The sequence below is a fragment of the Styela clava genome, chromosome 11, assembly GCF_964204865.1.
Source record: "Styela clava chromosome 11, kaStyClav1.hap1.2, whole genome shotgun sequence".
NCBI classification, from domain to species: Eukaryota; Metazoa; Chordata; class Ascidiacea; order Stolidobranchia; family Styelidae; genus Styela; species Styela clava.
Genome location: NC_135260.1, coordinates 1 through 286318, shown reverse-complemented (window position 1 = coordinate 286318; position 286318 = coordinate 1). Strand labels below are relative to the sequence as shown.

Here is a 286318-nt window from a genome sequence, read left to right as displayed (position 1 = left end):
TACTAGAGTATTGTTTTCATTTTGACGTAAGAAGTCGCAACCGCGAGTTATGTTGGACACAATTAAATTAATATATAGAGACATTCAAAAATCTCGTAGCTGTCATGGATTGAATATTTTACACGACAGAAAAATCAATATGCTACTGTTTTAGGGAGCGCATAATCGCGGTGACTGTTACAGACGATAATGGGAATTTTCAATTTTGAAACCCCCTCTTTTGAAAATCCTGGCTGCGTGCCTGAGTCGGGGTGTAAATTAAGCTGTATGTGTGGCTAACGAATATGCGGGAATACAAGAGCATATGTTTGTTCAACTGTGGAAATAGTAATTTAAAGTTTTATTTGGGCTACTAGGGTGAATACCAATTACTCTTAAACTAAGTAGTTCTACAGTTTTTTTTATCAATCAATCAATAAAGTTATAATTCACTTTCACAGATGGCTCCGTTATATTCAGAGGAAGGAGAATCATTAAAAATCCCTTGATATATTTCTTCCGGGTTAAGAGCGACAACAAAAATAACAGTTGTGAACGATGGATCGAGATTCGGATAATCAGGATACCAAACCTCAGTTGGCAGAGGCATAGCTTGACCTGTCGTTGAATACAGTTGACCGTTCTGTTGAAATAAAAAATATGTTTTGAGAAATATAACAAATGGCAGTTTGAGAAAATAGTTGAAACAGCAATACTTGCAATATGATCTGACATAGCAAAACAAACTTATTTGATTTTCAGTAAGAAACTAAAAGAAGCGTGACGTGATTATTCTGCTCAGTCACACTTCATTGATTACCGTTGTTTGATATGAATTGAATGAAATAGACGCATAAATCAAATTAGTTTGGATTAGTCTTCTCTGATTTAGTATCAGAGCTGTAAAGTTGAAGCGTTCCACTGGTGTTGGAGCCAAATTGTTAAATTTTCCCCCGGAAAAAGAGGAAAATTTGTGGTTGAATTTAAAATAAAAACTGGAAAACGCTGGCAAACAATCTTTTTAAATTTGTATGAAAGTCAAATTTGATATCAGCTTGGATTAGTCAGTGTTATAAATGGCCCGATTTGAACTTCTCTCCTATGCTAAAGCTATATGAATTTAACCTCAAGATAAAATGTAATAGTAGTACATGTTAATGCAGAAGCAATATTGGTAACATTTTATAACGAGTTCATGTATGGCCGCACAAGCAACATGATTCAGACTCGACCTACCTTGTAAGTCATTCCCGTACGAACATAAATGAATTCATCAGGAATCATTGGTCGTAAATAATCTCGAAGCAGTTTGTAGTGTGTGACGTCATAAACGTTAGCCAGTTTGTTTCCGCAAAGAGATTCAGCGACGCTCAATGATGCGTTTCCCACTTCTTGAGCGATAACTCGAATACATTTCAAATTATAGCCACACTCTGAAAAAAAAAGTCAGATTTTTAAATAACAATTACTACGAAGAATATTTATTTCTACGTTTTAATTTTTGACTTTTATTTATTTTATTCAGAATAATTGTCTTTTGTAGTTTTTCACAATAATATGATTGTGAGCCTTCTGTAGTTTTGATCATACGTCATCTTATTTGTTTCAAGAAAAATCACGCGAACCCACTCAGAAATAAAGTAAACATTTCTCTGAGCAAAGTACGGGCAACCACTGAGGTATTATTAAGGCTAAAGAAATATAATATCCAGATTTGCGCTGGATAATACAGACTTGAGGTTAATTATTACCAGGAAAAATAATCCGGTTTCAACTCCGGTTTTGAAAAAACTTTTTGTCTTTCTTGCACATTGCCTTATTCGCATTTAAAGTGTAAAATCCCTCAGGCATTTTAGAAATAATAGCTCGTTGCCTATCTGTGGCCGCTTGTGCGGAGTCTTGTTCTGAGTGATGGTTGAAACCAATAAGCCTTCAATTATCTTTGGTTGCTTTTGTAGAGCCTTGTTCAGAGAGAATGTGTGCAAACTACCGGTAATAACAGCATCTGCTTACATATCAGTAATTGCTTATACAGGTCACATTCTGAATGAAAGTGTTTTAACGCCTAGCCTAGCCTGAGTAATCACGAATGAACTGAAAAGAATCTGGCATTGAATCTGCGAGCTGGCAGAAAGAATACGGTTGCGATAGGGATGGATATATATCATAAAGACAGCAGGTTAGGAATAGGGATGGATATATGGTCTCAATCACCATTCAAATGGCCTCCTCCATATAGGGTGATTGGACTGCTATATAGACAACATGTTAGAAATGGAGGTTGAATGGTACTGATCGCTAAAGAAAAAAACTTACTTGGAGTGCACACTGGTGTTGTGGACCATGAACTTTCCGCGTTGCAAGTTCCCGTCTGTTCTCCTCCCAAAGTGAAACCATTTCTGCATGAGTAACTGACCTCCTGATCCTCACTGTACAAGTCCTGCTCAGGAAAAATTGTTCCGTTCGCAAGATTTCGCTTCTCACATGGTGTAGCTGCAAGAAAATCAAATGATAAAAAAAGTTTAACTTGACTTTCAGAGTATTTGTTTGTGATTGTTTTAAATTTATGAAAGTTTTCTTCACTTCAAACAAGACTTTGTTCAAGCAGCCCTGATACACTTCCACTCCAAGCAGGCTTTGTGGAAGGGGTCACCGATACAGCAGCATTTATCAACATGATTAAAATGAGGTTTGAACCCGAGAAAATCTGAGACAACATTCAAAGCTCCAAAAACTTTGCCATTGACAAAATAAATTTTGATGTACCCACCTATACCATAACATTCGGAAGAATTCAAAGTTGTTATGTTGTCTAACTTAACACTCCCGGATGCCTCAAGCTCAAGTTGGACCTGGATAAAATAAGAAAAAATTGTGAGTTTGAGCACCGCTGAGTCTAGTGTGAAAGTCGAGAGTGCTTTCTGTGAAAAATCGGCATCGAACTTTCTAACTATGAAGTCAGCAACTGTGATTCCAGATTTCTAAATGTGATGATTGAAGACAATTTTCAGACAGATCGCAAAAAGCTTTACGTTCACTAAGCATTTTCAACATGCTTGCATGAAATTAAGTTTTTGTCACAAAATTTTGGTTTTCTTGGTTTGACTTAGACTGCAATGTTTCCCAAACTTTTTGAGCCGCCGATCCCTGTTTGTGAATCTTAATATTGACGGACCCCCATCCTATGCCTTATCGATTCCTGTGCCTAGTCAACTGCTGCCTCACACATGTATGTGGGTCGTTGCAAAAGGCAATAAAATAAAAATGGCAATTTCTGGAAGCTATGAATATTCGTCGGCAACACTCAACCAAAAAATACAATGGTTTTTTGATTGAAGTCAATCATTAAAATCGATTAGACTCATTTCATATTGTTGCGGACCACCTGCGCAATCATCATGGAACAACAGGGATCCGCGGACCCTAGGTCATGAATCCCTGACTTAAAGTAGGGTAATTAGAATCAGATTTTTTTTGTCAATCTGGTGTCAGTCCTTGAATGGATCAGAAATTCAAGTGGATTCTCATAGAGTCAATATTTGAGGTTTATACACGCGAAGAGGAATGTTGAAAACACAACCAATATGTTTTCCTGGTTTGTAAAGGGATTCTAGAAAAACTCCAATTATGCAAAGAAATGATTATAACCCTCTGCAAGCTGATCAAACAAGACTACGCCCTACTAATCTCAACCAAACGCCCATGTGAGATGGGATTCCTGTAGTATGTGTACCAGGTTGGGTTAGGCCATAATTTTATTCCGGTATTTCTTTTTTTAGTCCAATTACGAGTTCAGGGACTCCCTGTGTTAGCTAAGTGAATATATCCCTTGCCCATAAATTTCATTCCCTTTATACAACTTGATGCAAAGTAGGCGAACAAAATTAGTTACCTCCATATTGGTACATTTACGTCTGGAACGCCGAAACTTTTGCATAATGTGGATTGGGATTCATTTTTAAAGCAATTCTGATTTAAAAAGATTTTTGCTAACAAATGTGTTGCAAACCTCGGTATCTGTAGAGTTCACTTTCTTTAAAATGAATTTCTCGGTTTTCCAGGTAGCCGAGGCAGAAAATGGCCAGATTGCTTTCCTAAAAAAAATTACAAAACATATCATTGCTGCCTTCACATAGACTTACAAAATAAATCAAAATTAGTTATATTCTGCTTTTTTCAGGAATCTCATTTATATGGAATCTATTAGTCAGGTCTTCTCCCGAGCGCATCAACTTTAAACTATCTCTGAAGTATCGCACAAATCAGTATTTACTAATGTGGAATGCACCGATAGTTTCAGCAGCTCTTCACATTACAGTGGTTGTCAGTAATTCTGTTCACAGATGATCCTCGGATGGAAAATGTTTAAAAAGGGGATGTGCAACCTTTAATCCAAGAGGGCCAGATACAAATAACTGGGTGAAGCCACGGGACGCACCTTTATTTAACATTGGCTTTGCGTGACAACATGACATGCATTGTTTATGAGCATAGATAATATATTGGACCGAGGTATAGGTTTAGCAATGCAAAGGGATTGGAATCACTCTCACGTATCAGATTAAACTAAATTAAAAATTTTGCTTTGCGTGTCGCACATTAGTAAAATCTGGCACTATTTTGCAGGTCGCACAATTATTTTTGTGGGCCGCATTTTGCATGCTGGCGACAGGTTGCACATCCCTAAAACACTGAATTTCAAATTCCGTTATTGGTTTTGAAAAATAATAATTCTTTACTGCACAGTGACTGCCAATACAAACATGCTCTAGAGCAGGGGTTCCCAAGCTTTTTTCAGGATGACCCCAAGGACAACTTTCAAGTGTCCAGTGCGACCCCAGGTCAATATATATATTTTTCATAAAACTTTGGAGCTTTTCTCTCTGGACTTTTGAGTTTGGTCATGTGATATTATTAAGTAAAATAAGCTAAAACCAAACAGTGATGTCACAATAAGCACCTACATTTTCTATAGCATAAGCATAGGGCGATGCCTATAGGCCTGTTTTACAATAAGCCCGCCGACCCCATGCGACTCTACCTACTTATCACTCCGACTCAATTTGGGGTCTCGACGGTCCTGGGCCTCGGGAACTCCTGCTCAAAAGTGAAAGCGGCAATTAGTCACGTAAAAAAATGTACGCAGCGTTAGCAACTCACGTTACAGTTCCATTGCGAGCCTTAGCCACCAGTTCTCCATCAGATGTATTTTTTATGTCGACACTCATGCATAGTTCCTCATTGCCAGCCAAAGCCTTGGGTAAGGATCTGATTGTACCGTTACCAGCAAGAACATAACCTAGAATGAATTGGAATAAAAAAATGAGAGTGTATCTGGTGTGAGAAACGGAGACACAGCATCTTTCAATTCTAGTGAGAGATTCTGAAATCTGACCGCGTAATAACATGGCGTAGTTTGGCGCATCATGCTAAGCGGTATAAATGTGCGTGCTATCGAGAGGCCGTGGTTCACCATATTAAGTAAGTAATATTAATTAAGTCATCTTATTCTAGAATATTGATTTATTCTGAATATCATATCTCTAGTCAGGAGTTACAAGCACTCACTCAGAAGTAAGAGAGACTCCTGTTGAAAAGTTACCAGCTCTCACTTAAAAGTAAATAAAGCTCATCTCTGAACATAGTTATAAAATCTAACTCAGAAGTAAAGCAGACTCAACTACGAGCAAAGTCACAGGCACTCACTCAGAAGAAGAATATACTCATTTGTAAGAAAAGTTATGATAACTCACTCACAAGTAAAAGAGACTCCTTTGTAAGCAAAGTTATGGGAACTCACTCAGAAGTAAAGGATATTTATCTCTGAGCAAAGTCACGAGCACTCACTCGAAAGTGAAGGATGTTTTTCTCTGAGCAAAGTTACGAGCACTCACTCGAAAGTAAAGGATATTTATCTTTCACGAGCACTCACTCGAAAGTAAAGGATATTTTTCTCTGAGCAAAGTTACGAGCACTCACTCGAAAGTAAAGGATATTTATCTCTCATGAGCACTCACTCGAAAGTAAAGGATATTTATCTCTCACGAGCACTCACTCGAAGGTAAAGGATATTTTTCCCTGAGCAGAGTTACGAGAACTCACTCGAAAGTAAAGGATATTTATCTTTCACGAGCACTCACTCGAAAGTAAAGGATATTTATTTTTCACGAGCAATCACTCGAAAGTAAAGGATATTTATCTTTCACGAGCACACACTCGAAAATAAAGGATATTCATCTTTCACGAGCAATCACTCGAAGGTAAAAAATATTTATCTCTGAGCAAAGTTACGAGCACTCACCCGAAAGTAAAGGATATTTATCTCTCACGAGCACTCACTCGAAAGTAAAGAATATTTATCTCTGAGCAAAGTCACGAGCACTCACTCGAAAGTAAAGAATATTTATCTCTCATGAGCACTCACTCGAAAGTAAAGGATATTTATCTTTCACGAGCACTCACTCGAAAGTAAAGGATATTTACCTTTCACGAGCACTCACTCGAAAGTAAAGGATATTTATCTTTCACGAGCACTCACTCGAAAGTAAAGGATATTTATCTCTCACGAGCACTCACTCAAAAGTAAAGGATATTTATCTCTGAGCAAAGTCACAAGCACGCACTCGAAAGCAAAGGATATTTATCTCTCATGAGCACTCACTCGAAAGTAAAGGATATTTATCTTTCAAGAGCACTCACTCGAAAGTAAAGGATATTTATCTTTCACGAGCACTCACTCGAAAGTAAAGGATATTTATCTTTCACGAGCACTCACTCGAAAGTAAAGGATATTCATCTCTGAGCAAAGTCACGAGCACTCACTCGAAAGTAAAGGATATTTATCTTTCACGAGCACTCACTCGAAAGTAAAGGATATTTATCTTTCACGAGCACTCACTCGAAAGTAAAGGATATTTATCTTTCACGAGCACTCACTCGAAAGTAAAGGATATTTATTTCTCACGAGCAATCACTCGAAAGTAAAGGATATTTATCTTTCACGAGCACACACTCGAAAATAAAGGATATTTATCTTTCACGAGCAATCACTCGAAGGTAAAAAATATTTATCTCTGAGCAAAGTTACGAGCACTCACTCGAAAGTAAAGGATATTTATCTCTCACGAGCACTCACTCGAAGGTAAAGAATATTTATCTCTGAGCAAAGTCACGAGCACTCACTCGAAAGTAAAGAATATTTATCTCACATGAGCACTCACTCGAAAGTAAAGGATATTTATCTTTCACGAGCACTCACTCGAAAGTAAAGGATATTTATCTCTCACGAGCACTCACTCAAAAGTAAAGGATATTTATCTCTGAACAAAGTCACAAGCACGCACTCGAAAGCAAAGGATATTTATCTCTCATGAGCACTCACTCGAAAGCAAAGGATATTTATCTCTCACGAGCACTCACTCAAAAGTAAAGGATATTTATCTCTGAACAAAGTCACAAGCACGCACTCGAAAGCAAAGGATATTTATCTCTCATGAGCACTCACTCGAAACTAAAAGATATTTTTCTCTGAGCAAAGTTACGAGCACTCACTCGAAAGTAAAGGATATTTATCTCTCACGAGCACTCACTCGAAAGTAACGAATATTTATCTCTGAGCAAAGTCACGAGCACTCACTCGAAAGTAAAAAATATATTTATCTCTCATGAGCACTCACTCGAAAGTAAAGTATATTTATCTTTCACGAGCACTCACTCGAAAGTAATGAATATTTATCTTTCACGAGCACTCACTCGAAAGTAAAGGATATTTATCTTTCACGAGCACTCACTCGAAAGTAAAGGATATTTATCTCTCACGAGCACTCACTCAAAAGTAAAGGATATTTTTCTCTGAGCAAAGTTACGAGCACTCACTCGAAAGTAAAGGATATTTATCTTTCACGAGCACTCACTCGAAAGTAAAGGATATTTATCTCTCACGAGCAATCACTCGAAAGTAAAGGATATTTTTCTCTCATGAGCACTCACTCGAAAGTAAAGGATATTTATCTCTGAGCAAAGTCACAAGCACGCACTCGAAAGAAAAAGATATTTATCTCTCATGAGCACTCACTCGAAAGTGAAGGATATTTATCTTTCACGAGCACTCACTCGAAAGTAAAGGATATTTATCTCTCATGAGCACTCACTCAAAAGTAAAGGATATTCATCTCTGAGCAAAGTCACCAGCACTCACTCGAAAGTAAAGGATATTTATCTTTCACGAGCACTCACTCGAAAGTAAAGGATATTTATCTTTCATGAGCACTCACTCGAAAGTAAAGGATATTCATCTCTGAGCAAAGTCATGAGCACTCACTCGAAAGTAAAGGATATTTATCTCTGAGCAAAGTCACAAGCACGCACTCGAAAGAAAAAGATATTTATCTCTCATGAGCACTCACTCGAAAGTGAAGGATATTTATCTTTCACGAGCACTCACTCGAAAGTAAAGGATATTTATCTCTCATGAGCACTCACTCAAAAGTAAAGAATATTCATCTCTGAGCAAAGTCACCAGCACTCACTCGAAAGTAAAGGATATTTATCTTTCACGAGCACTCACTCGAAAGTAAAGGATATTTATCTTTCATGAGCACTCACTCGAAAGTAAAGGATATTCATCTCTGAGCAAAGTCATGAGCACTCACTCGAAAGTAAAGGATATTCATCTCTGAGCAAAGTCACGAGCACTCACTCGAAAGTAAAGGATATTTATCTTTCACGAGCACTCACTCGAAAGTAAAGGAAATTTATCTCTCATGAGCACTCACTCGATAGTAAAGGATATTCATCTCTGAGCAAAGTCACGAGCACTCATTCGAGAGTAAAGGATATTCATCTCTGAGCAAAGTCACGAGCACTCACTCGAAAGTAAAGTATATTTATCTTTCACGAGCACTCACTCGAAAGTAAAAGATATTTATCTCTCACGAGCACTCACTCGAAAGTAAAGGATATTCTTCTCTCATGAGCACTCACTCGAAAGTAAAGGATAATCATCTCTGAGCAAAGTCACGAGCACTCACTCGAAAGTAAAGGATATTTATCTTTCACGAGCACTCACTCGAAAGTAAAGGATATTTATCTTTCACGAGCACTCACTCGAAAGTAAAGGATATTTATCTCTCAAGAGCACTCACTCGAAGGTAAAGGATATTTTTCTCTGAGCAAAGTTACGAGCACTCACTCGAAAGTAAAGGATATTTATTTTTCACGAGCAATCACTCGAAAGTAAAGGATATTTATCTTCCACGAGCACACACCCGAAAGTAAAAGATATTTATCTTTCACGAGCAATCACTCGAAGGTAAAAAATATTTATCTCTGGGCAAAGTTACGAGCACTCACTCGAAAGTAAAAAATATATTTATCTCTCATGAGCACTCACTCGAAAGTAAAGTATATTTATCTTTCACGAGCACTCACTCAAAAGTAAAGGATATTCATCTCTGAGCAAAGTCACGAGCACTCACTCGAAAGTAAAGGATATTTATCTCTCACGAGCACTCACTCGAAAGTAAAGAATATTTATCTCTGAGCAAAGTCACGAGCACTCACTCGAAAGTAAAAAATATATTTATCTCTCATGAGCACTCACTCGAAAGTGAAGTATATTTATCTTTCACGAGCACTCACTCGAAAGTAATGGATATTTATCTTTCACGAGCACTCACTCAAAAGTAAAGGATATTCTTCTCTGAGCAAAGTCACGAGCACTCACTCGAAAGTAAAGGATATTTATCTCTCACGAGCACTCACTCGAAAGTAAAGAATATTTATCTCTGAGCAAAGTCACGAGCACTCACTCGAAAGTAAAAAATATATTTATCTCTCATGAGCACTCACTCGAAAGTAAAGTATATTTATCTTTCACGAGCACTCACTCGAAAGTAGAGGATATTTATCTTTCACGAGCACTCACTCGAAAGTAAAGGATATTTATCTCTCACGAGCACTCACTCAAAAGTAAAGAATATTTTTCTCTGAGCAAAGTTACGAGCACTCACTCGAAAGTAATGGATATTTATATTTCACGAGCACTCACTCGAATGTAAAGGATATTTATCTTTCACGAGCAATCACTCGAAAGTAAAGGATATTTATCTTTCACGAGCACTCACTCGAAGGTAAAAAATATTTATCTCTAACTAGCACTCACTTAAAATTAAAGGATATTTATCTCTGAGCAAAGTCACGAGCACTCACTCGAAAGTAAAGGATATTTTTCTCTGAGCAAAGTTACGAGCACTCACTCGAAAGTAAAGGATATTTATCTCTGAGCAAAGTCACAAGCACGCACTCGAAAGCAAAGGATATTTATCTCTCATGAGCACTCACTCGAAAGTAAAGGATATTTATCTTTCGAGCACTCACTCGAAAGTAAAGCATATTTATCTTTCAGGAGCACTCACTCGAAAGTAAAGGATATTTATCTTTCACGAGCACTCACTCGAAAGTAAAGGATATTCATCTCTGAGCAAAGTCACGAGCACTCACTCGAAAGTAAAGGATATTTATCTTTCACGAGCACTCACTCGAAAGTAAAGGATATTTATCTCTCATGAGCACTCACTCGATAGTAAAGGATATTCATCTCTGAGCAAAGTCACGAGCACTCATTCGAAAGTAAAGGATATTCATCTCTGAGCAAAGTCACGAGCACTCACTCGAAAGTAAAGGATATTTATCTTTCACGAGCAATCACTCGAAAGTAAAAGATATTTATCTCTCACGAGCACTCACTCGAAAGTAAAGGATATTTACCTCTCACGAGCACTCACTCGAAAGTAAAGGATATTTATCTTTCACGAGCACTCACTCGAAAGTAAAGGATATTCATCTCTGAGCAAAGTCACGAGCACTCACTCGAAAGTAAAAGATATTTATCTCTCACGAGCACTCACTCGAAAGTAAAGGATATTTATCTTTCACGAGCACTCACTCGAAAGTAAAGGATATTCATCTCTGAGCAAAGTCACGAGCACTCACTCGAAAGTAAAGGATATTTATCTTCCACGAGCACTCACTCGAAAGTAAAGGATATTTATCTCTCATGAGAACTCACTCGAAAGTAAAGGATAATCATCTCTGAGCAAAGTCACGAGCACTCACTCGAAAGTAAAGGATATTTATCTTTCACGAGCACTCACTCGAAAGTAAAAGATATTTATCTCTCACGAGCACTCACTCGAAAGTAAAGGATATTCCTCTCTCATGAGCACTCACTCGAAAGTAAAGGATAATCATCTCTGAGCAAAGTCACGAGCACTCACTCGAAAGTAAAAGATATTTATCTCTGAGCAAAGTCACAAGCACGCACTCGAAAGCAAAGGATATTTATCTCTCATGAGCACTCACTCGAAAGTAAAGGATATTTATCTTTCGAGAACTCACTCGAAAGTAAAGCATATTTATCTTTCAGGAGCACTCACTCGAAAGTAAAGGATATTTATCTTTCACGAGCACTCACTCGAAAGTAAAGGATATTCATCTCTGAGCAAAGTCACGAGCACTCACTTGAAAGTAAAGGATATTTATCTTTCACGAGCACTCACTCGAAAGTAAAGGATATTTATCTCTCATGAGCACTCACTCGATAGTAAAGGATATTCATCTCTGAACAAAGTCACGAGCACTCATTTGAAAGTAAAGGATATTCATCTCTGAGCAAAGTCACGAGCACTCACTCGAAAGTAAAGGATATTTATCTTTCACGAGCAATCACTCGAAAGTAAAAGATATTTATCTCTCACGAGCACTCACTCGAAAATTAAAGAATATTTATCTCTCACGAGCACTCACTTGAAAGTAAAGGATATTCATCTCAGAGCAAAGTCACAAGCACGCACTCGAATGTAAAGGATATTCATTTCAGAGCAAAGTCACGAGCACTCACTCGAAAGTAAAGGATATTTATCTTTCACGAGCACTCACTCGAAAGTAAAAGATATTTATCTTTCACGAGCACTCACTCGAAAATTAAAGAATATTTATCTTTCACGAGCACTCACTCGAAAGTAAAGGATATTCATCTCTGAGCAAAGTCACGAGCACTCACTCGAAAGTAAAGGATATTTATCTTTCACGAGCACTCACTCGAAAGTAAAAGATATTTATCTTTCACGAGCACTCACTCGAAAATTAAAGAATATTTATCTCTCACGAGCACTCACTTGAAAGTAAAGGATATTCATCTCAGAGCAAAGTCACAAGCACGCACTCGAATGTAAAGGATATTCATTTCAGAGCAAAGTTACGAGAACTCACTCAGAGTTAAAATAGACGCATCTGTAAGCGTTTCATATAGAAACAATACCTGTAACGTCATCATCTCTGTATTCTCTCTGAAATGTTCCATTAACTCTCATGTAGCCGCATGTAGGGTTGGTTGAAGATTCAAAATCACAAGTAAGATCGTCTGAAAAACACAAAACAGCTTTTTTAGAGTCAGAGCCTCGTAGACTGGCCTAAACTGAATATTGTTTTATGTAAATCTAAAGTTGTATGAAATTCACAATCGACATCGGGTTGAAACAATTTTAATACCGACTCAGATTTGAAGTCCAAACATAATCAAATGTCGGAATGTCCGACTTTTAATGGTGACAAGTCAAAATTATCTATAAAAATTCCAAAAGCAAGTTTGCTAAACAGTCTATTTAGGGAGGCTTGCATAAATTGGTTTTAAAAGCAAACTTCTTTTAAATAAGAGTCAGATTAGAAGTTAGCTTCCTTTTTAAGATCGGATTTTTATTAGACGCTCCCGAAGTATTCGAACCAAGATGGTGGACACCGGAGCGTAGTATGTGTATCAGGTTAGGGTTAGGCCATAATTTTATGTACAAACACTACGGGATGTTGGATTTAGTAATAAATATTAGTTATTTGTTTCAGATACACAAACTAGATGGTGAGGAAGCCGTAAACGACCAGCGGTTACATGATAGCTTGCGAGGGAAAACACCTTGGAGTAATTGGAAGTGCGATTACAAAGAAACTCAAACTCAGCACGAAGCACCAACCACCGAACACCTTGAATCTGAAAAATTATCCACGCATAAACAGTGCGATTATGTGATAGCGAGGGGTCCAGCAATACTCTCGCACATAATTATCCCTTAATGGAACCACCGAACACCTCGGAGTTTGGAAAATTATCCACGATTAAACAGCGCTATGTGAACACTTACCTACGCAAGTGGGCACCTCACCCCAGGTTCCATTTTCTCTGCATTTTCCAATGTTTGATCCTTGAAGAACGTATCCAGCATTGCATGAATATTCAATAGTCTGATTGACCTGTAAGGCAGTTGCGATGTCTACAGTCCCATTGTCTGGAGCTTTAGGGGCTGGGCAGGTACGTACTGTAATAGAAAATTGAAACAAGTATTAGAGAAAGTTGTGAAAAATTTTACATACAGACTACATACAGAAATTAAAATTGTTTTTAAACTTAAATAAAAGATCTAAACAATGTCAGCAACCATTCATTTTGCAAAAAAAAACGTCACCCACCCCCTCTTGGGTAAAATTTTTTTTTCCTTGGGGCAATCGGATTACTTTTTCCCCAGAGGAATTCAATGATGACGTTTTGGGTCTCGTGTAGTTTCGTACCTAACGAACTTCTAGTAGGCGTAGCATAATAATTTTATGACATGCCAATCTTAACCCTCACCTGACTACGCCATCCAAAGAGCTTGCCAAATACTTGCACGATCGAACGAAATGGCATCGACGCAACGGCGCCAAATAAGCAATTTCCGTTTAAGGTAAAGACGCATTCCAGTGTAATATTTCTGTATTTTGTTCGGTCCATGTGTGAACATTACGTAACCAATGCCGTCAAAATTCGAAAATATAAAACTAGAGAAATGCAACGTCCGTGAGGCACTGTATACTGACGAAAACAACTATTTTAAGCTTTGAAGTCAAATCGATAGTTATTATATACACCCGTGTGGAGAGTTAATTTTATTCCGAACCAAAATCACGGTACCTATCTCAATGTTAATTAGCGAAATTAAATTGAAGAATAAACGTTACAATTGGGTTCGCGTTAAGTTTGATGAAAAATTAATTACTTATAAAGATAACAGCGTAACATCAACAAAGCTATCTGTCGAGAATACAATATTCCAGAGACTTACAAGCCGGTTAAAATGTTTCATTGTAGATCGAAACGGTTTGCATTAGAGTAATTTACGTATGTTGATTTCTAATTAGAATGGCCAATGTGATATTATACTGATCTGACGTAACTAAAATACCAAATAAATTGAACAAGGTAGACATAGGATGATGGAAATTTCAAATAATGCATTTTCACACCGCCATTTCGATGTTACGCTACGACGCCGATCGAGCATCTTATCTTCACGCAACGACGTGATTACGTCACCCGCATCGGAAGCCTCTTTTCTCTGTGCGTCGCAAGTTATGTCGTGAAGAAAATGACTGTCCGAAGTTAGGGCAGTGACGGATAATGGTGAGATGGCAGGAAAAAACGATTATTTCAATAGTAAAAATATTCCAATGAGCACCAAATTTGCAGGGAATTTAACGTACCACATCAATGTTTTACCAAGCAATTTTGGCGCAATTTGGACAATAAATGGTTGAGTTATTGACGAAAACATGATAATTTTGTCCGAAGTTAGGCGCTTTTACGGTAAGTACAGAAGATATTGTGATGTCACATGCGGGTTTTTCGAATGCAGGAATAAGCCCTTGCAAAAAAAAATTGCCTCGCCCCCTCCCCCCTTCTAGACAAGGTGTTATCAATATATGTGGAGCTACCATTCAAGCATTTTGAAGACTATTCCTGAATCTCAAGTTATCTTTCCTCTTTCTGCTGTTCAGTCTTTAGGGCCTTAGGTGCTTATCAATACTGTACCTTGGAAAGATCTGGTATAGGGTCTGGTATAGTTTAGTACCACATGCACTTCTAGTTAGCCTGGCTCAAATATTTTTGCATATGTCAATCTTAACCCCTACTTGACTACGTCACCAAAAAATAACGTCATTTCGACGTCACAGTGGCGTAATAAGGCCCACCAAAGTATGCGGAAGGTCGTCAAAAACGCGCAGACGATCATCCGAAATAAAGCAGTCTATTTCTTTCGTTTTTTCGTCACAACGACCCCGATAGGAGAGAGATCGCCGGCGTTAGCGAGTTCGTTATCAGCAGCGCATATGCATTTCGGGCAATCGTAATTATACTTCGACAAGCCCTATAACGTGATGATGACGTCGTAGTAACGTAATTTTTGGATGTCATAGTCAGGTGGGGGTTAGGAATAACATATGCAAAATTCGTTATGCTAACCCACTGGAAGTATTTGTGGTGCCAAACTATACTAGACCCCCAAAACGCACAGAAAATTAGCCGAAATCGAGCAAGCTGCATTGCATAATGCAAACATAGTCATGACGTAGTCAGATGATGGTCAGGAATGACGAATGCCAAAATTTTATGCTACGCCCGAAGTACTTGTTGTACTAAATTACACTACCCCGGTTTCTTTAATCGCAGAGCGAACGACAGCACCAAAGGTCAGAAGGGCATAAAGCGAGGCAACGCACAGACCATGTACGCCATCTTGTGGGGATAAATAAAATCATTTTTCAAGAATAAACTTTTAGGCGAATGTTAATAACTTATAATCAAGTAAATACATTTAGTGTTTTTGTGATTCGTTTTCACATCTCACTCCAGGCAAAGCGCTAGACAATACAATTACTAGTACATAAGGATCTACTTTTCTTGGAATTGTCACAATTTACCTTTACTGGACCTCAGGTGCTGAGGAATTCCTACTTCAAATATTTGACGCGTACTAAAAAGCGCTTAGAGGAGAAATATTTTCCGAGTGAAAAACGAGAAAGAGGAGGCCACACCTACCTGTACTCTCTTCGACTTTTGTAGTTTGTGGGCGAAAAGTAGAGAAAAAGGCTTCTTTAGTTGACCACGGGGATGTAGCAGGGGCTGTAGTTTTCTTGTCTTTGTATCCTGTGTGAAAAGTGAGTTGATATTACAATTTGATAACAAGATTTGTAGATTTAGGTACTTTTAGGAAAGAATGATATACTGAATGGCAGTGAAAAATTTTTTATTTTCAGCGTTTTCGCATATTCGCGTATTACTAATTACTATGACTGAAGAGAATATTTGTTCCAGTGCATGCGATGGCAAACGACTCCGATTTCTTACCCTGCGTAGTTGTCGTTTCTTTGACATCTACAACAAAGGACTGCACTGAGTTTGTATTTAGATTTTCCAACGTCTTTTGTAATTGATAGAGCATACTTTCCGTCTCGTCTACTTGTTCCGATAAAGCTGCGAAACATAAATATAAACAAATATTAGATTGAGCCATCAGTTTCACAATCCGTTGTTAGTGAATTTTTTGTTGGAAGATATGTACCCCGCTCACCCTGATTAAAAATAGGAATGTGAGATGGGTATTGCAGAACTAATCGTCATGACTTGGCTGTTAAAAATTGCGCAATGAAAATATTGTTTGGGCGTGGGGTGGTTGCAGACTGCTTGACCAAATATGAAAACATAGCAAACTTATTTCGGAGGAAATTATATTGTGGACACGAACCTTCCAAAGCCTTCTCGTCTTCTTTTGTGCACTGTCCCTTCTGAAATAGAACAAGAGAGAAATGTTACGAACATGAAGGTTGCACATCAATACAGTAGGGACTCAGTTGAGCAGGTGTTCCCCATAAAAAAGTGTTCCCATGGATTGAAACGAAAATTCTGGGATAAATTCGGGCCCCATCGAACTCCGAGTGTGTTTCACACCTCGCACCTGTTTCACACAAGACTTATAGTTGAAAAAAATGGTAGAACGTTCTATTTTCTTATTTGTCACATATATTGCCATCAATATGAAATTACTACTAAAGCTCTCACCGTAAGTTCTCTCCAAGTAGGTTGATCGTCGCAAACCATAGGAATCCAGCATTGCTCTCCTGTCAAGAGAAAATTGAAATTAAAAATCGAGCAAAATGACCGTCTTAAAATAGGTTTATACATATAAACGAAAGTTGTGTTAAACTTTTTTTTAGTATTAAAACTAGTTCAGTACCTATTTCCTTACGTCGCGCTTTCGCTCATTCCATATTTAATTTTATACTGCTACTCACGTCATGCGAACGTATTATTTTTCTCATTGATGAATGGTGGAATTAAATTTGAATTATTTAAGTTTAAAAACAAAATAATCCTCTCATAGGAGATTTTAAAGCCACAAATAGATTTACAATAATGGAAGGGCCATTTAGTAAGATTTTCGGTCAGGGCGGGATTTCGACGATAAGAGGCACTGGGCTGCGCTGTTTGTGGGCCTCCCCTTAAATAATGACGTCATAAAAACCATTATAGCGTCATTAATAAATTGCGTGGCATTTTAGCTGCTAGCAAAATACGTAGCAAATCGTCCAAGTAGATTGGGTAGTTGATTCAGAAACTCTGGCCGTAACAGAATACCACGGAACCGGAGCACCGTTTTTCAAATTTATACAAATTCATTTTTTCAGTGCTTTTAATTTTCAAAACGGTAAATATTTGGGACGAGAATTTATTTGAATAATATCTGTTTATAAAATTCTAAACTGGTTTCGCTCTAGAACAATCTTTTACAATGTGAAAACGACTTGAAACTAATAACAGTTTTGAAATGGAATTCCGAGGCCCTTAAGATTTGAGGCCCATAATCTTTAGCTTACGTTGCCTGGTAAATCCGGCCTTTTTACGGTACAGTAACGCATTCAATACGTGGCAAAATAAACGAGGTGTTCGAGGGAAAAAGCTATCAGATAAAATATCATTATTTTAAATATGAATGTCGGTTTAACCTTCATCGAAAGACCGAGGTTTGCTATATTATTACACCGCCATACCGGCTTCCTGTACGCCGCAATAAATTAATATTCCCCCTGATACTAATATGACAGCCGTGACGCGAGAAAACAGACATGAAATTTGTCAATAGAACTGTTTCAATTCACAGTTACGCCATGCCGCATATATTAGCTAAAGCGCTGATTAACGGGTGCTCCCCGAGAGAATCGTACCAAGATGGCGCACAACCTGAACATAGTATGTGTACCAGGTTGAGGTTGTTCAGGTTGTGCGTCATCTTGGTACGAATACTCCCGGAGCGCTAAAAATTGTGCAAAAAAGCGATGAAAAAACACTTCAACAAATTTTAACATCTTATAAATGTACTCGTTAATCTGGATTCAATAGTTAGAAGAGATTAAGGCGTTCATGCTGTTTAAATATTAATGGCTTTTTTGGAGTCTTCATATAATTTTTAGATAACTAACCCTCTATACAAAGCAATAATTTTCATGTTTGAAAATCGCTGAGGAGGTTTTCAAATGTTTATTTTACTTTTTGCTTTAGTAGAATCAGCAATTAATACTAGCCGATTAAACAAACGGCGCTCCAGAAGTATGTGCACCAAGATGGCGGACACCGGAACGTCGTATGTGTGCCAGGTTAGGCCATAATTTCAAACCTAACCTGAAACACATACGGCGTTTCGGTGCCCACCATCTTGCTGCACATACTTCTGGAGTGCCAAAAAACTGCGCCAACACTATGGTATTGAAGTATGGAATAAAGTAAGGATTACCTCACCAGCTGGTATTAAATATTCGAAAAAAATACTACAGTGCGGCCCAAAAAACAAAACACAGGCAAGCAAGCAAACCAACAAAGCATGCACGGTTATACTGACCTTTAATCAATAAATACGCCTCCATCAACAGTATTAGTCCGATGAAACTGGGTCGAACCGGAATCTTCATTTCGAATGCAAAAATTTCGTCTTTTTTTTTCTTCAATGAGAGTCGATTTTCGAACAACGTAGGTTAAAATGAAGCTTCAGTCTATTCGCATCGAAATATATCCCATGCAAGCTCACTCACTACTCTAAAGCGGAAATATAAATTGTTTTCTCTCTTTTAAATTTTAAGATACGTGTTGCGTCACAAAAAAGAGAGTTTGGTAAATGCTGCTCTTTCTATCTTTATGAAACGATGACGACGACGTCACAACCACGCCCGTGAGAGCAATGTTTGGTCGAATTTTGCGCGATATGGCATATTAACCGCCACCATGTTTACAATTTATGAGAATACAGGCCAAACATGTTTTGCCCGCTCCCAATATTGCGGGGCCCTTGGCGAAACGGATTTTGCTGGCGCATTCTGGGTAGATATAAGTATATTAACTAAAAATTAAAAGTTTAGGCTTAGTAATGATTCTCAATCTGAATTCCTAGCCTTCACCCTAACTGGAAATTTACTGATTATTTTATTTAGAGCGATGACGGATAAGTTTTTTTTTTTTTTTTTCTACCAAAATTTCCATCTCTAATGTTTTTAATGCACGGCCCTAATTTCTTAGCGTGATGCACGAATCGAACATTACAGCACGCAAAGCGCTACACGCAAAGTTTGTAAAGTAACTTTAATCATGCTTTTGTACCAAGTTAAAAAGCTAGTAAAAGGATAAAACGACATCTTGTCATCACTCGGCTTGTCCCACGCTCGTGATAGAACTAAAATACAGAAATTGAAATTAAATTATGGCCTAACCCTAACCTGATACACATACCACGTTCCGAAGTCCGCCATCTTGGTTCACATATTCCGGGAGCACTCATTTTTATTTGTGTTGTCTAAGTTTTAAGAGATATATACAGTGAGAATTTCGATTGAAATTTCAAGCAGAGATAAATTCCGCGTGCTATTCGTCACAGAAGCACGATATTTTCCTGAGTATGTATGTGTATTATCTCAGAAAGTGAAAAATCTGAAAAGTGCTTTGAATAATAACATAACCAGGTCTTTTAATGATTAATAAGTGTTTAACTTGCTTCATATAATGTTACACAAACGTAACACAAAATTTCTATGCAGAAAACAGTCTCAACGATTGGAAATGAGCAGGGGTCACGTTGCATAACACAACAAAAGTTACTGATTCAACTGTGAGTAATTGATATAAATAATAGTTTGACCTGATCAACATGTTTTCAACTTTTTTAACCTGCCTGATTTCAGGAAATGAACGTTCGAAACATTTGTCGTTTCAAACTTGCATAACCCATCAGATTTTGCACAACATAATAATTTCCAACAAATTAAGCCAAATATAATAGTGAGTATTGAATAAAAAAATGTATTTAACCTGTACGACATGTTTTCAACTTTTTTAACCTGCTTGATTTCAGGAAATGAACGTTTGAAACATTTGTCGTTTCAAACTTGCATAACCCATCAGATTTTGCACAATATAATAATTTCCAACAAATTAAGCCAAATATTATTGTTCCACCGAAAGGCTTGACAACTACTGGCATTGACATCCAAAACATTGATTGAATTCTATTGTTAACTTTATACCAGTTTAACATATTTTATTATATACAATTATAAAATTCGTTTGAAACGTGGTCAAAAACTAACAGCATTTGTGCATGTATCACTAAAGACAGTGTGCCCCCCTTTAAAAGCGGTGAATAACCCTTCCACTGAAAAGTATTTTACCGGTGGTGCTTTTGTCAAATATTGAAACGTAAAATTAGCAGCGCTGTGAAAGCTAGAATGAAGATTTATCAATGACCTGTATTGACTCGAGTTATCTGAATAAAATAACTCGGACGCAATTAATCACATGTGACACTCAAGACAGTGATTGACACGACTTGGACTCGATATTCGGGGATTTCAGCCAAGTCTGGAAAGTGCTTTCTCTAAGTATCATTTCTGGGGACACGTCTCACAAAACAACAATAATCCCTGGTATTTCTGATTTAACTGTGAGTATTGAATAAAAAATGTATTTAACCTGTCCGAAATGTTTTCAACTTTTTTAACCTGCTTGATTTCAGGAAATGAACGTTTGAAACATTTGTCGTTTCAAACTTGCATAACCCATCAGATTTTGCACAATATAATAATTTCCAACGATTAAGCCAAATATTATTGTTTCACCGAAAGGCTTGACAACTACTGGCATTGACATCCCAAAGATTAATTGAATTGTATTGTTAACTTTATACCAGTTTAACATATTTTATTATATAAAATTATAAAATTCGTTTGAAACGTGGTCAAAAACTAACAGCATTTGTGCATGTATCACTAAAGGCAATGTGCTCCCTTTAAAAGCGGTAAATAACCCTTCCACTGAAAAGTATTTTACCGGTGCTGCTTTTGTCAAATATTGAAACGTAAAATTAGCAGCGCTGTGAAAGCTAGAATGAAGATTTATCAATGACCTGTATTGACTCGAGTTATCTGAATAAAATAACTCGGACGCAATTAATCACATGTGACACTCAAGACAATGATTGACTCGACTTGGACTCGAGATTCGGGGATTTCAGCCAAGCCTGGAAAGTTCTTTCTCTAAGTATCATTTCTGGGGGCACGTCTCATAAAACAGCAATAATCACTGGTATTTCTGATTCAAATGTGAGTATTCAATAACAAAATGTATTAACCCGTCCGACATGTTTTCAATTTTTTTGACCTGCTTGATTTTAGAAAATGAACGTCTAAAACATCCGTTGTTTTGAACTACCATAACCCTGGCAGCAAATTTTGCACATACTTACCATTGCCAAAAAATTCAACCAAGTATCACTTTTATGGGCGTAGTAGTGACGTCGTCGTCATCATTAACCAAACTCATTTTTTTGTGACGTAACACGTATTCTAAAATTCAAAAGAGAGAAAACAACTTCCCTTTCCGCTCAAGAGTAGTTAGTAAGTGAGCTTGCATAGAATTTATTCCGATGCGAATAGATTGAAGCTTCATTCTAACCTACCCTGTTCGGGAATCGACTTTCATTGGATCAAATTGGAAGAAATTTTGGATTCAAAATGAGGATTCCGATTCAATACATTCTTCTTATGTTTATCGAGGAATTTTTCGTCCCTCGGATTACATATTTGTATCAGGTGTAATATTTATTTATTCCGGCATAGAGAAATCCTGTATGGTGGTGTAAAAATATGGCAAACATCGATCTACCGTTAAAGTTTGGATTACATACTGAGAAATACTAACTTAAACTTTGTTGACCTCCCAAAGCGGAGGCCGCCATAGATATAAAAATAGATGATGATCGTTCGTATTCATGCGCATACGAACCGTAGCCGCTTCCGTACCGTAGATTGTGCTAAATGGCCGCTCCATCATCATAATATTTATATGCAACACAACGCTTTGGTTTTGATTCTCCTATGAGAGGATCACCTCATACGGAATGTTTCAGTTTTTGAACCTAAATTTTTGATATCAAATAAAAAAAAACATTGAAAGATGTTAAATAAAGTACTTAGAACTGTGTGAACCCGGACGAATAGCCTAAAGCAGCAAACCATCGGAGACTTTGAGTTTATTGTTTATTACTGGGTTTATTGCTTGCCAGAAAAAAATGATACGATTATCAGATTTTCGAAACAGAATCGCGGATATTGATCGGATCTTATTAGCCCATGCTTGCAGTAACGCTAAACATCATCAGGTTCCCCAATGGCGGAGGTAATAATACAAATTCGACAAATCATCATCGAGGGAAATAGTGCGTTCGAATGACGTGCGCAGCATTATGAAATTAAATATGGAATGAGCGAATGCGCGCCATAAGTAAATAGATACTGAATTAGTCTCGATATGAAAAATGTTCGGTAACTTAACTTAACTTTTTTTAAAATGATCAATTCGCTCGATTTCTAAGTTTAATTTTCTCTTAACAGGTGAGAAATGCTGGATGCCTATGGTTTGCGACGGAAAACCTACTTGGAAAAACATTACGGTGAGAGCTTTAGTAGTAGTTTCATATTGTTGGTATTATTTATAAAAATAAAACTGTTTTGTTTGAAATCTGAAAATAATATGAGAAAATTAAACTTTCTAGCAATTTAATCGATCATTCTATAAGTACTGAAGGTTCAAAACAAACTATAATCCCAGATTTTGTGTTTTCACTTTAATCCGTGGGAACACTTTTCCACGGGGAATACCTGCTCAGCTGAGGCATTACTTTAGCAATGTGCAGCCTTCATATTCTATAATTAAACATTTCTCTCTTGTTGTATTTCAGGAAAGACCGTGCGAAAAAGAAAAAGAGAAGGCTTTGGAAGGTTCGTGTCTACAATATAATTGCCTTCGAAATACGTTTGCATTTTTTTTATATTTGTCAAACGGTCCCAAAACAATCGTTTTATTAGAAGAATATAAATCTTTTCATATTTTTATGGCGCTACTTTCAACAATCACATCATAACGTGTAGTTTAGCAATACCCATCTCATATTCCTATTTTTAACCAGAGGGAGAGAGATACATATCTTCTTACAAAATATTCACTGATTATGGACTGTAAAACTAAACTGAGGATTCAATTTAAATTCTGTTTTCGTTTATGTTTCGCAGATTTAACGAAGAAGTTAAACGGAATGGAAGGTAAGTTTTATCAATTGAAAAAGACCATGGAAGAATCTGAAACAAACTCAGTGCCGCCTTCTGTTGCAGGTGTGAAGGAAACGACCACGCCCTCTGTTGTGGGTGTCAAGGAAACGATCACTCCCCAGGGTATGAAAATCTATGTCTTTTGGTATCGCAAGTACTAGAATAGATATTACAATAGTATTTTTCAGTCATAGTAACTGATAATACAGCGGTTATGCAAATACGCTAAATTAGGAAAAAGTTGAGGTATATTCACATTGTCATTCACTCTTCCTTTTTTTTTGAATCTTGCTATAAACTTTTCTCACACAGGATTCAAATACAAGAAAACTTCTTTGGCCCGTACCTCAACCGTACCTGCTACATCTCCGTGGTCAAATAAGAAAGCCTTTCACTCTACTGTGCACCCACAAACTACAAAAGTCCAACAGAGTACAGGTTGGTTGGTGTGGCCGCTCTTTAGTACGCGTCAAATATCATAATTAGGAATTCCTCAGCACCTGAGGTCCAGAACAGGAAAAATTGCGATACTATTTGCGATATTGCAAAACTGTTTAAACCACGCACATTAGAAGTACACATGATAATAAAATATACAAGACCCAGAAATCACCATTTTTTATACGTCATTCCTAGCCCATATATGACTATCGATAATCTCACTACGCCATCTAAAAATCATAGTGATGTAATAATACAATTTAGAATATACGGACGTTTGTCCAAAACGTGCATTCAATTGCCCGGCTTGCGGGCCAAATCCGACCTGTTGGGAAACCTGGCCCATATGATGCTGCCACAACCAAAATGAAACCAAATTATGATGTTTTAATTAAAAATAGCTCAAGGAATTTGTTGAGATTCCTATTTAGTTTAGTTTTGACAAGAGGCTTTTGTGCTCCACTTTTGCTTTTGTAACGCTAAAAAAATGAGTCATAAAATATAACTTTTTACGTCACACTTTTATGGCCCGCCAGACTAGGTGGGCAGGATTTTGGCCCCTGCATATAACCATCCCTAACTTGCTGTCTATATGTCAGCTCAATATCCCTGTTCATTTAAATGGGGATCGGTCTAGGCTTGCACTTAATCGGACAAAATCAGCTCCGTAATGACGGCCTAATCACTTGGATAATAACCCCATAATTGTGATAGTTTTACTCGGATTGAATTTCACCGATTTCTCCTATTATAAAAAGTATGGAATTAAGACGATATGTGTTGCAAGCATCGCAGTACATTGCAATAAGCTAATACTCAACGAACAAACAAGCTAACAAACAACTCTAACCCCCCCCCCCCCCCTCTTTTAAATTTTTTAAAAAAGTCGCAAATAACGCATGTGGATATTTTGTGCTAAATTCGCCGATTGTTTTCATCGGCGTGGCGTGTTATTTAGGCCGAAAAACACCTTTGTGAGTGAGTTTGCGTGGCCTTTCTTGAAACAAATTAAGTGTTATATGATCCAAACCACTAAAGGGCTCACAATCATATTATGGCTTCAAATTCTTTTGAATGTCATTTTTCTTTCAGAGTGTGGAGTTGCCTATAATGCAAAATGTTTTCGAGCGATATTTTGTAAAACGAGGAACGTCACATCAAGCGTCGCTGAAACTCTATGTGGAAACAAACTGGCTAACATTTATGACCTCACACACTACAACATTCTTCGAGATTATTTACGATCAATGATTTCTGGTGAAGGGTCATGGAAGACTATTCGTACGGGAATGACTTAGAAGGTAGATCGAGTCTGAATCATGTTGCTTATACGGCCATACATGAAATCAATATTAATTGTTTCCGAATTACCACATAAATTCTATGTTGAGGTTAAACCCATATAGCTTTATCATGGGAGAAAAGTTAAAATCGAGCCATTTATATCACTGACTACTTTAGGCTGCTATTACATTTGATTTCCTAACCGAATTCAAAAAATTCGTTTGCCAGCCGTTTTTCAGTTTTTATAAAAAAATTCAATTACAAACTTTATGTAATATTTCCGGGTAATTCAACAATTTGACTCCAACACCAGTGGAACGCTTCAACTTTACAGCTCTGATACTAAATCAGAGAAGACCAATGCAAATAATTTGATTTATTTGTCTATTCCATTCAATTCTCATTCATCAACGGCAATGAATGAAGTGTGACTGAGCAGTATAATCATGTGATGATGTCATGCTCCATTCAGTATCTTACTGGAGACCAAAAAAGTTTGATTTGCTTTGTCAGAACATGTGGCAATGATTCCTGATTCAATCATACTCAAATATATTCTCAAACTGTCATTTGTTATATTTTTCAAAACATATTTTTTATTTCAACAGAACGGTCAGCTGTATTCAACGACAGGTCAAGCTATATCTCTGCCAACTGAAGTTTGGTATCGTAAGGGTCCATCTTCAAGTGAATCGTCCACAAATGTTGGTGTTGATGTCGATCGAAACCCAAAAGACATATATCATGGGATTTATAATCATCCTCCTTACTATGAATATCACGGATCCATCTGTGAAAATGAATTATAACTCTGTCCATTGAATGATCGATAAACAAAAACTGTAGAATTACTCGAATTTAAGAGTAATTGTTATTCACCCTGGCAGCTAAATTAAAACTTCAAATTGTCATTTGCACAGTTGAACAAGTATATGCTCTTATATTCCCGAATATTCGTTAGCCACACACACAGCTTAATTTACATTGTGTTCAACGTAACTCGCGGTTGCGACTTCTAACGTCAAAATAAAAAAATTACTGTAGTAAAATACCACAAAGATCTGTAGACATAAATATATGAGATGAGCTGCCTGATGAATTTAGTTTTGATACATGTTTTTGAAATCTTGCGAAATCGTAATCACCGTTAGCAAATCTCGAGATCTGATATAAAATCCCGTATAGTACAATTTTATTTCAAACAATGAAAATATATATAAAGTATACCAGTAAATCAAAAATACATATTCATCGTCTCGAAATCCACGTCGAACAGCCGCCGCGATTACCCCAATTGTTAAAAGAGACGACTTTATCAACAAAAAACGATTTTTCTGTTGTGCAAAGTAATTAATGTATGACCGATTCGGGTATATTTGAAATGTCTCGCTTTATTGTTTTATTTGTCTTCAATTTAACCTGCGGTTGCGTCGACAAAACAAGAGCCCCCCTAAAACACCACGGCAATCCGCGGACATGAAAATAAAAACGTGTGGTAAACTGCCCGATTAAATATTTTTTTGATTTGTATTTTTTTTCTATTTTGCGAATTTGACAAATTAGAGATGTGCTTGTAACACTGACTCCGCTCAATCGCAATGCTACGATTATTTTTAAAGATAAATCTTTGCAAAAAATCCGTACATCTGGTGTAAAATGTCACGAAGTGAAATTTATTTCCGTACAATAAAAATAGATCAAATATACTCCAGATTAATTATGATGTTGCGTTCTCAACCTTATTTAACACAAAATTTTTTGAATCGCCCACAATTAACCATGTTTCGATTTTAGTGACGATATGTTTGTGAACGCCGAACAAACAAGAGTCTGTGCCGTATAGGCACACAAAATTTTTCGGTTTTCAATGACTGGAAATGCATTTTGAGACTGACGCGGGCCTTAACAAAACTTATATTGTTTACGGTTTTATTTTGATGAATTTTTCAGTTTTTAAAAAAATTTAAAAGAGGGGGTTTTGATCCCGGAAGTATGTATGTTGAAACGATGCGATTTATTGCTCACTTATTCAAATTGTTTGCCGGGCTTTTCTTGAGTAGGAATTCCAATAAAACTGCATTCATTGTAAGATTTCTACCGGACAAACTATTTTTTATTTCCTAGATGTGTTCAAGAAATGTTTGAATTTATCGTTTTAACCCAATTTTTATCTGAGTGAATGTAAATGTTCTTGAAATGTTGGCGATTTGGTTTATTTTAATATATATTCCATGTTCAAGAAATTTCAGTAAATTACAAAAACGTTTGATACTTTCTAAAAAACGGCTTCGTATCTGTAACTTCTAAATCTTTAAAAATAAAGTTTCAAAAATAATGAAAAGACATTGTCTTCAGATATTTTTATTGAACCTCTTTATGATAGAGCTGTGGAATCAGAGAAAATCACAATCGACTCTGAAAAAATTTACTTTTGATAATGAAACCTTTGGTAAATGCAAACTTTCTTTAATAGACAGTCACGAACGCTCAGTAAAATAATGCTTTTAGAATTTATAGTGACCTATCTTGAAAACATTGAAAATCTACAATTTCTACAAATTCAGACTCCAACTCACATGGGAACTTTCTCAACTTCGATTCCACAGTTTTGTATTTTGTAAAGTTTGTCATTTTGCGATGAATAGTTTTATTTAAATTAGATTCATTTAAAAATACTGAAATCAAAAGTGCAGGATGGTTTTGATTTTAAAATAATTGGCTAGAATGGATTTTTATTACTTTTTCTTTATTGTTTCGAAGAATATCTTTTGTTTTTGCTATTTTAACACTTTTACTGACGAATACCTTTCCAGAAGGTCGTGTTTCTAAAAAAAGCACTTTAAGTAAAATCTGTGTAATTGTTGTTAATTGTCCTTGACTGAAATATTTTCCACATTTATTTTGGATAAGTCCAACAGTCCATATTGTCGATGGTTTAAGCCTCATAACTTCTTAATTTCAATTGCTAAGTCCATATATTTCAACGGATATATTTCTCCCAGATTTCATATACACATCAATTAAAAGATCTTGCTGAGAAATCTTCTACAAATATCAGGGTCTGAGTTTTCAATTGTCTTCTTTATTTAAATATGACATATTTTTCAATAAATTAAAGTTCCGTTGTGCCCTGAAGAAATTATAAGAAATTCAAGAAGGTATCAAAATCAATTACAGCATTGTCTCCTATTTACAATGAATTTTGTATTTTATTTTTCTTGTGTGTGAATTATAAGGATTGATGATATTTTTTATTATATTTGCTCTGGTATATGATATCTTTGAATTGTTCTGAATCACGCTGTTAACTTATTTTTTCCAAACATATTTATTCCTGGTTATCTAATAGTTGAAAAACTCAGAATAACTTGAAATTTCGGTGCTTTCCAAGTATGTGCAAGTTAAATGTAAGTTAAATAAGTTAAATGTATTTCTCAGAAAACTAAGAAATTAGCTGAACAGTCCTATCCAAATTGTCCAAATACGACAAAATTTTCTCCCGAGTTGGCGGATACCGGAACGTAGTATGTGTACCAGATTAGGCCATAATTCTAGTCCGATTTCTTTATTTTAGTTCTATTACGAGTTCGGGGACTAGCCAAGTGACTTCCGTAGTAACTATGGTCTAACTCGGGTGTCCGCCATCTTGGTTCGCACACTACAGGAGTAGGCCTACCCAATGTAGAATATAAACATAGGATAAAATTCATATATTTTTAATCCGAGGAGAAGAAAGCCGATAAGGCGGCATAAATATATGGCGGACCACGGACTCTCATTAATTGCCAGTCCATGTCAGGTATGGAATTAGTAACAGTTATTTGTTTCAGATGCACTGACTTGATATATTAGAATAGAAAAATGAAATACTTGAGATTGAGAGGAAACAGAGTGTAATGAATCGGGCCAGGCGGAAAATATTCTGGTCAATATCACCAGTGTCGATGCTTGTCCAATTCCTTTTTTAGAGAGATTAAAAGGTGGTAACAGTACCGTGAACCGCTTGTTGGGTACGACTTCGTCAAAATATATCATCGGGAAATTCATGTAGAAGAGCAATTTACATTCAAACACAACAAAAGTTATGAGTTAGCGACCCAGAAGAGAATAAAATAATATACACTGACCATTCCCATCACACACCACTGTCAATAGGGAATGGATTGGTCTAATAAGTGTTGAAGAGAAAGGCGATTTATTTTTATCCGAGCATAGCAGCAAGTACTAAGTATATTGATCTATAGCTCCATCTCGCGGCCACAATATTTCAAAAAGCTCGACCAATGCTAATTGCACGAGATCGGATAAGATTGAGGAAATATTGCAGATCCACGAGCAGAATAGGATAGGATTCACAGAAATATTCCAGGAAGAAAGCCGATAAGACGGTTTGATCATGGTATAGCACGGCCTCTCGTCCAGTTACCAGTCGATGTTGGCTATGAGATTACTGGATTATTTTGCCAGTAATTTGAATGATCATTGCGTGATTTAGCGCAGTCGATGACGCTTCCATTGTTATTTATTTATAATTTCTTTATCCCCCGAATTATTTTTCATGTTTAGTTTAAGGAGTTTTTGATATAGGCATTATTGAGAACTCCTCTGATAGTTAGATAGTTTATTTTTTGGAAACCCCACAATCTGACAATACGAACAAATAAAAATGGAGAATTCTGGAGAGCGAGCAAAACATTTAAAAAAGGTTAAAACAAGATGGGTATCATGTTCCCGCTTCTTTTTAAGCAAGGCTTGGACCAGAAATAAACACACAAAAAATACAAGAATGTAATAAACTTTCGGGCTGTTATATACTTTTAAAATACTCAGGCTAATAAGGACCAATTCAATCTAATACAAAGATAACGTGTGTGGAAGTAAAGTAATGTGATAAGGTGACGAGAAGAATCAAAAACCATGAAAATTACATTGATATGGCATTGTTGAAAATGTGATACAGTGAATCAAGACACATTCTGCGCTCAGTCAATTATAAGAATGATTATCAGGAAAACACTAACTGACTAATCACGAGTATACATGTAGGCCCATATAATAAATGAAGCCAATGCTCTCAAAAACAGTCAACACACAAAACAAAAACACAAAGAGCGAATTATTGTTGAGTGTTCAAAAAAAATACTTTGAATCACATATTTGGATTTTCCTATTAGTGGTAAAAAGATTCAAAATTAGCGAACCCACAACAGTCAGTGAACTCCTGCTTATTGATCCCCTCGGTAGCTCTGTATTGGTATAAGTAAAACGATGATGAGTGATGCGAGCAAGAATACGACTCCATGTCAATGTGTGATGGTGTAAACTAGACCCTGGGGAGTTATGTAAGTGCACAAATAAAAATGGCTCAGTTTTTTCAGAATGTTTTTGGTAATTGATGGTATAGTACATGGTTCTTCTGCTCAGGATCGTTGGTTGGTGCATCATACTAAGGGTTAGCAACGCGCTTGCCATCGCAACATCGCAGGTTTGAATTCCGAATGCTCAGCGGTGTGGCGTATCGTGCTAAGCGTTAGGAAAACGCTCGCCACCGAACCTTTAGCTGAGAGGCCGTGCTATGCCATGATCAAACCGTCTTATCGGCTTTCTTCCCGGAATATTTATGTAAATCCTATTGCAGGTTTGAATACCATGCAAAATGGTTATGTGCGAGAGCATTGCTGGACCCTTCCTAGCCGTAGGGTGGTTCCCCGCCGATATGTTACGGCTTCCACTACCATCATGCCATGTTTCCGAAAACAAATATCCTAATAACTAATTCCATACCCGATATGGACTGGTAACCGGACGAGAGGCCGTGGCTCGCCATACAATTAAGTCGTTTTATTGGGTTTTCTCTCCACGTGATAAATATATAAATATTATTCTACCCAGGTTCAAATTCCATGGGGCGCGTAATTATGTGGGAAGCTATCGCTGGAATCCGCGGCCCGCGATAAATATGAAATTCCTGAAACGCCACCTAGTGAATGTGCACTCTCAGGCTGGTTGCAAAAACTTTTATTTCGTTTCGTTGCCGAAGCTTCATCAAGTTTTGTGATGTTTTCTGTTAAGATTGACGCGGTTGACATCACGCCAGCTCAAGTTGAAGGAAATTCACAAAATGTTTTCAAATCAACAAAGTTTGTTCTTCTGAAACCAAAGTAACTTATGTTGTTTTCGCTTGTAGAATTTGTCGTGGTGACACCGGTGAAGGATAGATTGCCTTATAACTAATTGCCTACCGGTACCTAGTCGGGACAGGAAAGTCGATAAATCAGCCTAATCATAAGGGCTATTCCAAGTGACACTACAGGACAATTCCAGAAATTTTGCATGTTGTTAAATTCAGTATATTTTCAGCTACATGTTTTGTTTCATTGTCCAATCAGTTGCTTTATTGAATATGTAAAAAATGGCACAAAAGTTGGTACACCTGGACGTGTCCAACCTTACTTAGTAGATAAAAGAATATAGTAATATATAGCGTGGCACTACAGGACGGCAAATCCACCATGCACTAACAGTACGTTGTGTTGTGCTCTAAATTTTTGCGATGGTACATTAAGAGTCCATAATATTTTCGGGTGCAGTAGTTGAACTACCGCTCTATGTGTTCCTCAAGTTACTTAATGTAACACTGTAAATCCATGCCAATAATGTGCATATTGTATGTGACACTACAGGACGTGACACTACAGGACATTTTTCCACTTTGGAATAGCGGCATCTATCATCTCTTAAAATTCTGGTAATAAATCGTTAAATGGGTGAAGAAATGTCCTACAGCACTGCAAACATTTAAATCTACTAACTTAAATCCAGTGCGTCAATTTTATATGAAATAACTGTACCACACAATCAAACACTTTGTGTCAAGAATCATCACAAAATATGGCAATTATACCAAAATTTCTACACTTCAGGCCATTTTTTTTTAAACCATCAAAAACCTGGGTGAAATTTTAAATTGTTCAATTGTTAAATTCCAATTACTTTCACTACACTTTTTAAAAAATTGATGGAATTCCACTTTTGCTTGGAATGGCCCATAATGTCACATGCAAACCATAACCTCAGAGTTAAGCTATCTGTTTCAGATGGATGGAATCATTCGTGGGGGTGGTGTGGCGCATAACGGGAGTGCTGCAGTTCTAAGCCCCATACTGCTGCACTGCCATCACAGGGCTGCGGGGCATAGAATAGTAATCGGATAAGAGGCCGTGGTTCGTCATCTGATTACTCGTCTTATCGACTTCCCCCACCTTCAGGATACATTGAAACCTTACGATTGTAAAACTATCTTTTTCAGATGGGTCTCAGATGACTCTGCATCTCTCTGTGTTTTATGTCGCAATAAATTCAACCAAATAAGGAGGAGACATCACTGCAGGTTGGTTTCATTCAAATTGGTTTTTAGTCCATGATCCTCGGTCCCCCTAGTGGGCCGCTAGCAAGCGCCTTCACTAGTTGCCAAGTCCCACCCCCTGGCAATGAATTGGGCTTCCTTGAATTGATAGTCAATGCCTTCATATTCTCTCTGTATTTCAGGTGCTGTGGCCTGGTTCTTTGCTCAAAGTGCTGTTCAAACCGAGTTCCAGTTCCGCAGTACATGATTGATACACCTGAACGAGTTTGCAATGCTTGCCTTCCTGTTGTGTCAAGCGTGACAATGTCACACTCCAATGATCATGTGAGATAGATTGATAATATTGCTATACTTTTACATGATTGCAATTATTATCGATGCCATAACTTTGCTTAAGATTAAGTCTCCTTTACTTCTGAGTGAGTGCCCTTATTAACTTAGCTCAGAGATGAGTCTTATTTATTTCTGAGTGAGTGTCCATAACTCTGCCCAGAGATGGGTGTCCTTTACTTCTTAGTGATAGCACATAACTTTGCTCAGAGATGAGTCTCATTTATTTTTGAGTGAGTGCCTGTAACTCTGCTTACAAATAAGCCTCCTTTACTTCCGAGTGAGTGCTTGTAACTTTGCTCAGAGATGAGTCTCCTTTACTTATGTGTTGGTGTCTGTAACTTTGCTCAGAGATGAATCTTCTTTACTCCTGAATGTCTTCTATACCTACTGTGTGTGAGTGAGTTTGCTTAGAAAAAGCTTTTTCATACTTCTCTGAGAGAGTGATTCCAGCAAATAGAAATCTTTTTGCCTCATTTGCATTTCTCTTTCTACAGGAATTCCATGAGCGAGCTGTCTCTTCTCTTGAACTGATCTGTCGCGATAACCCTGCGTCTGTCATGTCACTAGGAGGCGCCCAAACACTTGTATATTTGGCGAAATTATTGAATGCCTCCAACATGAAGATACTGGTCTGATTTCAGTTTTATTTTGTTCACCCAGTAGTGATTCATGGGTACTCCCGTAGTATGTGTACCAGGTTAGGGTTATGCCATAATTTTATTCCTTATATCATTTTTTCAATATTTACATAATTTTAGTTCTATTGAGAGTTCGGGGACTGTCTGTGTTAGCCAAGGGAATATACCCCCTGCCCATAGGTTTCAGTCTCTTTATACAACTTGATGTAAAATAGGCGAAAAAAATTAGTTCCTGTATATTGGTACACACACTTCTGGAGCGCCCATTTTCCATCTGTAAGACTGGCTCATGATTAGGCTTACCATGAAACAAAAACAATGCGGATTGGACAAACCTTGGTTCGTTTCTGAGGCTTAGTAATATTCTCCTATTAATAATATTTGAATCACTCGGAAATGTACACTTTCTCTAACGTTCAGAGACTAAATTGACGTAATAAACATATAATACTTTTGACCTAACATTATAGTAGTCCTCTCCCTCTCTAACTGAACTAGTGGAGTGAGTCGCAAATAAGTGATAAATGGCCTCACAAAAAAAAACTATTTTGTATTGATATTAACTAAAACGTTTTTATAACTGCCATACCGCATGACCGGGATATTTAATTAAGTCTATCGGTCTGGATGCCGGGACAGCTTGTCAAAATCGGGACTGTCTCGGCTAACTGAGACGTATGGTAAGCCTACTAAGGATTCAACAGTGTCTGTTGCATGACCGCTATCAAATAAATTTTAATTTTCTCATCGTCTAAATGTATGGATTGGTGCTCATAAATGGCTTGCATATTTAAAATTACTATTTATATTCAATACTTTCAACCAATTTCTATTAAAAAGTGCCTACAGCTAGCTTTAGTGCACCCAGCATGTAGTCGTCGTGTCTTGAATGAACTTTTCTCGGAGACAAATTGACTGCTCATTATAACCTTTTCCTCATTCTTGCACAGAACAGCATCACGGCTTGCCTCCATACTCTTTCCCTGCACTCTGGCGCCATATCATGGTTATCTGAGATTGGGGTGATAGATGCGGTCAACCATATCCTGCAAATTTCAAGCTCTGCGTCTGATCAACCAACCATGGCAACTGAAGCTTTAAATACTCTGAGAATTTTTGTTAAAACCAGCGATGATTTGAAGAGAAAAGGTGATTATAGATATTATGATGAAATCCTGTGAGACGGTTCTATAAAACCGGTGCAAACCGGCTGAATCCCACCACTGGTGATAATTATGTTCAAAAATGCTGGTCGTTTACGGCTTTCTCCACCGTCACAGCCAATGTATACAAAGCAATTAAGTGGTTAACTCAAGGTGGTCCCAACCTAGTGGTAAGCGCCCGTGGCACATTCTGTGCGGCCGGCTAGACGATTTTTTTAAGCATCCCAAATTTGAAATTTTTATTTTTTATTTTAAATCTTTTGGCTTTTGGCATTCCTCTTACTCAGGATGAAAATGAAATCATATCTTATGACGGGTCTCGCATAGTTTCGTACAACAATTACTTCTAGTGGGCGTGACATAACAATTTTTGCATATGTCATTCCTAACCCCCACCTGACCACCTGACTACGCCATCGAAAAATTATGTCATAACAGTCATGTAATAAGGCCCGCCATAATATTCGGATGATCATCCAAAACATGCAGACGATGACTCCAAGTCGAGCGAGCTATTTCTCTCAATTTATGAAAGAGATCGCTGGCATTAGGGAGTTTGTTATCGTTGGCGCAGATGCCAGGGCGATCGTAGCTATGCTTTGGCAAGCTATATGACGTAATTTTATCGACTTTTCTCTTTGTGGGAGTAAAGCCACTCAAACAAAGTTTTTACTTCAGCTGTCATCAGTGGATGCGTTCCTCCCCTACTCGACCTGAGTGAGAGTGACAACCCGTTTGTTTCTCTTATCGCCATGACAACGCTTTGTCTCATCGCGGAGTGTCGAGACAACCACTCAGCGATCCTCTCACAGAAGAACTCACTCAGAAAGTTGCTGACGAAAATCTCAAATTCAAAAGATGAGAAGGTTTATATTTATAGGACTACTGATGTGTTTTGTACACGTTCGCTCTGAACAAAGCTCTGTACATGCAGCCACTGAGATATGAAGAGGTTTTTAGAAGAATCATGATCTGTCTGATTCGGCATTGATTCAATTTATTGCACCTTCAGCGGTGGGTATAAAATCTAAAACTGCATTCTACCTAGAAAACATTTTTGGAGGTTTAATTTTGTACAAGTGGGACTTCCCCGTGGAGGAATTATATGCATGGAATTTGGCAACTAAAACATGCAATGAATGCTTGACTTGCTTCAAGCATAATTGCTTAATCTACAATTCAGTGGCTCCAGCTTCAAGTGACCGCTAATCCGCTACCATAAAATATCAGCCCGTGTCCATGGAATCTCGAACCGATTTTTGACGTCCTCTCCACTCAGATGCCTATGATACTTAGATTAAATAAATATCCCAAAATCCCCCCTACTCCCCAGAAAAAAAAAATCTTAGTGACTAAAATATTATTGCAGGAAGTGGAAATAATCCTTCGTATCATGATGTTGATGTCGGCAGGGAATGCAGAGACAAAACACATGTAAGTTGTGAATTCTTATTTCTAATGTTTCAGGTACTCGCACGTTTCGCTTCGAACAAGGCATTTTGTTGGCAGCCACTGACATCTCACGATATGTACGAAGCTACTGTTATTTGAAAAAAAAACAATCTTTCTGTTTCTGCATTGCCTAGTCAATTTATAAGGGCAAGGAAAGTCTGCAAATCAGATCTGTAAATTTTGGAAAGCGATTGGCTCTAAGGGCTGGGTCAGTCGGGCTGATGTACAAAGCGGATGCCGTGGCTTGGTCGAACTGGGTGAAGCTTGCCGGCGCGAGCTCGAGCCTGCGTCCGTTCCCTATCCATAGGCTGCCGCTATCCGGCGAAACCACAGTCAGTTTTTACTCTGTGTGAGATGGAGAATTGATGTCGATATGAGGCTTTACGAAGCCTTGTTTAAAGCAGAAGACGTAACTAAGCATATTTTTACAGGATAGTTTGCGAAGATTCATCAGTTGGTTCTGTGATGTCACAAGTAATCAAGTCACGGTCTAGTAACCCTCAGATTCTATCAAACGCAGCATGTGCAATCGCCAACCTCGCTACAAGCATTGATGATCAGGTGAGTAAATGGAAGGGGGATTTCCCTGTTTTTATATCCATTATCTGTAAATGTTAAATATAATTCACAACAGCACATATCTAGGCCTTAAAACACATTTTAAGGTTTTGAGAAAAACACATTTTTGTTAATCCTGGATCTGTGCAAGGAAACCTAATAATGAATGCTCTACCTAAACTAAAACAAGTACAGCTTTGAACCCTGGTTCATAATTACAAAAAATCAAAAAAGTCTTTGTGAAATATATGGCAAAAGCTGATTTGGTATTACTATGGCAACATGTGCTAGTGAGTTTTAATTCTGCAAGTGAACATTTCAGGGAATCAGTTCAAACGCTACCATGGTGCTATAAATTACAAAACACATTAGGATTTCCTTCAGAAATAAATGAATTGCCTTAATTTAAATGTGTTTTCAGGTTGGTCTACAAAGCAGCCTCCAAGCAATCGTATCGGTGTTGGATCGTCCGCAACCTGGCTACGTTATTGTGCACTTCGTTCGAGCTTTTGGGAATTTCGCAAAACATGAAATCCATACGAATACTTTGGTAAGACCAGTAGTCTTCAAACTTTTATGATTCGTGATTTTTCAGAGGCCCAACACCAACACAACTACCCCCCCCCCCCTCCCCCTACTCTTCTACAGAAAAAAAATAATTTAATTGTAGGGGAACGTAAAAGAAAAAATGGATTACACTCATTTGAGATTATTACTGCAGGGTTGTACAAAACGAATCGAATATTCGAAATCATTCGAATATCAAAGTATTCGAATACCTTTTCGGCTCATTTCCGAATAATTACGAATAGTAGTCACTTTTCGCCGTAAACACGGTGTTTCGTTTTACCGGAATCTTCAAACGACTTTTTACGCTTTCTCACGTATTGTAATGACGATGAAATAGAGTCGGCATTTTGATTGTTTATATTCAGCGCGAATGTACGTCGCATAGTGTTGCGACACATTTGCACGTTTGCGTTGGTGGACATTGCCGACATTCGTCTTTTAATTCACAAAATCATTTCCATTAGTCGAAAAATCGACAATCCCCGTATTTCCCGGTCGCTTTTCTAGACCCAATTTTGGCTTGATTTTTTTTGGGGGGGGGGGGGGCGCCTTATAGAGAAACCATGTTTATTTTATTTCTATGTGGCCTGCTTATTTTTCGCATTAGTCTTCTCAAGCATAATTTGTGCTAACCTTATATTTGGTTCTTATGAGTCTGCCAATCATGATATTTAATCGTAGGCCGGTTATCGTTACTTAAAAGAGAAAACACGGCCACCGCCACCGAGATAAAGTACCGGTAAGTGATTTATGACCCTTTGGTTTTGCCGATTCAGCAGAAAACGACAGGGACATGAAACACAGCTGTGAAATAACCCGTGGACGTACCGTGTGGTACTTATCACATTTCAAAATTATTTCAACATTCGGGTTGATAGGTTGTCCAAAATGATTGCCGCTTTATAATTTAAATTTACCGCTTCGTTGTTGAGAATAGTTAATTCCGTGAGTATGGTTCTACCAAACAAACATGATCTGGTTCTGTTCGGACCCTATAAAATTATAGATTGTTCAAAATGATTGTGATTTTTAACTTAAAATTACCGCTTTATTGTTAAAAATAGTTAATTCTGTGAGTATGATTCTACTAAACAAACGTGATCTGGTTCTAAACATTATTATTAGCGCATATAAGCATAACTGAACAACAGGGAAAAATTTTTCTACCCGTCTTCTTGGAGGCCTATATGGAAAACCCCCTTTTTTTGAGTGCTAAAAATATACATCGTCCTATTTGCCATGTAGACTTATTAGCCGGGAAATACGGTATCTATAGCCGTAATTGTTACGATATCCAATAAATTGTCACAAGTTGGAAAATTTATTGGAAAAATACTCTCACCCGCTTTCTGGCAAATAATTTTGATAATGATGGTCAAAAGTATCGATGATGAAAGTATTAATACCAAATACCACGGGTATTTGTGGGCATGAAATGTGTGGTAAACTGCCCAATTATAATTAATTTCGGATTCGTATTTACAAAATATTAAAACTATTATAACTCAAAAATACAACGGCGATTTGTGGACTTGAATGTGTAATAAAGTATAAATTATTTTTCCGACTTGTGACAATTTTTTCGTGAGTACGAAAAGAAATAAGAATCAAAAATTAATTATATTCGGGCACAATATCACGGCATTCTGTGGACATAAATTTTGAGGCAAACTCGCGATTGATATTCATTTTTGATTCCTATTTTCGTATTTACAAAATACAACGGTGATCTGTGGACATTGAATGTGTGGTAAACTACCCGATTATAAATAGTTTTTGAACCCTATTTTCGTATTTATAAAATAATAAAAGTATTATTACACAAACATACAACGGCGATCTCCGGACTTAAAATGTGTGGTAAAGTTCCCGAATATAATTACTTTTTGATTCGTATTTTTGTACTCACGAAAAAATTGTCACAAGTCTGAAAAAGAACTCATACTTTATCCCGCTTTTTGACAAATAATTTGGATAATGGTTGGTATTTAAAAGTATGGGCGTTTTACTAGGATGATTTTGTGTTGCGCACGCATTCAAATCCATCACCGATACCACTATTTAAAATGCCTTGTCGTATTATTTTAATTCTGTTAATTAACACAACTCATGTTATATAAAATATATATCGCAATAATCTGCAAACATGAAATGCCTGGTAATATAGCCAGGTTGTAGATAGAAGTTATTCCATTGTTTATTGTGTGAAAATTCCTTCATACACTTAGATTCTATTACTGGATTTTATTTTTGAAGTATTCGAAATTTCATATTCGAAAATAATAAGTACGAATGTATTCGAAATAGTGAACTATTCGGTATTGGCCATCCCTGAATTTATTAGTCTTCGATAAATGACGAATCGAGTAGCGTTATATCCAACACCAACACTGAGCATTGTTTGTTTTTTCAGCTCGCCAACATGGGAAACATTATGAAGTTTCTAGATGGCACACATGGCCCGAAGATAAACGGGCATGCAGTGAAATGTATTTTCAATTTGTTAAAGCACAGGAGAGCCGAGACAGTCAAGCAGATTTCTAGGTTTGTTGATTCGTGTTCGCATTTACATTGTGCCCAGGCCATTATCATCCTCAGATAATGGCATTCTGCCTTATGAGCAAAATTTATTACTCCTGAAATATGCGTACCAAGATGGTGACACCGGAACGTAGTATGCATACCAAAATGGTGACACCGGAACATAGTATGCGTACCAGCTTAGGGTTAGGCCATAATTTTATTCCAATTTTCCCTATTTTAGTTCTATTACGAGTTTAGGGACTAGCCAAGTGACTCCTGTAGTCTTTGTACCTCAATTGATGGCTTAACCTTAACCTGGGAAACATACTACGTTCCGGTATCCGCCATCTTGGTATGCATTCTTCAGGAGTGCCCAAAATCCACTATTAAAAATCTTTTTCAGGTTTGGAACAGACAATCTTATCTTAAGAATAACGGAGATGGAATCTGTCATGCTTGAATTGTTACGATCACTGGACCGTGAAGCGTTGTCGTTGGAGACAAGTTAACTCAAAATGAATATAAGCCTAATTAGTTCCGAAGTATAAATTCAGTATATTGGTCTTTTCATCTGTGTATTTTTTAATTCAACTGTACTTAAATTGAAACAATGATCAACAAATATCATTCAGAGAGTCCCCCTCCCCCAAAAAAGAAGGGTCTGGTTGTATTTTACGCTGATCTACAAGCGTAGTGCCCAGATGATCACCATGACGCACCTTTTTGATGAAGCAATGAAACATTTCAGTGACTCGTTGAATCCCAGTGCAATACTTCAAATATCTTTTATTGCTCGAATTGTATATATATAAAAGCAAACCTGATTCTCAATGTGTAGCTGGTTTAATAATAGTGACAAACTTCATAAGTATTTGATAAGGTGCTCTCGAAGTATGTGAACCAAGATGGCGGACTGGAACCTAGTATGTTTACCAGGATAGGGTTAGGCCATAATTTCAGGTACAAATACTACGGGAATCAGTTGGCTAGTATCTGAACTCTAATAGAACTAAAATAAAGAAAATAGGAATAAAATTATGGTCTAACCGTAATCTGGTACACATACTGCGTTCCGGTGTCCGCCATCTTGGTGCACATACTTCTGGAACGCCTTTGATAATATTCAAACAATAAACATATATCATTGTAAACTCTTGGATTTGAATGGGACACGTAGTCACTGAAAAGCTACTTTTTTTTTTCAATTCTGTCCCGAGTCGTATGAGATCTGATATTTCACTCATAGTTTATTCTGGTATTATTAATGGGAACACCTTTTTATTGCGTGTGGGAACACGTTGCTCCGTTACACTTTTTCGCCAATCTTTTCAGCAAACTTGGTGCTCTGCTCTTACTGTACTGACATTATTATTTGAGTCCGGATTTTTTGCCAAAATTTCTGTGCAATATTTTCTTATCACTTTGTATTTATCTAATTTTACCTCTTTGATTTGAAAGCGTTGATTATAAGAAATCAGTTTGGCGTCAAAAGTTGTATTCGTTTCATATATTCATTTGAATGGTCCCCTCCATAGAGGGCTGTTGGACTGTCATATAGACGGTAGGTTAGGGATGGATATATGTTCGCAATCAACATTTAAATGACCTCTTTCATACAGGGCTATTTGGCTGCCATAAAGACATGACAAACTACGACCCCCGGGCCAAATCCAGCCTGTTAAGTAATTCAATCTGGCCCGCCTTATGCAGCCACAACCAAACTAAATCCAAATTTTGATGTTTTGGTTAAAAATAACTCAGGAATTTGTTGAGATTTATTTTTGGCATCTCGAGATTTATTGTTTTCCACTTATGCTTTTGTAACAATGTAAATATTGTTCATAAAACTTTATACGTCGCACATACATGGCCCGCCAGTCTAGATTGACAGAATTTTTGGCCCCTGGTCCTCTGCTTTAGACAATAGGGTTATGGTCCCAATCGCAAATCAAAATAAACTTACTTTCATCAGGTCTGTTGACTGACTCGCCATCGGGTTTACGGTGCGTTTCCCACTGGGATTTGAAATAACATCAGCTGCTTCGGGAATTAAAAGACTGGCTGCTGAGATATCCAATTAGTATTAGACTCTTCCAAGATTAGTTTGCCTAGGATAAACATATCAAATTAGTGGTGAGCGATAACGGAATAGCAACCTAATCTAAGGTTAGATTGATACAGAACCAAGTGAAACTGGATAGGAATACGTGGTGGGGCGATAACAGGGTGGTATAGTCCGGTGAGGCTATTGATCCACCTTCTGATAGATAAGAAATCGGAGAATTAGTGGTGGGGCGATATCAGGATATCGAAAAAGATTGGAGGACACAGCTTTACACAGGGCCGGTTTACGGGTTTAGAGGCCCGGAACCATTGGTGCTCCATATGTGTAAAACAGTAAAAAAGAAACTGGCGTTGTAAGATAAGTTTATTTCGATTCCATGATAAGCTTAAAGAGGTGGTTAATGGAAACAAAAATTGATTATGAAATCAGGAGTGCAAACAAAACCTTGGGTTCAAAACGTACAGAATATAAAATGGAAGGTTTTGCCAAGAAGAAGTGGTGCGTGTTCACTCGCCTAAAATTATTGAATCAATTCACACGCACACACACAACCACGGGGTTTTAATAAAGTTAGAAGAAAGAGAGAAGCTCTAGATTAGATAAATTATGTAGTAAACAAACAAAAATATTTGGGAATAATTCTCATACTTATAGAGATTTATAGATAGGTTTAAAATGATATTTGGGAACGAAAATAAGCAAAAATTCCTTCCAACATGTCGTGTGACCAACTCGAATTATTTTATTAAAAATACTGAGGCACCATTTGAAAATTTCGACGCTCCAGGAGTGTGTGTACCAATATGGAGGTAACTAATTTGGTTCGCCTATTTTACATCAAGTTGGGTAAAGGAACTGAAACCTATTGTAATGGACAGGGGGTATCTTCACTTGGCTAAAACTGACAGTCCCCGAACTCGTAACAAAACTAAAATAGGAGATTCTGTAGTATGTGCACCAAGATGGCGAACAACCTCAACATAGTATGTGTACCAGGTCAGTGTTCAGATTGTGCGACATCTTAGTGCACATACTACGGTAGCGCCGTAAAATAAGGAAAATCATAATTAAGTTATGACCTAACCCTAAACTGGTACACGTACTACGGGAGTATCAAAATCGACTATGAAAATTTTTGTGTTGCCCCCATTTTTCCTGTGTGCCCGGAGAACGTGCTTATTCAGCTCAATGGTTGAAAAATTTAATGGTGGGCAATATCTGAACGGTACCTTTTTAGAATATTTCGATCGATATATCACGCTGCAAAGTGCAAACTATGACAAAACGCGCATCACAGTACGTGTTGCACACGACCAATCTATTTGTGAAACAGAAATATCGAAAAGTGTTGTATTAGGTAATGTTGGCTTCAACAACGCAGCAGGAACTTCTCGAAAACCTGGACAGTGATGTAGGCATTTCAAAATGAGGTTGTAGGGTTTATATGGGAGAAGTGAGCTGACGCAATCAACAATTCCTAAAAGGATGTGTTCAGGTTGAACGTTTGATTTAGTGGTGTCCAACCTTTTTGGTGCAGTGGTTCCCAAATTAGAGTCATGACCCCTGAGTGTTTCAGCTAATATTAGCTCAAGGAATTTGTTGAAATTGCGATAAAATTTAGTTTCGGCACAAGGCTTATTGTTTTCCACTTTTGCTTTTGTAACACTGTGAATATTGTTCATAAAATAAAACTTCGACGTCACACTTACATGGCCCGCCAGTCTAGATGGGCAAAAGTTCTTGCCCTAAGTCCATAAATCTTGCTCACCTCTGGCTAACGCTTCAACAGTCATCGATTTGTTCGTTTAAAAATTGTCCAAACCTCATGTGATTTGAATGCTTTTATTTGTGATGCAATAATCACTTATTCGGTCACGATGGTTAATATTTCGAAAACATGCGATCGATATGTTACGCAATATTAGTTTCTGCAAATATTTGGAAATAAAGGTGTCACGTATTCGAGTGTAAATGTACTTCTAAAAATAATAGACAAATCAACGGGAATTACATAGTAATTAAGGAGTTGATGATTTGGGTGTATGAAGTGACCAAATAAAATAATCCAGATCATTCGGAACATATTCTAAAGAAAACATAACTTTTGTGCAAAATGTCCTGAATTACTAAAATTTTTGGGTACAATTATACGGAAACAGGAGTACGAATTTTAAATTTTCGTGGTTGAAATACTTCCCACCAGGATCATAATTTTTTTTAATTATTTCTCTGAAATGTACATTATTCAATTTGCAAGTCTGTATGCAAGGCCAAGAGGTTATTTGAAAAGTATCATATCTTTTGTATAAACCCCTGGTAATCTGAAACTTTAAGGTACAATCATACACAACAGAAGTTCGAGTGCTAAATAAATTTTCTTTCTTCCGTAAAATTAATTATGAAGTTTATTGGTTCTTCGTTCAATTTATTTTGTATAGTCAATTATGGACGCCCTATTCCGCATGGCATGATGTCTTGACATGTAAATAAATAAATTTTCTGCTTTTTTTAAAAGCTTTGTTGATTACTGGAATATTTTCATATCGTGAAATGTCAGATGTGGAAAGATAGCGATTAGAACCTGCCTAAGTGTAGTGCATGAGCGTATGTTTCGCAATCTAGACCAAGTAACTTGAATACTTTTTGAAGGCTTAAAGCTAATTAAAAGTATGAATATTTGTCAGATTCAGTTTTGGCCGTCTTATTTTGGATATTTACATTTCTTTATTGTTTACATTTCTTTGCGCCGAAGTCGCTTCAATCTCTTTAGGTCTTAAAACTTGGAGAAAGGCTTGGACAGTGACTTCACCAGAGCTCGGGCTTCGACTTGCATTTAAATTAGCCCATCACGGGTCAACCTTTGACATTGAAAAAGCTATTGTGCTTCTTCCCTTCAGACTAAAACCGACTCGGTAGTTGCAACATCTACTCTAATGCCAGTGGCAATTAAAACTGTCGAAAAATCACTTATGATGCAATAAGTAATGTGTAATTAGTAAGTAGTAATCAACTTTATGCCCTCAGACTTTTATTTAATCCCCACTGCTTCTAACAAAAAACTGCTGCAACGTCGTTGACCAGGGTGGTCCAAGATTAGCAGTTCCGCGGGCCACAAAATTACTTTTGCATTATTCGCGGGCTACAATAGTGCCAAGAACTTCGCTCGTTTACCTTCGCTAGTTGCCTCAGCAAGCCATAACACTAGTCATTTCAGTGACATTAGTGATGCAACAATATGTCAAATAATTTTTGGGTTAATATATGATGAAACAACACAAAATGCGATTTTTTGATTCCACGCCGAATGCGACGCGGGCCACAGATAATGAAGCAGTGGGACACATGTGGCCCGCGGGCCTGGGTTTGGACGATCCTGTCGTAGACACTTTAATTCGCGTGAGCCAGAACTCAGAGAATAAAAAGCCGCATGTGGGTCGATCGCTGGCCTGTACGATTGAAGAGTCTTGCTGTATATTAACACAAATGTATGCAAGTTTAACTCAAAAGTTGGTCATTTGTAATTATCGTCGCTTAGTTTGCAGGGTGAACGCAGTGGGTTCATAACCTGATGCGTCAAGACGTAAAAGCTGGGCCAGGTACCAATCATGGCGAGTCCTCGTAAATGAAGCGTCCACTTAACTGTTTTATAGTAAAATGCTTTTGTGGCGATTTTTTATTCAGCGAATTTGTCGCTTTCAGAAATATTTGAAACAAGATGTCGGACACCGGTACGTAGTATGTGTACAAGGTTAGGGTTCGGACATAATTTTATTCCAATTTTCCTTATTTTAGTTCTATTACGAGTTTGTGGACTAGCCAAGTGACTCCCGTAGTATTTGTATCTAAAATCATGGCCTAACCTTAACCTGGTACACATACTGCGTTCAGGTGTCCGCCATCTTGGTTCACATACTACAGGAGTACCGCGAGTTTTCCTATGCGGAGAATTTTCCGGGCACGGGCATTCTTAGGTGCTGTTATTGCTCTATATTTGAGTGTTCATCTCGATAACAACCATTATATTTCTTTCGCAAAATTGACTTATAAAGATAAAAAGTGATATAATAGATAAAAAAGAGATAGAATTTTCGTATTTTGTTTACAGCATTTAAATATTGATCAATCATTATAATTTAATGTATTTTCGATGTCCAGGGATTTCCAAACTTATGTGTATGTGTTAGTTATCACGTAATGGTTCTTGTGTTGTATTTTAACAACTGTATCTGTTTCTATAAATAATATAAGTAATCAGTAAATGAATTACACAAACAGACAGACAGACGTGCTAATAAAGGCTTAAGCTATATCTGATGTCAGAATCGAATCGAATACTTTTTTCGAAATTATTGAATGGCTTTGGGCGATTTTTTACGACTTTTTCCTGTTTTGCACGTTTTTATAAGGTTTTTGATGACTTTTTACTGTTTTTGCACATTTTTGAAAGGGTTTTGGCTATTTATCACGTTATTTTTTTGGGTGTTTTCGCAAGATTTTTCACTGTTTTTGCACATCTTTGTAAGGTTTTGGTATCTTTTTATTGATTTTGCACATTTTTGAAAGAGTTTTGGCTATTTTTCACGGTTTTTGCACATGTTGAATGTATAAATTAGACATACATTTATTTATCAAAAAATGACATTTCGCATTCTTACTAATCAAAGCCGATTTACTTTTAATTAATATAGCCATCGTCAACGGTGTCTTGTGAAGGTCTTTGCTTGCAACTTTGCTTGAACTGTGTTATTCGTTTCGTTTTATTTTACCCTATATTAGTCAACATATGTCACAGCTATTTGCATATATGTCTTTGTTGTTGTCGCCCACAAATAGTATTTGTGTCGACATAATACACGCGTTAGCAATATTACTAGGATCATACCGGATGTGACGTGATTATCGATTGTTTAACGTCAGGTAATATGTGGGAATCATGAAAACGTCAATTCGCTTACGTTTACATGTAGCATAGCATTTGCAGATTTCGTAGTTTTTATTTTATTTTTTTTATTTGTATATATTATAAGCACTTAGCAATAAATGCATTTCGTGCAGAGTAAATAATGTTCACACTTTACATAAATATAAGATATAAGTTACATTCATCATCAATTATACAGCCCAAAAATCGTTTTTTAAACCGGAGTTTGTATTTGGGTGTAGGATTACAGTTTAGGTAGTTTATCATTTGTGAATAAATAAGTATTAGAGCAATAATAAGGAACTGTAGAATATTAGTAATACTTTAGTAAATACAAAGCATTAGCAGAATTCCTTTCTACATACTAAATCAATTAGCAGGTATGCCTCATGCCAAATGGGGTATAGCGCAGAAGCGGAAAGGGTTTTTGAACCAGGGACCAAAAATTTTGCCCACCTAGACTGGCGGGCCATGTAAGTTTGAAGTAAAAGTTACATTTTATGAACAATATTTACAGTGTTACAAAGCAAAGATGGAAAACAATGAGCCTCTTATAAAAAAAAAACTAAATTTAACCGCAATCTCAAAATATTTCTTGAGCTATTTTTAGCTAAAACATTAAAATTCGATTTCGGTTTGTCTGTGGCAGCATCGGGCGGGCCGGATTGGATTACAAAACGGGCCGGGTTTGGCCCGCAGGCCGTACTTTGCCTATGTCTGGTATAGCGTTTCCCGCGAAACTGCCTTTCATTCAAAAAATAAATAAAAAATTCAGTAATTATTTTTACATCACATTTCTGTTTGGCGTTAAGCACTTACAGTGTGATCAAAAAAAGTTGGGGGAATCGATCCATTAAGGGACGGGGACTATTATTTTCGAACCGAATCTTGAATACTCAGTGGATATTCAATTGTGTGTGATTTTAATTGTGATGTGACACACAATAAGAAACATCTTACAGCAATTATTCACCAGAAAGACGAAAGTCATATTCCAAAATTGCATTTTATAAATATGGCTTTAATGAAGTCAGCCAGCCCTAGTTGGGGACGACTCGCTGAATAAATATTTGCAACCGCATCCGTTAATCACCCTTTGTGTCAGCGGATGACACGTTGTGTTGCGTCATAATCTGTTATTGAAACCATATGGCGACTCTTGGCACCGATATATGTTCGATCAAGTTTGATTCGTAAATAAAATCACATCTTATCTCCGGCCCAAATATGATTTGAAGATACTCACTTTTTAATTAGTCGCTATTGTCCGGTCATACAGCGGGCGATTCAAGTGGAATTGTTATCGAATAATTAATAGGAAGAGGGTTGGCGAGACGGTTGTATTACGAAGTTTTCTATGTAGCAAAGGTAAATAGCTATTATGAGTTATTTAAGAATCTTGCCGCTCACAAACACCCCAACTTCGCATCCTTCTCCATTCTTTTGCGATGGTAGATCAGTAAGCGAATGTTGTTGTAGTGAATGTGAGTTTTGAGACAACGTTATGACTTTACCATCAGACTGCAAAAGACTAACTACGTGTGGTAGCTTGTCTCAATCAGACTGTTCACTTATTTAGGATTGTTCCAATATGTATTTTTTACATATTAAATTATTCAAATTGCGCAAAATGCAAATGCGTGTGTTGTGCTTATCACTATAGCTAAAGATCTATTTTACTCAGGGGTTAATCTCCTTCACTTCTGAGTGAGTATGCATGATTTAGCTCTGAGTAAATTTCCCTAAAAAAATTTATTTAATCTTTTGGTTTAGAATAGATCTATTATATTTATTCCAATCTAATTTTCATCAGAAATTATAAAATATAAATGAATGCAACAATTTCACCGTCTTTTATTGTCAAAACCGAAAGGGATGTATCAACTACACAAGCCATGACCGGATTTATTGGAGTCAATCCGGAAACAACCACATATCTGGAAATATCAACGACTCCTTTCACAACCCAAGGGTTTACTTCTTCTATGCTTGACCACAATGTCTCAGCATACGATGAGTTTCCATGCCAACCTGTGCGGAATCTGTGGACTTTGGCTTTTCAGGTAGTTCTTACACGGCAATTATTTATTTGTAGGCCTCGAATCAAAACTAGTGCTTCCTAAATTGTCCAATATCTTTACCCCTAAATCGAATCACCAAAAGCTAAATTATCCCTTTTGTCAAAATACAGTAGTAATATCGATATCGATTTATTGTTGATCGAAAATATCGTTGTCAATTTATCCTTGATAAAAATACCGCCTTCTGCATCCTCCGATCCGACTTTGACATGATAATGCGCTAGCTCAGCAATTAGTCCACAATGTGTAAGGCGAAGTATGATTATTACCATCAGTTTGGGAACCATTGCTCTAAGCGCTAGGCCGTTGTACCGCTAATAAAATGAAACAACAATAATTTAGGGAAAAGTACTCTCAATGTACTGCAAATATGAAACCCATTGGTCCATGTGTTGTGGAGAAAAGCGTTTTGTCCCATCATATTTGATTGGTGTCTTTCGGGGTCGCGCTAATACCATGCATTCTTACCGACCTTTTCACGCCTCCTCTCTCTCCATCCCCTTCAACAAACTCCAACGACCCTCTTTGTCAAAGATATAAAGACAAGAGGGAACGATACGATAATCCTTTTATTTTTCATTTTCAGATTCTGATTCTACCCAGCTTCATTTTCAACGTTTTGCTTTTCATCGCGGCTTTCCTTGACAGAGTGAAGCTGCAGAGACAAAACTATTTGTTCGCCAGCGTTAGCAGCACATTACTGAGCAATATATTGTACATGATCTTTCTCGAATGGACTTTACTGGATAATTACGTGGAAACAAAGTCAAGAAGTGTTCTAGGCGTGATGAACGTTGAGAAGGTAAGAACCGGTTTTCTAGGAACGGGTTCGCAGATGACCAGATAAGAACTTTATCGCTGATGTTGCGATTTTGTAACAACGGGTTGTTATTGCGTTGTTGGGAACAGGTTCGCTGTTACTGCGTTTTCAAGAACGGGTTCGCTGTTATTGCGTTTGTTAAGAACGGGTTCGCTGTTGTTGCGTTTGTTAATAACGGGTTCGATGAAGTTGCGCTTTTCTATGAAGGGGATCGATGATGTTACGCGTTTCCAAGAACAGGTTCGCGGAGGTTATGATATAAAACAACAGGCACCCCGGTGTTGCAATTTCCTAAGAACTGATTCACTGATGGTGCAATTTTTAGAAACAGGCTCGCTAATGTATCGATGCTGAAAGAACGGGTTTGCTGTTGTCGCGGCTCTACAAGTTGTTGCATTCTCCAAGAACAGGTCCGCGGAGGATCACTGATGTTGTGACTTTTCAAGAACGAATTTGCGCGAAACCATACGATCCTCCTGAAACTAACCACTGGTTTAGAGGCTTGAACCCATTGCTGTAATTGTCGGTTTGGACATAGTGAAGCTATGACCCGCATTCTTCTTTATGATTGACGTGCAACACGAGATATATTCAGTAATGAAGCCTCACTATTTTCGTTAATAGTACGTTTACCAATCTTCTTACAATCTTGGCAACCCATCCCCTCATTTTCATGTGTGACGCCATACTTTATTTTTTAACGTAAATAAAATTGTATTTGAATATTCTTCGTACCTCTTCCTTCTGTGATTCTACCTTTGACTTGGGACTTGGCAATGTGTGATACGCTGAGTAAGGCTCGCTTTTTTCGATCTAAGTACTTTTACCAATCTTTTTACAGTATGTTTGGGCGTTTCACGAATCAGCGACCGTGTCGAAGCCTTTTCTTATTTGCGGGAACATCGTCTGCTTAACCTACGTCACAGTGAACAGCGCCACCTATGTCGGAAGAGTAGCGAACACGGATAACACTCAGAAAGCAGAGCGGTGAGGGGATTTTCAGTTAATTTCTGAACTCTTGGGTGCAATCGTGCACAAACAGCAGTTCAAATGTTGAAATAATTTCTTCATTTTCTTAGAAGCACTTAAGTAGTTTTGGGGCTCGTTTTTTTCGTGTTACCTTGTATGTGCATGTATCATCGTAACACACATATAACACAACCTCTATATAAAGCAATGGTTCCGGGAAATCGCTTTCATTTCTTGCACATGTATACTGTTCTTGTGTTGCCAGACGCTGTGCAAAGCATAGACGTGCAACATATGTCGCCTGGAACCTATTTAGATGGCCCGTATCAGTCTTAGCACCCTATTATTAGACACGAAGCGGACATATGAATCGTGTTGATATTATGTTGTTGTTGTGTTCTATTTCTTGCTGTTGATATTCTTCTTCTTTTTGAAAAAAATCGTTTTCATCTTTAACTACTGGACCAATGCTACCAATACTGTTTAAAAATTTATAGTGGTTCAAGGTTGTTTTTTTCGTTAGAAGGGTATTACTTTAAATTTATTCCGAAATTTTATGTTTATTTTGCCATTTTTCATCTAAAATGCGCTGTTTCATATTAAATTATGATTATACGTTTTCATGACATCATGGCGATTGGTACCTGTAGTCTAATAAGTCAGATAGGTACCCGTCAGATAGGTACCCGCGTTTTTGACGTTGCGTTACGTCACGCTGGGATGAAATTTCGCCTGAACACTTGTGGTTTAAAAATGGATTTGTTCAATTGTTTTGCCATGAGGGCCAGCATGATTCTATGTTTTCTCTCATTGCGATGAGCAGTGGTACGCCGCTGATATTATAGGGCGTAAATGTCCTCATCTGCGCGTATACACTCCTGTGTTATTTAACGTGTACAGTGTGAAATTCCGATTTGCACTCCTTCAGACACCAATAAGCATACAATGTATTGTGATTCCAATATTCGTATATTGTAAAGTTGCACAATCGAATGCAAACTGATTTATTGAAAAATACACCTAAACCTTAATACCAGTTATACGTTTACAATATGAAATCATATTCCACACAAAACATGAAATATCCTATATTCTCCCAAACGGAAGCCGGAAACACGTGAAAAATTGCTCGATAAAACGAGGCTGCTAAGACTTATCGCGATAAATCATAATCAGAAATGAGCACCGACTTATTCACATACTGTTAATACAACGGGGTCAAATAACATTGGATTCCATAGTTACATTCCGCATTCGCTACAACATAAAGCATTGATTGCTGGCTTAGATCCCGAATAGGAAGGGGTTGAGTTACATTTCCTCATTGCGAAGTCTGTTTGTCGCTAGGAGGGTATTACTTTCTATTTGTTCCGAAATTTTCTGTTCGATTTGATATTTTATATAAAATGCGCTATTTTATTTTCTAATTATGAGAACATGGTTTCATGACTTCGTGAGATCATTTTGGATTTCGTATCCATATATTTTAGCATCGATATCTTGTTTTAAATGCCCCTCTTATTTGTTACGTCACTATCGGAATTTTTGACGTCGTGTTACGTCAGGCTAGGATCTAATTTCGTTTGGACGTGATTTTATCTTATTGATACCAGACTGTGATTTAACAAATGGTTTGTTCGATTGTTTTGCCCTAAGGGCCACCATGATTCTATGTTTTGGCCCATTGCGATGCGCAGCAGCACGTCGCTGATTTAAATAAATGGTTGCTGGTTCAGTTCCCAAATAAAAAATTGCAATGGTTTCGAAATGCATTTCCTCGTTGCGAAGTCGGTTGCATACTTGCGTAATATCTTAAGATTACGTTTCCCAACCGGAAGGAATTATATACGTATCACCATAATACGTATTCATGAACACATAAGAAACGGCGCTCCAGAAGTATGTGTACCATGAAGTTGTGTAAAGGGACTGAAACCTATGGGCAGTAGGTATGTTATTATTGGCTAGCACAGACAGTCTCCGAACTAGAAATAGTAATAAAAAAGGGAAATCGGGATAAAATTATGGTTTACCCCCAACCTGGTACACATACTACGGGAGTACCAATAATAAACTACTTGAACTGTACAAAAGCGGGAATGAGACTTGCGCATAACACTAGCTGAAGATTCGTTAACAATTAAATAAATAAGAAATAAAGAATTCCAGAAACAGTCGAAGGGAAAAAATTATCAGAAAAAGGGTTGGGAACCACTGTCGTATGCACTTATTGAAATTTTTGGCTACTGAATATATTTACACTATAATGCCGGTATGACGTAACAAACATCATTAATATTGTCACGTGATAACTACATGGTCTGTACCGCAGCCATGGGAATAACTACCCTTCTGTTTATTGCTCAGTGACCTGCGGTTGCCATGGTGACCTGATGTTTTCCTCCATTGGCAAGAGTGACACCGCGATATCGGGTCGATTAACGTATCTTAAAGTCCGGCCTATGTTAGTATTCTATGTTCGACCCTCTTTCCTGGTAGGCTTCAATGTTAGAATAATTCTCTCATGAGCGACGCTGCTCGATAACCATCACTAGTTTATCGCGTCTTCTTTTACACTAAAATGCTTTTTTTTATCTTTCCTAATCCTGTTTGTACAATGTGTACTTTCGGCATGCGTTTCCGCATTATAGCCCAGTGCGTTTTATTGCCCATAAAATACGGGTTACCCCCGTAGTGTGTGTACCAGGTTAGGGTTAGGCCATAATTTTATTCCGATTTTTCTTATTTTAGTTCCATTACGATCTCGGGGACCGTCTTTCCTAGCCAAGTGAATATACCCCCTGCCATTGGTTTGCAGTCCCTTTCAATTTGATGTAAAGTAGGCGAACAAAATTAGCTACCTTCATATTGGCACACATATATATATTTTTCATATTTTGTATATTTGAAAATCTCGTAATTCTCTACTTTGTGATTTTGTTTAATTATTTTATTTTATCCCAGACGATTTGAAAAAATAAAAAAAGTGACGTGGGTTCTCATCGTTACTTCCTGGTTTGTACCATTAATACTGACCGTTGTTGGAATGCTGAAGATGAATTGCGTTGAGCAATGCATTTGCCCATCAACTAACTTCGAGGGAGATCTGTGCCCCAACCAGCCACACTGCTCTGTGTTCTGGGCTCCGGTTACGAAGACATTTCTGTGGACAAATGTCGGACTTTGGTTCATCTCGGTAAATATGTTTTGATGATTAGAGAGTTATTTAAGCAGAGTTTCTAAAACTGGAGCCCGCGGACCCGTGGGAGTTCGTGATGACTGCACAGGGGGTCCAAGGCGATAAGAAAAGAGTCTGATCGATCTTAAATGATTGATTTAATTTAAAGCCATTTCAATTTTTTGTTGGGACGTTGTGAACAAATCTCTATTGCTGCTAGAAAAGGAAATTAGAAAAATCGACATTTGTGAGGCAGTATGTTCATCTCTCATCAATTTGATGACAAAATACAGGTCGAGACTTGCCGTAGAGTCGGACTTGCATGTTACGAGTTTGCTTGTCACAAATTGCTCCAAGAATCGATGAATTGTGCAGTGAAAAGTAACCTCATCCTTCACATTAATTTCGTTTGTGTTGTTGTGATATAAAGTAAACATTATCCTTCCTCGTTGGTTAGGTATAGGAATGGACAAGGCATAGAATGGGGGTTCGTTAAATATAAGATTCTAAAACAGATGTTCGCGGCCCAAAAAGTTTGGGAAACACTGACTTATTGGATTCGGAATTGAAATGTTTTATAATTTTTATTTTCAGATTGTCTGCCTTTGTGTCCTGGTTGTGCATGGCGTTGTAAAATATCAGCGAACAATGAATATGACGACAACGCGACGAATCAGCGATGTGACATCACAAACAGATAACGAAATGATGTCACAACGAAACAATAACGGCGAAAATGTGAATTCACAATCTGACAATCGGAAAGATATTATGACAACACAAATCCATGAACCAACCCGTAAAAGTAATTTAAGACGCAGACGAACGCGTCGTTCGCTGAAGCACAGACTGAATTCACGGCTTCGATTTGCTTTGTATTTGACAACGATCTACATCGCGTGTTCATTGTGCTTCATAGTTGCGATCTCATTGGACACAACTTTAGATAATTTTAACCCGACAGCTGCGTTCGCTTTATCCAGGCTGTCAATGTATGTGTACACGACTGTCTGTCCGATAATCATGGTTCAGCACCTTCCCGTGTTAAAAACATCTCTCAGTAAACTGTTCCATAAAATAAGAACCTGCTGTAGATATTCAAGCCCAGAGAGGGGGCATCTATGAGCCTTCGCAAATAGGTCAATATTCAAAATGCTCTTCTCAGCGGCTTTATGTGCCTTGCCAAGAGACGTTTCTACTCGTTATTTTTGACAGGATCTCTTTGTGTCAAAAGCGTCGACATTAACACATTCGTGCAACAACGTGTTGATGGGAATTCCCCTTCAGTTACCACGGCTTCGCAATGTCATGCCAGTCAACAATTTTATTACTGTATTGTGATTGCGCTCACCCGAGCATGACGCTACAAGGCAAAACTGACATATTTAATCATCGTAAACGGGTCTTCTCTGACTTACTCGACACGATGGATATTTCTTCCCCATTTAAACATTTCACGTATTCCCCGTTTCCAGACCAGAGTTGTGAAAAAGGGTTTTTATGTGTTATTCGTAATTGGATTTAAGTATTTAATCGTAAACTTGCGTTGGGGTTTTACGTATATTTCATTATCAACTATTGGTATGAATCAATTCATTTGGAAAGTGTAGTAAATTTTATTATTTTCACAAATTTTCATTATAAATGTTTCAGGGAGATTTAAACATCATTTTCTTTATTCCTTTTTATGATATTGTTTCCATGATATTATATGAAATATATAATTTATTTTCCAAATTGTTATTGTGTGACGTTATTTTTTTTATCATTGCCATAGTTACAGAATCAAAATGAGTCACTATTTCACATATTTGTACATATATAAATGAATAAAGTTTCTTCATTTTTGAAAATACAAAGAAATTTCAAATTTTTTTTTTCCGGTACAGGTCAACAGAAAATATGAAAAGTATATCGTATGAATGAAATATGATGCAACAGCGCCAACTAGCGGTGATGGAGTTGAGAGTGGCACTCGAATTGTTTTTTTTTGGGTACGAAATGCCTATCGTACCCAATCGCGGATCGTTTTGTTAGATTATTTTTGTTGCTTAAAACACTTTCTTTTTTGAAACTGAACAAAATCTGAAATTCTCAGTATGGGAAAACACGAAATAGCTTTTACTTCAATTTTTCCCCATTTTTACTGGGTTTCGCTGAACCAGTATCGACTCATTCATCATTTAAACTTTAAAGCTAGTAGTTTGTGGCAACATTTATTTTAAGTCAATGCAATGCAATACAATAAAGAATACTACATATAACCAAAATTAAAATGGCTATATAAAATATGCAAAACCGCCAGAAAAGTCCGGTTTGCCAAAGAAACCTTTTTAGAAATTATATTCCGATTTATCCGCGTATTCGAAACGAATTACTGGTCATGTCATGGCTACCCGGGTGATTTAGCCGCCTAATTAGGAAATCAATACGAAAATTTCCTTCCATTCGGACTGCGAAAAGTTTATTTGATCGAAAAGCTGTTTTCGCGAAATGTGTTTCTTGTAATTCATTCGCGCAAATAGTTTTCGCCTTCATCGAGACTGAGCATTTCCAGGCAGGAAAACTGGATCGTCTCTGATAGTAGATAGGATTCACATATTTATCCCGTGGGAGAGGAAAACCGTTAAGACGGCTCAATTAAGTTAGGATAGATAAGACTGTAAGATAGGATTATCACGGTCAAGGTACGGTACCGGTACAGTGGGGCTGTGGGGTGTAGGAGAAATTTTGGTGACCCAGCTCTTGAGCTCTGAGATACAAAGAATATGATCCCGATCTTTCAGTTGACCTTGTCTGTGTTCTTTTTATCTGTGTTGTAGACGAAAGATCGAAATAAAATTATTGTATAACCGGTATTGTATTGTATATACGGTACCGGTATCCCGGGGGAGAGCAAAGGGGTAAAAGAGGTCTTATGGCAGTATGGCGAACCACGACCTCTTGTCTGGTTACCAGTCCATGTTGAATATGGGATTAGTTAGCCAGTTCAGCAGTTATTTGTTTTCAAATGCATGAACTAGACTACCGGTATGTACCGTAGTCTATATGATATGTACGGTAGATGCTTTTTTAATATTATCAAAATCTGCAGTTGCAGAGTTGCTAAGTTAATTATACGGTAACTGTCTCCAATTGGACATTCCCTCGCAAAGTAGTTTCCATCCTTATATTACATTTAACAGCTTTAATGTAAGTCTGTCAAGTGTAATGATCGAGAATGAAATATACTAAATTAGAAATATTGGCATGGCTAGACATCATGGATAAACAAACAGCAACATGACATTGCAATTATGGCATTAAATTTGGAAGAAAACTTTCACAAAGTTCTGAGTCATCTTTTACTCTCAGGATCGAATAATGTTGAAAATATCGCGCATTCATTGCTCACATCTCGGACTTTAACAACCGAAGAGTTTCATCAGATCAAGGCTGAGAATTCTACTAAAGGAAAAGTGAGTTAGTAAGCATAGGGATCTGGTATAGTTTAGTACCACACATACTTCTAGTGGCCGTAGCATAACAATTTTTTCATGTGTCTATCCTAACCCTCACCTGACTACTCCATCCAAAAATTACGTCACTGCGACGTCACAGTGACGTTATATAGCCCATCAAACTATGCGAACTGGCATCCAAGACGTGTTCGTCTGCACCCGAAATCGAACAGCTATTTCTCTCGTTTTCTCGTCATGACGATTCAAGTATTAGAGAGATCGCTGACGATTGTCAGTTTTTCATCGTCCCATTTCAGGCGATCGTACATATATTTGACAAGGTCTATGACTTAATTTTTGGGTGACTTAGTCAGATGGGGGTTAGGTTTGGTATGTCAAAAAATTGGTGATGTACTAAACTATACCAGACCCAAGCATAGATCCTCATGTACTTGTATATTCAGTAGGGCACACTTCTCCGATTTCAAGTGGCTCCAATATTTTGGTTAAATAAAGCAAATCCTCCCTTTGTCTTTGAAACGAGGGCATTGCACAATCTGGCGATTAATTATTGGACCTTCATATACATATATTTGGGCGCTAGTTCACGAAATGCTGTTACCTTTTAAAATAATATGGCGGGTACAAGGTATTGCGAGCGTAACATGCGGTATGTGAAGGGCTAGTGGAAAGGGAGCTGAATGGAATTGGGAAACGCTGAGATCACAACCACAATTCGTCTTACCCGTTAATAATTAATGAACTAACAATGATTGACACGGAATGCAGTGGCAGGTTGTGGACATTGCTCTATATTTGAGCACTGCTTTTCATAATTATTTTCCTGTATTTGAGACAAAAATGTTGTTTTATTGCGGGTATTTATTTAATCTTCATGCCCAGATATTTGAGAAGTGCTCTCTTGTTTTTTACACAGGCTGAAATCATCTTGAAAACTGTCATCACAGAGCAGAGAAGCTCAGCTTTCCTACAATGCTTTGAGAAGTGTTCGCCTGATGCAGCGAGGGTCCTCATGTCTCAGTTAACAAGTAAGTGAATCGTAGCATAGCGGTTGGCCCAAGGGTGGCTGAGGATTTTTTTACACATTCGGCATCACAGTTATTATTTCCATTTACTATGATAGTGTCAAATTTATTAGTGGCTTACATTGCCGGTGTTAGTGAAACGATGTAATTTGGCGAATTTCTAAAGATAAAGTTTATCAGGGCATAATATGGGAAGAACACTATCATATAATATAGTAAGGGTAAATTATCAAGGTGTGACATGTAATCCTAAAACAAGATTGCATGGTATTATATCTGAGTAATTGAAGAACTACTTTGTGACCATGTAGGGCCCAATTTCAGAAACCCTGGGGTATAAAAGTAGTTGGATCAGGGAGCTTTACTTTTGTAGGACCGCTATTGAGTTGGCCTCATACATCACAGAATAAGCTTAATATCAGGCTTGGTTATGACTAGGATGGGATTGGTTGCCAGTTCAGTTGTATTTCCTGTAGAAGTAGTCCAATTACACATTGTTTTGTGTTGGCCAGTATGCAGGACTGTTGAAGGTCATCGAGGCTCCTGACCAATTTAAAACTGTTACTAAAACGTCCGAATTGATTGCTACATTATAAATACGAAAAAGACGGAAAATGAGTCAGCAGATATTTTAGTTTCATGATTCGACACTAAATGCATATTTTGATAGAGTTTTGAGAACATGTGTAAAATATATATAATATCAGTGCTACATTGTGATCTAGTACATTACAGATCACCATAACAGAGTCTGGCTCAGTATAAAATATAAATAAACAGAATCGCAGTTCAATAATCTAGTTCAATAATATTTATGATGTTTTAGTATGCAAACAAATTTGGAATTCATAATAATTTATTATAAATATAATAAAGTCTTTTTCATTTGTATAAATAGGAAGAGTAGTAGAGCACAGGTGGTCAAATTACAGACCGAGGGCCGAATTCGGCCCACTTGTGTCTGTTGAAATTACGCCTATAGTTCTTATGGATATAATCTGTAGAAAAAAAATTGATGAAAAAATTGTCATAATGACCCCTATTGTTGCACTGTGCTTATTATATAAACATTAGCCTATCTGTTGTAAATAAACTTTTTTTTATTCATAGCTTTTCATATCAATGTTTTGAGCCTTCGACCCAGTAACCAAGTCGTATAGTAACTGGACCATTTAGAAAAGTGATTGCTTACTCCTGTACTAGAGTATTGTACATTGCAGTTCATTTCTTCTACTCCACATCTGTACGTGGCTGTTGCCACAATGGGGATTAGATATTCAAAACATTATTCTCTGTGTATTTAAGTCATGTTTTGTTTTTTTCTGAAGAAGTTAAGACTATTATATTAGGGCAGTATTTTTCAACTTATGGGTTGCTTGCAATTTTTTTTTAGTTGCTTGTTTTTTTCACCAAAACACCTGAGAGTTACCGTACTAATTTTATTTTCTAGTGAATTTTATTGTTTATTGTTTATTTTGCTAAGTAAAGCCACACCACAATTGCAAAAACTCGCTGATGGCAAGCATTATATATGTTAGCAAGAGCTGTTGGTAAATTCACCTGGAATTCAAAGGGTCAAAAACATTGCCGTATTTCTTGATTGATGATCCAAGTTCGCACCCCACCAAATTATGGAAAGTGTCCCTTCCTGCGTTGAGGTAATTTCTTGGGGAATAATTGTTATGTAAAATGGTTTTTTGTATTAGTCGTTAAGTTTGCAACCATAAAAGTACTACACGTTTAATATTCGAGCATTTCCTTGGGTTGCGAGAGTGACGAAATTTATTTTTAGAAAATTTTGGGTTGTTGGAAAAAAGGGTTGAAACCACTGATCTAAGTGCACTAATATACTTATTTTGTGAAAAGAGATTATTTTTATAAATTTTATTTCATGACAAGATTTAATCAAATTCAATGAAAAGGATTCAGGTTATGAAATATTAATGTAGGCTAATGGAATATTCGATATGTTCCAAAAATGAGGTTTGAAATTAATTATTAGATTTGGTAAATATATTACTTCATGAAGATTTTATCTGTTCAAGATGACGTTTTATAATATACTCAATAACGATATTTCATATTCAAAGGAACAATTTTGAATCTAAATAGTTTTTAAATATATATCACATCTCTACAAACCGCTCAAGCCATTGAAGAACCTCAATAGATTAAAATTTGTAATGTAATACGTTCATTACATTTGTAATGTAAACTTTATCTATCATAAATAATTTGGTGTTTATGATTGGGATCCAATTAAAGATTATTGAGCCTTTTTATTTATCTTTTATTGTTTTTAAAAGATTTTGTCGGGGCAAGATCATGTGCTCACTTGAAAATGGAAGTGGCTAAAGGATATTCAACTTAGAGTAAAGTTACGGGCACTCACTCAGAAGTAAAGGATATAGCATCTCTGCAAAGTCACAGGAGACCAATATATTGCCAAGAGATACCGATAAGATAAGAAAGTGTGTTGGTGTGCATAACGTACAGTTAAATAGAAAGCTAAGTTATTGACACTCCCACAGAAGTAAAGATAACTTACTCAGTTCAGGAACTCACCCAGTAGTAAATGAGACTCGTCTCAGAGCAAAGTTATGGGCACTCACTCAGAAGTAGAGGAGACTCATTATTGAGCAAAGTTACAAGCACCCTTTAAAATGCCAGAAGATACTGAAACCATATATTTTCCTACAAAATGAAACTTGTTATTGTTCCGAGAGAGTTCACACAGGTTCATATCTTATTATACTTTTAGTTTAGTCACGCACGATGTATTTTGTAGAGTGCGGCGAGTTCATGTTGCTTTTGGTGAACTTTAGACTAGATTAGATAAAGTTAGATTTAGTTGTCTGTGAGTGTTATTTTCATTCTATTGAATTGAGCACTATTAATAAAAATAGCAGTTTTGTGAGTTCAGGTTTAGATTTTGTGTTTTTTTCAAATGAATTTTGAGAAAACTCCCTTTGGTATTATGCTTTTGTTTGATATCATAATATTTTTAAGATAACATTGATTCATCATATCCTGCACTCAATATGTGCAAAATTTGGCAACTTATCTTGTGTACTTGTAACCAAATGATTGAGCTGTTTTAACGGAATTCATAATAAATATTTTTCAATTTTAGTTATTTTAAATTTTTCCAAAAATTGAGAATTAAGAATATAAATTCTATCTATTTAGATATGCAATTCATATTTGGCGTCACTTAGTCCCAGCAGTCCCTTTGACTTACCTTTCAAGGGCTCTTCATTGTTCAAGTGGTATCAATATTGCCTGTAGCAAGGATTTATTATCATTAAAAATCAATGATGCATGACTGCCCAGATTAATTCAATCGTAACTTAGGGCTGCCAATGCTGTAATTTCTTTTTAGTGTTGAGTCTGATTGGAGATCATTGATGCATGACTCGTCAGAATATCATTATTCTAACACAGAGTCTCCAATTCTGCTTTTTTTTTAGTTGGAATATGTGTGGTAATCAGTGAGGCACGACTGGTCAGAATGTTTCTGACCATTAAAAATCAATGATGCGCGACCGGTCAGAATATAATATTATTCTAACATAGATGTGCCAATGCTGCATTTTCATTTTGAGTTGGAATATGACTAGAGAAGTCAGTGACATGCAGATGCAATACGAAATATTTGTCAGTGTGTAACAAGGCTCTTGAATCACATGGGCTAATTATATTTACTTTTGCTAAAGTATCCTTGCATCGTAGTCGTACCAATATGAATCACACAAAATGTTATGGAAAAGAGTTTTAAAGAAACTCAAAAAGCATAAAATTTACTTTAACCTGTTCTGAGCGACAGGGTGCATTAGCGCAATTTCAGACGCTGTGTGTAAACCATGAGGTCTGGAATGTTTGTTATGGTCTTGTTTGGAAGAATAGCTCATTTCCTACCCAGCAATATAAGAATGAACGTTATATGACATTTGGAAGTAATAAAATATCGCTTACATTTCACGAGTGTACTTCCCGCTGCGATAGAAAAACGTCGCACAGCAAGAAAATAATTCAATAAACCTTGGCGTTGCGCGCTAACCAATAACAAAAGCTAGTATGATAAGGTCTTATTTTGAAGGTCCTTTTATATGCTACATAACATAGGAGAGTGGACATCTCACAACGTCAGGAAGGTATAAAAATATCGAGTCGTTTGATCGCAGCTGCCTCACCGAAAAAAAGTTAGTTCACATAGGCGTTTTATCTCGCAAATTCTCCTTGTCTCACGATTATAAGCTTTTATGATTCATAATAAATGTTTTATTATGACTCACAAAAGCTTTCAACGCGATAAAGCACAAACAAACAACCGATCGATCTATCAAGCCTAGCCTGGCCTGATTCGATGTGGTGACTTCTCAAACGGAAAATTTTCAAAACGCTTCAACGACACGAGCTAACGAAAAGCGTTTAGTATCATATGAAAGAGAAAACCAATGTGCAGTCAACTGTATAGTCACATTTGCGCTTTTCAATAGCTATACACGTCCAACAGATGATAGAATGAGAGAGTGTAAATATTTTTGTTATTTTTTGACGTTACGAGAGACCTCTTGAAAGAGGTGTTTTAGTTTACGGTCCTCCAGTGACATCTAGCGTATAGTACTCTAAAAGACCTTTCCAATGGTATATAATTATTGTATATTGGGTAAATTTTGGGGGTCGTATGACATTAATAAAAATGTATTCAAAATTGGGCTCGATTGGGCGTCTGAATCAGGTTAATAGGCATTCTAAAAAGTCTTTCAAAGGAGGCTTTTTTAATTTTTTTTCATTAACATTTGATTTTTTCAGAGACCAGATTCGAATGTTTTTCAGGTAGGGAGTCTTGTTCGACTTGTAAATATTCCCGTACTCCTCAGGCCTAAAAAAAACAGGTCGATAAGTTTGCCTCCACAAAACTCAGTAACAGAGATAACTTTATCATTGTGTCGAACTGTCATCAGACAAAATTAAATACCATTGTTTGATCACAGATAACACAGCAAACAACTTTATGACAGAATAAACAATATGTTCTACCTCCTCTGATACAGTAGTTTCGCTGTGTTATATGTTTCGTATAAGTTAATTCTGGCTCATATTTGAACACTTGAGTAGCATATCATCGCAATTTGAATATTTTAAACGAGGTACCAGTTCCTTTTATACAACATTTTTAATGCCTTTCTTTTAGAACAGTGGTTCCCACTGAACAGTGGGGGTAATTACTCCCAAAGAAGTAATTTGGCAATTTTTAAGCGATAATGGAGACGTTTTTTAACAAATTATTTTGTAATTCTCGTACTTAAGCAGCAACCTGCGTCTGCGAGTCGGTTTTATTTTGACATAAAGTAGGCCAGATGCCTCTTTCAATCCTAAAGGTTGCCGACCCATGGTACATGGCCTTGTTCAGAGTGGAGGACATGAACAGTATCACCTTATTACTTATCGTTCTCGATCGATAAGTATGTTGATAGGTATTTGTCTGTTTGTTTGTCTGTTAGACACTTTCGTATGTTAAGCGATATTTCACGAAAGCTGGGTTGAATCTGCTCCAAATTTTGCATGTGCATTCATCATATCTCGGACCAGGATCTTATTGATATTGGATGAATTATGTCGTATAATTAGCGAGTTATTAATTAATTAGTGATGGGATACGCGGTGTCGCTATTGAGTCAGAGCGAAAGAATCAAAACCACAGTTTCTCTTTTGGGGAACCCCCTAACTTTCGTCGCTGCGAACGATCGATAAGTCAGCGGTCTCCGATCGCTATCTAGGGTTTGATAATATCGACGGCTTCTTGTACTGAGCCTTGTTTAGAGCGCAAGGCTTGAATAATTGTTGTAAAAAAGCATTGAATAAGACTTTTTCTATGATTAGATTCATGCAGTATCATCTTACATCGATAACAAAACATTGTGAGGTAACCAGACACGGGGCCGAGGTGTGGAATGAAACATCTGATACCGGGCTAATTATAGACTAAAAGGCATCGGAATTGTGAATGGGGGACTTGAGATATCAGCTTGTGTAAATTTGAGAGAAACCTTGGTTTGCTAAACTGTTCATGGCAAAAATTGCTTTTTTCCTTGACGAAATAGTGAAATTGTGAATGCTGGCTTGGGGCATATCCTGCTTGTGTAAATTTGGGGTGATCCTATGATCAAGCTGTCTCATCGCCTTTCCTCTGCCAGGATAAATATAAAATCCTAATCCTATTATAAACAATGAAAACTTAAGTACTCACACCTGTCCATGATTATTGATTTTCTCTTTTAAGCCCTCAATTCTGTCGTTCCGCTCCATTAACCTTTATCCAATATTGATTATCTGACAGAATATAGAGAAGTTTGATTTTAAAATTTGGGAAGTGGATTAGTGTTGAAGTACAGGGGGATCAAAAACACAGAATTTTTTAATCATCACGATTAAAATGATGAAAGTTTATTTAACACTTGAACTTATTAATGCGTATGATTAAATAATACCGGTGGTTTACTTTCCCAAAATATGTTATTTATTATAAAGAATGAATTAGTTACCAATACGCCAATAATAAGACCACTGTTTTGGGGGATCCCCTAACCTTCGATCGATAAGTCTTCGGTTTCTAAACGATATTGTAGTTATGAAGGTTGATGGTACCGTCAATATACACACATAATACTTGATGGTTAGTTAATAATAGTACCCAAAAGTGTCAATAATCTGAGACGCTCTGTACAAAAGTTTTTTTCTCTTTAGAATATGTTACAAATGACCTTGGTTGTGTTTTTTGAGCTGCCCTGTGTCTATTGGGCAGACCATACTGCACGAGTTGTTATACATTATACTGTTATCATAAAAAAGAAGAATATGGGTCGTAGATATTAAACACATCATATCCTCACAAATGAGAAAGTATTGATCCACGAAGGACAGACTTTACTTAACAGACTAAATTTACTTTTTGTCTGAAAAATTGATTTTTCGATTATGTTCTAACAATATGTTTTTGAACTCGTTCAAGTGTTTAATAAAAGCAAGTGACGCTTTATTCTATGACATCACAAAGTGTAGTGTGTACTCAAGTTGAAAGGGCGTCTGAGTGTGATGTTTGTTTCGTGAGCGTCTATTGTGTAGTCTGTGTAGTCTGTATGATTGCTAGTGTGGTGTGTTATGTTGTAGAGCAGTGAATTTCAACCAGGGTCTTTAGGAAAGTGTTCTTCAACCTTTTTTATCGTGATATACTTTTCACAATTTTTCAATGACTTTGTATACCTTACAAAGCGCAATGTTAAATAAACATTAAAGTTTAAGCATAGATTGTAAAAAAAAAACTGATGGTACTGCAATATCACCATGCAATCTAATGGGCTACTCTTCGCAAGTTGTAAACGGTGTAAATTTGACTTACAGCTCTAGTGTCAATGAGAATAATGTTCAACGTAAATGAAGCGTCGTGTATGTCGAAATCATCCACCCAGGCACGCGCCTGCATTATCTATGTAATTTGTGATGTAACAATGTGTCAGTTCTTTGTGTAAATGGCATTTTATATTTTATGTGCGCCGCGTTTGCATTGTTGTCTCCGATTGATTACTATATAATTTATTTTATTATAGTTTGAAATCCCTGACTTAGGCTGTACACCCTTCGTATACCATTTATCAGTCGTATACCCTACTTTTGGTCTGGTATACACTTGGGTATACCCGGTTGAAGAATACTGTTTTAGGATTCTGCCAGTATAGTCCTGCGGTTCTGCTTGTTAACATTCAAATCCAACTTATTATCAGTGAGACTTCTGCTGCTGCATTATCGCTGACAGAGCAGAAATAAAATAAAGTAGCACAGATGAACTATACTATGAAAGCCAAATGTATACTGCGCTTCTCTTGGCAAAAATTTTTGAAGTGTCAGAGCAGCGGTCCTCAAACTTTTATGGCTTGTGGCTCCTTTCCGGAGGCTTTTAGCACTCATGGCCCCCTGTTTATCATTCCAGTGGTATTTATAGTGAGATTTTGATTGTAGATTCCAAATTCATTATTATGTTCAAATTATTCATGCACAAAATAGCGAAAAACTCTGGGAAATAACCTTATCAAGCAATGAGTTAGGAAGAACGGGGAGTTTTTTTAAAAAGTGAGAAGTAAAATCAGTTTTGCGCTAGACATTGTGGCCCCCCTTCAATTGCTTTGTGGCCCCCTTGGGGGTTCGAGGGTTCCTGGCTAGAAACCGCTGGTTAAAAGTTTAGCTAGTTGCTACATGATAACATATTTCTTTGTTGCCATATGTCATAAAAGGAAAAAGGTGTTTAATTGAACTAAATAACGAATTGTTAACAAACGGGAATGAAGAAACCAACACTGAGATAATACCGAGTATGGAAACTTTTATTTTAAAATGAAGGACCTTGTTTCCGAGGCCTCCCTCTCATGCCGGATAGCTGTGCTTGCGTGCTAAGTTTGACTCAGTGGTCATGGGTTGCCCACACGTTGTTCTAGAATTAAACTCGATAGAGTCATTAGAATTGGGAATAAATTATTTTTCGTTTCAATACTAATCTAAGTTTCAATAAATACGGTCGATACATATCAGTGCGGAGCACTTCTGCCCGAGAAAATTTTTTCTAAAAATACAGTATTTAGTATTTGCTATAGTTTTACTCAAATTGTTTAGTTGTAGTACTAATACATATTTATACACAAATATAAACCTTTTAAACTATGCCAAAAGCCAGAGTACGACTTGCATGTTCAGCTTGGTCTGTTAAAGATTGAACAATTACAGTAGTTTTTATGCATTATGATAATGAAGGAATGAAAAGTTTAAAAATAGGCAATAGGAGGAATTTAACAAAAAAGGTTAGAATAAGATTTACATAATTATCCCAGGGAGAGGAAAGTCGATAAGACGGCTTAACCACATGGTTAACCACGGCCTCTCGTCCGGTTACCAGTCCATGTCGGGTATGGGATCAGTTATTTGTTTTTGGGAAGCATGGTCTTGATGGTGGAGGAAGCCGTAAGGGAGTGGGTCTCGCCTTTCAGTTCGACTAAACTATGGTGGAATCGAAGGTTACAGGTTTTAATCCATTGGTTTTCGAAGGGGACGGGGGGGGAGGGAAGCCCCACTAGGAGGGCATAGACATTTTTTAAGGGGGCGTGGAGCTAGTTAAAAATGAAAATAATTGTTAGATTTGATCTTTCCTGCGTTATTTTGGATATTTTCATCTTTTTTTTGTTTATAGGGATTGTGACTCCATCCCAGTATTTCAATGTGTTCTTTGGATAAACACCATTTCGCCTTACTATCTGGTATTTGTAGCTTATTGTTAACTAGTTATTTTTGAGGCGCGAGACTTGTACAGAGCCTTGTTCGGATCGAAAGGCCCATAAATACAGGGTGTTCCAATAGTAAGTATAAACTTTTAATCTGGATTACCATTTCAAGTACTCGTCATAAATCGTTCATTTCTTCTGAAAACATGGTATGTATAAGTAGTAAAATTTTTAGGTATTGTTTGCATTTTTCATCAACCCACAGAATGCGAGAAAAGATTAATCCAAGAAATGAGGTGCATATTAAACACTAAATTTGGAATTAATTCGACTCCTGCACGGCGACCAATTCATGCAATTCATCGTAAATTTATGAAAACTGGATGTGTAGTTGATGCACAAATATCAGGAAGACCACGTGGGTTGATAGAAAATGCAAACAATACTTAAATTTCACTACTTATCCATACTATGTTTTCAGAAGTTATGAACGATCTATGATGAGTAACTTGAAATGCAAATCAAAATTAAAAGTGTATACTTACTTCTGAGACACCCTGCATATCAATAATGTTTATGATGATAATTTTGGTTTCAATTTTTTTTTGCTTTTTATTCCAGATGAATCACGGAGGTCAGAGGTCATTGGAGAGGTCGATACGGGTCGGTTGTTACAGAACTTAGAAACGCTATCATGTGAACGAGATTTATTGAACGAAGAATTCAAAACAATGTCAAATAAACTCGACCAAGTTTCTGAACAACTGGCTCAGTCTAAGGTGAGTGTCATTGGTTGTATTAACATGCATCTCTGTTCTTGTTGCATTCATTGAGTCTTTGGTTGTATTCAGATGCAATCTTACAATTCTTTTTATACAGGCCGAATCAGACCACCTGATGCGTCAAAATGCGAGCGATCAGCAAGAACTTGCGATGCTGCGTCGCAACCTCCTAGTGGGAGGGGGAGGTGGCCCGATACTGCACAAGATGTACGAGACTATGCTAGGAAGGTATGTTGGTTTCGTGTGTGGTCAATTGCTCGTGGGCCGGTTCGACACATGTGTTAGCACATGGCTTCCTAAACTGGGGGGCACAACCTCACGCAGGTGAGGGCCACAAGTTTTAGGGTTCGCAAGGAAAAAAACCAATTTCACAAAAATAAAAAATTTATTGTAGTTTTACAGACTTTCGTCTTGAAACTCAATTATTAAAACTAGTGCAAAATATAAATCTCACGATTTTGAGAGAATACATAGGATCAGAGAAGTGGCGCTCTCTCATAACAAGGCAGGCTTAAGAAGGGTTGCGGACAATTTTAGTTTATTTAAAGGGGTGCCAGCTTAAAAGGTTATTAAGAAGCTTTGTGTTAGCATCACATTGTTCATTGTCTATGCTGATGATAACTTCAAATACCACACCACCATGTATGTAAAAAGTGTAGTGCCATTCAAATAATTCCAGTCTCTGGGTGTCCCTTTATTATATTTCATTTTATTGGTGGTACTTTTATATTCCAGCATTGTTTAAGCTGGGAACCTATATTCTGCTGTCATCGTATTTGAATAATCTCATTTTGGCCTCGCTATTCAGAAACAAATTTTTCTCAAAATGGCGTTATTTTATTAATAAACTCACTCAAAGTGAGGACACCAAACTCACAAGTAAAGAAGACTCATCCATGAGCAAAGTTAGTGAATCGTTAATGGGTAACGAAACTAATGAATTATAGGACGAAAATATTTGTTTGAAAAACTAATTGATGCTGGATTTTAAGCAGTTCGGTTTATTTCCACTAGGATAGCAAACAAACTATTTAAAATTATCTCTAATAAACAATAAACGATTCTGGATTCCCAGGTACGAAGACTTGAAGACTCACCATGATGGACTTCAGCAAACTTTGACCCAGGAAGCCAAATCAAGGAAGGAAACTCAGAATCAACTTGATGCCTACGTTGCTGAATTAAGTGATGCAAGAATGAGATGTAATAATATAGGTAAAAGATGGCTTAGTTGTTGCCATCTTGAGGTTCCGTGGTTGGTATTGGCCATGTTGACATTCATATCTGGTTCAAATCCTGTGCCCATCACCCCACCTAGTGTGTATTGAATTAAATGGTCAATGCGGATTAGTCTACGCTCGTCACCTCACCTTGATCACCCTTTGTGAGTTCGCAGGTTTGAATCTTGTGGGAGATAGTTATGTGCGAGAGAATTGTCGAAGTAGGGTAGTTCATGTAACCGCCGGTTAGTTAAGCTTCCTTCACCATCAAGTCCGTGCAACTGAAACAAATAACTAACTAATCCCATACCCGACACGGACTTGTAACCAGACGAAAGGCTGTGGATCCCCATATGGTTAAGCTGTCTTATCGACTTTGTCCTACTTCGGGATAAATATTTAAATCCTATCTAAATCCTATCCATATAAGAAAATTATAAGAAGGCAACTTTTTGTGCTTTCGCTTTCAGAGACTCTCAACGCTGCTCTTCTATGGAAATACCTATTTTAATTTTAGCATATAACTATCAGTTAGTTTATGTGCCATGTTTAAATAATATAAAGCCAACAATTGAAATAAACGAATAAACTCAATACAGTCAAAGAATTGAACAAATCACATTTAATTAGTTTGGTCATCTCGAATGACACCAGGTCCTTAAAGTTATCACTTGTGCCCTCAGAGAACCATTCCATGTGCCGTTTGAGAGCCAAGGTACTTTGGGAAACTCTTGTGTAACCCAAACTGCTGGTTACAATAAAATGCCTTTGTTGTATACTTTTCGAATTATCTTTTCAGTGAGTGATCATGAACTTCTCTCCCGGAAATTTCAAAGTCTGAATGAGAAGAATGACATGTTGCAGGTTAGTTTTTGTTATGGTCAGGACCGGTGAAAAATAAGGGACTAATTAAATTCCTGCCCGGGATAAACACGTCCATCTTATCCTAAATTTTTATTTATCAAGGCATATTCGCCCATTTCATTGTTATGGACTTGACTTCACTTGTGACCTGAACTTTAAAATTTTCTGGGACTTGTTATTGAGGCATGGAATTTAGTAGATTAGATTCGAAAATGCAACAAAAAGTTGCTCACTTTCCTTAAAATTAAATTTGTTTTATTAATTATTCAATTTTAGTTATTTGGGGTCATATATTTGAATACCTGATACTCCTAAATTTCTTTTCAATTTTATTTCTTTCATACAAAAAAATGTTTAAAATTCCTTCACCCAAATTAAATTTATCATATTTTTAAATTTCGAATCAGGATTCCAGTTCTATTCAGTTTTCTGAATAAAGAATTATCAAATCAAAATATTAAAAATTGTTTGACTTCTCAGTAGATTTTCACGTAGTGAGAGAGGAACGTATGAATATTGTTCTCGATCAATTTCAGTGCTCTTCAACCTTTTTGTTATTGTGGAACCGCTAATATAATTTTTCGTTTTTTATGGAACCCCAATTAACGAAATTGGACATTGTAACAGAAGAGTGACATTCTCACCATCCATTTTTTCAAACAGTTTTTCAAAGACTCTGGCGGATTTCCCTTCACTACCACCTTTTATGCAATTTACAGTTTTTACAACTACATCTAAAACGCTCTGTAGTTCCATTTTTACTTGCTTATCAGAACCTAACGGTTTTACATATAAACTCACGGAACCCCACTGCATGTATTGCGGAACCCCTGTTGAAGAGCACTGATCTACTTAGTTCTCGTTTTTTGAATAATGAGTTTCAACCAAAAATTTTTGAATGCTATTTCAAAATGTTAAAATTGTTTTTAATATCTCTTCTAGCGAGATCTTCATAGAGTGAGAGAGGAGCGTACGTTAGTCAAGCGAGAGTATGCATTGGTGATGAGCGAACGTGATGCCGTACATAAGGAGATTCAGAAACTAACTGACGATATAAGTGATGTCAACAGACAATTGTGAGTAATTATGATTTTCTTCATTCTAACTCCATGGGTGGGCTGCATTCAGCTAGTGCTGAAGAGGTTATCATATCCTCAAGGTAAAATTTGATATGAAAAATATCCAGAATTTGAAGTTTTTTGAAATACATTAGATCAGCGGTTTCCACATTAACGATCACAAAATTTTATTTGGAAGCAGCATTTTTTTTGTGTAAGTGCGCTGAGTATTTTTCCTGATAATTTGGCGCCAAGGAAAAAAATTTGTCAAATGCTATATTAGATGATAAAGTAAAAGCGTCACCTGACACAAATTAATTTGATGAAGCAAAGTATGTAGAGATGAAAAAAACACCATTAATTCCATGCATTGGAAACCAATAACTCAGGGTTCGGCAACCTACGGCCCGCGGGCCGGATCCGAAGCACTATAATCCGGCCCGTGACGCTTCACTAAATTATAGTAACAAAACATCCGTTTTTACCCAACTACAAACACTGCAAATAGTAAAATCCGGTAGGCTAATAAGTAAGTGCCTGAGTTATAGCGCTGTTGTTTCCACAGTGTTATATCTCTAATGACCGTGTCAACCCCACAATTCGGCATTTTTGCTTTGCCTAGGAACTAAATGGAGTGCATACGTCCTTGGTTAAAAAATCCCGTGCACCAGAAGTGTATTTACCAATATGGATGTAACCAAATTTGTTTGTCTACTTTATATCAAGTTGTGTGAAGGGACTCAAACCTATGGGCAGGGGTACCTTTTCTGCTCGTTTTCTGCTCTGCTCACTAACCGGGCCCTTATTCAAGCACGAGCGCTTGTTATAATTAAAGTAAAATTATACATAAAAAATACGGTATCTTTGAAGACGAATATTTGACGACATTAATCCGTTGTGACAAAAGCGCTACTTATTCCCTATTGTTCTCTAACACTGAAAAATTAGCTTTTACATCGGGCGGGTATTCAAGCACCGGCCCTTAATCAAGATTGGGTGGTAAAACGAGCATATATAGTATATACACTTGGCTAACACAGACAATTCCGCGAAATCGGAATAAAATTATAGCCTAACCCTAACCTGGTACATACACTACGGGAGCACCTAAAATTCTGATATATTTATCTTTCAGAGCTGAAAGTGTAAACGAGAAAAAATTAATTCTGGATGACAAGGAACGCTTACTTGCCCAGCTCAACACTTTGAAACAAAACCAGGGAACTCAACAGGTTGTGTGACATTTTGATTGTGTGTTTTATAAAGTGTCTGAGTGTGGAATTGCACAAAGTTCTGCTTTACATGAGTTCTATTGACTGTGGTCTGTGTGGGCTTGAAATGAACTACTGGTTACCACTTTTGTTGCCGAAACCAACAAAAATAAATTGAATGGTAACCTAGTTAGGCCATGATAATACCTAACCCTAACCTAGTACACATACTTCAGGAGTACCAAAACTTTAATGAAAAAATCTAATTATTTCAATCTCATCTACTTTTCAGACGACATCGGCAACCAGCCAACTTGCCCTTCGGGAAGAATTATTCGTTGCTCAGCGAGAACGGAAGCAAGCGCTTGGACAATACGAAGCGCAGTTACATGAAGCGTACACCGCTCGGAAAGCCCAGGAACTTGCGAATGATACAATAGTGAAACTGAGGGCCGAAAACGAGGCCCTTAGCGCTAAGATTGAAGCTTTGAACGGGGAATTAAGAGACGCAAATAACGAAGCCAGAGATGCCACAAGGTGGGTGATGAGTTTATAGGATTTTTGCACTGATCCAGGGAAGACGAAATTTGATGCGACAGTCTGACTTTATGGTGAAACGAAGCATTCCTCCCCCTTATTACACCCTGTCAGGTATAGCATTAGTCGGCTAATCATTTATTTTCAAATGGACTTGATGGTGGAGGAATCTGTAACTGACCAGCGATTACATGAACCGCCTTACATCAGGACAACAATCTTTTCGCACCTAGAGGTACTAGGATACATTTACATTTTTATCCCAGGGGGAGAGGAAAGTTGATAAGACGACTTAACCATACGGCGAACCCTGGCACCTCGAACATTCGAACCCACGCAGAGTAATCAGAGGTGCGATGGTGAGCGTATTCCTAACGTTCAGCACGATGTGCCACACCACCGAGTCGTACTACTTAATATTGAACTGTGTAATGAGTAATGACTGTGTAATGAAAAGTTGGGCCTTGTTCCCATATAGACGTCACTTTGTCGGGTAACAGATTTGTTCGAATTTTCAGGAATCGAGACATGGCGTTCGGTGAGCGGGAAAAAATGAGATGTGAGAGGGACGAGATTAAGAAGACATATGATCAACTTGCGGAGGAAAGAGAAAGAATAATGAAACAATTAGAAGCCGAGATAAAGGTGGGTATCAACTCCCTCTAGTGTTTATGTGTGCGAGTATAGACTCCCTCTAGTGCAAGCTTGGTGATTATTTTTGCTATGAATCCACATTACAAATTCAAAATGCAGTGGCGGGCCGGATTAGGTGCAATCTATTTACATTGCGCGTTTTAATGTATTTTAAGACATACTTAAATAAAATAAGCTTAACACAAATGCTGCTTTTAATGAGATAAGTGTATTTTTTGATGTGTTTCAACAAGTTCTTGAAGCCTATGTCAGGATCACTCACAGACATATTTACAATATTTAAAATTCTGGGTAGCGCAGAGCTAACTAGCCTAAAGATATCCTGCTGTGTTAGCACACGACTCAGAGCAGGTTTCAAAATCATACGAGCGTGTTCTTGCTGATCATTTCCACAAAGTTGACTACAAATAGCAGCATGAACTATAAAACACTGTTTTTATACCAATAATAAATTTTACAATTAGAAGTATATTTTAGTTATAAATAAAAACAAAAGTGTGAATCTAGAAATCTGCTTGCGGGCCGGATGAAACGTTGCCACGGGCCTCAACTTGTCCAGCCCTGCACTGGTGGTTGTCAAATTGTGTGACCGGAGTCCCGAGAGACCTTAAAAGGTTTTTAGACACTTACAAGTGTGAAGTACTGTGGGTGTCGAAAGAGTACATTTTTTTATTCCAACATCTTTTTAATTTTACTATTTTCCAAATATTCTTAGGAACACGACATCACCAAAGAATTGAAGAAAAATGTTTCAAAAGAATTGAGAGAACTGAAGCCTCGGAGAGTTGGGATACGCGGATCAACTACTGGAAGCAAACGAGATAATACAGACAGTCACGATTCCGCTATCGATGCCGGGGAATGGGGCAGCGAAGAAATCTCAACACTCGAGGGCGGTGGCATGTCAAGAAGGCTACGAACATTTCAGTATCAGTTGCCACGACAACCTGACATAAACTTAGATACAGGATTATTTGTGACGCGAAGTGCGTGTCGTGGAATTACGATCGGTGATAGAGTCGTTTCGATAAATGAAACATCGGTGGACGCTGGAAATGCATCGCAGTTACAACGACTCATCCCGAATTCTGCAAATCCCTGCAAGATCAAGGTCATGAGGTCAAGTTCACCCCTTCCACTGACGAGCGATTCTCAAGGCAGTCGTAACAATAACTTAAGTCTGAATGGAGACTATAGCCGACCAAACGAGTCTCAAAGCAGCCGTGACCATACCCATGAAAACAGTCTGAATGGAGACTATGGTCCATCCTCTGTTGACTCGGCAGTTTTCGCTTCAAGACCAAATGCCGAGTCGGGTGTTTTTGCCCAGCAACAAAACAATGATTCAGCATTATTTGCAGAGCAACCTAACGCTGACTCAACAGTTTATACATCCAGGCAAAACATATTAAACAAACAAATCTCAACTGCCGATGCCGAGTGCCAAACTTCTCAAACGCTGAGAATGAAAAGTAGAAAGAGCCTGGTGAGTAGTTTTGTATTGAGGCATTTCTGCTCTGAACAAAAATTGCTTTCCCGAAGTATGTGAACTAAGATGACGGACGCCGTAACGTAGTATGTGTACCAGGTTAGGGTCAGGCCCTAATTTTATTCCGATTTTCCTTATTTTAGTTTTATTACAAGTTCGGGGACTAGCCAAGTGACTCTCGTAGTATTTGCACCTTAAATTATGGCCTAACCCTAACCTGGTGCACATACTACGTTCCGGTGTCTGCCATCTTAGTTCACATACTTTAGGAGCGCCAAAAAATCTGTGATCGGTGAAAAGCTTAGGCGATGGTGGGTCTCGGTATTGGTTCCAAATCTTTCAAATTTGATCGATATTTTGTTTAAACATAAGTCAGTGTCGAAATAGATTTCACTGCGACCCCCACTGAGACCTTCCGCGAACCCACCAGGTGGTTGTGACCCCCATTTTAGTTGATCTAGATAATTTTGGCCTGAAAAGCAATTAACAATCTCTCTGCGCTGAGTAAGATTTTTAAAATTTTGTCTATTTCTATAATTTTCTATTCTAGTCGAATCCTGTTGAGGATTTCTGGTCCACCGAAGACACAATCACACCGATGAGGAACGCACAGCACGCTAACACACCGAGTGTAAGTTCCTTGATAATGCATTCTGTCCTTTTTTTATTCGGAATAGTCTAAACCAGTGTTTCCCAACCTGAGTCCGCGGTCTCAAATGAGTCCGTTTGAATGAGTCCGCAAGAGCCAGAAATTCACTGAGGGCCGCAAACGTTTTTGTGAAATTTAACCATCAGCCAAGTTACGATTTTCGTTAGAATTTAAATAAAACATAAAAATCAAGTTTATTCACATAACATTAATCGAGTCAATAATTACTGGTTACTGAGTAGGACTGGGCATATATTCGAATATTCAACTATTAGAATAGCAATTTACTATTCAAAAATTTAGTAACAGGTGACGCAACAGGTCACTTGCGCGTCGCTTAATCAACGATTAGATTTCACAACTCACTTGGAATATCTGACGAAAACACGAGTCGGCACACTCGTGGATAGATACCTAAGTGGTGTTTCTCGCGAGCTCGAACAACGAGAAATAATTTTTTTCTTCGTAGTTGTCAATAGTGCCGACCTAAATTTTCTAAATTTAAAACCGCAATACAAAACACTAAAAATAGAAGAACGGAGAACATCATAGGTTTTGTTTCATGATGGCCCGCGGCCGATTAAAAACGCGTTTTGAGATATTGCAAATTCGGGTGCTACCTTGCCGTGGCATTTTAAAGAAGAAATGCTTTCATCTTGTCATAAGGCGCTGCAACCGTGAGTGACTACGAACACAATTAAATTAAAATAGAAAGACATTTTAATTTAAGGTCGTTGTCATGGATTGAATATTGTGCGACAGAAAAGGCTATTTATACGCTAAAAAGTCGACTCTTTTAACAAACGCGTAATTGCGGCGAATTTCCGGTTTGAAATTCGTTAAAATTCTGTTGTGTTTGGCTTTATTACTTCTTCACACGGAGTACGGCTGCAATAAACGCACGTTGAGTCCGCAAAGGTTTTCGCCGGTGAGAAAATAGTCCGCGACCAAAAAAGGTTGGGAAACGCTGGTCTAAACTGAGGTAGGTAATCAAAATTCATGTTATATTATTTTTTTTTTAAATTATGACGTCTGTTAAATGTTTTATGTTAATAATTAAAGTTTTTTTTGTTTACAGTTTCAGCAAATACAAAATTTAGATTTTAAAAAATTTGCTATTTTGGTGGGGTAATTCAGACAGTAACTCTCTTAACAACTTCTTATGTTGTCCACGTCCTTTTTGCTGATGAACCAGACGTAAAAACAGTACCACCTTTCCAATTAAGATCAAATCTTGCACTGAAAATTTTCATTTTGATGAAAGGGCTCTGAGCTTTTGGAAATTACGTTTAAGGGTAACGATATCAAAAAGTTTGGAAACGTAGTATGTGACCTAGTCTGAGACCTTTTTTTTTTTATCTCACAGAACTGCATGTCATCTGGAGGCGAATCACATCAAAGTGCTTCAACCTACTCGGAGTCAAACCACTCGGCTCAAGGTGAGTAACTTAGTATTCAACTCTCGCAAGGATTACACTCTCAAGCTAGCCACTTTGAAAAGGCAACTCTTGCAATATTTGTGGTCCTGTAGTATGTGAATCAAGATGGCAAACACCGGAACGTAGTATGTGTACCAGGTTAGGGTTAGGCCATCATTTCGATACAAATACTACAAGAGTCACTTGTCTAGTCCCTTACCTCGTAATAGAACTAAAATAGGGAAAATTGGAATAAAATTATGGCCTAACTCTAACCTGGTACACATTCTATGCTATTCTACGAAGGTGAGAAGCAGTTATTCTCTTGCACATAATTAAATACCACAGGATTCAAACTCGCGAACCCACGCAGGTTAATCAGATGCTCAGTGTCGAGCGTATTTCTAATGCCCAGCACGATGTGCCACACCACCGAGCCTCTAGCCCTGACATGGGCAAACTACAGCCTGCAGACCAAATTCGGCCTGTTGGGTAATTCAATTTTGTCCACTCGATGATGCCACAACCAAGGTAAAACCAAATTTGAATGTTTCAGCTCAAAAATAGCCTAAGGAATTTGTTGAGATTGCCATTGAATTTAGTTTTGGCTCGAGGCTCATCGTTTTCACTTCTGTCTTTGTAACACTGAAAATATTGTTCATAGAATGTAACTTTTTACGTCACACTTACATGACCCGCCAGTCCTAGTGGCAAAATTTTTGGCATGTGGTTTAAAAACCTCGCATAACCCCTGCTCTAGCCATTGTGTCCATGAATCTGCTCTTTTAAAAAACCGCCTGCTTTTATTTTGTTTTTTCCATTTTCAGCCTCAATTCTTCCTCGTCAATTATCTCAGAAATCTAGCGATTCTAATGTCAGTGTGCAACGAAGTTCATCTGCAAAGAGAGAGAAAAAGAAACCTAAGGTGAGATCCGGGGTATAATAAATTGCATGGGCAATGTCAAACTACTAAAAATATTTTAGCGTTCATAAAGATACTATCTCTTCATCTGTCGTTACTAGAATACTGTTTTAGGGAAATTCGCCGCAGGAGCATTTTGCTGTAAAACGAGTATTTGTGATAAAAACAGTCATAACCTTGCTTGGTATAGTAATGTCTTATTTGAAAGCCCCCTTTTATTGAATTTTCGCTCTTATAAAGAGCCTATTTGGGACTGTTTCAGAAGCTGTTGCTTGTGAATATTTGATATTGTGACCATTTGGAAATTGAGGCTTTGTCGACACCCTAACTCATGGTTTTCCTCTCCCCCCAAATTAAAATAAAAAATCATATTTTTACTTCATAGGCGTCAAGAATTTGGTCAAAGATCAAGAAACCGAAGAATCAGAATTCGACTTCAAACAAAAGTTCATCAGGAGGGACCTGGCCCAGACTGGAATCCCCCCCTATAACACCGTTTGGGGGTAAGTCGAGCGTTCGAGTTTCTTCAGATAAGGTTGTGTCAATCGACAAATTGTCTGATGTAAAAACTAGACGACCATGGTATTGATGTACCCTTGTTGTATTACTTCATAGCAGTATATCACAAAGATTCGCTGTGTACCAATATGGAGGTAACTAATTTTGTTCGCATATTTCACATCAAATTGTATAAAGGGACTGAAACCTATTGGCAGGAGGTATATTCACTTGGCTAAAACAGACAGTCTTTGAACTCGTAATAGAACTAAAATAATGAAAATCGGATTAAAACAATGGCCTAACCCTAACCTGGTACACATACTACGGGAGTACCGATGTTTCTCACGAGCTTTAAAGTTTTGGTGATGTGCACCAAAACAAATGGTTGAGACCTAATGCCCACCTTGGATGTAATATATTGCTTACTCTCGTAGTGTGTGTACCATGTTAGGGTTAGTTCATAATTTTACTTCTATTTCAACTTGATGTAAAGTAGGCGAAGAAAATTAGTTACCTCCATACATACTTCTGGAGCGCCATATATTGTACATTACATAACCATCTGTATAAGTCAGGGTGGTCAAAGATTGATTGTCAGCCTCTGGGGCCACAATATTATTTTTTCATTGTTCGCGAGCCACATTGGAGCCAACAAAAGGTTCCTGAACACTTTTATTGCCCAAACACATTTAATCATTATTTATCATTGATCAATCTTTCTATGAGCTCCCAAAGTATGTGCGTTATCTTGGTGCACATACTTCGTGAGCGCATAACATTTATGTCAGCAGTTGAAAGTTTCTTCAATTACATTTCATTCTATTAATAACAGAGAAATCGCTTTTACAAATCCCTTATTAACTGGGTCCAGACCACCCTACAAATTAACCCACCAATACCCGTCATGGAGTCGTAGTTCACCATATGAATAATCCGTCTTGTCGGCTTTCCTCTCCTCGGCATAAATATGAGAACCCTATTCTAATTTTATTCATTTATTATTTATTTTCATGCAGGACGTTTGTCAGTTTTTACAAAGAAGAAACCCAGGCCTACGTTATCGCCCACTACCTTCACCCCCCCTCCCTCAGGAATGGATAACGCAGGTCGGACACCTCCCACTGTAGCTCGTGGTAGCGCTGTACAACCCAATCCAACAGACAACACGCCTAGATTGTTTGAAGGTGACATCATTTCCACTGATTTTAGAATTAGGCTCAAATTTATTTCTGTTACGAATGAGATAAGAGAATAAATTTATTGATAATATTATCTTCATATTATTTTTTGTCGCATTTTTTTTTGATAATATTTACTCTTAACAATTGAAAATCCACAAATAGTAATATTTTTCAATACACATTCAAAATATTGAATCATTCTGTTATGGCACCATTTCTCAAACCTTGACTGCAACTCAAATTTGGGTCACCAAGGCTTTATGAATGGGTGGGTCGCTAACTCAGGTAGATCGCTCAGTTTACCTCTCATTCATAGACGAATCTTGAACTTTATTGTTCTTGATGGTTCAAGGAATAATAGAGTTTAGGAAAAAAATGTATCTTTTTGTTTACTTAGGTCCTGTGAAAGGTTTATTACCTCATAATATTTCTAATGCTTGATTGTGTTGTTCAATGACAATTTTTTTAGCTTTTTTTGCGTTTTAATTTTGGCTCGCAGAAGAAAATGTTTGTGAAACACTGAGTTACAACAACCCAATTAGATAGTTTGATTGTTTGGATCGAACAACTACAAAATTCCTCAAACTTCAGAATGTGACATGAGCTATCAGCTTTCTCCACCATCAAGTCCATGCTTCCGAGATTACTGGTGAACTAATCTCATACCCGACATGAAATGGTAACCGGACAAAAGGCTGTGGCCGTATGACTGGCTTTCCTCTTCTCGGGGATAAATATTCAAATCCTATCCTAATCCTAATTGGGTATGTTGTGCAGCCAATTCAGCCTTTAATTCTTCATTTCTCCAGATATCCAGCCAGGGACTCTGTTCAACATCGCATCAAGAAACCTAAACAAAAGACCTCGACCAGTATCTGTTCCAATTGATAGCGGCCAACCTTTGACACTGGTATGTGGTTTTATCTAACTAGCTGTCTCTTATCTAGCTGGCAATATGTTGTTATCTACTCTGCTATTGCACTATCGCATGCAGGCCTGGGGCTCGATAATCCCCTGTTTTATCATTGCATCCACACTCCAGGGCGGTCAGGTATTGCACAATATGTTGCACTATATGTAATATGGGGCTCCAGGGGTTGCCACAGGTCAAGTAGTCCAGAAGTCATTATGCGTAAAAGAATTTTGTGTCCAACTAATATTCGAGCAATATTAAAATATCACATGCTGATTATTTGAGCCTCATGAAGTTGTGAATGATGCGGTTTACTTGCCAACTCAGCCCGAGAATTTCAAATATTTGATGATGAATTACGTCCTTTTGTGCATAAATTCACTTAGTTTAAACCTTCGTTTATATCTTCACAGTGGAAAGAACAAAATGTTTCAAACAATAACAACTCATTGTCACCACGGCGACCAAACACTCCAAGAAATCCTTTATTACCTGAGTAAGTTTTACTATTTTTATATGAAACTCGTGCTTTATTCTTCCTAACAAGCCTATATACAAGAAGCCACTGCTGGTTGGTTACGGCTTCTTCCATCGTCAAGTCCATGCATAAAAAAAAAATAACATTGAGCTGACTCTGATGATGGTCCTATCGCTCCTCACAGTCTATACTGAAAAACTTCGCATATCTTTTTATTGTTTCTATTTTTTTCTGGTTGGCGAAAAAATAAATCAAACAAATCCTATACCAGGCATGGACTGGTAATCGGACGAGAAGCCATGGTTCGCCATACGATTGAGCCCATATTAGTTTGTCTCTCTGTTTCAGAACATTCCACGAATCAGGGACCATTGCCAGTGAACCGTCACCTGATTCATCTTCAATATCGACCAATCAGAGTGAGCGATTAAAATTGTTCAACCAATCAGGGACTGAGAATCAATTCAACGTGACCACTGTTCAACCAACCGTGACAAGACATCCGAGGCCTCACACCTTTTTTTCAGAAAGGTTTGTCTGTTAAAAAATTTATCGGCAAATTTGTCTATTAGCAGTAATTTAGATTTTACCTTCTTTGGAGGGGGTGGGGCTCTGTTCAAGCAGCCACTGAGACATTAAAAAAACATTGTTAGGGTAGGGAGAGTTGTAGCCGATCATCAGCAGTTGCGTGAACCAACCCTACGATGACGAGGAGCGAGGCAATATTTTTCATATAATTATTCCCCAGATCAGGGTTTCCTAAACTGGGTTCCGCGACTCTCTGGGAGTCTGGTATGACGGGCTCTGCAACGATATTAAAAGCCGGCATATAATCTGTAATGGTTGATATTAACCAAGAAGCCATTGCATCTTTTGGTTGCAATGACCTCTATGTGTGATTTGTGCTTGTAATATTATTTTTCACTGTTTGGAAAAAATGATCCTGACTTGACTTTGTGCGAAATCTGAAAATCTAGCAATTTCATTTATTATCGGTGGTTTGCAATATCTTTACCCCTAAAAGATTCAAATTTGCGAATCTATACAGGGAAACAATAGCTTATATATCACTTTCAAAATGAATTTTCGAAAAATTCCTTTTTTCACCTCTCAAGGGTTACGTGAACTTGCCTTTGATGGCAGAAAACCCAGTGACCCTTTCTAACGTAACTATTTTCCACAGGATACGAAGTGTAATTAGAGTTACGCACATATAAAGTTAATTTCTAGTGCGATCAGAGTTATGCACATATAAGCCGACCCCTCAGTTTGGCAATTTTTTAGTTTTGAACTTGACTTATATGCGAGAATACACAGTAATTTATTTTCTTATCTATCACAGGCCTCCTGGTTTCATTCGACAGCAATCAGTTCCTCCCACTCCAACTACAGAACAGGTTTGTCTGCTTTTTGCTTAGAAAATTTTCACATTTCAATAAATTTAATCACTTAATTGAAAGGAAAGGTGACTGGCTTTTGGGCGCTCCAGAAGTATGTGTACCAATATGGAGGTAACTAAAGTTGTGTAAAGGGACTGAAGCCTATCGGCAGAGGGTATATTTACTTTGCTAATACAGGCAGTCCCCGAACTCGTAAAAGAACTAAAATAGGGAAAATCAGAATCAAGTTATGGCCTAACCCTAATCTGATGGGATTACCAGCTTTTGAGCATATTTATAAGCAACTATGCATAAAATGCCAAGAGCAACTGCCAAAATTTTCTTAAACAAGGTTATGTTCACTTGCTCATAAGGAAACCTATCTCTAACAAGATTATACAAACGACCAATGAATTAAGAAGAGATACAAAAACTATAATGCGCTTTACGCGTTAGTAAATAACGTTTGATGCCTTGAAAGTCCCTGGCTAGGATAATATTAATAATAGGCATGGATAATGAAGTATCGTTCCTTTAGGATTGTTATGGAATTTGGTTGTACTTGTCTTTAGGTTTTGGCCCTTTCAGAGGTAATATCACCACGGCAACCATTTTCAAGAGTTCAAAGGTCAAGGGTTGTGACCTCACCAACAAACAATCTACAGCCAAGAAGCGTCAGGTCACTCCCCAGGCCCACTAGTGCAAGGTAATGACTTGGTTTAGGGTTTGGCTTTAATATGATGTGTGAGAATCGCTGAGGCGTGATTTGTCGGAATAACTTAGTTCTAACTTAATGTTACTGATGCTGCCATTCCTTGGTTATTTCTCGGGATACTAGATGGGAGTTGACATCATGTTTTAAGATGTAGAAATTGGGTGATAGTAATGTACCGGTACTACTAAATTTCCTCATATGATCTTAGTCATTATTATTATTACTTATCAAATTGCATATGGACCTGGTCTTGGTACCATTTCAGGTTGTATATTGGGAATGGCTGGCCATAGTTGTTCCATACTAATGCAGCATTGTAGTTACTAACAGTTCTGTCGTTCGAGACTGTTAGTTTAGCTATAGAAAATCCATAACGAAGTAACCCTGTCTAGTTATTGTGTTGATTTGGGTTTCAATAGTTAGGATTGTTTTTCCAATATACAGGGTCACCCAAAACAGAACCCATGAGTTACTAGGAAAATTTATTTGCACGCTTTGCACAAAAGTTATGTTCTTTATGAGAAGTTCCAATTGACCTGGGTCTGTTTTGTTTGGTCTCACTCTGTTTTTATGTAGCTGTATTTTGGTTGTGTAAAATATTTTTTGTGATATATTTTGTCTTGACGTGTTAGATGTAGATATAGAATAACATTTCATTACAGGCCTGCGACGTCGCGCACTAGTTCACATCAAAGTATTGAAACGCATCATCAATACCGGACAAAATCCGTGGATTACAAACGGATTCGAATCCCGTCACAGACTTCAATCGGAATGAAACTAAGCGGATCTGAGAAAGGTTGGTCTGTAGGTTCAAGTAGGATGAATAATACAAGTGGGACAGATGGTACAAGTGGTACTAGTTGAGTTTGTGTCACGAGTGGTACTAGTGGTACTCCCGAAGTATGTGTACTAGGTTAGGGTTAGGCCATAATTTCATTCCGATTTTCCTTATTTTAGTTCTATTATGAGTTCGGGGACTGTTCGTGTTAACCAAGTGAATATACCCCCTGTCCATAGGTTTCAGTCCCTTTACACAACTTGATATAAAGAAGGCGAACAAAATTAGTTACCGGTACCTCAATATTGGTACACATATTTCTGGAGTGCCGTAACTGGTACAAGCGGGACAAAAAGACAAGTCTGACATGAGCAAGTCTGACTTGCTCACTCGTTTCGAAGGCGTGCTTTCCTCACCTCGTGCAGCCTAGAGTTTCAATTTTCTAATAATCTGTTGCTGCATCACTTTACCGCACCCTAATTTGTGAAGATTGACAGCTAAATGAATACGTCACACTAACATAGCCCGCCTGTCTAGTTGGGCTTACATTTTTGAGACATCAAACCAGAAGCGATATGATACGAGTGGTGCATTTCCCTGTCAGGGCATAACCAGAAGTTTTTCTTGGAGTTTTCAACACATTGTTGCGAAGTGTATTGTACCGTATTATTCAATATTCGAACCATACTTACATTTGATGGCACCCGCTGGTTGATTATATTGCTCTGAAGATAATTTTATCATCTGTACTCTGAACAAAGCTCGAGAACTGACATAGGCAAACTACGCTGGCCAAATCCAGCTTGTTGGGTGATTCAATCTAGCCCGACTGATGCTGCCACAACCAAACTAAAACCAAATTTTGTTGTTTCAGCTAAAAAAATAGCTCAAGGTATTTGTTGAGATTGCGATTAAAATTAGTTTCGGCTATGAGACTTATTGCTTTCCACTTTTGTTTTTGTAACACTAAATATTGTTCATAAAATGTGACATTATACGTCACACTTACATGGCCCGCAAATCTAGGTGGGCAAATTTTTCGGCCCCTGGTCCAAAAACCTTGCCCAATCCGGCTTTGTACATTGTGGCACAAGAGGATTTCTTTAAATCATTTCAATGACATATTTCCGATTCCATTACCATATTTATTATTGTTTTTCAGGTTCCATCAACCTGTCAGATCGCTCGACTCCTAATATATTCAATCATCGATCACACTCCCCTGCCACGCCTCTGCTACACTCCCCTGCCACACCCCTTTTACGTTCACAGCCAAGTTCTCTGCAATATGCTGCTACACCTCCACCCCACCCTATTACCATGACTTCATTTTCATCTCTGGCGACGCCCACATTCCATCCTTCGAGCACGCCCCTAATTCCATCCCCTGCCACACCCCTACCACCCGCCTCATCTCTCCTCATGGACTCTCCTGTTCCTCCTTTCCCCGGATCTACCGTTAGTTCTCTATCAAGTATTTCTGGGGCTTCGGCCAGAGGAAGAAGGTAGGATTGGCAATGAAATCTAGTTTTTGATACGTTGCTTATTCACGTCTTTTGCTAGGAACAAGGCTCTGTGCAAGCAGCCACTGATACATAAGGAGTTACATTTTTGTTTGAACGGACCTGAATTTTTGAACTCATAAATTAAAGATGCTAATCAATATGGCCCTGGCACCTGTGACTGGTTGAAAGCTGTTGTATTTATTAAAGACGGTTATTTCAAATATTTGCGCATTTTCTTTTTTATGAAAGAATTATACACTTTGAACAAAGGATTGTGCTATGCACTCAACCATATAACAAAGCCTATTCTGGCCTTAAACGCCACTATCATCCAGCGCAGTGTTTTTTTAGCTAGTCCTCCTTTTTTTAATTTGTCATGTCTCGCGGCCCACCTCAAAAATAACCAGCTTACTTACAATGAGCTAGAAATAACAGATAGTAAGGCGAAAGTATGTTTTAATCAAAAAACGTTGATGTAACATGAATAATTAACTTCTAAACATGCTCCACGCTAAAGATAATTAAGATACAAGTACAAAAGCTCTCTGAAATCTCTAAACACTAAAGAAATGTTAATATCCAGACGGGCAACATAAAATCTAACAACTATTTTTATTTTTAATCAGCTCCATGCTCTCTCTTAAATTGTCTACACCCTTCTTATCCAGCGGTGTAATGTATTGAACTTTAGTATTTGGAAGTAATCTTCCTAGTTCGGCAGTAACTTTGTTACACCCTGGTTGAAATATTTGGCCCAGTATTGGGTACTCCAGTAGCGTGTGTACCAGGTTAGAATCAGGCCGTAGTTTTATTCCGATTTTCCTTATTTCAGTTCTATTACGAGTTCGGGGACTGTCTCTGTTAGCCAACTGCCCATAGGTTTCAGTCCCTATACACAACTTGATATAGAGTAGGCGAACAAAATTAGTTCCCTCCATATTGGTACACATACTTCGGAGCACCCAGTATTGAACAAAATGTCTTCAAGATACGTCACCAATATAGGTGCTTCAACCATTTGGCCAGTGATTCTCAAACTTTCATTTTCTGTGGTTGTCTGCTTGTCTACGTCTTTTAATAAAAAGCCAACAAGATTTGAAAGATAAATGCAATAGATTTGAAGAATTAAACAAATCACAGTCAATTTACTATAATTTAATATAGTCATTGCTAAAGGTACCTTGCATTGGGGCCCTCTGAGAGGTTCAGCCCCCAGTTTGAGAAGCCCTGAACTAGGCCACGAAACAATATTTGAATTGTTTGAACATATTGTGTTTTGAAATCTACCAATCAAACCAATTAAAAACGTAGATACCACTGGAATAATGGTCATAAAAGGTTAGTAACCACTGCATTACAGCCAAAGAATTGAACCAAGTTCGGTGAATTTATGATAAATGGATATATTCATTGATTATGGAATCTAGTGGTAGGGCCTGCCCCCCAGAAGCTCTGGGCCTCAGTTTGAGAAACCCTACACTAAGCATTTGTGCCCACGAAACGAATCTATTTACAAAAAGCAATTTATCTTAACCTTCTCACTTATAATCTCAGACAAAATCGTGCCGATAAAATGCGAATGCGTAAAACAGCTCAGGTTTTGTGGAGGTAATTGGATTGTGTGGAACTAACAAATAACTGGGGTGGGGAGTGCTCTTCATTGCTACTTTTACAAGGCTCCAGACAAGCAGCCACTGTTGTGTGAAGAGTTATCATGTCTCTTTGCAGTGATATATCTGTTTTTTCATTTCCTATCAAATTCACTGTATAAACAATAATGTGAACACTTGCCATTTATGACTGGTAGTCTGGAAATTTGGTAAATATCTCAGCCACAACAGACAAAGACACACAAAACAAAACCACTGAGCTGAATAAACCAAAATCATAATGAGATATTTTAACCAGTCGGAGCCAAAAATTGAATGCTATGTTTTTCCTAAAATTTGCTGTTCCTGCTAAATTACTCTACTAATAAATGTGTTTTGTGTGACTTAGATTTTCCTAACATTTTAGTTCGATTGTGTTTGGCGTGAGTTTCAACTATTCTATTTGTCAATTTCACAGCTTAAGATTATGATATTTATTATAGAGGAGAGAAATGACCTCTGGTCTGGTTACCAGTTGATGTCTGGTATGGTTACCAACCCATATCTGTTGTGGTTACCGGTTGATGTCTGGTCTGGTTACCAGTTGATTTCTGGCCTGGTTACCAGTTGATGTCTGATCTGATTACCAGTTGATGTCTGATCTGGTTACCAGTTGATGTCTGGCCTGGTTACCAGTTTGTGTCTGGTATGATTACCGGGTGATGTCTGGTCTGGTTACCAGTTGGTGTCTGGTATGGTTAGTCAATCAACCATACTGAGCTTAAAAATAATCTGAACTCTAAAACTATCATGCCAATTGAATGTGGGCATTGCTAGTAGCATTATCATAATTGGAAATAACTAATTTACCCATATTGATTAATTTTCCCTATGCCCTTTCCGCCTTAAAAATAAATTAATTATTAACTGTTTCCATCTTAGGCCACCAGTGACTACTGATCCGCGACTAGTCAGAATGACTAAAGGAACCGATCCGATTGGTATATCAATTGTTGGGGGCGGAGAAAAGGGTGGGATCTTCGTGTCACGCATCACTGAAGATAGCCTTGCTGCAAGAGCTGGGCTGGAGTACGGAGATCAGTTACTAGAGGTGAGAGAAGAGGTTTTTACGCTAATCTGTCGATTTGGATATCATGGGTTTGAATCCCACTGTCATTATCTGTCAGATCTTTCAATTGTCTGTATTTGTTTCAGTACAACGGCATCAACCTCCGATGTGCCAATGAAGAGTTGGGCAGAGTAATCATGAGTCAGAGCCAGCCTGGAGATAACATTGAGTTCTTGGCCCAGTATAATCTGGAAAGTAAGTGTGAATGTTCAAATGTTTAATTAAGCCATTAGAGCTACATCGTATCGGTGACATTGCAATGTTGTTCTCACATTCTGAGATATTCGATCTTTCACCTGAAACAATGCTTACAGACAAATATTTCATCATGTGCGTCCCGTACACTCAAGAACATCATATATCTAGGGTGTCCAAAAAATTTCGCCCTATTTTATGGTTATAACGATTGTAAGTTCAAATAATTTCATTGTATGATAAATGAGCACAAATACAATAATAAACAAAGACACTCTGTACATTGATGGTGAATATGAATTACCGTACTTAAATATTGTAATATCAGCCATAGATATTGACACTTTGGTACTCCTGAAGTATGTGTACCAAGATAGTGGACACCATAACGTAGTATGTGTGTTAGGCCATACTTTTATTCCAATTATCCATATTTTGTTTCTATTACGAGTTTGGGGACAAGCCAAGTGATTCCCGTAGTATTTGTACCTGAAATTATGGCCTAACCCTAACCAGGTACACATACTACGTTCTGGTGTCCGCCATCTTGGTTCACATACTTTGAGAGTACCCAGGCTTTTTTGTATTGTGTCTGCAAAAATGTGATATAAAAAATGCGATATCGGTACATCTCTAATCCAAAGAGGTGCATGTCACACATTTATGGATCAGTATAGTGTATGCATTCTGTCTCCAACATTAATATTCACGATAATGTAGAGTGCTGTAAACAGACAATAGTGAATGAAAGTTTAGGAAACACTGGTTTAGACTAGAGTTGTACCGATGTATCGGTATCGGGTATCGGTATCGGCAATATCGGCCATTTTTTCGGTATCGGCCATGTATCGGTATCGGTTAGATTAAGGCCGATATTACCGATATATTTTCCTTTTTGATATGGTCCAGAATGTTTAAAAAGTAAGTTGGAATACTACTTTTTAATTTATTTTTGTCTGGAGAGATCGTGAGCTATGAGCCATACATGTCCCCACCCCTGCGAGAGAATAGGATTTACGTGTTTTTAGCTATTTATCAGCTAAACTAGCTCAACTAATTTGGCTATTTTCGCTGTCAAATTTTTATATTGACATTTTTAATATTACATAGTTTTTATGAAGAAATATATCAACACAGCACATAACAATAAGCAACTAGGCGCCCAGTTTTAAATCATACAGTGGAATTGGGGTCCTTCCTTATTAACGGCACATGGACTTTTGGCACGGGTATAAATTCTGACTGTTTGTCGTCAAGTACGAGTGTCATTTAGTCCGTCGACATCGATAAACTAAATTCCGACACAATTATCCCACTACACAGGTATTAATTTTAATTCTGCTTAACTACACGATTTCTTTATAGATATGTTGACTCGACCGCCTAGCCCTAGACTGTCTCAAAATATATGATAGCAATTGTAAAATATTATAAAATAGCGAAGTAAAAAAACATCCTCAACGGTTAACGGTGGGCTTTCTTTTTGTCGGTGCTGATTGATATTCTTTCATGTTGGCTTTGACTCATTGCGTCGACGATTACGATTAGCCACTAAATTAAATATTTGTAAAATGCTTTTAATTTGAACGTAGGACGGCGGCGCTATAATGTGTGGGTGATATTCGATATTCTTTTAAACACGAATAACGATATTCGAAGCTCGCGATATTAATATTAAATTCAAATTGGACCTTTCGGCTTATGAGTTTTCTAATTGAACACCGAGATTACTAGCGTTACTGTACAATATGTCTTAATCAGTTACAGCATATGGATACCAAACATTAATTTCATATTATGTGATATATATATCTTTTTTTTCGATCTGAAATAATGTGTACTATGAACAACGCTTAAAGACCATTGTTTTAACCCGTCTGCCCTACACAGCATACCTAATTAAGTAATAATTACACAGTATCGGAATATCGGTAATATCGGCTATTTTGTAGTATCGGCGTATCGGTATCGGCGTTTTTAGCTGGTATCGGATCGGTATCGGTATCGGCGACAAAAGTGGTATCGGTACATCTCTAGTTTAGACGGCGCAGTAGCAACATTTAATTGCTAATCCAGTGTAATCTGGGAAGTAAGATGTTGATCGCAAGCGCAACTGGCTTGTCTTCTCGTACAGCCAAGTATTGTGTTGGCTATGGCTTTAGAACAAGGGTTGGGTGAATTACGGCCCGCATCCGGCCCACCAAAGTGTTTTATCCGGCCCACTTGTGTCTGTTGAAATTACGATTATAGTTTTTATGGATATAAAATTCCGATGAAAATATTGATGAAAATTGCGCCATAAGGACCCGGATTGTTACATTGTGCCACTCTCCCCCACTCAGAAAAGTAATTGTCTATCCCTGTTTTAGAATGTATTTTGGTCATCGCTTTGTGGGGGTATCAGGATCAATTACGCATAACCATTATTTTTCAGAATACAAGTCCAGTATTGAGAGCAATCTCTCAGATAGTCTCGGTTTCATGAAAGTTACTAAGCAACCACGTAACTCAGCACTGACACCTTGTGAAGACAATGAAGGCACTATGACTCCTGGAACAACTCCAAGGTCAAGGTAGGTCGTGGGTTTTGCTTGTGAGGGAGAGGAAAGCTGGTCAGATGGTGTGACCATTGCCAAACCATGGTTATAACTTACCAGCTCATGTCTGGTATGGGAATAGTTGACCTGTTGTATGTCCTATATCACACTTAGGAAAAGTATAGCCCGCGGGCCAAATTCAGCCCGTTGGGTAATTTAATCTGGTTGATGCTGCACAACCAAACGGAAACCAAATTTTGATGTTTCAGCTAAAATAGCAAAAGGAATTTGTTGGAATTGTGGTTAAATTTCGTTTTGGCACGAGATTTATTGTTTTTCACTGTTACTTTTGTAACACTGTGTATTCACAAAATGTAACTCTTTACGTCCCACATTTACATGGCCCGCCAGTGAACGTGGGCAAAATTTTTGGCTCCTGATCCAAAAATCTTGCGCATTCCTGTTCTATATGGACTGGTAACCAGACCAGAGGGGGTTCGTCATATGATTGAGCCATTTTATCGTTTTCCTTCTTCCTCGGGATAAATATGTGAATCCTATCCTGCTGCTTTACTTTGAAACGAAAACCTTGTTTTATTTCTCAGTCCATATGTCGAAGAGTCAATCAGAGCTCAACCGATCGGACAGCCTCGATATATCTTCGTGACGGGGAACTGTGGTCATGTAACTTTAGTGGGAGGAAATCGATCTGGAATTTTTATCGCTGCTGTTGGAGATGGAGAGAATACAAATGATTTGAAGATCGGGGACCAACTTTTAGAGTATAATAGGTAAGACTTGAAATATAGGATTGACTAGACTTGAGGAAAGGGTGTAGCTGCCATGATTCAGCAAATGACGTACTTCGCGACTATGTTCATACATGTTGATCTATCTGGTTTTCAACTGGGTTTCTGCCAGTGCAATCCAAAAGTTTTGAGGGTTTTCATTGAAATCTAACAATCTACATTATCACCCGTATATTGTTTAAAAATAAAAATAAATGCCAATCTGCCACTAGTAGAAAACTTGCTACATTTTTGTTTTGCTAGTATTAGGTTTGCTTTTATGTATATTTGTAGTTTATACTATGTAGAGCATAGGAATTAATAAACTACTGCTTAAACTGGTGTCCACTACACCAAAAAGATTGAAAGCCATTGCTATACACAATCTCAATCAGTAATGGACGAGGCTCTCGATGGTTGAATCATTTTATCGGCATTTATCTCTCAGAGATAATATCTTTATAGTAACCATCCCCATGTTCAACATGGACAGGCAATCGAACATGAGACTGTGGTTTATCCCTCAACTTTTCACAGGGTAAATATTCAAGTAAAAATATTTCATGGAATACTAAGCTAATTGTTGACCTGAGCATTGTCAGCAGTTATTTCAAGAAAGCTTGCATACCAAAAAGTTTTGTTATTACAATTTGAATCTCAAGATAATAAAGTTAAAGTCTAAATTTTTTTCCATCTGCAATTGGTAGCTGGTGTCTGGGAAATGATCAATCTATTTATTTTCTCATTTCTAGCACTGGTCTTCGGAGTTCTACACTTGAACGAGCATCCTTACTGATCTCAAAACCAACTGTGAATTCTTCTCTCTCCGTTTATTACAATTCAGTTGGATTTTCAAAACTCTCACTGGAACCAGGAGATTTCTTCTATGTGAGGTGAGTCGCCTGGATAGGTAGGAAAACGTTGTATAGGCACAATCTGTTGAGTTGATAAAGTGGTTGTATAGGCACAATCTGTTGAGTTGATAAAGTGGTTGTATAGGCAAAGTCTGTTGAGTTGATAAAGTGGTTGTATATGGACAACCAGTGAATGAATAGAAAATAAATATCGCTATAAAAATATAGCTGGATACGATTTGGAGTATTTGGTTTGGCCTTTCTCTGGATGTGGCTCTCAATGTCATGACTACTCCACATCTAGTCATTCTGAATAAGTAGTTGACTTGTGTAATATCCTCTGTTTAATAGGATTTTTAAACATATTTGATTGTGAAAATATGATTTCGGGATGTTTTTGAAAAAAAAAAAGATTGTTACATATAGCCATCACTGCTATCAGTTAGGTTTTGGAATGCTCCCGGGTTTTATCGAGAGAGATAGGGTGGAGTTTTCAAATTTAATTTTATTTATTTCAGAGCATTATTTGACAACAATGCTGTTGAGCCACCATCAGGGAATCTTCATTTCACTCGGAATTCGATTCTACTCGTCGATGACACTTATCTTGACCACACGATGGGGTCATGGAGTGCTTGGCTAGTCGATGAGCATGGAGAGAAAACCGTGCATGGTAAAATACCCAGCAAATTCATGTGAGTTTTTGTGGAATAGTATTTGTAGCTGAAATAAGGGTGAAAATGATATATTTACAGATTTATTGGGGAATTGTCTTGAAATTTGTATCAGGATTTGTATATTCATACCAAGGTAATAAGTTGTCCGATCATGTGGCGGAGGAAGCCATTCATGGTTACATGAACCACTCTGTGACATCAGTGGGTTCAAAAATTATTTACACATAACTCCCCCCCGTTTATATATTGAAGGTGCACAAACAAATGTCTGAAAAAATGGTTTTGGAGTTGAACAAAAATGAAGGTAGAATGTAGTTTTCGATTTATTATCATTGTTTCCATGGTTACCAGGGTTGAAAGAGAGAGCAGCGGTCTGCATCGTGATTTCGATGACTCAGCATCTTGTGCGGGGAGTACGGCTGGAAAAAAGTTGGGGGGAACGGGGAGGAGAAGCTTCTTCAAGGTTTGTGGTTTTTTCTTTCTTCGTGTATGTAGAAAAATGTTGGGGTTTAACTCCAATGCTTACCAACGCACTCAGAATGTATTAAATCAATAGGTTGACAATCCTAGACGAGGCAGATTCCAGTTCTAATAAAATAATAACGGTGTTTCTTGTACGGAATGTTGTTTGGAATAGAAGGTGTAATATAGAGGTAAGATCGGAATCAAAAATTCCAGCCCGACCCGACTAATTAACTGGATTTGCAGGCCCGAGCCCGGATCAAACCTGAAATTTGTTCTTTGAATTGTCATTGCAAGAGTTTAGTACAGTATGTGTCGTGTTGATCTTTTTTTTTTTGCAGACAACAGTCTCTCGTAGCTAAAACAGGTCGTGCTCGAGCTTCAGATCTTAGCTCTAGTGTAATAACACCTTATAGCCTAAAGTATTCTTTCAATCAATTTGCTACTCTATTTTCTACTGTGTTTATCAAGCATTTGAAAACTATTAGACTATTTAGTTTCATGGCTGCAACATGCTACTGTGTTTTCAGAACTATCGCAGTCTCTAAGTTTCTCTCGCAGGTTATTCGAGTTCATTCACTTGGTATTGGCGACTCGATTTTCTACACTAGAGTTAATCGCTAAATCTAACTTCGGCTTCATTTCAGTGCTCCAAAAGTATGTGCACCAAGATGGCCCACAACCTGAACATAGTATGTGTACAAGGTTAGGGTTCAGGTTGTGCGCCATCTTGGTACACATACTTCCGGAACGCCCTAGTCTCCGCTTTCATGCCCTTTTTAAAAGAGTTACAATCCCCAAACCGTTATGAGGTACACCTGTTGTATCTCTTGATCTTTTCTGACGCCTTTTCTTTTTTCACAGCGTCGAAAGCCGCATAGGCATTCTTCACGGTCCAGTGGTGATATCAAACTTCATAAATCAGTTTCCGAGACTAGTATCGAATCCACAGAAACAAGTTTTGAACACTCGGGGGCAGCATATCAAGTTGTAACAAAGCACGTCTGCGAGCATCGTCGTCCGGTCGTAGTGTTCGGACCTCATGCCAACACTGTCTGTGAACGACTGGTGAAAGAATACGGAAACAGTTTTGCAAAGTAAGCCGGTGCCTGACTGATTAAAATTTTTTCAATAATTTATCTGGAGATAGAAAAGCTGAGGAAATAGGCTTCTCATTTGGTTACCAGTTCGTCGGATAGGGAATAAATTTCTGAAGTCAGCAGTTATGTGAACTGCTTTGTAATGAGAAGTGATACTTAACTCATAAGAATAAATGTTTAATTACCCAAAGTTACTACAATAGAACTACACTCAGCTCCCAACTTGAGAGAACACTTGGTCAGCTGGTTTGTCACATGTCAGCAGTGTTAACTCTAAGCGAATTATGAGTGCGAAAGTGCTTCGCAGTCGAAAAAAAAAGTGCGAAAGTGCTTTTGCCGATTTTAACAAGTTAGGTGGATAATTTGTACAAAACCCGTGCAAAATAATTCCCCCCCCCCTTCCCCAAAATATAAATAGCAATCAACTAATTACGGTTAGGTGCCCTGGAAATTCAACTTTTCGATTTATCACTAAACCTAATCTGATAATTATGAATTTGTGATTTTAAACCACTTTGAAAGTCGCCACCCGCTGTTGTAAAAGATAGGTTAACCTACGTTCCCTCCGAAATATTATGCAGGATACTCCCCTTTTAGGAGATAGGTTGACCTACTTTCCTTTCAAACTTTTTTCTTCGAAATATTACACAGATCACTTTGAAAATCCTCTCGTTTCGTGAGCTAGCGTGACCTAGTTTCTCATTTATATTATACTATTTCAGAGCTTACCCAAAGACCAGTAATTCTTAAATGTCGACATGCCTTGGCTTGCGTGCGATTTCGGGCAGAAAACATCATATATTGGCAAAATGTTTAGTATTGCCGTGTACTTTCAGCATTCATAAATAGCACTCTTTGTAATGCTGCTGACCTAGTATCAAATATTCGCATCACAACGCCACTTGCGAGGTTTCCATATATTTCAATTACACTAATAGGAACGATGACACCAAAGAGTTTTCTTTTGCGAGATACACGAAATATAACAGGGTGATTCTTGAAAAAAACATGAATATTGAAAATAAACGAATGATATGATAGTGGATCCCAAATAATTTTGAGAGTGTCTCGAAATACCAATCCATTTGATAAATAATTTTTATTCGACCACATGAACGCTGATATCCTGAAAATTAATGTTGAAAGAGAAGTACGCATTCTCAGATATCGGACATCCAGTCGCGATATTCTATCGTTTATATGCACAAATCTCACATTAATAGTAATTGCTACCAAGTTTGTAAAGTTTAGAAACCAACAAACAGAAAATAACTTACGGTATTCTAAAACACAATTACAATTCAGTCGGCAATAAATTGCGCCAAGACGATGCCATACAAAACGAAAAAGATTTGGTCGCGAGAGTTACGTTAGAGGGCTGCAAAACGACGTTGTTTTTTAAGCAGAATGTAAAACAATCAAATAAAAAAACGGGAGTTACGACGCCCTTAACACATCGTGTGTATTAAACCTCCCTGGTAAGTACTTTGGTTAGTACTATTATTATTCTACTTATACACCTGTTGGAGTATTTCGGACAGTTTCGAATTTAAAATAAATGAAAACCCGGCATACAATAAAGACGCAAAAGTAAAATGAACATTTATTGAAAAAGTTATTATTTAAGAAAGACAACATGATCGTACAATTCCGCCAAAACCTCGATGTTCGCAAGTGAGATGATAAATAAATACTTTCCTGTATTCGATCAATTAACTTTAGCGTATCGTTGTTCTGCCAACAAACAGCGGGGTGCAAAATATTTCCGTCCTGTGATGTGCTCACAAATATTCTCGATATTATTATCATACCCTCGCGTATGTACTTTCTATTAGCTCTTTAGTGATCCCTTTCATCCTTGGCCAAGTCATGTTTCGAATATGTGAACATTTTATTCGACCATACATGGCCGGCGGGATGTTAAAATTGTAAACAAGAGAGAGGTAAAATCAATCGCGAATTTCGTTATAACGGCTCGTTTACGAATTGTTGCGCTTGTCATTGTCGAAAATGATTACATTTGTTGTATTTTGAGGCATTTAAGCAGTAATAATTAGGGCATGACATCATCAAAATCGTCAAGTGAGATCTTGAAATTGCAAATTCCGTGAATAAAATTGTGAATTACTCGGTAACGAATTCAGCTTTAATGACCGTCGGGGTATTGTTTTGTTGAAAATTATTATTAATGTGAGAGCGCCAAAAAGATACAGTGCATACCGATGCGACTGCAATTTATATGGCCGCACTTGGTGTGGCGCGTTTATTAATAGTGTAAAATAAATTAAACGGATATCAATTATAACCAAGCCTGTCGGCGTGTTTATTTTCTGTGGTCAAGAATCGTAAAATACCATCTTGAGACAAATTCACTCCTATTGCAAAATCTTAATTTTCAGTTATTATCGTTATACAAATAACGTGTGGCAACTTTTTAATTTATCGTCGACCAAAAAACCGCCCCACACTCGCCCAAACGTGTGTCGAGCTTGAACGACAGGAACAATTTCATCGACTTTAATTAGGGAAAATATGTATTTTATTGGGAATGCAAAATAAATGTAACAAAACGCGTTTTTTGTGATATAACTTTGTATTCTCGGAAACGGGTTGCCGTGAAAGGTAAAATTTGATCTAAATTAACCGCGTTAAAATCGTCAAGCGAGATCTTGAAATTGCAAAATCCGTGAATAAAATTGTGAATTACTCGGTAACGAATTCAGCTTTAATGACCGTCGGGGTATTGTTTTGCTGAAAATTATTATTAATGTGAGAGCGCCAAAAAGATACAGTCCATACCGATGCGACTGCAATTTATATGGCCGCACTTGGTGTGGCGCGTTTATTAATAGTGTAAAATAAATTAAACGGATATCAATTATAACCAAGCCTGTCGGCGTGTTTATTTTCTGTGGTCAAGAATCGTAAAATACCATCTTGAGACAAATTCACTTCTATTATAAAAACTTAATTTTCAGTTATTATCGTTATACAAATAACGTGTGGCAACTTTTTAATTTATCGTCGACCAAAAAACCGCCCCACACTCGTCCAAACGTGTGTCGAGCTTGAACGACGGGAACAATTTCATCGACGACTTTAATTAGGGAAAATATGTATTTTATTGGGAATGCAAAATAAATGTAACAAAACGCATTTTTTGTGATATAACTTTGTATTTTCGGAAACGAGTTGCCGTGAAAGGTAAAATTTGATCTAAATTAACCGTAAAAATGTTTTATTTTAAATGTAACAAAACACATTTTGCGATGTAACCTTGTATTTTCGAAAACGAGTGTCCTGAAAAGTAAAATATAATCTGAATTAATCGCAAAAATGTTTTATTTTAAATGTTACAAAACACATTTTCGCGATATAACCTTGTATATTCGGAAACGGATGTCGTGAAAAGTAAAATATGATCTAAATTAATCGCAAAAATGTTTTATTTTAAATGTAACAAAACACATTTTTCGCGATACAACTGTATTTTCGGATACCGGGTGTCATGGAGAGTAAAATATGATCTGAATTAACCGTAAATAATGTTTCATTCCAAATGTATCGCATGGTTGCAAAACGCATTTTTTGCGATATAACTTTGTACTTTCGAAAACGGGGCGTCATTATTAATATAATGTTTTATCTATCGTCTGACTAGCGTGTCTGGTACACATCATATTCGGGGGGAACTCTAGCCCGCGAAACGTCATTTAATTTAAAATAGAGAACGTTTCACCCATTCCAAAACGGAAAATCGCCAGTAAGTCGACAGGGATTCAACCCTCCGGATTCAGTATTCTATATCCCCCGTGTCAGAACTTTCTGAAGAATGGAACAAAGAACCCGTCAAACCGACGCGGAAGAAGGGGAGTAAAGGAAGAATTCATATTTGTAAAAAAGAGAGGGCGGGAATATACATTACCAAAACCTGGATATTGCCGCCAAAACGATCGGTTACAAGAACAATTAGCGATTACAACGGAATTAACCAGTAAAAAGGCTTTGTTGCAGATTTTTTACCGACGTTCCAAAAATATTTGTTATTCGGTACTCGGTTAAAAATATTCGATTCAAAAAAGTATTGAATTTTGCCCACCTGTACTCGTATATCAATGAGAAATAGTTGTGTAAATATCGCAAAATTCCGGAAAATGCCACGTGCTTTCAACATTGTGATTACAATAAAATGGCACTGATTTTGCAATTCTGTGACATGCTAAAAGCTAAAAGTTTCGTCTGATTTGAAAATCGTGCACTTTGGTCACAATTCATCCAAAGTGACTATAACACTTTACTGACACTTTTATAGTCATTTTGAATTCATCGATATCATTGATAGTCACATGACCACTCTCGTTCAAAGAAACGCACTATGTAGTATTCCAACATCTGGTTTCAAAGACGCCGGGAGCGTTTATGCGGGAGAAGCGGAATCCGTGTGCTTGTATAATAATCATATTATAAACAAGAATTTTGCCGTTAATGCATAAGCTTTATCTCCTATGTCTGCATCTCATAGGTTAGAATTCTGGTAAATATCGTTATGATATGCAGAATTGAGTTACAAAAGTACTAATATGCTACTTATTTGTCAACTTAATACTCGAAAATATTTGTTAACTTTGAACTTTTATTCCATTCAAAATCGGAAAAAAGTGCTATTTCGCAGTCCCTAAAAAAAGTTGCGAAAGTGCTTCGCAATTTTCGCAAAAAAGTGCGCTAATAGTGAACACTGCATGTCAGTATAGGTCACCTGTAACTGATGACATCACTGATCATGCTCAGCCATTTAAGAAAACACCAATTGCCATAATTACAATAGAAATACTCCGATGAGGCAGCTTGGTGAATCACAGTATGCTAACTGGTTTCCAGCCATTATCAGTGTGGCAATAGTCACTCTCTCCCATATTCATTGACTTTGATGGTGGAGGAAACTGAAACCAAACAACAGTGAAGTGAGCCTCTCGTACAATGAGTTAGGAATGATCATATTCTTGAATGTTTTTAATCAGACATACTTATTTAGATTACCATAGCAAAATTTTAAGATATATTTAAATATACTAGTCTCTAGCTGTCACAAGATGTCACTGTTTCATTTTTTGTTTTTGTTCAGATGTGCCCTCGATTCTCTCCCCTGCAACGTAGACATCCATGACAAAGAGTTGATCGACACTTTCAAACAAAACACTGTGGCTCTGAGAGTGGATACTTTGATTCAAGAGATGCAGCAGGTCGGGAAAGAGATATTTGAAAAAAAATTTCACGACTTTTCCTGAGAATCTTTCCTTTTAATTCAATACGTTAGAATATATTGGTTTAAACATACAAGAATGACTGGAAAGAGATTTTTGAAAAATATAACATTTGAACGACTTTTCCTAAGAATCCATTTCCGCATTTATTATGCCCTGGTTATAGTTATGGTATTCGAAAAGAATTTTCATACATTTTCTCCATATAAGCTTTTGAAGCGGACATGGCAAAATATGACGAGATCTAAATGTGAAATGTCTGATTGACCAATTTTGAAAAGCCTATGTATTGAAGGTTTGAAAAGAAATTCTAGAACAAACAATGTGCAGCTAACTACAACACAAGAATCAAAATGGTTATTCGAGTTGTCAAAACTCTCGCTTCACCATTTCAATTTTATAAAGAATATATTGGTTGTACATACAACAATAACTGGGCACTTCAAATTGAGTAGTAAATTATCTGAACTGGTTCTGAGGAAAATTCCATATCATCACCATCTTGTTTTTTTCCCGTCAAAAGTTTTGGTGAATTCCACAATTTTTTGTGAGGCCATATTTTTAAAATGCGATTTTGACAAATGACTCATATTTCCTTAGTGAGTTATTGATAAAACATGTCCATTATTGTGTATGAACACTCAGCGAACTGTTTGAGTAATAGATTCTATGTTTCAATAATTTATGCTTCTGGCGGTGCCATCACAAAAAAAGTCACATATTGTTTTCTAAGTATTCAAAAAGCACAACCTATCTCATTTTGTAAATTTCATTTCTAGCACCGCCATGTTCTGCTTGAGATATCCCAAGACGCGGTTGACCGACTTCATTCTCACAAGATTTATCCGATTATTGTCTTCATTGAATACAACAACGCCAAGAAAATCAAGTAAGGAACTTTTTATGAAGTATTTCCAAACTCAACTCCAGACCAGCGGTTCCCAAAGTGGCGCATTGATATGCATTTTTGTCATGATCTTTTGATGTATTGTTCTAGTGCACAAGACCGGGAATCATTAAAAAAATTGCAAGGGGTTCGTCATGGAATTTTTTTTATTATTTGGGAACCACTGCTTTAAACAAAGCTTCAAACGAGCATCTTCTGGCACATAAGGAAATGTTCTTCATCAGTAACATCTTCAGATAATTGCTCTGAGCAAAGCTCTAGACCTTTGGTTCTCAAACTTTCTGAGACACAACCCATTTTGGAATTTTTGAAGTCTCGCGGCCCACCTCAAAAATAACTAGCTAACAATAATCTTCAAATAACAGATAGTAAAGCGAAAGAATGTTTTATTGAAAAAACACATTAAAATTACGTACATGGTATGTCCTCTCCCCTACGTGGAAGAATTAATAGATCAAGTCTCATCAGCTTTCTTCTCCCCTCATTTCCGATATCTTTACAGAGAGAGTCAGGATCGTTTCCCAGGCCGCGAGAAAATCTCGATGAAGCAAAGTAAAGAAATATTCGAACGAGCGAATTCTATCAGAAAGAAATTGAGCACAAAGTATCTCGGAACTGGTGAGTTGGTGCTTTTTTCGTATTCTCACTCTCAACAAGGCTCTAAACAAGCTAGGAACTTCTACTATCTTTGCAATAGAGAATCGCACATTACCTCTGCACAAGGAACTGTACAAGCCTCAAGCAAATATTGTTTTGGCCCTCACAGATGTATTAAATGAATGGGTTGAGGTGAGAGAGATCAGTCCCTTCTATATCAGTGTTTCTTTGCGGGATTGGGATCCGTGGGAAAAACCTAGGGGCTTCGCGATTAACCCATTAAATAATGACATGGCCAATCTTTGTAACTGGCCAAAAAACCTTTTAATACATCCGAGTCATTGAATACCATAATTTTAATTCACTCAGGAACATTTATCGGTAAGTAACAATGTGATTTGACTTCATTGTGGGGCTCTATAAATAATAGTCAACTTCATCATGGGACTCCGTAACACCAAAAATTTAAGAACCCCTGGTATAAAAAACAGTACTTTCAGAGTATGTGTACCAGGTTAGGGTTAGATCATAATTTTATTCCGATTTTCCATATTTTAGTTCTATTACGAGCTTGGGGACTGTCAGAGTTAGCCAAGTGAACCACAAATTGATGTAACTAAATTAGGTACCTCCATATTGGTATTCTTACTTCAGGAGCACCTAATAGACTTCTATCATAACTAACGAACATTTTCTTCACAGTTTACATTCATGGCGGATCCTCCAACACTGTAGCCAAGCAGATCCACACTGTAGTTGACAGAGAACAAAGCAAAGTGTTATGGCTTCCTGCGTCACATGACCTGCTGAATTACTGAAACGTGCGAGATAGAGATCGTTGATACCCTGATCGAGATTGTTTATCAAACCATGATTTGCAAAATTTTTTTATGTCACGAAATATCAATCCATTCATTAAAATGACTTCTCATCTGCTTGGCATAAAATGAACATACCCAATTTCATTCATTTTTATTAGATCAGGTTGAAGTATTTGCATCATAGAAAGTAAATGCCCCATATGCTTGAAAAATTTGAAAATCAATGAAAAAAAGAGTTACGTAACCCCCTGGTAGTTTGAACTGGTAAAAAGCCAACGTTAAAGTTGGCAAATGTGTTTAACTGAATTTTTTTATTCCTACCAGTGTGTTGAGCTAAGACCTGAAGCCCCAGTCCGAGCCCAACCCGACCCGAAATTCGGGCGGGGTCGTGCCTGAAATGTCAATCATTACGTTCGGGTCAGGTCAGGCTTCTTTATCGCTGACTTTTTTTTCAAATGAGGCGTTTCGGCCATGTTTTGGCCACAAGAGACGGTGGTCTGCAAAAAAACAAAAGTTGCCTCATCAACACGACTCATACTGTACTAAACTCTTGCAATGACAATTCAATGAACTTCTAAATGAAATACGAAATTCGGAGTTTGCTTCGGGCTCATGCCTGCAAATCCAGTTAATTAATTGGGCTCGGGTCGAGTTTAATACCCACGGGCCCCTGTCGGGCCGAGCTGAAATTTTGGGCCCGATCTTCCTCTACCAGTGTGCCACTTGAAATAGATGACAGAGCAATATGCTGTTTTGCATGTTATAGACTGATTGCCACCACTCGCTGTAAACTGCTGTATTTGAATGTCGTGCTTTGTTTACTTTTAATTTCTTAACTTCTTAAAGTATTCATATATTTTTCTTGTTGGTGCTAACATTTTGAAAAATAATTTTCTGTGAAATCGTTTCTTCTATTTTCTTATGAAATATTTTTGCCACCGTAATCAGGTGCTGATCTTTTCTATTATTCAATTTAGGGATGTCCAACGTATCGTTTTGCTCGACTTTATTCTGCAGCCTTTTCTCATCTTTATTCTGAACAAAGTTCTTGTCAAGCATGATTTAAGAGTCTTGCTGCAACAATACTTACTTGCATTGTGTGAGGAATGACTTTGTGCATAATACAAACATGCTATAGCAGAAGTATAATATTAATAGTAATCCACTGACTGCATAGTAAATCAATGTATAGGGTTTCCATTGAGTCTGAAAATTTTTTAAAATTGCGAAGGAAATTTATCGATACTGTATATTGTTTTGGCCCTCACAGATTTATTAAATTAAGTAAAATTACTTGAAACAATTACTGATTTAAAAACAATATACCTGGTTAAGTTATATTGAGAACTGACTTCATAACAAATCCCCCGTATTTTTGTAATGTTAGTTAGGTACTGGCATTCAAAATCTTAATCAACTGTGAGTTAGGTCAGGCAGACTAACACTCCTCTTCTATGCTTTTGCTTTGGTAGATCCGTATACTTATGATGCAAGAATGCTGTAGCAAGAGTGAAGATGACTCTTCTAATTGATGTAAAATTCATCGAAAAGTCACAGAAATACATTTGTGATGTGCGCAAGACTTAGGAATAGTCATACTTGTTATTAATACAGATTCCTTGCGATACGGATCAATCAATGCAAAAGCAGAGTAAAGTAGTTTGTCCTACAGAAACAAGAATCTTGAAAACATAAATCAAAATTTTTCATCAACTTCGAGATTTTGGATCATTGACTGACTTTTCTGAGCACTCCCAGAAGTGTGTGTACCAATATGGAGGTAACTAGTTTTGTTTGCCTACTATACATCAAGTTGTGTAAAAGGATGGAAACCTATAAGCAGGGGGATATACACTTGGCTAACACAGACAGCCCCCGAACTCGTGATTGAACTAAAATAAGAAAAACCAGAATTAATTGATGGCCTAACCTGATACACATATTACGGCAGTACCCTTTTCTGTCCCTTAGTGGTCGTCTGCAACCCCAAGCCCCAGTGCATCACAATTGGGCATCCCTATTTGCTTCCTATAAGTTTCATATATTTAACTGTTATTCTACTGTTACTGTTTTATTGTTGCCTTCCATTCCTATTATGGTTTTATGTTTCTGCAAAGCCTATTTGCTGCCCACTCTGCATGAGGCTACCAGCAAGTCAGCTCTTATCCTGAATATCATTCCTGTTTAAGAGCTTTCTGCATGGCATATAAAATGGTCGCTCTGCATAAGGCTTTAAACGAGTTACAGTTCACATTGATGGAAATTACCTTTTCTTTTGTTCTACACCGTTACCTTCAGAATATTGTCTCTTAGCGGAATGGTGCTTAATCCGGTGGTCCCAACCTTTTATGACTTGTGACTTTTATCACTTATGTCCCCATGTTTATCATTTATAATGTGGTTTTGATTGGTAGATTCCGAATCCCATTATGTTCTAACAATTTAAGCTCAGCAAAGTGAAGACTATGTGTGGAATAACCTTATCAAGTAATGAAACCAGGAAGAATGAGTAGTTTTCTTGAAAACCTAGCTTTGTTGGCCCCATTAGGAAGCCACCCACCCTCAGCTGGGAATTGCTGCTTTATTCAGTGTTCATAGTTTTTGAATTTATGGATCATTAGAACAAATTTTCTGAAAATTTGCTTTTTACCATGCGATGGCCAAATGAAAAAGAGTCTCCCGACTATCAGTGGAGGTTGTGCGAGACCAACTTTCACTCTTTTCTCATAGCTTTGCGCTAGTGGATCTGTGTTCATGTTCTGTAATTTTATTTTGGTGGTTGCCCTATCTTTGCCCTCATGTAATGAACAGCTGGGTCCAGCAGCTTTTGGCATTCTTCCATAACTTTGCTCAGAAATAAGTCATGTCGTGGCATGTCTAGTTGGGGGCCAAAGAGGCAGTCACCCAGGGCAGCACGTTATAGCAGAAATGGGCAAACTACGGCCCGCAGGCCAAATTCGGCCCATTGGGTCATTTAATCTGGCCCATCTGCTGCTTCCACAACCAAACTGAAATCAAATTTTGATGTTTTAGCTTCACATTTTGCTTTTGTAACACTGAAAATATTGTTCATAAAATGTAACCTTTTACTTCTCGCTTACATGACCCGCCAGTCTAGGTGAGCAAAATGTTTGACTCCTGGTTCAAAAACCTTGCTCACCTCTGTGTTATAGGGCTGGGTTTGTTGCTTAGTTCGATTTAAATAATAATAATACAAATATTTCACTCATCCGTGACCTTCAATTTATTAATTCTCATGTATAACAACCTCTAGAATTAGTTTATTCCCACAATATTTCAATATAGTTTCAGCAGTTTTTGTCATTCCAGTTACCGTCGTGACTTGGCAGGTTGGTCAGTCTCATTGTGCCTAAATGAGAGCGTAAAACACCTCCAAAATTCTGTAATAATATCTCACGGCAGTTTAGTGGTCACTTATACCTACACTTTCATTATGTCTGAAGTTTTTTTTTTTAAATCGCTCTACTAACTTCAATATTTTACACGCCTCCAGATATCAGCTATCCTTCTGCAGTTTTCTGAAGTTTTGATTTGTTTCTTACAGCAATTTCGAAGGCTTTCGATTGTTCGATAATGTCTTCTAAAGGCTTAAATTAGCCGGCTTGTTGCGAGCAATTCAATTTGGAGGCGTGTTCTATTGACGCATCAAGTTCCTATTTTATCTTTGGATCATTCTTAAAACCTATTTTGCTTGCGAATTACTGCAAAATTTCTGTAAATGTTACTGTTTATTTAATTGTGATACTGTGAAGTAAACTGTGGACCATGACTAAATTGTTAGTGGATGCATTTGGCTAGGGAGGGGAGTTGGGGAGTGAACAACTAGATCTGCGGTTCCCAAACCGCGGACCATGTATGGCTCATGTATCGATTTAATATGGCCTGCCGAACTTGAAGGAAATAGTTTAACAATCTTTTTTTTACTATTTTGTGTTCTAGATTCCGCCAATCGTTATGTCATTATCACAGTTTAATTAGGCATGTTATATTCGTAAGTAACAACTCAGTTCAGTATCTTTATTATACGCACCGGTCTCTCGCAGGCGCTCCCCCCTCTCCTGGCCCACGGATATCCTTCAGCTTCTAATTTTAGCTCGCAGTCAATCACTTTTAGGAACCATTGACCTGGCACGTTGGGGAGATGTCAGGTTCAAATTTCATTGCCCAAGACTTCACCATGGTAAGGCAATGACGAATTGAAAATTTAAGGTTCTAAGAAATATAGCGTCTCACATACCAGTATGCTATGCAGTCCTGCACTAACAAAAATGTATTCCTGTGAGGTTTCATCAGACTTTCTCAGACAAGCAGTTAACATATCAATACATGCTTATGAGAAACCTTGTTTAGAATGAGGGTGTATTAACGCAGTGAAAAATAGAATGCACCAACTCTTTACAACGAAGCCTTGGACGAAATTTTTGACGGGCAAGATTAAGACAGTTTTGTGAGTATTTAAAATCTCAGGTCACTTCACTTCACAGTGGTGTTTAGTATTTCAGTTGCCGTCTTCACGTTTCCCAGAGATGAATATCTTTTCTTTATGATGGATAGAGTGTGCCATTCCTTGCTTCGATACTATTTGTTTTTTTACAATTTCACTCGCCTGGTCACGATTCAGTATCAGATGTGTAGATATCGAATAGACTTTTAGTTTCTGTTTAGCCCTCAACTCATACTAAAGATTACTCTAGACCAGTGGTTCTCAATCTTTGTGAGCCTGCCGAACACCTGCGCTATTCTGCAAGCTCCCGCCGAACCCCATTGTACTGAACGGTTGAAATTAGAAGCCAAACCGTAACGTCATAAAGCGGAAGCTAATTCTTGCAAGGTTATAGAATATGAACATTGTGATGAAACCTTAGATATCAATAACCATGTGGGAATAACCATTGTTTTGTCACAATGACGTTGGCGGCAGAATGAGCAGATGGTTTTTGTTGTATAAGTTATGCGGGTGAACAGGCGAAAACTGATAAAAAATACCTTTGAAAATCCGAAATACCCCATAAACGTTGGTAGTTCAAGCAATTTGTTCTCAAACTTTAAACTGCGCTGAAATGCGAATAAAATCGTTTGCCAATTGTTTTATTTTACAGAAATAGAGATAGGATTAATTCGGCGCCATATCGAGGTTGTCCTGAATGGATCATAATAATTTCGGGTAAAGCTCTGCGATAAACTATTCCTTGTCGCAAATTTATCACCTAGTGAAATTCAAACACGTTATGATTTTGCATTCATTCATGTACAATTACTGCCTATCTTCGATTTATCCGTAAAATTGAATTAAATTTTATTAGTACGGTAGAATATGAATAAGGGTAACACCAATTAATTGTTCCATTCAATTGTTCAAGTCATTAGTAATTAGTCATCATGAACTATAGTTATTTTTGCATAATTGGTATGCAGGGTGATAAAAAAGTCTCATAATATGCAACTGTTTCAGAGCACCTTCGTCGAACCCCTGGAACAGCTCCACCGAACCCCAGATCGAACCCAGTTTAAGAACCACTGCTCTAGACGGTTTTGGAAAACTGAAATTCATAGTCGGATTTGCTACGCTACCAACTGGGAAGGGAATTCATTCTTGTATAATTAATTTGGTCCGTCATAAACTTATAATGATTAGATAAAGAAACGAGGCAAGAACTCAATTTTGACAGAAAAACTTGATACTTTGGGAGCCTTTTAAATGGTAATTAAATGAAACTCGAGCCCAAATAGACCAACAATTTTGGCAATCTTGAAAAAGTACAATTTAGCAGCCGTGCGTCCTCATTGAGACTTTCACTCGCCTGGTCAGCTTTGCATAATTTGAAAACAAAAATATGATGTGAGTATAATCCTGAAAACTTCCTGAAAAAAAAAAATCGAACGGTTCAACGGCTTGCTGCAAAGATTTCCAGTAAAAATAAGTGGGGCAACCTAAAAGTCTGTCAGAGAAACAAGTTTATGAACTTATTAAGTCCTCCATGCAACATGCTTGGCCAATGCTGACTCTTGCCAAGCAAAGATGCGGAAATCACAAATACAACGCTAATCCCATCTGAAACTATTATTACCAAGCAAACTATTTTAATTTCAGACAGGTAAATTAAGTTGAATCAAATTTATTTAATTTTGAAAAGTGAAAACAAAAAAGTAAATAAAAGAAGAAAAACAGGCAGTGCAGTGACAAATATATATTATTGTGAAGAAATAATTAGAGTGAAATGATGTCATAATGAAATTTAATTTTAGTGAAAAACAACATAATTTTACACAAATATACACAAACAGAAAAACGCAGCCAGTTTAACATAGCAATGGCCTAGTAGCTATAGCAGCACAGGCCGCTCTCTACTAACAATTATTCCAAAACGCCCATAAATTTATGAAAGTGGAATATTTCGGTTTGTGACACTCCAAAAGTGACAATAAAAAATTATTACAGAAAATAAAATGAAAGGAATGACCCTTCTGCAATTTCATTTTTTCACAAATTGAGGCTCCACGTTGCTAATTGAAATATGATTAACATCAACGGAGCAGAAAAAAATATTAAAAGCACTCAATGTAACTTTTGATTGGCTGTTTGAATTGGAAGAAGATGACTTCTGTTTTCTTTCTTAATAGTTGTTGAATAGGACATACTCATTCACATGAATAGGTATTGACAAAATCGACAAAAAGGAAATTCCACCTACAGAACTCACAATTCAGAGCCCCAATTACTGTTTTGAACCTAAAACTCTGGTCGAAAAACAATCGCAGTTGAAGATCGCAGATTTAACCTCTATTCCCACCGACTAACTTACCGGTATGTTCACATGTTAAATAACTTATATTCGCATTCCAGGTAAATAATCATGATTTCAACCCCAAGATTAACTCCCTAAACAGAGTGTATCAGGTTGGGATCAATAGGATTTTGTTTCTCACTTGAAAAGTAGCTAAGTGCTTACTGAGACTTTATCACAGTGGCAGTGCGAAAGTGTGTCAATAAACATTTTTTAAATTGGTCATGGAACGATTACTCTACAATTTACAGAAATTTATGGCCCAAACCCCAGTAACTGAGAAGAAATATTTTAGAATAGAGATAGGGGTTCTCATATTCATGTTAGGAGGAAAAGAAAGTTGATAAAGAGATTTACAAAATGTTTTCTTCTAGATTTGATGTCTTAATTGTTTACACATCAGATATTTCTTTTACACTTGTCATTGAGGATGTCATATGAGAATCTGATGATGATGTCATATTGGTTGGTGTGATGTCATCAGAGGCATGTAACGATATTGTTGAGTGTTTCCTCACAATATCCTCACTGTTCCCGCCTGAGTGTAGATTGAGTTCGGGCGATTCCCGCCCATGCCGTATTCTCTCAGTATGTCGTTCTATAGATATAAACAGTTTTCTGTTAGAAACATCTTTTTTGATTAAAATTTTTTCCAAAATATGCCTGCTTTTCCCTGAGTGCTGGACGTTAACAATATTATCTTCATAGTATAAAGATTCAGGAACTCGTGATGTATCGAACAAGCAAATTGAAATTTGATAAAATTGAATTGATGATATATTTAATATTACCTCATGATACAACCAAATACTTCAATGTGGGATCTCATCCCTCTTAAAAAAATTTTCACTTTACTTGGTAAACCTAAGCAGTACAAGAAATAAAAGTATATGCAGTTTATCATTTACTGGTACTACACAACAATACAAACCTTTCTTTGCTTTCTTATTTTCATTTAATTGAGCTTCATCACTTTTGAGTAAAGTTTCATCTCGGCTATTCCCTCGTCTGTATCGTTCCTCGTATCGGAGAGATTCTCTTCGGTCCTCCTCCTCCTCATGGTGATGCTTTAGTGATGAAGATGTTGTTTCACAGGAGATTTGAGAATCCTGGGGAATAAAAACAAACTGTTGAAGTGTATGTTCTGACCAATGGTATGGAAAGTGGGAACTTGATATATGAAAAGAAAATAAATTCCCAACAGACTTGGTGTGATATGTGTGATGGCCAAGAAGTTAGGACAGTGGGTAAAGGAGTTCAGACCCCATTCTCACCACCTCACTCATGATGTAATAAATTGGATACAAAATGTCGAACTGGAAAGATGTCAGTCCTTCCAATATCAGCAACCGATTGTATCATTCTTCGCTCAGCGTGCAGGTGTGAAAACACTTTATTCAACAATGATTCACATTCCCGCTCTTTTTACCAGGTTTCCAAGCCGAGAATAACTATATCATTAATAAAAACCAACAGCTCAGAAGCATCAATTTCATTTACTATTCATGCTTAAAATGGACTAGTAATCGAGCGAGAGAAGTCCCGGGGTCCACCATAAGATCAAACAAACATTTTTTTCCACGTCAAAAAAGAAGATGGCCATAGTAAAAAACAGTAAAGTGGTACGCGACCGGTAAAAGATTGAGAACCACTACTCTAGGTGTTCCGATAAAATACATAAAACTGCAATGAATAGCTAGCTGACTTACTGCATGACTGCTCTCTCTCTTTGCCTTTTTCTCAGCTTTCTTCTTTTTAGATCTATCCTTTAGTAACTGCTGCAATGCCTCTGATGATATGACAGGAAACTTCTGACTGAGTCGATCTTGCTGCTTCGGAATCCAAACATCAGTGCTTGTACGTGGAAGAGCCTTCTCTCTCTGAAATTGTGTTATGGAGTAAACTTAAAGTCATAGCAAAGTCCTATTTTGAAATGTCATTTGGCGCATGGTGCTGAGCATGCTTGTCACTGGACTCCTGATTATCATAAGTGGGTTTACAGGTTTTAATTCTGTAAAGAATAATCATTTGCAAAAGGATAGGATAGGATTTACATATATATCCCAGGGGGGAGGGAAGACAATAAGATGGCTTAATTTCATGTCGGGTATGGGATAAGTTAGTTATTTGTTTTTGAAAGCATAGACTTGATGGCGGAGGAAGCTGTAACTGACCAGCGGTTACATGAACCACCATGCTGTGGCACGATGGGCAAGGTTTCCAAACAAGAGGCCACAAATCTCACCCACTTAAGACTGGCGGGCCATAAAAGTATGACATAAGAAGTTACATTTTATGAACAATATTTACAGTTTTACAAAGCAAGGGTGGAAAACAATACAACTCGTGCCAAAACTAAATTTAACCACAATAGCAACAAATTCCTTGAGCTATTTTTAGCTGGAACAACAAAATTTGATTTTAGTTCAGTTGTGGCAGCATCAGGCGGGCCAGATTAAATTACCCTATGGGCCGGATTTGGCCTGCGGGCCATACTTTGCCCATGTCTGGTCTATACAGACACATATTTCACCAACATAATTCTATAATGTTTCAAGAGATCTTGGCATTGCATTGCCTGCAACTTCACTCAGAGATGAGTCTTCTATACTGAAATATACTTCCCCCCTCAACTCACCAATTGGTCATTCTCAGACCGGCTTCTTGGTTTGGTTTGAGGAGTGATTGACGATCTGGAAAGTCCACGAGTCACCGGTACAGGTCTAAAAAATAAAAAACACAAATTAAAACAAGATAAACAGGCAGGTTCAAATTGTAAATAACAGTTATGATATCTAGAGCTGTGGTACTCAAACTTTTTAAACTCATGACTTTAATTTCTATCATAGAAATCATGATTTTGACTTTATCAGCGTTAAATAATGACAAGGATGTGTCCTATAATAATATGTATATTCTCGCATATAAGTCAAGTTAAAAATTCAAAATGAAAACTAAGAGGGTTATTTTCTAATCGCTGATTTGTAGAGTCGGCCTATATTCGAATTTTCAAAAATTCAAAGCTTTAGGGCCATTTTTAGAGGCTCGATTTATATGTGAGAATATACAGTACATGCACATTTTTTGATAAATTTCAATGAGTAATAGGAGTGGAAAGGCACAATCATAAACATGTTCATATTTTCCACATTTTTATTTCACCTGGACTGGTTACCGGAAATTGAGGTTTGTCAAAATATCAAGCCATCCAATTAATTTCCCACTCCCCAGGATATAATTGTAAATATGGGTAAATTTGTATATTTCGGAATTTTTAAAAATACATATCATGGTGTTTTTGCAGATTTATTCTGTAGATACAGAAAAATATTGGTTACTCACGTTACTTTAGTCATTTCCTCTAATAAACTTTCATCGTCTTCCACCATTTTTTGTCCAAGTTTTCTGAATGAAATAATTTTGTTTTTTCTCGAAATAAAATTAAATTATAGCTAAATATTCTAGTAGGTGAATATTGTAACCATAAATAAACGACAGTATTGGATCAGAACAATATTTAATTCCAGGTTGACATAACAACGTCAAATATTCGATAGTTCTGATATAAAAACAAACGATGAAACTTTAAAATAATAGGGTGGGGAGTCTGTTTAGGGCAATGTGAGGTTCCATAGGCCATACATTGTGCCTCACGATTGCACACCTAGGCTGCAATGTTTCATCTGTACAAATTCTGACTAACTCAGATAACTTTACAATAATTATTGTTGTACAAAATTGAAATAAACTTATATATTTGAGATGACTGGATAATTGCAATAGGAACCAGTCATTTATTCATTTTATTACAGATTCCTTCCTCAGAGTTGGGAAATGCAGATCCAGACTCATATCTACCTATAGAATTCATCTTTCCATCCCCCACTGGAACAAGTTCCCATATCTGAATAGACTTTGCTTCCCGACTGCATCAGTAAGTCGTGGGACGCAATCTTCATCTTATGTCGGCCTAACGTACCGGATGCAAATGCTTCAAGCTCACGCCTGTGCCTGAGAAAGACGGCGAGATTAGAGTCACGACTAACGACTATTGATAGGAAAAGGTTGATAAATTGGCGACCCAGAAGTGTGTGTACCAATATGGAGGTAACTAATTTTTTTCGCCTATTTCACATCAAGTTGTGTAAAAGGACTGAAATCTTTGGGCCAGGGGTATATTCACTTGGCTATCACAGACAGTTCCCGACTCATAATAGAACTAAAATAGGAAAAATTGAAATAAAATTATGGCCCAACCCTAACCTGGTACACACACTACGGGTACAAAAAAAATTATTAGATGGCAAGGGATTATAAAGTAAAAAGTTTGATGAGATGAATTTTATACTTCTGCATACAAACTTGGTCCTTGTTCCTAAATCCTACCCAGTGATTTGCTCAGAGTTAGAATAAATGTAAAACTTTGGGATAATGGCTAGGGCTGGATCTTTCACTCAAAACAAGACTCAAACAAACTTAAAGCTAGATTAATGTTGTTAGTAGATAGGGTGATGCAACGCAGGTGTTTATAATTAGCCAAGAACAAGCCGGAAGCACAACAGCTTTGATTCCCATTGAACAAAGTACAAACAAGCTGAAATCAGCAACTGAACTGAACATGGAAGTAAGAGCTTGATACACTACTGGCCTACTTATTGTCCAAGAGGCAGAGAATTTACTGAACCAAAGTCATCAGTCAGACTTTCAAATGAGTAATAAATGCATGGTTGCAGTTTTGCTGCCCTTAATCAGATTCAAATATTAATTTTTGATGTGCAAGAAACAGTGTAAACTAAGATAGTGCCATAGGATACTTCCAACCGAATTAGAAGCTGTCATAAAAACCTTTCATGTCACTTAGCCAGCGATTCCATTTTTGCAATTGAAATTCAGCAGCTGACACAACAAATATTTGCCAAACGTAACTCAAAAACTATTTGTTTCATCCCCACATTGAATAACAATACAATATTTGTTACCTTCTTTGCGTGTGGCAGTAGAGACCAGAAAACAAAAGAATGATCAAAAGTAGGAAGAATAACATCACTATGACAACAATGCGCAGGTTTGTGAGGTCATAATCATTCATCATAGTCTCATTCTGTAAGAAAATGCAGGTCAGGTTAAATTATGTAGATTTACCGGTAGTCTCTACTCTTCTCTGTACCTTGCCTTTAATTCTCTAGTCTCTAGTGAGACTGAAGCATCATTGCTACTAGTCCTTGTCACTATGGTTAGTAGAGTTAGTAGACCATTGCCTCACACTTAATTATCACAAAACAACACTATGGCGGTGCGACACATCATGATAAGAATTATGAACACGCTCGCTATCGCACCTCTGACTGATTACCCTGCGTGGGTTTGCAGGTTCGAATCCCATGCGAGAATATTTATGTGCAAGATGATTGTTGGCTGTAACAGAACTCGCGTTGGACTCGCTGTCGTAGGGTGAATCACACGTAATTGATGGTCGGTTACGGCTTCCTCCACCATCAAGTCCATGCTCGATATGAACTGGTAACCAGACGAGAGGCGTGGTTCCTCATACGAATAACCCATCTTATCAGATTTCCTCTCCTCTCAAGATGAATATGTAAATTGAAAAAAACGAAGTCAAAGCCAATCTATTCCAGATAAGGAGGTATTTAAGTCAAAATATTTAATATCATAGTTTCCCCCAAAACCTGTGAAACTAATATGCAGGGTGTAGGGTTCAGTTAATAGCTAGTTGGTTGCGCCTTTCTCCACAATACCTAGTCGACTATTTTCATACCCAATATGGATTGGCAACAGGTCAAGAAACTGTGTCCTTTATGTGCATTCTGAATAAACAGAGAAATTTCTACTATAACACCAAACACAGCAATTATTTTACCTGTATCACAGCGCAGTTCCCAAACAGCTTTTCCAATTTATTTTTACTTTTCTCTAATTTTTCTTGAAGTTCGGATGATGTCATAGGCTTCATGGTCTGTTGATCAAATGCTCGTATTGTGACATCACTCCTCTGGTAGTCACGGCGGCCGTTAGGCATGAGATGATATTCTATGTCATCAACTATGACTCGTGATGATGTAATGTTTCCTGAAAACAACAAATATTTCTATTAAAAGAATGTTGCTTCGACAAAACAGCTGAAAACAGCGGATTTCCCTACATCCCCCCCTACGTCCGCAACATGCGACTGACTGTTGCTGTTGGAGTCATCAAGAAAACTACCAAAAAGTGCGGAATGTGAAAGAAACCAAGGTAGCAGCGAAGGCCAATAGAAAAACTGGGAAGATGTGATGGAAGAAATCAGCAACCATCAACAGCCTAAACCTACTCCCAAATTGATTTATCAGCGTGACCCCACGATTTAATACATAACTTGGATATAAATGTACTTGCATCCAAAACGTAGCGTAGAGGTTCAGTCAAATACACAACATAATTTTATAAGGTATAATCCTCCTGGATCACGTGGGAAACTGCCTTACTTTTCCACATTGTAAAATTGTACCAGAATTACAAAGTAAACATTTTCAAATCTCACCTAAAACTGCAACAAACTCATTCTTGCGAAACTTGACAGCACTTAGAGGGCTGTTTACAACAAAAGTTATTCTGTCAGTAGTTTGCAGAATGTAGATGTAAACTGATGTTCTAGCTTGGTGGTTTCCTGCATCACTTGCTTCAACATCAACCTTGAAGTATCTGTAATAGAATTTTGGAAATTGCCATGAAAATTTCTTATCAATTGAGTATACAGCAGGGGTGGGCAAGGTTTTTGGATCAGGGGCCAAAAATTATGCCCACCTAGACTGGCGGGCCATGTAAGTGTGGCGTGAAAAGTTATATTTCATACACAATATTTAAAGTCTTACAAAAGCAGTGGAAAACAATAAGCCTCGTGCCAAAACTAAATATTATAGCAATCTCAACAAATTACTTGAACTGTTGAAATTTGGTTTTAGTTTGACAGTGGCCGCATCAAGCGAGTCAGATTGAATTATCTAATCCAGGATGAATTCGCTCCACAGATAGATAGATAATGATTTATTTCCGATACAAGTACATAATACAATAAGCATGAGCAAATAACAATAAGCATAAAAATGTATACGGAAGGGGACGGGCAAGACTTCCAAGGTCAACAAGGTCGACCGACCCCTAAGGTAAGATTCTACCAAGACAGGACACTCTAAAGCAGGCATCATAATTACAATAGAAGAAATATAAATTTTTGAGTTTTAAGCCCGGTTAAGAGGCCCCAGAAATCAATTCCCCGAAAGTATTGGAATAGAAATAAAAATTACAAGGAACAAGAACATCACATGATTACGCAGATCATGTTTTACCCACAGGCCATATTTTTATATGGTGTTATTGGTGTCACTATAAAAAAACGCCCCCTCGCCTCCTCAACCAGTACCCATTAATGCTGTCCTCCCGCTCCAGTTATGACATTCAGCATTTCTTATGAATATTTCATACACAATATTTAAAGTCTTACAAAAGCAGTGGAAAACAATAAGCCTCGTGCCAAAACTAAATATTATAGCAATCTCAACAAATTACTTGAACTGTTGAAATTTGGTTTTAGTTTGACAGTGGCCGCATCAAGCGAGTCAGATTGAATTATCTAATCCAGGATGAATTCGCTCCACAGATAGATAGATAATGATTTATTTCCGATACAAGTACATAATACAATAAGCATGAGCAAATAACAATAAGCATAAAAATGTATACGGAAGGGGACGGGCAAGACTTCCAAGGTCAACAAGGTCGACCGACCCCTAAGGTAAGATTCTACCAAGACAGGACACTCTAAAGCAGGCATCATAATTACAATAGAAGAAATATAAATTTTTGAGTTTTAAGCCCGGTTAAGAGGCCCCAGAAATCAATTCCCCGAAAGTATTGGAATAGAAATAAAAATTACAAGGAACAAGAACATCACATGATTACGCAGATCATGTTTTACCCACAGGCCATATTTTTATATGGTGTTATTGGTGTCACTATAAAAAAACGCCCCCTCGCCTCCTCAACCAGTACCCATTAATGCTGTCCTCCCGCTCCAGTTATGACATTCAGCATTTCTTATGAATATTTAATTGGTGATTAAGTTAACAACTCGGCGTGTCATGCTACAATGTAAACATGTTGTTACGTGTGTTATGCATTATTTATGCTGGGTGTTGTTATATAGCCAGGCTGTTCGATTGCGCTCATTCGTATATTCGAAGTTAATCTGCTGTAAGCAAGGTGTCATGCATTCACTTAGAAGTAATGCAGGATCTTTTCTGAGGAAAGTTTTAGGCAATTATTAAAATGACAAGAGCTAAAAAAATTTAAATAAATCAATTTGACGCTGATATCAATACTTCAAAAAGAAGTTCTAACAATATAAAAATATTGATATGCAATAGTGCTCAACTGACCAACAGAGAAGCATTTTTCAGCCCGTCTTATTGGAGGGGTATATGGAAAAACCCTATTTTTCAGTGCTAAAAATAGGCTTCGTCTTATTTGACGGATAGACTTATTCACCGGCAAATATGGCATGTGTATCAGGCTAGGATTGGGCCCTAGTTTTATTCCGATTTTCCTTATTTTGATTCTATTATGAGTTCGGGAACTATCAAGTGAGTATACCATATACGCCAGGGGGCCATAGGTTTCAGTCCCTTTATACAACTTGATGTAAAGTAGGTCAACAAAATTAGTTACCTCCATATTAGTACACATACTTCCGGAGCGCCGTTGATTGTAATTTTAAAGCTTGTTTATCCTAATAATATCAGATCAATGCTTCACTTTGCTTTAACCACTATATTCTCAAGCATAAAAGTTTCATACAGCAAGTCAACACTATTAGGGAAACACAGGAGTAATATTGAACATCCGTAAATTGTGACTGCTTTTTGCACTGGTTTTATTACCAGTATACATGAGGAAATAACTGTAATACTAAACCTATCTCCCTGTTTCCTGTCACACAATTAATCAATATGAGCATGGAGGTGCACAGTAATTATCTGAGCATGTAACAGGAAGGCGTGTAGGTTCGAGGTGTTACAGGTTAGATCAGAAATGGGCAAAAATTTTTTTATCCAAAATTTTGCTCACCTTGACTGGCGAGCCATGTAAGTGAGCCATGTAAGTGACATAAAGAGATACATTTTATGAACAATATTTACAAAAACGAAAGTGAAAAACAATAAGCCTCCCTCATGCTGAAACTAAATTTAAGTGCAATTTTAACAAATTCCTTGAGCTAATTTTAGCTGAAATATTAAAATTTGGTTTTATTTTGGTTGTGACAGCAGCAGGTGAGTCAGATTGAATTAACCAATGGCTCAATTGGGCTAGCGGGCCATAGTTTCTCCATGTTAAGTTTAGATACATTAGAGTTGATAAGGTTATATCAGTGTTTCTCAAACCGTTTTGCCCCGGACGACCCACATATGCTTTTCATCTAGCCTCACCAAACACCAAGAAATTAGAATCTAATATTGATTGGTGGTTTGCAGAAACTCAGCTTATGGTCTTGACAATTGACAATCAAGAAACAACGACAACGGTTAACGATATTCAACGATTAACAAAACTCCATGCTTTCTAGACTGGCACGAGGCTTGTTCACTTGTTGGTCGCCAAAGTACGATTGACATGCCATCATGCCATGGAAACAATTTAGTCCCAATTTTGATCACTGTTCTGCGAACGCTCCAAAAAAGCTCTCGGAACAGCAGTGTTTTGTGGGACACAGTTAGAAAAACGATCGTTAGATAATTGAGTTCAACTATAAAAGTTGTGGGTCTGTTTAGTCAATATAAAACAGAATAGCGTGGATATGGACACTAAGACATGAAGGAAGTTCTAATTTGGAAGCAAATTCTCACACATATCGGAACCTTCAAAAAGTTATTAAAATTAATAATGGTAGTAAGTTTTTGCTTACAGAAAATTATAAATTTGATATCAGGCATCCTTTCAAACAACTTTTTGTGTTTTAAATACACAGTCTGTTGTGTGAGTTAAAGCACTATAGGTAATTATTAATATAAGTCTGAAGTAGGCAGGCAGACAACTGTGTAACCATCAAAACAATCTTGAGAAACCAGAATACCTCATGGACTTTATTAGACCAGATTGGCCTCAATGTTAAGAAGTGTTTATTTAACCACCTGTCTATCTGTGTATGAAGATGAGATTAAAGTGAAATGAAAAAGAAAACATTAAATTGGTAATCGCCTAATCGGTAGTTCATTTTTCAGCCATATTGAACATACACAATGTAAAAAAGAGATTGAGAATGAGATTAAGATTGGAAAACCTAGTATGGTGTTTTTATTTCATGATCTGTGGGCCCTTTGTAGAGACTATAAAGATGTGTGGCCCCTTCGTTAATCGATAACAATATCTAGTTTTGAGTAAAACATGTTTTTATCAGTAATTTTATTATATTCGTTTAATACTAAAAACAGACAAACGAATGCAAAAGAATTAAATGCTAGTAGGATTGAAACCTAGTAAAGGCCTATTCCAATTAGTAATTAGCATAATTGCCTTGAAAGATCAAAACAATTTTGAAGCAGCCACCAAAAAGTTCAAGCTGTTTCCCGTAAAGAATAGATTTCCAACATTTTATCCACACTAACATTATTTATTCATAAATATTTTCCATGAAACTTATGATAAATAATTATCTATTCGACATTATTATTGAACATTATGCCACTACTAGTCTTTGGGAACACTTTTGTTTATTTTGCAAGGGGAACACTAGATTAAGATTCAATTTGAAAAGAATTTGCCTTGTCACAGTGAAATGTTCAAATAATGGAAAATTAACCCTCTGTTCACCAAGCAAAGAATATTGAATCTGCTAAAACCAAACTCCAACTAGAAATATACCTATCGTTGTGGAGTAGAATTCACCAAGCGTTGGATTGTTCACCCACTAATAGGGAACATGATCTGGGTTCAGACCGTCACAGGTTAATTTCACCCTACCGATGTAGCATTGTTGATAGTAATTCTGCTCAGTACAAGCGGAACTGCAAATTCAGACATTTAGTCCATGTGCTTGGCTGATAAGCCAATGGTGCAAAGCTGTAATAGTTTGATTATAGTAATGGTTTATTTATACTTTGAGCCTATCCATCCATTCTTCTCTTCATTCCATTATTAGTTAAAGTCATACCAGAGTAAAAATATAACTATGTATAATCATAATGATTGTTTCAAGTTTTCATAAATATTAAGTCTCTAATTAATAAATCAAAAAATTTAAAATTATGGTCCGTTTATCTTACAGTGCCAAATCAAAAATGGAATGAAGTGGATAGTAGAGGGTTAACCACATTTTTGAGATTAATATAAGCATGACCTACCAAATGTCAAATCTACATAAACGCCGGTAGTGATGGCAGCGTGGTCGATGTTAAAAATAGATTTGAAAAAAAAAAGTTTATGAGCATAATACCAGTAATTTTTGGACTATAAATTAAAGATTATGGGAGTGTAATCTGTGTGTCTGGATATGGAAATACTTCCAGAGTTTTATGGAAAAAGGTTGCAGATAATTTTGTGAGCAGAGAATTGTGGAGAACACTTTAAATGAAAGTAATTTTAAAGGAACTGATTGCAGAAATCTCAAGCAAAAAAGTATTTAAAATCAGGTTTCAATACATGGCATAGAAAACACAGACTGATACTGTCAAAATTGCCGAATATTTCATTGCATTTTCCACATATACCGAATGTCACAAGATAAGATTGCCCGTGGAGCGCTTTAGGTTCCATGTTTAAACCTAATTTATAGTTTTGGCACCTTTTCTAAATATCCATCCTGTGTGTTTGTATTGTGTGTTCTTTCTTGTGTTTTTGTTACAGTGAAGATCAAAATAAATTGTCTTTTTTATCTACCTATCATTCAAGGTCCGAATATAAACAATTCAAATGCCTAATCGCCATCCAATCAATAGGTATTATTGATCAATAAGTTTCTATAACTGGCATTAAGTAATTAAGATAATATTGGTAGATATGGCAGAGTTTCAGTGCTTTGATTCTGACAAGGAAGCTAAATCTAACTAATTTATGAGCTTATGGAATACAGTTGTTGCTAATTCCACTAATAGTGCAAATCATTTTTCTATATAGTGCAATTTATTTAGAATATGAGAGATACATGTACTGACACAGAGATGTTTAAAAAGTGAAGTTTAAATTCATTTTAAACTCTGCTTCGGATAAAAATTATCAGATGAATAAATAATTGAGCTCTGCAGTCAGTATTCACGCACCATTGCACAAGAAAGGAAACATGAAGGTCCTTCTACAATAGCTGCCCTTTAATAAAGCCTTTGAAAACAAGTTAGCTACAGTATCTTATTTGTGAGAGTGTGGTGTGAAGAATTTGCAAGCAAGCAGAATATAGAACCACAGTGATAGCTTAATCCAATAACTTTGTGGGAATAAGTCTACTGGGTTTAGTTAAAACATAGGCATCTTTGTATGAGTCTCAGCCCTTCAGTGAGGCATGACTGAGCAGCATAATACTAACCTATTGTTAAGGCATCAATTCTGCTACCAAATGCTTTCTTGTTTCAAGAGTTTAGCTTGATTTTAGGGTGAAATTGTACTATGGCTAGAGACTGTCTACTTTGATATAACCTATAAAGTTTAGAAATCGTTGAGGCCTGAGGGATGATTTTGTCTATCTTGAGTTAGGTTGAACCAGCTTTTCATTTCAGGGGAATGGGTTGTTTCGAAATTTAGGGGTCGGTAAATATTTTTCTATTTTCGAAAAACTGACTGATTATCTGAACTGATAAATATGGCACTTTCTGGATATTCGAAAACAATTATACTTAGGTTAGGTTTCAAATTTGGGAACGGCCCCTCAAAAATAGGGTGTGGGGGGGAGGGGGTTAAGGAAATCACTGGGTTAAACAGAGGACGCAGAATTACTGTTACCATGGTGACACCAGAAATATCAGTTGATGCTTGCTGACCTTATGTTACACAAAATATTTTTCAGAACATTTTCCTATCTTTTTTTTACAGAAATATGTAATATAATAACTATGCCACCAACAAACCAAATTCCAACTCGGAGTCACACTTCACCGCACATAAAAACCACACTTTTAATATCGGACAAAAAATTTTCTAATTTCGTTGGAGAAAAAGATGAAGATGTGGGAATCTTACAACCACAGCGACGATTCACAGCGAGTCAGTTGTTGGTTGCCAGAATTATTTTTGCACTTTCATGTTATTTTTGCTATTTAAAAGCTGAAACATTCCAAGATTGGATAGGTGAGTGTTCTCTTGGCCCTAAGTTCAATGGAGTGTGAATAGCAGCACTAGCTTTATTTAGTTAAATTGAGAATATTCTGGCTAGTCATGGTTGAATAATCACTCGAATAATTTAAACATTATCAAAGTGTGACTAGCAGGAACAATTTTCATGTTATAATGAGTGTACCAATGCTGTCTGACACTGGGTTGTAAATTCTACATTTCAGGAGAGGTAAAAAGTCTAACTAAGCAGAAGTGCATAGCCTTATTTCCCACGTTTGTATCTCTGATTAAAAATAAAACCTGAAAGGTTGAAAATAAACTAAGAATAGCCCGGGTAATTTTGCACACTAACAAAAGTAGTCTTTCATTTAACCAAGGTCAAATGAAATATTCATACACGCAGATTACACTTTTCTTCAAAAACCTACTTTTAACAGCAATTGCATTGCTAGCATTACAAGCATTCATTTAGATTTGACATTTTGGTTGGTAGGTAATGCTTATATTTCAAGATTCTTCACTAAAGATTACAACACATTTTTGCTAGTGTGCGGAGAGACCATTAAATCACTCAGAACCGTTGCACTATCATCATAGTATTCACATGAAGGAAGTAAAAATAGTTGGCATATCTCCATATCTAATCTCAAATAATAGCTGGAAAAGAAAACAAAAGCAACATATCATGGAACTATTTTATAAGCTTTTTTTACCCTAGCATATTTTTATATGATGCTTTTCACGCTGTTTTTTACCTTCATGAACAAAGCTATATACGAATGGCCACTGACTAATGTTTATGCTGACTAATGTTTATGGCTGTTTTTTGAAGGGTCACATTGACTACCTAATTTTTACAAACTGGGTGAACTGCAGTGGCGTAGCCAGGGGGGGTGGTGTTGCGGGTCAAACCAGCTGTTTGGATCTAACTTGGCAAAGAACCCCGCCCTCCCACCCCCCTTTAACTTTTCTGGCTACGTCTCTGGTGAGCTGGTACATGTGATAATCTCCTCCTGATAATCTCCATCTCCTTAAAAACCATCCAAAACTCTTAATTTACAGCAGTTACACTTTTCAGACACATGCTGGGGTTATCTACGAGACCAATGGTGGTTCCAGACTGTTTATTTTGAAACCTTACTTGTCGTTGTTTATTCTTTTCCACCAACATTTTTCTTCATGATTATCGACAAAATTTCCTATTTTGATAAATTCAGGTAAGAATTGATAAGTTCAGGAAATATCATTGGTATTTGTACTATTGTAGTCTGGGATTAAACTAATCTAAAATATACCTGGTATTCTGTATTCCAAAGGATTGGTTTAAAACAAAGATTGTTCTTTTCATTTTACAATATTTTTTTCATTTTGTCATAGACTAAAATCTTGCATCATTTGTAATTTATTTGGCTACTTATTACCTTATTACATAATTTATATTACACTTATATTACATTATTACACTTATTACATTATTTTGGCTAATTATTACATCATAAGTGGTTTTTCAAGAATTTTTTTGGAGGGTGTTTAGCTAATTAAAAATAAAATATTTGTTAAATTTAATCTTGCTCGCCTCATTTTGAATAAATTTAGATATTGCGATTCCATTCACATATTTCAGCGTTAATATGAATAAAACATACTTTCGCCGCACTATGCATTATTTTATTGATAACAATAAAATTTGAGGTGGGGTGCGAGACCCAACAACTTTACAAAAGGGGCGGAAGCTTTGAAAGTTTGAGAACCACTGGTATAATGTTTTGAATACTAGGACATCGCACCCACAATAAAGTCACACTCTACATTGCGACTATATAATTGCTTTTGTTTTTCAGGGTCTCACCCAAGGGAGGCCTAATTTACTCAGAGTCAATGCAAGACATTTTATTCCATGCAGTTGAATACATTTTGCCTCTCTCTATCTTAGACACTCTCCATGTCAAACACTATTATGGCGTAACCGATGATGTAATAATACAAAAAAGATTGAATTGGATTCAAGTGAGTGTGGTTTTTTGTTTTTTTGCCGGTAGGCTCGGCAACTGAAATGGTAAAGTTTTTTTTTCCATAGTAATAAAAAATCCATGGCCTCGAGTCCAAAAATCATCTAAATATCCTCTCTTATGGGATTCAAACCTAAACATGACAGAGTTGTAAATATCTCATGTATCTGGGACAGGCATTACATTTCTATTACAAACCACCTTACAACAGGTTGATAAAGAGCAAGGGATACGAATTGTCTCATAATCCTCTCTCACAGGATTAAATTCTACATATCTAGCATAGAATTCACAACAAATTATTTAATCTCACATTCATATTTTTCAGAGAACACGAGCATTACCTGAGTACTCTCCTAGGCTCAGTGACATCATAATACATATTTCTGTTGCCATAGTGATCTATGATATCATGTTTTTTATCATCCACTACAACCTGCATAAATATCAGATTTTATACAGGTAGGAAATATTTTCTCAAATTCTGCAGATTATGGAATCGTCAAAATAGAACACTTATTGTTGCGGCCATATTTGTGGCCTTTGCTATGTTTTTTTCCGAACAAGGCTCTGCTAGCAGAAATCTAAGTATTGAATAAACAATTGATTGGACTAGAGGTTTTCTCTCACATTATTATGTTGTTGGGGTATTGTTATAACTTAGATTTTTTCTATGCTGCATTATCACACCAACATTTTTTCCTTACTGATCAGTTAGAAAGTACAGAATTATTTTCAGTTCAGTATTGTTCATAAAACTTGGCTATTGTATCCACAAAAGTTGTTTCGCATAATTTATACATTTTTTTTGCTCTGACTGAGACTTAATGACCAGTGGTTTTGACTGGGGCTGTAACAATTGGCGGTATCTAGAACACAAAAGGTAAAAACATAAAGTGTTAAACTATTTCCCATAAGTTCGGTGGGCCTTATTAAATCGTTATTCGGGTCGTACGTAATTGGCCCGTAGGTCGCTGTTTAGAAACCACTGGCTCATAATCTGACCCCTTATGACTGCTTATACAACCTTGTTCATAGCAAAAATGCGAAGCACTCACCTTGAAACGAACATACACATATTTAATTTAGAACGTTTCACAAGAAGCACCACACCCATGTTGTTATCAATGCAAAGGCAACTGATCACCAGAACTGGATTGAAAGAATTGTTTTCATTCTGTCAGCAAATGCCGGGTTGAAGGTAGGATGGGATTTACATATTTATCATGGGGGAGAGGAAAGCCTATTAGCCGACTCAATCATATGGCAAACCATGGCCTCTCGTCAGGTATAGGATTAGTTAGCCAGATATTTGTTTTCGGAATCATGCACTTGATGGTGGAGGAAGCCGTAAACGACCAACGTTTACATGAAACACTCTGTGGCGGCGAGGGGTCCAGCAATCCTCTTGTACATATGGTAAATAACCCCCAAGTGGGATTTAAACCTGCAAACCTAAGTTCCTATGTTGGTACATTTGACAATAAGTTAAGTTCACCATGCAACAATGAAAAAATGACCATACATACGGTCATTAGAGTCACTTTCCCCCTAAACTAACTAAAACAAGGCTTCAACACAATTTAAGATGTGACTCAGATTACCTCTGTCAACAAATGCTAGATTAAAGATGAACTGTTAGTTGGTATAGTCTTTGTTTATTGCTGAACCCTAACCTTTGAGATGGGTGCTTTTCACATGCAATCCATGCAGCTAGGAATGCATGAATATCAATAAATTTTCAATATAAAGTCTGGTGCCCAAGCATTACAATGACTTACTTTAGCCATGTCGTTGAAGTGAATTTTAAGTAATTTTTTTTTATTATTAATTTATTTATTTCGTTTCCTTCACATTTAGGTGCAGGGAGCTCATCCATTCACTCGCACTATATTTGTTTTTGTGTTCGTCACAATCCTGATCTATAACCATTGTGGGTACGACTTTCCTTGGACGTTTGATAAACTCATTCCAGGGGATATTTTCAGTGGCTCAAGAGAGCACTATGTCCACCATGCTAAAGGGAAAAGGTAAGGTAATAGGGGTGCGATTTCACATTTCACTATGATGTTAATTTTGAACTGCTCTATAGTAACAAAAAAAAAAGATTAAAAAAAAAGATTCAGCTCAGCAATGTCACCATACCTACGAGCAAAGATGGCCAAATACAAATTATGAAATATTTTTTAAATTAGGTCATGCTCAACATTGAACATGTTTGCTTGATTTTACAGTAATACCAATAGTAAGTTTAAATAAAATATATTATATAATAAATGAGAAAAAACTAAATTTTTTTTAATTGTTATTACTGCTGAATTTTTTGTACATGTGTTCAATGTTGGGCATGGACACCCTGTATGTACATTGACTTGCAATTTGAACTAAACAGTAATTCAATATCTACAGTTTGCATCACAATTTGCATGAAAACTGTATGGGTATATTGTAAGACTCTTCCAACTGGTTAAAATGTCATGATTCCAATACACTTTAAATCAGTGGTTCGCGAACTTTTAAGAATTTGTCAAATCTGGCACCCAACCTTAAAAATAACTAGCTAACAATAAGCTGGAAAAAACAGATAGTAAGGCGAAAAAGTATGTTTTATTCAAATACCTCTAATAAAATATGTGGATGGAACATAAATATTTAATTTGAGGTTATGTGGTGGATAATGCACGTAGTGAATATCCAAAATAAGGAGCACAAGATCAAATCTAACAAATATTTTTATTTTTAAGTTTCACGTCCCCTCAAAAAATAGGGGCAGGCCCACTGTTCGGAACTACTGCTCTAAATTATATGACATATAATTGCTGATGAAAGGACTAACAGTAAATCAAGTATTATTTGAGGTTTCTATCAATTAGTTCTCTTTTTTTTAGGCATTACCAATTTTGCTTCACTTATTTGGATAAAGGATTGGATTGGCTAGAAAGCAGGAAGAAAAATAAGAAACTATGACATCACAAGAGTCGATGACAAGAGTGTTATAGGTCATTCGGAAGTCTTTCAAACATATTGATAGTCACACTAAGACCAATAACAAATTCTCTGCAATGCGACTCTAGCAGCTTGTATACAAGGCTCGCAAACAAAGTTTTACAAAAATTCTCTATGATTAAACAATTATATAAAACTTGAGACAAGCTAAACACAAGAGTCAAAAATCAGTCTGTATTTATGAGTAAAATAAACCCCCATCACACACCCCTTCCTCTTCACAGACTTGTCTGAAGTATAAGTCGAAGAAGGTAATGCTAACAAAGTGACACATAAATTTAAATTACCTCAACGCTTTATGCATACTGGTGAAGGAAGCAGTAACCGGCCGTTAGAGAAACACATAACATTTGTACACTTTCTATATATTGCAAACTTTCTAACAGATTTATTTATTTTTCATCTTTTCCACAATCTTCAATTTGAACTGAGCCTAATATGAGTCTCATTTCGCTGTTGCCATGTGGGGAGTTTCAGTAGCAAAACAAACATTCCACCCTTTTCACCAGCAATAACTTGCCTTTAAAGCAGGAATTCCCAAACAGGGGTCGCAACCCTAAATTGGGTCGGAGTGATAAGTAGTTAGGGTCGTAAACAGGTCATGGGGTTGCTGAGGTATGGTAGGGGATGGATGTACAAAGAAAACATCTAAGATTTGACAAACCATGTTAAATTTAGCAGTTTGTACCATGGCTTACTGTAAAACAGGCCTATAGGCATCGCTCTATGCTTATGCTATAGAAAATGTAGGTGCTTATTGTGACATCACTGTTTTTTTTAGCTTATTTAACTTAATACCACCACATGACCAAACTCTAAAGTTTCATGAAAAATATATATATTGACCTGGGGTCGTCCTGAAAAAAGCTTTGGAACCCCTGCTTTAAAGTCTCAGTTCAAGAGTAAAAAGTGTTTGAAAGTGAATATGCAACGCCGCACAGTTATAACCAAGAATAGTCTCATAATGCAGCATAATTAAGGCTCCAGACCATGGAGGAATTCAAGTTTTTTTTTATATTTATAGTTCTGCTACTGTCTTTGTGTGTTTATGATTGAAATAAAATTTGTTCAAAACTCGCTAGTTTGAGTGACTATCGTATACCTTCACACTGACACATAAGCGTCCGTATGATGTGAGGCTGCTTTAACAATAATAGAGATGACTTCTGTAAGTAATTCAATTCAGGAGTCCTGATAAACAATTCGATTTAGGAATGTAAGACCATAGTAATCTAAAAAATCTGGCACCTACTAATAAGTATAGAAGAAGATTCTTTTTTATGCTTCCCACTGCAAACGAAGCTATGCTTTAATAATATAGACCTGCTATTAAAAACTGCAATCTCCACGATTCGACATTGTCTACTCAATACATTCTGAGTGAGGCGATGGGCTAGGTTTTGAATCTGAGATATTTAACCTGCAATGCAGACTAAGCTATTGCCTCCATGAAACACAAAATATGGTCACTGCCTACTTTATATAAAAGATGGAGAATGTAATCAGAACAGCCGTTGTGTTCGCTATGCTTTTATTGGCATATTTACTAATCCTGAGTCAAAACCGGGAGCATTGAATTGAAACAAAGCTGTGTTTTGGGTTATATTGGGGGTAAGGTGGGGAGCATGGGTTTTGAATCTGAGTTAATTAACCTACAATGCAAACAAATATATGTCTACTAGGCTTCACCAAAGACAAAATTTGGCATTTGTCTACTTTATATATAAGGTGAAGAATGTAATCAGAACAGCCGCTGTGTTTGCTTTGTTTTTATTGGCATATTTACTAACTTTGGGTCAAAGCCAGAGTTAAGATTTTGAGCGGAGTGGGACACAATTCTCATGATCCACAGCCTCCATAATCATGATTCAAAGTATTTCTGCATCAACCCATATAATACTACAGGATAAAAATTTTCTCACCCTTCCCCATAATCTTCTAACGGCCGTGCAGTGCTTATTACACCCTCTACTGGATTAATGCTAAATACTCCGAATACAGATTGCTGAGTGATGTTGTCATGGGATCGCAACAATGTATTGGTGATTGTGTATGTCACAATGCTGTTATTCCCTATGTCATCATCAGTTGCGAGAACCTGTGATGAAGAGGAATAAGATCAGTCGCTAATATTGAATGCTTTTTAGGTTAGCGAAAGAAATGAACAAACAAAAACTAAGTAAAAATAGGCAAAACCCAATTATCCCAATATAAACAGAATCATACAGAAATTAGTAATGGGCCAACTGCTAATCTGATCCTGGGGGAGAGGTAGGCTGATAATAAAGCTTAATCATATGGCGTACCACGACCTCTCGCTCGGTTACCATTCTATGTCGGGTATGGGATTAGTTAGCCAGTCATTTGTTTTAGATGCATTGACTTGATTATGGAAGGCATCCGTAACAGCAGTTATGGGGACCACCCTATGGGGATGAGGAGTCCAGCAATCCTTACGCAGATAGTTTTCTCACATGAGATTCAAAACCCCACAAAGAAATCAGAGGCACATAATGGCCACGACCCACGACCATTATTGTTCTACTTTTCAGTCTTCAACTTATCTATTATCCTAACCTAATATAAACAGAATCAAAGAAAGCAGATTTTAAAGTTAGTGACAGGGCAATAACAGAATATTACAAATGTAATGAGACCTTCAAGACTTCGGTTCCAGGCTTTGCTTGGACATCGGTTGCCGTCACATAACTTTTCTTCTCAAACACTGGCCATTCATCATTGACATCATCAATTACTATGGCAACCTCAATCAAACTGGGGTCATCGGATGGATCATATTGGGATGTAATAGGAGCTGATGGTGACATCACAGCTACCATATTGTCAGAACTTTCTGATGTCATAATCAAACCGCCGGGTAAAGACTTGTCCTGTTTCTGAATGAAAGATAAGCAGGAGATAAATAAAAACAACAATTTTGTGAAATAATCCTTTGTAATATTTTAACTGCTTCTGGCAAGATTCTAGTGTTATGGTTGCAAATCCACTTCTAGTCGGTTCAATCGCTTCTGATACACAAGACATGTTCACTCATATGTGTCATGTGACTGAGTGCCCCAATGTGTGAGCTGTTATTGTGTTTTTTCATACTATTGATAAATTTCGCTATTTAAATAGTAGCTGGCAGTGGGATGGCTAAGATTATGATTGAATTTTTGTCTCGATGAAATATTCTTTTACTTGAGTTTATATTCATACTAAAGTGCTACTGACCATGATCTGCACTGGGACACACTGTCAATAAATTGCTTAGACTGGGTTTTTATTAACGTATAAAAGCGCACTGGGCTTTAAAGCGCAACGGCTACTGGTACTGGTTTGAAGCGAAGGCAATCAGCTTAAAGCACTATCTAATCCATACATTAGGCGCGTCTGCTTATGAAGGGGGACACACAAATTTTGAAGAAAAAAAAAAGTATTTAATTTATGGTCTGTAATATTAGGTAAATACAGGACAGTCAAAAAACTGTCAAAATGGGAAAATAACTAGTAACCTCTCCCTATAACTGTATATTGTTATCCATTATTTGGTGTAAAAACATTCATTTGTACCTGAGAAGCAGTGGCTTTGGATCCCATAATTGTATCTGTGATGTCACCAAGCCCTCCACCTTCTTCGGGTAATTTAAAAGGTTTTGCAGGGTAAATTCCACCACCAACAAGGCTGTCGAGCTGCAAAAAGAATTTGTAACACTCATCTCTTCATCTTTAGATTAAGGCAGAGAAACAGTGATACTAGTTTAGTAGAAATGATGGCCTTGTAGCTAATGCAATTATGTTAGTTGAATTGGACCTCCTGAAGTATGCGCACCAAGACGGCGCACAACCTGAACTCAGGCTGTGTATCAGGTTAGGGTTCAGGTTATGCGACATCTTGATGCGCATACTTCAGGGTACTGTTAAATTTAACAGTTAGTTAGATTTTGGCTCATCCCCCAGTCCTTTCTAGTTTCATTGCTTAAGGTTATTTCACAGGCAGTTTTCACTTTGTTGAGCCTGAATTGTTTGAACATAATGGGATTTGGACTACCAATCAAAATAACTTCTTTAATTACATTCAAAGGATAATTAGCGGCCATGAGTGCTAAAAGTGTCAGGAAGCCTCCAACAGTATTCCAGTTATTTTGACTTCAACTTATTTTGACTTTTGACTTCATCAAATTTTGCTAGCACTCTCAACTTGAAAAAATCAACTTAAACTTACATTCTCCAAGCTTCTCTTGACAACAACCGCAGCTTTCTTGTCTTTTCCTCCCCCGCCAACCAGAGGTGGACCGTTAGTGTCCTCTACTGGTGAATCAGAAATGATTGGCATGGGACGAGAATAGTTTTCGTCATTTGTAGCTTTGATTATCAAAGTGTATCTGAAGTACAAAGTATAAATCAACATTTCGTTTGTTTGCTGAAATGCTTGGCAGTTGGCATCTTCAGTATTAGGAATGCTATCACATCTCTGATTACCCTGTGTGTGTTCGCAGGTTCAAATCCTGCGGAAGACAATTATGTGTGGGAGGATTGCTAGACGTAACATAGAAAAACCAGCAATTATTTCAGACAGAGCATGGCACAGTATATTTTAAATTTGATTAATACTAACCTTCCTATTTTTTCTCTGTCTAACAATCTCTCCAGAATAATTTGCCTACTTTGCGTTTGCACCGAGAACATACTGAGATCGACAGGTTGATCATTGCTCAATACTGACAACAAGTGGTAGTAAACATGAGCATTCTCGCCACTGTCACGGTCCGTTGCACGTGTCACATGACCAATACTCTGTCCAATTCTGGCGTCTTCCCTCACATGAATTGTTTGATGAGCTCCTGAATTGAACAAAAGATGTTGGGTCAGCAAAAAATGAAATCCGATGAAATATGAAGAAATAAACCAGAAAGAGTTGGAATGGTTTTTTTTGAAGCAAAGGACGATTATGAAAAGAACAGAACCCATGAACTTATTTCTACGAAAATCAAGAAAAGGTATTTAAAAATTAAACTTCTGTTCGTGTGTAATTTACCCAAAAGTTTCTGCAATCTACGAAGCTTTGCACAAAAGTTGTGTTTTCTATAGAATATGTTCCCAATGACCTGGATTGTGTTTTGTGGTTTGTTGAAATAGTGTTAATATAATAACAGATAAAAGGGCCCCATACCTCCTCCATTCTCAATGTTGCTCGACTTTCTAAACTCAGGTTTATTGTCGTTACGGTCCAGCAATTTGATGGTCACTGAAGCGTCACTTCGTAGAGGCGGCAAACCAAGATCGACCGCACAAACCTTGAGTGTGTATTCTGGTATCTTCTCTCTGTCGAGTCTAAACAAAAAGATTGAAAATAAATGATGAAAAGATTGTAACAAAGCAAGATCGTTTGCAACTATCCGTTCACTACACTATCAGATGATTGAACAATATTTGCATTATAAGCAGGATGGGATCTGAGACCTCTAATACACTTAGACCAGTCATTAGGAAATTAACTTTCAAATTATGTGTTATTCATGAAATATGAATCCATTCTTCGGGAGATTATCTTTTTGTACCAGTTTTCGACAATTTTTGGCATTAAATGTTTTAAAATTAGTCGTGATCGCCAAAAATTGTTTAAAGTACATTTATTGCACATTTAGCTAGTTAATTGTTAACCAAGTTAAATTTTCTTTCCAATTGTGATTCGTACTTCGGAAAATAAACCACTCATAGTGAGATTTTATTGCCCTGCATTGAGCAGACTATTTCTCCCAGGCCATAATGCAATTAACACTATGCCTAGAGGTGCAAATCACCTTTGTTAATATGTTTGACTGATTCAATCCGCTGTTTGTTATTCATGCCATATAATTTAATGTTAGTTGGAGTTATCATAATGGGGTATGGGAGACATTGAGCTTATAATAAAAATATGTATTTGCAGGGTAGAGGAAGGGAGATAAGATGGCCTGATTATATGGCGTCCTATGGTCTTCCAACTGGTTACTAGTCCATGTTGAGTATGAAAATACTTCTTTTCAAATGTGTAAGTGTCTATATGGTAGATAGAACCAAAACCGACCTGCAGTTATGTGAACCACCCTTCGATGCAGTTATGTGAACCACCCTTCGATGGGGGGTACCCACATAATTTCGCTTTACCCTCCAAACAATGAGTGAGAAAAAATCAGGCAGAGATAAAGAAGAATAGTTGACTTTTTGCCTATTTTCTCAGGCCTACATTTATACAAACTTTAATTGGCATAAAGTGCACATTAATAATCACAAAATGGGGTTTAATTTAGCGGCAGCATTTTTTTGTAAGTGAGTTGAGAACAAAAATTTTGGAAACCACTGTTGTATAGGAAGTTTACGTAATGTAAAAGTAATCAATAAAGTAGGAAAATATTTTCCATTTAATATGAAAGAGGAAAGCTGAAACATACAATATCGACTGCAGCTCTGATATAAATTAATTTAAATTCATTTCTAGATGGATTTAAATGTCAAAGCTTTAAGACAAATCTGGGAGAGTAGGGGTCAAGATGCTTGGATACGAGAGAAAATAGTTCTGAGAGAAGGCGGAAGAACATCATTAGATCTGAGAAATGAGGCCAGAGGAAGAATACCAAAAGCTGTTTTCACTTTGAAAGATTTGAATGAGTTATACATGTGGAGATGCGACATAAAGGTTTATATATGGAACAGTTTATTCTGCATTCTTTTTCTGAACTTTCGAAACTGGAGTCTCCAACAAAAATTATAGTTGTCAAAAGTGGTTGACTGTGAGATCTCAGCTATTTACTATCAGTCTGGCTAACCAACAAAAAATTTATGAACTAAGTTTTTTACAGGAACTTAGTAGGCAATTAATAATGTGCAATTTTAGGTGTGTACCAATATGAAGGAAACTAATTTTGTTCGCCTACTTTACATCGTGTTGTGTATATAGGGACTGAAACCTATGGGCAGGGGGTATATTCACTTGGCTAACACAGACAGTCCCAGGACTAAAATAGAACTAAAATAAAAAAAATTGGAATAAAATTATACCCTAACTCTAACCTGTTACATATACTATGGGAGTACCCATAAAACAATTCGGAAACATATAAAAGCGAAACTATTTTATTTTATTATAAAGCCGAAGGCAACCAAATGTTGATATTCTCTGTAAAGAGGCATATATTATAGAATTTCAGAAACCACTGTATCCAAAACTTTGCAATACGAGTTATTATTTTCATATTATCTTTACCACAGGTCTTTCCCAAAACTCTATGTTGCAGACTCAAGAATCTCTCCGTTTTAAACCTCAGCAGAAATAAGATTCCAGCGATACCAAGAAGTATTACAGAATTGAAGAATTTGGAAGACCTTGATTTAAGCCACAACTTAATCACAGAAATTCCGCAAGAAATTGGAAAACTACAAAAACTTAGTTTACTTCACTTGAATTTTAATTTTATTCTCGAGCTACCGGAAGAAATCTGCGACTGTAAACATTTGAAAATATTCAATGTAATGTCAAACCAAATCGCGAAGTTGCCGAAACAATTGCACAATCTGACATCATTAATTGAATTTGATTTATCAAAAAATAAGCTCTCTGGCACACTCGAGTGTTCTGTGGGGAAATTATCAGCTTTGGAATGGCTGGATATAAGCCATAATCAGATTTTGGAATTGCCGAGTGAAATTGGAAACCTAGTACAACTGAGGTCATTGTACTTGCAGAACAACATTGTGACATCACTCACTACCAGATGAATTATGTTCTGGATTGTGCATATATCTCGATACTTTGAATGCAAACAATAACTGTTTGCAAACAATACCTAGAAATATTGGGCATTTGAAAAGACTGATGACTTTCTGGTGTGCTGAGAATGACCTTGAAACTTTGCCAGATGGATTGTGTGACCTTCAAAGACTAATGACCCTTGACCTTTCTGGAAATAGACTCAAAAGCATTCCAGAAGACTTTGGTAACTTGACCCAACTCACCACATTGTGTTTGAAAGAAAACAATTTAAAATCTTTACCAAAATCTTTCACAAATCTTGAATGTTTAAAAATCCTAGATTTGAGTGAAAACCAAATTTCTGGGAGTTTAGTTGAAGTTTTGGGTAAAAATTTGTGCAAAAATTTACCAGTTTTGCATCAGGATGTTAAAAATAACCTGCAAGAAGGTTTGTATTTATATGGAAATGATATTAGAATTGATTAAATCACAATGAATAAAAGCCTTAAGCCTAAAAGCCTAAAGTGTGTTTAAAAATAAAATAGACTGAATATAGTATTGCTTTTTGGGCAATCTTACGCAGGTAGCATCGATAGTAGAGTTTCTCAAACTATCATATGAAATAGGATTTTCATATTTATCTTGTGGTAGAAAAAAGCCCATCATGGCCCGTTGTGAGGTGACCGGACCATGTCAGGCATGGGATTCGTTTGCCAGTTGGACAATTTTGTTTTGGACGCATACACTACAAGTGGTTACATGACTATGGCCCTATGGGAGTGAGGTATCCAATAATCTTTCAGCACATAATTATTCCCTTCTGAATTCAAACTTGCGGACCAATGCAGGGTATTCTGAGGTGCGATGGCAAGCAAATTCCTAGCACTTAGCCCAATGAGTCATTCTGACAAGCTGTATATAAATAAAGCTTTCGATTTGTTCTGAATAGGATCACAAAAGAGAGTAAACGTGATAAAATATTTGGGTTCTGTTTACCAGTCCATGTCGAGTATGGAATTAGTTGAACAGTCATTTGCTTCAAACAGATGGGCTTGGTTGGTAGTGGAGAAGGCCATAACTGAACTTGAGAAGAAACCAAGAAATCCTCTCGCATACAAGTTGAAACATTAGGATTTATGAGTACGGTAGTTGTTTTGCTTTGTGATGAATTACACAAACCTTTTAGCAGTAATTATTCTTCCTGTGACCTCGTCAATGAAAAATGATTGATCATCTGTGACATCACAGAAGCTATATCGAACAATTCCATTCAACCCAGAATCAGTGTCTTCTGCTAACATGTACCCAACAGAACTGCCGGCCGGGTCTTCCTGAAATTAGAAGATAACATGAGTGGGCGCTATATCCCAATGGTTAACGCATCAGTTTTAACTACATTGGCATTGCAAGTTGAAAATATGGGGTTCAAATCCTATAGTGTGTAGATATTTGCAAATCGAAAAAATCTTCTGTTTTTCTAAAAAGAATAGGATTCACATATTTATCCTGGGGGAGAGAAAAGTCAATAAACCAACTTAACCATATGGCGAACAACGACCTCTAGTCTGCTTACCAGTCCATGTTGCATATGGGATTAGTTAGCTGGTTATTTGGTTTCAGATGTAAGCTTTGAAACAGTGGCTTTTTTTTCTACTGCTCATAAAAGTTTGTTAAGAGTGTTTGGTTTGCACTGGTTTGGGTACTCCCATAGTATGTGTACCAGGTTAGGGTTGGCCATAATTTTATTCCGATGTTCCTTATTTTAGTTCTATTGCAAGTTCGGAGACTGTCTGAGTTTGCCAAATGAGTATCCCCCCTATAGGTTTCAGATGCTTTACACAACTTGATGTAAAGTAAGCGAACAAAATTAGTTACGTTCATTTTGGAACACACACTTCTGGAGCACCCTGGTTTGCAGGTTCTAATCGTGTGTGAGAAAAATATCTGCCAGAGAAGTGCAGTATCACCATAACAGGTTCATGTAACAGTTGGATGGTTACCATTTTTGCTACCATTTCATGACATTAGATTGATAAGTTTGTAAATACGCTATTCTGATACTGAATCAGTAACCAGATATGGTTCTGAATATGATTAAACCGTTTTATTGACTTCCCCTCCAGCTGTAATAGCCATAATAAACCCTACCCAGCCACAAATCTATCACTAACAACATCAAATCAACAGGACTAATTTTCGGTCAAACCCAGCAGTTGGCACATCATACTAAGCAATTAGACTTCGTCATTGCACCTCTAACTATTATGGGTGGGCTCGCGTGCTCAAATCTTGTGGCGGGGATAATTATTTGCTGGACTTCTCACCATCAAACAATGGTCAGTTACACCTTTTACCACCATGAAGTCCATGCATCTGGCTAACTAATCCCATACCAACCTGGACTGGTAACCGGACGAGAAGCCGTTGTCCGCCATATGATTAAGCCGTCTCATCGCCTTTCCCCTCCCCCGGGATAAATATGTAAAATCCTACCCTATCTGAAGCAAATAACAGGCTGATTACTTTATGTCTGACATAGCCTGGTGACCATACGAGAGGCAGTAGTAAGCCATTTGACTAGAGTGACTTATTGGCTTTCCTACCCTCCACCCCACGGAAAATATGAAAACTCACCTACTAAATAAATGACACCACCCACCTCATGAATAAAAATCTCTTTTCCATCAGGTTCTTTAAACACAGGAGCATGGTCATTGACATCGACGATATCTATAAGAATAGTCATATTGCTCGTCAATCCTCCTCCATCCGTGGCAAGTACTTCAAGTTTGGGATCCTCAAGATTGCGTGGGAGAGCTGTAAGAGATTTCTTAACAGTCACATGACCTGACGATGAATGGATTTTGAAGAATCCTGGAATTTAAAAAAGTTTGGTTAGGGTTCAGAAATGTAAACAATTATTATTTAATTGCTTGTGGGAACTGAGCCTTGAATGGAATAATTAGATAACCCTTCTTAAGAAAAAAGCAAAACAAATGAAACTGGGAAATAATAAAATTTCTCTAATGTTGAACTGCACCTTCTCACTCACTCTGGATTGAGAATTGTTAACTAGTTATTGCTTAAGATGCATGAAAATTGCATTTTAATACCCCTCCCCAATATATTCTCGAAGTCATGAGTATCTATCTACTGTTGTTTCCACAATATATGAACTATTCTATGCTCGCCAATCCCAATCTACCAGAGGCAAATTATCCAACAAACAAAAATGGTACAATTTTGGAGTAATATTTCAGTTCTTTATAGTAGGAAATAATTCCAAATTGAGAAATGGCCAAAATAAGCGCTTCTATCTGACCATTCGATATATTTTGGGATGTTTGAAAGCAAAATTTAGCTATTTTAAGGTAATTAATACTGCATTTTCTATTATAACCATCACCTAAATAAAAATATGTTTACACATGTTTATGGCAAACTATATACCAAAAGGTTAGTACAATTTGTATTACATGTCATTAAATTCAACTCTTTTGATTCTTACAAATACTTAAGGTTGATCTCTTTAAAGCTAAACTCACAACAATATGATAAAAAAACGCAAATTTTATTACAATTTTAAGGTAACACATCCAAATATTCCCTATTGAAGTCTATAGGAAGAGATGAGTTACCAGGTCTATGACCAACTATTTATATAAATATATATATATTGTTCATCTTTCACAAAGTATAAGTTTATTTCGACTACATAATCAGCATAACTGGTAATGAAATGATTTATAAAAACAAGTAAATAAAAACTGATTATGAAATCAGGGGCGTAAACAAAACCTTATTTAAGGTTTAAAATGTACAGAATATAAAAGGACAACTGCTTACATAGCAGTGGCCTCCTGTTCAAAGCCAGAGTAAAACTGTAATACTCAAAATCTAAATTTAATTATTTGCTAAGTCAATTTCCCTACTCTTTTTGTTTATGAGCTTGAACGAATACAAACAGGGTGTTCTCTAGATCCAAAATAACTTGAATATGAGCCATTTAAAAAAAGTGCAAAGTTCAGAACAATTATAGGGTAATACATTCCAATTTTCTACTAAAACAACTCTTAGGTAAGCTTAAAGCTTTGTTAAGTTAAGACTGCCCAATGTAAACTCATCGACCAATGAAGTACTTGACAAGCGTCGTTAAGAATTCAAAAGTGTTTGAGCCACACGACCACGAAGTAACTTGAGTGGATTAAACAACCCTTTGGCATTGCTAGGCCATATCGGTAGGTTTTAGTTGCATTTAAAACTAAGACAATCTGGAAATAGAGTTGCAAACTGAATGTTAAGTAATATAAATATTTCCATGTGAGAGTCAGGAAATGAAGGTGGGGCCAGGGTGTGTCCATATGGTGGCACTGATATATCAGAGCATTTTGAATGCATGATTTGAAGCTTCAAAAGGGAATGCAGTTTTTTTTATATATGTAATGGTGGATAGCACCATAGAGAGTTTAGGATAAGGTAAAATGGGTTAAACAGAAAAAATTCTGACCTAGACTTGCAATAACCTAAGATACACATAATCAAAAAAAACAAATGAGTGAAATAGAAAGTGAAAGAAAAATATTTGAAATAAATAAACCCAAATTAACAAATGCAGTAAAATCGTTTGTAAAAATGTGTCTGTCACCAAAGTGTTAAGCATTATGGAGAAATCTTCTACTTGATGATAAACAGACACAAAAAGAGGAGCGCCCGCATCATGACTTTACTATTATTCACAGCAAAGTTAATCATTTACTATAAGTGGTGAAACTTAACATGACAAGAACGTTGTCAACAGTTTATTGCTTCTGTATTGGTGTTTAAAGATTTGAGATTAGACAAATTAGAAGGGAAAGGGGTTGATGTCTAAAAGAAAAGGAAAGAGAGGGGTTTGAATTCTCAGAGTAAAATATATCAACCAATTTAATTAAATTCCTCTATTCACTTTTAGGCTCTTTATTGGTAACTCACTATGCATTGGAACTACTTTATATACTCAATCTTCATTAGATCATTAGCTAGTTTTATGCGCAAGCAGCATTCCCGCTTCTGTACAGTTTTGTACCTGTAGTTTATAATGTGTGGGTACATACGTATTATATTAATGAAAAAAAAATCAAGAATATTGGTGGTACCGCAGCAAATACAAAGCGAAATTCCAACCTAAGAAAAATTAAGTTCCTTGATGGAGTGGAATTTCTCTTCATTTGGGAAACATTGAGCTAACACATGAACTTTGCGATAAATTTCATGCCTTGTTACAATTGAAAAACTGGAACGGGATGTAATAAATTTAACTGAAAATCTACCTCAAATAGCAAGTGGTAGCAAGACTTATTTTTACCGATAAAGGGGGTAAAAATATATTGTAACAACTATAAAAGTATTCTTAACTAGATAACTTGACTGAAACAGGACTAAAGCATAAAAGAGAAGCCGACATGGCAAACTACGACCCGTGGGCCAAATACGGCCCATTCGGTGATTGGGACTGGCCTGCCTGATGTTGCCGCAACCAAACTAAAACCAAATTTTGATGTTTTGGTTAAAAATAGCTCAAGGAATTTGCTAGGATTGCGATTAAATTTAGTTTTAGCACAAGGCTTATTGTTTTCCACTTTTGCTTTTGTAACACTGTAAATATTGTGTATAAAATGTAACTTTATACGACACATTTACATGGCCCGCCAGTTTAGATGAGCAAAAATTTAAGTCCCTGGTGGAAAAACCTTGCCCACTCTGTTCTAGAGCTATACAGTACAGAATGTGGCTAAACTATATTGTATGTTCTTTACCAGTCATGCATGTTTCAGTGTAAAAATGTAACCCATTCACAAATTTCTTAAACCCTCAAACTACCAACCCCAGATTACCCCCCTTCATAAGGATTGATTATATTGCAGGAAGTCTTATTTCAGATAGGTGTAGGATATCAAGCTAATTCCACATAAAACATGCACAACAGATAAGCAGCAAACAATACCAGCCATGCATGTTCTGGTATAAAAATGAGATTCATTCACAAATTTTAAAATTTCGGAATAGCAACCACAAATTACTCCCATCATAAGGATTGATTAGGTCCCAGTATACCCTATTCAGATAAGTATAAGATATCAAGCTAGTTCTATATAAAACATGCACAAGTGATAAGCAGCAAACTATGCCATTCATGCATGTTTTTGGTATAAAAATAGAAACCCATTCACAAATTTTTAAACCTTCAGAATAGCAACCACAAATTACCCCAACAATAGATTGATCTGATTACAGTAATTCAAATAGGTTTAGGGTTGACTGGTTTTACAATTCTAGATTGACTGTGTTGGAGGCGGCAAAAGCAATTTTGAGTTTAATCTTTCCGAGCATTTTGTGACTTTACAAATGTAAAGTATTTTTAGTTAGTTTGATTGCTGGAGACCAATGAAATATTGCCTAGAAGTTGTTGGCTGAGAGGGTGGATTAGGAGTGTTTGGCAAGTTTGTGAGATGTGTAACCAGTCATTAGAGCAGTGGTTCCCAACCTTTTTTCCAAGCAATCCAAATTTTTTTGAAATAATTTTTGTGAAATCTTGCAACCTGAGTGAGTGTTGAAATACTAAAATATTGACTGACTGGTTGGTTAATTCGTAAAAGATTAATGTGTTTAGCAATTTTGTGAGTTACTGCATTCAAGAACTGTACAAAATTGTATAAACACAAAAGATTGTGGTCCTTTAAAATATTAGTAGTTCCTAACATATAGTCAACGGCTTCTTGTATAGGGACTTGTTTAGAGGGAAAGGTGTGAATACGAACTCTCTAAACATGTTAAGTACCAGTGGCAGCTTGTAAGATGAATATATAAAATAAAACATCAGTGGCTGCATGTCAAGTGCCTTGTTAGGAGCAAAAGACACTAGTGAGTGTCAAAAAAACATATGTAATCCATTGCATTGAGATACGAAAATTTTAATCTTATTTTAGTGTTCCCATTCAATAAAACCGTCAGTGTTCCCAATAATTTTTCTAACCCAAGTCAAATTACTCATAATACACATGTCATCTCAAGAGTGCTACTAAGCCATGGATTATTCAATATTATTAATAACTTCACGATTCAATGCACATTGGAGAGGGTAGAAATGAAAATAAAATTCATTGTCAATGGTGTAATAAGAGGGCTTAACAGAGATCAAACAAATGTATTGCAAATTGATTTGCAGAGAAAGTTATTCGTTTTGGTAGATTCAGTTTTTGACTCGAAAGTTATTTGCAAGTGTGTCTTATCTAGGAGAAAACAAAAGATGAGCAGCCGTGAAAATTATGAATCGCAGAGAATTACCTGCAGGTAGAAAAAGTAGGCTACTCTTTAAGCCTGTCTTTTTGTTTATATTTAGACTGTTGCAATATTTTTATAATCTAGGAGAAAAGGAAACTAAACAATTTGAGAATACTTTTTGTGTACACCTCTGTGATGAAATCTAGAGAAAAAGAAAATCAGTGTTGTGGGTGAGTATAATACGATTACTTCTTGCATTGCAAATCAGTAAATGAGGTGGGTGCACAGCTATGATTGGATGTTTATGTTATTGCCAGACTTACATTCCAAACTAGAGAGGAGAAGAAAGAGATAAGATTTTTTATGCATTATGAGTGCTACGTTGTCAGTGATCGAACATTGAGGTAGTGAGACAATTCATGAGATTTTCTGTATTGTGTGAATCATATCTCTCCAGAAAAACCAAATTATCATAGCTTATGTGAAATTGTGAGGTTTTGCAAAAAATAACATTAACATAATTCTCATCTGTACAGCCAAACTTGGACAAAAATATACATCAAGCATTACAAAAAATCGAAAATAAAACAGTTATAGATTGAAACCCAGACCAACATATGGTCTCTTGCTGAAACATAATAACAGGAGATAGAATGTCCAGTTCTGAAAAATATGACATAAGTTACTCCGGTTTTATTGTAGCGATTAGGTATATGAATTTCACTTACCGGTACCCATAAATTTTCAAGTCTTGCAGTAATATAAGCGTTTATTAAAAATTCTGGGTCAAATATTTGAAACTTATACTGCCTGCTTTGTATCCTGGCATTCCAAAGCAAACAGACTTTTGTTTGCAGAAGACATTCTCTCCTTATTATGAATTCACAATCACAACTGTTTGATCACAAACTAACACGCCAATACAAATAGGCTTAGTATTATAACCTACAAAGTTTTAAGTACAAGTGATGTTCAAGTATGATCCAATTATTATAACAGGTAAATAAATACGATTTACAAACGGCCACACATGTTGTGAGTGATGTGATATTGTCTCCCAGTAATCCAGGTTTTGTGCAAAAAATATGTTTTAGCATATATTTTTCAGGTTTATGAGTTCGCATAGTAATGCTGAGCACTATTTGTATTCAGTTTTATTGAGCATTTAGAATAATAGAAAGTTTTGATTAAATGCCAGATCTAAAAAGATTTATTTGTACAAATTTGGTTAAAGTAAGGTCCTAGGCCAACTAAGCACTGATGGGAATGTTGAAATTGAGCACTGGCACACTCGAGAAGATTTTTACAAATTTGCTCATATTAAAAGCACGAGACCTGTATGAATAGAAAAAATAGATAGAAAGTGAGGGCCATAGGTGATACATATATATTTGTATTGTACATATATACCAAAGAACTCTATATTCTTGGAGCTAGTAATATTCAGTCAGGTTTTTGGCAGGTATTTATAATATAAATAAAGTTATTTAGATCATTAAAAATGTTGAAAACAATCTTCTTATATGAAAGGTCATTGATAAAGAAGCATCAATGCAAATATATTTGTTGTATAGATATAGTAAAACACACTCATAATTATTTATGTTATGTGGTACTGATAGAGGAATGGACACAATAATGATAGATATGTTTGGTTTTTATCCCTGACTCATAATAGGTTTATGATATAATTGACAGCTAGTAGCGGAAACATCTCCGTGCAAAACCTATTGTCAACAAATTTACGGACGACTTGACCACAAAACACAGAAAAAATAATTTTAGGTTTGGCGATTTGCACACAATAGGTTAGAATTCATTCATGATCATTTTAAGAAATCGGGTTTCAATCATGCACGGCCCAAATAAAAAAGCATAATGAAGAGGGGGTTAATATCAACGGGCCATCTTATGACTGATCATGTTATTCTGAAAGTGATTTAAATAATATACACCATACATAAAGCGTAAGACGTGTGGATGAATATAGGGTATAATTTTGGGACTACCGTCACGATTTTATGTGGTTTTGATATGTTAACAGCCATAATAATGATGGATGCTCAATTTGCTATTAAGGATAGATTCTAAATTTTGCTGTTTTCAAAAATCTTTTTCTATAGTAAAAGTTGTTTGGCTTACATAAAAAACTCTTTGGTTGTGAGAATAGTAAATATAATATTATGTGATATACGGAAGAACAGAGTAATCCCAGTAGAATGAAAGGTAATGTGTCAGCGAGTAAAAATTTCAAAAACTTCACAAAATACGAGGATGCCATATTGAAAATCATACGACTATCTTAAATTGTTCAGGAAAAGTTTGGCATCTCACTTTATTTTCAAGACTCCCTCAGACAAGCAATTTCTACAAGTGATAATATAGAATATTTATATGGTTTAATTCAGGGTTTTTCAAACTTTTTGGACCGCAACCCCTATTTTTGAATCTTAGTTTTGACGGACACCCATTTAATGTCGTATCAATTTTTGTGCCTAACCAACGAGGAAGAATAATGGTTTATTTACAATACAACAACACAAAAGTGATGGATGAGGTTGCTTTTCACTGTACAGTTTATCGATTCTCGGAGCAATTTGTGACAAGCAAACTCGTAGAGACGACTATTCGACAAGTCTCGACCTGTATTTTGTCATCATATTGGTAATAGCTGAAAATGCTGCCTCAAACACGTAGGTCGTTGCAGAAAGCAATAAAATTCTAATACCCTTTTCTGACAAAAATGGATATTCGTCCGCATCGCTAAACCAAAAAGAGACCCCAGCTTTTTGATTGAAATCACTCATTAAAGTCCGTTAAACTTCGTTCATATCGTTGAGGACCCCTGTGCAGTCATCACAGACCTCCAAGGGTCTGTGGACCCCAGTTTACATGGGAGTTTATTTTATGATTTGACCAGTACAATTGCTGGTCATGCTAAGCAAGGATATCTTCTTTTATATCATGATAGAGTATTCTATAGTATATGGCAAATCCTTACATAGAATATAATGACTACGCAGCAGTTGTCAAAATGTCTATCTGGTTTAGTGTGAGTTTATGTGAGGTTATTCCTAATCCACTGCTGTGTGACTTCACAATAATGTAATTTATGTTAATACTGTTACATCACAGAGCAGATTGTTTTGTCATAATGATCTTAAACAGCAGGAGATGACAGTGATTAAGATAATCTGTTCGACTTGTCATGAACAGCAACAATATGTAGAGAGCCACAGATTACTAGTTTTGAAATATCAGTCAGTACAATACTTTTTGGGTAAGCATCATAATGTCAACTCTACAAAAATAGAACCTATAAATTTCTTAATTACTTCTGTGAAAGAAAAAGTTTATTTAATACTTAAGCTTTTGTTTGAGTATTGTAGGCAAAAATTGGTTGTGGAAGCCGTAACCGACCAGCGGTTAAGTGAACCACCCTACGTCGGCGAGGAGTCCTGCAATCCTCTCGCACATAACTACCCCGCATGGGATTCGAACCTGCGAACCTGCGAACCTACGCAGGGTAATCAGAGATGCGGTGGCAAGCGTACTCCTAACGCTTAGCACGATGAGCCACACCGCCGCGTCGAGTGCTAAGTAATGTTTTCTCTATATTGTGTTTCAAATACCCTGAATTCTGTTTTACAGTGTCGCCATGTAGTTTTTAAATATATAAAAGCATATCTGGAGTATTCTGGTAGAAATCAGTCTGATGAGTTACCTAGGCAGTTCAGTTGTTTTATGAAAGCTATTTTATTGATAGAATTATTGAGTGATACCTGTATACCTTTAGTCAATTACAATTTGCCAAAGTCACTTCCTTGTAAAACAAAAATTGAAAACTTAGGACATAACCCAATGTTTAACTAGTTCCTGGCTGTTTTCAAATTTAACTACGGTAATATTCCTAGCTTCTGCAAAAAATGTTTTATTTTTTACAAATTATTGACTACTAAACCAGAAACTAAATAAAGAATGTAGAAATGTATATTTATAGAGGTTTCACATAATAAGATTAGCTTAGTACGCATAATCAAAATTATTCATAAAATCATAGATTTTTCTAATTTACCAAGAATTCCCACAACCACAGCATAAAATTTCATTTTTCACTGATAAAAATTTTAATTGATGGGCCTGATACAAATATCGTATTTGGATTTAATTTGTTTACATTTACTGGCTTGTAATTCACTATTATAAATCGATATAGTTTTACTGACAATCGCTGATTATCTTAACTTTCCCCTTTTTCAAAATCAAACTCTTGACTCTCGCATACAGTCCGTCAAATATGGCTTGTCGTAAAATATTTGTATTTTATATTGTATTTAAATAGTAGTTTCGGCTAACGGAAGGTTTTGAGTATCCCTGCCCTACTGACAGCACATAAAAAGATTAGCATAATAAGGCCAGGGCATAAAAATTTAAGAATATCCAGGTTCTTGGAATGCCAGGAATGCTTTACTATCTTTGAGCTACTGTACGAGTGAGACAGTGAGACCCTTACAGTTCATAAGTGACCAGATAGAGTGCTTGAGATATGGCAACTTGAAGTGCTACATTGTATCTCTTCTAATTAGGGAACATAATCTAGGTAAACTAAGAGGATGAGTGGATGTTAGTGAAGTGCGGCAAAGGCGGTGATGTATAATAGATAATTTTTGGTTAAACAAATTTGCTTAATAAGGTCGAAGCCCAGATAACTGTGGTCAGAGTAATGACAGAAGAAAGACTATGATTTATATATCTCGATATAAAGATTGCTCAAAGCAAGGTCCCTAGCCCTGCACGAATAGAGGAAAGAGTACTGATCGGATAGATACTAACTGAAACTCCAAAAGCTTCATACATATTTATGTTTGACTCACAAGTTCGCTTCAAAAAACATTTGTTGAGCACCGAGTTTTCTGAAAAGATCGGTGAAAAAGTGTGACAAAAGGGGTCAAGCATGCGAGGATAAAAAAGTTCCCATTCTATTGAAAAAAAACATTAAAATTTTGAGTGAGCTATTAAGTTCCATAGGAATCAGAATTCGATTCAATGAATAGAAGCAATAGCCTTCTTGTAGTTTTCTTCATGCACCGACAATATAAAATTGATTGGTCCATTAGAAGTAAAAAAGCCAATATTTCCCAACAACAAGTAGACATTTTGTGTTTGAAAACAATTTCAGAAGTGTACAGTGTTCACTTAGCTTATCTACCAGCAAATATTATGGGCTCCCATTTGCATAAACTATAAATGAAACTAGCCTTCGTAAAGCTTTACCCATCTTCAAGTACTGAAAATGTAACGGTAGGAAGAAAAATGTCTCTTTTTCAGCAACAAGAATAACACGATTATTTATTAAGCAATGCGATAGATGTAGATTTTGTATTTAAAAATTCCTGCTTTGCTACACACAGCCTTACTTGTGTAGTAAACACGTAGCAGATCAAATATTTACTCTTCACAGAAGTGTACAGTGTTCACTTAGCTTATCTACTGGCAAATATTGGGGGCTCCCATATGGATAAACTATATCAACAGAGAGTATATTTAACTAAGTAATAGAACTGTTAGATACATGGATATATTGTGCATACCATTTTAGTACTTATCTGAGGGGGAAAATAGCTGATAAGATGGCTCATTCTAAATGCAAAATCCTAATCTGTCATTATTTACAATTATTGCCCTATCTTTTAGACACATAATTGGATAAAAATTAGAATTTTCTTATCTTTGTACTTGAAAGAAAGATAAGCTGATAAAAAAGATAATTCATATGGTGAAACTCATAGATTACGAGTCAATGTTGGGTATAGGGAAGAACCGGTTTAAAAATTACTATCAGAGAAGCAAAGTTAATAAGATAGTGATAGGCTGACATGGGCAAACTATGGCCCAACTATAAAAAATCACTCAGGGGGGGGGGGGAGTGTTGAGATTGCGATTAAATTTAGTTTTGACACAAAAGCCTATTGCTTTCCATTTTTGCTTTTGTAATATAGTAAATATTGTTCATAAAATGTAAATTTTTACTTTACACTCACGTGACCCGCCAGTCTAGGTGGGCAAAATGTTAGGCCCATGGTCCTAAAACCTTGCTAACCCCTGAGCTAAACCAAAACCTCTTGTTCAATTTAACAAACTGTGTCAAGTATGGAATCTGATTGTATAAAAATCATTTTGGGTGCATAGATGTTGTATGTATATTTTCTCACTACAAACAAAAACAAGATTGGCCAGAATATTTTAGTCTTAATATGCATGGAACAGTGCTGTTATTTTCTGCTTCATTGGTTACAGGGTTATAATAAGGCAAAATTAGACAACCCATGTTGTGAAATCTTAAAACAGTGACATAGTCAACGATACTCTGAAACAAATTTTCGAAAATGGGATCTAATCAGAGCAAAACTTCAAGAGTTCAAAATAGAAAAAGAGGGAAGAAAACCAATGGTGGGAATACTTCAATTAGAAGTCCCAACAAGAGTGAAGGTCCAATCAAAACACAGGACCACAAACATGAACCAATAAGAACTCACAAACATAATAGCAAACAAAAATTAGTAAAAGAAAACCACATAATTCCACCAATCATAGAAGAGGATTCAGAAATACAGCCATTCAGAAGCAGAGAAGTTGAAAATCGACCAATCAAAACGAGAAGTAAAGATTCAATACCCGAAACTGTGGATAGAGGAACAAACACTGACAGCAAAGATATACATAATGGCAAGAAGACAAATAAAAAGCAAAACAAACAAGATAAAAACAGTAAGAAAACTGAAATAAACGAAGAAAGTAAAAATGAAAAAGAAAAACTGAAAAGCAATGCAAAGGAAGAAAATAAAAGGTAACATAGCAAATCTAACATAGTCTCAAACCAAGCTTCATATTATTTTTTGACAGTCATGAGACGGTTTATATTTTGTAATGTTTTTTCTGACCAGGGTCAGATTTCCTGAGAGAAACAGCAAATATAAATGACGATACCAATTGAAATATTTGACCTTCCAATATTTCTAAATGACATTGTGAATTATCTAGGACATAGGTTCTCAAAGTGCTCCGTACGGAGCCCCAGGGCTCCGCGAGAGAAACCCAGGGGCTCCGCGAGCTATTCGATGACTTTTCACAATAATGACTTGGCTAATTTTGTAACTGCTCAAAGAAGCAATAACAGCTTTGATAAAATTTGACAACAATATAGCCTCGAAAAATGGCAAAGATGCGGAATTAAAAAATGACATTATTTATAAGCTGGAGCGCAGCCAGCCATTCTTTGCGATTATAAAAAAACGGATAACCAGATTTCTGTTGCGTAAAATATTCAATGCATGGCCGTTAAAGTGTCTTGTCGTAATATTTCAATTGTACTCATAGTTACTCACGTTTCATTCGAGATTACTATCAGGATTACAAAAAAGAAAGAATACTATTCTAAAATAACATAAAATACGTGATAAACTGCTAACTATAAATAAATTGGAGTCGTATTTTTGCGATATTGGAATTTGTCAAACTTGATTTGTTCTTTTGCACTTGAGATTATAATTAAGCAAGATATCGCCGTTCAAAAACTCACAAGATCTGGGCAAAATACGAACGAATAAAATTTATTTTAATGCATGCGGCTCCGTCGGTAGAATAAAAAAAGATAAATCGCGCACACAATTGACTGTGTTTCGATTTCGCAGTTACTATATGATGAATAACCGAAGAAAACCTAACATAACACCAAATTTTGTGATTTACAATGCCTATAAAAGCGTTTTTAATCTGACGTGAGTCTGCTAAAACCAAACATATAGTGTGATCTTTTATTTTAAGTTTTAATATTTTAGAATGCCGTTTTTCAATCAAGAAATTTGGGTTGCGAATTTACCTCTTTATTATTAATTATTATTTTTAGCACTTCGTCGCCGATGACTATATGGTAACACGTTTTTCACATAAAACTCATAATTCCCCACGAGAACAAAAAAGCAATTATCGTCGTCATTGTGGAACAATACATGTATATGCCAAAGAAAATTTTTGATTTAGGGAGAATAAACACCGGCGTAAAGATGTTTAAAAACATGCCATGCTGACGAAAACTATCGGTGATTGTGACCAAATGCAATCGCGCACGTTATTAGCGGCCTTCCGAAAATGTCAAAAGGGAAAAGATTCGACCCCTAGTTTAATATGTTTGTCAAGTGTCAAATTTACAGCTTTAGTAAGAGTATATATAATTTATCTTTGAAATTGAGATTTATTTATGACTTGCATTAACCCTATTAAAAAAGGTTCAGCATTTAAATTAAGTAAAGTACGTTTAACTTGCTCAGGAATATAATTATCTGAAAGTAACAATTTTAACATTTATTTTGGGGCTCCGTGAATAATAGTCAACCTTTTCAAGGGCTCCGCAACACCAAAAGTTTGAGAACCCCTGATCTAGGATATTCAGACTCTCATTCTACATTTTAATCAACAGAGCGGTTTGAGTGAGCTTGCAATTCCTTATTTTAAAACCGGGCGAACCATTGGTAATATTTTTATCAAGCATGAACACAAAACTTGCAAGTTTAAAGAGAAAAGCCAGAGTACCTTAAAAATTAAAAAAAAAATAAACAAACGTTCATCTCGACCACTCTAGTCTTACTACAAAATAATAATTCGTTTTTCTAGGATAAGACACAAGAAACAAAAAGAGCAAATTGAAAAAGAGAAAAAGATTCAAAGAGTCACAAAAGAACAACTGAGAAGGTTTGATAAGACTTCTATCCATTAAAGCAGTGATTCCCAAACTGTGGGTTGTAACCCCGGGTGGGGTCGGCTTCCGCTGAACGCACAAACGGCACCACACGAAGGTTCAAAAAATTCACAGACAACATAGCGGCGTGTGCTCTAGTTAGGATAAATAAAAAATATACTGATTTTTTAAATTGCTGTACTTTATTTGTTGTGGGGTCTCAAATATATATAATTTTTTATATTACAAAAAAGGGGTCGAGGAGAAAGAAGTTTGGGAACCACTGCACTAAAATACAAAAAAAAATGGCTGGTTATTAGAATTAACTGCATTAGACTAGACTACATTGGTAATAGATTTCAGATTCAACCCCAATGCCCAACTGCTTGTCAGGGGTGAGATGAATTGGGTAATCAAAACTTCACCAGGAACATTAAAATATTTACAAGAATGCTATAAAACCTAATAAATATCTTCCTAGCCTGACAGTGGCCATTAATGACAATACCTTCAAATTTAATCTTTTTAATTTTTCTGAGGGTTCAGCGTGCTGAAGTAATAGCTTACATATAGCCCCCCGCCCCCTCCCCAAAAAAAGACAGAACTTCAATCATATATTTATATTTCATTTCAGTTTGTCTACGACACTTCTCCGAACGTCTTGGTATCTTGGAAAAAGGCTTGGAATGGATGAAAGCCAAGTGAAAAGGTAAAATCAATTTCTATGTTAAAGTCTTATTGGATCTCCGCTCTAGGAGACCCTTATTATCGGTCGTTCTGTCTGTCTACCCGCGAGTTTGCCATATTTTGGTGAAAACCAAGTAAAAAGGTAAAATCAATGTCTATGTTAAAGTCTTATTCTAATAACTTTCTACTTGGGAATATTCTTGCATTTATCGGTTTTCGGACAGAGTTACTTAACAGTGCTTCAAGTCTCCCAATAACTGTTATTTCCCTTCTACTGTAACAGGAAATCTATATATTGTTTTATTAATAGCATTTGTTGCCTGTAACTTTCTACCCACGAGTTCCCCATATTTTGGTGAGATCTCATGACTTTGCTTTGAACAGAGTTACGAGCTGACATTTATTTTTATTCCAATGCTGAGCAGGTGATTTATTGTATCTTATAAGACAGCTTCTCCATCGCAGCATTGTGAAATGAACTTTATACCACTATCAAACACTCATAAAGTTATAGTTACGCATTATTCAGTACTTTACAAAACCTAGCGTAGAACCAATGAGACGTGGAGGGTTATTTTTCATACAATGTATATATTCAGCTCTGATAGTTTGGGAATATTTTTCGGCATTGCCCACCCTGTTTTTTTAGGTGAAGTAGATCTGAACTTGAGATTTCTACATGTGATGTCAACATAATTGAGTCTAACGCTTCAACTAATTGGCCACCATGTCTGCGGTATTGTTTAATGGAAATTTTAATACGGACAAAATATTCATAGATTATCACAACTAATCTTCTCAACAGATGCAACATCAACTTTGCCACAGAGCAAGAACGCAAATATCAAATGTTACTTTGGTGGCGACGAGTTCGTGGATGGAAAGCAACCATTCAACAACTTGTCATTGTCCTTGAACTCGGTCACTACTCTACTGATGAGTACGCAGCCATTGTGACATCATCAAATGGTGATGTCACAATATACGAGAAAGCACCTGACCTTTCGCCAGAATTACATGAGCAGAATCACAACAACAATAACAATGGAAAACGGGAACCATACCATTATGATGAAACAAAATATCATTATGAAGAAATAAAGCCACATGGGCGTTCCTATGGCAACATGAATTATGACAGCACAGTAGAAGCTCAGACTTACGACAGAAGAAAGGAAAGAGAGAGAATCAAGTCTAAAGAGCACAGAAGAAAAGAATATGAGGTAAAACATATTTAGCATTAAATTGCAAACTGCAGTTTTATCAGTCAAAATGTTTTTTTGCAGAACAAAACTTTACAAAATTATTAATATTCATGAAGAGTTCAGCATGCCTATTTCTGTTAGCTATTACTATCTTGGACTTGTAACTGAATGAAAGGTTATGAAGAAGAGGCCCATGATCCTATTGATTGAGTTTAAATATTTTCATACGACACTTATTCATGCCTTTCGCTCCAAACAAAGCCCTTTACATTCAGCCACTGATATCTAACAATACATAAGCTACTATTTTTTGGAAGAATTGAAATCTTTACGGTTTGGCATTGTCAATTTATTCCACCCTTGGGGTCATAGGAACTGAGATGTGTACTATGGGAAATGCAGTCAAGTCTAACGAATAACTGATAGGCGATAATCCCACCAAACTGTGTTTAAATTGAAATGAATAATTCTTATATCTTATTTCAAGCGAAACTTTTGCTTCTAGGCGGGCTCTAACACACATACACTCTGAACAAGGCTTTACACAAGAACCAATTAGATTTAGAAATTAGGAAACTTCTTTTTATTTCAACAGCAGAAGCATCGATCTAAGCACAGACATAAAGACAGACAGTATCAGACCCTTCCACCATGGTGGAAGAAGCCTGCTGATTCACTAGACAAAGAAATGAAAAGACTGAATACTGAACAGAGGAAAAGGGCTGGATCAAAGGACGTGGTTTATGACCAAGTACCTGAAGAAGTTAGGAGAGAATCTGGTGAGATTTTATTGGCTTGGGCTTAGATATTTATCCTAAAGGAGAGAAAATGGCGAACCACGGCCTCACGTCTGGTTACCAGTCCGGATCAGGTATGGGATTAGTTAGTCAGTTATTTGTTTTCGAAAGCATGGACTTGATGGTGGAGGAAGCTTTAAGCTTTTAACTGACCAGCAGTTACGTGAACCACCCTGCGGCGGAGAGGAGTCCAGCATAACTTTCATCGCATTAGATTCAAACCTGCGGACCCACGCAGAGCAATCAGAGGTGTGTATGCGAGCATATTCCTGATGCTTAGCACGATGTGTCACACCGCCGAGCCAATGATGCCCAAAAATAAACTATTTACAGTAGGGTGAAATTTTTAGGGTTCAGCTTCCTGCCAGGAAGCATCCAGGGTGAAGCGCTAGACATATATTTTGCAATCTAAAATCTTTACCTCGCAACAACACTATCGTTCGGTCCAATCATACTGTTGCCGTTATTACAAGTCACACCTTGAATGGTACTGCACATTAACATACTTTGATATTTGAAAATATAAACATGTTTTCCTAATTGCAAACAGAATCCCAGGCTCCAACTAATGAAGATGAGAAAATGAGACGAGAGAGTCCAACCATGCATGATGGTAACCATAGCAATGAATCACACACTGATGATTCTGGAATTGTGACCTCACCCCCAATGTCACCAAAAGAAGGAAGCAACCAATCAGAAGCCAGAAAATATGAGAGTCACGCCCACAATATCACTGACCCCACCTACAATAGATTAGGACAATCAGATGAAATTGCTGACAATGAGGTCATAATTAAAAAAGATCCAAAACGCGCATCAAAGACTCTAATAGTTCGTAGATGTAGTGATTCAGTAGTAAAATTACGATATGGAGAATCTTCAGAGAAAAAAACGAGAGTTATAATTCCAGCCGAGCCACCAATCGAAGAACATGAATCAGCAAAATTAACCAAAACAGATGACTTTGCTGAAAATGACAATGATGTCACAAAACTTAATGTTACATATACACACAATCATAACACCAAAAAAGGTGAGAGTGATGTAACAAATAAAAATGGAAAAGCAAAGAAGGCAGTAAATAGTGACATCACACTTTATAAAAGTGACATCACAAAGAGCAATAATGATGTCAAAACTAGCAATAATGATATCACAGAAGATGGCTATAATAAAAATATTCGAAGCATGATTGAAAAATACGAATCGTTAACAAAACTCAACCAGGCAGAAAGCAGGGAATCACTTGCTTCGAACAGGAGCATCACGAGGAATCACTTTACTGCAAAGACTTTACCAAAGAATTTTACAAGTTGGTTTTTATTAGAAAGTTGTTTTGTACTATTTCTTGATTAACAGAGAAGAACCCCTTATTACCTATTATTATAAAGTAAAATTTTTTTCTAAAATATCTAACCAGCTTCCATTACAAAAAGTTCTTCCAAATAATTTTTTAATAGGTGCTTCCACACCTTATCAAAAAAATAAAAACAATTTTTTTTTATGAGATAACCTTTGCTCTTTAACCCCAAATGCTAACCAAAGTCCAAAATAGGTACTCCAGAAATATGTGAACCAAGATGACGGGCATGGGAACATAGTGTGTGGTGAGGGTTAGGCCCTAATTTTATTCCGGTTTTCCTTATTTTACTTCTATGACAAGTTCTGGGACTAGCCAAGTAACTCTCTTAGTATTTGCACCTGAATTATGGCTTGACCCTAACCTGGTACACATACTATGTTCCTGTGTCCGTCATCTTGGTTCACATTCTTTGGGAGTACCCCAGAACATATAAACTATTCTAATACTAGATCTCGACTAATAGACACAAGAGGCCATAGTGTATATTCCCATCTACAATTCCATTTTTAATAGTTGAATAAATAATCGTTACTTGAACTGATCAGACTATTCTTTTTTAAATCAGCTCAAACCTCAAAGAGAGCATCCCAAAGCTCCCTAGCAAGCTCAGGATCCAACAAACAATCCAACTACCGTAGACATAGGAGTGAATCCTATGACACCCTCAACAACAGTCATCATCAACTCACTGGTCGACAGCGCCACGATAAACAACCGAGATATGTTCCGAGATATCATTTCTTTACATTCGGTGGAAAAGGAAAGTTTCCAAGCAGGTTCAAAGGTATAATTTATTCAAGCTAATTCATTAAACAATTTAAACAAATTCTCCAAGCAAGGTCAGATAATCTTACTCAAAAGTTAATTTCACTCATCTCTTAGCAAAGCGAGAGGATTGTTGGACTCTTCGCCACCATAGGGTGGTTCAATTAAACGCTGGTAAATTACGGCTTTCTCCACCGTCAAGTCCATGCTTCCGAAAACAAATAACTAACTAATCCCATACCCGACTTGGAATGGTAACCGGACGAGAGGCTGTGATTCGCCATATGATTAAGCCACCTTATCGGCTTTCCTCTCCCCCGGAATAAATATGTAAATTCTATCCTATCCTACTACAAAGCCCTGATATCGGATGTAGTGAGTTGGCTAGTGAGGCTGACACATAAAAATTCTGACCTTTCCAAAATTAGAAGCTACTCTTCTATTAGTTTTTGTAAGAATATTCATTAGCACCAATTTGCAACTAACGCTGAGAAATCTTTTTCAGGTCTTATATCGGGTCTAACAATATTCGACAATGGTGATATAGTGACCTCCGATGGAGACAACAGAAGAGTTCAAATTTTTGACAAAAGAGGGAAATTTTTGACGACGTTTGATACGAATACAGAGCTGAAACCAAAAGGAATTTGTATGACGCCGGATAACAGAATTGCTGTCTGCTGTGGGGATGCTGTCAATGTCTATGATAAAGGTGATTATGTAGGGAAGGTATTTTTATGGTAAACCAGCATCTCCTATTTGATTATCAAGTCAGTCAAGCAAAAGTTAACCATAAGTTGTTCATGGTAAAGGAATGCTGAGAAGATGTAATAATCAAACCTCAATCTATTATTCAGTTACAAGTCCATGTCAGGGTAGGGTATAAAGCAGTCTTTAAAACTTTGAAAATTGTTCATAAAATTTTCTATTTTCAGAAGGAAGAAAGCATCTTTCATTTGGGCAAGGTGTGTTTCGCAATAATTCATATTGTGTTTGTTGTGACACAAAGGGTAATTATTATGTCACAGATATAGTAAGCCATACAATCTCCGTTCATGATATAAAAGGAAGAATAAGAAAAAGATTCGGATTCCAAGGTAAGGATAATAATGAGAGTTATATAACTGTTATTTATGCCTTTTGCTCTAAAAAAGGCTATGATAGAAAACAACAGGGAGAGAGAGAGAAAGATTTCATTCGTCAAACCATAAACAATATATGCAAACATATATTGATAATAATAAAAAATAGATGCTTGGGTATATGACTGCGAGACAACGATACAACCTTTTGGGGTCATACCCGCATCCTGATATCTAACAATATGTAAATTACTACTATTATTTATCAAAACCAGAATATTTTTGATTCGAAATTGCCTCCCCGTTTGTAACAGACTGGGTGAGAGGGGAGTGTAATTTGAACCCAGATGTGTAATCTTCGGTGAGATAGAATTCTGCATAATGAAAGTTGAAACATCCACCTGGTGGTTAGAACATCAGACTTAGACTATTCTGTAGGTTAGATATGCTGGCTTTAATAATCATGGCCCGATGCCTCACCAAGAATGTATTAGGCTAGGTAGGCAATGTTGTACTAAAAATATTCTAATACCTTTAACAAATAATAGTTACTGGTACCTAAAATTCAATAATTATCTGTTCAGAGCCGACGTAAAAACTATATTTTAACCAACGCATATTTGCATAAAAGCAGAAACTCATTTCACGTGATAATAGATGGGAAACTGGAAATTTTCTTGTTTGTGTGAAGGAAATTTACTTTGTGTTTGCATGTAGTCTTACTAAACCCCAGTTATTTACTGTTATTGTAATACAAGTCTATTCACACATTATTGACTATCTAAACTGAGCTAGAATACGCTAAGGCAAAGGCATAGGTGCCAAGCAAGCTGTTGCTTTATTCAACACACATACTTCTTTCACAGGCAGCAGTATGATCCACTTCAATCAACCAGTCTCACTTGCAATAAACAGCCAAAATAAATTGTACATTAGTGATTCGCAAAACCATTGTATAAAGGTGAGTACCGGGAATGGTGCCTTACTTTCCTCTCAAAGTATAGTAATGGAAATCGACTAGTTTTTTTATACAACGTTTTTTGTGTAAAAGCAATCACTGATATGATAGAGTAAATTTTATATGTGGCCTGTATTCATTTTACTGTTATTTATGAAATTGACTGTGGCGCATGACTTGCAAGTCAGTGAATTTTCTGAATTGTATTCAAATTTCAATGACTCAAGCAACTAACAAATAATAATAAGAACAAATAAGAAATGGGAAATGCCAGCAGAAAAGTTTCATTATTGATCATCACTGAGAAACAGCCACATGAATATAATACCGGTATATATCCATTTAATAATGTACAAATCTCACAATAAATCTCTCACATTGTTCTTTCATTACTAGGTCTACACATTGGCAGGAAGGCCGCTTTATAGGATCGGAGCAAAGGGATCGTCAGACGGGTTGTTTTGGAATCCGCTAGGAATATGCCTGGACGACAGTGACCATCTGTATGTGGCAGACTGTGGAAATAACAGGTTGGATTTTGGGGTAATTTGTGACATTGGGAGACATGACAAGTGGTCGGAACAGAGTTCCTCAAAACTTTTAAGCCAAGCCCCTTTTTTTAGAATTTGTCAAGTCTTATGCCCCACCTTAAAAATAACTAGCCAACAATAAGCTACAAATGACGATTAGTAAGACAAAAATATTTGAAATAAAAAAAAACGCTCTGAAAATAAATGGATGAACAGCGAAGAATGATAATAAAGATACAAGCACAACAGCTCTCCTGAAATCCCAGAACAATAAAGAAATGTAATTATTTAAAATAAGGCGGGCAATTTCAATTTAATTGAAAATATTCAAATTTTTTATTTTCAACCTAACACCCCCACAAAAAAGTGAGTATAAGAACCACTTGGTTGGAACTTTAGACACTATGGAAAAAGCTGATAGAATATATGTTTTTTTAACCCTGTGCCAAGCACTTCACCCCGGATAAATTACAAGATACCCGGTTCATTATGTTAAATTTCTAAGCTTCACTCATGTGAGCATGGCCAAAAGCAGAATAACATGATATTGTCATTGCATAAAATAATTTAAGCCCTGTTTAGTTATTGCGCCATTTTTTATGCCTGGTGCCTAATATGACAATAAAACATGAATTTTTGACTCGACTGAATTTTCGACTTTTAACTTGTTGCTGTGACTGAATAAGTCATGATATAACAAAAAAACTTTAAAGATAACTTGGAAGCTAATTTTGGATTAACAAAAATAATGGACAAATGAAATCAGCCCATAATCTGATGACCATTTTTGCTCTATCTTGGGGTTGAGGAAAGCCTATAATATAGTTTGAATATATCCCATTTGAGGCCACGATCGAGTTTCTAATTCAGCAGTGGCATGAGAATGGTTATTTCTTGCAGTACCTGTAGTATGTAATATGTATGTGTACCTGGATAGGGTTAGGCCATACTTTTATTCCGATTTTCCTTATTTCAGTTCTATTACGAGTTCGGGGACGGTTTGTGTTAGCCAAATGAATATACCCCCTGCCCATAGGTTTCAGCCCTTTACACAACTTTATACAAAATAGGCGAACAAAATTAGTTACGTCCATATTGGTACACAAACTTCATGAGCGCCCATCAAACAAGCTTTTCAATTCTTTTTTAGAATCTCAGAATTCGATGAAGAAGGCAATTTCACACGACAAGTCCTGACTGCAGCAGATGGATTATGGATGCCAAGTTTGGTGCAAATGAATAAGCGAGGGCAACTGGTCATTTGTGAATGGGAAAAACAATTTATAAAGGTGTTTAGTATTGAAACTGAAGTGTGATGTCATGAATCAAACTTATGATGTCATAGTCAAAATTTGTGATGTCATGAACCACACTTGTGATGTCATACATTGAAGATGATAGCGACAGGGTTTATGATATCAAAATACTTTTGAAGCCATAAAGAAAAACTTTAGGCAAAAGCAAACTGCACTATCAATGACCTTGAAAAAGCAGGAAATAACCCCAGCAAAATAGATAGTTTGCAGTTATAGTATTCTTTAAATATATCAGTTATTTCTCAACATACTTGTTAAAAAAGCAAAAATCGACCTAAATATATATATTTTTTTTCTATTGAACTGCCAAATTTGAAGTTCACTTTGATTAAACTTCAAAATACTGTGGATAATTTGATCTATGTTATTTCAGCTGATTAATAATGATTTGCATGGTCACACACTCTCTGTTGCTAACACTTTTAATTGTGGTGAATTGGAACATATATTTGATAAAGCTGAAATTGACATTTTTGCAATGAAATTAAAATTGGAAATTCAGGAGTACAAACCAACACAAACGTATTTCTGTTTTGTATCCAAGAGTATTTCAACTACCATTAGAAATATACTTCACAAAAATTAGTATAAGTGTGTATCAAGACTCTCATATACCTGGAACAGTCATTTTCTTGCTATAGTATCTACAAATTCACCCATGCAAAGCCATGGAGCAGAAATAAGTTCCTCTCGCATAGTGTGCAGAAACAGATAACAACTATGAGACATATGAGATTTTTAGTTGCACAAAAGATGGCCTACTTTTTGAATATTCAAAATCAATTGCAAATCAGAATTATAGAATACAAAACTAATCCCTCCCTTTTATTGCCATCCTCATGATCATTTATACCAGCCATATTTCTTGTAGATTTTTCATTTTTCATCCCATCATATATGAACCATATTTTTTGTACTTTATCATACTATAAATAAACAACATTGTAGAAAATCTGTAATCTGTATTGCTTCAAAATATAGTAGCTTATTATGAATCATAATCAACTCAGCGGCGTGGCGCAACATCCTAAAGTTAAGAATACACTGGCCACTGCACATCTGATTACCGTGCATGGATTCCCCAGTTCGAATCACATACGGGAATAGTTATGTACAAAAGGATTGCTGAGCTCCTCGCTAATGTAAGGTAGTTCATGTAACCACCGGTTAGTTTTCTCCCCCAAACAAATAGGATATCCAGGCCGAATAGCGATTGTCATAAGGGCGACTCCATGACAGCGACGTAATCAAGTGAGCGACTGTCAAAGCAGCGATTGACTGGGTGAAAGAGTGCGCGTAAGCCTTGGATTTAATAAAGGAAGTGATTTTGCTGTTGTGGCAGTCGCTGTTTTAAATGAATCGCTGTCGTGTGGTCGTTGTTTTAACAGTCGCTCACTTGATTACGTCGCTATTATGATGTCTCCATTATGACAGTCAAATATAATATGGGCATGTATATTGTGGTCGCATAATGTTACTGATACAGTAAATTTGAGAACCGAGTTTGCTGAAAAGATTGGTAGCATTACGAGTAAAAGAATTTTAACAATCAATTAAAACAAAACAGCCAAACTTTGGGTGAAATATCAAGTCCCGCAGAACTGAAGGAAAATTCAAAAAAAAAAAATAAAAGTAATAGCCTCCTATTAAATTACTTCATCTTGCTTAACCCCAACATTTTCAAGTACCGAAATATTGGAGTAGCTGGTTCATTGGTTGTCGAGAAAAAAAATTCATATTCAATTACAACAATTTATCAAATCCATTTACCATTCAATAAAATTTATTCAAATGGTAAAATTCCTTACCTGAGAATCTACTGTGCAGCAGGGAGTAGGTAATTTCTGCTCCAGCGCCCTCATCTGGATCTTTTGCAGTTACCACAGCAACTAGTGATCCAACACCTTCGGATTCCTGTACGCTGTATGTTCTCGGAGTACGAGGATCAATGAACACTGGAGGGCAGTCATTCACATCAATGACGTTTATCACCAGCTGGAAAATAACAAAAATTACGTCAATTTAAAGTGGTTCTGCACATCAACGTGAAATAATCAAAAATCCTTCAAATCAGAAAATAATGTAAACACATATTCAGCTCTGGTGTTTACTAATAATTGACAAATCCTAGCTCCACTTATGTGTCTAAAAATTTGGTTATAAAGTATAATTATATGGAAAAAGTGTATAATACTCATTTCCAGTTAGTGCATACATTCAGCTGCTAAACATCTCAATTCAAATTGATGCAGAAATTAGGAGAAATACAAATTTAGGCCCCAAAAATATCGATTTAATACGACAATCCATATTTTCTGTTCATAAATTCACTTAACAGAAGTATTGTCTAAGACAGGGGTTCTCAACCTGGTGTGGGGGAACCCCCAGGGGTTCACGAGAAGATTTCCAGGAGTACTTGGACGGCAGTCGTGTTTTCGTGTGTTGCTGTTTTTTAATATCCTTTATTACTACCAAAGGAAAATGCAGGTGGATTGAACTAGATGCCAATTGAGACATAGATTTTCCCTGACGTTGCGTTGTTGTGATTGTGACGCAACAATGTAAAATTTATGGCTTTGCAGGCAAACTGTGTAATCTCAAAAGACAGCGTGCTGCAGACATTTGAGAAAGTGACTATGCTTAATAAAACTTGGGAGAGATTTAAGAATTCATTAGCTAGACAGAGGACAAAGGCAATAATATCAACACGAAGATTTAATTTAGTTACATTTGGTTAATAAATCGTTGTTTCAACAAATCGTTAGTCAATATATCACAAGTCTGTTCAGTGTCTGATTACCGGGGGTTCGCGTTGATTGTTTCGTGACTCGGGGGGTACTTGACAGAAAAAAGGTTGAGAACCCCTGGTCTGAGATGTCCATTTGCCATCATTGTAAATGAAGTTACCTCAACTGACGTTTCTCTTCTCTCATGTTCTGGTCCACCCTGGTTGTCTGTCGCCGTGACAACCATTTTGTATTTTGATGTTTCTTCATAATCTAGTTGCCGTAGGAGACGAACTGCACCCTGTGATGAAAACAAAACATGTAATTTGCAATACTGCAATTTGGAAATGCATGAAAGTTAACATGAATTAGGACAAATATAATCATATAGGGTTGTCCATAAAGTCTTGGAATTTTTCAAAATTGAAAAGAGAATTTATAGATACTATATATATTGTTTCGGCCCTCAGATGTTTTAAGTGAAGTGAAAAATGTTTAAACAATTTTTGATCAAATAACAACGAACCTGGTTAAGATATATTGAGAACTGATTTTATGATAATATTTAATTTGTAAAAGGACTTCATGGACACCCTGTATTGCACCTACAATTAGCACAAGACCTATGAAAGTGTGGGGTCCTCTGTGGTCAAATAAGTTGCAATGCCCTAACGATTGCCCGGCAATACAAACAATATAGAGAATCGCCTACTGGTTTCTGCTTAATCTTGTGTGTATACCTTGAGTAAATAATTTTCAATCCGGTAAAACAAAATATTTTACCGAAATAGGATGAATCTTGAAGTAATTTTTCCCTCCTTTCAAATCATAAATAATTTTTCCAAAACTGCCAGAATCCCTGTCAGTTGCATCGACAGTGATAATCTCCGAACCTATCGTTTTGTTCTCAAAAATCAAAGCCTACAAAACAAATATAAAATGGTTTATATATTATGAAGTGTTTTTATACCTCCACTCCAAACAAGACAGCAGCAGATTCTATATTTGAAAGGACCAATGTTTTCATGTTTCCACATGTGACTCGTGTCTCAAGAGTGCTTGAATAAGATGAATTCAAGAGATCATAGTAACATAAAATCAGAATATCATTTCACATAATACATGTTTTTATGGTTTTTACATGGTTTACCTAACAAAGCTGGACTATTATGCTCTATTAATAGCTTGTATTATTTCTGCTCTTTTGTAAATTGCCTTATTTTTGATATTTACATTTCTTATTGTTTAGAGATTGCAGAGAAAGTTGATTTTTTGCTTTTGAGATAACACATACATTTCAAAGTATTTCCAACAAGTTTTTTGAATGAAACATACTTTACTATTTTTTACTATCTGTTATTTGTAGCATATTAGCTACCGGTAGTTATTTTTGAGGTGAGGCGCGAGACTTGACAAATTCTAATAAGGGGGCACGTCATACAAAGTTTGAGAACCACTGCTATAATGAATAGACTATTTCTGGTTCAACATTGCCTATCTAACTACAACCTTGGGGATATAATGGGCATGGCAGAGAAACTTGAAATATATATCCTTCTATGCAATTTTATTTAGCCAGCAGATACATACTTTTTTTTTTTTTTTTTTTCAATTGAACCTGCATTTACCACCAATTTGACCCTTTTACCACTAACTTTTGACCCTTCTTGTCCCCTTATCCCATACACATATACCCGTTGTCTTTGTATCAGATTGTATTGGTTTTTATCGGCTAGCGTATTTTCAAGGTACAACAGCCCGAAACTATAATACATTCAAGTGTTTTTTGTGTTTTCATTTCTGGCCCAAGCCTGGTAACAAGATTTAAGTTTTTTTTGTAAATGCGTGTTGGTAAGCGGGCACACGATACTCATCATTTTTGAACCTTTTTAGAGGTTTTGCTCGCTTTCCAGAATTCTCCATTTTCAATTTGTGTGTATTGGGGAGTTTTCAAAATAAACTATCTAACTCACCTTATATCTTTTGAGTCGAAACACTGGATCGTTATCATTAATGTCCTCCACTCTCATTGCAATTCGAAGCTTCACAGATCTGCTTTCCGGATATCCAAGATCTCTTGCTAAAACTGTCGTGTTTACCCATGCTGTACCACTTGGTGTCGCCAGACTCTCTCGATCAATTCGAGATGCAACTAAGATCGTTCCTTCAAAAATATAAGGGATTGTGCGATAAAAAAATACAGTTATGGATTTCTCTGCAATTAAGGTAATGTGCATTTAAAATCTCATATCTAACATGTACTTCTAACAAGGTGGGTTTGCTATGATTAACACATTTTATTAGATTTCCTTTTCCCAAGGATAAAAAATTCTACAATTCCAAATTCATACAAAATCAGCTCCAGTTGCATGGACTTATGATGGAGGAAGCAATAATACACTAGTGTTTGCAAAAACAATTTGCGAAAGAGAGGAAAATCCTCGTTGTCTTCATTATTCTGTTACCTGATTTCTGATCAGTCATTTGAACTTTATCTCCCTCTATGATATCATAAACAACCTCTCCATTGTTTCCTGAATCCGGGTCAATCGCTTTCACGTTGATAACAATTGATCCAATTGCTGTTTCTTCTGTGATGTTGACAATCAATTCATCATTAAGTTTTATGACATCATTGCTCGGTGATGATGACATCACAAATGTTGGTGAATTGTCATTTTCATCCTCTATTGTGATCTGAACAAAGAAACATAGTAATGAAATTCATCCAAGTATCCAAAATATAACATGAACAATTATCAAACATAGGACATTGTACTGCCTATGACTGTGCCATGTTCATGAAATGCTCGGTATATATTAGGTGCTTTTAAAATTAGATGCGGTTGGTGGTGTACTTATTGATTATTCAAAAATAATTGCATAATTACTCCCAGTCTCCAATTGCATTAAAAGGGTTTGAAAATGCATCTGCTTGTTTACTACCTTATCTTGAATCACCCCATCTCCTCTCTCTCTGCATAAGCTCATAAAACTCTATTCTATACTCACAGTTACTGAAGCCGATTGCAATGCTTCTGCGTTTTCTTCATCAACAGAACTAAGATCACGAACCCGTATTGACATTTGAACCCGGGAGCAAAGTTCACGATCAATGGACTATGAAGATAAATGAAATAAGTTGTAATATATAAATATAAAGATTTACATATAACATTCACAAATTATTTCCAGAAGAAAGGAAAGGTAATAAAACTACTCTCTGCTTTTCCCATGGTTACCAGTCCATGCCGGTTAAGGAGTTATTTGTTTCAGATATGTGGACCGAAGAGTGGAGGAAGCTGTAACCGACCAGTGATTACGTGAATTTGACATGATCTATCATACCACCGTATATTTCCAAACTACTACACTATATTCTAAGTTTTGTATTCAATCAGAAAATGCCGGTAAAATGGCTCAATCATATGACAGACGGCAACTCCTCACTCTGTTACCAGTCCGTGTTGGGTATGGAAATAAACCAATTATTATTTTCAAATGCATGTTCATAATAATAGTGGAAGGAGCATTAAATTTTCTATACTATGCAATCCTGGCTTTGCATGGAGAAAAATTCCAAGAAACATGATTCAAGCAACCCAAAATAAACCTCTAAATCCAGGATCTTACATTTCTATTGGAAGCCGCAACAATTATCTCTCCTGAAGTTTCATTCAATTCAAACCAGTTTCTTATAACATCATACTCATCAGTTTGAAAATTCCTAATTGAAAAGCTTGATGGATCGTCAGTAGCCATTAGTTGGCGCCCATGAGCATCGAAAACATCAATCGATACAAGTTCATATTGCAGACGATGGTTGAGGTCTGGGTCTATAGCTTCCACTTGTATGATGACTGTACCGGGCGCAGTGTTCTCTTTAACCTGTAAAATAACAAGCAGTTAAAAGGGTTAAAGGTCAACCTATAAAAATAGGTTGGCTGGAATAGCATTTACCTAATTACTCATAAGCACACAGTGGCGTGCGTATCTTGGGTGTCGCAGTCATCGCAGCCACGGCACGTTTAAACAAGAAAGCAAAACGGTAAAAAGTTAAAATGCTTAAATCTTGAAATGTTTCAATAAAATAATTTTAAATTGGAAACAGTTGAAAGCCGTTTTATTTTTACTCAAATAATAACGTACAGGTATATCATTTCAATCATCGGCATGATCAATTGTCAACCAACCATTAAGGGCGTATTTTCGAACTTTGCCATGAGCGCCATCTTAGGTAGATTTAGGTAGATACGCCACTGTAAGCATATATACTATTTCGCTTATGCATTGTAATTAGTTTGTACCATGACGAAGTACAAAGTGAATAATTTTATATTATCTATTTTCAAAGGTTGAATAAACTTACACTGATAATCTGTGATAAGGCTGTAAACTTTGGTCTTGAATCATTGACATCATCAAGTTTAATTATGACAGAACAAGTACTTGACAGTGATGTCAAAGTGCCTTTATCATAAGTGACTACTATGATAGTATAATCAGATTTTGTTTCTCTGTCAAGCAGTTGTCCAGGTGCCACACGTAAAATGCCTAAAATCAAGATAAAAACTTTATTTGTCCATATTTTAAAATATTTCAGCAAAAGAGAAAAGATGCAAAAGTTCAGTTATGGCCTATCTTATCTATTACATTCCTTTGTGGTAAATGAACCAGGGACCTTTATCTGATCAGCCAATTCAGTGAGATCCAACATGCAACCATTAGACTAATAAATCCACTATAGTTTGCTGATATAAAATATCCACTAGATGTCCCCACCTGTTTCCTGGTTAATCACAAACTTATCAAATGATCCACTTTGTATTCTGTATCTGATCTTTCCATTCATTCCAATATCTCGATCTGTTGCGATGACACGAGTTACTTCCGAGCCTAAAATAGACGATATAATTTTATTTGCTTGAGTTTACTTTGTATTAGTAGGAGATTGTTATCAAGTCAAGTAAAGTTTATTTTTTCCAAAGAATCAATAAAGAATCAATAGAACACAAATTACGAGAAAATGATAATTACACAGATTTACTGGTAAAAAGTCACAGGGAACCAAATGTGGTTATCGAGCGTTATATTCATTTCACGATACAGAAAAGAATAAGAAGACGGCTTTATCCTATGGCAAATCTCCCAACCATATTGTTAGATAACAATAACATATTTATGACATCACAAACCCACTCACCTTGTTTTATATCTTCTTTCACTCCCACTCTCACTTTATTGGTTCTAAACCGAGGAGGGTTGTCATTGACATCAAGGACCGTCACAATGACATTGACATCAGAATGTCGGCCCCCTCGATCAGATGCTCGGATCACAAGAGTCACCGCATCACTAGCAAGCACTTCTCTGTCTGGGAAAACATAATATTGTTAGAACAGTTTCAGCCAATAAAAACCATGAATTGTGGGATCATGACTCAATAGCAAAAACTTCTTTTTTGAGAAAATGTATGACGTGTGAATATAAGTCTATACACCAGGGCAAAGTTTTTAGACCCGGGGCAAAAGTTTTTCCCACCTAGACTGGCGGACCATGTGAGTGTGACGTAAAAGTTACATTTTATGAACCATATTTCCAGTCTTACATAAGAAAATGCTTGAAACAATAGGCCTCCTGCCAAACCTAAATTTAATCACAATCTCAAAAAATTCCTTAAGCTGTTTTGAACTAACATCAAAATTTGGTTTTGTTGTTGTTTTAAATGTAAATTCTACACAATCTTTAATAGATCCTCAGCTAGTGTTATGTGCAACTAACACTCTGGCTTTTGCACAGTAACAATAGCTTATAACGAGTCCACAAATATGAGTTACAATATTAATAAATAACTACGCACCATTAGTGAAAACTACACATAAATATGAAGTACGGTTTCTGTAATTCTTTTCCTAAAATGACAAAATTGATAGCATACCTAGTTCCACAAGCACTGATATCTCTCCACTGCTTCCATTGATTGCAAAGAAAGAAGACCATTGACTGCCAACGTAATTGTTGACGAATGTGACATCATCTCTGACCATTGTATATGTCACAATTGCATTTTCCCCAATATCTTCATCAAGTGCAAGTATGAGATCACCCTGAATTGAGAATTTTATTTGCTTGCTAATTTTCCTTTGTGAAATGATAGCAAATGAGAAATTAGGTCTTTATTGGTTTGTAAAACTGCATTTGTCTTAACAGTGATCTCACTTATGATTATTAATATTTCACTATTAATTATGAAAAGTAAAGTATGCATAATGCTAAGCGTTGGAAATATGCATAGATACCTATCCTGTAAAGATTTACAGGTTCGAAACCTGTGGATATATTTGAGAGTGTGGAATTGTCAGACTCCTCATTGTTGTGCAGTGGTTCTCTTAACTGCTGTTCTGTTGGGGTATCCTCCACCATACGAACAAATATCTGGTTAAAGAGATGAGTCTCCTCTACTTTTGAGTGAGTGCAGGTGAATCAACCCGAAGATGAGTTACTTTTGAGTGAGTGCCTATAACCTTGCTCAGAGCTGAGTATCCTTGTCTTCTGAGTGAGTCCATGCAATATTCTCTGCATAATTTCTTAAAATAATTTTACCTCAATGGTCACCACAGTTCCAGGTTTTGAATTCTCATCCACATGGGCGCGATATGGAGTTTTTCCAACAAAACGAGGGGTTTTGTCATTCACATCTGATACAATGATCTGAAAACACAAATTCAAAAAATAAAAAACCTGTTGCAAGAAGTTCTCTTTGCCAACAGAACATAAATTAAGATAGCAGGTGGTTGCTGTTTACAGATTTTCTGCCCATTGGATTTTTCCCAGCACAGACTTTGGACCTCCTGAAGTATGCGCACCGAGATGGCGCTCAACCTGAACATAGTGAGGAGGAGAGGTGATTAGGTAAATTAATCAAATGGATAGCCTTTGCTTCTCGGTTGGCTACCTGTCCAATATAGAAATATTAACCCTTGAAATTTTCGCTTGTAAGAATACCTCACTCATTCCAGTTCTCCCAATCTGATAGAATCATGGATATGAGCGACTGCTTTTATAAATCCCCCCCCCCCCCCCAAAAATAAAAACATTCACACACCTTCATAATCCTAGTAGTTTGTCTTGAATTCTCTGCATTTCTTGGGTTGTCCTTGGCCATTATTTCAAGGTCATATTCAGAGATGGTTTCTCGATCAAGACCTTTTGCCAGGTGAATGACACCAGTCTAAAAATATTTTAAAAAAAATTGCTTCGAAATTTCAGCAACAGATGACGTTTTGCAACATGACTCAGTCATCAGCATGTAAGGCGATAGACAAGAATGTAGATATTAATGCACATAGACTCCAAGAAAGCAAACAAAACATGAAGTTAGGTTGGAAAATCTATGGATAAGTCTCTTACTCTAAATGGCAAACTTTCTATACTCAGCCATTTATGACCAAATTTTGTGACATCCATACATTCATATTCCTCCCAGATAAAAGGATGGATAGTTTTACCATCCCGGGGAGGAAGACTTAATCACTTGTCTGGTTTCCTTGCTATGAGTGAGTAGTTCAGCAATTATTTAACCCCAGACAAGATTTCCAAATTCCAGATGTGATTTTTCTCTCATTTAGCTCCCATCTGATACTTTCCACTAGGGCTAGGCGCAGTGGTCAGCATAATAGGTCAAAAACCTGGGATAAAATTTCATTCCCACCACTTCATTCAGAGCCTTTTGTTCAGAGCCTTGTTTAGAGCAAAAGCCATAAAAATATTGTTTCAAAAAAAAGAAAAAAGTTGTGTACTTACCCATTTTTCAATAACAAATGTTCCGTCACCATCCACAATGCTATAAAACACATTCCCAAACTCCTCACTGTCAAGGTCATTTGCAAGGACACTGGTTACGACAGACCCAACATTGGTGTTTTCTGCTATTCTGACCGAATGATGAAATTTTGTAAACTTGGGAGCGTTGTCGTTCACATCAATCACACGAATTGAAAAGTCCAACTAGAAAAATAAAATATGTTGTTCTGAAGACAAGAAAATGTCACAGTATAAAGGAAAGGTTAGTGTAAAGAAAATCTCTTGAATCTCTTAGAATAGACATTCTTTCAAGTATGTTGAGGAAAAGTCATGGTCAATAGAATTTCTCTTGTTTATGATTCACCACCATCTGGCTTTTTTCTTGACCAAGTCTAGAGCAAATTAGAATTTGTTGTCATGTAATGTGATATAGTTTTAGTTTCAGTAGTTATAGCTATTGGCAACTCAGTGGGTCTTTGATTTTTGCTGTCTTCTGCACCCGAGTAAATGCGAGTAATTTTGTACAAAGATTAGTCTCTATTTTTTCTGAGTGAGTGCATGTATCTTAGCTATGAGATAAATCTTCTTCATTTTTGAGTGAATTAAAATAACTTTGTTACAAGAATATTTCCCTTTAATTTTGATCTTGCCCTTGCTTCTAGCAAGTTTTCATAAAAGTAAAAATCTTACAGATGAATTCAAAGCTGGAATCCCAGAATCCATTGCACAGACTGTCATGTTGAAAAATTCATTTTCTTCTCTGTCCAGATGTTTTCCTTTATGAACTCGAAGATTTCCTTCTGAGTGGGAGATGGAGAAAAATCCTGAATCAAATGAAAATTTATAATCAGACAGAATGGGATTTTTATGTTCATCCTGAGAAGAGATCAGGTTACTGAATCAACTTCTCATTCAGGCCACGGTGAAAAATAGCTGATCAATTAGTTGTTTAGATCCATATATCTTGGGGGAAGTTGGGCAATCAGTTATGTAAACAACAGGCAACAGCTAGAAGATCATCAATCCTGTTGCAGATAGCTATATACCCCAGTGGTTCTCACATGGTGGAAAGTGCTCCACAAGAGGGGCGTAGACAATTTTATGAGGGAGGCGTGATGAATATTAAAAATATTTGTCAGATTTGATCTTGCCCCGCCTTTTTTAGATATTTACATTTCTTTATTGTTTAGAGATTGCAGAGAGCTGTTGTGCTTGTTGTTATTTTTATTATCTGTTATATTACTTTTGTCTAACTATATGTTATTTGGAGCTTATTGTTAGCTAGTTATTTTTGAGGTGGGGTGCGAGACTTGACAAAAAACTGCTCTTTACATATCAATGGTTGCTTGGAAAACTTTTTATAAAAATGTCTGAATTACCTTCTTCATTTCCACTACAGATGGAGTAAGTAACAAAACCATTTTCTCCGGAATCCGCGTCCGTGGCAACAAAACGACTGATCCGAGGTCCTTCTATTCCCTCCATGACATCATAAACCATTGACTGTTCACTGATTTCAAAAACTGGTGGGTTGTCATTGACGTCAACTACATGTATTATAACCTGCCAACAAGAAGATGATTTAAAATACAAGGTATTCTAGTTGTGGGCGATATCGTCAAAAGCAGAGATCCACAAAGGTTGCGCCGTATAAATTAACAGAATTGTATTAAACATAACTGAAATATAATTGAATATTTTACATATTGTATTGTAAGAATATACAATACTTGCTGCAATTTCGTGAGCTGCAGCTTTTTTATCTGCTGAACCGAGATTCGCGAAAATAAATGTTTTTTTCAGCATTTAAAAAAAATCAGGCGGAGATGAGAAAGAAGAGTTGACCTTTTGCCTTTATTCCTCAGGCTTAATCGCTTGTTGGTGCGTTGTGAGTATTTTCTTTGAGAATTTAAACAAAAAGTTTGAGACCCACTGGTCCAGAAGGGTAAAGCTATACACCGACATATGTTAGCATTGCAGGGTTCAAATTGCATGCAAACCACCTCACCCAGGGTGCAATAAATTGGGTAGGCACTGCAGAAAGAGAAAAAAGCGGCTCCTTACATATCAATGCTTTTTAAATTTAAACTCATTAAAAACAATTATATCAAAATAAACCTAAAAACATTACCTCTGCCACAGAAGATAACCTGTCTTCTACATCTTCTGATTGGTCTGTTGACATCACAATGAGTTTGTAGACACCATTTGTTGACTCATAATCCAATGGTTTTATGGAAACAATATCTCCTGTTCTGGGATCCATCATGAAAGTTCCATCTTCATTGCCTGGAAAGGAAAAAGGTGAGAGGTATAGGATAAGAATATATATTTATCTTGGGGGAGAGGAAAGTCGAAAAGGGAGCTCAATTATCTGGCAAACCTCAATCTCTCGTACAGTATCAGTCCATTTCAAGAATGTGATTAATTGGTTAGTTATTCATTTCAGATGCATGGAATTGATGGTGGCGGAAGCCTTAACCTACTAGCGGTAACATGAACCACCCTCCATGAGTTCAGCAATCCTCTCACACATAATTATTCCCAGTTGAACCATTGAACCAGCATATAGTAATCAGACGCACAATGTAATGCATTCGTATTTCTATTGCTTAGCAGAATACGCTGTAAGCGGAGTCAAATACAAATAACTGTGAGCGGTCACTAATATCTTAAACTCTAATAGTTTGTAAAACATAAAATTCGTTACAATAAGCATACCTTTAGTTATTTCATATACAATTTCACCATTCCTCCCAGAATCCTCATCTGTGGCAGTGACATATGCCACACGAGATGCCATGCCTTCGAGAGATGTCACGACATATTTATCCTGAGTAAATTCTGGCGAATTATCATTCATGTCCAGTATAGTTATAAGGAGTTGATGCTTTACCTGAAAGTAGAAAGGAAAGTTCATTCTTATTTTTGAATAATAAAACAAAATCATGTGTTGTTCTTTGCATGCATGGTTTCAAAATCCATCCTCGTTGCGAATGTAAAGTGCTGTGTGACATGCCCAACTATATTGCTATACCAGACTTCATTCATACAAAGTACAATCGCATACTAGATAGAAACAGTGTCTGTTAATATACAAAATAAGTTAATAGGTTGGAAAACTTGGAAATTAGGATTTAAAGATAAACTTACTGCTAACGGAGGTGTTCCATGATCTCCAGCAACTATAATGACATCATACAGTGATTTTTTCTCATAATCAAGGGAGGAACCAGGCTTAATTGTAATGTCACCAGTAAAATCATTCAACCGAAACACTTCATCTGTAGCAAAGACAAGAGAGAAATATTATGGACACATAGGTTGGGCAGCAGCGTCAGTAAGGCTTTATCTAACTTCAATTGTTATGAAAAATTTTCTAACAAATTCCCTCCAGCCCAGGTTCCAGGCAGAGACTCCTGATAAGCAGGGATTTACTATCTTGTACATCGCGCTATCAAATTCATGCAATACGCTATTTAGAATCTGACAAGTAGGACATTAATGGCAACATCAAATTGCTTACTAAAACCAACTTCAATTTCAGAGCCTCTTCATAAAAAGCCAGCGTAAGCTGATAATTGTTTCTGAAAAAACCTACAAATTCTTCTATACTAGAAACCTTTCTTGAACTCAGTGAGTATGATGACCTAGTGTAGGGGCACAGGCCGGATCCAGCCCACCTAAGTGTTTCATAAGGTCCACTTGTGTCTGCTGAAATTACAACTATAGTTTTCATGGATATGAATTTCCGTTGGAGATATGGATGAAAATAATGTCACAATGACCCAGATTGTTACCTAGTGCTTTCCTGTTATTATGTAAATCTTAGCCCGGCTATTGGACTAGCTGTTGCACACTTGTAAATAACCTATTTTTCATTCCTAGTTTTTCATATTGAGTTTTGATCCTCCGGCCCAGTAATATAGTCTATTATCTGTAACTGGACCACTCAGAAAAGTAATTGCCCACCCCTGGCCTAGTGGTAAGTGTTAGACTTAAGTATGTTGGCATTGTAGTCTCTAAACTTGGGTTCTCATCCCCTCACCCAATTCAGGATGTAATAAATTGGGTGCTCCATAAGTGTGTGTGAGTGTGTGCTTGCCTACTTTACATCAAGTTGTGTGAACGGACTGAAATAAGTGGGCAGGAGGTATATTCACACTTGGCTAACACAGACAGTCCCAGAACTCATAATAGACATGAAATAAGGAAAATGGGATTAAACTTGGGGCCTAACGCTAACCTGGTACACACACTACGGGAGTACCTTAAATTGGGCAAGGAATGCAAATTGAAAGATTCCAATTCTGAGTATTAGCTTCTCTCATTTTGCTGAACATATGTGACAGCTTGTACAAGACCTTGATAAGCATTGTGAGGAAACTCACCAAATTCATTCCTGCCTTCTTCCACAAAATATCTAATTTTCTTGTTCCTTCCACTGTCACGGTCTGTTGCTTTTATTCCGCCAACTCTTATTCCGCCATCAAGATTCTAAAATATATAATCTTATTTAACCATGCCTTGGGCAGAATCCCTAGAAACAAACAATGATTTCAAAACTTATAAGTCATGAATTTATGAATTAAACAATCTGAATCTTTATTCTATCGTTTAATGTTGAAAAGTAAAATTTACTCTCTTGACTGTGTATATAAGTTGTTGCTAAACAGTGCTATCTATATGCCCATATGTATAAATATAGGCTCAAAGGTTGGCACATTGTGGTAAACACTTGGAATATGCTTGAAATCACACCAACAATCGGCAGGTGTGTATCCCATTGAGGATAATTATGTGCGAGAGGATTGGTGGACTCGATGCCATAGGGTGGTTCAGGTAAACGCTGTTCGGTCCAGATTCCTCGTCTAAGAAGGCCATGCATCTGAAACGGATAAATGATTTACCATTCCCATATTCGACATGGACTGGTGACTAGTTCACCATTATGATTAAGACATCGTATCAGCTTTGTTCTCCTCCTGGAATAAACATGAAAATTCATATCCTATAGTTTTATGTTCTATTCAGCCTACCTCATACACTGTAATATTAAATGTTGAATCTTCAGTAAACTTTGGACGATTATCATTCACATCAGTTACTGTCACCACTAGAGGCACTGTCGTATTGTGAGGGGGTTCTCCCGAGTCCGTAGCAACAATATCAAGTCTCACAAGACCATCTTTAATCAGCTCATAATCAAGAGGTCCTGTTAAAAACATTGCATATTCAGTGAATTATTCTTGGAACAACAGTTAGCTAAAGACTTTTCAAACAATAAGAAATTGCTTGCCTGCCCAATTCATCACCCTATAGGTGAGTGGATTTGAATCAAAGATGTTTAACCTGATGCCACACAGTAAAGTCTAACGCTTAATACGCCTGGAATTGTGACATTACCAAACTGGGAACGAAAACATTCTTCAAAACTTATTAGTGGAAGTTAAAGACATCAAAATGTTGTACAGCTACTTTACTGGCACATTGTACCAACTGTGCAAGTATAAGTTTATTTCTTCATAATACGCATAAAAGACAATTATATAATTAATGAAAATAAACAAAAATATTAATACACAATCAGGAGTGCAAACAAAACTAGGTTTGAAGCATACAAAATTGGAAATGAAATGTATTGCCAAAAGGAGTGATAGGGGTTTACTTAAAGAATATAATATTGATTCACAAATATACAGACACACGCGTACATACAACCAGTGGTGGGATTCAAATTTTTCGTCAGCCGGTTCCTTCACAAAAGTCATATTTTTCAGCCGGTTCTGTTGCAAAGAGGACATTGACAGTAACCAGTAATGCTAACCGGTTCGCTGATCTCATAAAATTCCGTGAGACGGTTCTATAGAACCAGTGCGAACCGCCTGAATCCCACTACTGCATACAACCAATAGACATATTATATATTAATTGTTAATTGTATTACAAGTAACAAGCACTCTATTCACCTCTAAGAAATACTTCTCCAGTTCCCTCTGCTGTTGTCTTGATTCTAAAATATTTGCTGAAACGATCCCCTGTGATGTCATAATTAATTTCATTGTTGGGAGGAGCGTCACCATCAAAAGCCTGAAAAATATGAACCCTATTCACTGCTAAGCATTTCATTTGCTGGAAATCACTGAAGCACGACTGGTCAGAATAACCTCATCGAAACATAAAAATACTGGTGCTGTCAAAAGAAGATCTAATCAGTATGATTTGAAAACTTTTCGTTCCCAGACATTTTACCCAAGAACTTTTCTGGTCATAAGGTGCCATAAGATGTAAACTGCCGGCACTGATACAACCTATGACCAAATGCACGAAAGATTTTCATGTATTTGTATTGTATTATTTGTAATCAACTTCTTCCAACTTCTGTAACACGAAACACCTGTGGCGAAAAGTTTATATACCTGGACTTCTCAATGAAAACGGACCTTCCGAGTATTCCATTTGTACCGCATCTCATTGTTTGTTTATGGAGCACTGGCCCATTAACGTTAAACATGTGCAAGTTACTTTTTATTAAATGACTTTCATTTATGGTTTTGAATGTTATTTCATCATTTGTTCATACAAGAAAACTCCTGTGATGTCATTATATACAGTGTGATTAATGCTGTCTGGCTCTGTGGAATAAACATCACTAGCCGAGGAACAACAATGCTTGCCATGGATGTCTTTGGGGTCTTGTGTAGTTTTGCACCACAATAACCTCCAGTGGGTACGACCCAACAATTCTTTCATTGTCATTCCTAACCCCCACCTGACTCCATCAGAAAATTACAACACTACGACATAACAGTGACATAATTTAGCTCGCCAAAATATATCAGGGTAGTCCAAAATGTGCAGTCAATCAACCAAAGTCAAACAAGCTATTTCTCCTGTTTTCTCATTGTAGCGATCCCGATGAGAAAAAAATCACTGGCGTTAGTGATTTCATGATTGTCAGCTATACTTTGCCAAGCTATATAACGGGATTGTGACGTTGTAGTGACATAACTTTTGAATGACGTAGTCAGGTGGGGGTTAGGAACAACATATGAAAAAATTCTATGCCAAGCCCACTAGAAGTACCTGTGGTACGAAACTACATGAGACCCGATCTTTGGTAAGAATATTTTAGTATCCCCGCTATATATGTAAAAATATTTACCCTGACAACAACTATCGGTTCTTTTATGTCTTCATTTTCGGTGACATATGCCGCATAATTTGTGGCATCAAACTGTGGCATTTCATCATTAACATCTGTGACATGGATTGTAACTGCTGCCATGGCACGAAAGGAAGGAGAGCCACTATCAGATGCCGAAATCACAATGCTGAAAAAAAAAATAGTGAAAATTCAATTTTCCTTGTACGAATGGGCACAAGGGCACAAACGCTGGTTACAGCGTTGGCTATAAACCCCATTTCACAACTATTTCCATTGTAATTGTTTGTGTGTTTCATTTTTTATTTGTCTTCTGTGTTGTAGAGCAAAAATCCAAAAAAAAAATTGGATTATCATATTTATCCCAGGGAAGAGGAAAGCCCATATGACAGCTTATTCATATGTGAAACTGAGGCCTCTCATCCAGTTACCAGTTCATGTTGGTTATAGGAGTAATTGGCTAGTTACATGAATCATCCTGAGATTTACAGGCAATACATATATAAAAATAAATTTTTGTATTTGAATGGAAACTTGCGAAAGCCCTGGACTCTACTGATCGAGTCTGCTGGTTTTCCTTATTTCCCCAATCTTCTATGTGTTTAGTGTTGGGTTGTGTGTAAGCGCCGTGGAACACCATTTAGAAGTCACTAAATTTAGCCATTGTATTAGCTTTCCTCTCCATTTAGATAAAATCTGGTACTCCCGAAGTATCTGAACCAAGATGGCGGACACCTGAACATAGTATGTGTACCAGGTTAGGGTTAGGCCATAATTTTAGTTCTATTATAAGTTCGGGGAGTAGCCAAGTGACTCCCGTAGTATTTGTACCTGAAATTATGGTCTAACCCTAACCTGGTACACATACCACATTCCGGTGTCCACCATCTTGGTTCACATACTTCGGCAGTACCAAAATGTTATCCTAAGATTAAACTCACTTGTACTGGGATATCTTCTCTCTGTCCAATGCTTTGTGCAAGACAATGTAATCAGTGTCGGAGTCGAGAGCGAACGTTTGTGTTAAGTCAGAGATAGAGTAATACAATTCCCCAAATTTTCCTTCATCCTTGTCAAATGCCTCTGCCCGGAGAATGTTTGACCTTATGGTTGCTGAAATTAATGCGAAAATGTTTATTGAGGCTCATTATAGAGGGGTTAATAAAGAAATGTGTAAATTCTATGTACTCGTCGGTGTGGCGAATTGTGCCACACGTTAGGAATACACTCGTCGTCTTATCGGCTTTCCTCACCCCCGGAATAAATATGTAAATTCTCTCTAGGCTGTACTTTTTAGGCTGATGCATGACTTGATGGGTGACAGAAAAAATATGATGGATCACTTTGCGACCCGTGGGTCAGTGGGTCGCCATCCATGTCCTATATAAAAGATGGCAAACCACTGACCCAAATTTTTAGTGACTTGCGATGTCTTGAAATAATGAGAAACTTGCTGTTGCTTTTTTTGCAAGTCCTATAATACTTGGTTGGTATTGTGTAATTTGCAATGATGGGACACCACTGTTTTAAATATTTGCATACCTGTAATTGCTAAATTGAAGTAAGTCATGGTATATCGTCAATTTCTATCACTGAAATGTTAGTATATTCTTCGCACAAAAGTAGATATTTTATAAATATATGAGACCCGTATTCTTCTCCTTCAAAAATATTTTCACCAGTTCATTAAAAAATGGTGTACAATTACTGTCCTAGAAAGTTGACCGCTTTCACAAATACTCACTATTCTCAGGGACTTCTATGCTGTACACAGGTTGCTGAAACATCGGTTTGTTATCATTGACATTCTCAAGATTTATGATGACATCCACTGCAGAGTAGTGCGAGGTGTTTCGGGTTTCATTTGCAAAGATCTGGAAAATAATGAAATGTCAAAGAACTAGCAAAACATCCACCAACATGTAAAGAGCGAACGATTTATCTGTGAAGAGCTATAAAGTGGGCATGTCTATAAAGCAGGGGTGGGCAAGGTTTTTGAACCAGAGACCAAAAATTTTGCCCACCTAGACTGGCGGGCAATGAAAGTGTGACGTAAAAAGTTACATTTTATGAACAATATTTACACTGTTACAAAAGCAAAAGTGGAAAACAAGAAACCTCGTGCCAAAACAAAATTCAATCAAAATCTCAACAAATACTTTGAGATAGTTTTTACTAAAACATCAAAATTTGTTCTAGTTTGGTTGTGGCAGTATTAGGCGAGCCAGATTGAGCATGAGCATGATTGCTGCTAGGTTTATTCAAGCATACTGCAGGTTTATTCATCTGGTGAAAATGGAATTTAGCCCTAAAACTAGTCTAGATGGATATTTATATCAGGGAAAAGCAAAACCAATCAGATGGATCAATCATAGGATAGGTCAGGGTGATCCAAGGTTGATGGCCTCGCAGACCACACTATTATTCCAGATTGATTGAATACCAAATTTCACCAATTTGAGATACAGGAGGGTAATGACTGAATTTTCTGACATATAGGCAGCATTTATTGTAATACTGTTCAGCCTGATTGCGAAAAAACACCCAGCAGAAATTATTTTATGGTTATTTTTATGACAAAACAACACCAAATTCTGTTTTGTTCGATTTTTTGTTTAGCCTCCAGCAATGACAGAGCGGGCCATAGATAATGAAGCCACGGGCCATGGGCCTGGGTTTGGACCACCCTGGGGTCATGACCTCTTGTCTGGCTACCAATCTATGCAGGGTAGGGTAATAGGTAACCAGCTATTTGTTTCAGATGTAAGGTTTAACAAGCATTGAGCTTACCTTCAAATGTATCCTCTTTCTATTTTCGTAATCAAGCGGCTCCTTCAGAATTAGTGACACTTCACAGATGCCACGGCATATTACTGGTGTCACAGCAAATAATGGAGCATTGACTGAATCTATGGATATTGTCATTTCACTGTTTTCTTCTTGGTCCAAATCTGAGAAATGAAACATCAAATTAGGGAAGTGTTGAAACTTCAATATCTGTTGTCTGGAGAAATGGCTTTTTATACAAGTTGGATAAAAGCCTAATCCCCCCTATAAGAATCCAAACTATTATTCTTAGCTGCTTGATAACCAGCCTTTGTCCCCCGGGACTTCCCTTCCCCAATAAAACTATAATTTTCCTTTTTTTGTCTCGTATATTCTTTGTTCATCTGTTTTTTTTTATTTACTGGTTGGAATAAATAAATTTGACTTGACTTGACTCACTGAGAATTATATATAGGTTAGAACAAAACAAGGTCCCACATTCTCAATAAAAACAAAAAATATTGATAGGAGAGATATCAGCAACTGCCAAGCTATTTATATAGTTTTAAACAAATTTCCTCAAAGCAAAGTACTGATAGAAGAGTTGTAAATGCAAATCATTACTGTTTGCTGGGTTTTTTGAAAATAAACTCAAATCGACTAAGCTGGTGTTATGCACAAGTTACTCTCTGGCTTTTGTTCAGCTCAAGTAGTTTATGATCAATCAATCAATCCTTTTGTTTCGGTACTCTGACATAAAAACAAAACAGCACAAAAAGTAGATGGACAAACAAAATGCAGAAATACCTGGATAGGGGGCAGAACTTGAAAAAAAGGGAAAAAAACGTAAACGTACGCACACGCCCACCACAAAAAAAGCATAAATAAGTTTCATAGTGATAATTAAGAACTAAGGGATATTCGTAATGGCACAGAAAATACAAATCAAAATTACTCGCTGGGAAGGAATTTCTTCCCGTTTGGGAAATGTTGGTATGACTTGTTTAGATGGAAGAGGATAAACACAAATGAAGGCAAAGATTCACCTTTCACACCCAAGTCTACCAGCTTAGTACCAGGCTGCGTATCTTCTCGTACTGATGTTGTATATTTCTTTTGATCCCATGTCGGTATTTCATCATTCATATCTGCTATCGTAATGTCAAACGTCACATCTGTGAAAGCTCGGGTTCCGATCTCTATGGCCTGTGATAGCAAAAATATTTTAAATTCAAGTTAAACATCGACGGCTGCACATCCATGAAAGTTGAAAAATGAATTTATACCAAGTAGGAAAAATAGTACCTTCAGACATAAAATTATTTAGTTCAATTTTTGTCAAAGACTATAAAACTCGCTCCAAACAAACATACAAAATATGAAAATATCTCAAGATTCAGACTTGACTCTGAACAAATACATACAGGGCAATTCTTTATTCTAATATAAATACCAGTCCAATATTATACAGGCAAACATGTATGCGTAGGCAAGCAAATTGTTGTTAAAAAGAAAGGAAAAGTATGCTATGCGAGTGATTTTAATCGATTTCAACAGAATTGAATGAACAGTAATATATATGTGACAGGTACAGGTGACTTGTGAACTTTTCTCTAATGCTATTTGTAAAAGAAATAGAATGAAAGCGACCAGCGTATTAGATTTCTTTTCTCCTTTAGTTTATATCAATTTTTCTTAAACTGGCCCCTAAGCCCCACAGCGGCTATGTGAGAGGTCTAAGCCAAGTCCTTCACTCGATATCCTTCGTGAGGGCTACATTAATTTGAAGTGAATTACCTGTGAAATTCCCTTGAAAGAACTAATAGAAATGTGACAGAAGCAATACTGGATATTTCCACAGAATAGTCGGGGGCCGCTGGTGTTGGAGAGGATTCGGAAGGTCCACAGCCTCCTGATCATGAAAGTTTGAAAACAGGGTCGGACTCCTCACCTTACACAGCAAGTGTAGCAAAATCTCAAAACAATATGCAAAATATGGGGGTAATACTCACTCTAACTGTCAGAGTGTGAACTCCGCTAAATCCCTCGACATCTCGGTTCAAATTTCTCGCAATCCTTAAGTCACCTCCGACGAGCATGAAGTAGCCGTCATCGTTACCCTTGACGATGTAATACACAATGTCATTTTGATTCTGAGTACCTCTATCGCCATCTACTGCATGAATCTGAAGAATCCTTGAACGCTGCAAAATCAAGTAGTAATCATGTTGAAAATTTATCACTTTATTCAAGGGAGAGAATAGTTGGTAAAATAGCATATCAACATGGTAAGTGGGCTGTGGCTGGTCTAGCTACTGTATAGGGCACTTGTGTGACTAGGCAATGCTCTTGAATTCTTGAACTTAGATAAGATTCCTTGTTGAAGCAAATACAAAAGGAAAGATGATGTGATGGAACAAGAATGAGATACTGAAGAGTTTGTATTTATCCCCGGCGTGCAAGTAAACAACGATCCTAGTCCTGTATTAGATATTTGATTTTTCAGTTTAGTGTTCTACCCACATGACCATAGATGATGGGTGAAGCCATCGTCAAAGATTGCATATGATTGACAGAAAGTTGGAAGAAATAATATTTTCACAGGAGAGTCAATAAGATTGAATAATATGGCAGCGCTTGTCAGATTTCCGGTCCATGTGAGGCAATACCGGTCTGGATTTCATGGCTTTTTTTAAAGAGAAATCAAACGTGCAATCAGAAATTCATGCAAGCAAATCAGAATTCCTGGCATGCAACTATAGCTCATGGCGTGTAAAACAACTGCGCCTGCGTACAACTGACTTTGACTTTAGATGCTGTTCAGTACATCCGCGTAAAATTACCAGTATTTGATAAAAAAAATGCGTTGAATTAGAGCAAAATGGACGTTTGACCTATGACTCCAAATATTATTTTTATAACTTGTGACTAATACTGAGAGTGTTTTTTGGGAGTTTCGATACCGGTACTGTTAAATACATCCGTGTAAAATTATTGTATAGAAATACGCTGAATCAGAGCCGTAACTGACCGTCGTCGAATAGTCTGGCGATCTTTTCGCCCCTAACTATTCTCACAGAATTTCCTATCATTCAACATGATGCGCCATATTGCTAAGCAATTTGAAATATTGTATTTTTGCTTCACATTCTTCGATCAGGAAAAACCTTGCAAACTAGTATGTAGTCGACAATTGCTCAAATTAGTTGGCATCTTTATATTACTGAATTATTGATTTTTTATTGGTGAGCAAATGCAAATTTTTGGTGTGCAGAATTGAATTCGCTCGCGTGCATTTTGCAAAGTGCTAACGCCCTCGGGCGTGCACCTGCCATGGAATCCAGTCTAATCTGGCAATGGAATAATTACTGAATTAGCCAGATATTTGTTTCGGAAGCATGAACTTGATGGTGGTGGAAGCTGTAGGCGACCAGCAGTTAAGTGGACCTCCATGCGGCCGCGAGGAGTCCAGCAATCCTCTCACACATACGATAACATTTCCCGCACGGGATTTGAACCTGTGAATCCACGTAGGGTCATCAGAGGTGCGGTGGTGAGCGTATTTCTAATGCAGTAATGCTTAACAAAATCAACATAGCTCAGGGTTAAGTTGTATTATAGGTTTTTTCTCTAATTCCCCAGATAATCATGAAAATATACCGATATCTCTCTATCCCTACATCTGTATCTGAGTGTTTTGTAATACGAAAATAGATCTCTCCATCCAGCTATCCCCATATCCAGATATCTGTAAATAAAGCCATGTACAGATGTAATGTTTAACTGATGAATTGACATATGCGCCAACACCGCCACGTGCACAATCTGACCGACAGTAACCTTGGCATTTGTTTACTAAACAAACCAACGTCATATCATTCAACCAATCCTATTGCAAAGCTGCATTCATTTATGACGAAACAAAGTAACTCCTTACACTCTTAACAGCTGATTATAAACCACGTGCTTGACTATAGTTTTTGTTTACAAAAAAAGTTACTTGAAATTACGATGCAATAATATATAATACTCTGTGAATGACCGACCTGTGGTCAATGGAAATGGTCTTGTCTGGGTATTATTCGCACTGACTGTATTAATTTCAACTTCAGTTTACCAATGCATTTATTTTGTTGCTTTCGTCTCTTGACTTTATTTCATTATTTAAACATGGAAAGAACATCAACTGATGGAAATGAATTGATGAAGATAATTTTTTATTGAAGAGTAGGGAGGGGGTCTGCTGAGAGTCTCTGAAGCCGAGTACGGGAATTGTTAACAAATTATTTGCCTCAGACCCACGGAATTTTTAACCAGTGAAATCGCAGAGAAGCCCTGTAACTGGGCAGCCGCGTGTTTTTCCTAAAGGTTTCAGCGTCCCTGACTTGAACAGATATGACAGAATCCCATCTTGCACAAATTATTTAGCTTTGCAGATATGTTATCGAATTTTGGATGCACATTTCAAAAAATGTTTACAAATAGAGAGGAAATGTTATCGGCGCGGGGGTGTGGTTCATCGTGTTAAAGCGTTAGGAATACGCTCGCCACCGCACCTCTGATTACTCTGCGTGTGTTCGCAGGTTCGAATCCCATGCGAGGATAGTTATGTGCGAGAAGATTGCTGAACTCCTCGCCACCGTTGGGTGGTACCCGACATGGAATGTCTCGTAGTTCGTCATATGGTTAAGCCGTCTTATCGGCTTTCCTCTTCCCCGGGCGAAATATGTAAATCCTATCCTATTCTCTCAATATTCGAGCATGCTCACCATTGGTGTATCCTCTGGTATTGTGATACCATAAGGCAATCCTTGGAACACGGGACTTGTGTCCTGAACGTCTTTCACTCGGATAATGACGGGAACCACAGACGTCAGAGGTCTGGAAACATAAAGGGTTGTAATCAGTAACTCATATTATATAGAAGTAAAATGGTACTTAAGGAGGAAGAGAGAGGCGAGATACCAAGACTGGTTATCGGGCAGCGACATCCGTCACATAAGTCTAACAGTAATAAATAAATTAAACAATAATTGTTAAAATAGGTTCACGTCAAGGTAAGTCGAGGTGGCTTGGCCCTGGATAGCCAAAAGATGCCCGATCCAAGGAGAAACGGATAACGACTCCGAGCACCGTTGATGATGAGTATTCGTGATTGTTAATTAGTTTGCCGATCTTAGATAGTTAGTTAACACCTTGGGCTTAACTATCTAAGCGTTATAGATTTGACAACTGAGATACAATTTTCAGGCCACCGTCTAACCCAGGTTATAGCAAATTGGTTAAGCTTTGCCGAGGCGAACCGTCCAGAAAATAATACCTCGCTAGATATAAGTGGATGTACAGGGTGCACGGCGTTGTTGCATTTTCTTGCAAGTTTCATAACTCTTTGCTGGTATTACACATGCAGCATGCATTGTACGTGTAAGTGTTTATTTCGATTTTCCGTTTCAACAAAACAATACATGACAAAACAAACAAATGTACGGAAAATCAGGGAAGTAGGCAAAATCTAAAAAAGATTTAAGACGTGCTGATGCACGTGCCCACTTGCCCCAAACAGCAAACAACACGATTGAAATAAAAAAAAATACAACGTCGGCCTTAAAATTATTAAAAATATTTTCTTTTACGTTCTTCTGTAATAATTCATAACTTGATGGGGCACCGACAGCACATTGCGGGACACTTTGTGGCCCGGGGGATTGCAGGTTCATAATCTTACAACAATAAGAAAGCAAATAAGAAGAATTAGCAAAAAATGTATTTGTGACGTCACAAATGTATTTGAACATTGCATTTTTATTTCAAAAACCGAAATATAAGAAAACAAGGAAAGCAAGCAAAATGGTGAACAGATTAATTTCGATTTGTACCTCGAGGGGAACGGAAGTGTTGTCAAATGACGACACGTGCAGAAATGACGTAATTAGAAACGGAAAAAACATTAGAAAAACACAACCTGATGAGTTAGTAGTCAGATATTCCAGTTTTGAAGCGAACAAATTCGGGGAAACGGATAAGACATCTGGTAAATATAGCATTGCTTGGTTGTACAAAGCCTTTTTTGGAGAGAAAATCAGTGCCTTGCCTAAGGAACACATTTGCTATCGTACCCCTGGTGGCTCTCCCGATGTGTGAATACCAGATTAGGTCCTTATTTTAGTTCTATTACAAGTTCGGGGACTGTCTGTGTCCCTGTCCATAGGTTTCAGCCCCTTATACAAATTGATTTATAGTAGACGAACGAAATTAGTCACTTCCTTGTTGGTGCACACATTTCTGGAACCCGTGGCGATTAATTGTGTGAGAAAGGATTGCTGGACTTTCTTTACCTTTGGAATTTGAAAATATGGGTCTAGTCATGGTTTGATCTCAACCTGACCCCGGAAACAGGGAAACTAGAAATTGCAGCACAAATACTCTTATATTACGACTAGATTATTCTGACTAGTTACGGCTGAATAATTTCTGCAAATGGTGCAATCGCAATAAAGTTAAACAGGTAATAAAATATATATGTTTGTTTCACAAAGCGATTTGGTGTAAATATAACAAACAAAAAAGCGAAAAATGGCAGAATCGACTCTATTGAACTAGGATAAAAATATTCTGGCCAGTCACGGCTCAATGGTTTTCATCAGTCAGACTTGAAGTAAAATCACTCAGACTCATATGTTCATTTTCGCCAGGAAATTCAGAATCTTCTCGGCACTTAAAAGACGAACTTGGAATCCTGAGACTAAAAGGCGGTGAGACGGTTACATTTCATTGTAGGAAGAGAACCAATCAGAATGAGGATGAAAAAACGCAGGAAATTCAAACTTCAATATTAACGAATAAGGAAAGAGAGATAGAAAAAAGTAAGCTCCAATCAAACAATAAGCCCACCGAAATAAACGGACATAAAATTCAAACTTCATTATCACCCAATAAAGATACAAAAGTAGAGAAAACTGAATCTCAACTGCCCTATCAGACCAATCAAGAAAGAAAGACATATGAGCGGGAAATTCAAGTTTCTGAAAAACAGCAGACAACAAGACCGCATCACAAGAGACCAGACAAAGAGAGATATGTAACATTGTTACGAAACAGAATGTTGGACGTTGTTAAGGAGATACAAAGAGACATAAATAGCGTCGAAAAATCAGGTAACGATCATTTCTGGCCAAGAACCAAATAGTTTGAAGCAGAGGCGTATCTACGTGAAATAGCGCCCATGGCAAAGTCTAAAATGCGCCTCTTGATAGTTGTTTGACAATTTATATTGACTACTATTGAATTGAGATATTTGTAAGTTATTATTTGTTTCAGTTTGAAACTATTTTATTGAAACCTTCTATGTCCAATACTTTTCGCCGTTTTTGCGCCCTGGTTCAAACGGCGCCCATGGTACGAGCCATGGCTGCCACACCCTAGATACGCCACTGGTTTGATGCATTTTGCCACTTTCATTCCAAACAAGACTGTCCGAGGAATTTCGATTTCTGACTTTGGGGAGCGTGGAAATACGATTCCGACTCTAATGATAACCTGCCGAACAGTATTCCTTCTAATAAAAACTATACTGAGCCAATGTTTGTTTTACTGAGAATGAATATATTAACGCTGAGCAGAGTCTATGTGAAATATATTATAAGTAGTTATTAAGTAGTAGTTATTAACAGTATAATATATTATCAGAATCCGAACGAAGTGCACACTTAATTTGGAAATATGATACATTCTAGCTATAGCTAGGCTTCAGAAAATATAACGAGCCATGCTTTGAAACCAATGTTACGATCGCGCGAAAATTAAAAATTTTACTGCACAAATGGTCGGGTGGTACTGCGCAATGCGCAATTGCGCACCTTGGTGGGAACATTGCTGCCGAACCCTAGACCTCCAGCCTTGCTTCGGACCAAGAATGACTGCAGTCGCCACTTGATTCATCCAGAGTGCTTTCATTCACATTTGCGTACTTTCAGGAACCAAAGACACCGAACACTTTAGTAACTCTTCAACGAAGTATAAAATCCGACCTCACACTGTGGGTACATCTGAGGCCGCGGAGAGAGAGCAGACAGGTGAGGGTGTAGTTTAAACAGGAGTGTGCAACCATTAATACAGAAAAATCAGATACAAATAACCGGGTGGAGCCTCGCGACACACCTTTATTTAGTTGCAGGCACTTTTTGGTATTGATCTTATGCTAATATTATGGGTTCTTGTAGAAATGATGAGTTACGCGTTATTTCTGATGAAAACTGCCATTCAAATTCATTGTCACGCCGACTTTAATGGAATTCAGTGCAAAACACATTTCTATGACATCGTGTATTTTGCTAATATGATAGGCGTACTCAGTTATAGGCTTTGCGACGCATAGGGATTGGAATTGATTGCACGTACCAGATTAAACTAATGTGATGTTGGAAAAACACAACTGTCGCTGTTTGTTGAATCGAATTTGATATACTTTCAGTGAGGCCTTGCACTCATGAAGGAATTGGACGTGAGCTCACTATGACGTCATTCAGAGATAGTCTGACGTCACACGAAGCTAACGAACTAAAACAACTACTGGGTGAAATTTTAAAGAAAAAATTACGGGAAGGTGGATGGTCAAGAGAAGGGAGCATCAGGGTAAGAGATTCTAGTCATAAAGAACACGATTCGAATCATGGGAGTTCGGAAAGTATTTTCTTCAAATCAAAACAGTTTTAACTCTAAAAAAGAAATGGACTTTCCAAAATATATGTTTTATATATATAGGGTGTCCATAAAGTCTTAAGTTTTCGTAAAATTGCAAAGAAAACTTACCGAAATCATATATCGTTTTAGCACGCACAGATATATTAAATGAAGTAAAAATACTAAAACAATTACTGATTAAAAAACAACAAACCTGGTTAAGATATATGACTAAAACTGCCTAAAAAAACTGATATTGAAAAGCGACTTCATGGAAACTCTGTATGTAAAATATGTAAATAAGTAAATTCCCATTTTTATAAGGCATTGCGCAAACAAGTACTGATCCTAAGCAGCTGTTATTCTCAAAGAATCCTTCTGATCCGACTTTGACAACGCCATCCATCCTGTATCTGCAAGCACAGGAAATGAGTGATACGATGCATTTTCTGCTATTTTGGAAGGCATTTTACACCTTCGCTCGGAATAAGGCATTGTACAAGCAGTTACTGATATGTAACGACCTGCTTTTTTACTATTTATGTGATACTGATCTTTTTTTGATGCGATGTGCAATATATTTTGCTATTAACTATATCTGTCCGAAGTCCATCTTTAAATAAAAAACTTTCTGAAAAATCGATGTAACAGTCACGTGACTCAAGTCAAGTAACTGCTTTGAAAGGAAGTCAACAATCTTCAGTGACGTCATCAAAGCGTCATAACCGTCGAAAAGAAAGGCCCTCAACAAGATGCACAAACACGACTCGAAGTACAAAGGTAATTTTTGCCTCCGCTCAGAGCGAGGATTTAGACAAGCCGATACTTGGAAGAAACTTTCAAGATTTTTAACGCCCTTCACTCCGAGCAATGAACTGTATAAGCCAGGGTGGTCCAAGGTTGTCGGCTCCGCGGGCCACAAAATTGTTTTTGCATTGTTCGCGGGCCACAATACCGCCAAGAATAGGTAAGCAGTGCAATACAAAACAAACAGCTTTATTGTGCAAACACATAGTTATAAGGCATAGCCATTCTAGGCTAATAGAATACGCATTCGATTTTTAATTTTCTATGATGCCTATATTGTTTGCATATACTCCCGACCAAAAAGTAAAAAAGCCACAAAACAATTTAGACCACCAAGCACATCATTCAACTTCGCTAGTTTCCCCAGCTATCCATAACACTATTTAATTCAGTGACATAAATGATGACAATACGTCAAAAGATTTTTCTGATTAATTTTATGACGAAACAACACGAAATGCGATTTTTCGATTACTCTACGAATGTGATGCGGGCCACAGATAATGAAGCGGCGGGCCACATGTGGCCCGCGGGCCTGGGTTTGGACCACCCTGGTATAAGCTCTCACAGATATATAAAGATCCACTAATCAAATTTATTCTAAGTATTTTAACAGTCATTCCCGTTTTCCTAATTCTCAAAACATTAACACTAGGACCGCCTTATTTTCCGGAAGTACCTTTAATGACGGTTAACGCTTCGTTCCGCCGTCCGCCGTGTTTGGAGTAAAATGCGTATCAATAGTCGAATAAAAATCTGCCGGCTATAGGCTCGCACGCTGGTCCGTACCTACGGAAGAAAATACGCGCAAAAGGATTACTGTTCTTCTCGCCGTCTCAGTGTAACCGGGCGGATTTCAAATACTCATCGAATTCCCCCTTCCTCGAGTTATCATAGAATAATATTCCTTATCAGCTCTCTTATTCCTTCCTGCAGGCGGATTCTTCGGCATTTAATGAGCGATGTCTCGAACTTTTGAAAGACAAATTGAAAGAAAGCGCGGCAAAAGTGGTCAGAGAACGCCATGATGACGTCATCGATGCTGGAGATACTAGTAACATCACATGCGAACGAGGGGTACGTCAAAATGATAGGCTAATAAAGGGTTGTGATATAAAATTAAGTGGCCACATCATATATGGTCAAATGACGTATAACAATACTCACGTAAACAAAGCGAAGTAAATTTTATTTAGAAAACAAATGAATTTTAAATGGAATTTTAATTTCATACAACTGTGATGTCATAATATATAAAGTAAACTGACGTATAAAATAAATTACAAATTAAATTTATAATCACATGAAATCAGACCACGTCATTGATTTCCGCGTCATGATATTGTGACGTCATGCTATTATGACATAATTCTTCATTCCTCAAGCATATGAAAGTGTTATACAACCATGAGAACACGCGACCAAGACTCCGACTTTTCGCGCTGGGAAATTCAAGCAGAAACTCGACCGCTGATTGGATAATGAAACAAAACTTTGACCACTACAAGCAAGATTGTGACGCCAGAAAGAATCAGGAAAAATCAGAAAATTCGGTATAGAGTTATTTGACTGAGTGAATAAAACCGAATGGTTTGATCAATCTAGTGGTGGTCTTAAGTTTCAGGTTGGTGTTAGTTTTGGCGTTAATTTGCTCTTGAGTTTGGCGTTATCAACATCAACATGATAATTACTGCGGCATAAACGAGAAATGCTCTTTGAGTTTTGCCGAATATTTGACTTCGTTCATTCTCATCCAGAAGTCCAAAGTTCCGAATCCGACTTCGGAGAATTGGACTCCGATCCCGAGACTACGGCTCTACAGCTCTGATTTTATTTGTCGAGAAACACGTCACCACATTAAATTAACTTCATTTACGTTCCATCCACGCACTTGCAACGTGTTTTTGAATAGGATCAGCGTGTTTATGTTAGTAAATACCGATGTTCGTGTGAGTGCAATTGTGAAATTAGCTTTGTAACCTCAAAAAGATTTGAGCTTGAATTAAAGAAAAAACAAACTCACTTTGCACGATCCTGGTCCATCGCGATGACCTTGAACTGATACATCACGGTGTCTTCAAAGTCAAGTCTTCTGCGCAGGCGCAGTGAGCCCGTTGATGGGTCCAGGGAGAAAGGAAGGTTGTGCACCTTCAAATGAAATTGGGTAAATAAGTATATTTTCGATGGCATTAAGATGACATGTTTTTATGAGTCGTGTTCACTCGGACAAGGATCTGTAAAGTGGCCACTGACATACATAGTTCTAATTTTGGAAGTCTTGAATCATATTGATTCAGGATTCCTAATTTGTTACGCCATGAGGTGGCCGGCACAGAATTTCCAGTTTCTTACGAATCAATAGCAAGTTTTTATATAGACTTTATTCACGCCAAAAAGACATGTACGAGTAGCCTTTGCTATCTCAAGTTATGAAAGGAGTTAATAAAACCAAACTTGTCGACTTTTTTAAACCCTGGGTGAGGTGAAGTAGTATTCAACCCCGAATTGTACAGACCGCGATGTTTCTAACGCTTCAACCCCTCGTCCGTTGTTGTTGTTGTTGTTAGGGAATAGGTGTACAGTTCACACATCTGTTTACTCATGAATCTATTCATGGCTGCTTGCTAGGATTTCTGAAAACAGCTAATGCAAATTAAAGACATCTCACCTTTTCCAAGTAATATTTTACAATCCCACCAGGACCAGTGTCAGGGTCAGAAGCGTTGACGACAAGAACTTCAGCCCCGACATGATGATCCTCTGTCACTTCGGTTTCGAACGGGAAACGTTCAAAGATCGGGGCGTTGTCATTCTCGTCTATAACTGTGATTTCCGCCTCTTGTTCGTCCTGAAAATATAGAAATTTTTTTACTCCCGTAGTGTGTGTATCAGGTCAGGGTAGGCCATAATTTTAATAAGATTTTCTTCATTTTAGTTCTATTACGAGTTCTATGTCTGTGTTAGCCAATTGAATATACCCCCTGCCCATACGTTTCAGTCCCTTAACACAACTTGATGTAAAGTAGGCGAACAAAGTTAGTTACCTACACATTGGTACACACACTTCTGAAGCACCGAGATTTTTACTTAATGTTTCACGTATTAAAGTCTGAACTGCGTTATTTCAATGCAAATGTATTACTTTACACGTGACTTCATAATCGTCTGTGATATCAGTAATCGTATATATGACGTCGTTATACAAAAAGGCGCGAAAACATTGTTTTAGGACGCGGGAATGGTAGCTACGACAGTCACGTTCACATCGCTAGCGATAATTAATTTTGACGGTGATAATATTCTTATACAGTGTTCTTAAAACTTTCTTCACCATGGCCCACTTGGCACGAACAATTTTTTTGCGAACCCCAGGATCTAAAATAAAGAAATGTGAAACTTTATACTGCAGAAAATATTAAAAAATCAAATAAAACTGACACTACTTTCAAGGAGACCGATGTGCTTGCTTATTTGCACATAAAAGATCAAATCTTGGCTCTGTTTCGTTGATGGTGAGTACTGATTCCGACTGTTTCGAATTTAATCGATTTTTGTTTTACCATAAGTTAATGTCGAAAAAGATTTTACCGCGATTCCTTTCCCAGTTTGAAGAGCCATATTCTAAAATACTCTCGATACGAAAATATTCCGGTCTGCCAAAATACTAGCACTATACGTATCAGTTACTGCTTGTTTGATCCCTTGCTCGGAGTAAAAGTTTGGAAATGTGTCTTAAATAAAAAGGTCACTCACTACGTATTAGCTCAGATTTATCGATGTGCACGCATGAATGAGATAATAACATTATTTTCTGCAAATGAGGCGAATTTCTCAAATTAAGTCATCAAATATCGATCTTATGCATCCCATTATTCCATCACAATTCCCTCGAGTAAAAGCGCGGGAGTTTATTTATGGATTAATTCATCTGCCACTATGATGTCATAATACAGTTTTTGGGACACATATGATTGAACAACGCTGTAACAGTCAAGTGAGACTAACCCAGTAACCCAGGGTGTGTTCAAATTTAGTAGGAAACCCGAACCGTAATAATTCATGTTATTCTGAAAAACATAAGTGATTCAATAGTCTTATGTCTGCACACTAACACAAATATATTTTTGCAACGTTTCGTCTGACCAAGGCCAGACTTCCTCATACATACATAGTCAGATAGTTATCTTTACTCTTGCTACAGCATCCATGCATTATATGAATACGGATCCACCGGCGCAAAAGCATAGAAGACGGAGAAGTAGTCAGTCTTGTAGGAACCTAATCGATATATTAAAACATCTAATAAAAAATATAATCCGCGGATAGAAGTTTGAGCGGACGATTGTTTTCTTTTAAATTTCGACAATTTTACCACAAAGTTGAAGCGTATAATCATGTCGTCTGGATGGAATTCCCTTGAGCGGCGGGGTTTTACAAAAAAGTCATAGGTTGTGGTTTATAAGTGCTTGGGTCGAAGGGGAGATGAATAAATTAATTATAAAGCCAAAAACTCAGACAAACATATCGGCGGCGCTTCAGAAGTATGTATAACAATATGGAGGTAACTAATTTAGTTCGCCTACTTTACATCATGTTGTGTGAAGGGACTGAAACCTATGGGCAGGGGGTATATTCACTAGGATAATACAAACAGTCTCCGAACTCGTAATAGAACTAAAATAAAGAAATCGGAATTAATTATGCCCAAACCCTAACCACATTCTACGGGAGTACCCATATTTCAACGGGGACTATTCCAACTATGACATAATAATGCAACGATGTTGTAGCAAAAGTGAAGATGACTATTGCAAGTGATACAAGAGTCATACTGCACACCAGCATAAATATATTTCTGCGCGGTCGACTACGTTACCTTCTAGGCGTTTGCACTGGTGAACCCGCACGCGTATAATACAACAACACTGTAGCAAGCGCGAAGATGTCTGTTCTAAGTGATACAAGCGTCTGGCTGCTTCAATGCGTATCAATGTCACGTATGATCTAGCCCAGGGGTTCCCAAACTTTTTTTTTCCCAATCTACTCATCGGTCGTTGATTATAAAATTTATTCATCGTCAAAACCGCCGTTTTGTCGTTATATTTCAGTGAAGCGTCGCGAACCGGATTATTTTACTCCGTGGGCGGATCTGGCCCGCGGGCGTAGGTTGCCGATCTCTGGGCTACGCAAATTACCTTACGGTGGAGAGGAGTCCAGCAATCTTCTCGCGTGGGATTATTGCCCACAAGATTCAAACCTGCGAATGCACGCAGAGTACAGTGATCAAGTGCGCCAGCTGCCGAACAAAAATAGGTTTCGCGAAATCACCTCCCTATTGCCCCCTTCGGCGTTTCGCCCCCTTCTGTATCGTTTTCGCCCTTCGGGGAGCGATGTCGCCCACTTTGGGAATCACTGTTCTAGACTTGAATCGCTCACAACAGCTTTGCAGTATGCAGATCCACCGACGCAAAAGCATAGACAAATGATAAGGATAGTTAGTCAATACATTTATCTAGTGCGCATTCGAATATCGTTCTTGCATTATACGGATCCACCAGCGCAGGGGCGTAAAAGAGTAAATAGTTATTCCGTGCAAACTTACTATAGGTTGTTCATTCAGTAAATTCGGAAAACACGGCGAGCGCTTCGAATTAAAAATTCCCGTTGATTATGTTTGTCTGAAATTTTCTGCCCTATCGGCGTATTGTTGATTTTTCAAGTACGTCAAGTTCAACAGACTTGGAGTGTACATCCTCACTCGTACTACCCTGTTTCCCCGAAAATAAGAGAAGGTATTATTTTAATTTCCGTTTGATAACTAACACTAGGGCTTATTTTGGGGAGATGTCTGATATTTTCAGTTAACAAAAACCATATTACAAAGTGGAGAATTACGATACAAAGGAAAAACGACATCCATTTACTTATAAATACACGTTCTAATTCAAAATAATTGCAAAACAAAGATTATCACTCATTTAAAACGTGTAGGTTCTTGCTATCGACTAGGTCCAAAACAATTTCGCGCTATCGACTAGGCCAGCGGTTCCCAAACTATGAGTCGCGACCCACTGGTGGGTCGCAAATAGAATCTTAGTGGGTCGGGAAAAGATGTAGAAAGCTTTGATTAATTATACTGGTTATTAGGATCGGTGGCGACTCGAATACATAAATTTTCAAAAAGACAAAAGAAATCAAATTGAATTTGAAATCTAATCTGTCAAAGTTTTCTTTTTACGATCTCCTCAAAGGAACAAAATTTGCTACACAAAGAATGACCATGTGGCTTTTTACGCATAGCAGTTTTGTACACTGTAAAGCACTTCTTACCGTGTTGCCCCGAAATTTAGACATGATTTAGATTTATTTTCTTTTGAAGAATAACACTATATTTTTTTGGAAGAGGTCTTTTGAGTTCATTTATCAAAAATGAAATTACATTGTAGAAAATCACGAGATTTTTTAATAAACATCATATAAAAACCGACATCCATTGTTTTTATTTGTATTTCCTATACAAAAATCAAGTGACAAATATCATAATTGTGATTGTGACATCACACAATCTCGAATAGTGGTATGATCTTCACCTTACCTCAGGTCATTGAAACTGTCCTCTCCCACACATTTTAAATATATTTTAAGGATAGGGTTTAATTAAAATCATTTTCAAAATTCGAATTAGGTCCTATTATCAGGCCAGATCATATTTTCGAGGAAACACGGTAGTTTTACGATGATTAGCCATTGCTGTATTCTGTGTTATGTCATAAAGATTTAAATGGGTCGCCATAAGCTGTGGTAATAAATAGTGGGTCCCAACTCTGAAAAGTTTGGGAATCACTGGACTAGGCGTTAATGGCTTTCATTAAAATCCCTTTTAAAATTCACACTAGGTCTTATTTCATGCGAGCTCTTATTATTCGGGGAAACACGGTACAACACGCTTGCATCTAGTAACGCAAAAGCTTAGAAAAAAGAAGAAGTAGTAAGTCTCGCGCAACTCTTTTTTTCTGTATATTTTTTCGAAAATACTGCCGAATGCTTGGGATTTCAATTTTGGTGGTTCATCGGTCAATTATGTCTGGTTTACGGCCAAAGCCTTCTGTTTGAAGTTCCCGCCCTATTGGTGTATTAATCATTTTCCGAATACATGAAAATATGTCATGAATACCTTTCAATAATATACCGAGGGGTTTTAACATTCTGAAGACTAATGAATATTTCATGCGTTGAATGACATGGAACATTATCCCGACTACCGCAGCAATGTTGTGGTATATTCACAGCGGCAAAGTAATTTCCGCCCTTGCTATTAGGAACAACAACAATACTCAAAACCGCTTTCCATAACAGAGTTGAACTATCATTAACTAAATATCCTGAGGCATTGGTTCGTTCACATCCAGGGGTCCCGAGAACTTACATTCAAACTCTAGAGTCTATATTAATGTATGTATATTGTTTTAATATAATCAAACATCTATCAGGTTTAGTACTATTATTAAACCTATTACAATTCGAAGATCATTTTGTTTTGCCAATAGGACGTTTGCTTTTTATATTTAAATATACTTTATACAATTCCTTTGACAGCCTTACAAGCACGGGGATTGTTCAAGCCTCTACTGGGGTGGGCAAGGGTTTTAGACCGTAGCCAGAAATTTTGCTCATTAAGACTGGCGGGCCATATAAGTGTGACGGGAAAAGTTACATTTTACGAATAATATTTGCAATATTACAAAGGCAAAAGTGGAAAACAATAAGCACCGTGCCAAAACTAAATTAAATGGTAACAAATTCATTGAGATCTTTTTTGCTGAGACATCAAAATTTGGCTTTACTTTGGTTGGGCAGCAATTACCCCATGGGCCGAATTTAGCCCACGGGCTGTCAGATCTCTAATCATTTGGCTGCAGGAGAAAGTCTGAATAGCACTGGTATATGAAGGTATTATGGCGTCTCTTGATACAAATCTCGTGTTCAAATCCCATCCCCACCACTTAGTCCGGCGTGTAGGTAGACAATGCCGAAGAGGAATGATAGCTCTTTGGTTACCGAGACTCATTCTATGCAAAGCCTCGCACGAAGCGAGAGTGTGAAAATGACTTATAATATTTAATTCATTTTTAACCCTGCATACCGTCACGCATGACAAAACATGCCCAATATCTTACAAAAATCAAACTTCTTTGAAACATTTAAGTTGGATCCGCTAAAAGTCAACGAGTTGATTAATATTTCATGACGTGAAAGGCAGTTAGAAATACACAGTAAAATGAGTTGAAATTTATAGCAACTTCATTGCCTGACCTATTTGCCAGTACTTAGCGTAACCAAGTTCCATATTATGGGTGTATGGTAGAGTATCGTATGCCTGGCCACCGACCATTTCTTTAGTGTTTGTGGTAGCACCGACACCGATACCTCTACATTGATATTGTATAAATAATAAAACGGCTACATCGAGTGGTTAATTGCTATGAATTCTTAATTTAGAAAAGTCTGATTTAATTGTTTCTCATTTCTTATTGCCTTTGTGTTAGTACTTATGTATGCACTGCAGGGATACTGTAACAAGAATCAAACGGATGTTTTCAGTGGTTTATGGGAGGTACGAGAGTTTCGGGCGTAATCCATTGATGGTGGGGCAGAAATTTAAAATTCGAAGAAATTGGGGCTACGGGCGTAATCAATATCAGTAACAGAGCGTTGCCATGCTGTAAATAAAGCGTGCTTGAAATCAGTATTAGATATTGGAAATTAAAATGTCCACCTGTCTGTGCAAAACATATATAAAGAAATAAATTGCGCACTATAAACAGCTATCACGCAAATACCTGTGTATCAATTTACTCTCGACTAAGTCGACTTTGTATCAAACAATAAGCAATAATATTAAAGAGTATGGATGAATCATTAGGATATATGGATGAATCTCTTAGCAAGTTTTACTCCTAACGTTTATAGACGCGCATGTTGTCTCCGAACAAGGCCATGAAAAAGTGAACACTTAGATGAGCTCATTCAACTTATACAGCCTCTAACCCCTAGCAGTAATTAAACCTCATCATTTTATAGTAATATATTTGCGTGCGTTTGGAATCGATATTAGAAATTGAAATGTTTGTCTGTCTGTCATAGTTAAATCGATAAGTCACCCGGGATATTCAGAAATTAAAATCGAAAATAATTTTTTTGATATCGGCCGAGCGTTTAATTATAATTCAGAAATCGTATCGATAAGGCGCTTTATTCATGTTTGAGATATATAGACCTGATGAAGTCCTGGACAACTTAGTAGTCCACAAAAACATGATAGACAAGCGATTTTGGTATATTTAACAATCGCACTAATTATTCTTGGCACCAGCGTCGGTGCACGACCTATACAAAGTGGATTAGGTGTGTCCAATCTGGGTAGGGATGAAGATAATATTTTTTTAGCTGCTCGGTAAATAGAAAATCACTATTGAAAATCACTTAAAGAGTCTCGCGTGTACAGAAATGCGCTGTCTAAACATATTCGAAATTGTAATAGTTTTTTTCCGCAACGTTCATTCGCTTCTCCAAACAAAACCTTATACAAACTTCCACTGAAATATACCGACACGTAAATGTATTGAAAAGAACCGATCATTCCGGTTCGATATGGCATTGCCCGCTCGATTTGTCACACTCTGGGTAGGGGGTGGCAGGAGAGCATGGAGTTATGGAATCTCAATCTCAATAAACGTCTTTAAACACAAAACATGTCTCACCTCATTGACTCCATCAGAAACGAAGAATTTTGCTCTGTATTTGGTATCCACCTGTGACGACACGATACAAACAATTGAAGTTTTGGAATATATTGTGAAGTGGGTAATTAAATAAATAGAAGATTACCTCATAGTCAAATGTCCTTTGTATTTTCACCACTCCCGTTTTTGCATCGACAGTAAAAAACTTTTTCCCGGTGTGACCTCTGACTCCGTAGGTCAAAGGCCTTCCTTCGGGGTCAGAGCCCGATAATGTGATTTCGTTTCCGGAAAATGAGGAAGCGGGTCGTGAACCTGTCAAAAGAAATAAGGTATTAGGAATAGAACAAATGGTGCTATCCCGATAGTTTTCACGATAGCTTTACTCAAATTCTGTTTATTTCTAACATTTCAAGGTCTACTTTTCACAAAGAAATCAATGAAGCGCGGGGTGGCAGAACTTATTTCATCAGACCGTGAAGGTTTTATTCTAAACAAGGAGTGTTATTTTGTAATCCTTGATCTCCAATGACGCCAACATGATAAACATGATACGATCATAACAAAAGGGAAACATTGATTCGAATCATTTATGAACACTGTTTTCCGTGGCAGAGAAAAGTTAATAAGACGGCTTTATCATATTGAAAAAAGGGTACTCACCTAGTATGTGTACCAGGTTAGGATTTGGCCAAAATTTTATCCCAATTTTCCTTATTTTAGTTCTATTGCGAAGTTGGGCCTTTTTGTGTAAGCCAAATGAATATACTCCCTGGCCATAGTTTTCAGCTCCTTTACACAACTTGATGTAAAGTAGGCAAACAAAATTAGTTACCACCATATTGGTGCACACACTTCTGGAGCGCCTATTGCGCTTGTTACTCTCATTAAGCAATTGTAAATTGTACAAGTAATATACCTTTGCTAAACCGGAAAGATTCCGTTACATACGGAAAGAGCAGCTCCTCGCGTGACCCCGTGTAAAGAGTCTTGTTCGGAGTGAACAATATTCAATTTTTTTTACAAAATAAAGTTAAAACAGCCATACTCACCGACTGGTGCATTCTCTTTTATTACCCAGGACCAAACGTTCATGAAATATGGCGCTCTGTTGGCTTGTGACGACACAAATAAAGTAAGGAAGACAATTGTTGACGCACAATGCGTTATATCCATTGTTGTTTTATCAATTAAAACATACTAATCAAGCGAAGTTTATACGTTTCTGCAATAAACAGAAGAGAAACAATGAAAATGGTGCTTTACAGCTTGAAAACTCACTTGGTTTACTACGGTTTTACATACTGAACTACAAGTCTTTACCTCCTACTCCAAATCAATATGCTTCAGGTGCCACAAGAATGCATTTACTAGTATTATAACGAAAAATAATAATAGCATAATCTCTTTCCACGAAATAAATCCACCAATAATTGCTGTTTGATCAAGCCATATCTTGTTTCATTTAAAAAAAGTTAGACTATTATCTAACGAAAGCTCACAAATATACTTGCTATTTCATGGAGAGAGATTATGTAGGGTGTCCATGAAGTCCTAAAATGCGAGAGGGATTTATCGATACCAAGTATTCTTTGGCCCTCCTCACAGATGTATTGGATGAAGTAAAAATACTTGAACAATTACTGATTAAAAACAACAAACCTGGTTAAGATATATTTAGAACTGACTTCATAACCAAATTGAAATTGTAAAAGGATGGCGATTAGTTTACTTTTGAAGGATTTTCCATGTTTTAGGCGCTATTTGGCGACTTTTTGCGATTTAGAATTACAACAGGCAACCCCTGCAATGCCAATATGTTTTGGCGATTTATCTTGTTTGTATTTCCCAAGTCTCATAGGGCTGCGTCCAATTTGCGTTGCGGAATTATCCACTAGTTATCTGGTAATTTGCATAATCTGATATAAGGTCACTGACCGATCAGTAGGGGGATCTGTGTCATCATATGATTTAATTGTGTGAGGTTGAATTTAATGAAAGGGAAAACAGATTCATCACTTTAAACAAGAGACCAAAATTCAGCGTCACTATCTGCTAAAGTGTTCCCATGGATTGACATAAACCAGCAAAATTTCAGGTCAGATATCGGAGCAATGGGACTCAAAAGAATTAGAAAATATAAAAGTAAATATTATTAGCGGTTTCTCCGAGTACTGAAATAGATTGGCCGAGTCTATTACTTTATCATAATCAGTAATTTATTTTTTCACCATTCTGAAAGTGCACACTTACAAATTATAATAAGATATATATAAAAAATAGCATTCCAAGGTAAAGGGACGACACGCGGGAAACCAAGAAAAGGTTATCGAGCAAAAACATTCGATATATTCAAACATTCATTCATAAAAAACATTCACACAAACAAAATTTCGATGTTTCAGTTAAAAATAGCTTAAGGAATTTATTGAGATTGCGATTAAATTTAGTAATGGCACCAGGATTTTTGTTTTCCACTTTTGCTTTTGTAACACTGTAAATATTGGTAATCAAATGTGATATTACATTCACATGGCCCGCCAATCTACCCGGGCAAAATCTTTGGCCCTTGATACAAAAACCCTGCCCACGCCTGAATCTAGTCAATACATCTGAGCACTAACGTTTTATTTATTTTGTGAATGATTTGGTCAATGCCTGAACTGCCTTTTTAAATTATACAATCACAGACAATTTGCGCGGAAAATTTAGTGATCGCGATCCTGCTGTGTAATGAAGGGATTAATTCCGTAACCATGCGAATAAATCCAGCTCATTATGATCAAACAAGGAAATATTATTACTTAACAATGCATATTATCCTACTACTTGTGTGGCGTCATATCAGTCATGCATGACAGCATTCCAACAATACGTCATTTAATCAATAACGAGCTCAGTGTGAGGGCATAATGCTTTCCTTCGAAAAATGTTCAAAGGGGCGATTGCTTTCTGTCTTTCTAAGACTTGGTAAATCAGTTAAGAAACTTTAACCCCTAACCGGACAAAATCAACAACAAACGGATTGCAAATTTTGGGTCGTGTTCAAACGACACACATTACATCGCTGAGTCAAATTATATGATAAGCGCAGTAGGAGTGGTATAAAACTGCAAAAAAACTTTGTAAAATTCACTGAGAATTCACTGTATTCAGATGAAATATTAAAATTCACACCTACTGTCACTGTTTATGGTATGTTATTTCACTCAGTATCTATTCTTCTCAGTATCTATCTATTCTATGCACGACTTTTGACAATCTTGTCTAACACCCTCTTGGTGGGCATGATGGAAAATAGTACTTACCATTAATACAACGCAATCGATACTAACGAATTCACAGCCAAGTAACTAAAATTAGAATCAAGTTGGCGACTTTCCAAAACCCGACTAAAATAGGCTTTTCACTTATTTATCTTGGTATAGAAAAAGCCGATACAAAGAGGCGGCGGTTCGCCATATAATTAGAGGTGCCGTTTTCCCCTCTTCTGGTATAAAAGAGAAAATTTTACTCCATGAATATGTCATCTCCACCAACTTTCCTCTCTCCATATTCATCTACCAAGCCGTCTTATCAGCTTTCCTCTTTCCTGGGATATATACAAATATCCCATTCTTTGATTTGGTCGGCTTTCTCTCCCTCCAAGGTAAATACAAAAATGCTATTCATGACATATACTTTGTTTTTGCGACGCTTATAACAAAAAGTTCACGATCACGTGATAATTTGATTGCATGTTATTGGTTGCTTTCTCGAAAGAGATACAGCTAAAATGCCACACATATTGACACGAACAACAGATGTGACAGATAAAATCATTCTTATCTGCCTTCTAATCAGTCCTTGATAAATCTAAAAGTATTATTAAAGCGAAACCGCCGACCATGAATGCCTTCTAGAGATGCGATGACAGACAACATACAGACAAGGCGTTTCAAAAAAATAGAGATGCGTTTGAATTGTATGTATAAGACTGCTTACGCAACAGATGATGCCTGTTAATTAAGAACCTTGTTTGGCGCGATCGCGAGCAAGTTCAATGCGCTCGGAAAATTCCCAATAGTCAAAATAGATTTTTAATGACACAGCATTTACACCTGAACACATATTGCGGAAATCAGCATGGAAACTTGACTATTACTTCAATATTTCAAACGTAACTGTTTATCCTGGCATTAACTTATTTTGAAATTAACACGACTCATTCAAATGCTCTATTACGAAGGATAATAATGAGTTAAAATAACTAACAGTTGAGGAAGCGTGAAACTAACTACCTTTCCTTGCTCTATGCCTTTGCGCAAGTGGATCCGTATGCGTTTTACGCAAGGATGCTATAGCAAGAGTGAAAATGGCTACTCTATTTAATTCAAGAGTCTTTCTGTAACATTTTGTCTGACCAAGGTCAGACTTCTTCAGACAAGCATTTTACAACTATCAAAAACTACTATCTCGCTTAAACGATCGAAACCAGAAAACGCGCCGCAGTTCAGTAAAACGTTATAATTAAACTTTACCTTCGCATCAAGGGAGAAGCGGACGTTATAGTTTGCAATCCCAATGCTACTCATCATCAGCAAGTACTGACCCAACAACTAGGACGGCCATAACATGTAATAAAGATCAAAATTCTAGGAACGGATTCTCGTTTGTATCGAATCCACAAACAACAGGTTCTCATTCAATCGAACTCAATAATAACGGGTTCTCTTTGGTTCCGAATTCAAAAACAACAATTCCGTCATTTCGAAAAATTTATGTTTGTCACTACGTAAATAACACGACACACCTTACATAAATATTATACATAACTTTGAACAGTGATGAGAAATAGAACTTTAGGAACGGGATCGCCTTTGTACCCAATTTATGAACAACAGGTTCCGTCATTTCAGAAGTTATATATGTTCGACACTACGCAAGCCTAATGACTAAAACAAAACAAAAAAAACAAGCACGGGTTTGCTGAGTATCAAGACATTCCAAAACAAGCGAACAACCTCTTAATTCCACCACTGCAGAACCTAAAATTCGTCTAACTACTGAATTTATTTTCGAAATATTTCCATTCGACTTTTTGCATCAAATTTTCATTTATGCTAAATTTAGTATGAAAATTTTTGAGTGGAAATGTCCACAAAGTCTTAATTTTTTTTTTTATAATTGCAAAGAAAATTTATCGATTTATTTATATATTGTTTTGACCTTTGGCCCTCACAGATGTATTGAAAAAACAATAAAATCTGAAGAAGTACTGAATAAAAAACAACAAACCTGGTTAAGATATATTGAGAACTGACTTCATAACATAACAAAATTTAAATTGCCCCAAGTTTCTCTGCTTAATCTAACTATTTTTGAACTAAGATAAACATAATGTAAGAAAACACAGCGGACATTTATAACAAGATTGTACTCGACTTGCTTTTCAACTAATTTCTATGCAAACCCGACTCTACGCTACTGGCAAAGCTAATGAGGCTTCTAACAGACGTCACAATTCTTCTGATATAACAATCAATATTTTCGACTTCTCTCTGTGACGAAACATAAGAAACCTATTATGCGAATTGATCGTCTGCAAACCTAGTTTTAATTGTTCGTTAACAATAAGGATGTCATCCTATGCTCATTAAAATAACATCTGCCGTATTTACTGATATCGGGAAATATCACGCTTATTGATGGGACTGATTTATATTTTCAAAACTATCCATTTCGAATATAGCTCAACTGATAAGTGTGTAAAAGGTAGGGCCGCCTAATTAGGAAAATAAAGCACATACTATGGGCCTCTTGACTAAAAAAGGTTAAAATAACACATAACTGGTTTATATTGAGAACCGGCTACACAACAAAATTGAAATTGTAACAATACTTTATGAATATTCTGTATATTCTAGCGACGCCATTGCAAAAGTTTACAAAATTGACTTTTTCACGGCGAGCGAATTTCGGCGTTTTGTGCCGGCATCGATTTCCTATAATGAGATTAAAAATTGAGTAAAAGCCAAGGGTTACGTCACTGGCAAATGATAATTTTTGTTTTGTAAAATCTCGTGTGGGTTTCGCTTGTAATTTAATTAAATTGATGCTTGAAATAGTATTTTGCGAACTTCAGCCATCACTGTCGACATAGTAAGGGGATGCGAATGCCGCAGACTGGGTTGCTACTATTTGCGACTCGACCATAGTGGTTCAAAAAGTTCACTATTTCTGGCCCCTTTCCAAAGATTCTTAGCACTTATGGATTCCTACTTTTCTATGGAAGTACCTAGTTTTGCTTTCAACACGTTTTTATCAGACACATTAAATATAGAAAAACGACAGACGAAAGCAGTAGAATATATGCAATACAGTTAATGAAACATATCGGAGACAATTTAGTTGGCATCTTCACCGCCATATGGATATGAGCCACTTTCTGAATATTCAAATACATTTTTATTCAAGTTGGGAGTTTGAAATTTTAGAAGGAATGTTCCCCCCTATATGGGGTGTAGGGAAATCACTGCACCCAACACTCATAGTACCTAGTAATACGTAACTCTAAATTTCATGGATGGAATCCACTGCCTCATGGCTGTCTTGAGATGATTCTTATCTCAGGCCAATCGGTATTTAACAACGCGCAATTTATCACTATATATTTTTTTTATAGTGTTGGCATCTTTTGGGATTTCAGGATTTTCCGTAATTTATGCTTCCGAATGATTGTGCTGGACTTGATTATTTACTTATAGACAGACACACGCAACGAGCGGTAAATCACATACAAATATAAAATGACGTAAAAGTATTTGAAGGTTTTCTGAATTATTTGATCACATTATTTATCACATTACAATGATCATTTAATGTGCCACAAAAAGAAAGTAAATTAATCGACTTTTCACTAACAAAAGTAATTTATGACATCATTATAGTTTGTTGATTTATGACGACATCAAACTCGTGACAAAACAATTGATTTAGTCACGCAAGATTGAGCAGGTAACGGGTAATTTAACGGAGGCGTGAAATTGACTTAACTGAAAACAATGCCTTGATTGGGTCGCGGTAGCGCTATGTTATTTTCAGTAGAATTTTGGAAGATTTTTGTGTGTTCCTTGTATAAGCAATGTCATGGGCCTTATTCTATCATGGCTGAAGAGAAACGAAATCAAACAAACAGATCAAGAAATTGACGCTCCAGAAGTATGTGTACCAAGGTTTGTTCAATTCGCACTGACCTTGATTTTTGTTTCATACATACAAACAACAAAATTGAATTATTATCGATGATGCCACAGACGCTGTTGAATTCGGAGTAGTTTTTGTTCCATACATATGGCAAGCCTAATCCAAAATAAATATTAGAGATGAAAAATGAAACACTGTTGCCTGAACTGAGATATACTGTGACTCCGAAGCTGGAAATATTCTTATTTCAAACCGGCTTTCAACATCTGTGGGTACATAATTCGGCGAACCAGCTGTGTGTGCCAATATGGAGGTAACTAATTTTGTTCGCCTACTTTACATCAAGTCATGTAAAGAGACTGGAACCTATGGTCAGGGGGTATATTTATAACAACTAACCCCCAAATGTACCCCATTTCATGTTAAAAATATGAAAACAAAGTTAATTTTTCCCAAAATTCGAACAAAGACTTTCGTAGAAATCAAATTACACCAGGTTTAAGAACATAACATGTTCCACCCAGTCATTATCAAATTAAAATTTATATTCTCAAGACCTTTGGCACTGATTGAAATAATTATCTCCAAGTTCCCATCCGTACGATGTACCTAATTACCCTTATTGAGATAATAGGAGTTTCTGTTTATAACGTGAATCACGAGCTCACGTTTACAGTATTTAATAAGATTTATGATGGACGTATAAATACGACTCCGATATCTTTCGACGAAAAAGACGATGTAAACCATTCTAAGCTAGTCTGGGGAAATGTTATAAGATTTATATTCTGTGTGTTGTGGAAATTTACGAATAAAAACATATAGAGATTTTTAACGCATCTTCATTCACGTGGGCGTTGAAGCTGAAGGGTGAACGGGTGACTTGCAAGTCAGAGACAACCTACAAATTAGCAATATACGGTAACAATACATTCATCTAACAACCATTTGTGCTATAAATGGTGACAAAACCGACTTGAATTAACCTTCTGAAACGGACCAGATCAACGGACAACAATCAGGACAGGCAACAATTGGAAGGAATCAACCAAAAAACAGACCAAGCGAAAGCTTTCCACAATTGCCGAGAAACCATCTATACAAAACGTGCGAAAATAAAATTCGACCAACTTACGAACGTCGGGGAGATTCAAATTGCCTGGAACAACGATTGAAGTATCAAATTGCTGACAAGCCGAAATAATCGAAAACATTATGAAAAGACAATAATCTCAATTGAAAACAGTTGAACTATGGTAACGGACTCTGGAAACGTTAAAATCATGAATATGGACTGTATTGAACATCGATCGAAATGAACTCTTTTAGAACATGATATATGTTCGAGGTGAAAAACCTAATCAAAAAACGAACTGTTGAAAACAATGAACTATATGGACTGTTTTACGGTGAATCACGCGCTCTATTCCGAACAATAGAGGAATTGTCGCGCATACCTAATGGATATACAGATCAGGAGCATGTTATTCTACAATTTGGTTCATGATTTTCAGATTTTTCTCCTCATTGAGACAGACATTTTTCATTCTTCCACTAATACTAAGGTAAAGTACTTCTTTTTCTTCTTACGTATATACATGGCGTTTCATTTGGTTTTCAATTTTTATAAATTAATTAATGGTAAAACTTTGAATATTCTAATTTCAAATACCTTTTAAGATATTTATATTATTGAATATTTGTGGTTAGCATTTCTTTTCGATTAAATAGATTTCGTTAGAATTAAAATGCTTTCTAAAAGTAGATTCGAGCGAGTCATACTTTTAATTATTTACAAAGCCGTCATATAGAACGGTGAAATAATAAGCTCGTTAAACAAAAATTGTATCCAAAAGCGTTATTTTTTCAAAAAAGCCCTGAGATGGCATAAACTTAAAAATGCGTTTTTTCATCCCGACACGGGACAAATATATAGACCAACTAGGTCGCAACGCGTTCTTTTCTTCCCGACATGGGACAAGCATATATTGACCAACTAGGTCGCAACGCGTTTTTTCTTCCCGACATGGGACAAGCATATATTGACCAACTAGGTCTACAAAATCGTAACAATGCGATAAAGCGAGTATAAGTATTTTAACTTAGCGAAATACATTAAATTGAAAATATGTTTTAACCGTCCAAACCAAAATTTTTTAAAATAAAAATACGCCATCCTTCTGTAATTCTACTTTACAACCATTACTCTTTCTATAAACTCTTCTTTATTTCAATGTCGTGTCTCATTGTAGATCATATACATGCAAATATTTTTTTTGACCTATATCATTAATTTTAGCATTGTGTATTGTATTTTTCTATATATTTTCAATTTATTAGAGGTGCCAAATCTTTAAACTTCCAGTTAGTAAGATGGGGAGATAATATAGCAACTAACCCCCAAATGTACCCCATTTCATGTTAAAAATATGAAAACAAAGTTAATTTTTCCCAAAATTCGAACAAAGACTTTCGTAGAAATCAAATTACACCAGGTTTAAGAACATAACATGTTCCACCCAGTCATTATCAAATTAAAATTTATATTCTCAAGACCTTTGGCACTGATTGAAATAATTATCTCCAAGTTCCCATCCGTACGATGTACCTAATTACCCTTATTGAGATAATAGGAGTTTCTGTTTATAACGTGAATCACGAGCTCACGTTTACAGTATTTAATAAGATTTATGATGGACGTATAAATACGACTCCGATATCTTTCGACGAAAAAGACGATGTAAACCATTCTAAGCTAGTCTGGATAAATGTTATAAGATTTATATTCTGTGTGTTGTGGAAATTTACGAATAAAAACTTATAGAGATTTTTAACGCATCTTCATTCACGTGGGCGTTGAAGCTGAAGGGTGAACGGGTGACTTGCAAGTCAGAGACAACCTACAAATTAGCAATATACGGTAACAATACATTCATCTAACAACCATTTGTGCTATATATTTATTTGGCTAACGCAGACAATATCCGAACTCGTATTAGAACTAAAATAAGAAAAATCGGAATAAAATTATGGCATAACGCTAACCTGATACAGACACCACGGGAGTACTACAAACTTATCAGCGAAAAAAAAAAAAATTCATCAAAAAAAAATTTCATAGACACATCTAAAAGCCTACTTTCACACCTGGACTAACCATATACTCACTGCTTGTCTATAAAACTGTTCAAACTGTACATTCCAAAACCCAGCTAAAACACATAACACATCGCAGAGAATTCATATAATGAACTGCTCTTACGACTCGATACTCTCATGTTATTTGTTTCTGCCTTATGAATAATTCAAACTTCTCCTAATTTCTTAAAACACGCTTCCTTGGATTTAAACGTACAGCGATGAGAATACGGCATTTGCGTTTGCGTCGGTACGTGTTCTTTTCTATAAGCTGAATAGTGTTATATTTTTTAAAACGACGCATATATTTTCGCTCCGAACAAAGCCTCATACAAGCAGCTACTGATATCTAAAGAAGTTACTTTTATTTGTGGTGACTGATATCACTCGTCATTGTCTACTCAACATATTAGCCTACACTCTTGTATTTTAAATCGGGATGTATCAACTGCGATGTTAACACAGAGAAGTTGAACGTTTTAACTACTAAGCCATCTTCTTCCTGATTTTATTAATTTTCAAACATTTCTGGTCCCGGATAATTTAAATCTATATATTTGGGGTATCTGAAGTTAATTTCAAACCCTGCGTTCCGACGAGGTTTGTGACTGAGATCTTATAACTGTCTCCTATTTGTTTGTTTTATTTGACGTTTGTACATGACTTCAACTCCGGGCAAGTTTATTAACAAGCGGTCGCTGATATGTCAGAAGACAACTTCAATCTTGGACAAGGCGGCGATCGAAACCACTTTTACATGTTTGTTCAGAGCAAAGTATTAGTAGTGACAAACCACCAGCCATTGATAGACTAGATAGCGATCGGAAACCGCCGACTTATCGATCCTCCGCGTGTTTAATATTCTACTCGTAAAAAAAACCTATGACTCAATAGTGACACCGCGTGTCGCAAATTAAAAAATACCTCGCTAATTATCCGACATAATTCATCCAAAATCAACAGACTTTTGGTTCGAGATACGATGAATGCACATGCATTTTGGAGCATAATCGACCTTACTTTCGTGAGATATCGCGTGCATCTAACAGACAAACACACGGACAAACAGACAAATACCTATCAACATACTTAAAGCAACATAAGTAAAAATCGATTACTGAAGCGCTAAGAACCATATGCCACGAACGTGAAAATGTAGAAACTGTATATTATTATTATTTGTTTTGGCGACAGAAATGTCAGAGGTAATAATGTGTTGTTTCCTATTGTTTGATGTTCATTCATCTAAAAATATTAATCTTTGGCGGCGTTGAAATTACCTGTGTTGGCATCGCAAAATACCCAGATCAGGCTGAAAACCTATGCCCGCCCCACCGCACCAGGATAATGAACTGGATAAGCAACGCCGAACCGGTAGATTCCGGGTTTACAAACAATTGCGGCTTCCTATAGATCAGGATTTCTCATTTTTTTTATACTCGTGACCTCTCTCGCTTTTACCACCCCTCCCTCCGTTGGTATTTATAGTGTTATTTTGAATGGTCGATTTTTAAAGCCATTATGTTCAAATGAATTCATGCTTAGCAAAGTGAAAACACTCATTGGAATAACCCAATGGAATAGCAATGGAACTAAGAAAATTGAGAAGTTTTCTTGTGAAGTAAAATAATCAGTCCCAGCATTGTGCCCCCTCCATCTGCTTTGTGGCCCCCTTGGCGTATCACTGGCTTTAAATGGGGAACAGATGCTATGAATTAATATATATCAGTAGAAGCTTGTTAAAATCTTTGTTCGGAGCGCAAGACGCGAGTAAGCGTCGTAGAAACTAGTCCTAAAACTAGATCTATTTGAAAGTCTCAATGTATTATGACTTCATAATGCTCTTGCCTAAATATTCACGATATTATTTGTGTTATCACAATTGTATTGAAAGTTAATTTTGTTTTGTAACAAATAAAAAATCAAATATCCTTTGTTTTATAGGAGGATACGTAACACTAGCTTGAACTGTTTGAACAAACAATGGAAATTCACCCCGCAGTGTTTCTTTTGATCGGGAAAGGGTTATGACTTCCGTTTGTTTTAAAGGGAATGAACTAGAAATTAATTCATGGTTTTTAATAGTTGTATTGATAGTATATAGTCGTAATTAAAATCAACCCAAGAACCCATCAACACGATGAATTTATTACCGGTCCAGAGTTACTGATTCATTTTCATCACTTTTGTTTTACTGAAGTTTATAACTGGAACAAGCAATCGGATTTACTTCGGAGCACCGACCATTGCACAAACTATTTGGGTGGACACACACCACGTACAAACTCAAACCCAGGTCGAATCCAATGGATTCCAGAGCAACAGGTGGTTGCATTCGCAATAATCACATTAGAATAAAGTGAATGGATTGCTATTTGTTTAATTATTTGACTGTAATGCATTTAGTTCTTTGCCTTTATTATCAAACGTTGCGCACGAAACTAACTGAAAATCAAACGAAGAATTTTTATAAAATAGGTGGGAGATAAGAGTGTTGGAAGTCCGTGGAAGGGGCGCAGATTTTAAATTATGGGAACCGCACCACTGACCTAACTATATTTCTTGCAACTACTAACTTCAACCCCTATTTTTAACCATTATGACGATTCAACCAATAATATGCCCCAACTTTTCCCGGGGAAATTCTTGGTGTAAAATATTAAATTAAACATTATTAATTATAACAGGTTAGAGCGTTTACCATGTACACCAGGGGTCGGCAACCTTTTATCGCTCACCAAATTTAAAGTTTGCAAGTCATTGGCGGGCCGCACATATTTTTAGAAAGTTGAAAACCGAACGGATAATACATTTTGTAATAAAAATTAGGCCATGATACATCTCTCAACTAGAATCTAGATGTATTTCCCATTGCATTGCATCTCCAAAAATTCCATTCAAATATTTCGGCGCTTGTGAACTCTTTGCACGTAGCATCGCCTTTTCGGCATTTTGTTGCCATTTGACTAATTAAAATTAAAATATAGGCTCATTAAACGAGTAATTGTGAATTATATAATTGTTAGGTTATAATATAATTTAGTTTACACGTGTCTCACGTGTGAACTAAATTTTGTTACGTACAGAATTTAATCGTCAAAATAGCTGTTTTGAAGAGTCGCGGGCCGGATTATATTACTTCGCGGGCCGTAGGTTGCCGACCCCTGAATGCACACTCAAGCGTAGAGCAGTGGTCGGCAAACCCTATTTACTTGCGGGCCAAATATCCATTTTTCGGTAGCATGCGGGTCGCATTAATACCCGCCTATAAACAATCGCCACATTTATGGAGCACTCTCACTTTCAATTGCTGTGTTAAAAGCATGTCACACTCTAAGAAATGTTCGGTAAATTTTACTGTCATTTTAGGGGTTAAATATAAAAAATGAGGTCGGTAAACTGATGTCGGTAATAATCACCGACAATGGACGACAAATGTCGGTAATAATCACCGACATTGTAGGCGTGGCGTTAGACAATGTTGCGCGCGCACACTGGTTAAGGAGAACAGTCAATCAGACGCTATATTTCAAACGTGTAATTAATCACGCGCGTTTTTTTGTTGCTTCACTCCTTAATTTGCCCGTTTGCTTTGACATTTGACGAATTCCAGACTTTTGGACTTCGATATTTGGTCGGCCGACAGTTATATCTTGGTCGCTTTTGTTATTACTGCAGTACTGCGGCGTTGGCAGTATTTCTGTGAGGCAATGCATCTTGGATTCAATAATGTCAGTGTAGGTGTCGTGTTTTGTTCAATGCTGGTTATCAATGTATTGTTCAGTGTGAGTATGGCAGTATGGGGCAGTCGGGAAGTAGGATAAGATCTACCGTACCAATGACTGAATTAATATATATATATATATATATATATATATACTAGCTTACATCAGTACATGCGCAGATGATTTGCAATGATTTGCAATGATTAAGTAAAATTGATCTTGGGAAGTCATAACGGGGACAATGTAATATCAAATGTTCGACGGTTTCGTTTTCCATGCAGTTGTCGCACAGTCCAATGTCGTGGATTCCAATTTTAAGAGGATGAAAGTTCAAACGACAGTGGCCTGTTTGTAGTCTGAACAATATTATTTCATATCTTCTAGATAATTTGCAAGAATTTTGTTCTTTACCGAAGGGAAGAATGCTTTGAAATGTTGAGCTTTTTCTAGTGTGATATAATAGTTATTCCATTTCATGTTGCACTTTGCATTAATTATTGACTTTGCTTCGTTTTTCGAGAGTTTGATGACTGATGTTAGACTACTTCCTTCCATTGTTGCTTCTTTTGCTACTATATCTGCTCTTTCGTTGCCAGCAATTCCAACATGTCCTGGGATCCACACGAAATATACGAAAATATTTTGCCTCCCGAGGGAAGATAAAATAGTTTTAATTTTGAAAAACAACATATGATTAACAAAGTAAATTTTACTTAATCACTGTAAAAGGCTTAGACAATCGGTTAAAATTAAAACACGTGACGGCCGATGCAAAACTGTCCAAAGCAATGCTCTGTACACGGCATAAAGTTCAGTTGTAAACGAACTTAATTTTTTGTCAAGTTTAAAAGTTTTGGAGACGTCATACTTTAAAATACAAAATGATGAACCACAACCATGTCCGTCTTCGATCCATCCGTATAAATCCATAAGTATTGACTGTAATTCTCAGTAATATATTCATCACATACTAGTTTACTTACTGGTAGGAGATCTGTTTTCGAAATAATATTCACGAGTGACACATCAATATTTGGAAGTTCCATTTCCCAAGCAGGTGATTGAAGAGGTACACGATTAACCGAAATTTGCTGAATCAAGATAAGCCGTCAAATTATCATCAGCTTTATGATGATCGCAAACTCAGACTACTGGCAGGCTGGACTACAGAAAACACATGAACAGGCAGACAGGGGAAGAGGTGACGTTGCTCTACACCTAAAAATCGTGGCTTGAAGAATATGGCATTAAAATAAACAGGTATCAATTAATTATATACTCATATAATTATATACTGATTCAGTGATTGAAAATCATCTACAGTCAGACAGATTTGTATTTGATTATGATATTTTAAATTATTGGTTCTAGGACTAATTCAGAACAGTTTCATTTGAAAAAGAGCAATTTTAGGTAATTCACATTTAACTGTCATAAAAACACTGGATTTCTATTTAACGTATGATACTATAAATGAAAAATTTATCAAAACAATATTTATCTATCTTATTCTGCATATTTACCAAAACCAATTCTGTAAATTTGGTTGAATTTCTCTTTTGAATAAGACCGAATTTGAACATAGTCTATTACATATAATAAAGTTGAAGAATGAATACATTCCTTTTTAACAGTGTTTAATCTTTAGAAATTGAAGAATCTGATTATGCAGACAATAACAAATTGTCTGCCCCAACTCTGAATTGTGAAAAATTCAATGTCTAAGGCTTCATAATATTTGAGATGCTTACTAACATGTTATTTCAAGGAAGAAGTATTTGAGGTTAGTTATATTGTTAATTTTAAATTGAACCCTCTTTTTCCGCTGGTTACAATCTACTCTTTGTACAATTTTATAATATGTAATGACTAGTTAACCAAACGTGCAAGGAATACCCCCAATATCTCTTTAGAAAGCTTATTTTCGCGTCTTCCTACTAAAACGCGCCCAAATGACGTACCCGCAAACCGTTCGACCTTACGCCGGTAAGAAGAGAGAAATTTCAAAAAATTTTGAGAGAACGTTTCACACTCTTATTGCTCCGATGACCACGTGTTACAAAGAAACAAGACTTCAAGCGCTCTGCTCAAAGAGCGTTACGTCACCTTTGCAGAAAACCAGACTCAGCTTCGCAAGCGAAGCGAAACGCGAAATAATCAATGATATGTGAGAGCATGTTCACGATAGTTGCCTGCAATCTTTGTTTGTTTATTATGTGCGCGAAATTGTTTCCCGCTCGTTCAAATGACTTATCTTTGAAGTAGTGACAAATACTTCCGTGTATCTCTAAGCTTTGAAATACCTACACAAATAAAATTCACTTAGTAGTAAAATAAAAAATTTACAAAAAAAAAAATGTTGACGGATCAAGCACGGATCATAGTTGGAAGCCTAAAATGATTTTAGTTAGTGCTGGAATACTTCACAAAACATGAACATAAACGTAAAATAGTCCGAAAATAACTATTATTGTCATATTATGACCAAGGATGGTAGTACGAATATATTCGTCATACGGAAAAAAAGTTGAAGACTTTCTCATCTGCTCTGACAATAAAGTGTCATGAGTGTAATTTTTATTATTTAGGGACTTTTAAATATTTTATTCTATTTAAATATTATTTCAGGTACCTCTTCCATCGGATCTACAAAGTTTGGTAATACTGGAAAAGTCTGTATCGATTGATTGCCCACAGATTTTTGTCCTTGAACCCCAAGAGGAAAAGAAAATATGAAAGTTTATAAAAAGGTGGGATATTGTAATGAATGCTAGTACATGCAATTGAATAATTTCAGATATTTCCAACTTGCAAAAAAATTAGATTGATTGATTGAATACTACAAAATGTTAAATCTTATTCGAAAATTAATTAATATTTTCAAATTATGGAGTTGTTTGGGTAAAACTCTTTGTACATTCCATTTCAGATAACTCGAAGTTATGGAGAAGAAAATACCACGAGTTCGTAAAAGCAGATGGATAATGCAATACAATCAGCATGGGCAACACTAACCCGGAAAGACTCCCCATCTGCCATAGATTATTCTCTTACAAGGGCTGTCTGTAAAGACTTGTTTAAAGTGACTATGTGAACGGATACCCTGCGAGTTTCTGTCTACCTCGCATTTTTACCTTTTCACTATGCAATTTCTCATTTTTCCAAGTTTTATCATTCATTTCACGTTCACTTTTATTTTTTGAATAAACCTTGTTTCATACAATAGTCTGTGATTATTACTGATCATATCCTGTAAAATGTAATGCCAGGATATTTACGATAATTTTTACCGGGTTCTGAATGTAAATTCACCGAATTTGTAATGTAAATTCACAAGCTAGCGTCGGTAAATATTACTACGCATTGCCGGTGAAAATTACAGGAAAGAAATTGTAAGGATTACTAGGGAAATCCTGTAAAATTCACAGGTGATCAACAGCGATTTTACCTAAAATTCTTGTGATATTCAACTTAAAATCGCATTAAAATTTTACAACTACATTCCAGTAATATGTAATGCCAGGCGATTGCCGATAAATATTTCTTAGAGTGCACAATAAGAAGTGTAGGTGGCCTTTTCTAAATATATTATCAAAGAATACATTGTATTTATTTACAAAACGGCAACTTCTTTGTCCCGATGTACGTCGTCAAATTGACGATCTGACAAGCGAGTACGAAATTTGTTCGTAATGTAAGACATTTGAGATAAAGCTGCGCACATCAATATGTGCTTCCGAGGTGCGGATTACACGTTTTGCACTGTCGCGCAGATGAGCAGTGGCGCAGCCCGGGGTATCGGGATCGAATTTCGTATTTGCAATGATACTTTTAACATTAAATTTCCTAATAACTGCGATGTACATACAACATGCGCTACTTGATACAAAACAAGCGACGAACAGCAGCCCTTGTCACTACATAAATCCATGTGGAGATAATGCATGGAGGATCAATTTTTGTTTTGTGCAATAAAAGTCGTTCGAGGGCGCAAAAATTAGTTCGCGGGCCCCTGTCGTAGAGTTACTTTATTTTGAAGGTGATTTTGTACTTAGTAGATAAGAATATGCAAAGACGAAATAATTTATCTCCACAAAATTATACTTTCAGTTATTATCCTCATCAATAACCAGACTACGACACGAGCAATTCATTTAGCCTAGCACCCCACGATAGATGCCTATTGTCTAGGGTTGCCAACTATGAAAAGTCTCAATAAAGGACATACATTAAGGCCATCATTTATTTTGTAACTTGCGGGAAAGAATAAAATAAAAACAATGAAATACGATTTATATACAAGCTAAAAAGATGTAATGAAAAATATGTGTTAATGTTTATTTAACATAGACCCAATCAAGCTGCATTCTGTGAACAGTTTAGTGCTTTGAATCGTGCCAAATTTTTTTTGAATGAGTGCAACTTCATCAAATAGGTCAAAGATATTCAAATTAAGTTTGCCTTTTTATCCTCAATTACTCTACAATTTTTACAAGTGTCTGATATTTTGGAGAAAGATTATCCAAAAGAGATAATTTACCAAATGTTGAATTTTCATCAAAGTCAAATCTTTTTCCCAAATGCGTTATCACAGGGTTGAGAAATAATCTAAAATCTTAGAGACCAATTATACGTAGAACTTTCAGTTATTAAACTAGAATGTACTCAAATCTTGGAGTGTTGCCACTTGTCATATTCGGAAAATTAATGCAAAATATTTGAAACTGTAAATAAAATTGGTATTTCTTTGGCTATTTGAGCCGAACCAAAGCGAAATTAAAAAGAATAATTAAAAGCTTTCAAATACTTAAACGGAGGCGATTTAAGAACGAAACAATATCAAACACAGTACTATAACTATCGGGCAAAACGACGTTGGGAAAAATAAAGGACAATTATCATCTTGAAAAAGAACAAGGACAAAAATCTCAAATAAAGGATTGTCCTTTAAATTAAAGGACTGTTGGCAACCCTACTATTATCCTAACTAACTGCAGTATAATGCCTTGTTGGTTCTGAATGTAAACAACAATCGTGATCGATTCGGCTAATTAAAAATTCTCTCGTAAATTGTGGGAAAGGTGTTTGTTCAATCTAAGCCAGTGGTTCTCGAACTTTTTAGGCCGCGCATCAAGACTCGGGCATTACCCAAAAATAACTAGATAGTTATGAGCTACAAATAACAGATAGTAAGTCGAAAGTATGCCTTATTTGTTGAAAGTACGTAGATGAAATCGCAATCTCTAAACAACAAAAAAAATGTGGGTACTTCTGAAGTATGCGTACCAGGATGGGTTAGGCCATAATTTCAGGTACAAATAGTCCCTTGGCTAGTCCCCAAACTCGTAACAGAACTAAAATAAGGAAAATTGGAATATAATTATGGCCTAACCCTAACCCTAACCTGGTACACATACTGCGTCCCGGTGTCCGCCATCTTGGTACGCATACTTCAGGAGATCCGAAATGTGAATATCCGGCATAAGTCGGTCAAAATCAAATCCAACAAATATTTCTATTTTTAATGAGATTCACGACCCTTCAAAATGTGGGGAGCGCTTCATCGTTTAGAAAACGGTTGGGCAAGGTTTTTGGACCAGGGGCCAAACATTTTTCCCACCTAAACTGGTGGGCCACATGAGTGTGACGTAAAAATTTACATTTTAAGAACGATATTTACAGTGGTTCAAAAACAGAAGTGGAAAACAATATGCCTTGTGCCAAAACTAAGTTTAATGCCAATCTCAACAAATTCCTCGAGCTATTTTTTTGCAAAACATCAAAATTTGGATTCAGTTTGATTGTGTCAGCATCAGGCGGGTCGTACTAAATTACCCAAGGGGCCGAATTTAGCCCGCGGGCCGTACTTTGCCAATGTCTGGTTTAGAACCACTGATCCCACAGAGAAATATTTCTGTGAGCTTGTCGGAAGAATTGGGCGAGTTATTTAAACTTAAACTGTGCATGCATTGCAGGTTCCGCACTTGTGTTTCAAACACCATGCCAACAACCTCACCCAAGGTGTTCTAAATTTAGTAGACAATGCTGAAACTGAACAGATTCATGTCCAGAATCAGTTGCTCGCTACATCTAATATCAAGTGTTACTTGTACATGGCCTTGACGCCACAAAAATTGCGAGAATTTGCGTTGTGTGGAATAAATAAGAAGTCTGACCATGTGCAGACAAAACGTTACAGAGATATTTTTGTGTTAGTGTGCAGTGAGACTCACTTAATTATTTATTGCTACTCCGGTATCCTTCAATTATAGACACAAACCCAAAATAATAGTCCAGGTGTAGGATTCGTTTATATTGTCCCCTAGACTCCGCGCGTGACGAGACTGCGCTTCCTTTCAACTGTCCGCTTCCAAGTTTCTAGTAGGTAAAACGTGTAAAATCTCGATTGTGCATTATATTCTTTAGTTAAAACGACAGCGCGTGCATAGACTCCGCGCGTGCCGACAATGCGCTTCTTTTCAACTGTCCGCTTCCAAGTCTCTAGTAGGTAAAAATGGGTAAAATTTTGGTTGGTTGTGTTATATTCTTCAATCAAAACGATGACGGTAAAATATATATAAAAGTTCCAGTAAACCTAAGTATGACAGTAAAATTCATCAACTTAGTTTTAGGCAGAAGCTTGTTAATGCAATCGAGATTCGTGTCGCGAGAAATCCCCCAGTCGAGTGACAATTTGTTGAACGACCCAAAAATCGAAACGTATCAACACGCTACACTACCAATCAACGAACCTAGGTGTGGCTATACAGGGTTTCTGAAACTGGGCCCTCCGTCACTTTTGGGCGTCACACAACAGTTCTCAGATGCCACGAGTGAACATTATTGTAGGACATGGTGCTGTTTTAATAAACTATGTCGTTGATTAAAAATACTCAGTTTTTCACTCCTAAGTAGGAGATACCGATACGAAGAGACATATTGTCGTTTATTATTGACTGCTCGTACACGGCCACGTTTGAATTTTATACTATTTGATTAAAGAGCCTTGTTGCACACTGACACAGTAGTATTTCTGCATCGTTTCGTCTGACTGGGGCCAGAATTTTTTCAACTAGTTAACATAAAGTTTACTAGAACCACCTTATAATTACAATGGTTGATACAAACTATGATAAATTACAACACTCTGGAATAGTAAATTGGGATCTTTTGTCAAAGAACACTTCCGTTCAAATTGAAAAAGTAATTTAAACCCTTTATTGGTTTGGGTTAGGAATACAGATTGCGCTGATAATTGAAATCATTTCTAAACCGAACCCCAAGCAATTAATTAATAATTTGTTGTTTTTAAACGTGGCGGAGGTGTTTTTCTCAAATCTTACATTTTTTCATAATATTGCGGGATTTCTCCAAAACATCCGTAAATTATTCAACGAATCATTGAATTTTGTTTCCATCCGGGTTGATTAAATACCGTTAGATTTATATGAGAACGGGGTCAATGGAAGTCAAATAGTCAAAGACGGTTGAAGTACTCGAGATAGCTTAGAATAAAACAGAGTGCCAATCAAAGTATGTTTCGTCAATTCCGGTCATAGGCCATTGCTGTCTATGCGGCCATCGGACTACCATATGGCCGCGCTAATCCTAATGGTAAATTGTCCAATTCATTCATTTCGACTTATAATTCTGTAATATTAACCGTGGTTATTCTATAGGTGCAAGACTTGTACCATTCCCTTTCATATTTTAAGTAGTGAGTGATGGAATGGTCAGTGAATATCATTTTATTTTTTCCTGGGATCCCTTTTCTGGGTCTCGATGACATGTTTTGCCGAAGTCGTACTCAACAAGCGGTTACAGTACTGTTAACACTTTTTATTCTTTTTGAACAAGAATTCAGACAAGCAGCGACACTGATAACATTGAAAGAACCAGAATATTTTTGTCAGACTTGGCCAACCCGATTCTATACACTCTGTTCCATTTCAGTCTCAAGTGTTTTTCTATTCTATTATATCAAGTCCATGCTTTGTAAACAAATAACTGCAACTAATTTCATACCTGACATATACCGGTAATTAGATGATAGGCCGTGGTCCGCCATATAATTAAGCCGTATTATCGGCTTTTGTTCCCCCAGTTGGAAAATATTTAATTTTTATCCTACGTTTATATTCTACAATGCTCCATGCTCGGAAAATTTTGTCTCATTTGGACAATTGGCATAGAACTGTTTTTAAATTCCAATTTTTCGATTGAGGTAATTTTGTAGTTTTTTGAGAACTTATATTCTTTCTCGTTTTTAAAGTACATCACTAACGTTTAGCAAGGAAATTTTATTCACACAAATTAGCAAATAATATTTTTGCACTGGAAAATCAAATTATTTTTTATGGATTTCATTTGTTAAGTTCAGTTCGTGAAAAATACATCGAACTTTTATTGACAAAATGTTTTGCCAAAAAATGATTAAATTCAGAAACACATCTACAAAATAAAATACCAGAAAAAAGTTAATGAAAAAATTGGGCGCTCCAGAAGTATGTGCACCAAGATGTACCAGGTTAGGCCATAATTTTATTCTAATTTTACTCAATTTATTTCTATGAACTAGTCAAGTGACTCCCGTGGTATTTGTACATGAAATTATAGCACAACCCCAACTTGGTACACATACTACGTTCCGGTGTCCGCCATCTCCGTGCACATACTTTTGGAGTATCAAAAAGTGTGTATCACACAAATTCCCACACAAGGAAAATGAGAAGCGAAAAAAAAAATTTAATTTCTTGCCATGATTTGTGTGTCCGAGAGAAGAAGGTTGCATACTAAATTTAAAACTCGCTTATTTCAAACAGAAGACAATGCTGTAATTGATTTTGATAAATTTCTTAGATTTTCCTATATTTTGTTTAGATGACACTAAAATTTCAAATTATTGTCAGCTTGTTTAACTATTAAATACCCAGGAATAATTTTTTTTTGGATAATATCCTATTTAATGGCGTGATTCAGAACTATTCAAACAGAGCAAATATAATAAAAAAATCATCAATCCTTAAAAAGCGGAGACAATGCTGTAATTGATTTTGATAGCTTCTTGAATTTCTTATATTTCTTCCAGGTCACAACGAAACTTCAGTTTAATGAAAGATATGTCAAATTTAAATCCCAAATATTTTTATTTACCTCAACTGTGGGCCGTGGAAATAGTCAGTCGGTATGTAAATTAAGCTGCATGTGCGGCTAACGAATATTTGTTAATATAAGAGCATTTTCTCGTTCAAATGAGGAAATAGTAAGTTAATGTTTTATTTAAGCTACTAGGGTAAATAACAATTACTTTTAAATTCAAGTAATTCTACAGTTTTTGTTTATCAATCATTCAATGGACAGAGTTATAAATCATTTTCACAGATGGCTCCGTAATATTTATTGGAAGGAGAAACATTAGAAATCCCTTGATCGTTGTCTTTTGGGTTTCGATTGATACGAACAATAACAGTTGTGAACGATGCATCGGAAGACGGATTATTAGGACGCCAAACCTCAGTTGGCAAAGACATAGCTAGGCCTGTCGTTGAATACAGCTGACCGTTCTGTTGAAATAAAAAATATGTTTTGAGAAATATAACAAATGACAGTTTGAGAATATAATTGAGTATGGTTGAACCAGTAATCCTTGCAACATGATCTGACAGAGCAAAACAAACTTATTTGATCTCCAGTAAAAAAATTAATGGAGCGTGACATCAACACGTGATTATTCTGTTTAGTCACACTTCAGTGATTACCGTTAGTGGATGAGATTTGAATGGAATGGACGCATAAATCAAATTAGTTTGGATTAGACTTTTCTGATTTAGTATCAGAGCTGTAAAGTTGAAGCATTCCACTGGTGTTGGAGTCAAATTGTTGAATTACCCGGAAATATTACATGGAAACGAAAGTTTGTGGTTGAATTTAAAATAAAAACTGGAAAACTCTGGCAAAGAAACTTTTTAAAATTGTATGAAAGTCAAATTTGATATCAGCTTGGATTAGTCAGTGTTATAAATGGCCCGATTTGAACTTCTCTCCTATGCTAAAGCTATATGAACTGAACCTCAAGATAAAATGTGATAGTAGCACATGATAATGCAGAAACAATATCGGACACATTTTATAATGAGTTCATGTATGGTCGCATAAACAACATGATTCAGAATCGATCTACTTGTAAGTCATTCCCGTACGAATATGAATCCCTGACCATTCATCAGGAATCATTGATCGTAAATAATCTCGAAGCAGGTTGTAGTGTGGGACGTCATTAATGTTAGCAATTTTGTTTTCTCAAATAGATTCAGCGACGCTTAATTAGACGTTGCCGTTGTTAAGAACGATCACTCGAAAACATCTGGAATTATAGACAACGCTACATTCTGTAAAAAATGAAAGTCATAAGAGTTTAAAGTCAGATATTTAATTATTAAGGAGAATATTTTTTTCTATGTTTTATTTAATAACTTCTATTTATTTTAAGTCTTTTTTTTACAATAACATGATTGTGAGCCCCTCAATAGTTTTGATCATACGTCATCTTAGTTGCTTCAAGAAAGGTCACGCAAACTCACTCAGAAGTGAAGTGAACTTTTCTGAGCAAATAACGGGCAACCACTGGGCTATTGAAGCTGAATATTTATAGCAATAAATTATGCCCAGATAATACGTACTGAATATTTGATACCTAAACTTTTTTGTCTCACTGATGCGAGTTAATAGACAATCGACATGATCGCCAGTTGATGCCCCAAATAATCAACAGTATCTGTTTCTTATTAGAATGCAATGAGTAAAAATCTACCGGCCATTTCAGAAATCATAGCTCGTTGCCTAGCAATGGCCGTTTGTCTTGAGCAGGGGTCTGCAAATACGGTCGCGACCCAATTTTGGGTCGCGGAGCTCTCCACGCTGGGTCGCAAAACAATTTAAATTTACCATAAATATAAGCATCGCGTCTGTGTACCAAATTTAGCTATAAAAACATACAAAACTCTAATTATAATTATGGATTTTTTCCCGAGTTTAGACTTCCTTATTTACTGCGGTAACATTGGCCAATCAGCATAAGTGCAGAATTTGACGTAACAATAAACGTTTTAAAATTGGGTTGATAATAAATTTAAAAACTAGAGCTGCGTGCAGCTTTAACAGGCTTCCCGCGTAAAAAAAACTGAAGAAGCGTTTTGCTCACTGGAGCGTGAAAGCGTGGTCAGTCATGCATAAAATTTGCAAATTATGATGGGGGACTTATTATCTGCATGTGATGTAAATTTCAAGTCTCTAAGTAGTGTCGTTCTCAAGAAGAAGATAATGTAAAATCCTATATTGCTCACTGGAGCGTATCGCCGAGGTCACTCACGCGTATCCTTGACATATTGTATCCGGGACATGTCCATTGATCATTGGTATGAATTTCAACCACATACAATGTATCAATTTTGAGAAATCGCAAAAAAAACTGAAGACGCGTTTTGCTCACTGGAGCGTGAAAGCGTGGTCAGTCATGCATAAAATTTGCATTTTATTGCTAGCTGAGAACTTCTGCACATTTGAGGTGAATTTCAAGTTTATAGGACCAATTTGAAAAAAAAAATATTGAAAATAAATAATAATTAATAAATAATAATAATAATAAATAAATAATAATAATAATAAAACGTAGGAATACAATAGGTTCCCTGCTGACAAGCAGCGGGAAGCCTAATAAAAGTGATGTTATTCAAGTAACGTATTTCTTACTTTTAGCCTACTGCGATCTTGCAGTTGTCCATTTTGAAAACCCGATCTCACATAAATGTAAAAATCAATATTGTTTAAAATTTCAATCAACTAAACATATTATTAGGACATTGTCCGTCTTTTGCGTCACGTTTCTGCGGGCCGGTATTAACCTTTTCGCGGACCGGCGATGGGCCGCGAACCGGTGGTGTGCTTTAGTTATTCAGACAGATTTTGATGGTTGTGAATATTACCTCGTTCTGTCGGTGTTCGCGTGTTATTAGTTAGATTTTTGTTGTGTTTTGGTAAATATAAGTCCTAAACTCGCAAAACCATTCTTGAAATAACTACTAATAATTTTGCAATGGTAGAGTGTAAAGTGGAAGAATTTTACCGAGATCAAAAGTCGGGAAAATATTTGTTAGGATATAGGACCCCCTCAACTTTCCTATCTTCAACCCACTTCCCTATCTACCTAAATTTTCCTATCTTCGACCCACTGTCCGACCCCCTAAACTTTATAGGACTCCGTTAAAGACATTTAGGGCCTCCGCGAGCTATTCGTTTGCTCGAAGACTGTCCTCGACCCACTGTCCTATCTCCATCTACTTACCTATTCTCGACTCACTGTCCGACCCCCACTCAAATTTCCTATCCTCTACCCACTGCCCTGTCTCCCTCAATTTCCCTATCCTCGACCCACTTCCCTATCTCCCTCAACTTTCCTATCCTTGACCCACTGCCCTATCTCCCTCAATTTTCCTATCTTCGACCAACTGTCCGACACCCTCAACTTTCCTATCTTCGACCCACTTCCCTATCTACCTCAATTTTCCTATCTTCTACCCACTGTCCGACCCCCTAAACTTTCTTATCCTCGACCCACTGCCCTATTTCCCTCAAATTTCCTATCTCCCTCAACTTTTCTATCCTTGACCCACTGCCCTATCTCCCTCAAATTTCCTATCTTTGACGCACTGTCCTATGTCCCTCGAATTTCCTATCTTTGACCCACTGCACTATCTCACTCAAGTTTCTCATTTTTGACCCACTATCCTATCTCCATCTACATACCTATTCTCGACTCACTGTCCGACCCCCACTCAACTTTCCTATCCTCTACCCACTGCCCTCTCTCCCTCAATTTCCCTATCTTCGACCCACTGCCCTATCTCCCTCAACTTTCCTATCCTCGACCCACTGTCCTATCTCCCTCAATTTTCCTATCTTACCCACTGTCCGACCTCCCTCAACTTTCATATCCTCGACCCACTTCCCTATCTCCCTCAACTTTCCTATCCTTGACCCACTGCCCTATCTCCCTCAATTTTCCTATCTTCGACCCACTGTCCGACCCCCTAAACTTTCCTATCCTCGACCCACTGCCCTATTTCCTCAAATTTCCTATCTCCCTCAACTTTTCTATCCTTAACCCACTGCCCTATCTCCCTCGAATTTCCTATCTTTGACGCACTGTCCTATGTCCCTTGAATTTCCTATCTTTGACCCACTGTCCTATCTCCCTCAACTTTCCTATCCTCGACCCAATGCCCTATCTCCCTCAACTTCCCTATCCTTGACCCACTGCCCTATCTCCCACAATTCTCCTATCTTCGACCCACTGTCCGACCTCCCTGAACTTTCATATCCTCGACCCACTTCCCTATCTCTCTCAATTTTCCTGTATTTGACCCACTGTCCGACCCCCTCAACTTTCCTATTCTCGACCCACTGCCCTATTTCCCTCAAATATCCTATCTCCCTCAACTTTTCTATCCTTGACCCACTGCCCTATCTCCCTCAATTTTCCTATCTTCGACCCACTGTCCGACCCCCTCAACTTTCCTATCTTCGACCCACTTCCCTATCTACCTCAATTTTCCTATCTTCGACCCACTGTCCGACCTCCTAAACTTTCCTATCCTCGACCCACTGCCCTATTTCCCTCAAATTTCCTATCTCCCTCAACTTTCCTATCCTTGACCCACTGCCCTATCTCCTTCAAATTTCCTATCTTTGACGCACTGTCCTATGTCCCTTGAATTTCCTATCTTTGACCCACTGTCCTATCTCCCTCAACTTTCCTATCCTCGACCCACTGACCTATCTCCCTCAACTTTCCTATTCTCGACCCACTGCCTTATCTTCCTCAACTTTCCTATTCTCGACCCACTGCCCTATCTTCCTCAACTTTCCTATTCTTGACCAAATGCTCTATCTCCCTCAACTTTCCCATTTTCGACCCACTGTCCTATCTTCCTAAATCTACATGTCCTCGACCCATTGCCATATCTGCCACAACGTTCCTATCCTCGACCACTGTCCTATCTCACACAGCTTACTTATTTTTGACATACGGTGCTATACTACTTGGGACCAACTTCCATGGGTTATAATGGTCGTGTATGCCAATGAGATGACTCAATTGTACTTCGACAAAACATGATTGACGACATTCGTATATGTAAGCTGGAATCTCAAATGGTAAACAATAACCATAATTGGTAGTTTAAAAATGTGTCATTAATTAGGCTACTGATGGTTTCTGGTTTGGAATGACTGTTTTCTAATTGTTAACAAGCCGTTTTACGTCATTAATATTTGGCCATCTTTGAGTCTTGTGACAATATGATGCTGATCCGAAATAAGCTATAGTGCTCTGGTCCGTATAAAGTATTTTTCTTCAGCTTTTTAGAGTAAAAGCGATGCCAAAGATTCAGTACGAACTGCGTCCTTTGCAACTTCATTAAGTTGCAGATAAGATAAGCTCAATTATGGGACTATACGCTGAATTGAAGGGTAGTTGGCAACGCAAGCTACGACAAAACATTTCATAGCTTAAAAATAGTTTGGAAGGGATTACACTCACTGAACAAACTATATTTTCGACTGTTTTTGACTTTTCAGCCTTCTCAGTCACGTAAAAAAATTTGTACACCTATCTGAGTTGGATTAAAAAATGCGGGATATAGCAGAACATTCGTTGAAAAAGACCAAGCGTGAAAATATTTGATCATTTCCTATCGTTTTGCCTTTCACGGAAATATAGGCAACATAGAATGAGTATCTGAAAAGGAACTCAGATATGTCGATATCGAATGGCCTGTTAAAATTTTAAAAACAGTGACTTCAAACCCGATGCCAACATTTGTTACTTAGTTCGCATTGTTATATCCTACTGCGTAGACTACAGGTTCTCGGAGTGCTTCGTGCAGAGCCTCGGGACTCCGTTAAAGACACCTAAGGCCCCCGCGAGATATTCATTTACTCGAAGACTGTTCTTGACCCACTGTCCTATCTCCATCTACTTACCTATTCTCTACCCACTGTCCGACCCCCCTCAACTTTCCTATCCTCGACCCACTGCTCTATCTCCCTCAACTTTCCTATCTTCGACCCACTGCCCTATCTCCCTCAATTTTCCTATCTTTGACCCACTGTCCGACCTCCCTTAACTTTTCTATCCTCGAACCACTGCCCTATCTCCCTCAACTTTTCTATCCTCGAACCACTGCCCTATCTCCCTCAAATTTCCTATCTTTGACCCACTGCACTATCTCACTCAAATTTCCTATTTTTGACCCACTGTCCTATCTCCATCTACTTACCTATTCTCGACTCACAGTCCGACCCCCACTCAACTTTCCTATCCTCTACCCACTGCCCTATCTCCCTCAATTTTCTTATCTTCGACCCACTGCCCTATCTCCCTCAACTTTCCTATCCTCTACCCACTGTCCTATCTCTCTCAATTTTCCTATCTTACTCACTGTCCGACCTCCCTCAACTTACATATCCTCGACCCACTTCCCTATTTCCCTCAACTTTCCTATCCTTGACCCACTGCCCTATCTCCCTCAATTTTCCTATCTTCGACCCACTGTCCGACCCCCTCAACTTTCCTATCTTCGACCCACTTCCCTATCTACCTCAATTTTCCTATCCTTGACCCACTGCCCTATCTCCCTCAATTTTCCTATCTTCGACCCACTGTCCGACCCCCTCAACTTTCCTATCTTCGACCCACTTCCCTATCTACCTCAATTTTCCTATCTTCGACCCACTGTCCGACCCCCTAAACTTTCCTATCCTCGACCCACTGCCCTATTTCCCTCAAATTTCCTATTTCCCTCAACTTTCCTATCCGTGACCCACTGCCCTATCTCCCTCAAATTTCCTATCTTTGACGCACTGTCCTTTGTCCCTTGAATTTCCTATCTTTGACCCACTGTCCTATCTCCCTCAACCTTCCTATCCTCGACCCACTGCCCTATCTCCCTCAACTTCCCTATCCTTGACCCACTGCCCTATCTCCCTCAAATTTCCTATCTTTGACTCACTGTCCTATGTCCCTTGAATTTCCTATCTTTGACCCACTGTCCTATCTTCCTCAACTTCCTATCTTCGACCCACTGTCCTATCTCCCACAATTCTCCTATCTTCGACCCACTGTCCGACCTCCCTCAACTTTCATATCCTCGACCCACTTCCTTATCTCCCTCAACTTTCCTATCCTCGACCCACTGCCCTATCTCCCTCAAATTTCCTATCTTTGACTCACTGTCCAATGTCCCTTGAATTTCCTATCTTTGACCCACTGTCCTATCTTCCTCAACTTCCTATCCTCGACCCACTGCCCTATCTCCCTCAATTTTCCTATCTCCGACCCACTGTCCGACCCCCTCAACTTACCTATAGTCAACCCACTTCCCTATCTACCTCAATTTTTCTATCTTCGACCCACTGTCCGACCCCCTAAACTTTCCTATCCTCGACCCACTGCCCTATTTCCCTCAAATTTCCTATCTCCCTCAACTTTCCTATCCGTGACCCACTGCCCTATCTCCCTCAAATTTCCTATCTTTGACGCACTGTTCTATGTCCCTTGAATTTCCTATCTTTGACCCACTGTCCTATCTCCCTCAACTTTCCTATCCTCGAACCACTGCCCTATCTCCCTCAACTTCCCTATCCTTGACCCACTGCCCTATCTTCCTTAACGTTCCTATTCTCGACCCACTGCTCTATCTCCTTCAACTTTCCTATTTTCGACCCACTGCCCTATCTCTCTCAATTTTCCTATCTTTGACCCACTGTCCGACCCCCTCAACTTTCCTATTCTCGACCCACTGCCCTATTTCCCTCAAATTTCCTATCTCCCTCAACTTTTCTATCCTTGACCCACTGCCCTATCTCCCTCAAATTTCCTATCTTTGACCCACTGTCCTATGTCCCTTGAATCTCCTATCTTTGATCCACGGTCCTATCTCCCTCAACTTTCCTATCCTCGACCCACTTTCTTATCTCCCTCAACTTTCCTATCCACGACCCACTGCCCTATCTCCCTCAAATTTCCTATCTTTGACTCACTGTCCTATGTCCCTTGAATTTCCTATCTTTGACCCACTGTCCTATCTTCCTCAACTTCCTATCCTCGACCCACTGCCCTATCTCCCTCAATTTTCCTATCTTCGACCCACTGTCCGACCCCCTCAACTTACCTATCTTCGACCCACTTCCCTATCTACCTCAATTTTCCTATCTTCGACCCACTGTCCGACCCCCTAAACTTTCCTATCCTCGACCCACTGCCCTATTTCCCTCAAATTTCCTATCTCCCTCAACTTTCCTATCCGTGACCCACTGCCCTATCTCCCTCAAATTTCCTATCTTTGACGCACTGTCCTATGTCCCTTGAATTTCCTATCTTTGACCCACTGTCCTATCTCCCTCAACTTTCCTATCCTCGACCCACTGCCCTATCTCCCTCAACTTCCCTATCCTTGACCCACTGCCCTATCTCCCTCAAATTTCCTATCTTTGACTCACTGTCCTATGTCCCTTGAATTTCCTATCTTTGACCCACTGTCCTATCTTCCTCAACTTCCTATCCTCGACCCACTGTCCTATCTCCCACAATTCTCCTATCTTCGACCCACTGTCCGACCTCCCTCAACTTTCATATCCTCGACCCACTTCCTTATCTCCCTCAACTTTCCTATCCACGACCCACTGCCCTATCTTCCTTAACGTTCCTATCTTCGACCCACTGCCCTATCTCCCTCAATTTTCCTATCTTTGACCCACTGTCCGACCTCCCTTAACTTTTCTATCCTCGAACCACTGCCCTATCTCCCTCAACTTTTCTATCCTCGAACCACTGCCCTATCTCCCTCAAATTTCCTATCTTTGACCCACTGCACTATCTCACTCAAATTTCCTATTTTTGACCCACTGTCCTATCTCCATCTACTTACCTATTCTCGACTCACAGTCCGACCCCCACTCAACTTTCCTATCCTCTACCCACTGCCCTATCTCCCTCAATTTTCTTATCTTCGACCCACTGCCCTATCTCCCTCAACTTTCCTATCCTCTACCCACTGTCCTATCTCTCTCAATTTTCCTATCTTACTCACTGTCCGACCTCCCTCAACTTTCATATCCTCGACCCACTTCCCTATTTCCCTCAACTTTCCTATCCTTGACCCACTGCCCTATCTCCCTCAATTTTTCTATCTTCGACCCACTGTCCGACCCCCTCAACTTTCCTATCCTTGACCCACTGCCCTATCTCCCTCAATTTTCCTATCCTCGAACCACTGCCCTATTTTCCTCAAATTTCCTATCCTCCTCAACTTTCCTATCTTTGACCCACTGCACTATCTCACTCAAATTTCTTATTTTTGACCCACTGTCCTATCTCCATCTACTTACCTATTCTCGACTCACTGCCCAACCCCCACTCAGCTTTCCTATCCTCTACCCACCGCCCTGTCTCCCTCAATTTTCCTATCTTCGACCCACTGACCTATCTCCCTCAACTTTCCTATCCTCGACCCACTGTCCTATCTCCCTCAATTTTCCTATCTTACCCACTGTCCGACCTCCCTCAACTTTCATATCCTCGACCCACTTCCCTATCTCACTCAACTTTCCTATCCTTGACCCACTGCCCTATCTCCCTCAATTTTCCTATCTTCGACCCACTGTCCGACCCCCTCAATTTTCCTATCTTCGACCCACTGTCCGACCCCCTCAACTTACCTATCTTCGACCCACTTCCCTATCTACCTCAATTTTCCTATCTTCGACCCACTGCCCTATTTCCCTCAAATTTCCTATCTCCCTCAACTTTCCTATCCGTGACCCACTGCCCTATCTCCCTCAAATTTCCTATCTTTGACGCACTGTCCTATGTCCCTTGAATTTCCTATCTTTGACCCACTGTCCTATCTCCCTCAACCTTCCTATCCTCGACCCACTGCCCTATCTCCCTCAACTTCCCTATCCTTGACCCACTGCCCTATCTCCCTCAAATTTCCTATCTTTGACTCACTGTCCTATGTCCCTTGAATTTCCTATCTTTGACCCACTGTCCTATCTTCCTCAACTTCCTATCTTCGACCCACTGTCCTATCTCCCACAGTTCTCCTATCTTCGACCCACTGTCCGACCTCCCTCAACTTTCATATCTTCGACCCACTTCCTTATCTCCCTCAACTTTCCTATCCTCGACCCACTGCCCTATCTCCCTCAAACTTCCTATCTTTGACTCACTGTCCTATGTCCCTTGAATTTCCTATCTTTGACCCACTGTCCTATCTTCCTCAACTTCCTATCCTCGACCCACTGCCCTATCTCCCTCAATTTTCCTATCTCCGACCCACTGTCCGACCCCCTCAACTTACCTATAGTCAACCCACTTCCCTATCTACCTCAATTTTCCTATCTTCGACCCACTGTCCGACCCCCTAAACTTTCCTATCCTCGACCCACTGCCCTATTTCCCTCAAATTTCCTATCTCCCTCAACTTTCCTATCCGTGACCCACTGCCCTATCTCCCTCAAATTTCCTATCTTTGACGCACTGTCCTATGTCCCTTGAATTTCCTATCTTTGACCCACTGTCCCCTATCCCTCAACTTTCCTATCCTCGACCCACTGCCCTATCTCCCTCAACTTCCCTATCCTTGACCCACTGCCCTATCTCCCTCAAATTTCCTATCTTTGACTCACTGTCCTATGTCCCTTGAATTTCCTATCTTTGACCCACTGTCCTATCTTTCTCAACTTCCTATCCTCGACCCACTGTCCTATCTCCCACAATTCTCCTATCTTCGACCCACTGTCCGACCTCCCTCAACTTTCATATCCTCGACCCACTTCCTTATCTCCCTCAACTTTCCTATCCACGACCCACTGCCCTATCTTCCTTAACGTTCCTATTCTCGACCCACTGCTCTATCTCCTTCAACTTTCCTATTTTCGACCCACTGCCCTATCTCTCTCAATTTTCCTATCTTTGACCCACTGGCCGACCCCCTCAACTTTCCTATTCTCGACCCACTGCCCTATTTCCCTCAAATTTCCTATCTCCCTCAACTTTTCTATCCTTGACCCACTGCCCTATCTCCCTCAAATTTCCTATCTTTGACCCACTGTCCTATGTCCCTTGAATCTCCTATCTTTGATCCACTGTCCTATCTCCCTCAACTTTCCTATCCTCGACCCACTTCCTTATCTCCCTCAACTTTCCTATCCACGACCCACTGCCCTATCTCCCTCAAATTTCCTATCTTTGACTCACTGTCCTATGTCCCTTGAATTTCCTATCTTTGACCCACTGTCCTATCTTCCTCAACTTCCTATCCTCGACCCACTGCCCTATCTCCCTCAATTTTCCTATCTTCGACCCACTGTCCGACCCCCTCAACTTACCTATCTTCGACCCACTTCCCTATCTACCTCAATTTTCCTATCTTCGACCCACTGTCCGACCCCCTAAACTTTCCTATCCTCGACCCACTGCCCTATTTCCCTCAAATTTCTTATCTCCCTCAACTTTCCTATCCGTGACCCACTGCCCTATCTCCCTCAAATTTCCTATCTTTGACGCACTGTCCTATGTCCCTTGAATTTCCCATCTTTGACCCCCTGTCCTATCTCCCTCAACTTTCCTATCCTCGACCCACTGCCCTATCTCCCTCAACTTCCCTATCCTTGACCCACTGCCCTATCTCCCTCAAATTTCCTATCTTTGACTCACTGTCCTATGTCCCTTGAATTTCCTATCTTTGACCCACTGTCCTATCTTTCTCAACTTCCTATCCTCGACCCACTGTCCTATCTCCCACAATTCTCCTATCTTCGACCCACTGTCCGACCTCCCTCAACTTTCATATCCTCGACCCACTTCCTTATCTCCCTCAACTTTCCTATCCACGACCCACTGCCCTATCTTCCTTAACGTTCCTATTCTCGACCCACTGCTCTATCTCCTTCAACTTTCCTATTTTCGACCCACTGCCCTATCTCTCTCAATTTTCCTATCTTTGACCCACTGTCCGACCCCCTCAACTTTCCTATTCTCGACCCACTGCCCTATTTCCCTCAAATTTCCTATCTCCCTCAACTTTTCTATCCTTGACCCACTGCCCTATCTCCCTCAAATTTCCTATCTTTGACCCACTGTCCTATGTCCCTTGAATCTCCTATCTTTGATCCACTGTCCTATCTCCCTCAACTTTCCTATCCTCGACCCACTTCCTTATCTCCCTCAACTTTCCTATCCACGACCCACTGCCCTATCTCCCTCAAATTTCCTATCTTTGACTCACTGTCCTATGTCCCTTGAATTTCCTATCTTTGACCCACTGTCCTATCTTCCTCAACTTCCTATCCTCGACCCACTGCCCTATCTCCCTCAATTTTCCTATCTTCGACCCACTGTCCGACCCCCTCAACTTACCTATCTTCGACCCACTTCCCTATCTACCTCAATTTTCCTATCTTCGACCCACTGTCCGACCCCCTAAACTTTCCTATCCTCGACCCACTGCCCTATTTCCCTCAAATTTCTTATCTCCCTCAACTTTCCTATCCGTGACCCACTGCCCTATCTCCCTCAAATTTCCTATCTTTGACGCACTGTCCTATGTCCCTTGAATTTCCCATCTTTGACCCCCTGTCCTATCTCCCTCAACTTTCCTATCCTCGACCCACTGCCCTATCTCCCTCAACTTCCCTATCCTTGACCCACTGCCATATCTCCCTCAAATTTCCTATCTTTGACTCACTGTCCTATGTCCCTTGAATTTCCTATCTTTGACCCACTGTCCTATCTTCCTCAACTTCCTATCCTCGACCCACTGTCCTATCTCCCACAATTCTCCTATCTTCGACCCACTGTCCGACCTCCCTCAACTTTCATATCCTCGACCCACTTCCTTATCTCCCTCAACTTTCCTATCCACGACCCACTGCCCTATCTTCCTTAACGTTCCTATTCTCGACCCACTGCTCTATCTCCTTCAACTTTCCTATTTTCGACCCTCTGCCCTATCTCTCTCAATTTTCCTATCTTTGACCCACTGTCCGACCCCCTCAACTTTCCTATTCTCGACCCACTGCCCTATTTCCCTCAAATTTCCTATCTCCCTCAACTTTCCTATCCTCGACCCACTGCCCTATCTCCTTCAACTTTCCTATTCTCGACCCAATGCCTTATCTCCCTCAACTTTCCTATTTTCCACCCACTGCCCTATCTCCCTCAACTTTCCTATCCTCGACCCACTGTCCTATCTCCCTAAATCTACATGTCCTCGACCCATTGCCCTATTTCCCTCAAATTTCCTATCTCCCTCAACTTTTCTATCCTTGACCCACTGCCCTATCTCCCTCAAATTTCCTGTCTTTGACCCACTGTCCTATGTCCCTTGAATCTCCTATCTTTGATCCACTGTCCTATCTCCCTCAACTTTCCTATTTTTGACCCACTGCCCTATCTCCCTCAACTTTCCTATCCTCGACCCACTGTCCTATCTCCCTGAATCTACATGTCTTCGACCCATTGCCATATCTGCCACAACGTTCCTATCCTCGACCACTGTCCTATCTCACACAACTTACTTATTTTTGACATACGGTGCTATACTACTTGGGACCAACTTCCATGGGTTATAATGGTCGTGTATGCCAATGAGATGACTTAATCGTACTTCGACAAAACATGATTGACGGGATTCGTATTTGTAAGCTGGAATCTCAAATGGTAAACAATAACCATAATTGGTAGTTTAAAAATGTGTCATTTATTAGGCTACTGATGGTTTCTGGTTTGGAATGACAGTTTTAAAATTGTTAACAAGCCGTTTTACGTCCTTAATATTTGGCGATGTTTGAGTCTTGTGACAATATGAAGCTGATCCGAAATAAGCTATAGTGCTCTGGTCCGTATAAAGTATTTTTCTTCAACTTTTTAGAGTAAAAGCAATGCCAAAGATTCAGTACGAACTGCGTCCTTTGCAACTTCATTAAGTTGCAGATAAGATAAGCTCAATTATGGGACTATACGCTGAATTGAAGGGCTGTTGGCAACGCAAGCTACGACAAAACATTTCATAGCTTAAAAATAGTTTGGAAGGGAATACACTCACTGAATAAACTATATTTTTGACTGTTTTTGACTTTTCAGCCTTCTCAGTCACGTAAAAAAATTTCTATATACACCTATCTGAGTTGGAAATGCGGGATATAGCAGAACATTCGTTGAAAAAGACCAAGCGTGAAAATATTTGATCATTTCCTATGGTTTTGCCTTGCACGGAAATATAGGCAACATAGAATGAGTTTCTAAAAAGGAACTCAGATATGTCGATATCGAATGGCCTGTTAAAATTTTAAAAACAGTGACTCCAAACCCGATGCCAACATTTGTTACTTAGTTGTTCGCATTGTTATATCCTACTGCGTAGACTACAGGTTCTCAAAGTGCTCCGTGCAGAGCCTCGGGACTCCGTTAAAGACACCTAGGGCCCCCGCGAGCTATTCGTTTACTTGAAGACTGTTCTCGACTCACTGTCCTATCTCCATCTACTTACCTATTCTCGACTCACTGTCCGACCCCCACTCAACTTTCCTATCCTCTACCCACTGTCCTATCTCCCTCAATTTTCCTATCTTACCCACTGTCCGACCTCCCTCAACTTTCCTATCCTCGACCCACTGCTCTATCTCCCTCAACTTTCCTATTCTTGACCCACTGCCCTATCTCCCTCAATTTTCCTATCTTCGACCCACTGTCCGACCCCCTCAACTTTGCTATCTTCGACCCACTTCCCTATCTACCTCAATTTTCCTATCTTCGACCCACTGTCCGACCCCCTAAACTTTCCTATCCTCGACCCACTGCCCTATTTCCCTCAAATTCCCTATATCCCTCAACTTTCCTATCCTTGACCCACTGCCCTATCTCCCTCAAATTTCCTATCTTTGACGCACTGTCCTATGTCCCTTGAATTTCCTATCTTTGACCCACTGTCCTATCTCCCTCAACTTTCCTATCCTCGACCCACTGCCCTATCTCCCTCAACTTCCCTATCCTTGACCCACTGCCCTATCTCCCTCAAATTTCCTATCTTTGACTCACTGTCCTATGTCTCTTGAATTTCCTATCTTCGACTCACTGTCCTATCTTCCTCAACTTCCTATCCTCGACCCACTGTCCTATCTCCCACAATTCTCCTATCTTCGACCCACTGTCCGACCTACCTCAACTTCCATATCCTCGACCCACTTCCTTATCTCCCTCAACTTTCCTATCCTCGACCCACTGCCCTATCTCCCTCAACTTCCCTATCCTTGACCCACTGCCCTATCTCCCTCAAATTTCCTATCTTTGACTCACTGTCCTATGTCTCTTGAATTTCCTATCTTCGACTCACTGTCCTATCTTCCTCAACTTCCTATCCTCGACCCACTGTCCTATCTCCCACAATTCTCCTATCTTCGACCCACTGTCCGACCTACCTCAACTTCCATATCCTCGACCCACTTCCTTATCTCCCTCAACTTTCCTATCCTCGACCCACTGTCCTATCTCCCTAAATCTACATGTCCTCGACCCATTGCAATAGCTGCCACAACGTTCCTATCCTCGACCACTGTCCTATCTCACACAACTTACTTATTTTTGACATACGGTGCTATACTACTTGGGACCAACTTCCATGGGTTATAATGGTCGTGTATGCCAATGAGATGACTCAATCGTACTTCGACAAAACATGATTGACGGCATTCGTATATGTAAGCTGGAATCTCAAATGGTAAACAATAACCATAATTGGTAGTTTAAAAATATGTCATTAATTAGGCTACTGATAGTTTCTGGTTTGGAATGACAGTTTTCTAATTGTTAACAAGCCGTTTTGAGTCTTGTGACAATATGATGCTGATCCGGAATAAGCTATAGTGCTCTGGTCCGTATAAAGTATTTTTATTCAACTTTTTAGAGTAAAAGCGATGCCAAAGATTCAGTAAGAACTTTGTCCTTTGCAACTTCATTAAGTTGCAGATAAGATAAGCTCAATTATGGGACTATACGCTGAATTGAAGGGCAGTTGGCAACGCAAGCTACGACAAAACATTTCATAGCTTAAAAATAGTTTGGAAGGGATAACACTCACTGAACAAACTATATTTTTGACTGTTTTTGATTTTTAAGCCTTCTCAGTCACGTTATAAAATTTGTATATACACCTATCTGAGTTGGATTAAAAAATGCGGGATATAACAGAACATTCGTTGAAAAAGACCAAGCGTGAAAATATTTGATCATTTCCTATCGTTTTGCCTTGCACGGAAATATAGGCAACATAGAATGAGTTTCTGAAAAGGAACTCAGATATGTCGATATCGAATGGCCCGTAAAATTTAAAAAACAGAGACTCCAAACCCGATGCCAACATTTGTTACTTAGTTGTTCGCATTGTTATATCCTACTGCGTAGACTACAGGTTCTCAAAGTGCTCCGTGCAGAGCCTCGGGACTCCGTTAAAGACACCTAGGGGCCCCGCGACCTATTCGTTTACTCGAAGACTATTCTCGACCCACTGTCCTATCTCCATCTACTTACCTATTCTCGACCCACTGTCCGACCCCCCTCAACTTTCCTATCCTCGACCCACTGCTCTATCTCCCTCAACTTTCCTATCTTAGACCCACTGCCCTATCTCCCTCAATTTTCCTATCTTTGACCCACTGTCCGACCTCCCTCAACTTTTCTATCCTCGAACCACTGCCCTATCTCCCTCAACTTTTCTATCCTCGAACCACTGCCCTATTTTCCTCAAATTTCCTATCTTCCTCAACTTTCCTATCTTTGACCCACTGCACTATCTCACTCAAATTTTTTATTTTTGACCCACTGTCCTATCTCCATCTACTTACCTATTCTCGACTCACTGTCCGACCCCCACTCAACTTTCCTATTCTCTACCCACTGCCCTATCTCCCCTAATTTTCCTATCTTCGACCCACTGCCCTATCTCCCTCAACTTTCCTATCCTCGACCCAATGTCCTATCTCTCTCAATTTTCCTATCTTACCCACTGTCCGACCTCCCTCAACTTTCCTATCCCCGACCCACTGCTCTATCTCCCTCAACTTTCCTATCTTCGACCCACTGCCCTTTCTCCCTCAATTTTCCTATCTTTGACCCACTGTCCGACCTCCCTCAACTTTTCTATCCTCGAACAACTGCCCTATCTCCCTCAACTTTTCTATCCTCGAACCACTGCCCTATTTTCTTCAAATTTCCTATCTTCCTCAACTTTCCTATCTTTGACCCACTGCACTATCTCACTCAAATTTCTCTTTTTTGACCCACTGTCCTATCTCCATCTACTTACCTATTCTCGACTCACTGTCCGACCCCCACTCAACTTTCCTATTCTCTACCCACTGCCCTATCTCCCTCAATTTTCCTATCTTCGACCCACTGCCCTATCTCCCTCAACTTTGCTATCCTCGACCCAATGTCCTATCTCCCTCAATTTTCCTATCTTACTCACTGTCCGACCTCCTTCAACTTTCATATCCTCGACCCACTTCCCTATCTCCCTCAACTTTCCTATTCTTGACCCACTGCCCTATCTCCCTCAATTTTCCTATCTTCGACCCACTGTCCGACCCCCTCAACTTTCCTATCTTCGACCCACTTCCCTATCTACCTCAATTTTCCTATCTTCGACCCACTGTCCGACCCCCTAAACTTTCCTATCCTCGACCCACTGCCCTATTTCCCTCAAATTTCCTATATCCCTCAACTTTCCTATCCTTGACCCACTGCCCTATCTCCCTCAAATTTCCTATTTTTGACGCACTGTCCTATGTCCCTTGAATTTCCTATCTTTGACCCACTGTCCTATCTCCCTCAACTTTCCTATCCTCGACCCACTGCCCTATTTCCCTCAAATTTCTTATATCCCTCAACTTTCCTATCCTTGACCCACTGCCCTATCTCCCTCAAATTTCCTATCTTTGACTCACTGTCCTATGTCCCTTGAATTTCCTATCTTTGACCCACTGTCCTATCTTCCTCAACTTCTTATCCGCGACCCCCTGTCCTATCTCCCACAATTCTCCTTTCTTCGACCCACTGTCCGACCTACCTCAACTTTCATATCATCGACCCACTTCCTTATCTCCCTCAACTTTCCTATCCTCGACCCACTGTCCTATCTCCCTAAATCTACATGTCCTCGACCCATTGCAATATCTGCCACAACGTTCCTATCCTCGACCACTGTCCTATCTCACACAACTTACTTATTTTTGACATACGGTGCTATACTACTTGGGACCAACTTCCATGGGTTATAATGGTCGTGTATGCCAATGAGATGACTCAATCGTACTTCGACAAAACATGATTGACGGCATTCGTATATGTAAGCTGGAATCTCAAATGGCAAACAATAACCATAATTGGTAGTTTAAAAATGTGTCATTAATTAGGCTACTGATGGTTTCTGGTTTGGAATGACAGTTTTCTAATTGTTAACAAGCCGTTTTGAGTCTTGTGACAATATGATGCTGATCCGAAATAAGCTATAGTGCTCTGGTCCGTATAAAGTATTTTTCTTCAACTTTTTAGAGTAAAAGCGATGCCAAAGATTCAGTACGAACTTCGTCCTTTGCAACTTCATTAAGTTGCAGAAAAGATAAGCTCAATTATGGGACTATACGCTGAATTGAAGGGCAGTTGGCAACGCAAGCTACGACAAAACATTTTAAAGCTTAAAAATAGTTTGGAAGGGATAACACTCACTGAACAAACTATATTTTTGACTGTTTTTGACTTTTCAGCCTTCTCAGTCACGTAATAAAATTTGTATATACACCTATCTGAGTTGGATTAAAAAAATGCGGGATATAGCAGTACATTCGTTAAAAAAGACCAAGCGTGAAAATATTTGATCATTTCCTATCGTTTTGCCTTGCACGGAAATATAGGCAACATAGAATGAGTTTCTGGAAAGGAACTCAGATATGTCGATATCGAATGGCCTGTTAAAATTTTAAAAACAGTGACTCCAAACCCGATGCCAACATTTGTTACTTAGTTGTTCGCATTGTTATATCCTACTGCGTAGACTACAGGTTCTCAAAGTGCTCCGTGCAGAGCCTCGGGACTCCGTTAAAGACAACTAGGGCCCCCGCGAGCTATTCGTTTACTCGAAGACTGTTCTCGACCCACTGTCCTATCTCCATCTACTTACCTATTCTCGACCCACTGTCCGACCCCCCTCAACTTTCCTATCCTCGACCCACTGCTCTATCTCCTTCAACTTTCCTATCTTCGACCCACTGCCCTATCTCCCTCAATTTTCCTATCTTTGACCCACTGTCCGACCTCCCTTAACTTTTCTATCCTCGAACCACTGCCCTATTTTCTTCAAATTTCCTATCTTCCTCAACTTTCCTATCTTTGACCCACTGCACTATCTCACTCAAATTTCTTATTTTTGACCCACTGTCCTATCTCCATCTACTTACCTATTCTCGACTCACTGTCCGACCCCCACTCAACTTTCCTATTCTCTACCCACTGCCCTATCTCCCTCAATTTTCCTATCTTCGACCCACTGCCCTATCTCCCTCAACTTTGCTATCCTCGACCCAATGTCCTATCTCCCTCAATTTTCCTATCTTACTCACTGTCCGACCTCCTTCAACTTTCATATCCTCGACCCACTTCCCTATCTCCCTCAACTTTCCTATTCTTGACCCACTGCCCTATCTCCCTCAATTTTCCTATCTTCGACCCACTGTCCGACCCCCTCAACTTTCCTATCTTCGACCCACTTCCCTATCTACCTCAATTTTCCTATCTTCGACCCACTGTCCGACCCCCTAAACTTTCCTATCCTCGACCCACTGCCCTATTTCCCTCAAATTTCCTATATCCCTCAACTTTCCTATCCTTGACCCACTGCCCTATCTCCCTCAAATTTCCTATTTTTGACGCACTGTCCTATGTCCCTTGAATTTCCTATCTTTGACCCACTGTCCTATCTCCCTCAACTTTCCTATCCTCGACCCACTGCCCTATTTCCCTCAAATTTCCTATATCCCTCAACTTTCCTATCCTTGACCCACTGCCCTATCTCCCTCAAATTTCCTATCTTTGACTCACTGTCCTATGTCCCTTGAATTTCCTATCTTTGACCCACTGTCCTATCTTCCTCAACTTCTTATCCGCGACCCCCTGTCCTATCTCCCACAATTCTCCTATCTTCGACCCACTGTCCGACCTACCTCAACTTTCATATCCTCGACCCACTTCCTTATCTCCCTCAACTTTCCTATCCTCGACCCACTGTCCTATCTCCCTAAATCTACATGTCCTCGACCCATTGCAATATCTGCCACAACGTTCCTATCCTCGACCACTGTCCTATCTCACACAACTTACTTATTTTTGACATACGGTGCTATACTACTTGGGACCAACTTCCATGGGTTATAATGGTCGTGTATGCCAATGAGATGACTCAATCGTACTTCGACAAAACATGATTGACGGCATTCGTATATGTAAGCTGGAATCTCAAATGGCAAACAATAACCATAATTGGTAGTTTAAAAATGTGTCATTAATTAGGCTACTGATGGTTTCTGGTTTGGAATGACAGTTTTCTAATTGTTAACAAGCCGTTTTGAGTCTTGTGACAATATGATGCTGATCCGAAATAAGCTATAGTGCTCTGGTCCGTATAAAGTATTTTTCTTCAACTTTTTAGAGTAAAAGCGATGCCAAAGATTCAGTACGAACTTCGTCCTTTGCAACTTCATTAAGTTGCAGATAAGATAAGCTCAATTATGGGACTATACGCTGAATTGAAGGGCAGTTGGCAACGCAAGCTACGACAAAACATTTTATAGCTTAAAAATAGTTTGGAAGGGATAACACTCACTGAACAAATTATATTTTTGACTGTTTTTGACTTTTCAGCCTTCTCAGTCACGTAATAAAATTTGTATATACACCTATCTGAGTTGGATTAAAAAAATGCGGGATATAGCAGTACATTCGTTAAAAAAGACCAAGCGTGAAAATATTTGATCATTTCCTATCGTTTTGCCTTGCACGGAAATATAGGCAACATAGAATGAGTTTCTGGAAAGGAACTCAGATATGTCGATATCGAATGGCCTGTTAAAATTTTAAAAACAGTGACTCCAAACCCGGTGCCAACATTTGTTACTTAGTTGTTCGCATTGTTATATCCTACTGCGTAGACTACAGGTTCTCAAAGTGCTCCGTGCAGAGCCTCGGGACTCCGTTAAAGACAACTAGGGCCCCCGCGAGCTATTCGTTTACTCGAAGACTGTTCTCGACCCACTGTCCTATCTCCATCTACTTACCTATTCTCGACCCACTGTCCGACCCCCCTCAACTTTCCTATCCTCGACCCACTGCTCTATCTCCTTCAACTTTCCTATCTTCGACCCACTGCCCTATCTCCCTCAATTTTCCTACCTTTGACCCACTGTCCGACCTCCCTTAACTTTTCTAGCCTCGAACCACTGCCCTATCTCCCTCAACTTTTCTATCCTCGAACCACTGCCCTATTTTCCTCAAATTTCCTATCTTCCTCAACTTTCCTATCTTTGACCCACTGCACTATCTCACTCAAGTTTCTTATTTTTGACCCACTGTCCTATCTCCATCTACTTACCTATTCTCGACTCACTGACCGACCCCGACTCAACTTTCCTATCCTCTACCCACTGCCCTGTCTCCCTCAATTTCCCTATCTTCGACCCACTGCCCTATCTCCCTCAACTTTCCTATCCTCGACCCACTGTCCTATCTCCCTCAATTTTCCTATCTTACCCACTGTCCGACCTCCCTCAACTTTCATATCCTCGACCCACTTCCCTATCTCCCTCAACTTTCCTATCCTTGACCCACTGTCCTATCTTCCTCAACTTCCTATCCTCGACCCACTGTCCTATCTCCCACAATTCTCCTATCTTCGACCCACTGTCCGACCCCCTCAACTTTCCTATTCTCGACCCACTGCCCTATTTCCCTCAAATTTCCTATCTCCCTCAACTTTTCTATCCTTGACCCACTGCCCTATCTCCCTCAAATTTCCTATCTTTGACCCACTGTCCTATGTCCCTTGAATCTCCTATCTTTGATCCACTGTCCTATCTCCCTCAACTTTCCTATCCTCGACCCACTGCCCTATCTCCTTCAACTTTCCTATTCTCGACCCACTGCCTTATCTCCCTCAACTTTCCTATCCTCGACCCACTGCCCTATCTTCCTCAACTTTCCTATTTTTGACCAAATGCTCTATCTCCCTCAACTTTCCTATTTTCGACCCACTGCCCTATCTCCCTCAACTTTCCTATCCTCGACCCACTGTCCTATCTCCCTAAATCTACATGTCCTCGACCCATTGCCATATCTGCCACAACGTTCCTATCCTCGATCACTGTCCTATCTCACACAACTTACTTATTTTTGACATACGGTGCTATACTACTTGGGACCAACTTCCATGGGTTATAATGGTCGTGTATGCCAATGAGATGACTCAATCGTACGACAAAACATGATTGACGGCATTCGTATATGTGAGCTGGAATCTCAAATGGTAAACAATAACCATAATTGGTAGTTTAAAAATGTGTCATTAATTAGGCTACTGATGGTTTCTGGTTTGGAATGACAGTTTTAAAATTGTTAAAAAGCAGTTTTACGTCCTTAATATTTGGCCATGTTTGAGTCTTGTGACAATATGATGCTGATCCAAAATAAGCTATAGTGCTCTAGTCCGTATAAAGTATTTTTCTTCAACTTTTTAGAGTAAAAGCGATGCCAAAGATTCAGTACGAACTGCGTCCTTTGCAACTTCATTAAGTTGCAGATAAGATAAGCTCAATTATGGGACTATACGCTGAATTGAAGGGCTGTTGGCAACGCAAGCTACGACAAAACATTTCATAGCTTAAAAATAGTTTGGAAGGGATTACACTCACTGAATAAACTATATTTTTGACTGTTTTTGACTTTTCAGCCTTCTCAGTCACGTAAAAAAATTTGTATATACACCTATCTGAGTTGGATTAAAAAATGCGGGATATAGCAGAACATTCGTTGAAAAAGACCAAGCGTGAAAATATTTGATCATTTCCTATCGTTTTGCCTTGCACGGAAATATAGGCAACATGGAATGAGTTTCTGAAAAGGAACTCAGATATGTCGATATCGAATGGCCTGTTAAAATTTTAAAAACAGTGACTCCAAACCCGATGCCAACATTTGTTACTTATTTGTTCGCATTGTTATATCCTACTGCGTAGACTACAGGTTCTCAAAGTGCTCCGTGCAGAGCCTCGGGACTCCGTTAAAGACACCTAGGGCCCCCGCGAGCTATTCGTTTACTTGAAGCCTGTTCTCGACCCACAGTCCTATCTCCATCTACTTACCTATTCTCGACTCACAGTCCGACCCCAACTCAACTTACCTATCCTCTACCCACTGTCCTATCTCACTCAATTTTCCTATCTTACCCACTGTCCGACCTCCCTCAACTTTCATATCCTCGACCCACTTCCCTATCTCCCTCAACTTTCCTATCCTTGACCCACTGCCCTATTTTCCTCAAATTTCCTATCTTCCTCAACTTTTCTATCTTTGACCCACTGCACTATCTCACTCAAATTTCCTATCTTTGACCCACTGTCCTATCTCCCTAAACTTTCCTATCCTCGACCCACTGCCCTATTTCCCTCAAATTTCCTATATCCCTCAACTTTCCTATCCTTGACCCACTGCCCTATCTCCCTCAAATTTCCTATTTTTGACGCACTGTCCTATGTCCCTTGAATTTCCTATCTTTGACCCACTGTCCTATCTCCCTCAACTTTCCTATCCTCGAACCCACTGCCCTATTTCCCTCAAATTTCCTATATCCTTCAACTTTCCTATCCTTGACCCACTGCCCTATCTCCCTCAAATTTCCTATCTTTGACTCACTGTCCTATGTCCCTTGAATTTCCTATCTTTGACCCACTGTCCTATCTTCCTCAACTTCTTATCCGCGACCCCCTGTCCTATCTCCCACAATTCTCCTATCTTCGACCCACTGTCCGACCTACCTCAACTTTCATATCCTCGACCCACTTCCTTATCTCCCTCAACTTTCCTATCCTCGACCCACTGTCCTATCTCCCTAAATCTACATGTCCTCGACCCATTGCAATATCTGCCACAACGTTCCTATCCTCGACCACTGTTCTATCTCACACAACTTACTTATTTTTGACATACGGTGCTATACTACTTGGGACCAACTTCCATGGGTTATAATGGTCGTGTATGCCAATGAGATGACTTAATCGTACTTCGACAAAACATGATTGACGGCATTCGTATATGTAAGCTGGAATCTCAAATGGCAAACAATAACCATAATTGGTAGTTTAAAAATGTGTCATTAATTAGGCTACTGATGGTTTCTGGTTTGGAATGACAGTTTTCTAATTGTTAACAAGCCGTTTTGAGTCTTGTGACAATATGATGCTGATCCGAAATAAGCTATAGTGCTCTGGTCCGTATAAAGTATTTTTCTTCAACTTTTTAGAGTAAAAGCGATGCCAAAGATTCAGTACGAACTTCGTCCTTTTCAACTTCATTAAGTTGCAGATAAGATAAGCTCAATTATGGGACTATACGCTGAATTGAAGGGCAGTTGGCAACGCAAGCTACGACAAAACATTTTATAGCTTTAAAATAGTTTGGAAGGGATAACACTCACTGAACAAACTATATTTTTGACTGTTTTTGACTTTTCAGCCTTCTCAGTCACGTAATAAAATTTGTATATACACCTATCTGAGTTGGATTAAAAAATGCGGGATATAGCAGAACATTCGTTGAAAAAGACCAAGCGTGAAAATATTTGATCATTTCCTATCGTTTTGCCTTGCACGGAAATATAGGCAACATAGAATGAGTTTCTGGAAAGGAACTCAGATATGTCGATATCGAATGGCCTGTTAAAATTTTAAAAACAGTGACTCCAAACCCGATGCCAACATTTGTTACTTAGTTGTTCGCATTGTTATATCCTACTGCGTAGACTACAGGTTCTCAAAGTGCTCCGTGCAGAGCCTCGGGACTCCGTTAAAGACAACTAGGGCCCCCGCGAGCTATTCGTTTACTCGAAGACTGTTCTCGACCCACTGTCCTATCTCCATCTACTTACCTATTCTCGACCCACTGTCCGACCCCCCTCAACTTTCCTATCCTCGACCCACTGCTCTATCTCCTTCAACTTTCCTATCTTCGACCCACTGCCCTATCTCCCTCAATTTTCCTATCTTTGACCCACTGTCCGACCTCCCTTAACTTTTCTATCCTCGACCTCTGCCCTATCTCCCTCAACTTTTCTATCCTCGAACCACTGCCCTATTTTCCTCAAATTTCCTATCTTCCTCAACTTTCCTATCTTTGACCCACTGCACTATCTCACTCAAGTTTCTTATTTTTGACCCACTGTCCTATCTCCATCTACTTACCTATTCTCGACTCACTGACCGACCCCCACTCAACTTTCCTATTCTCTACCCACTGCCCTGTCTCCCTCAATTTCCCTATCTTCGACCCACTGCCCTATCTCCCTCAACTTTCCTATCCTCGACCCACTGTCCTATCTCCCTCAATTTTCCTATCTTACCCACTGTCCGACCTCCCTCAACTTTCATATCCTCGACCCACTTCCCTATCTCCCTCAACTTTCCTATCCTTGACCCACTGTCCTATCTTCCTCAACTTCCTATCCTCGACCCACTGTCCTATCTCCCACAATTCTCCTATCTTCGACCCACTGTCCGACCCCCTCAACTTTCCTATTCTCGACCCACTGCCCTATTTCCCTCAAATTTCCTATCTCCCTCAACTTTTCTATCCTTGACCCACTGCCCTATCTCCCTCAAATTTCCTATCTTTGACCCACTGTCCTATGTCCCTTGAATCTCCTATCTTTGATCCACTGTCCTATCTCCCTCAACTTTCCTATCCTCGACCCACTGCCCTATCTCCTTCAACTTTCCTATTCTCGACCCACTGCCTTATCTCCCTCAACTTTCCTATCCTCGACCCACTGCCCTATCTTCCTCAACTTTCCTATTTTCGACCAAATGCTCTATCTCCCTCAACTTTCCTATTTTCGACCCACTGCCCTATCTCCCTCAACTTTCCTATCCTCGACCCACTGTCCTATCTCCCTAAATCTACATGTCCTCGACCCATTGCCATATCTGCCACAACGTTCCTATCCTCGATCACTGTCCTATCTCACACAACTTACTTATTTTTGACATACGGTGCTATACTACTTGGGACCAACTTCCATGGGTTATAATGGTCGTGTATGCCAATGCGATGACTCAATCGTACTTCGACAAAACATGATTGACGGCATTCGTATATGTGAGCTGGAATCTCAAATGGTAAACAATAACCATAATTGGTAGTTTAAAAATGTGTCATTAATTAGGCTACTGATGGTTTCTGGTTTGGAATGACAGTTTTAAAATTGTTAAAAAGCAGTTTTACGTCCTTAATATTTGGCCATGTTTGAGTCTTGTGACAATATGATGCTGATCCGAAATAAGCTATAGTGCTCTAGTCCGTATAAAGTATTTTTCTTCAACTTTTTAGAGTAAAAGCGATGCCAAAGATTCAGTACGAACTGCGTCCTTTGCAACTTCATTAAGTTGCAGATAAGATAAGCTCAATTATGGGACTATACGCTGAATTGAAGGGCTGTTGGCAACGCAAGCTACGACAAAACATTTCATAGCTTAAAAATAGTTTGGAAGGGATTACACTCACTGAACAAACTATATTTTTGACTGTTTTTGACTTTTCAGCCTTCTCAGTCACGTAATAAAATTTGTATATACACCTATCTGAGTTGGATTAAAAAAATGCGGGATATAGCAGAACATTCGTTGAAAAAGACCAAGCGTGAAAATATTTGATCATTTCCTATCGTTTTGCCTTGCACGGAAATATAGGCAACATGGAATGAGTTTCTGAAAAGGAACTCAGATATGTCGATATCGAATGGCCTGTTAAAATTTTAAAAACAGTGACTCCAAACCCGATGCCAACATTTGTTACTTAGTTGTTCGCATTGTTATATCCTACTGCGTAGACTACAGGTTCTCAAAGTGCTCCGTGCAGAGCCTCGGGACTCCGTTATAGACACCTAGGGCCCCCGCGAGCTATTCGTTTACTTGAAGCCTGTTCTCGACCCACTGTCCTATCTCCATCTACTTACCTATTCTCGACTCACAGTCCGACCCCAACTCAACTTTCCTATCCTCTACCCACTGTCCTATCTCACTCAATTTTCCTATCTTACCCACTGTCCGACCTCCCTCAACTTTCATATCCTCGACCCACTTCCCTATCTCCCTCAAGTTTCCTATCCTTGACCCACTGCCCTATTTTCCTCAATTTTCCTATCTTCCTCAACTTTTCTATCTTTGACCCACTGCACTATCTCACTCAAATTTCCTATCTTTGACCCACTGTCCTATCTCCCTCAACTTTCCTATCCTCGACCCACTGCCCTATTTCCCTCAAATTTCCTATATCCCTCAACTTTCCTATCCTTGACCCACTGCCCTATCTCCCTCAAATTTCCTATCTTTGACTCACTGTCCTATGTCCCTTGAATTTCCTATCTTTGACCCACTGTCCTATCTTCCTCAACTTCTTATCCGCGACCCCCTGTCCTATCTCCCACAATTCTCCTATCTTCGACCCACTGTCCGACCTACCTCAACTTTCATATCCTCGACCCACTTCCTTATCTCCCTCAACTTTCCTATCCTCGACCCACTGTCCTATCTCCCTAAATCTACATGTCCTCGACCCATTGCAATATCTGCCACAACGTTCCTATCCTCGACCACTGTCCTATCTCACACAACTTACTTATTTTTGACATACGGTGCTATACTACTTGGGACCAACTTCCATGGGTTATAATGGTCGTGTATGCCAATGAGATGACTCATTCGTACTTCGACAAAACATGATTGACGGCATTCGTATATGTAAGCTGGAATCTCAAATGGCAAACAATAACCATAGTTGGTAGTTTAAAAATGTGTCATTAATTAGGCTACTGATGGTTTCTGGTTTGGAATGACAGTTTTCTAATTGTTAACAAGCCGTTTTGAGTCTTGTGACAATATGATGCTGATCCGAAATAAGCTATAGTGCTCTGGTCCGTATAAAGTATTTTTCTTCAACTTTTTAGAGTAAAAGCGATGCCAAAGATTCAGTACGAACTTCGTCCTTTGCAACTTCATTAAGTTGCAGATAAGATAAGCTCAATTATGGGACTATACGCTGAATTGAAGGGCAGTTGGCAACGCAAGCTACGACAAAACATTTTATAGCTTAAAAATAGTTTGGAAGGGATAACACTCACTGAACAAACTATATTTTTGACTGTTTTTGACTTTTCAGCCTTCTCAGTCACGTAATAAAATTTGTATATACACCTATCTGAGTTGGATTAAAAAAATGCGGGATATAGCAGAACATTCGTTAAAAAAGACCAAGCGTGAAAATATTTGATCATTTCCTATCGTTTTGCCTTGCACGGTAATATAGGCAACATAGAATGAGTTTCTGGAAAGGAACTCAGATATGTCGATATCGAATGGCCTGTTAAAATTTTAAAAACAGTGACTCCAAACCCGATGCCAACATTTGTTACTTAGTTGTTCGCATTGTTATATCCTACTGCGTAGACTACAGGTTCTCAAAGTGCTCCGTGCAGAGCCTCGGGACTCCGTTAAAGACAACTAGGGCCCCCGCGAGCTATTCGTTTACTCGAAGACTGTTCTCGACCCACTGTCCTATCTCCATCTACTTACCTATTCTCGACCCACTGTCCGACCCCCCTCAACTTTCCTATCCTCGACCCACTGCTCTATCTCCTTCAACTTTCCTATCTTCGATCCACTGCCCTATCTCCCTCAATTTTCCTATCTTTGACCCACTGTCCGACCTCCCTTAACTTTTCTATCCTCGAACCACTGCCCTATCTCCCTCAACTTTTCTATCCTCGAACCACTGCCCTATTTTCCTCAAATTTCCTATCTTCCTCAACTTTCCTATCTTTGACCCACTGCACTATCTCACTCAAGTTTCTTATTTTTGACCCACTGTCCTATCTCCATCTACTTACCTATTCTCGACTCACTGACCGACCCCCACTCAACTTTCCTATCCTCTACCCACTGCCCTGTCTCCCTCAATTTCCCTATCTTCGACCCACTGCCCTATCTCCCTCAACTTTCCTATCCTCGACCCACTGTCCTATCTCCCTCAATTTTCCTATCTTACCCACTGTCCGACCTCCCTCAACTTTCATATCCTCGACCCACTTCCCTATCTCCCTCAACTTTCCTATCCTTGACCCACTGTCCTATCTTCCTCAACTTCCTATCCTCGACCCACTGTCCTATCTCCCACAATTCTCCTATCTTCGACCCACTGTCCGACCCCCTCAACTTTCCTATTCTCGACCCACTGTCCTATTTCCCTCAAATTTCCTATCTCCCTCAACTTTTCTATCCTTGACCCACTGCCCTATCTCCCTCAAATTTCCTATCTTTGACCCACTGTCCTATGTCCCTTGAATCTCCTATCTTTGATCCACTGTCCTATCTCCCTCAACTTTCCTATCCTCGACCCACTGCCCTATCTCCTTCAACTTTGCTATTCTCGACCCACTGCCTTATCTCCCTCAACTTTCCTATCCTCGACCCACTGCCCTATCTTCCTCAACTTTCCTATTTTCGACCAAATGCTCTATCTCCCTCAACTTTCCTATTTTCGACCCACTGCCCTATCTCCCTCAACTTTCCTATCCTCGACCCACTGTCCTATCTCCCTAAATCTACATGTCCTCGACCCATTGCCATATCTGCCACAACGTTCCTATCCTCGATCACTGTCCTATCTCACACAACTTACTTATTTTTGACATACGGTGCTATACTACTTGGGACCAACTTCCATGGGTTATGATGGTCGTGTATGCCAATGAGATGACTCAATCGTACTTCGACAAAACATGATTGACGGCATTCGTATATGTGAGCTGGAATCTCAAATGGTAAACAATAACCATAATTGGTAGTTTAAAAATGTGTCATTAATTAGGCTACTGATGGTTTCTGGTTTGAAATGACAGTTTTAAAATTGTTAAAAAGCAGTTTTACGTCCTTAATATTTGGCCATGTTTGAGTCTTGTGACAATATGATGCTGATCCGAAATAAGCTATAGTGCTCTAGTCCGTATAAAGTATTTTTCTTCAACTTTTTAGAGTAAAAGCGATGCCAAAGATTCAGTACGAACTGCGTCCTTTGCAACTTCATTAAGTTGCAGATAAGATAAGCTCAATTATGGGACTATACGCTGAATTGAAGGGCTGTTGGCAACGCAAGCTACGACAAAACATTTCATAGCTTAAAAATAGTTTGGAAGGGATTACACTCACTGAATAAACTATATTTTTGACTGTTTTTGACTTTTCAGCCTTCTCAGTCACGTAAAAAAATTTGTATATACACCTATCTGAGTTGGATTAAAAAATGCGGGATATAGCAGAACATTCGTTGAAAAAGACCAAGCGTGAAAATATTTGATCATTTCCTATCGTTTTGCCTTGCACGGAAATATAGGCAACATGGAATGAGTTTCTGAAAAGGAACTCAGATATGTCGATATCGAATGGCCTGTTAAAATTTTAAAAACAGTGACTCCAAACCCGATGCCAACAGTTGTTACTTAGTTGTTCGCATTGTTATATCCTACTGCGTAGACTACAGGTTCTCAAAGTGCTCCGTGCAGAGCCTCGGGACTCCGTTAAAGACACCTAGGGCCCCCGCGAGCTATTCGTTTACTTGAAGCCTGTTCTCGACCCACTGTCCTATCTCCATCTACTTACCTATTCTCGACTCACAGTCCGACCCCAACTCAACTTTCCTATCCTCTACCCACTGTCCTATCTCACTCAATTTTCCTATCTTACCCACTGTCCGACCTCCCTCAACTTTCATATCCTCGACCCACTTCCCTATCTCCCTCAACTTTCCTATCCTTGACCCACTGCCCTATTTTCCTCAAATTTCCTATCTTCCTCAACTTTTCTATCTTTGACCCACTGCACTATCTCACTCAAATTTCCTATTTTTGACCCACTGTCCTATCTCCATCTACTTACCTATTCTCGACTCACTGTCCGACCCCCACTCAACTTTCCTATTCTCTACCCACTGCCCTATCTCCCTCAATTTTCCTATCTTCGACCCACTGCCCTATCTCCCTCAACTTTCCTATCCTCGACCCACTGTCCTATCTCCCTCAATTTCCCTATCTTACCCACTGTCCGACCTCCCTCAACTTTCATATCCTCGACCCACTTCCCTATCTCCCACAATTCTCCTATCTTCGACCCACTGTCCGATCTCCCTCAACTTTCATATCCTCGACCCACTTCCTTATCTCCCTCAACTTTCCTATCCTCGACCCACTGCCCTATCTTCCTTAACGTTCCTATTCTCGACCCACTTCTCTATCTCCTTCAACTTTCCTATTTTCGACCCACTGCCCTATCTCCCTCAACTTTCCTATCCTCGACCCACTGTCCTATGTCCCTAAATCTACATGTCCTCGACCCATTGCCCTATTTCCCTCAAATTTCCTATCTCCCTCAACTTTTCTATTCTTGACCCACTGCCCTATCTCCCTCAAATTTCCTATCTTTGACCCACTGTCCTATGTCCCTTAAGTCTCCTATCTTTGATCCACTGTCCTATCTCCCTCAACTTTCCTATCCTCGACCCACTGCCCTATCTCCTTCAACTTTCCTATTCTCGACCCACTGCCTTATCTCCCTCAACTTTCCTATCCTCGACCCACTACCCTATCTTCCTCAACTTTCCTATTCTCGACCAAATGCTCTATCTCCCTATACTTTCCTATTTTCAACCCACGGCCCTATCTCCCTCAACTTTCCTATCTACCTGTCCTCGACCCATTGCCATATCTGCCCCAACGTTCCTATCCTCGACCACTGTCCTATCTTACACAACTTACTTATTTTTGACATACGGTGCTATACTACTTGGGACCAACTTCCATGGGTTATAATGGTCGTGTATGCCAATGAGATGACTCATTCGTACTTCGACAAAACATGATTGACGGCATTCGTATATGTAAGCTGGAATCTCAAATGGTAAACAATAACCATAAGTGGTAGTTTAAAAATGTGTCATTAATTAGGCTGATGGTTTCTGGTTTGGAATGACAGTTTTCTAATTGTTAACAAGCCGTTTTACGTCCTTAATATTTTTTGGCCATGTTTTGAGTCTTGTGACAAAATGATGCTGATCCGAAATAAGCTATAGTGCTCTGGTCCGTATAGAGTATTTTTCTTCAACTTTTTAGAGTAAAAGCGATGCCAAAGATTCAGTACGAACTTCGTCCTTTGCAACTTCATTAAGTTGCAGATAAGATAAGCTCAATTATGGGACTATACGCTGAATTGAAGGGCAGTTGGCAACGCAAGCTACGACAAAACATTTTATAGCTTAAAAATAGTTTGGAAGGGATAACACTCACTGAACAAACTATAATTTTGACTGTTTTTGACTTTTCAGCCTTCTCAGTCACGTAATAAAATTTGTATATACACCTATCTGAGTTGGATTAAAAAATGCGGGATATAGCAGAACATTCGTTGAAAAAGACCAAGCGTGAAAATATTTGATCATTTCCTATCGTTTTGCCTTGCACGGAAATATAGGCAACATAGAATGAGTTTCTGCAAAGGAACTCAGATATGTCGATATCGAATGGCCTGTTAAAATTTTAAAAACAGTGACTCCAAACCCGATGCCAACATTTGTTACTTAGTTGTTCGCATTGTTATATACTACTGCGTAGACTACAGGTTCTCAAAGTGCTCCGTGCAGAGCCTCGGGACTCCGTTTAAGACAACTAGGGCCCCCGCGAGCTATTCGTTTACTCGAAGACTGTTCTCGACCCACTGTCCTATCTCCATCTACTTACCTATTCTCGACCCACTGTCCGACCCCCCTTAACTTTCCTATCCTCGACCCACTGCTCTATCTCCTTCAACTTTCATATCTTCGACCCACTGCCCTATCTCCCTCAATTTTCCTATCTTTGACCCACTGTCCGACCTCCCTTAACTTTTCTATCCTCGAACCACTGCCCTATCTCCCTCAACTTTTCTATCCTCGAACCACTGCCCTATTTTCCTCAAATTTCTTATCTTCCTCAACTTTCCTATCTTTGACCCACTGCACTATCTCACTCAAGTTTCTTATTTTTGACCCACTGTCCTATCTCCATCTACTTACCTATTCTCGACTCACTGACCGACCCCCACTCAACTTTCCTATCCTCTACCCACCGCCCTGTCTCCCTCAATTTCCCTATCTTCGACCCACTGCCCTATCTCCCTCAACTTTCCTATCCTCGACCCACTGTCCTATCTCCCTAAATTTTCCTATCTTACCCACTGTCCGACCTCCCTCAACTTTCATATCCTCGACCCACTTCCCTATCTCCCTCAACTTTCCTATCCTTGACCCACTGTCCTATCTCCCTCAACTTTCCTATCCTCGACCCACTGCCCTATCTCCCTCAACTTCCCTATCCTTGACCCACTGCCCTATCTCCCTCAAATTTCCTATCTTTGACTCACTGTCCTATGTCCCTTGAATTTCCTATCCTCGACCCACTGTCCTATCTCCCACAATTCTCCTATCTTCGACCCACTGTCCGACCCCCTCAACTTTCCTATTCTCGACCCACTGCCCTATTTCCCCCAAATTTCCTATCTCCCTCAACTTTTCTATCCTTGACCCACTGCCCTATCTCCCTCAAATTTCCTATCTTTGACCCACTGTCCTATGTCCCTTGAATCTCCTATCTTTGATCCACTGTCCAATCTCCTTCAACTTTCCTATCCTCGACCCACTGCCCTATCTCCTTCAACTTTCCTATTCTCGACCCACTGCCTTATCTCCCTCAACTTTCCTATCCTCGACCCACTGCCCTATCTTCCTCAACTTTCCTATTTTCGAACAAATGCTCTATCTCCCTCAACTTTCCTATTTTCGACCCACTGCCCTATCTCCCTCAACTTTCCTATCCTCGACCCACTGTCCTATCTCCCTAAATCTACACGTCCTCGACCCATTGCCATATCTGCCACAACGTTCCTATCCTCGACCACTGTCCTATCTCACACAACTTACTTATTTTTGACATACGGTGCTATACTACTTGGGACCAACTTCCATGGGTTATAATGGTCGTGTATGCCAATGAGATGACTCAATCTTACTTCGACAAAACATGATTGACGGCATTCGTATATGTAAGCTGGAATCTCAAATGGTAAACAATAACCATAATTGGTAGTTTAAAAATGTGTCATTAATTAGGCTACTGATGGTTTCTGGTTTGGAATGACAGTGTTAAAATTGTTAAAAAGCCGTTTTACGTCCTTAATATTTGGCCATGTTTGAGTCTTGTGACAATATGATGCTGATCCGAAATAAGCTATAGTGCTCTGGTCCGTATAAAGTATTTTTCTTCAAATTTTTAGAGTAAAAGCGATGCCAAAGATTCAGTACGAACTTCGTCCTTTGCAACTTCATTAAGTTGCAGATAAGATAAGCTCAATTATGGGACTATACGCTGAATTGAAGGGCAGTTGGCAACGCAAGCTACGACAAAACATTTCATAGCTTAAAAATAGTTTGGAAGGGATAACACTCACTGAACAAACTATATTTTTGACTGTTTTTGACTTTTCAGCCTTCTCAGTCACGTAATAAAATTTGTATATACACCTATCTGAGTTGGATTAAAAAATGCGGGATATGGCAGAAAATTCGTTGAAAAAGACCAAGCGTGAAAATATTTGATCATTTCCTATCGTTTTGCCTTGCACGGAAATATAGGCAACATAGAATAAGTTTCTGAAAAGGAACTGGTATGTCGATATCGAATGGCCTGTTAAAATTTTAAAAACAGTGACTCCAAACCCGATGCCAACATTTGTTACTTAGTTGTTCGCATTGTTATATCCTACTGCGTAGACTACAGGTTCTCAAAGTGCTCCGTGCAGAGCCTCGGGACTCCGTTAAAGACACCTAGGGCCCCGCGAGCTATTCGTTTACTCGAAGACTGTTCCAGACCCACTGTCCTATCTCCATCTACTTACCTATTCTCGACCCACTGTCCGACCCCCCTCAACTTTCCTATCCTCGTCCCACTGCTCTATCTCCCTCAACTTTCCTATCTTCGACCCACTGCCCTATCTCCCTCAATTTTCCTATCTTTGACCCACTGTCCGACCTCCCTTAACTTTTCTATCCTCGAACCACTGCCCTATCTCCCTCAACTTTTCTATCCTCGAACCACTGCCCTATTTTCCTCAAATTTCCTATCTTCCTCAACTTTCCTATCTTTGACCCACTGCACTATCTCACTCAAGTTTCTTTATTTTGACCCACTGTCCTATCTCCATCTACTTACCTATTCTCGACTCACTGTCCGACCCCCACTCAACTTTCCTATCCTCTACCCACTGCCCTGTCTCCCTCAATTTCCCTATCTTCGACCCACTGCCCTATCTCCCTCAACTTTCCTATCCTCGACCCACTGTCCTATCTCCCTCAATTTTCCTATCTTACCCACTGTCCGACCTTCCTCAACTTTCATATCCTCGACCCACTTCCCTATCTCCCTCAACTTTCCTATCCTTGACCCACTGTCCTATCTCTCTCAACTTTCCTATCCTCGACCCACTGCCCTATCTCCCTCAACTTCCCTATCCTTGACCCACTGCCCTATCTCCCTCAAATTTCCTATCTTTGACTCACTGTCCTATGTCCCTTGAATTTCCTATCTTTGACCCACTGTCCCATCTTCCTCAACTTCCTATCCTCGACCCACTGTCCTATCTCCCACAATTCTCCTATCTTCGACCCACTGTCCGACCCCCTCAACTTTCCTATTCTCGACCCACTGCCCTATTTCCCTCAAATTTCCTATCTCTCTCAACTTTTCTATCCTTGACCCACTGCCCTATCTCCCTCAAATTTCCTATCTTTGACCCATTGTCCTATGTCCCTTGAATCTCCTATCTTTTATCCACTGTCCTATCTCCCTCAACTTTCCTATCCTCGACCCACTGCCCTATCTCCTTCAACTTTCCTATTCTCGACCCACTGCCTTATCTCCCTCAACTTTCCTATCCTCGACCCACTGCCCTATTTTCCTCAACTTTCCTATTCTCGACCAAATGCTCTATCTCCCTCAACTTTCCTATTTTCGACCCACTGCCCTATCTCCCTCAACTTTCTTATCCTCGACCCACTGTCCTAACTCCCTAAATCTACATGTCCTCGACCCATTGCCATATCGGCCCCAACGTTCCTATCCTCGACCACTGTCCTATCTCACACAACTTACTTATTTTTGACATACGGTGCTATACTACTTGGGACCAACTTCCATGGGTTATAATGGTCGTGTATGCCAATGAGATGACTCAATCGTACTTCGACAAAACATGATTGACGGCATTCGTATATGTAAGCTGGAATCTCAAATGGTAAACAATTACCATAATTGGTAGTTTAAAAAGGGGTCATTAATTAGGCTACTGATGGTTTCTGGTTTGGAATGACAGTTTTAAAATTGTTAACAAGCCGTTTTACGTCCCTAATATTTGGCCATGTTTGAGTCTTGTGACAATATGATGCTGATCCGAAATAAGCTATAGCGCTCTGGTCCGTATAAAGTATTTTTCTTCAACTTTTTAGAGTAAAAGCGATGCCAAAGATTCAGTACGAACTGCGTCCTTTGCAACTTCATTAAGTTGCAGATAAGATAAGCTCAATTATGGGACTATACGCTGAATTGAAGGGCAGTTGGCAACGCAAGCTACGACAAAACATTTCATAGCTTAAAAATAGTTTGGAAGGGATTACACTCACTGAACAAACTATATTTTTGACTGTTTTTGACTTTTCAGCCTTCTCAGTCACGTAAAAAAGTTTGTATATACACCTATCTGAGTTGAGTTTCCTATCGTTTTGCCTTGCATGGAAATATAGGCAACATAGAATGCGTTTCTGAAAAGGAACTCAGATATGTCGATATCGAATGGCCTGTTAAAATTTTAAAAACAGTGACTCCAAACCCGATTCCAACATTTGTTACTTAGTTGTTCGCATTGTTATATCCTACTGCGTAGACTACAGGTTCTCAAAGTGTTCCGTGCAGAGCCTCGGGACTCCGTTAAAGACACCTAGGGCCCCCGCGAGCTATTCGTTTACTCGAAGACTGTTCTCGACCCACTGTCCAATCTCCATCTACTTACCTATTCTCGACCCACTGTCCGACCCCCCTCAACTTTCCTATCCTCGACCCACTGCTCTATCTCCCTCAACTTTCCTATCTTCGACCCACTGCCCTATCTCCCTCAATTTTCCTATCTTTGACCCACTGTCCGACCTCCCTCAACTTTTCTATCCTCGAACCACTGCCCTATCTCCCTCAACTTTTCTATCCTCGAACCACTGCCCTATTTTCCTCAAATTTCGTATCTTCCTCTACTTTCCTATCTTTGACCCACTGCACTATCTCACTCAAATTTCTTATTTTTGACCCAGTGTCCTATCTCCATCTACTTTCCTATTCTCGAATCACTGTCCGACCCCCACTCAACTTTCCTATTCTCTACCCACTGTCCTATCTCCCTCAATTTTCCTATCTTCGACCCACTGCCCTATCTCCCTCAACTTTCCTATCCTCGACCCACTGTCCTATCTCCCTCAATTTTCCTATCTTACCCACTGTCCGACCTCCCTCAACTTTCATATCCTCGACCCACTCTCCTATCTCCCTCAATTTTCTTACCCACTGTCCGACCTCCCTCAACTTTCATATCCTCCACCCACTTCCCTATCTCCCTCAACTTTCCTATTTTTGACCCACTGCCCTATCTCCCTCAATTTTCCTATCTTCGACCCACTGTCCGACCCCCTCAACTTTCCTATCTTGGACCCACTTCCCTATCTACCTCAATTTTCCTATCTTCGACCCACTGCCCTATCTCCCTCAACTTTCCTATCCTCGACCCACTGTCCTATCTCCCTCAATTTTCTTACCCACTGTCCGACCTCCCTCAACTTTCATATCCTCCACCCACTTCCCTATCTCCCTCAACTTTCCTATTCTTGACCCACTGCCCTATCTCCCTCAATTTTCCTATCTTCGACCCACTGTCCGACCCCCTCAACTTTCCTATCTTCGGCCCACTTCCCTATCTACCTCAATTTTCCTATCTTCGACCCACTGTCCGACCCCCTAAACTTTCCTATCCTCGACCCACTGCCCTATTTCCCTCAAATTTCCTATATCCCTCAACTTTCCTATCCTTGACCCACTGCCCTATCTCCCTCAAATTTCCTATCTTTGACGCACTGTCCTATGTCCCTTGAATTTCCTATCCTTGACCCACTGTCCTATCTCCCTCAATTTTCCTATCTTCGACCCACTGCCCTATCTCCCTCAACTTTCCTATCCTCGACCCACTGTCCTATCTCCCTCAATTTTCCTATCTTACCCACTGTCCGACCTCCCTCAACTTTCATATCCTCGACCCACTCTCCTATCTCCCTCAATTTTCTTACCCACTGTCCGACCTCCCTCAACTTTCATATCCTCCACCCACTTCCCTATCTCCCTCAACTTTCCTATTTTTGACCCACTGCCCTATCTCCCTCAATTTTCCTATCTTCGACCCACTGTCCGACCCCCTCAACTTTCCTATCTTGGACCCACTTCCCTATCTACCTCAATTTTCCTATCTTCGACCCACTGCCCTATCTCCCTCAACTTTCCTATCCTCGACCCACTGTCCTATCTCCCTCAATTTTCTTACCCACTGTCCGACCTCCCTCAACTTTCATATCCTCCACCCACTTCCCTATCTCCCTCAACTTTCCTATTCTTGACCCACTGCCCTATCTCCCTCAATTTTCCTATCTTCGACCCACTGTCCGACCCCCTCAACTTTCCTATCTTCGGCCCACTTCCCTATCTACCTCAATTTTCCTATCTTCGACCCACTGTCCGACCCCCTAAACTTTCCTATCCTCGACCCACTGCCCTATTTCCCTCAAATTTCCTATATCCCTCAACTTTCCTATCCTTGACCCACTGCCCTATCTCCCTCAAATTTCCTATCTTTGACGCACTGTCCTATGTCCCTTGAATTTTCTATCTTTGACCCACTGTCCTATCTCCCTCAACTTTCCTATCCTCGACCCACTGCCCTATCTCCCTCAACTTCCCTGTCCTTGACCCACTGCCCTATCTCCCTCAAATTTCCTATCTTTGACTCATGGTCCTATGTCCCTTGAATTTCCTATCTTTGACCCACTGTCCTATCTTCCTATCCTCGACCCACTGTCCTATCTCCCACAATTCTCCTATCTTCGACCCACTGTCCGACCTACCTCAACTTTCATATCCTCGACCCACTTCCTTATCTCCCTCAACTTTCCTATCCTCGACCCACTGTCCTATCTCCCTAAATCTACATGTCCTCGACCCATTGCAATATCTGCCACAACGTTCCTATCCTCGACCACTGTCCTATCTCACACAACTTACTTATTTTTGACATACGGTGCTGTACTACTTGGGACCAACTTCCATGGGTTATAATGGTCGTGTATGCCAATGAGATGACTCAATCGTACTTCGACAAAACATGATTGACGGCATTCGTATATGTTAGCTGGAATCTCAAATGGTAAACAATAACCATATTTGGTAGTTTAAAAATGTGTCAATAATTAGGCTACTGATGGTTTCTGGTTTGGAATGACAGTTTTCTAATTGTTAACAAGCCGTTTTGAGTCTTGTGACAATATGATGCTGGTCCGAAATAAGCTATAGTGCTCTGGTCCGTATAAAGTATTTTTCTTTAACTTTTCAGAGTAAAAGCGATGCCAAAGATTCAGTACGAACTTCGTCCTTTGCAACTTCATTAAGTTGCAGATAAGATAAGCTCAATTATGGGACTATACGCTGAATTGAAAGGCAGTTGGCAACGCAAGCTACGACAAAACATTTCATAGCTTAAAAATAGTTTGGAAGGGATTACACTCACTGAACAAACTATATTTTTGACTGTTTTTGACTTTTCAGCCTTCTCAGTCACGTAATAAAATTTGTATATACACCTATCTGAGTTGGATTAAAAAATGCGGGATATAGCAGAACATTCGTTGAAAAAGACCAAGCGTGAAAATATTTGATCATTTCCTATCGTTTTGCCTTGCACGGAAATATAGGCAACATAGAATGAGTTTCTGAAAAGGAACTCAGATATGTCGATATCGAATGGCCTGTTAAAATTTTAAAAACAGTGACTCCAAACCCGATGCCAACATTTGTTACTTAGTTGTTCGCATTGTTTTATCCTACTGCGTAGACTACAGGTTCTCAAAGTGCTCCGTGCAGAGCCTCGGGACTCCGTTAAAGACACCTAGGGCCCCCGCGAGCTATTCGTTTACTCGAAGACTGTTCTCGACCCACGGTCCTATCTCCATCTACTTACCTATTCTCGACCCACTGTCCGACCCCCCTCAAATTCAAGGGACATTGGACAGTGGGTCAAAAATAAGAAATTTGAGTGAGATAGTGCAGTGGGTCAAAGATAGGAAAGTTGAGGGAGATAGAGCAGTGGGTCGAGGATAGGAAATTCAAGGGACATAGGACAGTGGGTCAAAAATAAGAAATTTGAGTGAGATAGTGCAGTGGGTCAAAGATAGGAAAGTTGAGGAAGATAGGAAATTTGAGGAAAATAGGGCAGTGGTTCGAGGATAGAAAAGTTGAGGGAGATAGGGCAGTGGTTCGAGGATAGAAAAGTTTAGGGAGGTCGGACAGTGGGTCGAAGATAGGAAAATTGAGGGAGATAGGGCAGTGGAACGAAGATAGGAAAATTGAGGGAGATAGAGCAGTGAGTGGGTCGAGGATAGGAAAGTTGAGGGGGGGCCGGACAGGGGGTCGAGAATAGGTAAGTAGATGGAGATAGGACAGTGGGTCGAGAACAGTCTTCGAGTAAACGAATAGCTCGCGGGGGCCCAAGGTGTCTTTAACGGAGTCCTGAGGCTCTGCACGGAGCACTTTGAGAACCTGTCGTCCTCGCAGTGGGATATAACAATGCGAACAACTAAGTAACAAAAGTGGGCATCGGGTTTGGAGTCACTGTTTTTAAAATTTTAACAGGCCATTCGATATCGACATATCTGAGTTCCTTTTCAGAAACTAGCTCATTATATGTTGCCTATATTTCCGTGCAAGGCAAAACGATAGGAAATGATCAAATATTTTCACGCTTGGTCTTTTTCAACGAATGTTCTGCTATATCCGGCATTTTTAATCCAACTCAGATAGGCGTATATACAAATTTTTTTACGTGACTGAGAAGGCTGAAAAGTCAAAAACAGTCAAAAATATAGTTTGTTCAGTGAGTGTAATCTCTTCCAAACTATTTTTAAGCTATGAAATGTTTTGTCGTAGCTTGCGTTGCCAACTGCCCTTCAATTCAGCGTATAGTCCCATAATTGAGCTTATCTTATCTGCAACTTAATGAAGTTGCAAAGGACGCAGTTCGTACTGAATCTTTGGCATCGCTTTTACTCTAAAAAGTTGAAGAAAAATCCTTTATACGGACCAGAGCACTATAGCTTATTTCGGATCAGCATCATATTGTCACAGGACTCAAACATGGTCAAATATTAAGGACGTAAAACGGCTTGTTAACAATTAGAAAACTGTCATTCCAAACCGGAAACCATCAGTAGCCTAATTAATGACACATTTTTAAACTACCAATTATGGTTATTGTTTACCATTTGAGATTCCAGCTTACATATACGAATGCCGTCAATCATGTTTTGTCGAAGTACGATTGAGTCATCTCATTGGCATACACGACCTTTATAACTCATGGAAGTTGGTCCCAAGTAGTATGTAGCACCGTATGTCAAAAATATGTAAGTTGTGTGAGATAGGACAGTGGTCGAGGATAGGAACGTTGTGGCAGATATGGCAATGGGTCGAGGACATGTAGATTTAGGGAGATAAGACAGTGGGTCGAGGATAGGAAAGTTGAGGGAGATAGAGCAGTGGGTCGAGAATAGGAAAGTTGAGGATGATAAGGCAGTGGGTCGAGAATGGGAAAGTTGAAGGAGATAGGGCAGTGGGTCGAGGATAGGAAAGTTGAAGGAGATAAGGCAGTGGGTCGAGGTTAGGAAAGTTGAAGGAGATAGGGCAGTGGGTCGAGGATAGGAAAATTGAAGGAGATAGGGCAGTGGGTCGAGGATAGGAAAGTTGAAGGAGATAGGGCAGTGGGTCGAGGATAGGAAAGTTGAGGGAGATAGGACAGTGGGTCAAAGATAGGAGATTCAAGGGACATAGGACAGTGGGTCAAAGATAGGAAATTTGAGGAAGATAGGGCAGTGGGTCAAGGATAGTAAAGTTGAGGGAGATAGGAAATTTGAGGGAAATATGGCAGTGGGTCGAGAATAGGAAAGTTGAGGGGGTCGGACAGTGGGTCAAAGATAGGAAAATTGAGAGAGATAGGGAAGTGGGTCGAGGATATGAAAGTTGAGGGAGGTCGGACAGTGGGACGAAGATAGGTGAATTGTGAGAGATAGGACAGTGGGTCGAGGATAGGAAGTTGAGGAAGATAGGACAGTGGGTCAAAGATAGGAAATTCAAGGGACCTAGGACAGTGAGTCAAAGATAGGAAATTTGAGGGAGATAGGGCAGTGGGTCAAGGATAGGGAAGTTGAGGGAGATAGGGCAGTGGGTCGAGGATAGGAAAGTTGAGGGAGATAGGACAGTGGGTCAAAGATAGGAAATTCAAGGGACATAGGACATTGCGTCAAAGATAAGTAGTTTGAGGGAGATAGGGCAGGGGGTCAAGGATAGGAAAGTTGAAGGAGATAGGAAATTTGAGGGAAATAGGGCAGTGGGTCGAGGATAGGAAAGTTTAGGGGGTCGGACAGTGGGTCGAAGATAGGAAAATTGAGGTAGATAGGGAAGTGGGTCGAAGATAGGAAAGTTGAGGGGGTCGCACAGTGGGTCGAAGATAGGAAAATTGAGGTAGATAGGGAAGTGGGTCGAAGATAGGAAAGTTGAAGGGGTCGGACAGTGGGTCGAAGTTAGGGAAATTGAGAGAGATAGGGAAGTGGGTCGAAGATAGGAAAGTTGAGGGGGTCGGACAGTGGGTCGAAGATAGGAGAATTGTGGGAGATAGGACGGTGGGTCGAGGATAGGAAGTTGAGGAAGATAGGACAGTGGGTCAAAGATAGGAAATTCAAGGGACATAGGACAGTGAGTCAAAGATAGGAAATTTGAGGGAGATAGGGCAGTGGGTCAAGGATAGGGAAGTTGAGGGAGATAGGGCAGTGGGTCGAGGATAGGAAAGTTGAGGGAGATAGGACAGTGGGTCAAAGATAGGAATTTCAAGGGACATAGGACAGTGCGTCAAAGATAAGTAGTTTGAGGGAGATAGGGCAGGGTGTCAAGGATAGGAAAGTTGAAGGAGATAGGAAATTTGAGGGAAATAGGGCAGTGGGTCGAGGATAGGAAAGTTTAGGGGGTCGGACAGTGGGTCGAAGATAGGAAAATTGAGGTAGATAGGGAAGTGGGTCGAAGATAGGAAAGTTGAGGGGGTCGCACAGTGGGTCGAAGATAGGAAAATTGAGGTAGATAGGGAAGTGGGTCGAAGATAGGAAAGTTGAAGGGGTCGGACAGTGGGTCGAAGTTAGGAAAATTGAGGGAGATAGGGCAGTGGGTCAAGGATAGGAAAGTTGAGGAAGATAGGGAAGTGGGTCGAGGATATGAAAGTTGAGGGAGGTCGGACAGTGGGTAAGATAGGAAAATTGAGGGAGATAGGACAGTGGGTCGAGAATAGGAGAGTTGAGGGAGATAGGGCAGTGGGTCGAAGATAGGGAAATTGAGGGAGACAGGGCAGTGGGTAGAGAATAGGAAAGTTGAGTGGGGGTCGGACAGTGAGTCGAGAATAGGTAAGTAGATGGAGATAGGACAGTGGGTCAAAAATAAGAAACTTGAGTGAGATAGTGCAGTGGGTCAAACATAGGAAAGTTGAGGAAGATAGGAAGTTTGAGGAAAATAGGGCAGTGGTTCGAGGATAGAAAAGTTGAGGGAGATAGGGCAGTGGTTCGAGGATAGAAAAGTTAAGGGAGGTCGGACAGTGGGTCAAAGATAGGAAAATTGAGGGAGATAGGGCAGTGGGTCGAAGATAGGAAAATTGAGGGAGATAGAGCAGTGGGTCGAGGATAGAAAAGTTTAGGGGGGTCGGACAGTGGGTCGAGAATAGGTAAGTAGATGGAGATAGGACAGTGGGTCGAGAACATTCTTCGAGTAAACGAATAGCTCGCGGGGGCCCTAGGTGTCTTTAACGGAGTCCCGAGGCTCTGCACGGAGCACTTTGAGAACCTGTAGTCTACGCAGTAGGATAAAACAATGCGAACAACTAAGTAACAAATGTTGGCATCGGGTTTGGAGTCACTGTTTTTAAAATTTTAACAGGCCATTCGATATCGACATATCTGAGTTCCTTTTCAGAAACTCATTCTATGTTGCCTATATTTCCGTGCAAGGCAAAACGATAGGAAATGATCAAATATTTTCACGCTTGGTCTTTTTCAACGAATGTTCTGCTATATCCGGCATTTTTAATCCAACTCAGATAGGCGTATATACAATTTTTTTTACGTGACTGAGAAGGCTGAAAAGTCAAAAACAGTCAAAAATATAGTTTGTTCAGTGAGTGTAATCTCTTCCAAACTATTTTTAAGCTATGAAATGTTTTGTCGTAGCTTGCGTTGCCAACTGCCCTTCAATTCAGCGTATAGTCCCATAATTGAGCTTATCTTATCTGCAACTTAATGAAGTTGCAAAGGACGCAGTTCGTACTGAATCTTTGGCATCGCTTTTACTCTAAAAAGTTGAAGAAAAATACTTTATACGGACCAGAGCACTATAGCTTATTTCGGATCAGCATCATATTGTCACAGAACTCAAACATGGTCAAATATTAAGGACGTAAAACGGCTTGTTAACAATTAGAAAACTGTCATTCCAAACCGGAAACCATCAGTAGCCTAATTAATGACACATTTTTAAACTACCAATTATGGTTATTGTTTACCATTTGAGATTCCAGCTTACATATACGAATGCCGTCATTCATGTTTTGTCGAAGTACGATTGAGTCATCTCATTGGCATACACGACCTTTATAACTCATGGAAGTTGGTCCCAAGTAGTATAGCACCGTATGTCAAAAATATGTAAGTTGTGTGAGATAGGACAGTGGTCGAGGATAGGAACGTTGAGGGAGATAGAGCAGTGGGTCGAGAATAGGAAAGTTGAGGGAGATAAGGCAGTGGGTCGAGAATGGGAAAGTTGAAGGAGATAGGGCAGTGGGTCGAGGATAGGGAAGTTGAGGGAGATAGGGCAGTGGGTCGAGGATAGGAAAGTTGAGGGAGATAGGACAGTGAGTCAAAGATAGGAAATTTGAGGGAGATAGGGCAGTGGGTCAAGGATAGGGAAGTTGAGGGAGATAGGGCAGTGGGTCGAGGATAGGAAAGTTGAGGGAGATAGGACAGTGGGTCAAAGATAGGAAATTCAAGGGAAATAGGACAGTGCGTCAAAGATAAGTAGTTTGAGGGAGATAGGGCAGGGGGTCAAGGATAGGAAAGTTGAAGGAGATAGGAAATTTGAGGGAAATAGGGCAGTGGGTCGAGGATAGGAAAGTTTAGGGGGTCGGACAGTGGGTCGAAGATAGGAAAATTGAGGTAGATAGGGAAGTGGGTCGAAGATAGGAAAGTTGAGGGGTCGCACAGTGGGTCGAAGATAGAAAAATTGAGGTAGATAGGGAAGTGGGTCGAAGATAGGAAAGTTGAAGGGGTCGGACAGTGGGTCGAAGTTAGGAAAATTGAGAGAGATAGGGAAGTGGGTCGAAGATAGGAAAGTTGAGGGGGTCGGACAGTGGGTCGAAGATAGGAGAATTGTGGGAGATAGGACGGTGGGTCGAGGATAGGAAGTTGAGGAAGATAGGACAGTGGGTCAAAGATAGGAAATTCAAGGGACATAGGACAGTGAGTCAAAGATAGGAAATTTGAGGGAGATAGGGCAGTGGGTCAAGGATAGGGAAGTTGAGGGAGATAGGGCAGTGGGTCGAGGATAGGAAAGTTGAGGGAGATAGGACAGTGGGTCAAAGATAGGAAATTCAAGGGACATAGGACAGTGCGTCAAAGATAAGTAGTTTGAGGGAGATAGGGCAGGGGGTCAAGGATAGGAAAGTTGAAGGAGATAAGAAATTTGAGGGAAATAGGGCAGTGGGTCGAGGATAGGAAAGTTTAGGGGGTCGGACAGTGGGTCGAAGATAGAAAAATTGAGGTAGATAGGGAAGTGGGTCGAAGATAGGAAAGTTGAGGGGGTCGCACAGTGGGTCGAAGATAGGAAAATTGAGGTAGATAGGGAAGTGGGTCGAAGATAGGAAAGTTGAAGGGGTCGGACAGTGGGTCGAAGTTAGGAAAATTGAGGGAGATAGGGCAGTGGGTCAAGGATAGGAAAGTTGAGGAAGATAGGGAAGTGGGTCGAGGATATGAAAGTTGAGGGAGGTCGGACAGTGGGTAAGATAGGAAAATTGAGGGAGATAGGACAGTGGGTCGAGGATAGGAGAGTTGAGGGAGATAGGGCAGTGGGTCGAAGATAGGGAAATTGAGGGAGACAGGGCAGTGGGTAGAGAATAGGAAAGTTGAGTGGGGGTCGGACAGTGAGTCGAGAATAGGTAAGTAGATGGAGATAGGACAGTGGGTCAAAAATAAGAAACTTGAGTGAGATAGTGCAGTGGGTCAAACATAGGAAAGTTGAGGAAGATAGGAAGTTTGAGGAAAATAGGGCAGTGGTTCGAGGATAGAAAAGTTGAGGGAGATAGGGCAGTGGTTCGAGGATAGAAAAGTTAAGGGAGGTCGGACAGTGGGTCAAAGATAGGAAAATTGAGGGAGATAGGGCAGTGGGTCGAAGATAGGAAAATTGAGAGAGATAGAGCAGTGGGTCGAGGATAGAAAAGTTTAGGGGGGTCGGACAGTGGGTCGAGAATAGGTAAGTAGATGGAGATAGGACAGTGGGTCGAGAACATTCTTCGAGTAAACGAATAGCTCGCGGGGGCCCTAGGTGTCTTTAACGGAGTCCCGAGGCTCTGCACGGAGCACTTTGAGAACCTGTAGTCTACGCAGTAGGATAAAACAATGCGAACAACTAAGTAACAAATGTTGGCATCGGGTTTGGAGTCACTGTTTTTAAAATTTTAACAGGCCATTCGATATCGACATATCTGAGTTCCTTTTCAGAAACTCATTCTATGTTGCCTATATTTCCGTGCAAGGCAAAACGATAGGAAATGATCAAATATTTTCACGCTTGGTCTTTTTCAACGAATGTTCTGCTATATCCGGCATTTTTAATCCAACTCAGATAGGCGTATATACAATTTTTTTTACGTGACTGAGAAGGCTGAAAAGTCAAAAACAGTCAAAAATATAGTTTGTTCAGTGAGTGTAATCTCTTCCAAACTATTTTTAAGCTATGAAATGTTTTGTCGTAGCTTGCGTTGCCAACTGCCCTTCAATTCAGCGTATAGTCCCATAATTGAGCTTATCTTATCTGCAACTTAATGAAGTTGCAAAGGACGCAGTTCGTACTGAATCTTTGGCATCGCTTTTACTCTAAAAAGTTGAAGAAAAATACTTTATACGGACCAGAGCACTATAGCTTATTTCGGATCAGCATCATATTGTCACAGAACTCAAACATGGTCAAATATTAAGGACGTAAAACGGCTTGTTAACAATTAGAAAACTGTCATTCCAAACCGGAAACCATCAGTAGCCTAATTAATGACACATTTTTAAACTACCAATTATGGTTATTGTTTACCATTTGAGATTCCAGCTTACATATACGAATGCCGTCATTCATGTTTTGTCGAAGTACGATTGAGTCATCTCATTGGCATACACGACCTTTATAACTCATGGAAGTTGGTCCCAAGTAGTATAGCACCGTATGTCAAAAATATGTAAGTTGTGGGAGATAGGACAGTGGTCGAGGATAGGAACGTTGAGGGAGATAGAGCAGTGGGTCGAGAATAGGAAAGTTGAGGGAGATAAGGCAGTGGGTCGAGAATGGGAAAGTTGAAGGAGATAGGGCAGTGGGTCGAGGATAGGAAAGTTGAAGGAGATAAGGCAGTGGGTCGAGGACATGTAGATTTAGGGAGATAGGACAGTGGGTCGAGGATAGGAAAGTTGAGGGAGATAGAGCAGTGGGTCGAGAATAGGAAAGTTGAGGGAGATAAGGCAGTGGGTCGAGAATGGGAAAGTTGAAGGAGATAGGGCAGTGGGTCGAGGATAGGAAAGTTGAAGGAGATAAGGCAGTGGGTCGAGGTTAAAAAAGTTGAAGGAGATAGGGCAGTGGGTCGAGGATAGGAAAGTTGAAGGAGATAGGGCAGTGGGTCGAGGATAGGAAAGTTGAAGGAGACAGGGCAGTGGGTCGAGGATAGGAAAGTTGAGGGAGATAGGACAGTGGGTCAAAGATAGAAGATTCAAGGGACATAGGACAGTGGGTCAAAGATAGGAAATTTGGGGGAGATAGGGCAGTGGGTCAAGGATAGTAAAGTTGAGGGAGATAGGAAATTTGAGGGAAATAGGGCAGTGGGTCGAGAATAGGAAAGTTGAGGGGGTCGGACAGTGGGTCAAAGATAGGAAAATTGAGAGAGATAGGGAATTGGGTCGAGGATATGAAAGTTGAGGGAGGTCGGACAGTGGGTCGAAGATAGGAGAATTGTGAGAGATAGGACAGTGGGTCGAGGATAGGAAGTTGAGGAAGATAGGACAGTGGGTCAAAGATAGGAAATTCAAGGGACATAGGACAGTGAGGCAAAGATAGGAAATTTGAGGGAGATAGGGCAGTAGGTCAAGGATAGGGAAGTTGAGGGAGATAGGGCAGTGGGTCGAGGATAGGAAAGTTGAGGGAGATAGGACAGTGGGTCGAAGATAGGAGATTCAAGGGACATAGGACAGTGGGTCAAAGATAGGAAATTTGGGGGAGATAGGGCAGTGGGTCAAGGATAGTAAAATTGAGGGAGATAGGAAATTTGAGGGAAATAGGGCAGTGGGTCGAGAATAGGAAAGTTGAGGGGGTCGGACAGTGGGTCAAAGATAGGAAAATTGAGAGAGATAGGGAAGTGGGTCGAGGATATGAAAGTTGAGGGAGGTCGGACAGTGGGTCGAAGATAGGAGAATTGTGAGAGATAGGACAGTGGGTCGAGGATAGGAAGTTGAGGAAGATAGGACAGTGGGTCAAAGATAGGAAATTCAAGGGACATAGGACAGTGAGGCAAAGATAGGAAATTTGAGGGAGATAGGGCAGTGGGTCAAGGATAGGGAAGTTGAGGGAGATAGGGCAGTGGGTCGAGGATAGGAAAGTTGAGGGAGATAGGACAGTGGGTCAAAGATAGGAAATTCAAGGGACATAGGACAGTGCGTCAAAGATAGGTAATTTGAGGGAGATGGGGCAGTGGGTCAAGGATGGGAAAGTTGAGGGAGATAGGTAATTTGAGGGAAATAGGGCAGTGGGTCGAGGATAGGAAAGTTTAGGGGGTCGGACAGTGGGTCGAAGATGGGAAAATTGAGGTAGATAGGGAAGTGGGTCGAAGATAGGAAAGTTGAGGGGGTCGGACAGTGGGTCGAAGATAGGAGAATTGTGGGAGATAGGACGGTGGGTCGAGGATAGGAAGTTGAGGAAGATAGGACAGTGGGTCAAAGATAGGAAATTCAAGGGACATAGGACAGTGAGTCAAAGATAGGAAATTTGAGGGAGATAGGGCAGTGGGTCAAGGATAGGAGAATTGTGAGAGATAGGACAGTGGGTCGAGGATAGGAAGTTGAGGAAGATAGGACAGTGGGTCAAAGATAGGAAATTCAAGGGACATAGGACAGTGAGGCAAAGATAGGAAATTTGAGGGAGATAGGGCAGTGGGTCAAGGATAGGGAAGTTGAGGGAGATAGGGCAGTGGGTCGAGGATAGGAAAGTTGAGGGAGATAGGACAGTGGGTCAAAGATAGGAAATTCAAGGGACATAGGACAGTGCGTCAAAGATAGGTAATTTGAGGGAGATAGGGCAGTGGGTCAAGGATGGGAAAGTTGAGGGAGATAGGTAATTTGAGGGAAATAGGGCAGTGGGTCGAGGATAGGAAAGTTTAGGGGGTCGGACAGTGGGTCGAAGATGGGAAAATTGAGGTAGATAGGGAAGTGGGTCGAAGATAGGAAAGTTGAGGGGGTCGGACAGTGGGTCGAAGATAGGAGAATTGTGGGAGATAGGACGGTGGGTCGAGGATAGGAAGTTGAGGAAGATAGGACAGTGGGTCAAAGATAGGAAATTCAAGGGACATAGGACAGTGAGTCAAAGATAGGAAATTTGAGGGAGATAGGGCAGTGGGTCAAGGATAGGGAAGTTGAGGGAGATAGGGCAGTGGGTCGAGGATAGGAAAGTTGAGGGAGATAGGACAGTGGGTCAAAGATAGGAAATTCAAGGGACATAGGACAGTGCGTCAAAGATAAGTAGTTTGAGGGAGATAGGGCAGTGGGTCAAGGATAGGAAAGTTGAAGGAGATAGGAAATTTGAGGGAAATAGGGCAGTGGGTCGAGGATAGGAAAGTTTAGGGGGTCGGACAGTGGGTCGAAGATAGGAAAATTGAGGTAGATAGGGAAGTGGGTCGAAGATAGGAAAGTTGAGGGGGTCGCACAGTGGGTCGAAGATAGGAAAATTGAGGTAGATAGGGAAGTGGGTCGAAGTTAGGAAAATTGAGGGAGATAGGGCAGTGGGTCAAGGATAGGAAAGTTGAGGAAGATAGGGAAGTGGGTCGAGGATATGAAAGTTGAGGGAGGTCGGACAGTGGGTAAGATAGGAAAATTGAGGGAGATAGGACAGTGGGTCGAGGATAGGAAAGTTGAGGGAAATAGGGCAGTGGGTCGAAGATAGGGAAATTGAGGGAGACAGGGCAGTGGGTAGAGAATAGGAAAGTTGAGTGGGGGTCGGACAGTGAGTCGAGAATAGGTAAGTAGATGGAGATAGGACAGTGGGTCAAAAATAAGAAACTTGAGTGAGATAGTGCAGTGGGTCAAACATAGGAAAGTTGAGGAAGATAGGAAGTTTGAGGAAAATAGGGCAGTGGGTCGAAGATAGGAAAATTGAGGGAGATAGAGCAGTGGGTCGAAGATAGGAAAATTGAGGGAGATAGAGCAGTGGGTCGAGGATAGAAAAGTTGAGGGGGGTCGGACAGTGGGTCGAGAATAGGTAAGTAGATGGAGATAGGACAGTGGGTCGAGAACAGTCTTCGAGTAAACGAATAGCTCGCGGGGGCCCTAGGTGTTTTTAACGGAGTCCCGAGGCTCTGCACGGAGCACTTTGAGAACCTGTAGTCTACGCAGTAGGATAAAACAATGCGAACAACTAAGTAACAAATGTTGGCATCGGGTTTGGAGTCACTGTTTTTAAAATTTTAACAGGCCATTCGATATCGACATATCTGAGTTCCTTTTCAGAAACTCATTCTATGTTGCCTATATTTCCGTGCAAGGCAAAACGATAGGAAATGATCAAATATTTTCACGCTTGGTCTTTTTCAACGAATGTTCTGCTATATCCCGCATTTTTTAATCCAACTCAGATAGGTGTATATACAAATTTTATTACGTGACTGAGAAGGCTGAAAAGTCAAAAACAGTCAAAAATATAGTTTGTTCAGTGAGTGTAATCCCTTCCAAACTATTTTTAAGCTATGAAATGTTTTGTCGTAGCTTGCGTTGCCAACTGCCCTTCAATTCAGCGTATAGTCCCATAATTGAGCTTATCTTATCTGCAACTTAATGAAGTTGCAAAGGACGAAGTTCGTACTGAATCTTTGGCATCGCTTTTACTCTGAAAAGTTAAAGAAAAATACTTTATACGGACCAGAGCACTATAGCTTATTTCGGACCAGCATCATATTGTCACAAGACTCAAAACGGCTTTTTAACAATTAGAAAACTGTCATTCCAAACCAGAAACCATCAGTAGCCTAATTAATGACACATTTTTAAACTACCAAATATGGTTATTGTTTACCATTTGAGATTCCAGCTAACATATACGAATGCCGTCAATCATGTTTTGTCGAAGTACGATTGAGTCATCTCATTGGCATACACGACCATTATAACCCATGGAAGTTGGTCCCAAGTAGTATAGCACCGTATGTCAAAAATAAGTAAGTTGTGTGAGATAGGACAGTGGTCGAGGATAGGAACGTTGTGGCAGATATTGCAATGGGTCGAGGACATGTAGATTTAGGGAGATAGAACAGTGGGTCGAGGATAGGAAAGTTGAGGGAGATAAGGAAGTGGGTCGAGGATATGAAAGTTGAGGTAGGTCGGACAGTGGGTCGAAGATAGGAGAATTGTGGGAGATAGGACAGGGGGTCGCGGATAAGAAGTTGAGGAAGATAGGACAGTGGGTCAAAGATAGGAAAATTGAGGGAGATAGGGCAGTGGGTCAAGAATAGGAAAGTTGAGGGAGATAGGGAAGTGGGTGGAGGATATGAAAGTTGAGGGAGGTCGGACAGTGGGTAAGAAAATTGAGGGAGATAGGGCAGTGGGTCAAGAATAGGAAAGTTGAGGGAGATAGGGAAGTGGGTGGAGGATATGAAAGTTGAGGGAGGTCGGACAGTGGGTAAGAAAATTGAGGGAGATAGGACAGTGGGTCGAGGATAGGAAAGTTGAGGGGGTCGGACAGTGGGTCGAAGATAGGAAAATTGAGGGAGATAGGGCAGTGGGTCAAGAATAGGAAAGTTGAGGGAGATAGGAGAGTGGGTCGAGGATATGAAAGTTGAGGGAGGTCGGACAGTGGGTAAGAAAATTGAGGGAGATAGGACAGTGGGTCGAGGATAGGAAAGTTGAGGGAGATAGGGCAGTGGGTCGAAGATAGGAAAATTGAGGTAGATAGGGAAGTGGGTCCAAGATAGGAAAGTTGAGGGGGTCGGACAGTGGGTCGAAGATAGGAAAATTGAGGGAGATAGGGCTGTGGGCCGAAGATAGGAAAGTTGAGGGGGTCGGACAGTGGGTCGAAGATAGGAAAATTGAGGGAGATAGGGCAGTGGGTCAAGAATAGGAAAGTTGAGGGAGATAGGGAAGTGGGTGGAGGATATGAAAGTTGAGGGAGGTCGGACAGTGGGTAAGAAAATTGAGGGAGATAGGACAGTGGGTCGAGGATAGGAAAGTTGAGGGAGATAGGGCAGTGGGTCGAAGATAGGAAAATTGAGGTAGATAGGGAAGTGGGTCCAAGATAGGAAAGTTGAGGGGGTCGGACAGTGGGTCGAAGATAGGAAAATTGAGGGAGATAGGGCAGTGGGTCAAGAATAGGAAAGTTGAGGGAGATAGGAGAGTGGGTCGAGGATATGAAAGTTGAGGGAGGTCGGACAGTGGGTAAGATAGGAAAATTGAGGGAGATAGGACAGTGGGTCGAGGATAGGAAAGTTGAGGGAGATAGGGCAGTGGGTCGAAGATAGGAAAATTGAGGGAGATAGGACAGTGGGTAGAGAATAGGAAAGTTGAGTGGGGGTCGGACAGTGATTCGAGAATAGGTAAGTAGATGGAGATAGGACACTGGGTCAAAAATAAGAAATTTGAGTGAGATAGTGCAGTGGGTCAAAGATAGGAAAGTAGAGGAAGATACGAAATTTGAGGAAAATAGGGCAGTGGTTCGAGGATAGAAAAGTTGAGGGAGATAGGGCAGTGGTTCGAGGATAGAAAAGTTGAGGGAGGTCGGACAGTGGGTCAAAGATAGGAAAATTGAGGGAGATAGGGCAGTGGGTCGAAGATAGGAAAGTTGAGGGAGATAGAGCAGTGGGTCGAGGATAGGAAAGTTGAGGGGGGTCGGACAGTGGGTCGAGAATAGGTAAGTAGATGGAGATTGGACAGTGGGTCGAGAACAGTCTTCGAGTAAACGAATAGCTCGCGGGGGCCCTAGGTGTCTTTAACGGAGTCCCGAGGCTCTGCACGGAGCACTTTGAGAACCTGTAGTCTACGCAGTAGGATATAACAATGCGAACAACTAAGTAACAAATGTTGGAATCGGGTTTGGAGTCACTGTTTTTAAAATTTTAACAGGCCATTCGATATCGACATATCTGAGTTCCTTTTCAGAAACTCATTCTATGTTGCCTATATTTCCATGCAAGGCAAAACGATAGGAAACTCAACTCAGATAGGTGTATATACAAAATTTTTTACGTGACTGAGAAGGCTGAAAAGTCAAAAACAGTCAAAAATATAGTTTGTTCAGTGAGTGTAATCCCTTCCAAACTATTTTTAAGCTATGAAATGTTTTGTCGTAGCTTGCGTTGCCAACTGCCCTTCAATTCAGCGTATAGTCCCATAATTGAGCTTATCTTATCTGCAACTTAATGAAGTTGCAAAGGACGCAGTTCGTACTGAATCTTTGGCATCGCTTTTAATCTAAAAAGTTGAAGATAAATACTTTATACGGACCAGAGCACTATAGCTTATTTCGGATCAGCATCATATTGTCACAAGACTCAAACATGGCCAAATATTAGGGACGTAAAACGGCTTGTTAACAATTTTAAAACTGTCATTCCAAACCAGAAACCATCAGTAGCCTAATTAATGACCCATTTTTAAACTACCAATTATGGTTATTGTTTACCATTTGAGATTCCAGCTTACATATACGAATGCCGTCAATCATGTTTTGTCGAAGTACGATTGAGTCATCTCATTGGCATACACGACCATTATAACCCATGGAAGTTGGTCCCAAGTAGTATAGCACCGTATGTCAAAAATAAGTAAGTTGTGTGAGATAGGACAGTGGTCGAGGATAGGAACGTTGTGACCGATATGGCAATGGGTCGAGGACATGTAGATTTAGGGAGTTAGGACAGTGGGTCGAGGATAAGAAAGTTGAGGGAGATAGGGCAGTGGGTCGAAAATAGGAAAGTTGAGGGAGATAGAGCATTTGGTCGAGAATAGGAAAGTTGAGGAAAATAGGGCAGTGGGTCGAGGATAGGAAAGTTGAGGGAGATAAGGCAGTGGGTCGAGAATAGGAAAGTTGAAGGAGATATGGCAGTGGGTCGAGGATAGGAAAGTTGAGGGAGATAGGACAGTGGATCAAAGATAGGAGATTCAAGGGACATAGGACAATGGGTCAAAGATAGGAAATTTGAGGGAGATAGGGCAGTGGGTCAAGGATAGAAAAGTTGAGAGAGATAGGAAATTTGAGGGAAATAGGGCAGTGGGTCGAGAATAGGAAAGTTGAGGGGGTCGGACAGTGGGTCGAAGATAGGAGAATTGTGGGAGATAGGACAGTGGGTCGAGGATAGGAAGTTGAGGAAGATGGGACAGTGGGTCAAAGATAGGAAATTCAAGGGACATAGGACAGTGAGTCAAAGATAGGAAATTTGAGGGAGATAGGGCAGTGGGTCAAGGATAGGGAAGTTGAGGGAGATAGGGCAGTGGGTCGAGGATAGGAAAGTTGAGGGAGATAGGACAGTGGGTCAAGGATGGGAAAGTTGAGGGAGATAGGGAAGTGGGTCGAGGATATGAAAGTTGAGGAAGGTCGGACAGTGGGTAAGATAGGAAAATTGAGGGAGATAGGACAGTGGGTCGAGGATAGGAAAGTTGAGGGAGATAGGGCAGTGGGTCGAAGATAGGGAAATTGAGGGAGACAGGGCAGTGGGTAGAGGATAGGAAAGTTAAGTGGGGGTCGGACAAGGAGTCGAGAATAGGTAAGTAGATGGAGATAGGACAGTGGGTCAAAATAAAGAAACTTGAGTGAGATAGTGCAGTGGGTCAAAGATAGGAAAGTTGAGGAAGATAGGTAATTTGAGGAAAATAGGGCAGTGGTTCGAGGATAGAAAAGTTGAGGGAGATAGGGCAGTGGTTCGAAGATAGAAAAGTTAAGGGAGGTCGGACAGTGGGTCAAAGATAGGAAAATTGAGGGAGATAGGGCAGTGGGTCGAAGATAGGAAAGTTGAGGGAGATAGAGCAGTGGGTCGAGGATAGGAAAGTTGAGGGGGGTCGGACAGTGGGTCGAGAATAGGTAAGTAGATGGAGATAGGACAGTGGGTCGGGAACAGTCTTCGAGTAAACGAATAGCTCGCGGGGGCCCTAGGTGTCTTTCACGGAGTCCCGAGGCTCTGCACGGAGCACTTTGAGAACCTGTAGTCTACGCAGTAGGATATAACAATGCGAACAACTAAGTAACAAATGTTGGCATCGGGTTTGGAGTCACTGTTTTTAAAAATTTAACAGGCCATTCGATATCGACATACCTGAGTTCCTTTTCAGAAACTCATTCTATGTTGCCTATATTTCCGTGCAAGGCAAAACGATAGGAAATGATCAAATATTTTCACGCTTGGTCTTTTTCAACGAATTTTCTGCTATATCCCGCATTTTTTAATCCAACTCAGATAGGTGTATATACAAATTTTATTACGTGACTGAGAAGGCTGAAAAGTCAAAAACAGTCAAAAATATAGTTTGTTCAGTGAGTGTTATCCCTTCCAAACTATTTTTAAGCTATGAAATGTTTTGTCGTAGCTTGCGTTGTCAACTGCCCTTCAATTCAGCGTATAGTCCCATAATTGAGCTTATCTTATCTGCAACTTAATGAAGTTGCAAAGGACGAAGTTCGTACTGAATCTTTGGCATCGCTTTTACTCTAAAAATTTGAAAAAAAATACTTTATACGGACCAGAGCACTATAGCTTATTTCGGATCAGCATCATATTGTCACAAGACTCAAACATGGCCAAATATTAAGGACGTAAAACGGCTTTTTAACAATTTTAAAACGGTCATTCCGAACCAGAAACCATCAGTAGCCTAATTGATGACCCATTTTTAAACTACCAATTATGGTTATTGTTTACCATTTGAGATTCCAGCTTACATATACGAATGCCGTCAATCATGTTTTGTCGAAGTAAGATTGAGTCGTCTCATTGGCATACACGACCATTATAACCCATGGAAGTTGGTCCCAAGTAGTATAGCACCGTATGTCAAAAATAAGTAAGTTGTGTGAGATAGGACAGTGGTAGAGGGTAGGAACGTTGTGGCAGATATGGCAATGGGTCGAGGACATGTAGATTTAGGGAGATAGGACAGTGGGTCGAGGATAGGAAAGTTGAGGGAGATAGGGCAGTGGGTCGAAAATAGGAAAGTTGAGGGAGATAGAGCATTTGTTCGAAAATAGGAAAGTTGAGGAAGATAGGGCAGTGGGTCGAGGATAGGAAAGTTGAGGGAGATAAGGCAGTGGGTCGAGAATAGGAAAGTTGAAGGAGATAGGGCAGTGGGTCGAGGATAGGAAAGTTGAAGGAGATTGGACAGTGGATCAAAGATAGGAGATTCAAGGGACATAGGACAGTGGGTCAAAGATAGGAAATTTGAGGGAGATAGGGCAGTGGGTCAAGGATAGAAAAGTTGAGGGAGATAGGAAATTTGAGGGAAATAGGGCAGTGGGTCGAGAATAGGAAAGTTGAGGGGGTCGGACAGTGGGTCGAAGATAGGAGAATTGTGGGAGATAGGACAGTGGGTCGAGGATAGGAAATTCAAGGGACATAGGACAGTGAGTCAAAGATAGGAAATTTGAGGGAGATAGGGCAGTGGGTCACGGATAGGGAAGTTGAGGGAGATAGGGCAGTGGGTCGAGGATAGGAAAGTTGAGGGAGATAGGACAGTGGGTCAAGGATAGGAAAGTTGAGGGAGATAGGGAAGTGGGTCGAGGATATGAAAGTTGAGGGAGGTCGGACAGTGGGTAAGATAGGAAAATTTAGGGAGATAGGACAGTGGGTCGAGGATAGGAAAGTTGAGGGAGATAGGGCAGTGGGTCGAGGATAGGAAAGTTGAGGGAGATAGGGCAGTGGGTCGAAGATAGGGAAATTGAGGGAGACAGGGCAGTGGGTAGAGGATAGGAAAGTTAGGGTTAGGGTTAGGGTTAGGGTTAGGGTTAGGGTTAGGGTTAGGGTTAGGGTTAGGGTTAGGGTTAGGGTTAGGGTTAGGGTTAGGGTTAGGGTTAGGGTTAGGCTTAGGGTTAGGGTTAGGGTTAGGGTTAGGGTTAGGGTTAGGGTTAGGGTTAGGGTTAGGGTTAGGGTTAGGGTTAGGGTTAGGGTTAGGGTTAGGGTTAGGGTTAGGGTTAGGGTTAGGGTTAGGGTTAGGGTTAGGGTTAGGGTTAGGGTTAGGGTTAGGGTTAGGGTTAGGGTTAGGGTTAGGGTTAGGGTTAGGGTTAGGGTTAGGGTTAGGGTTAGGGTTAGGGTTAGGGTTAGGGTTAGGGTTAGGGTTAGGGTTAGGGTTAGGGTTAGGGTTAGGGTTAGGGTTAGGGTTAGGGTTAGGGTTAGGGTTAGGGTTAGGGTTAGGGTTAGGGTTAGGGTTAGGGTTAGGGTTAGGGTTAGGGTTAGGGTTAGGGTTAGGGTTAGGGTTAGGGTTAGGGTTAGGGTTAGGGTTAGGGTTAGGGTTAGGGTTAGGGTTAGGGTTAGGGTTAGGGTTAGGGTTAGGGTTAGGGTTAGGGTTAGGGTTAGGGTTAGGGTTAGGGTTAGGGTTAGGGTTAGGGTTAGGGTTAGGGTTAGGGTTAGGGTTAGGGTTAGGGTTAGGGTTAGGGTTAGGGTTAGGGTTAGGGTTAGGGTTAGGGTTAGGGTTAGGGTTAGGGTTAGGGTTAGGGTTAGGGTTAGGGTTAGGGTTAGGGTTAGGGTTAGGGTTAGGGTTAGGGTTAGGGTTAGGGTTAGGGTTAGGGTTAGGGTTAGGGTTAGGGTTAGGGTTAGGGTTAGGGTTAGGGTTAGGGTTAGGGTTAGGGTTAGGGTTAGGGTTAGGGTTAGGGTTAGGGTTAGGGTTAGGGTTAGGGTTAGGGTTAGGGTTAGGGTTAGGGTTAGGGTTAGGGTTAGGGTTAGGGTTAGGGTTAGGGTTAGGGTTAGGGTTAGGGTTAGGGTTAGGGTTAGGGTTAGGGTTAGGGTTAGGGTTAGGGTTAGGGTTAGGGGTTAGGGTTAGGGTTAGGGTTAGGGTTAGGGTTAGGGTTAGGGTTAGGGTTAGGGTTAGGGTTAGGGTGGTTAGGGTTAGGGTTAGGGTTAGGGTTAGGGTTAGGGTTAGGGTTAGGGTTAGGGTTAGGGTTAGGGTTAGGGTTAGGGTTAGGGTTAGGGTTAGGGTTAGGGTTAGGGTTAGGGTTAGGGTTAGGGTTAGGGTTAGGGTTAGGGTTAGGGTTAGGGTTAGGGTTAGGGTTAGGGTTAGGGTTAGGGTTAGGGTTAGGGTTAGGGTTAGGGTTAGGGTTAGGGTTAGGGTTAGGGTTAGGGTTAGGGTTAGGGTTAGGGTTAGGGTTAGGGTTAGGGTTAGGGTTAGGGTTAGGGTTAGGGTTAGGGTTAGGGTTAGGGTTAGGGTTAGGGTTAGGGTTAGGGTTAGGGTTAGGGTTAGGGTTAGGGTTAGGGTTAGGGTTAGGGTTAGGGTTAGGGTTAGGGTTAGGGTTAGGGTTAGGGTTAGGGTTAGGGTTAGGGTTAGGGTTAGGGTTAGGGTTAGGGTTAGGGTTAGGGTTAGGGTTAGGGTTAGGGTTAGGGTTAGGGTTAGGGTTAGGGTTAGGGTTAGGGTTAGGGTTAGGGTTAGGGTTAGGGTTAGGGTTAGGGTTAGGGTTAGGGTTAGGGTTAGGGTTAGGGTTAGGGTTAGGGTTAGGGTTAGGGTTAGGGTTAGGGTTAGGGTTAGGGTTAGGGTTAGGGTTAGGGTTAGGGTTAGGGTTAGGGTTAGGGTTAGGGTTAGGGTTAGGGTTAGGGTTAGGGTTAGGGTTAGGGTTAGGGTTAGGGTTAGGGTTAGGGTTAGGGTTAGGGTTAGGGTTAGGGTTAGGGTTAGGGTTAGGGTTAGGGTTAGGGTTAGGGTTAGGGTTAGGGTTAGGGTTAGGGTTAGGGTTAGGGTTAGGGTTAGGGTTAGGGTTAGGGTTAGGGTTAGGGTTAGGGTTAGGGTTAGGGTTAGGGTTAGGGTTAGGGTTAGGGTTAGGGTTAGGGTTAGGGTTAGGGTTAGGGTTAGGGTTAGGGTTAGGGTTAGGGTTAGGGTTAGGGTTAGGGTTAGGGTTAGGGTTAGGGTTAGGGTTAGGGTTAGGGTTAGGGTTAGGGTTAGGGTTAGGGTTAGGGTTAGGGTTAGGGTTAGGGTTAGGGTTAGGGTTAGGTTAGGGTTAGGGTTAGGGTTAGGGTTAGGGTTAGGGTTAGGGTTAGGGTTAGGGTTAGGGTTAGGGTTAGGGTTAGGGTTAGGGTTAGGGTTAGGGTTAGGGTTAGGGTTAGGGTTAGGGTTAGGGTTAGGGTTAGGGTTAGGGTTAGGGTTAGGGTTAGGGTTAGGGTTAGGGTTAGGGTTAGGGTTAGGGTTAGGGTTAGGGTTAGGGTTAGGGTTAGGGTTAGGGTTAGGGTTAGGGTTAGGGTTAGGGTTAGGGTTAGGGTTAGGTTAGGGTTAGGGTTAGGGTTAGGGTTAGGGTTAGGGTTAGGGTTAGGGTTAGGGTTAGGGTTAGGGTTAGGGTTAGGGTTAGGGTTAGGGTTAGGGTTAGGTTAGGGTTAGGGTTAGGGTTAGGGTTAGGGTTAGGGTTAGGGTTAGGGTTAGGGTTAGGGTTAGGGTTAGGGTTAGGGTTAGGGTTAGGGTTAGGGTTAGGGTTAGGGTTAGGGTTAGGGTTAGGGTTAGGGTTAGGGTTAGGGTTAGGGTTAGGGTTAGGGTTAGGGTTAGGGTTAGGGTTAGGGTTAGGGTTAGGTTAGGGTTAGGGTTAGGGTTAGGGTTAGGGTTAGGGTTAGGGTTAGGGTTAGGGTTAGGGTTAGGGTTAGGGTTAGGGTTAGGGTTAGGGTTAGGGTTAGGGTTAGGGTTAGGGTTAGGGTTAGGGTTAGGGTTAGGGTTAGGGTTAGGGTTAGGGTTAGGTTAGGGTTAGGGTTAGGGTTAGGTTAGGGTTAGGGTTAGGGTTAGGGTTAGGGTTAGGGTTAGGGTTAGGGTTAGGGTTAGGGTTAGGGTTAGGGTTAGGGTTAGGGTTAGGGTTAGGGTTAGGGTTAGGGTTAGGGTTAGGTTAGGTTAGGGTTAGGTTAGGGTTAGGGTTAGGGTTAGGGTTAGGGTTAGGGTTAGGGTTAGGGTTAGGGTTAGGGTTAGGGTTAGGGTTAGGGTTAGGGTTAGGGTTAGGGTTAGGGTTAGGGTTAGGGTTAGGGTTAGGGTTAGGGTTAGGGTTAGGGTTAGGGTTAGGGTTAGGGTTAGGGTTAGGGTTAGGGTTAGGGTTAGGGTTAGGGTTAGGGTTAGGGTTAGGGTTAGGGTTAGGGTTAGGGTTAGGGTTAGGGTTAGGGTTAGGGTTAGGGTTAGGGTTAGGGTTAGGGTTAGGGTTAGGGTTAGGGTTAGGGTTAGGGTTAGGGTTAGGGTTAGGGTTAGGGTTAGGGTTAGGGTTAGGGTTAGGGTTAGGGTTAGGGTTAGGGTTAGGGTTAGGGTTAGGGTTAGGGTTAGGGTTAGGGTTAGGGTTAGGGTTAGGGTTAGGGTTAGGGTTAGGGTTAGGGTTAGGGTTAGGGTTAGGGTTAGGGTTAGGGTTAGGTTAGGGTTAGGGTTAGGGTTAGGGTTAGGGTTAGGGTTAGGGTTAGGGTTAGGGTTAGGGTTAGGGTTAGGGTTAGGGTTAGGGTTAGGGTTAGGGTTAGGGTTAGGGTTAGGGTTAGGGTTAGGGTTAGGGTTAGGGTTAGGGTTAGGGTTAGGGTTAGGGTTAGGGTTAGGGTTAGGGTTAGGGTTAGGGTTAGGTTAGGGTTAGGGTTAGGGTTAGGGTTAGGGTTAGGGTTAGGGTTAGGGTTAGGGTTAGGGTTAGGGTTAGGGTTAGGGTTAGGGTTAGGGTTAGGGTTAGGGTTAGGTTAGGGTTAGGGTTAGGGTTAGGGTTAGGGTTAGGGTTAGGGTTAGGGTTAGGGTTAGGGTTAGGGTTAGGGTTAGGGTTAGGGTTAGGGTTAGGGTTAGGGTTAGGGTTAGGGTTAGGGTTAGGGTTAGGGTTAGGGTTAGGGTTAGGGTTAGGGTTAGGGTTAGGGTTAGGGTTAGGGTTAGGGTTAGGGTTAGGGTTAGGGTTAGGGTTAGGGTTAGGGTTAGGGTTAGGGTTAGGGTTAGGGTTAGGGTTAGGGTTAGGGTTAGGGTTAGGGTTAGGGTTAGGTTAGGGTTAGGGTTAGGGTTAGGGTTAGGGTTAGGGTTAGGGTTAGGGTTAGGGTTAGGGTTAGGGTTAGGGTTAGGGTTAGGGTTAGGGTTAGGGTTAGGGTTAGGGTTAGGTTAGGGTTAGGGTTAGGGTTAGGGTTAGGGTTAGGGTTAGGGTTAGGGTTAGGGTTAGGGTTAGGGTTAGGGTTAGGGTTAGGGTTAGGGTTAGGGTTAGGGTTAGGGTTAGGGTTAGGGTTAGGGTTAGGGTTAGGGTTAGGGTTAGGGTTAGGGTTAGGGTTAGGGTTAGGGTTAGGGTTAGGGTTAGGGTTAGGGTTAGGGTTAGGGTTAGGGTTAGGGTTAGGGTTAGGGTTAGGGTTAGGGTTAGGGTTAGGGTTAGGGTTAGGGTTAGGGTTAGGTTAGGGTTAGGGTTAGGGTTAGGGTTAGGGTTAGGGTTAGGGTTAGGGTTAGGGTTAGGGTTAGGGTTAGGGTTAGGGTTAGGGTTAGGGTTAGGGTTAGGGTTAGGGTTAGGGTTAGGGTTAGGGTTAGGGTTAGGTTAGGGTTAGGGTTAGGGTTAGGGTTAGGGTTAGGGTTAGGGTTAGGGTTAGGGTTAGGGTTAGGGTTAGGGTTAGGGTTAGGGTTAGGGTTAGGGTTAGGGTTAGGGTTAGGGTTAGGGTTAGGGTTAGGGTTAGGGTTAGGGTTAGGGTTAGGGTTAGGGTTAGGGTAGGGTTAGTTATAG

The 286318-nt window shown here is 38.5% G+C and overlaps 8 protein-coding genes and 1 long non-coding RNA gene across 15 annotated transcripts; 8 read left to right on the top strand and 1 right to left on the bottom strand.

The window, feature by feature from the left end:
- Window positions 1-31216: 31216 nt before the first annotated feature.
- LOC120348043 (uncharacterized) lies at window positions 31217-41306 on the top strand. 2 transcript variants are annotated; one of them, XM_039418150.2, is made up of 11 exons: window positions 31217-31373; window positions 32522-32602; window positions 32761-32902; window positions 33406-33540; window positions 34500-34698; window positions 35391-35578; window positions 36082-36146; window positions 36596-36725; window positions 37144-37272; window positions 39706-39836; window positions 40219-41306. In XM_039418150.2, the coding sequence occupies exons 1-11, from the start codon at window positions 31270-31272 to the stop codon at window positions 40322-40324; spliced, it is 1410 nt and encodes a 469-aa protein (XP_039274084.2). In that variant the 5' UTR covers window positions 31217-31269; the 3' UTR covers window positions 40325-41306. The 2 variants fall into 2 exon arrangements, with proteins under 2 accessions (XP_039274084.2, XP_039274085.2); XM_039418151.2 differs by lacking the exon at window positions 31217-31373 and adding an exon at window positions 31447-31735.
- A 7277-nt stretch (window positions 41307-48583) lies between these two features.
- LOC120347484 (uncharacterized) lies at window positions 48584-55562 on the top strand. Its single transcript, XM_039417487.2, has 5 exons — window positions 48584-48864; window positions 49469-49684; window positions 50544-50689; window positions 53636-53867; window positions 54444-55562. Exons 1-5 carry the CDS (start codon window positions 48631-48633, stop codon window positions 54972-54974), a joined length of 1359 nt encoding a protein of 452 aa, XP_039273421.2. The 5' UTR covers window positions 48584-48630; the 3' UTR covers window positions 54975-55562.
- A 1476-nt stretch (window positions 55563-57038) lies between these two features.
- LOC120346979 (uncharacterized) lies at window positions 57039-106573 on the top strand. Of its 3 annotated transcripts, XM_078118069.1 has the most exons (35): window positions 57039-57307; window positions 58227-58338; window positions 68226-68383; window positions 68484-68614; window positions 69462-69601; window positions 70406-70470; window positions 71413-71546; window positions 72664-72760; window positions 73032-73276; window positions 73795-73921; window positions 74646-75416; window positions 75970-76050; window positions 77435-77507; window positions 78314-78411; window positions 78794-78911; window positions 79926-80093; window positions 80900-81000; window positions 81417-81499; window positions 81830-82012; window positions 82824-82878; window positions 83433-83566; window positions 84238-84374; window positions 85519-85861; window positions 88393-88561; window positions 88666-88774; window positions 91209-91347; window positions 91917-92102; window positions 92852-92992; window positions 93472-93648; window positions 93982-94093; window positions 94957-95189; window positions 100315-100432; window positions 101233-101342; window positions 101863-101978; window positions 102660-106573. In XM_078118069.1, exons 1-35 carry the CDS (start codon window positions 57146-57148, stop codon window positions 102773-102775), a joined length of 5442 nt encoding a protein of 1813 aa, XP_077974195.1. In that variant the 5' UTR covers window positions 57039-57145; the 3' UTR covers window positions 102776-106573. The 3 variants fall into 3 exon arrangements, with proteins under 3 accessions (XP_077974195.1, XP_077974196.1, XP_077974197.1); XM_078118070.1 differs by lacking the exons at window positions 57039-57307; window positions 58227-58338 and adding an exon at window positions 65484-66704; XM_078118071.1 differs by lacking the exons at window positions 57039-57307; window positions 58227-58338 and adding an exon at window positions 66743-67187.
- Window positions 106574-108876: 2303 nt separating this feature from the next.
- LOC120348061 (cadherin-23-like) lies at window positions 108877-201233 on the bottom strand. 2 transcript variants are annotated; one of them, XM_039418171.2, is made up of 51 exons: window positions 201078-201233; window positions 200174-200340; window positions 200047-200097; window positions 192954-193133; window positions 192309-192433; window positions 185569-185680; window positions 182812-183003; window positions 181846-182005; window positions 180824-180984; window positions 179778-179907; window positions 178975-179146; window positions 178034-178202; window positions 176838-176958; window positions 175908-176083; window positions 175260-175365; window positions 174022-174152; window positions 173590-173764; window positions 173000-173157; window positions 172248-172431; window positions 171559-171692; window positions 170869-171072; window positions 170171-170296; window positions 169669-169776; window positions 169004-169172; window positions 168269-168439; window positions 167848-167961; window positions 167435-167619; window positions 166699-166953; window positions 166078-166185; window positions 165531-165762; window positions 165039-165229; window positions 163849-163986; window positions 163247-163366; window positions 162148-162334; window positions 138299-138513; window positions 136819-136970; window positions 133081-133241; window positions 132526-132751; window positions 132133-132292; window positions 131481-131600; window positions 130565-130804; window positions 129830-130005; window positions 116123-116283; window positions 115463-115671; window positions 114564-114685; window positions 113443-113595; window positions 112927-112989; window positions 112223-112307; window positions 111294-111464; window positions 110516-110693; window positions 108877-110182 (listed from the first exon to the last, which is right to left on the bottom strand). In XM_039418171.2, the coding sequence occupies exons 1-51, from the start codon at window positions 201199-201201 to the stop codon at window positions 109977-109979; spliced, it is 8034 nt and encodes a 2677-aa protein (XP_039274105.2). In that variant the 5' UTR covers window positions 201202-201233; the 3' UTR covers window positions 108877-109976. The 2 variants fall into 2 exon arrangements, with proteins under 2 accessions (XP_039274105.2, XP_039274106.2); XM_039418172.2 differs by lacking the exons at window positions 185569-185680; window positions 192309-192433; window positions 192954-193133; ... (1 more) ...; window positions 200174-200340; window positions 201078-201233 and adding an exon at window positions 184480-184729.
- LOC120348064 (cholesterol 25-hydroxylase-like protein) lies at window positions 122638-128985 on the top strand. The gene is made up of 7 exons (XM_039418177.2): window positions 122638-122907; window positions 123971-124109; window positions 124734-124899; window positions 125230-125363; window positions 125991-126102; window positions 126762-126931; window positions 127790-128985. The coding sequence occupies exons 1-7, from the start codon at window positions 122673-122675 to the stop codon at window positions 127866-127868; spliced, it is 1035 nt and encodes a 344-aa protein (XP_039274111.1). The 5' UTR covers window positions 122638-122672; the 3' UTR covers window positions 127869-128985.
- LOC120348063 (uncharacterized) lies at window positions 132758-135811 on the top strand. 2 transcript variants are annotated; one of them, XM_039418176.2, is made up of 3 exons: window positions 132758-132907; window positions 134389-134586; window positions 135159-135811. In XM_039418176.2, exons 2-3 carry the CDS (start codon window positions 134389-134391, stop codon window positions 135663-135665), a joined length of 705 nt encoding a protein of 234 aa, XP_039274110.2. In that variant the 5' UTR covers window positions 132758-132907; the 3' UTR covers window positions 135666-135811. The 2 variants fall into 2 exon arrangements, with proteins under 2 accessions (XP_039274110.2, XP_077974250.1); XM_078118124.1 differs by lacking the exon at window positions 132758-132907 and adding an exon at window positions 133894-133941.
- Window positions 149078-161334, top strand: LOC144429896 (uncharacterized). The gene is made up of 12 exons (XM_078118123.1): window positions 149078-149746; window positions 151570-151647; window positions 152268-152342; window positions 153126-153543; window positions 154121-154304; window positions 154873-155637; window positions 156254-156472; window positions 156959-157165; window positions 157389-157550; window positions 158402-158496; window positions 158890-159023; window positions 160174-161334. Exons 1-12 carry the CDS (start codon window positions 149286-149288, stop codon window positions 160337-160339), a joined length of 2964 nt encoding a protein of 987 aa, XP_077974249.1. The 5' UTR covers window positions 149078-149285; the 3' UTR covers window positions 160340-161334.
- On the top strand, window positions 186630-191885 carry LOC120348062 (uncharacterized). Of its 2 annotated transcripts, XM_039418174.2 has the most exons (8): window positions 186630-186830; window positions 187492-187662; window positions 187738-187953; window positions 188773-188871; window positions 189270-189430; window positions 190130-190258; window positions 191222-191362; window positions 191671-191885. In XM_039418174.2, the coding sequence occupies exons 1-8, from the start codon at window positions 186647-186649 to the stop codon at window positions 191842-191844; spliced, it is 1275 nt and encodes a 424-aa protein (XP_039274108.2). In that variant the 5' UTR covers window positions 186630-186646; the 3' UTR covers window positions 191845-191885. The 2 variants fall into 2 exon arrangements, with proteins under 2 accessions (XP_039274108.2, XP_039274107.2); XM_039418173.2 differs by having other exon boundaries at window positions 187492-187953.
- Window positions 201234-215211: 13978 nt separating the features above from the next.
- Window positions 215212-216828, top strand: LOC120346936 (uncharacterized). Its single transcript, XR_005570054.2, has 3 exons — window positions 215212-215333; window positions 215722-215856; window positions 216702-216828. It is a non-coding gene; the product is annotated as an uncharacterized LOC120346936 (long non-coding RNA).
- Window positions 216829-286318: the final 69490 nt, after the last annotated feature.

What these genes read in the sequence shown, in the direction of transcription:
- LOC120348043 (XM_039418150.2), top strand. Translation starts at nt 31,270, where the DNA reads ATGTTTTCTGTTAAGATTGACGCGGTTGACATCACGCCAGCTCAAGTT. An exon ending in AGGAGGAGACATCACTGCAG is followed by an intron (nt 32,603 to 32,760) that starts GTTGGTTTCATT and finishes TCTGTATTTCAG; the next exon opens with GTGCTGTGGCCTGGTTCTTT. An exon ending in TGTCACACTCCAATGATCAT is followed by an intron (nt 32,903 to 33,405) that starts GTGAGATAGATT and finishes CTCTTTCTACAG; the next exon opens with GAATTCCATGAGCGAGCTGT.
- LOC120347484 (XM_039417487.2), top strand. Translation starts at nt 48,631, where the DNA reads ATGAATGCAACAATTTCACCGTCTTTTATTGTCAAAACCGAAAGGGAT. An exon ending in AACACTCAGAAAGCAGAGCG is followed by an intron (nt 50,690 to 53,635) that starts GTGAGGGGATTT and finishes ATTTTATCCCAG; the next exon opens with ACGATTTGAAAAAATAAAAA. An exon ending in TCGGACTTTGGTTCATCTCG is followed by an intron (nt 53,868 to 54,443) that starts GTAAATATGTTT and finishes TTTTATTTTCAG; the next exon opens with ATTGTCTGCCTTTGTGTCCT.
- LOC120346979 (XM_078118069.1), top strand. Translation starts at nt 57,146, where the DNA reads ATGGCATTAAATTTGGAAGAAAACTTTCACAAAGTTCTGAGTCATCTT. An exon ending in AATTAGAAGCCGAGATAAAG is followed by an intron (nt 73,922 to 74,645) that starts GTGGGTATCAAC and finishes AAATATTCTTAG; the next exon opens with GAACACGACATCACCAAAGA. An exon ending in GGAGATTTCTTCTATGTGAG is followed by an intron (nt 92,993 to 93,471) that starts GTGAGTCGCCTG and finishes TATTTATTTCAG; the next exon opens with AGCATTATTTGACAACAATG.
- LOC120348064 (XM_039418177.2), top strand. Translation starts at nt 122,673, where the DNA reads ATGCCACCAACAAACCAAATTCCAACTCGGAGTCACACTTCACCGCAC. An exon ending in AACATTCCAAGATTGGATAG is followed by an intron (nt 122,908 to 123,970) that starts GTGAGTGTTCTC and finishes TACACTTTTCAG; the next exon opens with ACACATGCTGGGGTTATCTA. An exon ending in CACCATGCTAAAGGGAAAAG is followed by an intron (nt 126,932 to 127,789) that starts GTAAGGTAATAG and finishes TCTTTTTTTTAG; the next exon opens with GCATTACCAATTTTGCTTCA.
- LOC120348063 (XM_078118124.1), top strand. Translation starts at nt 133,909, where the DNA reads ATGTTGAGTATGAAAATACTTCTTTTCAAATGT. An exon ending in AAATACTTCTTTTCAAATGT is followed by an intron (nt 133,942 to 134,388) that starts GTAAGTGTCTAT and finishes ATTCATTTCTAG; the next exon opens with ATGGATTTAAATGTCAAAGC. An exon ending in TGTGGAGATGCGACATAAAG is followed by an intron (nt 134,587 to 135,158) that starts GTTTATATATGG and finishes TCTTTACCACAG; the next exon opens with GTCTTTCCCAAAACTCTATG.
- LOC144429896 (XM_078118123.1), top strand. Translation starts at nt 149,286, where the DNA reads ATGGGATCTAATCAGAGCAAAACTTCAAGAGTTCAAAATAGAAAAAGA. An exon ending in CGCAAAACCATTGTATAAAG is followed by an intron (nt 158,497 to 158,889) that starts GTGAGTACCGGG and finishes TTTCATTACTAG; the next exon opens with GTCTACACATTGGCAGGAAG. An exon ending in GCAGACTGTGGAAATAACAG is followed by an intron (nt 159,024 to 160,173) that starts GTTGGATTTTGG and finishes ATTCTTTTTTAG; the next exon opens with AATCTCAGAATTCGATGAAG.
- LOC120348062 (XM_039418173.2), top strand. Translation starts at nt 186,647, where the DNA reads ATGGTGAACAGATTAATTTCGATTTGTACCTCGAGGGGAACGGAAGTG. An exon ending in GGAAACGGATAAGACATCTG is followed by an intron (nt 186,831 to 187,491) that starts GTAAATATAGCA and finishes CATTTTCGCCAG; the next exon opens with GAAATTCAGAATCTTCTCGG. An exon ending in CAAGAGAAGGGAGCATCAGG is followed by an intron (nt 189,431 to 190,129) that starts GTAAGAGATTCT and finishes TCGATGTAACAG; the next exon opens with TCACGTGACTCAAGTCAAGT.
- LOC120348061 (XM_039418171.2), bottom strand. Translation starts at nt 201,201, where the DNA reads ATGGATATAACGCATTGTGCGTCAACAATTGTCTTCCTTACTTTATTT. An exon ending in AATGACTGATCAGAAATCAG is followed by an intron (nt 165,230 to 165,530) that starts GTAACAGAATAA and finishes ATATTTTTGAAG; the next exon opens with GAACGATCTTAGTTGCATCT. An exon ending in GGTCTGAGAATGACCAATTG is followed by an intron (nt 111,465 to 112,222) that starts GTGAGTTGAGGG and finishes ACACAATTTCAG; the next exon opens with AGAGAGAAGGCTCTTCCACG.